Genomic DNA, 257,058 nt, shown 5'->3' on the forward strand with positions numbered 1-257,058 from the left:
TCAGAGGTCAATATGTGTGTACAAGTGTGACCTAGTATTTTCTTTATTCTCTGTTAATCTGGAATTTGTGAGTGTACGATTCCCAAGTTCCTTTATCTAATAGTTTTCTCACTAGAAAGATATCAGGAGAACCAACAAAATCATGACGCTCAATAACAACAAGTCACACAAGAAATGGCCAGTCATGAAACGACAAGAATTAACCAATGTGCATAAACACTCCATGCAACATAAGTATAAAGATATTTTTATTCATTTAATGTGGTTGTTTGATTGCTTACAAATGAGAACACACATATGCGTGTTTGCAAAAAAAAAACAATCATGTGCAATACTTTTCAATGTTTAGAATGTTACATATGTACGGATCCACTATGGAATTTCTACAATTCATTTATTTTCTTCATCGTGAATTTTCAGGCATTCACAAAGAAAAAACTCTGGGAACCTAGTTACCAAATCCATCGGGGAAATCTCCACAGAAGCACACTACGCCTCGAGGAAGATGATTATCCAGATGTTGCACTTCCAACATTGTATCAGACAAATTTTAAAGTCACGTTGAATTCCTCTGTGAGTTGTTTATTTGTTATTTTAGTGCAGACGATGAATTGAAAAATATCTCTTTTATTAAATTAGTGTTCAGGATTTCATGAGTGGCAGGAAGAGAACTTCACTTGTAGAAGGGTTAGCTCCTCCACTTACCTTTATATATATATGTGTGTGTGTGTGTGTGTCAAAGGTGTATCTTGTGTTGAGTGGATTTTCTATTATTTAATATATACGATGCAGCACCTTCTACTGCATCGGACATGTAAAGGAAGACATGCTAAGCACTACCACTATCGTCACGACACATTAAAAAAAAAATAGAGAAAAAAACTTGGATTTTCCTGATGAAGATTTCGTTATGAATCGAAATATCGAATTTAATTTAAAATAAATAAATATGTTTATTTATTGAAAGAGATTCTACACTTGTTTGGTCTTTAAACCGTTAAATTTTAAATTTTGTATTCCAATTTTTATAAGTCATAAAGTACTATACTCTTGCAATCACAATTGCACCAGCTCCATCCTGTGCTCCAGTGCATGTTAAAAATGATCCGTTTTGTCTCCCCCAGAAACGACCCAACCCAGCACCTGGCCGAACTGTTGATACCAAACAGCGCAAAAATAAAAGCCATGCTTTGCAGGATTTAATGACCCTGGATGATCCGGATCGTGTTTCTTACCCAACATACTGGACCCAGTATAAGATGGCCCATGGCAAGCTGGCTCTCACTTTAGGCACGGGTCAAGATCAGCCCAAAAAACAAGCCCCAAGATTTGACATCTTCACTGGTCAGTATAGTGCTCTTGCCATGCTTTCAATAGCCAAAACTGCTTTGTACAAACGTGGGTCTTTTATTGTCTTTTTTTTTTTTTTTTTTTTTTTTCCACACAGAGATCACCACTTATCAAGGCCCGGAAGCCACTCAGGGATAAGGGTTATTGCAAGTACATTACGTTAGTGAGGAGATTTGATGAAGTGTTTACTTAAGGGGGCGGTTCATTAGGAATTTGTTAACATTAGACTTGAAGACATCCAAGTTGTAGTCCGGAGGGAAGCAGGCAGATGGAACAGAGTTCCACAGGCGTGCAGTTCTAAGAAAGAAGCTTTGTTCATGAAATCCGCGTTTTGATTTAGGCACAGATATAGAGTGGGGGAAATTTTTCACAGTGGATTCAGCTAGACGGGTGTTTTTCGTGAAAGATTGTCGAGGGGGGACCAGGGATTGGAGTTCAGACGAGCACCTGCCATGAAAATAACGATAAAACAAGGATAGGCTTGCAACGTCTCTTCTGTGGGAGAGGGGTTGCAGGGTAGAGAAAAGGGCATCTCTCACTAAACCACGAAGTCTATTTTGTACTCTGTCAAGGCATGATAGGCTGTTTTACTTCAAAAATACGCACAGTGTAAAGCGTTTAGGACGAAAAACAAAATGATGGTTTCATTTGAGTCATAGTTGAGCCTCGATAATCGCTCAAAAATCGAAAATTAAACTAAATATTGTAAAACATTAGTTTCACATGATCAGTGACCTTAATTGAATGTGTTTCTATAAGTATTTTGCTTTATTTTAGATATTTGCGCGATTATCGAGATTAATTGATTAGCAAATGAGATCATCATTTTGTTTTTGGTTCTAACTCGAGAAGCTTTTTAATACCTTTATTTTTTAATTAAAAAAACAGTTGTAAATAAGTTAAAACACCAAAAATTTATCCAGGTAGGTAGAAGAGTAACTTATCTTGCCTTTGATAATATTTATTTGTTATATATATATTTTTTTTCTTTTTCTAGATTTTTTATTTTTGTTAGTTTTTCTCAGAAAATCACCCCCAAATTGTTATAAAAAATTTAACTACACTAATGTTTATTTATAAAATTATTGGATTTAAGTATCAGGTTTAAAATAAGTTAACACACACACACACACACACACACACACACACACACACACACACACACACACACAAACATCAGGTTGGTAAGAAAGTTCTTGTGGTTTTAACTTTTAAATTCATATGAACATATCTCGGCTCAAACAAAGATTTATTGATCAAAATAAGAACCACCAGAATTAACACACTTTTGACAATGCAAAACAAGTGTTAGCAACGTAAAAATCTTACGTTCTGGTGGCGATGAAGTCGCTGATGACGTTTTTGATATCACTTAGGATTTTGAAGCATTTCTAATGCAGATAATTCTTAAATGATAGATAGGTGTAGCAGCCACTACAAACAGGCAGACTACATCTCACAACTTCGAGATTTGAAATTCATTTCTCTCTGGCTTATCCAATCACAAGCCAGCTCTCAGTCACGTGACCGAGTATATAAAAGGCAAAATCACAAACCCTTCTCTCTCTTTCTAGCTGGTCAAACATCGCCGGGGGGGGGGGGGTATGTGAGTACAAAAGAAGCTTCTCTTCAAACTCCTACTTGCTTCCACGTGCCGCCCCCTGAAACGAACCTTCTTTGTCATTCTAAAAAACTGTCCTCGTTGATACGACTCACACACACTCATTACAATACAGCAACATGCTGAAGTCTTTACCCTTTCTTTATTTTAACTGGCTTCCTTTGTACTGACGGCTACTAGCTATAAACACGTGCACACACGGACACTGAACTATCATCTCCCTCAACACGCCGGCGATATATTAATTCTATCTTTAAATACATGGAACACTTTTCTCACTACCAACAAACTCTTCACGACTTCTATAAATACACGTGCACGTATGAACACTGAACTTATCATACTAATACGTTTCTCTCTTGTACTCTTCCAATAAAGCTACCAGCGAAGGTAACAAATAAAGTTTATTCATATAGAATGAAGCTTCCATTTCGTCGTTCCCACATTTCTATAGAGGGAAAGAAAGAAAGGAAGAAAGAGAAAATGAGAGAGAGGAAAAGTGATAGATAGAAAAATAGATAGAGAAAGAAAGTGGAAAAAAAGAGAGATAGAAAGATAGAAGAGTAACTTATCTTGCCTTTGATAACATTTATTTGTTATGTTTTTGTTTTCTACGGTTTTTTTTTGGGGGGGAGAGTTTTTTTTAATACCTTTATTTTTTAATTAAACAAACAGTTGTAAATAAGTTAAAACACCAAAAACTTATCCAGGTAGGTAGAAGAGTAACTTATCTTGCCTTTGATAATATTTTTTTGTTTATATATATATATTTTTTCTTTTTCTAGATTTTTTATTTTTGTTAGTTTTTCGAGAAAATCACCCCAAATTGTTATAAAAAATTTAACTATACTATTGTTTTATTTATAAAATTATTGGATTTAAGTTTTTTTTTATGTTTATTAGTTCCTTTTTATTTTACCTCCCCACAGAACAGACTTAGAAAAGGAACAAAAATAAAAATTGTTTCAGTTGTGAAGGATTTCTCCTCCACTGACAGAGAACAAAAAATTGAAGTGTAGCATCTGAAGGACAGATACTATACTTTCATCTAGGCTCGAAGGCCAAGAAGTCTGTATATCTGTATATCTGAACAAATTCTGTTCAAGGGGGGGATAACTCTTATTGTTTTAGTAAGAGTTACGTTTCCTTAATTACTTTTCTTTTTCGTGCAATTTTATGAAAAGGCAATAGTTGATTAATACTATTAGTGTTCATTTGCTTTCCCACCAAAGCAAAATGTTACACGAAATCGTTTTTAATGTGGGCTTAAACCAGCTCCCCCCCCCCAAAAAAAAGGCAAAAGGGACATTCTGGTTGGGACCAAAAATAATAACTGTCCCAGTATAGAAGATTTCCCCTCCATTGACCGGGACGAATTACATTAAGTGCAGCAGGTGTATCAGTAAGTGGCCATTAAAAATGATGATCAGAACGTTAATAATTCAACTTACTATTTTTCGAAGTTTATAACTACTTGAAAAATCTAATTCAAACCCTAATTTTTTTTTTTCAATTAAAGGAGCAAAGACCAAACTTTTACAAAATAACAGGTTTAATAGCAAATTATGCAATATTTGTTTTTTTAAAGCGGTTTTCTTTAAAAAACAAAATATAAAGAAAATCAACATATTTTGACTTGTTTATAAATATATGTATATATATATAAATGCCAAAAAAAAATCACTTACCTTAAAAAATACTATTAAATGGGTACTTCCATTCTTCATTGTTAAGAATTTATCCATATTTATATTTTAAATTCCATGTATTTTTTAAATAAAATTATTTTTTAAAGCAAGGATCGTAGAAAATCGCATTTTCATAACGTGTTTTGCGCCAAGCTTAAAAGAGCTCTTCCAGATAATATGAAATTTATCAAATATGGATTCATCCAAGTGACTTAAATAATGTCTCTTTTTTTATTGCATGTGTTAACCAAAATTAGTATTTTTCATCCTCCGTAGTTAAAAAGAAACGCCCATTCACTTATAAGTTTTTCTCCTAAAACAAAAAATCGAGATTTTGATTGATATATTTTAATACTTCTTTACCGACTGAATTTTTTTTTTTTAGTATCTAAAAACGGAAAACATTCAATGAAATAGAAAAAATTGCTGTCAGCGTCCGGTATTTACTTGATGACATAAACATAACATGAGCTTTCATTTAAAAAAAAAAAATCAATGTGTTTTGCGGCAAGCTTAAAGAGCTGCTGCTGCCAATATGAAATTTATCAAATATGGATTCGTCCAAGTGACTTAAATAATGTCTCTTTTTTTATTGCATGTGTTAACCAAAATTAGTAGTTTTCGTCCTCTGTAGTTAAAAAGAAACGTCCATTCACTTATAAGTTTTTCCCCTAAAACAAAACATCGAGATTTTGATTGATATATTTTAATACTTCTTTATCGACTGATTTTTTTTTTAAATATCTAAAATAAGAAAACATTGAATGAAATAGAAAAAATTGCCGTTAGTGTCCGGTATTTACTTGAGGACATAAATAAAACATGAGCTTTCATTTAAAAAAAAAATCAATGTGGTTTATAAAAAAAAAGGACTTTACAGGTAAATTTCCAAAAAAACTATTTTTTTTTTTTGTTTTAAATTAGAATATTTTCTTTATTGATCTTTTATCTTCAATTTGTGATATATAAAACTTTGGTACATAAATTAATTATTAAAATTTTAATAGACATTTCAAAATGGCGGGGGGGGTGAATTTTAAAAAAAATGTTTGTCTAAAATGAATATATTTGGTTTATTGGAAAGAGTATAAAATTTCACATTGACCCTGAAAATATCGTAAAAATTGAACCAATAGAAAAATGTTGATAGATTTTTAAAGTTTAAAAATTGAAAAATATTTAACTTGTAAAATTCAATTGATTTCATTACGTAAAAAGAAATGGCTGCACGAAGGCACGCCGGCATTTTGTAAACATTTTGTAAACACTGTTTTTTAAAAAATAAAAAATAATATTTCTATTATTTTTTGAACGACTTTAATAGTTTAATTTGGAAGTATATTCCATAAAGAAAATAAACAACCCACTTTAAGAGAAATTACAAGTTTATATTTTATTCGCAGTTTTGTGTTTGGGGTGTCAAAAACTCCTCCAAATTTCTGAGACACCTAGTGCAGCATGCAGCATCTGCAGAACAGATACGACACTTTGATCCTGACCCGAAGGCCAAGGAGTCTTTATGCCTATTAGTTGTTCTGAACAAATTCTGTTCAAGGGGGATAACTCTTATTATTTTAGTAAGAGTTACGCTTCCTTAATTACTTTTTTTTCCGTGAAATTTTATGAAAAAGTAATAGTTGATTAATACTATTATTTTTATGAGAAGTCTTGGGATCGTAAATGTAGAATATTTGCAGTATCAGGGTCAGTTAGCAGGAGTAGGCTGAGGAAATCATGGGAGGAAGTGATACCTATGGACTTGAAAGAAGGATAAATAAAGACCTGTTCAGAGATAATTTAGTTAGAAAGTTAATTTGTGAAAGTGATCCAAATCTATCTATCTATCTATCTATCTATCTATCTATCTATCTATCTATCTATCTATCTGTTATTAAATAAAAAGAACTGTGTACGTGTGTATATTTGTTCCCTATCGACTCTGTAACGGCTGGGCTAATTTTTATGAAATTTCACCCAAATGCACTTTATGTATGTGGCAATGCTCTTAGATAGGTTTTGTATCGGAACGTCTTCAATAAGTATCAATAATCGAAAAACTCTGATGAAAGAAGAAACAAGTGATTTTCACCAAAGTTAACACCTTATACGGCCTAACATCGCAGGTGCATTTGAAAAGTTTTATTACCACACAAGCCACACATATGGATTTAGACAAGCCCGTTCCACAGCAGACATCCTAACTGTAATCTCTGAACGTATATACCATTCACTGGAAAAAGCGGGGCAGGGCAGAGCGGTAGCTCTAGATATATCTAAGGCTTTTGACAGGGTATGGCATGAGGGTCTCCTCAGGAAAATTAGATCATACGGTATCACTGGTAGAATACTTAACATAACCAAATCCTTCTTAGATAAGAGAAAAATCCAGGTTGTCCTCGACGGTCGTACATCTAAACAATATGATATAAATGCAAGAGTGCCCCAGGAGTCTATCCTTGGACCTCTACTGTTCCTGATATTCATAAATGACCTCCCCGACAAAATTGCCTCTGAGATGGGTATATATGCTGATGACACCACACTCTATAGCAGGCACGACAGGAAAACAAATGAACACATATCTAAAGAAATGGCAGAAACATTAGAGGATGACCTCCAATCTGTACTGGAATGGGGACAAAAATGTATGGTCACGTTCAATGCCGCCAAGACTAAACTAGTTTCATTCAGTAATTACAAGAAACCTTCTCTACCATCTATAGCAATGGCCAACGACTCTTTATCTGAAAGTACATCTTTCAAACTCCTTGGCCTAACGTTCACAGGAAACATGAGTTGGAACAATTACATTGAAGGCGTCGCACGGGCCGCTGCAAGGAAGGTGGGCTCTCTCTACCATGCTAGAAAACTACTAACACCCAAAAGTATCTTGTACCTCTATAAGGCCACCATTCGCCCATGTATGGAGTATTGCTGTCATATTTGGGCTGGTGCATCTGCTACTAGTCTCTCGTTCCTTGACAAGATTCAAAAGAGAGTCGCAAATCTGATAGGCCCTGAACTGGCATCTAAGCTTCAGCCTCTGTCTCATCGACGAAACGTTGCATCCCTCTGCCTGTTCTACAAGTATTTTAATGGTGAATGCTCTGACGAACTGCAAGCACTTGTGCCCCCACAACATGAGCACTCTCGACAAACCTGACAGGCTGCTAAATCCCACCCCCACACTGTAGAGATCCCGAGATGTAAAAGATCTTTCTACTCCAATAGTTTCTTCCCCAGAACCGCTAGACTTTGGAATTCCATTCCAGGTCCCTGCTTCCCCAACTGTACTGACGTGCAGGAGTTCAAGTGCAACGTGAACCGACATCTTGCTGCCCAAATCCCTACATAGTACCCCAGTAGTTGTTGCCCCTGATAGTAGCCCCCTACACCTTGTTTGGGGTGAAAATGTAATAAAAAAATTAAAAAAAGCTGAAAGGTCTAACATATAAAATCAGCAGTAATGTCTTTGATATGATAAAGGCGCATTTGAAATGAATATTTCTGTTTAAAGCCCAAGTGAACCATAATACTTGACTTTTTCATTTTAAGCTTAAATTCAAGCCATTATCACTGCACAAACAGAAAGGCAATCGATCGCTTTGAATGACATGGGAGATTTCACTGATATCGATAACAAGCCATCTGTATATATAAAAGCAAAAATGCGCGCGTGTGTGTGTGTGTGTGTGTGTGTGGGTGTGTGTGTGTGGGTGTGTACTTTTTGTGTATGTCCGCAAAAGGCTTTTTCCGAGAGGGCGCTCGGTCAGGTAACTCCTTCTTAAAATTTTTTATATAATATTCTAAATGATAATATCTATGAGTTAAGAATGGGGGTCGCGTCTATCTTTAATTTGCCCGACTTTTACGCGCTATTTTCAAGATTTTTTTCGATCGCCACGTGTTTGTTTCGCTTTTCAGTATAAAAAAGAGAAACTGAATCGTATCAGCATTTTCTCGTGAAAACAATGGACGTTTGGTCAATGTCAGTTTTCACCGTCATATCAGACAATTGCTTTCATTTGGACACTCCTCTAATAAACGGGGGAGCTGGTTTTCCCCAACACATTGGAGAAACAAAACCAGACAAAGTTGGCTAAACAAACTCAAACAAACTATCCCGCAGTAAAGGGATTTGACCTCATTAAACACGCACTAAAAACTGCGGAATAGCGTGATGTTTGACCTCAATTTGAACTCATTCACTTTTTGATCGCTATATTTAATGCCTTACATTGCTTCCGTTGCCGTAGCGCATGCGTTTGGCGTTAGCCTATTGGCTTCAAGGCTCTGGGTTCGAGCCTACCTGCCACCAAACCCCCCCTTTTTTTTTCTTTTACACCCACAAAAGATTTTTATTTCTATTTTTAAAATCGCTGTTTTTTTGTTTGTTTTTTTTTAAGAACTTTAACATCGTTTCTTTTTATATTTAAATAGGATTAAGTTTCCATTTTGTTCTGCTTTACCCCCCACCCACCCCAACACACCCCTACAAACCCCCGGGGCGATGCTGGGTACCCTCGCTAGTTATATATAAAAAATAATATTATAAAATCAACAGTAGATTCTGGACAATGCAACGTAGACTACAGTGAATAGTGGACTAAGTTACTGCGGAGAGGTATGTGAAGCTTCTTTCTGCTCCACTGTACAAATTAAAATATCATATTTAAGCTTATTTTACGCCCAGGCAAAGCTGGGTGCCCCTCCCCTGCTAATAAAATATATATGCGGGGGAGGTTAAAAATTATGCAAATTATAATTTACAAACAATAAACAATAAGGAAATAATGTTGCATAGTTGTTTAATGTGTTTTCAATGTCTACAGTGCTGGCAAAAAGAAAGTCCACACTTGTAATTTTTTAAAAAAACTGCAAATTTAAGCTAAATTTAATGTAACTGTTTAAACAACCTATACCTCATTTGATTCGCCTTTTATTCCTCTATAATTTTACCTATTAATATTTGACTTTTAATTGAAATATCCTAGAGTTCACGTCAATTTAAAAAAATAACTTCAAATTGAGGAGGCAAAAAGAAAGTCCGCAACAACAAATTATAAGGTAAAATTATAGAAGAATAAAACACCAATCAAATGAGACATAGTTTGTTTAAACAGTTACATTAAATTTAGCTTAAATTTGCAGTCTTTGAAAAAATTACAAGTGCGGACGTTCTTTTTGCCGCCTGTGTATATAATTTCCGGGTGCAACTTTGTCAAACATGTGTGAAATCATATACATGCTGTTAGTTTCAATATGACAGTAGTCATGCAAACAACATAAGCAAACATAGCTTTAATTACAATTATTGACAGTGAAGTAGCAAAGTGATCAGAATCAATGGACCAGTTTTGGCAAATAGCAAACAGAAATAAATATTTGCTATGCATATATATATATATATATATATATATATATATATATATATATATATATATATATATATATATATACACAGGATGACCCCCCCCCCAAAAAACGGGCCCCAAATATAATTAGGCCTCGTTTCTTACTGTTTTGTCCAAATGCTCCATCCCAACGGACCTGAGGTAATCTCGTCAGCATCAGACAAAGCCAAACTCTTTGCCAAGAATTTGCAGCTAATTTTACCCTTTGCGACCAAGGCCGCCAACCCCCAATATTTCCTCCTCTATCAGAAAACACGCTATGTGATATACATATATCTGTACGCGATGTTGCCAAGCTAATCAAAAACCTTGATTCCAGTAAAGCAACAGGCCCTGACGGTATTCCAATTATAGTACTCAAAAAACTTCAACCAGAACAAGCGCCCAAAAAAACTTCAACCAGAACTAGCGCCCATACTTACAAAACTGTTTAAACATTGTCTTAAGGAGAATAGTTTCCCATCACCCTGGAAAATCTCATCAGTATGCCCTGTATTTAAGAATTCAGGTGATCGCTCATTCATCCCCCTCTCAGTACAGGCCAATAAGTCTCCTGTGCGTCATGAGTAAGTTGCTGGAATCTGTGTTAAATACAGAAGTAATCAACCATCTAAACAAAAATAACCTTCTTAGTGACACTCAATATGGTTTCCGTTCTGCTAGATCTACAGCAGATGTGCTTAGAGTTATATCTCATAGGATTAGCAAATCTCTCGATGGAGGCAACCTTTCTAGGGCAATTGCTCTTGACATATCTAAGGCCTTTGATAGGGTATGGCATAAAGGTTTACTTCACAAGATCTCTAGCTATGGTATAGCTGGAAATGTCTTCTCAATTATTAAATCATTTCTTTCTGATAGGTTCATAAGAATAGTAGTTGAGGGGCAAAAATCAGAAGCTCACAGTATTAATGCTGGAGTCCCTCAGGGGTCCATCCTTGGCCCAACTCTCTTCCTGATCTACATTAATGATCTTCCAAACCACACCCTTACATCATTTGTAGACATTTATGCTGATGACACTACCATTTATGGTAGCACATCTAAGACAGTAAATGACCAAGTTCTCTCCGATTCTCTCTCCTCTGATCTTGAGCACGTGGTACAATGGGGAAAGGAGTGGCTGGTTACTTTTAATGCATCTAAAACCAAGCTTCTCTCTTTACATCATCAACACTCTGATCCACATCTAGCATCAATTGAAATGAATGGCTCTCGTCTTGAGGAGGCCTCATGTTTTGACAAGCTTCTGGGCTTGACCTTTACTTCTGATCTTAAATAGAACACATACATCAAATCTGTTGCCAAGGCCACTGGAAAAATAGTGGGATCTTTCTATCGATCCAGTAGATATCTCAAAGCTGATGCAATTCTCTATCTATATAAGAGCCAGGTACGTCCAAGGATGGAATACTGTTGCCACATCTGGGCAGGAGCTGCTAGAAAGGACTTGTCCTGCCTTAATAGAATTCAAAATAGACTTCGTAGCCTCGTAGGAGATATCCTTTTCTCTTCCCTGTAACCTCTATCTCACAGAAGAGATGTTGCGAGTTTGTTTCCGACGTATCGTTATTTTCATGGAAAGTGTTTGACTGAGCTTCAGTCTATGGTCCCCCGTCACCAAACTTTCACAAGAAACACTCGTCTAGCTGAAAACACTATCAAAAATTCCCCCCACTCTTTATCTGTGCCTAAACCTAAACGTAGATTCCATGAAAAAAGCTTCTTTCTTAGAACTGCACGTCTGTGGAATTGTCTTCCGTTTTCCTGCTTTCCGGCTTACTACAATATGGTTGTGTTCAAGTCTAATGTAAACAAGTTCTTGATGAGCCGTTCCATATAAGTTTACAAATTTATTGAATTGATTACTATATTTTCCAATTTCTACTGTACACTCTTTAACCCTTATCCTCGAGTGGCCTCTTGGCCTTGATAATGTGGTGATTTCTGTGTAAAAAAAAGAAGAAAATTAAAGTGTGCAGAAAGTCTTCACTGTCTTCTTTCTCTCGCTGTTGATCTGTGTCATTTTTATATCGACATTCTTTTAATTGTTGTCTTTTGTTTTGTGTTTTACTTAATTCAGGTTAGAATGTAGAACGTCCCATTGTTTCCATGTTTAGGTTATTTTCCAAGACGTCAACTCTCAATCGGAATGTAGCTTGATATCATCGCTCAGCAATTAACCAATCTCAATAACGATTTCACCAATAAATTTTTTATCAATAATTTTTTTACCTATAATTTTTTTTACCTATAATCTTTTACTAATAACTTTTTTACAGATAATCTTTTTACAAATAATTTTTCTACCAATAACTTATTTACTGATAATTTTTTTACCAATTTCTTTTTTACCAATAATGTTTTAACCAATAATTTATTTACTGATAATTTTTTACTAATAATTTTTTTTACTGATAGATTTTTACCAATAATGATTTCATCAAAAAATTTCTCATCAGTAATCTTTTTACAAATAATTTTTTACCAATAACTTATTAACTGATAATTTTTTACCGATAACTTTTTTACTGACAAATTTGTTAATGATAATTTTTTACTAATAATTTTTTATTGATAATTTTTTACTAATAATTTTTTATTGATAATTTTTACTAATAATTTTTTAATGATAATTTTTTACTAATAATTTTTTATTGATAGTTTTTTACCAATAATTTTTTTCACCAATATTTTTACAGATAATTTTTTACTGATAAATTTTTAGTGATAATTTTTTAACAAGAAATTTTTAACAATAATTTTTTACCAATGATTTTTTACAGATAATATTTTACAAATAATTTTTTTACTAATAATTTTTTACTGATAATTTTTTTTACTGATAATTTTTATTGATAGTTTTTTACTAATAATTTTTTTTCACTAATAATATTTTTACCAATAATTTTTTACTGATAAGGTTTTAGTGATAATTTTTTAACAAGAAATTTTTAACAATAATTTTTTTGCTGATAATGTTTTTACTGATACGTTTATGCCAATAATTTTTACAAAAGTTTTTTATTGATAATATTTTACCAATAATTTTTTACCAATAACTTTTTTTAGTTAATTTTTTACAGATAATTTTTTCTGATATATTTTTAGATATAATTTTTTACCAATAATTTTTTAATAGATAGTTTTGTCAATAATTTTTCTACTGACAATTTCTTACCAATACTTTTTTTACCAATAACTTTTTTACCTTTATTAATTTTTTTACTAATAATTTTTACCGATATTTTTTCCTGATATTTTTTACCGATAATTTGTTATTTGGATAATTTTTTGCAGATAATTTTTTACCAATAATTTTTTTATCAATAATTCTTTTTACCTATTATTTTTTACCAATAAATTTTAAGTATAATTTTTTACCAATAATTATTTTACCGATTTTTTTACCAAAAATTATTTTACCAATAAATTATTTGCAATAAGCTTTTACTGATTTTTGTATTTTACCAATAATTATTTTACTGATAATTTTTTTACCAAAATTATTTTTTACTGATAATTTATTCACCAATAATTTTCTATCTATTTTTTTTTCCAGGTGAACAATTACCGAAAAATGAAAAAAGTAAGCATCACCTAATTTCTCGCAGTCAGATTTTACTCCAAGAAAGACAAGCAGAACAAGAGAAATGTATTTCTTTACTTGGTTAAAGATTTTTCGGTGCTTGTTTATTGGTAATCTTTGAAACTAACGCATCTCAGGTGAAAACATTATTACGTACTAAGGTGTCATGTTGAAATTAGTATAAATTCCAGAATTTACAAAAATGAAACAGTAAAAATATTTTACATAAAAACAATCAGATATAATTATGCTTCCAGATATTTTGTTTAAAGATGGCGGACCCTTAATTTAAATCAATTTATATCAAGGGTTATATCCCTTGTTTGTCATACAGAATTGGTTGTACAACTCTTCCACATTAAAAACATCAGATAAAACTTGATAATTCGATATATTCTATTTTTACTTGTAATTATTTTTCTACTAGATCAAGGGTCCTGGATATGACCTAAGATATATCCAGTGGTGAGGCCCCAGCGTGCGGGCTTTGGGGAGTGTGGAGCCACCCTCTAATTGCCATTGCTCCCAGGTCCACTCTGACTCGGAGTGGTAGTACCTGTTAGAGTCCCAACTATGGGTTAAATAGAAACCGACTTGAAAAAAAAACAAATATACTCCATTAAAAAATCGTTCCTCAAAATCACTAGATTTGGCATTAAATAACCTGAAAAGGTTGATATGCCATAAAACAAAAACAACCAACCAATCTTCTTGATCAGTTTTCGTAATTTTGGGAATTTATACTTATTTCATTACGACATTTTAGTGCATAATAATGTTTTCACCTGAAATGCGTTAATTTAAAAGATCACTAATGTAAACAAACAGAATCAAGTGTTAGCTCCAGGAGGGAGCCCCTTGATATCTTAAAACTTACTGAAGTTGAATACAAAAAAAAAGCAGATTTTCTGTAAAATAAAATGTGTCATTCCGAATTTATTGAGTTGTTTTTTAGTCTCTGTAAAATTGTTGGTGAGGTCGAGATGTTTGTTGGAGATCACCATTTTGTAGTAGCGTCTGTATGTTACACAGTCTGGAGACCCAGCATGTTGTAGCCTCAGTAGCAAAGCAGACAAAAAATATAAAAGAGCTTCAACTCTCTTTTTTGTTCTATAACAACATTTATTTCCTCATTCTGTCGTTACAGCAGTTATTTTTTTTTTATTTTATTTTTTTTTTACATAGACGTCACCACTTATCAAGGCCGATAGGCCACTCAAGGATAAGGGTTAAAGAGTGTAGAGTAGTCAAAAGGACAATATAGCAATCGATAGCAATGGAAGTTCGGCAAATTTGCCAACCCAAGTTATGCCCATCATGTGATCGTCTTCTCGAACGTGTTCTCGAACGTCATCCACGTCTCTAATGTGATCTCCTTTTTAAAGTCTTTATTTTTCTCTACTGGTGACGTCATTTTGAATGCATTTGCACACGCGCACCCATGCTGACTAACATGGTTTTATTCCTGTTTCTTGTCAGCCATGATGAGATGTGAGCAATGAAATACCACATCTGTCTACATTGGCATCTCTACACTCTCCAGAGAAATAAAGAAAGAGAGAGAGAAAGAAAATGAGAGAGAGGGAAAGTGATAGAAAGAGAGAGAAAGAAAGAATAATAAAGTGGGGAGAAATGAGACACGACTAATAGATTTTATGGTAATAGTCAACTAATGTACTTCCTTTTTTTTATTTATTTTTTTTTTATTACATTTTCACCCCAAACAAGGCACATTGCCACTTTGACGTAGGGGGCTACTATCAGGGACATAAGCTACAGGGGTACTATGTGGGGAGTTGGGCAGCAAGATGTCGGTTCACGTTAACTTCTTCATTTCAGTACAGTATGGGAAGCAGGAACCCGGAGGGGAATTCCAAAGTCTAGCTGTTTTGGGGAAGAAATTACTGGAGTAGAAGGCTCTCTTACATCTAGGGATCTCAACTGTGAAGGGGCGGGATTTTGCTGCTTGTCAGGTTTGTCAGGGGTATTTACGTCGAGGGGGTACAAGTGCTTGCAGTTCGTCGGAGCATTCACCATTGAAATACTTGTAGAACAGGCAGAGGGATGCAACATTTCGTCGGTGGGACAGAGGCTGAAGCTTAGATGACAGTTCAGGACCTATCAGATTGGCGATTCTCTTTTGAACCTTGTCTAGGAGCGAGAGATTAGTAGCAGATGCACCAGCCCAAATATGACAACAATACTCCATATATTGGCCAATGGTGGCCTTATAGAGGTACAGGATACTTTCGGGCATTAGTAGCTTTCTAGCACGGTAGAGAGAACCTACCTTTTTCGCAGCAGTCCTGGCAATGTTTTCAATGTAATTGTTCCAACTCATGTTTCCTGTGAACGTTAGGCCGAGGAGTTTAAAATATGTACTTTTAGATAAAGAGTCTTTGGCCATTGCTATTGGTGGTAGTGAAGGTTTTATTTGGATTTTATTATTTATTGTGTGAAATTTTAAGTTTTCTTATCTTGTTTTTTTTTTTTTTCATTACCTCAAGCAGGTTTAATTAAAATTCTTGTAAAAGAAATTTTTTTTGAAGGGAAGGTATGTAACAGAATGCGTATGGGCGCGTGTGAGAAAATCAGCAGCAGTTGAAATATTAGCACCAGCAGCTGGTAAGGCATGTATGCAAATTAGCAAGTGTGCACAAGCTTGCATCCCAAGAAAAAGGAGAGAAAAATATACCATGTGGTTGAGAGAGAAGCAAGTTACTCCAGGGAAGATGGACATGTAAATATGAGGGCAAGAAAGCGTTGGTTAGCACCAACATCAAGTGGTGGAGAGACAGAAACTTTTAAAAAAGCACATGTGCGAAAATTCTTTGCAAAAATAATGGAATGCGTCATTTTGGAAGAACCACAAATAAACGCCTTTCATTTGCACTTTAAAAAATGCAGAGTCGGGTTTTTATTTTTTCCTTTTTTTTTTTTGTTTATTCCTTTGTGACGGAGTTTCAAACAGCGTGTGGGTCCAAGAATGGTTGAAATATGACTCCACGTTACGTTACAAATGGAGACAATTTAATGTTGGCATCAGTTGATCTTAATGTTACGTGAGTTAATGACGTAATGAGATAGATTTTGAGAGACGTGCAGCTTAGTTTAGAGTTTGGAGAAAGACTGGAAACGTTAGATAAGTTAATATGAAAGCTATCGGCTGAAGGTTTTGGAAGCTGGGAGAAACGGAACTTTAGCATAATGTAGAGAATTATGTCTTTCATCTCCGATGAGAAGCCAAGAATAAAGTCAATGAAATGAGAAGTCAAGCTCGTGTTAGAATTAACAGCACATTCAATGATGGCTTTAATGTTAAGGCAGGAGTACATTAGGATTCTATATTGAGTTTATTGTTTTTCATTTGTGTCTTAGAAATATTGTTCAGGAATTTTTGTATGAGTTTGTCCGAAAGAGATGCTGTATGTTGATTATTTAATACTTGCTTGTGAAAAAATGTGCCTCGTGTAGTTTTTGACTTTTAGCTAAACACACACACACTAACGAAAGGGACAACTATCCTTTGTATAATAGATAACTTAAAAATGGAGATAGATGCATATGATGATATGCAATGTGAAACCATATTAATCGGGGTACTTGGAGAAGTGTATTTCATGTTGATCAAAATGGATACAAGTGTAACACTTTATGGTTGTTTTCGCATGTGCGGGGTGCCTTAAATAAGTTTCCAGACTTTTTCATATGAACACTTTTATTGATAGTACACATGGAACTCTAGTCTCTCCGAAGTAATCTCCTCCGGCTGCAATGCACTTGTTGTACCGTTCCAACAACTTCTGGAAGGCCCCATAGAAGTCCTCTTGTGTGAGTGTGTTAATGACCTTTGTCACAGCCTCAATTGTCTCATAATGACAGTCTCTAAGGTTTTGCTTGAGCTTAGAGAGTAACAAAAAATCACAGGGAGCAAGGTCTAGACTTTAAGAGGGGTAAGGTATTGTCTTGATACCCATCTTGGTTAAATAGTCTGTGACAAAGATGGAGTTGTCAACTGTCGCATTGTCCTGATAGAAATGCCACTGACCTGATTTGAAGAGTGTTGGCCTTTTTCGACTGAATCTCTTCCTGAATTCCCTTAAAACCTCAACATAGTATTCCGTGTTGACTGTTTGTCCAGTGCGAACCCACTGCATGTAGATCATGTCAAAAAAAGGGATCATTCTTTTTTTTTTTTTTTACATAGGCTTATCAAGACCAGAGACCACTCGAGTATAAGGGTTAAAGAGTGTACAGTAGTCAATTAGACAATATAGTAATCGTTTGTAATGGAAATTCGGTAAATTTGTTAACTGAAGTAGAACGGCTCATTAAGAACTTGTTTACGTTGGACTTGAAGAAAAATGTATTGTAGTTAGCTGGAGAGCAGGAATACGGAAGACAATTCCACAGACGTGCAGTTCTAAGAAAGAAGCTTTGTTCATGGAATCTACGTTTAGGTTTAGGCACAGATAAAGTGCAAGATGATCCTGAAGCATTCCAAGTTTAAAAGATAAATTTTATTACATATTATTCTTCTAAAGTGTTCTCACGTCTAGATTGCATTTTTGAAATTCACCAGCTGTGACAATCAGGCTTTAGTAGGGTGTATTCTAATTCCTGCTGTAGCTGTTCATTTGAACCTGAAATCAGAAAAATTGGTCAGTCATCTCATAAGATATATAGTTATAACATTTTCAGCTAGACGAGTGTTTCTTGTCAAAGTTTGGCGAGAGGGGACTATAGATTAAAGCTCAGTCGAGCACTTGCTATGAAAATAATGATAAAGTCTATAAATTCTATGTTTCTGGGTGGATTTACTCGGTCTGGCCTTCTTGGGTTTGGGAGAGCCAGAATGATTCCACTGGGAACTCTGTCCCTTGGTCTCTGGGTCATAGCAGTAAATCCAGTTTTTATCACAGATCACCAGAGCATCAAGAACTACAGGATCTGAATTAATTAGCTAGACTATTTCCCTGTTGTCATAACAACGTCTTTCTTTCTTATCTTCTCTGAGTACCCTTAGGATAAACTTTGCACAAATCTTCCGTATCTTCAGTTTCTCACGAATAATTGTGTGTACAGTTCTCACACTGACATCAAACTGTGCACTTATTGCCTCTATAGACACACGACGGTCCTTATCCATGAAATTCTTTATTTGGCCAATCAACTCTGGTGTTCTGACTTTCTTATTCCTCCCACACCTTTCATCATCTCTCACAGACTCCCTACCTTTCTTGAATCTCCTATGCCACTCAAAAACTGATGCTCAATTCATGCAAGATGGTCCAAAAACAGTCTGAAGCATTCCATATGTTGCAGTGGTATTTTTTTCCAGGCTTAAAAGATAAATTTTATTACATATTATTCTTCTAAAGTGTCATTCACCAGCTGTGACAATCAGGCTTTAGTAGGGTGTATTCTAATTCCTGCTGTAGCTGTTCATTTGAACCTGAAATCAGAAAAATTGGTCAGTCATCTCATAAGATATATATAGTTATAACATACTGAATTTTCAAGAGTCTGTCGCAATTTTAACAAAAATGTCTGGAAACTTATTGAATACACTTTGTATGTTCTCTCAGGAGAATGTAATCAGAAGACAACGAAATAAATGTCTTTATACATACATGCACAGGTGTTCGTCTTTTTATCTCTGCATCGTCTCTTCTTCTCTTTATCTTTCCATTTGATCCTCTCATGATTGTTGATTGCCAGATCTGTTTAACTAGCGAAACAAAACTTCATGCAGAAAGCACAATGGAGACATTGCTGATTTTTCAATGGTTTTATTTACAAAAGACCAATATGACTAATTAGCTACTTACTTTTTAACTTATTTTCCTCACTTGCTAATTGAGAGACACAGACGGACAACTTTTCAGGGTAACATTTGCTTAGATTATCTCTACATAGTTGGATGCATCTCATCATCGAATGAGACTAACCAGAAACTCTCTTTTTTTTCCGCTCAAACATGTGATGTCATCTCATATTATTTGACACCTATTTTATTTAAGGACCCCCCCCCGCCCACTTAAATCATGCCACTTGCCTCTGGGTACATTTCCATTTGTTGTCAGGTTATAATGATATGTGCTAATGTAAACCATGTTAAAATTCATACTAGCTAAGTTGATTGCTACTTACTGGTGTAGGGTCCCAATATATAATGCAATTTTTTTTTTTACTCACGTCCACCCTAAAATCACCATTTGGATGTAAGGGCCGACTATTCGAGACCATGCCTGGGAAAGATTAACAAGATGTTGGTTTGCGTTACATTTAAACTTCTGCATATCAGTAGAGTTAGGGAAGCAAAATCAAAGCTGTTCGAAAGAAGAAACTATTAGAGTAAGAAGCTTTCTGCCATTTAGGGACCTCAACAGTGAAGGGGTGTGATTTTGTTGCTAACAAGGTTTGTCAGGGATATGTACATCGAAGGGGCACAAGTACAATGAGTTCATCAGAGCACATTCCATTAAAATATAAGAGGCACGGAGATACAACATTGCGGTGATGGAACAGGGGTTGAAACTTAGTTGACAAGGTGGAACGTGTTAAATTGAAGACTCTTTTATTGGGGGGACCATATCCAAGAGGAAGAGACTAGTGGTAGATGCACCGGCCCAGATGTGGCAACAATACTCCATACATGGGCAGATGGTGAGCTTGTAGAGGTACAGGATACTCTCAGGTGTGAGTAGTCTTTTAGTATAGTAGAGGGAGCGCACCTTCTTTGCAGCAACCTTTGCAATGTCCTTAATGTATTTGTTCCAGTTTATGTTACCCGTGAATGTGGGGTGTAAATACGATTTCATAATGGGAATGGTAATTGTCTCTGTAAAAACAAGGTCCTTATCCATGAAATTCTTTATTTGGCCAATCAACTCTGGTGTCCTGACTTCCTTATTCCTCCCACACCTTTCATCATATCTCACAGACTCCCTACCTTTCTTGAATCTCCTATGCCACTCAAAAACCGATGCTCAAATCATGCAAGATGGTCCAAAAACAGTCTGAAGCATTTCATATGTTGCAGTGGTATTTTTTTGCTCCTCCATGGGATTAATGGACTATCTCATGACGTCACTTCCTCTAGTGACATCACTTCCGGTATTGAGTACCAGTGCCTGGCAGTCTGAGATTGGCACGCGACCAAGCTAGACGTGTGCAAACGTCCTACTGTTTAGGAATGGATATACTCAACTCACTTTGCCTGTAATATATGTCAGTACATGTTTCGTTCCTAAAAATCCTGTGTTCCTTCGTTTTTTACCGGTTAACCCCATAACAGTAACATTCAATGCGACTAAGACAAACTTCTTTCCTTTAACAATTGCAAAAAACCTTTTCAACCACTGATTGCCATGACCAATAACACAAGAGATCATCATTCAAACTTTTCAGCTGACCAGTCACAGGCAACATGAACTGGAACAAAAATATTTAGACATTGCCAAGCCTGCTGCAAATAAGGTGGCCTCCCTCTACCATGCTAGAAAATTACTCACACACAAGTGTATCCTATATTTTTACAAAATCACAATTCTCCCGTGCATGGAGTATTGTTGTCACATCTGCATTTGTGCATCCACCACTAGTCTCTCGCTCTTGGATAGAGTCCAAAAAAGACTCAAATCTAATAAGTCCACACTATCAACCAATCTTCAACTCCTGTCCCATCATCACAATGTTACATCACTGTGCCTGATTTACAACTATGATAATGGAATGTGCTTTAACGAAAATAGCACTTGTGCCTCCTTGACGTAAGTGCTCCCGACTAACCTGACGAACGCCAAAATCACACCCCTTCACTGTAGATGTTCCTAGATGTCAGAAAGTTTTCTACTCTGATAGTTTTTCCGCATCAAACTACTAGACTTTGAAATTCTCGCTCTGTTTCCTGCTTTCTCGACTGTATTAACATGCAGAAATTTAAATGTAATACAGACATCTTGCTGCTAAACTCCTCAACATAGGTCCCTGGGATTTGCTCCTAAATAGTAACCTCCCTACAATTCTGAATTTTTGAGATGAAATGTGAATGCTTGTGTTATGTTGATTAATCAGACTATTATTCTCATCTTGGGTGTTTTTAGCACAACGTTTCGGTCGCTGCAACCTGCGACCTTCTTTGGGTGTTGAGAACATGCTTCTTTACAAAAGAAGCATCTTTACACCCGGAGAAGGTCGCAGGTTGCAACGACCAAAACGTTGTGCTAATAATCGCATCTTGGGTGTTATTAGCACAATGTTTCGCTCGCTGCAACCTGCGACCTTCTTTAGGTGTTGAGAACATGCTTCTTTTGTAAAAAAGCAAAGAAGCATGTTCTCAACACCTGAAGAAGGTCGCAGGTTGCAGCGACCGAAACGTTGTGCTAATAAGACCCAAGATGAGAATAATAGTCCGATTAATCAACATAACAGAAGCAGTAACCTCTTACGTTCGAGTGGCAATATAAGTATGCCTTCTTCGAACTGAATAAGAGGAATTGAAATGAAAATCTTAAAAAAGGAGTTTGAAGCACAAGTGCACGGTGAGGGTGAGGTCCTCGTTGATTTCTAGATAACACGAGCATTTCCTGCGCCAATGTTAAGTCATCAAAATTAAAAAAAAAACAAAAAAAAAAACAATCGTCATGTGTTTATCACATAAGTACATAAATTAACCTGTTTTTGTTTTGTTTGTTTCTTTATCTTGATTTCCCCCATCCCATTTTTTAGTCCTTTGTAAAAAAAATTGTTGTTGCTGAAAAAATGTCCATGTGTGAAAAATAAGATACTCAGTGTCGAGTCCTTTCATGCATATATATATATATATATATATATATATATATATATATATATATATATATATATATATATATATGGATATATATATATATATATATATATGTATATATATATATATATATATATATATATATATATATGGAGAGAGAGAGAGAGAGAGAGAGAGAGAGAGGAAGATATATATATACATAAATATATATATATATATATATATATATATATATATATATATATATATATATATATATATATATATATATATATGCTAGCAGTTCAGCCCGGCTTTACTTGGGCCCTATGTACTGTTCATAACTTTATGTGCATGTGTATATATATACTAAAAAGTTAGACTTATGTCCAGGTAACCTACATCTAAAATTTCAAGTGTTTAGACCCAAAATTGGTGGAGGAGTTTGGTAGAGTCTGTAAAGGTCAACTCTTTCAACTTTGACCTTTTGGCAATCAAATTTTCGGCCAAAAACTGAGTAAAAAGCTTGCCCTATGTCTGAATACACTTTATGTAAAATTTCAAATGTTTAGACCAAAAATTGGCTGAGTAATTTGGTAGAGATCGCAAAGGACAAATCTTTTAAAACTTTGACCCTAATTTTGACCCCTTAACATTTATTGTTTTGGGCTCAAATCAAATTAAAAAGTTTGATCCATGTCCAAGTAGCCTACATCTAAAATTTCAAGTGTTTAGACCCAAAGTTGGCGGAGGAGTTTGGTAGAGTTTTCAAAAGTCAAATCGTTAGACTTTTACACCTTGACAGCCAAAATCGATTAAAAAGATTTTCCCAAATCTCAATATACGTTATGTTAAATCTTGAGTCTGTAGACTGAAAATTGACAGAGTAGTTTGGTAGGGAAATGTACACACACAAACAAACAATTTCACTTTTATAGATGCGTAGATTTCATGATAAACAATTGATGATCCCTAAGAGAACATTGGTACGATTATTTGTTCATGTAAGTAAAAATATTCAGCGATATGGGAAATTTAATTGACAAAATAATGTTCAAACGAAGGACATTTTTTTTATAGTTTTAAAGAAATTTCCAAACTTTGATAGCAGTAAATTTTACCACAACGCTATCAAAGTTTGGAATTTTCTTTAAAACATTACATATCATATGCATCTATCTCCATTTTCAAGTTATCTATTATATAAAGGATAGTTGTCCGTTCGTGAGTGTGTGTGTGGTTAGCTAAAAGTCAAAAACTACACGAAGCACATTTTTTCACAAGCAAGTATTAAACCATCAACATACAGCATCTCTTTCGGACAAACTCATACAAAAATTCCTGAACAATATTTCTAAGACACAAATGAAAAACAATAAACTCAATACAGAATCCTAATGTACTCCTGCCTTAACATTAAAACCATCATTGAATGTGCTGTTAATTCTAACTCGAGCTTGACTTCTTATTTCATTGACTTTATTCTTGGCTTCTCATCGGAGATGAAAGACATAATTCTCTACATTATGCTAAAGTTCCGTTTCTCCCAGCTTCCAAAACCTTCAGCCGATAGCTTTCATATTAACTTATCTAACGTTTCCAGTCTTTCTCCAAACTCTAAACTAAGCTGCACGTCTCTCAAAATCTATCTCATTACGTCATTAACTCACGTAACATTAAGACCAACTGATGCTAGCACTAAATCGTCTCCATTTGTAACGTAACGTGGAGTCATATTTTCGGATTTTACCATGCAATTTGGATGTGAATTTTTATATCCTTTTCATAAACTTCCCTTACTCTATGATATTTAAATACTTAAACAACTTTTAATTGTGATTTTCCATGTCTTACTGACTTTAGCAAATAAGGTGTAAACCACTATAACTATTTGCTAATATTTTCTCCTTCGAAGAGATGGTAGACATCAAAATCCTATAGGATAAGGAGTTATGATATTTTAAATGTATTCGTTGTCTTATATAGAATAATAAAAATCTTTTGATTTGAAATTCAAACATTTCACGTCATAAATTTTTTAATTTATTGAATGACAAAAATTTGATTTATTTGCTCTATCTTGTATATTGAGCAATTTTTATTTAGGTGGAATAATTCTTATAGAATATTACTGCCAGTAATATCTTTTAGAACTTATAATCACAGGTTTCCATACCAGTTGATTGTTAGATAATTTTATTCTGAAGAGTATATATATATATATATATATATATATATATATATATATATATATATATATATATAGCTACTTCATTTACTCACATAAAATTAATATACAAAAGTATAGATTTATGCGTAAACTTTAAACTAAATAAAACTTACTCTAGGATAGCGATACAAAATAGCTTTAAAACTAATAAAAACAATAGAAAATAAACAAATAAATAAATTAAATAAACATGAATATGCATAAACGATCACACATATATGTATGTATATATGTATGTGTATATATGTGTGCATATATGTATGTACACATATGTATATTTATATATATATATATAAAAAAAAGGGAGGAAAAGGTCTGCCTTAAACCACTAACCTAGTTCTAAAACAGATCTTTTGTTCAATAAAATGTATGCCCATTGGCTGATAGGAAGAGGTGCGGTGGATACTAGAAAGCTGATTGGCTAACTAAAATCCTCAACAGAAGAGGACCATATAAAAACGAGAAATAACCACAGAATTCGCGCATAAGCCTGACGAATCCTAGAGTGGATGAAACACCGAATATTCAGTGTGGCTTAATCGCCATATATATTTTATAAATTACTATATATATTTATATATATATATAATATATATATACATATATATATATATTATATATGTGTGTGTGTGTGTGTGTGTGTGTGTTTGTGTGTGTGTGTGTGTGTGTGTGTGTGTGTGTGTGTGTGTGTGTGTGTGTGTGTGTATGAGATAAGTCACAGATTAGAGATCAAGTGAATTATCTTGTCAGATATTACATTGAGGTAATACTTTCAGAACAATCCTAGCCGAAGAAGACAACGATCACATATACCCTTCAAAATCACGTTATAGGACAACCAAAAATTCTAAATATATCAGATTATTCAATCACATCTGATTTTCCCGTTGGATAACTACTCGTCCCACCTGGCAGGAATATCCCGGAAACTATTGAACTCATTCTGATATTGGACTGCCCAGGTTGTATGATATCCATTTTCTATGACTTTTAAGCACCATTTAAATAACTTTCAAATAACATTTTCAATAATTTGTGCTGAAAAGCAAAATACTTGTTTATTCATAGCTGAACATTTTGCTAATTGCATTTCATTTCCTCTGATGATATAAGCCAATATTGAAAACCCATGGATTAACGAAATAATTTTCCTCCGTATGTTCCTTGTTCCAAACAGTAAATTCTTAACTTAAAAATATATGTATATTTTTTTTTTTGATATTTTTATCTACAGAATTTAACTTTAACCATTAAACTTTTATATATATATATATATATATATATATATATATATATATATATATATATATATATATATATATATATATATATTACATTTTATCCCAAACAAGACACATTGCCACTTTGATGTAGGGGGGCTACTATCAGGGACATAAGCTACAGGGGTACCATGTGGGGAGTTGGGCAGCAAGATGTCGATTCACGTTACACTTGAACATCTGCATGTCAGTACAGTTGGGGAAATAGATAGATAGATAGATAGATAAATAGATAAGATCTATCTATCTATCTATCTATCTATCTATATATATATATATATATATATATATAGAGAGAGAGAGAGAGAGAGAGAGAGAGAGTACTTATCTATCTATCTCTCTCTATATATATATAGTAGTAAGTTATAAAAATATATAACTTACTATCTAGCCTTACTTACCTATTGAGCACTGTTGAAGTAAATACTGAAAATTTACGCATAAAATTATATTTATATATATATATATATATATATATATATATATATATATATATATATATATATATATATTCCACTAGACTATCCATTCATGTGTAATCACCTTTTTCTTCACCATATTCCCTATGCTTCACTTTTTTTGTTTTCAAGTAAGATCTTTGACTTGTTGTTTCATCAAATACTTCTGCATGCAAAATCCGATCCTGCATTTTGCTAATTCCTACCCTCTGATGAGAAGGAAAGTATTTCTTCGAAACTCCGCAGATTAAGGACTATCCATTTATCTAGTGTTTCCTTTTCAGATTAAATATGTTTTTAACTCATTTCAAAGTGTTTTTTAACATATTTTATTAACTGTTTGCTCATATATATATATATATATATATATATATATATATATATATATATATATATTGATTGAGATTGTCGTACTGACTTCCTCATCTTGGTTGTTATTGTCACAAGTTTCGGCCGTTTTGCCCTCCGGCCTTCGTCAGGTGTTTTGTATCGAACTGGGGAACCGGTCCTAGTGACATATGACCGAGTGGTCCTAGACGTTGTATCAAAGTTTACAGTTACCCAAAGGTGCTGAGTTCAATCCTGAACGAAGGCAGTGAAAAAGTAACATTCAAAACAGAGAATCAGCAACTATGTCCCAAAGCCCAGCTGGAGTCCGAACAGGGTACCCCCGTAATAATAATAAAGGGTTGGGTTCGAGACTCCTAACAAACGGTTCCCTAGTTCGATACAAAACACCTGACGAAGGCCGGAGGGCAAAACGGCCGAAACGTTGTGACAATAACAACCAAGATGAGGAAGTCAGTCCGACAATCTCAATCAATGAAAACACCTCATCTCAAAAATACAGACAATTTATATACATATATATATATATATATATAGATAGATAGATAGATAGATAGATAGATAGTGCAAGCTACTTAAATGGAAGGAGAACAGCTTGAATTGTTTTTATTCATACAGGACTCCCACACATAATCTCTCCCTCTCTCCCTCTCTCTCTCTCTCTCTCTCTCTCTCTGTCTCTCTCAGCAACATATGCATAATACATACTTAAGATAGTGCAAGCCACTTAAAAGGAACCAGAACGACATAGATTTCATCATTATTGTTCTACACAGATCTGTCCGCACGCCAACAAGTGGATAACATGACTTTCCTAGACCAAGTCTCTCTATCTTGATCTCATTTTTAAGCATTTTCTCAGAAAAACTTAATTCTTATTAATCTAAAAAAAAAAAAAAAAAAAAAGACCTTGCTAATTACCGGAAGTAAAATTATAAGCCCATTCTATTCTGACCATCATTTTCAATCATCTCATAATATTCTTCATCTTTCAACTGACAATCGATCCATCTCATTATCCCTTATCCTCGACTGGCTTTTAGTGACTTTTTATCAGTTACACGGACACAGCAGCAACAAAGAACGGATTCATACCAGTAAAAAAAAATGTAAGTAGAAAATACCCTCCCCCCCACACACACACACACGCGCCACACACACAAAAAAAAAAACATGAACTTTTGGCACTTTTGCATTTTAGGTTTTTTTGTTTTCACTTTTGAAGAGTTCGATTCGGGACAAGGGAAGACAATCATCTTCTTTTTATACGAACACTTACAATCTTGAAATAAATGAAATTAAATTCAGAAATAAATAAAAACGGTCAATTTGGGAATTATTGTCACAGGAGAACTTTTTTGGTCTCGGTTTCAAGAGTGCACATCAGGAGTAGACAATGCAATCGAATCGAAAATCTCGGCAAGAGTCAATAACAGTACAATAACCCGAAATAAAATATTTATTGAATTAAAATGAAGTTTTACACAAAATAAATGAAATTTGCCAAAGATGGACAGTTATTAATGTAATTTTTTTTTGTATTTTTCTTTTTACACATTCATTGAATTAAAATAAAATTTTAAACATTCTAATTACGCAAAATAGAAGTTTTTTTTAAGACATTCATTGAATTAAAATAAAATTTTAAAAATTCTAATTACACGAAATAGAATTTTTTTTTTAACACATTCATTGAATTAAAATAAAATTTTTAAAATTCTAATTACACAAAATAGAAGTTTTTTTAACACATTCATTGAATTAAAATAAAATTTAAAAAATTCTAATTACACAAAATAGAAGTTTTTTTTAACACATTCATTGAATTAAAATAAAATTTTAAACATTCTAATTACGCAAAATAGAAGTTTTTTTTTAACACATTCATTGAATTAAAATAAAATTTTAAAAATTCTAATTACAGAAAATAGAAGTTTTTTTTAACACATTCATTGAATTAAAATAAAATTTTAAAAATTCTAATTACACAAAATAGAAGTTTTTTTTGTACATTTTTTTTTTTTTACATGGGGGTAACCACTTATCAAGGCCCGAAGGCCACTCAGGGATAAGGGTTATTGCGTATACAGTAATCAATGAGATAGTATTGTAGTAATCATTAGTATTGGGGTTTTGATAAAGTGTCTTACTTAAGGGGGCGTTTTATCAGGAATTTGTTTATGTTGGATTTGAAGATTTCCAAGTTGTAGTCAGGTGGGAAACAGGCAAGTGGCAGAGAGTTCCACTGGCGTGCAGTTCTAAGAATCTACGTTTGGATTTAGGCACAGATAAAGAGTGGGGAAAATTAATGACAGTGGTTTCAGCTAGACGAGTGTTTATCGTGAAAGATTGGCAAGGGGGGGACGAGAAATTGGAGCTCAGACGACCACTTGCCATGGAAATAACGATAAAACAAAGACAGGCTTGCAATGTCTCTTCTGTGGGAGAGAGGTTGCAGGGAAGAGAAAAGGGCATCCACCACTAAGCCACAAAGTCTATTTTGTACTTTGTCAAGGCAGGATAGGCTGCTTTTAGCAGCTCCTGCCCAGATGTGACAGCAGTACTCCATCCTTGGATGTACTTGGCTTTTATATAGAGAATTGCATCAGTAGTGAGATATCTTCTGAAGCGGTAGAAGGATCCCACTATTTTCCCAACAGGCAACAGACTTGATGTATGTGTTCCATTTCAGATCAGGAGTAAAGGTGAAACCCAGAAGCTTGTCAAAACATGGAGCCTCCCCTAGACGAGAGCCATCCATTCCAATTGATTTTTTTTTCTGTGTACATGGAGGTCACCACTTATCAAGGCTCAGAAGCCACTCGGGGATAAGGGTTATTGCATGTACAGTAATCAATGGGATAGTATTGTAGTAATCGTTAGTATTGGAGATTTGATAAAGTGTCTCACTTAAGGGGGCGGTTTATCAGGACTTGAAGGCATCCAAGTCAAGGTCAAACCCAGAAGCTTGTCAAAACATGGAGCCTCCCCTAGACGAGAGCCATCTATTTCAGTTGATGCCAGATGGGGATCAGAGTGTTGAATGATGTAAAGATAGGAGTTTGGTTTTAGATTTATTTATTTGCGAACTGTTATCCTCATCTTCATAGTTGCTGTTTTATGATGTTTCATCCAACTATTCGTCTGGCCTTCGTCAGGGGGTTAACTATGATGGGATAGGAATGCTGAATCTCTTAGCTGTATCCTTGTAGACGTGGAGCTAAAAGTCCACGTCCAGCATGAGAAAAAGCTATGGGAGCCCGCAATCATTCAGCATTCTGCTACGTCACCAAGATCATACATAGTTGAGTCTGAAAGTGATAACATCTGCCGAAGGAATAGGCAGTTCATCAAACCAGCGAGAAGAAGCTCGATACTTGAAAGTATATCTGACCAATGACACACATCTGAAGAAATTGCATCACAAAGGGAACTGACCATCAGCAACGTTCCAAGACCACACACACTTCAGAACATGTCATCAACAGATCTTTGCCAGAGGAGGAAGTCTGAGGACCAGGCATTATCTACACAGATAAAGCAGCCAACCATGAAATCATACACCAGTGGATCCTGTAGATCTATTTCCAAGCTAAGAAGATCCTGAAGATTTATAAAGGTCTCACAGAGACTAGATCTATAAAGCTCATCACACCCCAAGACATATAGACTCTATATTTTCCCATTATAAAAAATAAATGAATAAAATATAAAAAAATAAAAAATAAAAATATAAACAATGAAATGTTGCTTTGATTTGGAGAAATTTTTCATTGAAATTATTTATTTGTTCGAAAAACAAAAAAAATAAAAAATTTATTTTATAAAAATCCAATGATGATTTCATTAATTATTTTACTAAAATTATATTTACTTACACAGACTTTTCAATAAATGTTTTAACAATTATATCTTGATAAATTTTTATACAATAAATATTTTGGTTTTCAAATATTTTTCTGTTCGGAGAAAAATTCTCGCTTGTTACTTATTTGCCGTGCTATTTGACCAACAAGAAATTGGAGTTATCGCTCCCTAACAATGGCCGCCGTCTGATTACTGCAGAAGTGCCAAAAAACCAATGTTATCTACTAGTGATGGGACAATTCCAATATTTTTCCTGCTTCCAAGACAATTTTTTTTTTTTTTTTTTTACATCTCAACAAAAATCAATTACTGATTCCGTATTAAATTCCTGATTCTAATACAATAACCGATTCCGATTCTGATTCTGATTCTTTATATATAGAGTTGTTATTTTTTTTTTCACAATTACCGTAAAAACACATATGCAGATATCAAAGATAAAAGTACACTTGTGATGGTGGTGGTGGGTGGATAATCTATAGATTTTAGTTTTACTTGTAGCTTAAAATCAATAAATATTTATTATTTCATCATTATTACCAGCGATGGAAGATTTTGTTTTAAACCAAATCAAATAAAAAAAAAAAAGGCAATTAAATGAATCATTTTTGACATCGGAAAATAGGCACAAATTTTTCCGATTCTGATACTCCCAAAAGTACAATTATTTTTGATCCCCGATTCTGATTAATCGTCCCAACACTAGGATCTACTGACTTTTTGTGCCAATTTTAATTAAAAGCAATGATATCTACTTACATATTACCACATTATTTTTTAAAAAAAAAAGCATGAGTTTTTGATCTTTATCATTAAAACCTGGGAAATATCTATCTATCTGGTCGGGCTCCTGACCCAGACCAATGTGACTCTCTCGCTCCAGATTTCCCCATCTTCCATCAGCTGCCTTAGATCGTCAAGATCACAGTTGGCGTCATGTTCGATTTGCTGGATGTACATGGATCTAGATTGTCCTATGCTTGTTCACCCGTACCATGAAGTCTGCAGCTCCCTTGCCAGTGACTGGCAAATTGTAGATGTCACTCCCTGATGGTAGTAGATATGGCAGGTAGGTTGCCATAAAGTTGCTGCTCTGTGGAAAGGTCTTGCCAAGATATATTTAACACTGTTCATAGCATACAGGTGCATGTGTCATCCAGCTTTCTTTCCAATCTTTTGGTTAGTGTCCAGGTTGTAGCACCATCGAAGAACTGTCTTTTTAGTTTGTCACAGTTTATCCAATGCAGCCCAGCTTTTGAGATACAAATTTCGATATCTCTCTCCATGGGAACACGTAACATAATAACGACGGAAGTAACTCAATTATGCTAAAAACAAGACAGTTATGATTAATAACACACAATTTATTAAAAATAAATTGTCAATAGGTACATGCTATTTACCTCCCCTTAGAACTCTCCAGTGTTTTTAGCCAAACATTTTATTTTCACGAATTTCCGTCAAAAAATGTTTATTTTAATAATTTTTTCTACCTTATAGTTTTTCATAATTTTTGGATATATTCATTACTGTAACCTGGCAATTAAATACAGACCATCGGTTTGCCTTGAAATTCAATATTAAAAATTATTAATTTTGCTACGATAGTGCAGTTGCATAAACGAATTAATGACGAAAAACTGATTACTTTTCTCACCATGATTAATTGATAAAATATTCTCTGAAATTTTAATTGAAGTTTTTTATTTTTTAGATTTTATAAAATAACTACGTTTGGTAGTCCGGCGTTGCCCGGGTGTTTGGAGGCATATGTTGAGCAAAAAAAAAAAAGTGGTAGTAGGCGGGCAGGCAGGCTCAAACCCATACCGTGAAGGAGGAAAAGAAAATGAAAAAAAAAAAACGTGACGTGTTTGCTGTTGCGCCCAAACCAGAAGTGACAAATGTTTAAATTAGGGCTATTCAATCAAAAAGAAGACGATGACTTTCGAAAATATCGGTGAAAAAAGCGAATCCTCCCTGTAGAAAAGTGCCTAGTTGAGGGTGAAGGAATTAATGTTTTTGGTCAATTTTTCGATATTTGTTGTCGAAGGGTTGAGTTTCAAATCGATACCAATCTCATGAAAATCTGTCGCCTCTGTCGAAAGTTTTAGGCAGACATACAAACATACATGCATACATACAAACATACATGCATACATACAGACATACGTACATACATATATTTAAACAAACAGGTGAGATTTATATTATAGATTACAATTATTTAATAAATTACAACAGCCATGTGACAGTTCAAACGTTATATATTATATACTAGAGGGCCGCCCGGCCTTGCCCGGTCATAAAATATGCATAAATAGAATATTTTAATTCACACAAAAACTGAGACATGTGCATGCGAGGAGTATGTTTTTTCTAAACAGTTCATTTCTTGTAAGCAAAATATATATATATATTCGAGCTCAGATCGAACCCAAAACCTAAAAACAGTGAGTCAAGTACGATAACCATTAGGCCAGTTTGACACGTTCTATGAAAAGTGTTTCCAAACTTACTTATTCTTAACATAAGGAATCTGTAATGTGAATGATTCACGCATGTGCAATTGTGAAACAGTTAACAAACAGATAAAAATCGGATGACTCCCACATATCAATTTTTCAATTGTGACATCTTAGCAACCCTTTTTTCCAGATGAAAACCAATTAAAGATTTGTCCACATGTCTGAATACTCTCTATACCAAATTTCAAGTCTGTAGATAAAAAATCCCTTGAGTATATAGGTTGAGAATTGTAAAACAGTTGACAAACAGAAAAGTAAATCTGACGACTCCCACATACTAATTTTTTAATTTTGACTCCTTAGCGCCCCTTTTCTCCCCGAGGAAAACTGATTAAAAAGTTTTCCACATTTCTGAATACTCTATATACCAAATTTCAAGTCTGTAGATCGAAAATCCATTGAGTATATAGGTTGAGAAGTGTTCTCACACACACACGCATTCTCACTTTTATAGATACTAGCATGGGTGCCCGGCGTTGCCCAGGTGTTTGGAGGTGTGTGTTGAGCAAAAAAAAAAAAAATAGTGGTAGTAGGAAGGCAGGCTCGAACCCATACTGTGAAGGAGGAAAAGAATAGAGAAAAAATATGACGTCTTTGCTGTTATGAACACTGCCAAACCGGAAGTGACGTAGGTTTAAATTACGGTTAGAAAATTGAAAAGAGGGGATGACTTTCAAAAATATCGGTGAAAAAAGCGACCCCTCCCTGTAGAAAAGTGCCCAGTTGATGGTAAAGAAATTAATGTTTTTAGCCAATTTTTCGATATTTGTCATCTAGAGGGTCGAGCTTCAAAACGATACTGATCTTATGAAAATCCGTCGCGGTCTGTCGAAAGTTTTAGGCAGACATGCAAACATGCATACATACATACATAAATTTATATATTGGTAGCTCAAATTTTCGATCCAAACCGATTAAAAAGCTGGCCCTATCTCTGAATACCCTTTATGTAAAATTTCAAATGTTTACACCAGAAATTGTCTGAGTAATTTGGTAGAGACCGCAGAGATCCAATTTTTTAAAAAACTTTTACTCCTATTATGACCCCTTAACCTTCATAGTTATGAACTCAAATCAAGTTATTAAGCTAGATCCATGTCTAAGGAACCTATATCTAAAATTTCAAGTGTTTATACCCAAAATTGGCGGAGGAGTTTGGTAGAGTTCTCAAAGGTCAAATCGTTGAACTTTGACCCCTTAACAGCCAAATTTCTGACCGAACGCGGATTACAAAGATTTTCACAAATCTCCATACCCTGTATATCAAATTTAGATTGAAAATTGACATAATTATTGTGTAGGGAAATGTACACAGACAAACAGACAGACAGACACTTTCACTTTTATAGATATATAGATATAGATAGATTAAAATAATTAAACAAATTAGAACAGGTATCCTTTGTATTTTTTTTTTGGCTAAATCACTAAATCATGGCAGAAGTTTATTGCGAGAAAAAAAGTGCTGTATAGGCATTTTAAAACCTCTAATTTGTGTTTAAAAAATTAAAATTGTGTTATTATAATTTTGAAATTTATTTAAAAAAAAAAAAAAAAAGTATGTATTTATTTTTATGAGATTTTCAATTTGGTCCTGAAATTGCGTTTGTTTGCCCCTGCCATGCACACTCCAGATGTCCCAACTAAAAACCCCAAAAGTTGTGCCTTCAGTTCACAAGTGACAAAAAATTGCTCTAAAAAAAAAAAAAAACTGAAATGCACAACTTGTTTTAGAATTAAAAATATTTTTGTTTCAGGTCTTTTTTAACAAAAAAAAAAAAAAAAAAAAAAACTTGGATATTTTTCTCATGAGGTTCCATATTGTTTGCGACTATTAACAGAATTCCCAGCGTTATTGATAATGTTTTCCCATTCATTCATTTCTTAATTATTATTATCATTCCCGTTTGAATTGATGTTTTCAAACATGACGTACATCATGACGTCAGGCCAAAGCTTATATTTATCCCTCTCCCACGGCGGGATGATGTAACGCAAGGGTTGGAAAGTGGGATTGAAGATATGGGTTTGTTATATGTTTGGTATATCTGGGTGTCCGGCGTTGCCCAGGTGTTCGTAGGTGTGTGTTGAGCAAAAAAAATTTTTTTTTAAGTTGTAGTAGTAGGCAGGCTCGAACCCGTACCGCGAAGGAGGAAAAGAAAGTAAAAAAAAATAAAACGTGATGCGTTAGCTGTTGTGTCCATCGCCAAACCGGAAGTGACGTAGGTTTAAATTAAGGCATGACTTTCGAAAATATCGACGAAAAAAGCGACTCCTCCCTGTAGAAAAGTGCCTAGTTGAGGGTGAAGGAATTAATGTTTTTTGGTCAATTTTTCGATATTTGACGTCAGGTCAAAGCTTATATTTATCTCTGTCCCTTGTCGGGATGATGTGACACAAGGGTCGGAAAGTGGGATTGAAGATATAGGTCCGTTATATGTTAAAACATGCAATAACAACTTCATACAAAAACAACAACTTCATACAAAAATAACAACTTTATACAAAAATAACAACTTCATACAAAAATAGCAACTTCGTACAAAAATAGCAACTTCATACAAAAATAACAACTTCATACAAAAATAACAACTTCATACAAAAATAACAACTTCATACAAAAATAGCAACTTCATACAAAAATAACAACTTCATACAAAAATAACAACTTCATACAAAAATAACAACTTCATACAGAAATAACAACTTCATACAAAAATAGCAACTTCATACAAAAATAGCAACTTCATACAAAAATAACAACTTCATACAGAAATAACAACTTCATACAAAAATAACAACTTCATACAAAAATAGCAACTTCATACAAAAATAGCAACTTCATACAAAAATAACAACTTCATACAAAAATAACAACTTCATACAAAAATAACAACTTCATACAAAAATAGCAACTTCATACAAAAATAACAACTTCATACAGAAATAACAACTTCATACAGAAATAACAACTTCATACAAAAATAACAACTTCATACAAAAATAACAACTTCATACAAAAATAACAACACCGACAAGGAACGTTTAACGTTTGTGATAGCTTTTATGCACAATAAAAGTTTGGTTTAAATTTGACCGTTAAAAGATTCGGTTTAATGCGTCGGGAATAATGTGTTCTTTTTATTGCATTTTCACCCCAAACAAGGCACAGTGCCTCTTTGATGTAGGGGGCTATTATCTGGGACATAATTTACAGGGATACAACGTAGGGAGTTGAGCAGCAAGATGACTGTTTACATTGCACTTGAACCTGTGCATGTCAGTACAGTTAGGGAAGTAGGTACCAGGAAGGGAATTCCAAAGTCTAGCAGTCCTAGGGAAGAAACTATTGAAGTAGAAGGCTCTCTGGCATCTAGGGATCTCTACTATGTAAGGGTGGGATTTTGCTGCTTGTTGGGTTTGTCAGGTGTATTTACGTCTAACCTGTTCTCAAGAGAAAAAGTAAAGCCTGGGATGGTGAACCCCCTAGAACTGCACAGAAACAGCAACATACTGCAAAATGGACAGGGGAAAAAGTCCATTTCAGAAATGGCATAGACTCTCTCACCATCATTCTAAATAACACAATAACTCTAAATAATCGTATTCCTGTCTGTTTGTGTTTCATTTATTTCTATATATAGTTTCATTCTTGCAAACTAGATTTTTTTTTTTTTTTTTTTTACAAAGGAATCACCACTTATCAAGGCCCGGAGGCCACTCGAGGATAAGATACAATTAAGAGGTCATGTCATTTGCATATGGCATTAAGAAAAATCGATTTTATTAAATAGCGCTATATGGGTACCCATGCTAGCATATATATATATATATATATATATATATATATATATATATATATATATATATATATATATATATAGGTCATGATCTGCGCTGCAATATATATATATATATATATATATATATATATATATATATATATATATATATATATTGCAGCGCAGATCATGATGTTATAATCATTAGATCACTATGGCCGGATGTTATGACATTTAAAAAATAAATGTTAAAATTTCAATTATATTTCTCATGGTTGAAATGGGTCATGAGGTTAATTCCTTGCTAATGGAATCACAGATGGCTTCGTGGCTGGCAGAAAACTATATATATACAAATGTAGGAAAATTTGGGCATATTTTATTGGTTTGAAAATGTAGGTTCTATTTTACCAATTGTCATAAGATTTTAACCATAGAATACTATTATAATCTTCAAAAAGCCTGTACAGAATAGTTAGGCCCCTCTCTTATATTAAGAATGGCTTTCTAAATGTTAATATAACTAACCCAGCACGGTCCGTAAACTGCATAAGTACTTCTTAACCCTAACCCGATATTCCCGCCGTTGCTTTTGCATCACGTTTCATTCACCTGCAAGATAAGAAACGTTTGGATATCGGTCACTTGGGTCGTTTGACCTTTCATCCCGGATAAAGAGTCAAATATGTGCTCAATCAAAATAAACATTGCCTACGTCATTCGATGACTTCAATGCTATCAGTGACGTCACGAGATTGCATTTTTTTTTTTTAACTTTGCTGATAAAAAAATAATGTTTATCTTTGTTTTGTTTGTCTACAAACAAAAAAACTTGTGTAACTGGAATCTCTTCTCGGTTGTGGCCATTGCGTACAATTATAAATTTCTCCCTCTCTCTCTCTCTCTCTCCTCCCATCTCCCTCTGTCTGTCTGTCTGTCTGTCTGTCTGTCCGTCTCTCTCTCTCTCTCTCTCTCTCTCTCTCTCTCTCTCTATATATATATATATATATATATATATATATATATATGAAATTTTACCCTTCACCCGACTATCCATTCACGTGAAATCACTTTTTTTTCACCCTATTCCCTCTGCTTCACTTTTTGTTACCAAGTAAGATCTATGACTTACTTGTAGTTTCATTTAATACTTTTGCAAGCAAAATCCGATCCCGCATTTTGCTAAATCCTACCCGTTCATGAGAAGGAAAGTATTTCTTCGAAACTCTGCGGATTAAGGACTATCCATTTATTTAGTGTTTCCTTTGTAAAATTAAATATGTTTTTAACTCTTTTTTAAGGTGTTTTTTAACATGTTTTATTAACTACTTGTTCTTATATATATATATATATATATATATATGACGGACTCTCCCGTCGATTTCAATGTATGAGGTTCCGCCACAACAACTAAGTTGCTCAGAAATCCATACAGATTATTTGTTTTTAGTGGTGAAGGCTTTGTGTAGAACCAACCACACTTTTTTGTATTACTGCTAACCTTTGTCGGTGCAGATGACTGCCACAGTACAGAGTATACAGTAGACCGCAGGTTTTTACATCAGAGTTTCCTTCTCCTAGATGCATCTCTTAACGAAGACTTGAGGGGGGGGTGCATACCTCTCCCAGTGAATTAATGCACCTCCAGATACCAACCTGGAAATTTCTATGACTCAGCGTGGTACATACAGCGCCCAACCTTCCCAAATGGTCACCCATCCGGTACTGGCCAGGTCCAATGTTGCTTAACTTTGGTGATCTGGCGAGAACCGGTGTGTCAACGTGATTGTGCCAGATATATATATATATATATATATATATATATATATATATATATATATATATATATATATATATATTATTATTATTATTATTATTTGGGGTAAACAGTTACATATGGTCGCTACAAATAGCCATCTGTTTCAGTCAAAGAGACTTCATCAGGTGACTTGGAACCTCTCGACGCCTGATAAAGTCTCTTTGACTGAAACAGATGGCTATTTGTAGCGACCATATGTAACTGTTTACCCCAAATAATAAAAAAATATTTTGCTCTTTTTATTGAGCACTATTTAACAATTTGTCTTCATTAGTTCTGACTTTTGAACACCTCAAACCTATATATATATATATATATATATATATATATATATATATATATATATATATATATATATATATATATGTATAAGGAATTAAAAAATACCAGCGGTGGTTGACGTTATGTTTTAAGAAAAATAGAAAAACCGAATGAAATTATTAAAAAATCAACGTTTCGTCCTTATTTCAAAGGACATCTTCAGGATAATTGAAATAAAAATGTAAGAAAAGAAAAAGTCATAGATCGTGCGAAAAAGACAGTTTTTGAATCCTACCCATGTCGGAAAGGACAAATATGTGTGCGTATGGGAAGGTTGGGTTGTTCGATGTCTATATATACACTTTTAAAAATGCATTAAAAAAAATGTACATATTTATTTTAATGCATTTTTAAAAGTGTATATATAGACATCGAACAACCCAACCTTCCCATACGCACACTCACACATATTTGTCCTTCCCGACATGGGTAGGATTCAAAAACTGTCTTTTTCGCACGATCTATGACTTTTTCTTTTCTTACATTTTTATTTCAATTATCCTGAAGATGTCCTTTGAAATAAGGACGAAACGTTGATTTTTTAATAATTTCATTCGGTTTTTCTATTTTTCTTAAAACATATATATATATATACATATACACATATATATATATATATATATATATATATATTTCTAGTTTTCAATTATATTTCAGCTTTTATTAATACGAATCCTTTAATTTATGAAGCTCGATGTAACTACAGAGCATATAACAAATAAATGACAAAATTCTATATTCCAAGTTTCAAAATGTTGACCATCTTACCATTTATTGCTTTAAGAACGTTGACATGCACAATTCTTTACAGCACCTGTTTCGTAGCATAAAATCATTCATTTAATTTTTATATCAATCAATGAATTTATTCTGCCCTTAACTCATCAGAAGAAAGAGCACCTACTAATTCATTCAAAGAAAAGAAAATGCACTTGGGCATGATTACAAAATCTGAAAAGTTGTAATTCCATTTTATTTTTTCTTTTATTACGTCATGTTTGAATTTCATTTTGCTGCCAAGAATTGTGCATGCCAACACACTTAAAGGAGTAAATTGTAAGATGGACAACATCTTGAAATTTGATATTTAGGACTTTGTCAGTTATTTGTTTCATATATATATATATATATATATATATATATATATATATATATATATATATATATATATATATATATAGTGGAGATCGTAATTAATAAAAACTGAAGAAAGTGCTCAATACTGTTGTAGAGCAAATATGTGTTTTATTTTTTATTATCATATCTTTCTGTAAGTTACATTATAGTTTCGGCTACTCGGCCGTTTTTTTTTTGTTTTTTTTTGGCCGTCTGTAGCGTCCTCAGACTTTTACAGAAATGTTCGCAATTTTGGGATGAAAGAGTGTAAGAGTGAATGGGGTCAAGGGGGGGTTGCGTGTAGCCGAAACAATAATGTAATTTAACAGAAAGATACGGTAATAAAAAATAAAACGTATATATATATATATATATATATATATATATATATATATATATATATATATATATATACCCTTCTCTCTCCATTTTTTTATTGATTTTCCTCTACTTCTCTTTCTCTTTATCTATCTATCTATCTCTAACCGCCTTCTCTCTCTTTCTCTCTCTCTCTCTATCTATCTACTCGCCTCTCTCTCTCTCTCTCTCTCTCTCTCTCTCTCTCTCTCTATATATATATATATATATATATATATATATATATATATATATATATATATATATCCCTGTGCATCTTTCCTTTTTTTTTTCTCTGAACCAATAAATCTAGTTTTTCACCAGTTTCAGACACAAAACTGTCACCCAAAGCAAAATCCACTGCCTTTATTCCTCCTCAGACTGAGGTGGACACAAAGGAATTTTATCTGAACGACGAATGAGCTGTGTTATTTAATCCTCGCAACTTGATCATGTTCACTCAAAAATTCCCAAACAACTTTCTTCTTCTTGCTTTGCTGAGGTACGTCTCCACCATAATTTCAAAATGTTTGGTGTACGTTAAGCCGGAAATGTCAGAGTTTGGTTGAAATAATCTCAACTAACCTGGAAAGCTTTCTACTCTAATAATTTCTTCTCTCGAACTGCTAGACTTTGAAATTCCATCCCTGTTTCCTGCTTCCCTGACTGTACTCACCTGCAGAAGTTTAAATGTAATGTGAACAGACATCTTCCTGCTCAACTCCCCACAGTTCATTGTTAGACACGATCCCAAATAGTATCCTCTTACATTCCAAGCCCCAATTGGGGGGAAAAAACAAAAAGGATTAAAAAAAAAGTATTGAGATCAATTTTACTAAGGTATAATGAGAAATTGATATTTGGTAACCCCTTTATAAAAAGAACAAAAAGAACCAAAAAAAAAAACAAAAACAAAAAAAAAAAAAAAAAACAGGTAATACGATGCAGCATTTTTTTTTTCAAAATAAATGAATTATTTATTTATTTATTTATTTATTTATTTATAATTTTTCTAAATCCAAATTCTCAGCTTCATGAGCCTTCCGGGTGATTATAAAAAAAATGTGAAAGCAACAAAAAAATAATACCCCATCCTCCTTTACATAAACAATCATCCCCCCTCTCTCTCGCATGCAATCTCTACAAACAAACAAAAACTCCTCTCAACTTTCTATAAAATGTTCATGTCTTATAAAAGTCTAGGACAAAATAATAGTAAAAAACCCCACATCTTTACATCATCAACATTCTGATCCACATCTGGCATCAATTGAAATGAATGGCTCTCGTCTTCAGGAGGCCTCAAGTTTTGACAAGCTTCTGGGCTTGACCATTACTCCTGATCTTAAATGGAACACGTACATCAAATCTGTTGCCAAGGCCGCTGGAAAAATGGTGGGATCTTTCTATCGATCCAGTAGATATCTCACTGCTGATGCAATTCTCTATCTATATAAGAGCCAGGTACGTCCAAGGATGGAATACTGTTGCCACATCTGGGCAAGAGCTGCTAGAAAGGACTTGGCCTGCCTTGATAGAGTTCAAAATAGACTTCGTAGCCTCGTAGGAGATGTCCTTTTCTCTTCCTTGCAACCTCTATCTCACAGAAGAGATGTTGCGAGTTTGTCTCTGATGTATCGTGATTTTCATGGAAAGTGTTCGACTGAGCTTCAATCTATGGTCTCCCCTCGCAAAACTTTCACAAGAAACACTCGTCTAGCTGTAAACACTATCAATAATTCCCCCCACTCTTTGTCTGTGCCTAAACCTAAACGTAGATTCTATGAACAAAGCTTTTTTATTAGAACTGCACGCCTGTGGAATTGTCTTCCGTTTTCCTGCTTTCCGGCTGACTACAATATGGTTGTGTTCAAGTCTAACGTAAATAAGTTTTTGATGAGCCGTTCCATATAAGTTATCAAATTTAACAAATTTTCATTACTAATGATTATTATATTGTCCAATTTCGACTGTACACTCTTTAACCCTTATCCTTGAGTGGCCTCTTGGCCTTGATAATGAGTTGATACCTATGAAAAAAAAAAAAAAAAGAAAAAGTCCAATGTGAACAAGTTCTAATTGAATCGTCCCCCTAAGTAATCCAAGTTACAAAATTCCCACTGTTTACTATGCTAAAATCACAATGACTAATGTATACCTATTAACCCTTATCCTCGAGTGGCCTCTGGGCCTTGATAAGTGGTGACACCCTTGTTAAAAAAAAACAAAAAAAAAAAAACATTTCACCAGTGTTCTTAACAGAAGTTCTCACACTAGCTCTGCTATTTCGGATGGCGATGTATTGTGGGGATTTATGAATAAAATAATAAAACTCCCAACCGGATATTGACACGTCGGTTGCTTCATACAAAGTATGGAGTACTGTTGCCACATTTGTTCAGGAGCTGCTAGAAAGGAATTATCCTGCCTTGATAGAGTTAAAAATAGATTTCGTAGCCTCGTAGGGGATGTCCTTTTCTCTTCTCTGCAACCTCTTTCTCACAGAAGAGATGTTGTGAGTTTGTCTCTGCTTTATCGTTATTTTAATGGCAGGTGCTCAGCTGAGCTCCAACCTATGATGCCCCCCTCACCAAACTTTCACAAGTTTATCAGAAAACACTATCACTAATTCCCCCCACTCTTTATCTGTGCCTAAACCTAAACGTAGATTCCATGAACAAAGCTTTTTTCTTAGAACTGCACACCTGTGGAATTGTCTTCCGTTTTCCTGCTTTCCGGCTGACTACAATATGGTTGTGTTCAAGTCTAAAGTAAATAAGTTCTTGATGAGCCGTTCCATATAAGTTATCAACTTTACCAAATTTTCATTACTAATGATTACTATAATGTCCAATTTCTACTGTACACTCTTTAACCCTTATCCTTGAGTGGCCTCTTGGCCTTGATAATGTGGTGATGCCTATGTAAAAAAAAAAAAAAAAGTATTTTTTGTTTAAGCAAAATAATACATTTTCACAAATAAAAATAATGGGTTCATTATAATCCCTGATCATTATTTGATAAATACTGAAAATTTCATTAGAATAAAGGATCATTTCATAATTTTTGGTGAATTTTTAAGTAAAGGGAGGGTTCAAAATGTTTATGCATATTGAGCATCGGCATTCATTTTGCACGTACCTGTAATCTTCTATAATATAAATCTCACCTGTCTGTTTAAATGTATGTATGTATGTATGTATGTTTGTATGTCTCGCGAAGACTTTGGACAGAGGTGACGGATTTTTATTAGATCGGTATCATTTTGAAGCTCGACCCTTCAGACGATAAATATCGAAAAATTGGCCAAAAACATTAATTCCTTCACCCTCAACTAGACACTTTTCTACAGGGAGGGGTCGCTTTTTTTGCCGATATTTTCGAAAGTCATGCCTTAATTTAAACCTACGTCACTTCCGGTTTGGCAATGGGTGCAACAGCTAACGCGTCATTTTTTATTTTTTTTTACTTTCTTTTCCTCCTTCGTGGTATGGGTTCGAGCCTGCCCGCCTCCTACCACTGTTTTTTTTTTTTTTGCACTCGCAATTTTCCTTCTTTTTTTTTTTTTTTCCTCAACCAACACCCTTACACACCTCCACGGGTTCGAGTCTGCCTACTACTACAACTTTTTGAATTTTCATTTGCTCAACACACACCTACGAACACCTGGGCAACGCCGGACACCCAGATATACCAAACATATAACAAACCCATATCTTCAATCCCATTTTCCAACCCTTGCGTTACATCATCCCGCCGTGGGAGAGGGATAAATATAAGCTTTGGCCTGACGTCATGATTTACGTCATGTTTCAAAAGATCAATTCAAACAGGAATGATAATAATAATTAAGAAATGAAGGAATGGGAAAACATTATCAATAACGCTGGGAATTCTGTTAATAGTCGCAAACAATATGAAACCTCATGAGAAAAATATCCAAGTTTTTTTTGTTTTTTTTACAAAACAGAAATATTTTTAATTCTAAAAAAAAGTTGTGCCTTTCAGTTTTTTTTAGGGCAATTAGGTACATTTTTGGTTTTTAGTTGGGACATTTGGAGAGAGCATAACAGGGGCAGACAAACGCAGTTTCAGGACCGAATTGAAAATCTCACAAAATAAATGCATATTTTTTTTTTTTTGTTTTTGAAATAGATTTGAGAAAATTATAATAACACAAAATGCAGTGTTTTTAAACACAAATTAGAAATGAAAAAACTTCTGTTAATAATCGCAAACAATGTAGAACCTATGCAGTTACTCACACACACACACACACACACACACACACACACACACACAAGCTTGTGCGCAAATAAACGAACCTTTGTTCATTTCAATTTCCCCGCGCTGTTTGCACAAAAAAGTTCTTCCAACAACGGCACAATTTCAAATACGCCTACACACTTTTCGCACAACAACAAAAGTAAAATAAACATATTTCTGGCAGACGTAGTTGGCGACAGTATCACGTGACACAAGCAACCAATGAGAAAATTCAGAAGATCGTCTTTTTAACGCTTTTCCAAAAACTAAACTATCAGCAGTAGCAATCTTATTTTTGGAGCCGGCCCCAAAATGTATAAAAACGCATTAAACAGTCTTCCAGGGTTAAATTTAACTCAGTGAATTCAATTAATTCAATTCATTTCGTTCATTCAGTCGTTTTGACAACACACGAGAACATGCCTCGCGTCTTCACAACATCGTCGCTGCCGACGCCGTCACTCAAAAATCACTTATGCACATATGCATCCACTCTGCACATTTTCTAATTAATAACAACGAATTACTTTCCTCACGAATTACTTTTCTCATGGGACTTTTAAGTAAGGCGAACTTCACCAGATAAAATACAAACTTTAAAATAATCTCATTATTTTCACACAGAACTTTAACCGTCTAAACTCCTTGATTCCACGAAGGACTTTCATCTAACATTTTAATCATAATGACTTTGAAAAACTTTCACCGATCGGACCTTTGTTTATTCACCTTGTTTTTGTTAAAAAATAAATGCGGTACATTTTAAATCAGAAGGAGGTGTCGTTTTGTTTCATTCTTTTTTTTTTGTTTATTATTTTGTTTGGGGTAAAAAGCTTTAATTTTACTTAAACTTCTGCACCCCTACAAACCTAATTACTTAAACTTCTGCACCCCTACAAACCTAATGAGAAAAATATAAACATTTGTTATTCAGTTTCTTCCTTTCACTTTTCTTCCAAGAACATTACCCCTGATGCATTAAACCGAACCTTTTAGCATTCACATTTTAACCAAACTGTTACAAATAATGCAGAATTTATAATGTCAGAGTCCAATATTTTTTTTAAAATGTCCGAGTACAATAGTTTTTAAAAATGTCCAAATCATATAATTTTTATAAATTTCGAAATCAAATAATTTTTTAAAATGTCCAAGTACAATAATTTTTCAAAATGTCCAAATCAAATAATCTTTTAAAATGTCTGAATCAAATAATCTTTTAAAATGTTTGAATCAAATAATCTTTTAAAATGTTTGAATCAAATAATCTTTTAAAATGTCCGAATCAAATAATTTTTTAAAAATGTCCAAATCAAAAATTTTTTTAAAATGTCTGAATCAAATAATCTTTTAAAATGTTTGAATCAAATAATCTTTTAAAATGTCTGAATCAAATAATCTTTTAAAATGTCTGAATCAAATAATCTTTTAAAATGTCTGAATCAAATAATTTTTTAAAAATGTCCAAATCAAATAATCTTTTAAAATGTCTGAATCAAATAATCTTTTAAAATGTCTGAATCAAATAATCTTTTAAAATGTCTGAATCAAATAATCTTTTAAAATGTTTGAATCAAATAATCTTTTAAAATGTTTGAATCAAATAATCTTTTAAAATGTCCGAATCAAATAATTTTTTAAAAATGTCCAAATCAAAAATTTTTTTAAAATGTCTGAATCAAATAATCTTTTAAAATGTTTGAATCAAATAATCTTTTAAAATGTCCAAATCAAATAATCTTTTAAAATGTCTGAATCAAATAATCTTTTAAAATGTCTGAATCAAATAATTTTTTAAAATGTCCAAGTACAATAATTTTTCAAAATGTCCAAATCAAATAATCTTTTAAAATGTCTGAATCAAATAATCTTTTAAAATGTTTGAATCAAATAATCTTTTAAAATGTCTGAATCAAATAATCTTTTAAAATGTCTGAATCAAATAATCTTTTAAAATGTCTGAATCAAATAATTTTTTAAAAATGTCCAAATCAAATAATCTTTTAAAATGTCTGAATCAAATAATCTTTTAAAATGTCTGAATCAAATAATCTTTTAAAATGTCTGAATCAAATAATCTTTTAAAATGTCTGAATCAAATAATCTTTTAAAATGTCTGAATCAAATAATTTTTTAAAATGTCCGAATCAAACAATTTTTAAAAACGTCCAAATCAAAAATTTTTTTAAAATATCCGAGTAAAATAATTTTAGATGATTTGTTATATTATATTTTGTATAACTTTTATCTTTTTTTTTTATTTTCAGATTTCTTTGCTCGAAGTTCCAATTTAAAACCAAACCAATCAGAATGGCCGATGATGTAATTAATCAGACGACAATCAATGAGACACTCACGTTCTTCGGTTTAACCAAGAAACAGGAATGGCTATCACTATTTCTCGTTTTCATTATGTGTATCATGCTCTTTGGCAACGGAATAATAATCTATGCAATCATCCGTTTCCGTCGGCTACGAACACCAACAAATCAGTTTGTTGTTGCACTCGCTTTGGCTGACATCATAATGGCACTATCACTTCCATACCAGATCGTCTTTTACCTCTGTCCTTCCCTCTACACCATGAAACAAGCTTGCCTCATGCGATACATAACGTTCCTGCTGCCCTGCGGCACGTCTCTCACCCATGTCCTAGCGATCACAGTAGACCGGTACCTTTCTGTCATGCAGCCGCTTCGCTACATCACCCTCATGACGAATCAGCGCGTTTTTCTTATCTCCGGGGTGCTGTGGATGTATAGTCTCATTTTAGGTTCTGTCCCCCTTTATTGGAATGACTGGAATCAAACCCAGACATGTATTTTTACGGAAGTCCTCACACCGGGTTACATTGTACTCCTCCTCGTTCATTTCCTTCTTATTGGCCTCCTGATACTCATTTTGTATGTGCGGATCTTTTCGGTGACCAGAAAGCTGCTAAAGGGGCCGTTAATCCAAAGCACTTGCCTGTTCAATTACGATCCAAACTCCCAATACCGGAAAAAAACCAGGTCACTCCTCCTCTACGGCATCATTGTTGGCTTCTTCTGTTTTTTATGGTTGCCGTTTTTCGTTGTTGTGTTAATCCAGATGTTGTGGTTCAACAACTGGGCTATCTTTCAGGCAGGTCGGATCACAACCCTCCTTGGCTTGATATCATCCGTGATCAACCCGGTCATCTATGTCGTCCTCAATAAGCCCTTCCGAAAAACAATAAAACAGATGTTCCAGTCTCTTGCAAGCAGAATCAGTCAAACCTGTTTTCCAGAAACAAGACGGAAATCATTTTATAGCATTGGAAAAACTGAGAACTCCCCAACTTGAAGGGGTCAGTGAGCAATTAGCTCAATAAACTATCAAATTGAAATTGGCAACAGAACCGCAAAAAATGCGTAAACTGCTTTGTCAAAAAAAGAGGAAGTGTAGGAAAACAAAAAAGTTTTGTAATACAAGTCGATGACACAATCGTTTGCCAGGGAAGAATATCTCTGTCGTGGCATGACACCCAACTCCCCAGGGAATAAATGATAATCCATAGACAATAAAATATCTCTTCCCTTATATCAGGGGATTACTTAAAGGTGTCGATATGACGTTGGCTACGTCTGCTGATGAGTCTCTGTTTCAAGTTCTCTCTCGTCATTTCTGGCAGGACCACTGTGCTGGAACTAAATGCTTGTATAAAATAAGTGACAAACACATTCTCAAGATCATTAGTTTCATCATCATTAATTCTCTCCTGAGAATTAATTAGCAAGGCAGGAAACTTTGTGCTGGAATTGAACGCTGTATAAAATAAGTGACAGAGGCATTTTTTTTTAAATAAAAATAAAAATTTATTTAAACATTTAAGGAGTGTGTTCTAGAGAACCGTTTTTGTACAGAACCAAGATTCCAACTTTTTGCGTCCATCACGGATGGAGTTTACTTCACGCAGCCTGTTACTTTCGGTTTTCCAATGTCAACAGATTTACAATTCCTCCCTTCGTGAAAGAGAAAGAGTGATAGAAAAAGAGAGAAAGAGAGAAAAAGAGAGATACATGAATATGTTTTTTGTTGTTAAATTACAACAGATTGTTCCAAGTTTCAACCTTTTCAGAAGCCCGTGTAAGTTGAAATTGATCCAACATTTTTCATCCTGACTGCCTTCACTTTTTGTCAACAAAGTCAAGATTACAACTTTTTGCATTCACCACAGATGGAGTCCACTTCCAACTCAGTGAGTTGAGACACACAGCCTGTTGCTTTCGGGGTTTTGATTTCAACTGATTTAACCTTTTCAGAAACCCGTGTCATTCAACAGTGATCTGACCTTTTTCATCCCGGCTGCCTTCATTTTTTTGTCAACAAACTGTCACTTTGAGTTAAGCCAACATTTTTTTCAACTTAACTTGTCTCTATAAAAAAGACAAAAACAAAAAAAGGTTTCTAAATGTGGGAAGTTCTTTATCACTGTGCCACAGTGTATGGATCTGCAAGACAGTTGGTCAAAGTGTTCTTGAATGCAATTGTGATGGTCTATTGAGAAAGTTTATTCCATAGAGCAGCTGTTGTATATCTGTTGTACTGAAAGGAACAACGACACACTGATATATAAAAATATAACACTATATCTTTATTATCAGCAACAGTGACGGACAGTTGCTTATTAGGAGGGGGATGCATGCACAAGAATTCAATGGGTTGATTATTCTCAGGCCTAACAACATTTCGGGTTGTTATTTTTATTTATTCTTTTTTTTTTACATAGGCATCACCACATTATCAAGGCCAAGAGGCCACTCAAGGATAAGGGTTAAAGAGTGTACAGTAGAAATTGGACAATATAGTAATCATTAGTAATGAAAATTTGGTAAATTTGATAACTTATATGGAACGGCTCATCAAGAACTTATTTACTTTAGACTTGAACACAACCATATTGTACTCAGCCGGAAAGCAGGAAAACGGAAGACAATTCCACAGGCGTGCAGTTCTAAGAAAGAAGCTTTGTTCATGGAATCTACGTTTAGGTTTAGGCACAGATAAAGAGTGGGGGGAATTATTGATAGTGTTTACAGCTAGACTAGTGTTTCTTGTGAAAGTTTGGCGAGGGGGGACCATAGATTGAAGCTCAGTCGAACACTTTCCATGAAAATAACGATACATCAGAGACAAACTCGCAACATCTCTTCTGTGAGATAGAGGTTGCAAGGAGGAGAAAAGGACATCTCCTACGAGGCTACGAAGTCTATTTTGAACTCTATCAAGGCAGGACAAGTCCTTTCTAGCAGCTCCTGCCCAGATGTGGCAACAGTATTCCATCCTTGGACGTACCTGGCTCTTATATAGATAGAGAATAGCATCAGCAGTGAGATATCTACCGGATCGATAGAAAGATCCCACCATTTTTCCAGCGGCCTTGGCAACAGATTTTATTATACGATCATCTGTGATGACCTAAAATGTACCTGTGGAACAGAATTTTCACTGTAGCCACACTCCATAACCATGGCATAATTGCATCAACACACTGGTTCCCGTAAAATCACTGTTAAGTTAAGCAACGTTGAACCTGGTCAGTACTAAATTGGTTGACCATTTTGGAATTCCAGGTGCTGCATATGCTCTCCGCTCATCTAGGCATTGTTTTCAGTTGTCTAGCACTTCTTGCTACTGGACCCAAGCATTGCCGATTCAGAAGAGGTGTGGTTGGAGATTGCGCAACCTTTGCCTCACAAGTACTCGCATAGCTACCCTTACAGGGGATATCCATTGTTTCTTAAAACTGAACAGAGGACTCAACACCCCAAGAGCATTCTATTCAGCCATCGTCGTTTCACTGAATTAACCTGACTTTGATTCGACTTGATTACACCTGTGTAACCCATTTTGCTGAAAATGACTTTTCAAACATCCAACATTAAACTTATCTCTTTTTTGACAATTGATCAAATTTGTTGTTTCTACCCATAGGTGCCTGGTGTCAGGCTCATAATTTTTATTCAAATAAACTGTTGGTACATTTGATAATTATTTAATTTTGCTTTTGGCATATTGTTGTCAGGTACATCTCTTGTAAAAATGATTTATTACACACGGGCAGGATATTTAGCACAGTTATGCGGACAAAGTAAACACGCTTTTGGAGCCGAAAATGATCAGCAGCACAATTTGTTTGTATGATCGTGGACATCTTGGTATGGAAAATCATCACAAGTTGCATTAACTTTCCCGTTGATGGCATTGTATGTCAGAATTAAATTGCTCTGCAGAAGAAGCAGTTCCTCAAGATGTTCTTCATAGCTGCAATGAGGACGGAGTAAACAGGCTTTTAGAGCTAAAATGGACAAGAGTACAGTTTGTTTGTATGACTGCGGACATCTTGGCATAAAAAAAAAAAAAAACATTGAGAGTGTTGTGGTTGTTGCTTCACGAGTGATGAGAGAATAAAAAATAATTGTTATCACGGGGCCGAACAATTTCATCCATGTGACTCAACATGATCCCAAACAACTCCATCAATTCGAACTCAAACATTAATGTTGATTTGACACTGCACGATCCTGAGCAACTCCATCAATTCAAACCCAAACACCTCCGATGATTTGACATGGCACGATCCTGAACAACTTCACTGATTCGAACCAAACACCTACGATGATTCGACACGATCCCAAGCAATTCCGTCAATTCAAACCCAAATGATGATTCGACATGATCCTGAAAAAAATAACTCAACACGACACGTTACCAGAGCAACCTTGGCAGTTACTCCCCAAATGATTCTAGTATAGGCATTTTGGGCGAACTCATTTTCACCATAGGTAGACCAGATGTAGACATTAGCATACAATTCTTGAACACTTCTGCGCTTGCTCGTCACAGTGGTGCCCACCTTACAGATAACAATGAACTCTTCCTCTTACCAAGAGAATATACCTCTCGGCATCATGCCCAGATTGTGCACATTTAGCAGTCGGACTGACATACACCCACACTCTTTGTTTTCTTTGCTTTTTCAGTTCAATATATTTTGTTTCCACTAAATCCATGGAGTAAACAATGCTTAGTCCCCTACAAGTTAAAGTTTTGGAGGGGTTGTTGTGGTGTGTTCATCCTACGGATAACAATGAATTCTTTTACTTACTATAAAGACTGGGAGAATATGTTTCTTGCACACGTCTCATGCACAAGCCATGCGCATTTGGCAGTCGGACTGACGTATAATCACACTCTTCATTTGTTATATTTGTGTTTCTGTTTGATATATTTTGTTTCAACTAATTACCGAGGTCCACAAGACATGAAGCCACTTGATATAAAAATACCAATTGAAGGTAAAAAATATAAGTTATATGGAGGGACTTCTATCTAGAATGTCAGAATCATTGTTCATTGAATGTGAGAACTAAAGGAGTAAATTACAAAAGATTTCCATCATCAACGTTCTGATCCCCCGTCATTGTGTCACTTTTAGACGTGACAGAAGGCTCCTATTACTTTTGGGATTTGTACACAACTGGTCAACTAGTAGGTGGTCCACAACAAGAAAAAAGAAAACCGGTTTTCATTAAACGGAAATGGAATCATATCGTCTTTTCTAGGGCGACAATTTCATTGTTCCACCAAGTACTTATTATCAAGACCAGGAGAATATGTCTCTCGGTGTTAGCACACAAGTCATGCACATTTAGCAGTCGGACTGATGTATAATCACACTCTTTATTTGTTGTATTTGCTTTTCCTGTTCAATATATTTTGTTTTTACTATTTATCGAGTTATGTCTTTCTTCTGGACTCTTATGAGACCACAATAAATATGTGAATATATTAATGCACTCTGATGAATCCATAGAACTTGCGTCCCCTCGATATACATATGTGAATATATTAATGCACTCTGATGAATCCATAGAACTTGCGTCCCCTCGATATACATATGTGAATATATTAATGCACTCTGATGAATCCATAGAACTTGCGTCCCCTCGATATACATATGTGAATATATTAATACACTCTGATGAATTCATAGAACTTGCGTCCCCTCGATATACATATTCCCGAAAAGCAGCAAAATCCTACCCCTTCACGAAAAAAAAAACCAAACCTTCTACTTAAATAGTTTTTTCCCCTTGAACTTCGAAATTTTGGAATTTCTTCCCGTTTCTTACTTCCCTGATTGTACTGATATCTCGCTACTCAACCCCCCACAATCCATTTTGGACATGATCCCAAATAGTAACACCATGTAGCAATACACCTTGTTTTGGGTTTAAAAAAAGTTTACAAAAAGAAAAACGACAGAAAATAGTTTTTGCTTTAAAAAAAATCAAATACAATTTTAAATAAATAAACAAGAAATTCATTCTTACAGGCTACTGAAATTGTCCCAAATCACTTGTATATCAAGTTTCAAGTCTGTAGACCAAAAATTCAGAGAAGAGTTTGGTAGAGATGTTCTGCACACACACAGACAATACCATATATATATATTATATATATATATATATATATTTGTAGAAATATATTTTCTTTTAATATATATCAATCCTTATTTAAGCTCAATGTAATTACAGAGCAATATAGAGAATAAATGACAAAAGTTATATTCCAAAATTCATGATGTGACCATCTTACAATTTATTCCTTTAATTCAGTTGAATCTATTATGCCCTTAACTCATCAGAAGAAATAGCAACAATCAATCCGTCAAAAGGAATTGAAGTGTGATTTGACATGATTAAAATCCGAAAATTGGAAGAGAAGCTGCAAATACCTTTTTATTTTTCCATCACGCCATATTGAATTTTAATCAAAGTCATTAACCCAACTATTTGTACCAACAATTTTAATTAATTTATGAATCTTCTACCAAAATGTTCTATTTAATAATTAGTAAATTTATTAATTCTAAGTTATGTATACATACGTATGAAAATAATATCAACAAATTATAAACTATTATACATGCTTGTATATACGAAACTAAACTAAGCTATAAAAAAAACAAAAAAAAAAACGATTGATCATTATGGTCGGTTATCATAACTAATCAATTGATTTGAATTGAAAACCATACATAATTCAATTTTGTTAGCTATTATAATCAAGCTTATTAATCCTTACAATTATAATTTTTAAAATCATACAATTCAAAAACTATACTAAAACTATACTTACGTTTTGTTATATATATAATATTAAGTAATGTGATTGATAATTTAAAATTTAAAAATCAAATTATAATTAAATTAAAAACCCGTTTCATGAAACGGATCTTTAATTTTTAATTTAATTATAATTTGATTTTTAAATTTTAAATTATCAATCACATTACTTAATATTGTATTAGCTCTAGGACATTTAACTATCGAGCTTATTATATATCTAAATTACAACGAGCACTTTCTATTTCCTGTATTTTAATTAAACTAGTAATTTCACTGTTACATTAAAATACACTCAACTCTTTAGACTATTGTTCTAATCTCCTTTAAATTATATATATATATATATATATATATATATTTATATACACACACACACACACACACACACACACACATAAATATATGTGTATTTGCCAAAACATTTTTATCCTAAATGCTATACAATTATTTACAATGTAGAAAATATGCATAAATAAAATTAAGAGTTAAAGGAAACCATAAAAAGTGAATTAATGAATGTTCGTTTTTCAAAGGAATATGCAAATTAGTTTACCCTCATGAAGTTGCTTGCATATCCATGACTGAGTATATTAAGTTTGTTTAAATAATTTCTAAATAGAAAAGGCAAACTTTCAGTATCAATGGGTGACAAAAAAACTCAACTTCATAAATTTCTACATGGTCGACAATGGTGAATTAAATAAAAGGTTCCACTCAAAATTTTGTGCAGATTCCGAGTTCGACAAGCTACTCCTGAAGAAGGTTGAAGGTTACATTGGCTGAAACATTGTGAGAATAATCCTCATCTCAAAAATTCAGAAGTATCTAATTACTAGCAGGCTGCTCAGCATTGCCCGAAACTGACATGTGTATGCGAGTATTGTTTTTCTAAACAGTTCACTTCTTGTAAGTAAAAAACAAAAAAACAAAAAAGAAATACTCGAACCGAGATCGAAAGCAAAACTCAAAAACTGAGTCAAATGCAATAACCATTAGACCAACTTGGCACACTCTTTATAAAGTGTTTTCAAAAGTACTTATTCTGGACGAAAACCGATTAAAAAGTTTTCCACATGTCTGAATACTCTATATACCAAATTTCAAGTCTGTAGATCAAAATTTTGTTGAGTAGATAGGTTGGGAAATATCCTCACACATTCTCACTTTATATATATATATATATATATAAATAACCATGCGTGTGCCACGAATTTCAGTGTCGACATGTTCACTATTTTGAGCAGGTCGCATTCTCCATATCATTTTAAAATTCTAGAGACTATTTATATTAAATCGATGAGACCTTCTCTTTGCAAGCAAAAAGAAAATCTTCTCGGACTTAATTTGGTCTATATGTAATTTTGTTTCCTCTGTTTATTTTTGATATTTTTTTTTTCTCCTTTCCTTTGCCATATTCATGACTTTATTTATTTTTTTTTTTTAATCATATTGTCCTCGATTTGGCTCTGTTGAGCGAGGATCGAAACCGGGTTAGCTGGCCTTTATCTTCATTTTTTATTTTTTAAATAATCATTATATATATTGGTCTATATGTAACCATCATTAAATTCTGTATCCCTCGAAAGATTTTCAAATATATATATATATATATATATAATATAATGAATTTTTTTGATTCATTCAGCCTTGACAGACATATTTTAAATATTATCCCCAGTGCTTTTCTTTTAATGATTTGGTATTCATTCCATTTGCGCTCTTTTCCAAGAAACTCTGCCTTTTGGATTATTTTGGACCATTTGGAATTTACCTATTGGATTGAAATTTTAAATTCGACCGTTTTCGATTTTACCATTTTTGGATTTTTACCCTTCATCGGACTATCCATTCATGTGAAATCTTTTTATCATTTTTCTTTTGCCTCCGGTTCCCCTTACCTCACCCTTTTTTTTAACCAAGTAAGATCTGTGACTTACTTGTAGTTTCATTAAATACTTTTATATGCAAAATCCGATCCTGCATTTTGCTAATTCCTGCCCTCTGATGAGAAGGAGAGTATTTCTTCGAAACTCCGCGGATTAAGGACTATCCACTTATCTTGTGCTTCCTTTTTTAAAATTAAATATGTTTTTAACTCTTTTTCAAGATGTCTTTTAACATGTTTTATTAATCATTTTTTTCATACATATATATATATATATATATATATATATATATATATATATATATATACACACACACACACTAGTAAGGGTACCCAGTGTTGCCCGGATGTGGAGAGGTGGGGGCGGGATCAAAACAACAGTAGCCAGCTTGGCTGGAGAGAAGTATTAAAAAAAAAAAAAAAAAAAAAAAAAAATCAAAATAACAGTAGGCAGCCCGTGGTGAGAACTTTTTCTTTTTAATATAAAAACATGTTAAGTTGTGTTTGTACTGTAATTGCTTGAGGCATTACCGTCTGTGAATTTTTGATTAAAGAAAGCAATTATTTTATACCAAACACTTAGTTTAAAGCAAACTTAGTTTAAAAGAAAGTTTTATTTGAAGTTTTATTATTTTAAGTGACTTGAGTGAAATTCAAATGTTTTTTGTTTTTTTTCGATGAAGAAATCATCTTTGCTTAGTTTACGATTTTGTTTTTTTTCTATAATTAATTATAAAGTTTAAAGTACAGTAATATTCCAGTTTTATCTTGCAAAAATAATAGATATTTTAAAAATATACACACACATATAAATTTTCCAATCTTATAAAGAAACTTCTTTTCAGTTAACGAAAAAAAAAACATTAAGAAATTTATGTGTAGGGTTTGAACCTACAGACCACGTCATAAAAAAAAACAACAAAAAAACAAAAAAAAAACACGCTATCAACTTACCCACAGTAGTAGAATTTTCACGGTCCATTGTTCTATCATTGTTGATAAGCAATGATATGGAAAAAATGGCCTTTCCGATGATGGGTAAATTAAAATAACGGTTTCGATCATGGACACACACACACAATTGTATTATATTATGCTCTATCATCTAGCTGAAAACACTATCAATAATTTCTCCCATTCTTTATCTGTACTTAAACCTAAACGTAGATTCCATGAACAAATCTTCTTTGTTAGAACTGCATGCCTGTGGAACACTGTTCTGTTTGTTTGCTTTCCAACTGACTACAATATGGTCATCTTCAAGTCCAACGTAAACAAGTTCTTGATGAGCCATCCTACTAAGTAATCCAATTTACCAAATTTCTACTAACGATTATTACATTTTCCCATTGACTATTGTACACTCATTAACACTTATCCTCGAGTGGCCTCTGGACCTTGATGAATGGTAACTCCTTTGTTAAATATATATATATATATCTGAAATAAAGTTGGTCAATTTAGCTTGCATGCACAGATCATCATATGATTAGATCACCGTGACAGACGTTCAAAACATGTAAAAATAAATATTTAAATTTCAACAATATTTCTCACGGTTAATGGTGGCTGATTGGATTTGGTCCTTACTAATGGAGTCAGAGATGGCTTCGTTGCCGGGTTTGAATCTATCAACCGGTGTTAATCGTGACACCCTGCACTGATGATTCCCGAAAGGATGAAACACTAGTGTCTGTAGATCTATATATTAATATGCTTGTCTGTACGGTGTCACGTCATCATCATCGCAAACATTAATTAATGAAACACGTCATCATCATCTCAAACATTAATTAATGTGAATTATCTCCCTTTATTCTTCAATCTTTATTAGTTAAAAATCATTAAACCCTTTTATTTCCCAAAACTTTCCGAAAAAAAAATAAATAAATAAAAAAATAATTTTATATATATATATATATATGAACTGCCTATTTATGGTTCCGGATTATTTTAAAGACAATTATGCATAGAAGGTATCGTTCCACAGTTTAAATAGTATAGTATTTTACTTACATTTTTAACGATGTCTTCTGTAGTACTGAACGCTTATTCTATTTTATTCAGTAATAAATATATTTTTTACATTTAACGCTACGAGTTCGTTTTATTTTGCTTTTTTTTTTTACTGTGCCACTTTATCTTTTTTTTTTATTTACTTTTGAGTGAGCCTTACATAACAAAAAGTATGTTTAGAAATAAATGTTACAAAAATCAATAACTTTATTAAATAAATCACCAAAGTCACTATACGCAAATACACTGAGTAACACAGAGTCAAAACATATTTTACGTCTTGTTCTGTTGTTTTGCTTTTGTTTTACGGCATATCAATCCTTTTTCATGTTATTTAATGCCGAATCGAGTAATTTTGTAACATTTATACATCTTCACGTTGTTTACATAGTTACTACTTATGGTTTGTTCGTTTAATTTTGCTTCTTTTACAGGCAGTCATCATCTTCTAATGCCCACCGACATAATACTATAAAAAATGGACACAACAATTTTTTTTTTAATATGAAATAAAACACTTTGTTTCATTACTTACAATTTAATTTATTTAAAGAAATATTTATTTCCTATTTAAAGATTTTCAGTATATTTTATTTAACTAAAGAATTTTTCCATTATTTTTATTACATTGTTAGGTGAAGTTTCAGAATAAACCCCCCTCCCCATATTAAGAATGGCTTTCAGCATGATTCTTACAATAGCGGTATCAAAGATTTTTTTTCCTTATTTTAAAACAAATTATTAAAAAAAAGATACAAGACCATTAATTTTTTTTTCATTAAATCGCTATTTAGGTGAAGGTTCAAAATAGTTAACCCTTCTCCCCATAACCGTTTTTTTTTTATGCAGTAAAATACTTTGTTTCAATAATTATGGTTTAAATAAATATTTATTCCTTATTAAAAAATTTACAGTATATTTTATTTAACTGAAGAAATATTTATTGTTCATACATCTATTTTCCCTTATTTTTTTACATTGTTACGTGTAGTTTCAGAATAGTTACCCTCCCCCTCCCCATATTAAAAATGGCTTTCAGCATGATTCTTACAATAGTGCTATCAAAGTTTATTGATTTTTCTTATTTAACAAAAATTATAAAACAGATACAAGAACATTTTAAACATTTTTTTCATTAAATCGTTATTTAGGTGAAGGTTCAAAATAGTTAACCCTTCTCCCCATAACCGTTTTTTATGCAGTAAAATACTTTGTTTCAATAATTATGGTTTAAATAAATATTTATTCCTTATTAAAAGATTTACAGTATATTTTATTTAATTGAAATCTATATCAATAATTCGACTTAAAAAATATTTGTGAATTTCCAAATCTTCATTGAATAAAATTCAAAATAAATAGAAAAGTCTATTGCATATGTAAAAGTTGACGGTTGCTTATTTAACTTCATTAAAAGCTATCAAAGTCAACCAAGAGCTGCTCAATATTCTGGCTTAATGGATCATTTAGCAAGGAATGAAGATGGTTATTCTGGTGTACCAGTTATTCTACCATCTTCATTTACAGGAAGTCCTAGGAATCTACAACAGCTTTATCAAGATGCAATGGCAGTTTTCTTTGACCTATTCATTACTCACACGTGTAATCCAAAATGTCCTGAAATATTAAACAACTTGGGGTCATCAGAACTTTCACAAAATCGATGTCAACAATGTCACACAGTTTTTTAAAATTCACAGTCTGACTCCCAATAACCTGCTGACTGACCATTATTCTCACTCCAAGCAGCTGATCGACGTCCCTGTAACCGCTTCAATCATCACCAGCACTTCCTGACAATATCAACAGCATCAGTTACGATCGCATTGACCTTCAATAAAAGTTTAAACTAAAGTTCTTTGTTTGTTCTACTTGCTTCCATACATTAATTTTTGTAATATAACAATAAGGAATTTCTTACTGATGTGTTTTAAAAAATTTTAACTACCGTGGAATTTCCACGGGTCCTGCTAGTATTTAATAATTATTATAGTAAATAATTATATATTCAAGGATATCGATTAGATGGGACTAGTATTAAGGAGAGATAGAGGAAAAGATAAACAAAAATATGTAAATTGCAAACAAATTTTATTTTCTACAGTTGCTTAGTATAAAAAAAAAATTTAAAACAAACTAAAATCCTCAGTGTAGGACCTTTCCCGTTCCTTGTTCGATCTGTCTTCGCTCCCAAATCATCCTATGTTTCTGTTTCATAAACGCATGCACAACGTTGGCCGGCGCGCCGAGGTCACCATCTGCAAGTCAGAACAGTAACAGAAATCAGAGAATGCAACAATAAACATAACATAGCACGGACACACAGATGCAAAATGAAATGGTATGGAAAACTAAAAACTTTTAAAAGAAGATCACGTAAGAGACAGGAAGAACGTTCCAGATCATGTGAGAGACGTGGATGACGTTCGAGAGCACTATCACGTGAGGGACGTCACAAAGTTAATGAGAGAATGGGGAAATAAATGTTATACAACACAAAAAAAAATGGGTTGAAGTTCTTTTCTATTCTTGGTTTGAATTGCGACTGAGGCATACAATGTGTTGGTTCCTGGACAATGTTACATAAATAAAACAATCAACATTCACCTTTTATCAAAAATGTCAAAAAATCTTTCGCATTGCAACTTATAATTAGGTATGTCTATACATTTATATATCTGAATATGCAGGATTAGCTACTAAACTAATTAACAGATCATTATGAATTGTGGAACACAGTTGCGAAGCATTATAAAATATACAAAGTTAATTTTAGACTATATACTAGTCTGGGTGCCTGGCGTTGCCCAGGCATTTGAAGGTGTGTGTTGAACAAAAAAAAAGAAAAAAAGTTCTAGTAGGCAGGCAGGTTTGAACCCGTACTGTGAAAGAGGGAAAGAAAGTGAGAAAAAAAAAAAAAAGAAAAACATACAAACATACATACAAACAAACATACATTTAAACAGATTTTTGCCCTTTACATTATAGATAATAGTAGAGATGATGGTCTGAATTCAGAGAATGACAAAAGGAAAATAAACTTAGGGCTACGACTTATGAAGAAGGATGCATTGGACATTAGATCGTGCTAAAAATAGTTGATATTAAGAATTATTGTTTAGAGAAATAAAATTGGTCACTGGAATGTAAAAATAAGTTTTAGTTAAAACGTTTAGAAAATTAGCTTCGCTAAATATACCCAAAATATATGATGGATTGACCTTGAGCAGTTTGCATACATGACCATTTATGAGATGTTATTGGATCACTTATATCATCGGAACTCACGAAGCAAACATGTCCTTTTGCGGATGACATAGTGGAACTGACAGGTCAAAGATTAGAGTTGAGAGTATAGGAGTTGTCGGCAAACTGTGCAGACAAGCATTGGTATGAGCCCCGAAAGCCTGGAAGCGAGGCTAGACAAAGACAAGTATGTAGACACGTAAGGCAGGCTCAGAGGACAAATCTAAAATAAATTTATAAAATATAAATTATTGTCGTGTGGTTCCTCAGAATCGTGCACGTAAAGAAAGATTACCTGTATGTTAAGATATCTCACTACTGATGCAATTCTCTATCTATATAAAAGCCAAGTACGTCCAAGGATGGAATACTGTTGCCATATCTGGGCAGGAGCTGCTAAAAACAGCCTATCCTGCCTTGACAGAGTACAAAATAGACTTCGTGGCTTAGTGGGGGATGCCCTTTTCTCTACCCTGCAACCTCTCTCCCACAGAAGAGACGTTGCAAGCCTGTCCTTGTTTTATCGTTATTTCCATAGCAGATGCTCGTCTGAACTCCAATCTCTGGTCCCCCCTCGCCAATCTTTCACGAAAAACATCCGTCTAGCTGAATCCACTGTGAAAAATTTCCCCCACTCTATATCTGTGCCTAAATCAAAACGTGGATTCATGAACAAAGCTTCTTTCTTAGAACTGCACGCCTGTGGAACTCTGTTCCGTCTGCCTGCTTCCCTCCGGACTACAACTTGGATGTCTTCAAGTCCAATGTTAACAAATTCCTTATGAACCGCCCCCTTAAGTAAACACTTCATCAAATCTCCTCACTAACCTAATGTACTTGCAATAACCCTTATCCCTGAGTGGCTTCTGGGCCTTGATAAGTGGTGATCTCTGTGTAAAAAAAAAAAAAAAATGTGTCATTGATTTATTGCGTTCATACATATTACATCATCAAAACACCCAGCAGTTGAAGACAGATGACCTCCAGATAAATGAAGGTATGAAACTTGTTCCATATTTACCCCCCCCCCCCCCAGCTATGTAATATAAACACTTTTGATACCGTGCTATCCAACACATACACTTTTGTTTAACGGCATATCAACCCTTTCTGGGTTATTTATGCCAAATCCAGTGGTTTAGAAAAAGGTCTTTCTGTTTTTGAATATTTATTCATAGGGTTTAATTGGGTTGTTTTGTAGAGAAAGAATATACATATTTTTTTAATTTTTGAAAAATGGCTTGTTACTCTCAAAAAGGAAAGCATTTGATCCAGACAGTATTTTTCGAAGATGTTCTTCATATTGTTAAATTTAAGATATTGTTTTCTGGCATTATCAATGGCGCTACATTCCACGAAAATGTGTTTGAGTGTGCAAGTTTTTTTTGACAAAATGGGCATTGGGGTTGTTGTGCACTTGTTTTAGTATGTAAGAGTTCTTGTTGAACTGCCCCCTTAAGTAAGACACTTTATAAAATCTCCATTACTAGTGATTACTACGATATTATCCCATTGATTACTGTACACGCAATAACCCTTATCGCCGAGTGGCCTCCAGGCCTTGATAAATGATGACTTCCTTATCAAAAAAAAAAAAAAAGTGTGTTAGAGTTAGGTATGAACAATATGAGTTCTGGTTTGGTTTGGTTGTTTTTTGTTTTACAGCATATCAACCCTTTTCGGGTTATTTAATGCCGAATCCGAAGATTTTGGAGAAAATTTTTTTTAATAGAATATATTTGTTGTTTTCACGTCGGTTTCTATTTAATCCATAGTTGGGACCCTAACAGGTACTACCACTCCGGGTCAGAGTGGACCTGGGAGCAATGGTAATTAAAGGGTGGCTCCACACTCCCCAAAGCCCACAAGCTGGGGCCTCACCACTGGATATAGTTTAAGGTCATATCCAGGACCCCCATTGAGGGACTTTTACCCTCTGCAGGGGGGGGGGGCAGTCGGCGTATTCTAATGCCCCACCGACAGGGCCATATGAGTTCTGAATACGAAAACAACTTGTTCTTTTCTTGATATGTTGGTTTCCACTCTGTAAGAATGGCTTTCATTTGGTAGAATTTGTCATTTTGCATAAAATAGTTGATTGATTTTAGGTATGAAACTTCTTCCATATTTCCCCCCAGCTACGTAATATAAACACTTTGAGACCCCGCTATCCAACGTATACACTTTTGATAATCTGCTATCCACTTTTTGGTAATGTGACTATTATAAAAGATGGAGGATATGCATTTCAAACTAGTATATAATTATAATTAGGTATGTGTATACGTTTATATATTTGAATGTGCAGGATTAACTCCTAAACTAATTAAGAGATCATTATGAATTTCATACCAGTCATCCTGAATACTGTGGATCAGCTTAATAGAGGGGGGGATTTAATCCTCGAGATCTATAATATGCTACATTTAATGGTTAAAGAATCAAAACAATTGAAGTTATCATGGTAGGGGCTGTTCAGCTTTGACAAAGTTCAAAACCGACTTCGTAATCCAGTAAGTGATGCCCCTTTTATCTTTTCCACAGAAGAGACATTACGATCCTGTCTCTGCTTTATCGTTATTTTCATGACAAGTGCTCGCCTGAACTTCAATGTATGGTTCCCCCTTTGCAAAAAACCCTGTTATTTTGATTTCAATAGTTTTATTTTTCTAAAAATGTATTTATTATATAAATTCAAATAAAAAATTTATCTTTAAAAATCAAAAAGATGTACTTTTACAATTTCATAAACATATTTTTTATACAATTTCAAATAAAATAAAAACTTATTTTTCAAGTTCGTTATTAAAAATTCAAATAAAAACTAATTGTGTTATTTTTATCTATATAATTTTGTTATTTTTTTACTGTATATTTTTTAATAATATCCTTTTCTTATATTTTATTTAAATAAATCACTTCACAATAAAAATTACTGAATAACAATAGAAGATTTGCCTTGTCATCGCTTTTGGTAGCAGCCATGCCAGAAGTTAGGAAGTATGTTAACTGATTATAACCATTCTGTTACTTTGGAACACAGGGTAGAGCAGGTGTTTGTTTAACAGACAGGATCTTCAATAATTACCAAAAAATGACTCATAACAATTTATCCATTTCACCAAAGCATTATCTTGTGTATGGTTAACATGATATTAACTTGAACCAACTTGCTTGTGCTCAAGTGCACAGAGGTCAAAAGGTTAAAACTTGTTGACTTCAGTTTACGAATGTGTTGCACCTGCATGCTAGTAGGGGTTACGAGGCAGGTCAGTGCATGTTGAATGCAAGTTCTGTTGACCATTCCACACCACACCTCAATATACAAGGAAGAGGCACACATAATTATTCGGTAATTAGTCAAGATGAGGAAACGGAAAAGAAGAAATAGATCTGAATCGATTCAGAGGCCATCCCAGAAATGAAGATCCTGATTAAAGTCTGTCTACAAATAATAATAAACAAGTCATGTTTAAGAAGCTTGCATTATTTGATTTTCAGATTGAAGGCACCCGTCGGAAGAAAGGAGAAAAGGTACGTGTCTTGAGATCTCCTTATAGACTGTATGTGACACACCCACGACTGTATACACACATGTGCACACACAAAAACAGTTGATCAACGGCAATGTCATAAACCTACATACACAAAATATACACCAAGGTACGCAACGCTTATCCACAAGTATGAAAATATAAATAAGCCGAGCATGCAGGTCCCCCCCCCTCCACAAGTGAAAAACCATTACTTATGTTTGTGCAAAATTTTTAAAAATCCAAGGTATTGTTATTGAAAAAAGTGCAAACAAACAAAAGAACGATTTGGGGGCAATTTTATCCCTATACAGTAGAACCCCAGAATACAGCATTAAAAATTAGTAACAAAATACAGTACAGTATATTATATACATGTATATAATCAAATATTATAAATAATACCGTAAGGCGGGGAAAATACCATAACCAGGTGTCGGAAAAACATTGTATTCCAGATTGTAACCTGAAAAAAAAAAAAAACATATCCTAGGGCCACCATATCCCAGGATTCTACTGTAATACCCAGAGTTATCCCAGAAAATCCGTTCTGGCAAAAATTTACTTTCACCATGACTAATGTTTGTGCAAAATTTCAAAAAAGTCCAAGGCATGATTATTGAGAACAGTGCGAACAAATGAATGGACGAATGTGAGTGAATTACTAGGTCCTATCTCTCCTTTGTCGTTTGAACCAAAAAAATTCCAAAGAAGATGCTTACACTTAATAAACCAATTGGTGGAAGCTTTCTCATAATCCTCGGTGACTTTTTCGCATTTCTGAGGTGCATTCGGTCCATTGTACATCATGCATTCCATTTTACGGTTACGAAGGATCTTCAAAATGTTTGCATCAACGCTCCTGTTAAATAAAAAGAAAAAAAATTCTCTTATATAAATATATGTATATGTAGTACCAACGCATGTGAAATATATGCATATGTAGTAGCAATACATGTGAAATATATGCATATAGCAATACATGTGAAATATATGTATATGTAGTAGCAATACATGTGAAATATATGTATACGTAGTACCAATACATGTGAAATATATGTATACATAGTAGCAATACATGTGAAATATATGCATATAGCAATACATGTGAAATATATGTATTCGTAGTAGCAATACATGTGAAATATATGTATACGTAGTAGCAATACATGTGAAATATATGTATACGTAGTAGCAATACATGTGAAATATATGTATATGTAGTAGCAATACATGTGAAATATATGTATACGTAGTAGCAATACATGTGAAATATATGTATACGTAGTAGCAATACATGTGAAATATATGTATATGTAGTAGCAATACATGTGAAATATATGTATATCTAGTACCAATACATGTGAAATATATGTATATAGCAATACATGTGAAATATATGTATTCGTAGTAGCAATACATGTGAAATATATGTATATGTAGTAGCAATACATGTGAAATATATGTATATGTAGTAGCAATACATGTGAAATATATGTATATGTAGTAGCAATACATGTGAAATATATGTATATCTAGTACCAATACATGTGAAATATATGTATATAGCAATACATGTGAAATATATGTATTCGTAGTAGCAATACATGTGAAATATATGTATTCGTAGTAGCAATACATGTGAAATATATGTATACGTAGTAGCAATACATGTGAAATATATGTATTCGTAGTAGCAATACATGTGAAATATATGTATACGTAGTAGCAATACATGTGAAATATATGTATTCGTAGTAGCAATACATGTGAAATATATGTATTCGTAGTAGCAATACATGTGAAATATATGTATTCGTAGTAGCAATACATGTGAAATATATGTATACGTAGTAGCAATACATGTGAAATATATGTATACGTAGTAGCAATACATGTGAAATATATGTATACGTAGTAGCAATACATGTGAAATATATGTATATCTAGTACCAATACATGTGAAATATATGTATTCGTAGTAGCAATACATGTGAAATATATGTATTCGTAGTAGCAATACATGTGAAATATATGTATACGTAGTAGCAATACATGTGAAATATATGTATTCGTAGTAGCAATACATGTGAAATATATGTATTCGTAGTAGCAATACATGTGAAATATATGTATTCGTAGTAGCAATACATGTGAAATATATGTATATCTAGTACCAATACATGTGAAATATATGTATACGTAGTAGCAATACATGTGAAATATATGTATTCGTAGTAGCAATACATGTGAAATATATGTATACGTAGTAGCAATACATGTGAAATATATGTATATCTAGTACCAATACATGTGAAATATATGTATTCGTAGTAGCAATACATGTGAAATATATGTATTCGTAGTAGCAATACATGTGAAATATATGTATATCTAGTACCAATACATGTGAAATATATGTATACGTAGTAGCAATACATGTGAAATATATGTATTCGTAGTAGCAATACATGTGAAATATATGTATTCGTAGTAGCAATACATGTGAAATATATGTATTCGTAGTAGCAATACATGTGAAATATATGTATATCTAGTACCAATACATGTGAAATATATGTATACGTAGTAGCAATACATGTGAAATATATGTATTCGTAGTAGCAATACATGTGAAATATATGTATACGTAGTAGCAATACATGTGAAATATATGTATATCTAGTACCAATACATGTGAAATATATGTATTCGTAGTAGCAATACATGTGAAATATATGTATTCGTAGTAGCAATACATGTGAAATATATGTATACGTAGTAGCAATACATGTGAAATATATGTATTCGTAGTAGCAATACATGTGAAATATATGTATTCGTAGTAGCAATACATGTGAAATATATGTATTCGTAGTAGCAATACATGTGAAATATATGTATATCTAGTACCAATACATGTGAAATATATGTATACGTAGTAGCAATACATGTGAAATATATGTATTCGTAGTAGCAATACATGTGAAATATATGTATACGTAGTAGCAATACATGTGAAATATATGTATTCGTAGTAGCAATACATGTGAAATATATGTATACGTAGTAGCAATACATGTGAAATATATGTATTCGTAGTAGCAATACATGTGAAATATATGTATACGTAGTAGCAATACATGTGAAATATATGTATACGTAGTAGCAATACATGTGAAATATATGTATATCTAGTACCAATACATGTGAAATATATGTATACGTAGTAGCAATACATGTGAAATATATGCATATAGCAATACATGTGAAATATATGTATACGTAGTAGCAATACATGTGAAATATATGTATACGTAGTAGCAATACATGTGAAATATATGTATTCGTAGTAGCAATACATGTGAAATATATGTATACGTAGTAGCAATACATGTGAAATATATGTATTCGTAGTAGCAATACATGTGAAATATATGTATACGTAGTAGCAATACATGTGAAATATATGTATATCTAGTACCAATACATGTGAAATATATGTATTCGTAGTAGCAATACATGTGAAATATATGTATTCGTAGTAGCAATACATGTGAAATATATGTATATCTAGTACCAATACATGTGAAATATATGTATACGTAGTAGCAATACATGTGAAATATATGTATTCGTAGTAGCAATACATGTGAAATATATGTATTCGTAGTAGCAATACATGTGAAATATATGTATTCGTAGTAGCAATACATGTGAAATATATGTATATCTAGTACCAATACATGTGAAATATATGTATACGTAGTAGCAATACATGTGAAATATATGTATTCGTAGTAGCAATACATGTGAAATATATGTATACGTAGTAGCAATACATGTGAAATATATGTATATCTAGTACCAATACATGTGAAATATATGTATTCGTAGTAGCAATACATGTGAAATATATGTATTCGTAGTAGCAATACATGTGAAATATATGTATACGTAGTAGCAATACATGTGAAATATATGTATACGTAGTAGCAATACATGTGAAATATATGTATACGTAGTAGCAATACATGTGAAATATATGTATACGTAGTAGCAATACATGTGAAATATATGTATATCTAGTACCAATACATGTGAAATATATGTATTCGTAGTAGCAATACATGTGAAATATATGTATACGTAGTAGCAATACATGTGAAATATATGTATATGTAGTAGCAATACATGTGAAATATATGTATACGTAGTAGCAATACATGTGAAATATATGTATACGTAGTAGCAATACATGTGAAATATATGTATATCTAGTACCAATACATGTGAAATATATGTATATGTAGTAGCAATTTAGCAATACACACAAAATATATGTATATGTATTTGTAATATGCACGATTTGCAATACACACGAAATATATGAGGGGCGTGCAATTAGTAATGCCCCTGACCCACTTCCCGTAGAAGTAGAGCAACGAAACTTGGCACAGTTATTAGTCTTTCTCTACATATGGACCACCCAGAGTTATGCATTTCTCCCATCGTTTGATTCAGCTCTGGAGACTGTTTTTGTAGAACACCTCAGGTTGGTTCTCCAACCACGACATGACTTCAGAAATCAAGGCTGCATCATCTGGGAAACACTTTCCTTTCAAAAACAACTTCATGGCTGGGAAGAGGTGAAAGTAAGAGGATGGTGGAGGATTTCATAACCACACCCCCGTGCTTCTGATTTGGCGACATGTGAGTTGTGGACCGGAGTGTTGTCCTGCAGGAGGAGGGTACATTTGCTGGTCTTGCCCCGCCTCTTGATTTTGATAGCTTCCCTTAATTTCCTCAAAAGTGAAGCATAATAGGCTCCTGTAATTGTGGTACCCTTTGCCAGGAAATTTGTCATCACTACTCCATCCTGGTCCCAGAAGTTTGAGCATGACCTTGCCAACGGAGGGCTGCACCCTTGCCGTCTTTGGAGGTGGTGAGTCCAAGTGCTTCCACTGTATTGACTGGGTTTTGGTCTCTGAATCATAGTGATGGACCCAGGTTTCATCCTGTGTAATCAGTTTTTTGAAAAACTTTAACTCATCTTCTTGGCACATCTCCAAATTCATCCTCAAGCACTCGACGCGTTCTCGCTTCTGGAATAGTGTGAGCAACCTGGGAATCCATCTGGCAGACACCTTATGCATATGCAAATGGTCGTGAATGATAGTTTCCACAGACCCTGTACTAATCTTGACATCTTGGGCTATTTGGCGAATAGTAATGCACCGATCTTTCAAAATGGCAGCCTCAACTTGACGGACAGATGCCTCATCAATGGCAGAAGGGGGGGGGTGACCAGGTCTGGGATCTATTTCAACAGACTTGTGGGAAGGTTTGAATTCACGATGCCAGCGTTTTACAAGGTCATATGATGGGGCATTATCACCATAAGTTTCTTTCATTTCATCAAAAGTCTCCTGTGGTGTGCATCCTTTCAAATACAAAAACCGGATCACTGCTCGACATTCAACAGGCTCCATTTCACACCTGATTCAATTCAAACACCAGTAAAACAGAAACCACACTTAGTTCAAAGCTGTAATTTGCCACATAACCCGTAGAGATATAAATCATTGCACATGAAAAATTTCAGCTAGATCAAACAACTGGAAGTAGGTCAGGGGCATTACTTATTGCACGCCCCTCGTATGTATATGTATTCGCAATACACGCAAAATAGATGCATTCGCAATACACGCAAAATAGATGCATTCGCAATACACGCAAAATATATGCATATGTATTTACAATACACACAAAATATATGTATATGTATTTGCAATACACATGAAATATATGTATTTACAATACACGTGAAATATATATATATATCTTTTTTTTACATAGGCATCACCACTTATCAAGGCCAAGAGGCCACTCGAGAATAAGGGTTAAAGAATGTACAGTAGAAATTGGACAATATAGTAATCGTTAATAATGGAAATTCGGTAAATTTGTTAACTTATATGGAACGACTCATCAAAAACTTGTTTATGTTAGACTTGAAGACATTGTAGTCAGCTGGAAAGCAGGAAAATGGAAGACAATTACATAGGCGTGCAGTTCTAAGAAAGAAGCTTTGTTTATGGAATCTACGTTTGGGTTTAAAGTTTTTTAGAGTGGGGGAAATTAGTGATAATATTTTCTGATAGACGGGTGTTTCTTGTGAAAGTTTGGCAAGGGGGGGGACCATAGATTGGAGCTCAGCCGAGCACTTACCTTGAAAATAACAATAAAGCAGAGATAAACTCGCAAAATCTCTTCTGTAAGAAAGAGAATGCAGGGAAAACAAAAGGACATCCCCTACGAGGCTACGAAGTCTATTTTGAACTCTATCAAGGCAGGATAAGTCCTTTCTAGCAGCTTCTGCCCAAATGTGGCAACAGTACTCCGTCCTTGGATATACCTAGCTCATATAGATAGAGAATTGCATCAGCAGTGAGATATCTACTGGATCGATAGAAGGATCCCACAATTTTTCCTGCAGCCTTGGCAACGGATTTAATGTATGTGTTCCATTTAAGATCAGGAGTAAGGGTCAAGCCCCAAAGCTTGTCAAAACATGAGGCCTCCCCAAGAGGAGAGCCATTCATTTCATACCAGATGGGGATCAGAGCATTGATGATGTAAAGATAAAAGCTTGGTTTTAGATGCATTAAAAGTAACAAGCCACCTCTTTCCCCATTGTACCACTTGCTCAAGATCAGGGAAGAGAGAATGAGAGAGAACTTGGTCGTTTACGGTCTTAGATGTGCTACCATAGATAGTAGTATCATCAGCATAAATGTCTGCGAATGATGTAAGGATGTAATTTGGAAGATCATTAATGTAGATTAGGAAGAGAGTTGGGCCCAGGATCGACCCCTGAGGGACTCCATCATTAATACTGAAAGCTTCTGATTTCTGCCCATCAACCATTACTCTTATGAACCTATCAGAGAGAAATGATTTAATGATCGAGAAAACATTTTCAGTTATACCATAGCTGGAGATCTCGTGAAGTAAATCTTTATGCCATACTCTATCAAAGGTCTTTAAAGAGCAATTGCCCTAGAAAGGTAGCCTCTGTCGAGAGATTCGCTAATCCTATGAGATATAACTCTAAATGGAAACCATATTGTGTGTCACTAAGAAGATTATTTTTGCTGAGATGGTTGATTATTTAACAGATTCCAGCAACTTACTCATGATGCACAGTAGACTTATTGGCCTGTACTGAGAGGGAGATGAGCAATCACCTGAATTCTTAAATACAGGGCACACTGATGAGATTTTCCTGGGTGATGGGAAGCAATTCTCCTTAAAACGTTTAAACAGTTTTGTAAGGATGAGCACTAGTTCTGGTTGAAGTCTTGAGTACTATAATTGGAATACCATCAGGGCTGGTTGCTTTACTGGAATCAAGGTTTTTGATTAGCTTGGCAACATTATATACAGATATTTGTATATCACATAGCATGTTTTCTGATACAGGAGGAAATATTGGGGTATGGCGGCCTTGGTTGCAAAAGGTAGAATTAGCTGCAAAGTTCTTGGCAAAGAGTTTGGCTTTGTCTGATGCTGACGAGATTACCTCAGGTCCATTGATGATAGTTGGGATAGAGCACACACGCTTCTGTTCAGGATTCTGTTTGCTATTTGCCAAAACTGGTGGGAACCAAGATGCTGCTCAGCTACTTTGGACTTGATGGACTGAGCATACAACTCTCTTGCGTTCTTTATTGCTTTTTTACAGTGGTTGCTGGCAGTCCTGAAAGCGGCTTTAGTCTCAGTACATCTATTATGTTGGAAGCAATGGAAAAGGTGATTTCTGTGCGCAATGGTAGCAGTACATTCTGGAGAGAACCACAGCTGGCTGTTAGGTTTTTGCTGGAATTTTTTCAAGGGTATGAAACGGTCTATACCTACAATTAACCATTCTGTCAGGTCTGATACTATAGAGGACACATCCTTTTTAAACATGGAATACAGAGGTAGATCTGATATAAATGTACGGAAGCTATCCCAATCAGCCATAGTGTATCGATATACTGTACGATGGAGAGGTACATCTGAGGACTTATTACATTTCATTTTTATCTTAACTGATACAACAGAGTGGTCAGAAGATCCAAGTGGAGACAGAACGGAAGCTGAACACAGTTGGGGCAAGTTGTGAGAAAAAGCTCTAGGAGACTTGCATACTAGCCATCAGTATCGGGCCACACGTGTGGGTCTGTGAATAATCTGAGTGAGGTCATAAGCAATGGAGAAATCATGACAGAACCTCCCCTCATCATCGGTCTTGTTTGAGTGAGTTAACCATTCCACATTGTGAACATTAAAGTCTCCACAGACATGAATATTAGCTGAAGGATAGGCAGATAGGACATGATCAATTTCATCAGATATGCTTTTAAAGATAGTAACTCCGCTGTTGTGGGGGCGATAGAGAGCAAATATAAATGCAGTAGTTTGAGTAAGTGCAACCCGGAAGCACATATAGGGTAGTTAGGATATGTCCCTACCACATGGAAAGCCATCTTTTATATAGGTACATATTCCATGCCCATGGCGATCTTGGGGGTCATATTTAGAAGTTAAATTAGAATATCCTTTAATTATGAACTCCTCTAGGGAAATAGTCTGTCCAATGCCAGTTTCGCTTAGAAATAATATGTCTGGTTTAGTCTCCTGTAATCGGGGTTCAACCTCTGGAAGGTTAGAATGTAGACCCCTGATGTTAGAGAAGGAGACATGGTAGTGGGGGTCCACGTTGGAAGTTGGAGATCCGGGTTTAATTGTGTATTTTTTATTGAAACTTTTCATGATGAAGTTTTGGGATTTATGGATTAGGTCGACAGACTTGCTTGAAGCAGGGCAGAGCGGGAAAGTAAGAGAGAAATAGAAATGAAGAAATATTTTTTTTGTAGCACATGAAAAGGTAAAGCCGTAACAATTACCCACTAATATGGCATCAAGAGGCCCCACCAGAAGCTATGTATATGTATATGCATTTACAATACACACAAAATATATGTAGTCGCAATACACATGAAATATATGTATATGTAGTAGCAATTTAGCAATACACATTAAATACATGCATATGTAAGACAAATCAAGAAAAAGGGGAAATAATTCCAAATTCTAACAGTTTCAAGGAATAAATGATGATGAGACAGAAGTTGGGGATTGGTTGACAGTGCGGACTTTAAAAAGGTTGAAGATTCTTTTTTGGACCTTGTTTAAGAGGGAGACGAGTGGTTGATGCACTAGTTCAGATGTGACAACGATACTCCATGCATAGGCGAATAGTGACTTCGTAGAGATATAGGATAGTCTCGAGTGCGAGTAATTTTCTAGTACAGTAGAGTTGTAACATTACACACGTAGACCCAACACGTATGCAGTTTATGTTGATACGAATTATAAATGTATGTTACATGATAATTTTTTTGAAGGACATATACAATTGAGCAATATCGAGTTTTAAAAAGTGTTTTCAAACCTACTTATTCTCAACATAAGGAATCTGTTACGTGAACGATTCACACAGGTGCATCTGTGAAACAGTTGACAAATAGATAAAAATCAATTTAAACCCTTTAGCAGCCCTTTATTCTGGATGAAAATAAATTTTAAAGTTTTCCACATGTCTGAATACCCTATATACCAAATTTCAAGTCTGTAGATGAAAAAGTTATGGAGTATAAAAGTAGCAATACACATGAAAAAATTGAAATGGCTTAAAATATTTCAATATTGGTATATATAGAAACAGTTTGATGAGCTACGAAAGAATTTTTTAAAAATTTTTTAAATCCAATTAAAATTAAGGAAGTTATGACTATTTTTGTGCCTCACACGTTTGGATATTTTTCCCTCTTTAAGACCACATGCATTTTGTCACATTTTTTACATTACTTTTTCAATAAAAATGTTACATCTTTGTTAAAACAGAAGATTAAGCAATGAAATTTACCATGTAAGTGTACTTTTGTGCTAGGAATTAGAATATGCGACTGAAATTCTCCAAAAATTAATAGTTTCCAAATAATCTGCAGTAAATGCACATAAATATGCTGCAATTCCTTAAAAATGCCATGTATCCATTAAAAGAAAAAAAGTTACAGAACTCAAAGTTGAATTGTAATGCATTTTATGCACAAATAACTGAAATCGAAATCTAGGACTGTTTAAAAATGAATATATTGCAATATTTCTTTGGTATTATTACAGATTAATACCTTTTGTTAATCCCCCATCCTATCTGACCACTCATCCAAAATATGCGATTTTATCTTTGTAGACAATTACGTGTGAATACCTTGAAAAACTTTAATGAAAGATAAACAAGTATTTTAGAATTTAATGTAAAATGATTCCCTATTTTGAGGTATTCTAGCATTTTAGGGCAGTCAGCCATTATTTTTTTCTTTAGGAGATTAATCCTGTGCGCCTTTCTTTCTTTTTTTTTTTTTTTTTCTAAAGACGATTATGTGTGGTTTTAAGAGGGTCTTTGTGCAATTATGAGAGGGTGGGGAGGTTGCCACTCTGACTTTGGGTTAATGATAGAGCTAAGGAAAATTATGTGTGAACATCCTGAAGACTTGATAAAAACAATTTTAGAATTTAGAGTGGGGGTTAGTTTCACATAAAAGCTGAATTGTAATGCATTTTATGTACAAATAACTAAAATCGAAATCTAGGACTGTTTAAAAATGAATATATTGCAATATTTCTTTGGTATTATTGTAAATTAATACCTTCTGTTAACCCCCATCCCATCTGACTACCTTTTTTTTTTTTTACAAAGGCATCACCACATTATCAAGGCCCAGAGGCCACTCAAGGATAAGGGTTAGAGAGTGTACAGTAGAAATTGGTCAATATAGTAATCATTAGTAATGAAAATTTGGTAAATTTGATAACTTATATGGAACGGCTCATCAAGAACTTATTAACTTTAGACTTGAACACAACCATATTGTAGTCAGCAGGAAAACGGAAGACAATTCCACAGGCGTGCAGTTCTAAGAAAGAAGCTTTGTTCATGGAATCTACGTTTAGGTTTAGGCACAGATAAAGAGTGGGGGAAATTATTGATAGTGCTTACAGCTAGACTAGTGTTTCTTGTGAAAGTTTGGCGAGGGGGGACCATAGATTGAAGCTCAGTTGAACACTTTCCATGAAAATAACGATACATCAGAGACAAACTCGCAACATCTCTTCTGTGAGATAGAGGTTGCAAGGAGGAGAAAAGGACATCTCCTACGAGGCTACGAAGTCTATTTTGAACTCTATCAAGGCAGGACAAGTCCTTTCTAGCAGCTCCTGCCCAGATGTGGCAACAGTATTCCATCCTTGGACGTACCTGGCTCTTATATAGATAGAGAATAGCATCAGCAGTGAGATATCTTCTGGATCGATAGAAAGATCCCACCATTTTTCCAGCGGCCTTGGCAACAGATTTGATATACGTGTTCCATTTAAGATCAGGAGTAATGGTCAAGCCCAGAAGCTTGTCAAAACTTGAGGCCTCCTGAAGACGAGAGCCATTCATTTCAATTGATGACAAATGTGGATTAGAATGTTGATGATGTAAAGAGAGAAGCTTGGTTTTAGATGCATTAAAAGTAACCAGCCACTCCTTTCCCCATTGTACTACGTGCTCAAGATCAGAGGAGAGAGAATTGGAGAGAACTTGGTCGTTTACTGTCTTAGATGTGCTACCATAAATGGTAGTGTCGTCAAACTACGTGATTTTACTTTTGTAGGCATTCTAGACATGGGGAGGGGAGGGTGTTTTGTACTTTAACCTAAAAAAAAAAAAAAAAACCATATCATAAAACTTTAATTAAACTTGGAAATACGATTTTAAAAAAATAGCGCGGATCAGTAAGTGCACTAGCACCGTTATTTCTTACCAAAACAACCAAGTGAGGTTATGTCAGGACGCTTGCGCTTGGTGTCCTTGCAGTTCTAACGTGCAGACTATCGCAGTGAAAAGCTATGAAGATGATCATTTCTTACCTATCTCGGCGGAACTGTTCATTCGCTTCAAATATACAAAGTGGTTCGTCCACCTCACATTCATCAATTGTCGGCACTCTTCGAAAGCGGCGGTGGTAATAGTAGTGTTTGTTACGGGCATGTAGTGGCTCGACGATTTGCTCTGGAATTTAAAAACATCAGAAATAGATTTAAAAAAATATAATAATGAAAAGAAAAAGAAAATAAACATACACCATCCTCAGCTAGAACAAAATAAACAAAAATTATAAAGAAAATGTAGGTAGAAGAGTAATTTATTTTACGTTTGGCGATATTTATTAGTTCTATTGTTATTTTTTATATTTACATTTTCATTTATTATTTTTTTAACCACTTTTTCGGTTTGTTGCGTACACTGCAAAATACCCTCCCAAAATGATTTCAATGAAATATCAACATTGACTTATCTTTGTTCGTAGTTTTCAAGGGCACAAAAAAATGGTCATCCTCTCGTTACAATAATCGTAATCGCTCATATTTATATAAAAAAAAAAACAGACGCTGAAATTATTTTAAAACATAACATCTTAAATTACCTTTAAAATATGTCACAGGTCGATCGAATATTTTAAAGACACTAAAAACAAACTTATTGTAAGGAAGGTCAGGATCCACTTTATCGTCTGCCATGTTGTCTAAAAGCTTCCGGCGAACAGGATCATCACGGAGCGAATGTCTTGTATATACAAGAAAACATTCTAAAAATGTTAATAATATATAATTATTAAATAATTATTTCTTAAATTATAATGAATTATAATCTAAATATAAATATTTTTTTTTTACATTATTTTATTTTCACTATTGTTCGACCTACTTCCGCTTAAACGGTAGACAGGTTCATCACGTAGAGAATATCTTTTTTTTTTTTTTTTTCTTTCTTTCTTTCTTTCTTTGGAGATTGTAATGCCGGGTATGGGGCAGCCAAACCAGCTGCTAACATTGCCCCGCTTTTTTATTGAAACCAACCGAGAGCTCTTTATTTAAATCTATGAATAAGAAAACGTTCTAAACAATAGTGTTGGTCATATATAATTATTAAATTATATTTGCAATCATAATTAACTATGATTTAAGTATAAATATTTTTGCATTCGTTTTTTTTATTCATTTTTTTCTTGTCCTTGCTACTTCCGCTTAAACTTGGTACATGTTCATCACGTAAAAAGATTTTTTTTTTCTATGTAAATCAGATATTCTAAGTAAAAATATATTATTTAAATAGTTAATTTTTTAAAATTATTTTTTAAAATAATAATTTTTTTTAAAGTACTTCGGCGTTTATCGACCCGCGATTTCCACGAAGTAACTCGGGTGTGACCGGAAGATGACGTAATTAACCGGAAACGGCCAAGCCTTCTAATCTCTACTTTATTGTTAAAAAGTAGGTGTGTGAAAACACACACCTACTTTGATAAATGGCCGAACACAAAACTATGAAAAATACATGAAATACAAAAAAAGGGAACATGAAACTACCGTAAGTTTAATGGATAAATATTTATGTGTTTGTTTGTTAGAAATCTTTGTTTGTAGGCTAAATGTTTTATTTCAATGTTTTAGCAAAAAGTTTTTGAAGAAAACTTTTACGAAAGTTTTTTTTTTTTTTTGTGTAGTTTTTTTTTTTTATGAAAACCAAAAAAATTGGAAGAAAAATAAATTTAAACTTAGAATTTTTTTTCCATCAAAAATTATTTCCATTTTTCACATTTTGGGGATAATAATATATGGGGGGAAAAAAAAAAAAAAAAAAAAAAAACTTCGACAGTGGACGTGAACAATGCATGCACCCCCTCATAATTTCTTGTAAATTTTTAACTGGTTTCCACCTTAACTTTTTCTTTTCAAAAGACGACGAGTTTAATAAAAAAACATTAAAAATATAAAAATACTACAAAATATATTGTTCATACCGGTTATATAAAGTTCTCATAAAAAAAAAATGGTACTCATCATACACTTATTGATCCGTGCTGAAATAATGTTATTTTGAAAGCCATTCTTAACATGGGGACGGGAGGATGTTAGGGTTTGTATTACTGTACACATAGATTTGAAAAAGTTGTCAAAAAACAAATAGATAAAATACTGTTAAAAACTCGCTCAATATATGTTACCGTGACATAGGTTGACATATATTCGGCGGGTTGTAATAGTATTTTGTGTAGTCTTTTATTTATAACACCTTTTCCCAAACTTACCGTGTTAAAGAGAGAATCAGACGCCATCTTGAATTTTCCAATACATCGGTAAACACTATGTTTTTCGAGCTGAATAAATATGTTACATTGAATAAAAACACGAAAAATATATCCAGTTTGGTAGAAAAGTAACTTATCTTGCCTTTGATAACATTTGTTATATGTGTGTTTTTTGACAACTTTTTTGAATCTATGTGTACAGTAATACAAACCCGGATGTTATGTACCTATTCTGTACTTTCACCTGACAATTGAATAAAAACAGGTATCGTAAAACTTTAAACTTTACTACTATTAAAAAATAGTGCGGATCATCTCATCACTGATCCGCCGGATCAGTAAGTACATTAGCACCAACAAAATTCACTTAATTTGATCATAAATCTTTTTATTTTATTTATTTTTACAGCATGAAAATCAAATTTTAATGAGATCGATCGTATCTCGGCCATCTTGCTTATTTCGCGCACGAGGAGGGGCTCCTGTTAATGCTGGTCATTGCTCTGGTGGCCATATTGGGACGTGCGTAGTTGCTTTGGATTGCGGTTATACAAAAGAGCTCGCGCATATCAAGATGGCCACCAGCATTAACATAACATTGCTTAATATCCGGCTCCTTTAAACGAAAACTGGATTAAAAAGGGACAGAAACTCTGTAAAATAAGCAAAAAAAAATCAAACAAACAAAAAAAACTTGATCAAATTAAGTAAAATCTTTTCAGAATTTCTTTCCACTACTTGTATCTTGGAATTTTAAACGTTAGTGGTAATTTTAAAGTCCCCCCCTCCTCCGCCCTCGAAAAAAAAAAAATCGTGGTCACAAAGTGGGTGCTCATTTTACGTTAAATTATTATTGAAAAGTGATCACCCACTTTTTAAAACTAATTTCTGCATACCTTGGAAACAACTCGTTTGCCGTCATTTTAAACGTTATTTTTGTTTTCAGCGACCCCAAAAACCTAGAAGAGTGGTAATTTTTAAAGATAGAGTATTGAGTAATTTTTTTAATTTTTTTTTTCTTAATGTCATAATTAAACAAGTATCGAATCACGGGTATGCTGAAAACGAATATCGCATTTAAATTTTCCTCAAATAAGTAGTTTTCCGGATATTAGGCAATGCCATTTCTTATGTTAATGCTGGTCATTGCTGGTGGCCATATTGGGACGTTTATAGTTGTTTTGGATTGCGGTTATACAAAAGAGCTCGCGCATATCAAGATGGCCACCAGCATTAACATAACATTGCTTAATATCCGGAAAACTACTTATTTGTGGAAAATTTAAATGTGATATTCGTTTTCAGCATACCAGGAAACTTTTAAAAGTCTGTCGTCATAAGTGAAGGTCATTAGTTACCTGACTAGGGTATTAAGACCATATGCTAAGTTGATCCTCTTTTGCCAAAGAGTTTCAAGTAGCACTAGTAATTCACATGAAAAAAAAATGAGGGTGGGGTCCTAAAGGAAAATGGATATTAGTGCTAGGTGTATCAGAAATTTGGAATTTTTGACACCCCTAACAAAAACTGCGAATAAAATATAAACTCGTAATTTCTCTGTTAAAAGTGGGTTGTTTATTTTTTTTATGGAATATACTTCCAAAATAAACTATTCAAGTTGTTTAAAAAAAAAAAAAAAATAGAAATATTTTTTAAAAAGTTTACAAAATGCTGGCGTGCCATTTTTCTATTTTTTTTTTTTTTTTTTTTAATAATATTGAAGCAGGGTTTAAATAACCCATTTTCACGTGTTTTTTATGAGGGGGGTAACGTTCGTTTTTCTGTTTCGCGTTTTCTTTATTGTTCGTTTGCCTTACATTAGTTTTTTTTTTTTTTTTTTTTTTTACTTCGCTTATTCGTGTCTTCATTAACACCCCCCTCCACCCCCGCCCGAGCACACCCCCAAAAACACCCGGGCAAAGCCAGGTACCCCCCCCCGCTTGCCTTACGTGGTGTGAGATGGCTCCCCCCCCCCCGATGTTTAAAGGTTTAATATTGAAACAGTTATTTAAGCCAATTTTTCACGTTCTATGTTTTTGTTTTTTTTTTCAGATTTTTTAAAGAAGTTTTAACGTTCGTTTTTCCGTTGTTTTTTTTGTTTTTTTTTCCCAGATTTTTACATTTAACATCGTTCGTTTGCCTTACGTTGTTTTAACATTTTTTTTTTTTATAAAATATTTAATATTTAAAAATATTTACTTTGCTTATTATGTTTTGATAAACACCTCCCACCCACGCCCGTGCACACACCTCGAAACACCCGGGCAACGCCGGGTACCCTTCCCTTCGCTAGTTAAGAAAATGACAGATTCATAATTTTTTAAACTGGGTGAGCGCAATTTGAAAACAAAAATATTTATTGTATAAAAATTTATCAAAATATAATTGTAAAAACATTTATTGAAAAGTTGGTTATGGTTAACTTTCGCCACCCGTTGTTTACAAAGCCATTTGCCGGAAGTGACGTTTTATCTACGGATGATCAAAACCGTATAGAATGAATCTTTTTTTTTTTTTATGTTTTATTCAAACAGGCTTTATGGACTTTTTTTTGTATTTATTAACTGTTTTATTCTTTTTATCAAAAAAAAAAATAGAATTTTTATATTGACATATTATCGACTGTTTTTCAAACATCGAAATTTTAAAATTAGTTTTATTTAAAAAAAAAAAGACTGTTTTTTTTTTTTTTTAAATTAAATTCTAAACTTTATTTGAATTTTTCAACAAATTTTTACAGACATAAAAAATAGACTTTATAGATATTTTATAATTTATTTTAAATATATTTAATGAAAAGTCTTTGTTTATTTTAAATCTTTAACAAATTTTTTCATTCATATAAAAAAATAGACTTTATAGATTCGATAACTCTAGAAGGGTCATAAAACTTTAATTTTAAAATTTCGATGTTTGAAAAACAGTCCATTATGTCTGTAAAAGTTTGAAAAATTCAAATAAAGTTTAGAATTCAATTAAAAAAAAAACACCGTCTTTCTTTTTTTTTTTTTTTTTAAATAAAACTAATTTTAAAATTTCGATGTTCGAAAAACAGTCCATAATATGTCAATATAAAAATTCTATTTTTGTTTGATAAAAAGAATAAAACAGTTAATAAATACAAAAAAAAAGTCCATTAAGTTCAAATAAAGCCTGTTTGAATAAAACTAATATAAAAAAAAAAAGGTTAATTCTATACGGTTTTGATTATCCGTAGATAAAACGTCACTTCCGGCAAATGGCTTTGTAAACAACGGGTGGCGAAAGTTAACCATAACCGAAAAGTTTGCGTAAGAAAATATAATTTTAATATTACAATTTTGTAATAAAGAGTTCTACTTCTTCATATCTTGGAGACTACTAATTTGTCGTAATTTTAAAGGAATTTTCGAGGGTGGAGTAATTCTTCATATTTACCGTATTTTTTACCCCCTTATAAATTCCACAAATAATTTTTAATTAAACAGTTCAAATAATTAGAATTTAAAAAAAAAAAAAAATTCTGTCATGCGTCCTCGGTTGTATTTGGTTAACCCGCTACTTTATAATTTACTAAAATCGATAGAACACTAATTAAAATATCGTATTTAAGCGTACTTTATGATGGAGTTACACCGGTCGTCGTCCCCGCTAACAGATAAATACTTTTGCACTTTGAACAAAAAAAGTTGCAATTTCAGAGCATCTTCATTTACGCTGACTATCTACAGGATGCCAACATCAATAAATCCCTTGTGGAATTTCCACAGGTACCGCTAGTGTAGAATGTATAACTATACAGAGAGGTACAAAAAAAAAAAAAGATCTCCAATAAATGTTATCAACGGCAAGAGAAGTTACTTTTCTACCTAACTGCAGTGTTTTTATTTAATGTAAACTAGGCACCGCCAAAAATGGCCGCAAAATCAAGTTGTTGTTTTTTAAAACGAAATTACATTTATTAAAATCCATTATTTCTGAGTAACTTTTTTTTTTTTCCAGAAAGATAAAACCCTGAATTTTATCATATAGAAAACAGAATAATATAAAACTTTTTCTATTTTTAATTAAATTTTAAATGTTAAATTTTCCCAAAAAGTTAACAATTGACATTTTTTGTCTTGCACAAAAAACGTACATAAATATTTAAAAAAAAAGGTTTTTGAAATTTATTTATTTATTGTCTAACTAAGATTTAGGATGATTTTCTAAGAGAATATGCAAAAATATTATAATATAAGTACCTGGATTTCAAATAATTCCACTTATTCATATAGGTAACCAGTTATTTCGCGTCGATCTAGAGTCTAGATCGACACTGTTTACGTTTGCTAAGAAGCAAACTATGGAAGACCAAACAGGCCAAAAAAACTTATTTTTCAATGACGAAAATTTTAATGTATTATTAAGCTGAGGCTGGCCAGTACCAGATGGGTGACCATTTGTATGAGTTTGGTTTTTAATATGTATGTGTGTGGGGGCCAGGCTCCCCAAAATGGGGGGGGGGTAATTTAAAGCGGAATAAAAAAAATTATTTCAGCGCGTTTGGTCCACCGTAGTCGAAAGGCGGCAAACGTTTTCCAACGGGATCGAAAAAAATGATGCTATTTTTAACACAAAGGGCATAATATTTATCGATTTTTTTTTTTTTTTTTTGTATCGATTCTTCAAAGCATGCCCTGTTTAATAATGGTCATGCATTATTCGGCTCGCTAAAAAAAAATTAATTTATTTATCAAAGATTTTAAAATGGCTTCTTTCGTATAAATATTAAAAATTTTCTTTGTTTTTCTTAACTTAAATTAATTATTTTACTTAACATATTCACCGAATTTCACACTTCAAAACTCAAAAGCGGGATAATTAAACACAATCGAAGTTCTGATATTCAGACGTTAAAATAAGGTATGCAAACAATTTTTTTTTTTTTTTAATCTATAATTCTGTCCCTTACAACAACACAATATGTTGTGTTCAGTTTCAGATGATTATTTTAAGCATATTTGTTCCCACTTCAAAACGGGGGGGGGGTTGTAAGCAAAAAAAAAAAATATATATATATATATATATATATATATATATATATATATATATCGTTTATGAAAAATAAGTACACTGTTATAAAGTTCATTCTTCTCTTAATTGCTGAAAATTTCGTATTGATCGGATAATTACCTGATTTTTGGTAGATTTTTAAAAAGACGGTCCGTCAAAAAGTACTGACCTGGCCCCCCCAGTTTTAGCGGTGCCTAATGTAAACTGTTACTGTAACATTTAAGTGGGTTTCTACCATTTTGTTTTATTTCTTATTTTAAAGTGATTATCGAGTCTTCAAAGACATCGTGGCCATCTTTACTTGTTCTCCGGCAGCGTCTTTCTAATCTAACAAACAGTTTACATTAAATAAAAACAATAAAAACTTGTCCAGTTAGGTAGAAAAGTAACTTATCTTGCCTTTGGTAACATTTATTTTATTTATTTTTTTGGACAATTTTTTTCGTACCTCTGTGTATAGTAATACAAACCCATGAATCAATGAAAAGAAAAAAACAAAAAATAAAGTTAAACAACTTTTAAAGTTTTTCGAATTAAGACAACAAAACATCGAACCGGAAATGAAAATATGGAACAAAATATTCATATTTTTTCCATTTTTCTTATCGAAATGGGTTAACATGTACGGATAGGATCCCGACGTCCCGCCTCGTTCTGAGTTCGGGGAAAAGCCGTCTGACGTAAGCGGTGTTGAGGCAGAAAATTACCCTAACCCCTTCAGCATGGATTTGACAAGCATGAGCAAATTTTGGAGTTGTTACAATGAGGCGAAAATTTTCTTACGAGAAAATAACATTTTACGATGTAAGACAAATGACAGAAGTAAAAAGGAACAAAAATTATTGTTGGACAAATAAAGAAATTATTAGCAACCCCCATCAAAAGTAAGGGGGCCCCGGAATAATTGTGAAGATAGATTAGTCCGTGTTGTAACGAAAAGAAAATACAACCGAGGGCGCATCATGACGGCAGTTTTTATTTTTTAAATTCTAATTATTTGAACTGTTGAATTAAAAAAAAAATAATCTGTATATCAAAAATTCTAAATATTTGTGGAATTTATAAGGGGGTAAAAAATACTAATTATTTGAACTGTTTTTTTTTTTTTTTTTTAAACTTGAGTTAACAAATCGGCACTTTATCTTCAATATCTGAAGAGGTAATTTTTTGCGTCGACACTGCTCACGTCAGACGATTTTTCCCCGAACTCAGAACGAGGCGGGACTTTGGGACCCTATCCGTACAGGTTAACATAAAAATAATTTTATTTATTTACTTTTTTTTTTTTTCGTTTATTTTTATTTTTTAATTTTCGTTTTGTTTTTGTTTCTTTTTATTTGTTTTTGTTTCTTTTTATTTCTTTTTGTTTCTTATTTCTTTTTGTTTCTTATTTCTTTTTGTTTCTTATTTCTTTTTGTTTCTTTTTATTTCTTTTTGTTTCTTTTTGTTTCTTTTTATTTGTTTTTATTTGTTTTTGTTTTTTTTTAGGTAAAGATGCACTTAGATGCAGTATCTTTTAATTTTCGTTTTGTTTTTGTTTTTATTTGTTTTTGTTTCTTTTTATTTGTTTTTGTTTCTTTTTATTTGTTTTTGTTTCTTTTTATTTGTTTTTGTTTCTTTTTATTTGTTTTTGTTTCTTTTTATTTGTTTTTGTTTGTTTTTGTTTCTTTTTGTTTGTTTTTGTTTCTTTTTATTTGTTTTTGTTTGTTTTTAGGTAAAGATGCAGTATCTTTCTACCCTCAAAATCCTTAAAAATTACTACTCTTAGAGGTTGTCGGGGGCGCTGAAAACGAAAATAACTTCTAAAATTCCAGAAAAATAGTTTAGTTTCAAAAAGTGCATTAAAAAAAGTGGTTATTTTAAAGTTACCATTTATTTAATTCGATGTGTGAAGTTTGAAATTTATATATTGTAACGCAATTATTCAAAGATCGATGATTTAAAAATATGAACAAATCACTTTAACTTTTTTTTTTTTTTTTTTTCAAATATTTTGTAGCACTTATTTTTAATTATTTTATTCTAAGACGTGTGAGGTTTAAGATTTACATATTGCAACGCAATTATTATCAAAAGTTTTTTGTTGTTAGTGGTGAAAAATAAAGATACTGACAGAAATACATAAAAATTTTTTAAAGAAAAAAAAGAATCCAGCAAACCAAAAAATTCAAATATTTAACAATTATCCAAAAAATAAGCAGTGATTTTAAAATGAAAAATTGTTTCATTTTCTTAGAAAAAAGATCCCATGTTTTCATTCACGAAAACAACTAAGACTAACTATTTTACATCTGGAAGCCAACATTACCAACTTCTATTTTTGTATTTGCTTTAAAAGAAAAATACATATCGTGTTGGTCATCCGTACCTTAAAATTTGTCTGACATCACTTCCGGCAAATGGCTTTGCAAACAAGGAAGTGCCAATCTTAAGAAAAACAAGATTAAAAAAAAAAAAACAAAACGGAAAAAAATTCAATATTTAAATATTTATAGAGGGTGCTCAGTTTCTAATGCAACATTCTAGTAAATCGATCACTCATTTTAGAACCATTCAACGCTTTTTAAGTCAAATTTTGCGAATTTGGCTTTTATTTTCTTTTTTTTTTTTTTCTTTAAGCAGTTCAGCCTTTTTCTTTTTTTTCTTTTTTTTCTTTAAGCAGTTCAGCCTTTTTCTTTTTTTTCTTTTTTTTTTTTTCTTTTTTTTTTTTTATCTTGCTGGAAATTTGCCTTTTTCCGATTTTATACATATTTATATATTTTATATATTTGTTTATCTTCAAAGTTTTGTCACCCAACATTGTTAATTTTTAAATTAACAGAAAAACTCTTTCGTAAACTTATGTGTGTGCACAATTTCAAATACAAAATTGATCTCCCATATGGGAACCACTCGACAAGAACACGCACATCCTTTTTATATAAAGACCTGAATACCCTTATAAATCAATTTTTAAAAGGTAAGTCTTTAGTTGGTACTTTAACGCATCCATCCATCAATAGCCCTTGAGCCCCTGGAGGGGCATAGGCCATCTACAACTTTTTGTACATGTTTTTGTAGCAAAGAGTTCTTTTTACAGTGTGAGGGTGCTGGCCCCATGCCCAACCTTCCCAAAAGATACATACAGCGCCTAGCCTTCACAAATGGTTACCCATCTGGTACTGGCCAGACTCAACATTGCTTAACTTTGGTGATCTGGCAAGAACCTGTGTCAACGTGATTGTGCCGTACACTACTTTAGCGCATATTCACCTTTAATTATTGCCTTCATATTGTTAAATGAAAAAATCCTTTATCTTAAAATGCAAACACAGATTTACGTTGCAATATTGAAATGCACAAATGCCAAAATTAAATACCCCCCCCCCCCCAATATTTCAAAACTAACACTGAATGTAACAAATGTTTACAAAACTTTTTTGAAAAGTGTTTAAAAAAAAAAAAATAAATAAATAACTTAAAGGAACATGAAAACCGCAATTTTCAAAATGAGGCTTGGTTCTTATAAAGAAGAAGGTCGGTTGCCATTTTGTTGGCTAACAACTCATAAAAAGGTAATGTTTGCAATAGAATAAAGAGAATTTAAAGCTATGACGTTTCTAAATGTTTTTTTTTTTTTTTTTTCATGAGGATTTATTCGTATTATTTGGATTCATCGGACTACTGTTCTCATTTTGAGCGTCATTTTCACGTTTTGGTTGATGCAACCTCGGACCTTAAGGTGTATTTTGTCGAACTTGGGAATGTTTCTGTCAAACTCAATCTGTTGCACAGTGGTTAAACTAATGGAAAAAGTCATTTGTAAAAGCGATCTTCTGAAGATTGAAAGTTCACTTCTCGGTGTGGGCGAGCGAAAAATACAAAAAAAAGATATGGCTGACATTAGATGGTCACTTAGGCACCTTTTGATAATCGCTCAAAACTTGAAAATGGAATAGAAACCCATCCAATAAATGTTACTGTGACATTTAGTTGAGTTTCTATCAGTACCGTTTCATTTTCGGTTTTTGAGCTATTGTCGAGGGTCCACATGCCTCTAATGAGACTGCCATTTTTTTTACCATTTTAACTCTTCAAACTTCCCCCCCCCCCAGGTATCTAAAAAAAAAAAAAAAAAAAAAAAAAAAAACACCACTTGAAAATAAGTTAAAACGCAAAACTTGTTCCAGTAAGTAGAAGAGTAACTTATCTTGCTTTTGGTAACATTTACTAAAAAAAAAAAAGTAAATATTTTCCATTTTAATAGTTATATTATTCTTTAGTAGACATTTTAATTTTTAAATAAGAAGAAAAAGAAATGAGAGTTGTTTCTGTTACCAGATCGATTATTATTAATATATGAAAAGTTTTAAGAAAAAAGCCTATCACCAATGAACACCTCTATTGGAGACACTTTGTCAATCTGCTAGACCACGACCAACAGTTCTTCCGAATAATGGCAAACACACCCACACAGGAACAAGGTTGTAGCTGTCATCAAAAGTTTAAAGAAAAATAAGCTGCAGGTAAAGTTTGGCGGGGGGGGGGGCATAGATTGGAGCTCAGATGAGCACTTGCCATGGAAATAAAATAACGATAAAGCAGTCATTAAAAACAAGTATTAAATCTCATCCAACCTTTTTCTTTATTGTTAAGCACTGTGAAAGAACACTTCAAAGAAGAAAACAGTTTCAGTATGTTTAAAGTATACAGGTTAATAAATAATTAAATTCTTTGGTATAATCGGACATGTTGAGGCTAGAAAACTTGACACGTACATGTTTAAAAATTATTATTTTTAATGTTTTCCAATTTTATGTGAAAGCATTTTATTTGTCGAAAGAAAATTTGAGATTTGTTTGTAATTTTTTTTTTTTCTTTCATTCTCCTCTTTTCAGAGATCAATAAGGAGGAAGTTATAAAATGGCCGCCCCATCATGTGTGTTGGTATTGTGGGTTACATCGACATCCAGCGTGAAATCCAGGCTTTCAAGACAATCTGGCCTGAACATCTTGGAGAGGAGTTTGAGCATCGATTTTACAAGAACTGGTGAGTATTTCTTACCTCTTCTTGTTTTTAAGGTTCCTTCTTGGTGTGAACGTTTGTTGTGGTTGTATATTCTCCTTACCAACAACTGACATATTCTTTAAATTTGTCCCCCCACCCCCCAAAATTTAAATGTTTGTTTTACAATAGTCTAATCGAACTTAATAGCTGTCAGTTTGATATTCTTTTTGGTACTCTAAGAAAATCGTAAACCGAAATTGCTGGCTTCCAAATTGGTAACTAACATGTTTTTTGGTGTTTCTCCAGAATTATACCTAATTTAATTTTTTAAAAAAATCTTTAATACAGAAAATCTTTGATATACATACTCGTGACCAAACAAAAATATCATGTTCCAAAAGTCACAAATTAATCAAGTAGTTATGTCTGTCTGTCTCCATATTTTCAAACTAGCTCTTCCAAAACTAAGTCGCAGAGCGATGCTTGGGGCCTCAAATGATTGGATTTTTTATGGACCATTCTTCTAATAGTTTTTAAGGGGTCAAAATTGAAAAATTGTTTTACAGATAGAGGATAGGGATAGCATTCCATTGTAAATTTTTTGATTCAAACTATGGCTGTTTTTGAACAGTTTCCATGAAAACTTGTCTAATTGAATAGTTTTTCGGAAAGGTGCATTCTTATATTGGTGTTCCTGTCAAGATGTCAGTGTGAAAACGTATAAAAAGCCTGTGGCTACCCTTAACTCTAAATCTTGGTCGTAATATAAATTTATAAAAAATCTCTTTTGGTCATCTATTTGGTTCTACGATTTTGCTAGAGTATCTAGGGACCTATGTCCCCAGTGTTGCCCAGGGAAATTGATGAATTTAAGAAACTCTTATTCCCACGACACACACCAAGTTTCTTTAAAGGATGTCTGTGTTTGGCTTTCACTTTGTGTCTTAAGTAAATAATGCGAAAGTTTGTGTAATTTGTGTATCAGGTTTGCAAAAGTTAATTTCGTTAATAAATTTTATTTAACTAATTATTTTCTAATTGATTGTTTTGATTTTAATATAACAGATTTTGTTTTGCAAAATTGTTTTACGTCCTCGCTGAATGTTCAGTTCTTCTGCTCTATCATCCTGTCATCTGCGTCGTCTTTCAGGGCGCTTCACCACTGAATCTACATGGCTTCTCCAGTTCTCTCGATCTTGCATGACAGTTTGTAGGTCCCGAACACTTTCTAATCCTGTGTCCTGTAGCATTTTTGGTGTCCATCTGTTAGTTTCCAGAGAACTAGCTTGCTGGCTTCCTCTTCACTGTGTCTCATGCAGTGACCGGCTACTCTCATCCTTCTCTGCTGTACTTTCAGAGATACTGGCGGTAGGTCACGATAAAGCTGTTGGTTTGTTGCATGGCTCCTCCATGATGTATTGATGGCCATCCTGAGCATCCGTGTGTAACGGCCATCCAGTCTCTTCTGTTTGAATTTTCCTTAAAAAGGATCAACTTAATTTTCAATATGTTGCGATCCATTTCTAAATTGCTTAGTGTAAAAGATACATCTTTATTTTTATTTTTCCCATTTCTTTATGGTTACAGATAGGCTAGGGATTTTTATTCTGGGCCCCCAAAATCAAGAGGTTAGACTATTCTTGTAATGATCCGGTCCCTCTGTGTTCTGTGGTGGGAGTTTCATTCTGTCCAGTTCTAGGAAATCCACTCTCTTGGGCTTTGCCTTCTCTTTCAGGAGGTTAGTTTATTGTTAATCGCCTGAGACACCCTCACCGGGGAATGCCGACAGAATTGCCTACCCACTTTTTGCAGGCCAGAGTGCCCCTCCTCGGAGGTGCTGACTTCTCAATCCCACTTTCCAACCCTGCTGTCTAAGTTATTGTAGTACGAGAGAACAAAATAACGTTCATGGTTAAAAGAAATTGGTATCAGAATTAGCAAAGAATTAATGTTTATCTTTTTACGAATAGACAAGTCTTTTTGTGTGTGTGTCACAACAAAGTTATGAGCGAGATATATCAAATATTTAAAGTAGCGAACGCCTTATAAATTTGAAGATTTAAGGCAATAAACTCCTTGGCAACGCTGGGTAGATATGGTCCGTTTACAAACTTTGATTTATTCAAGTAATCCGTTTGAATTTTTTAGATAAGGATTGATTATTTGGATTCTTTAAACTAATGTTCATCTTGAGTGTTATTTTCACAACATTTCCACCGATGTAATCTCCAATCTTCTTGTCAAACTCTAGAATCTTATCTGTTGCACCATCGGTCTGTGTGGATTAAATAAAATGTTTAGTTTATAATTCTGCATAGGTTCCCATGCTCAACATAATTATATGCCTGAAAAGGGCGAAAGGTTACATCAGACGAAACATTGTGAAATAATATCCAAGATGAGAATATTGAACTTGAGAATTTGCCTGTTCTCGTACTGTCCGTCATGACTGGGTAGAAGTTCTAAGTAATTTACAATTGTATTTTGAATGTCGCCTGCAGGGAGGATTGAACCTTCAACCTCCAAAAGAATGTAACTTACAACTGAATGACCAAGCACTTTATTCATTATGCCATGCAAGGACAATTTCTTTCAGAATTTAATAATCACTGTATTTATCTTTCAGTGTAGGAAACACTGAATTAACACTGAATTACGTACGGCTACGTCTTGCTCATGGCTGATGTCCTCGTGGATTAAATAAAGTGTTCGATTTGAAATTTTTGCAGATTTCAAAGTTTGACCAGATACACCTAATAAAAATCAGGTTATATTGACTGAAACGTTGTGAAAATAACATTTTTAAGATGAGAACAGTGGCCCAGGGAATCAAAATAATACATATAATTAATGCTCATCTCAAAAATTCAGAAACTGTCAAAAAAATTATTTGTTAGATAATCTGTATTACATTAAAAAAATTGTTTTAAAACTATCTGAAGAATCCAAATAATACAAAGTATCAGTAACTTTGAAATAGTTTTGAATAATTTAATAGTTTCATCTTGATTGAATACATTTTTTTTCCAGGTATGAAAAACTTTTTTTTTTTTCTTTGGTATATTTTTCTATAAACAAAAAAATTGTCATCTTTTTAAAAAAAAAAAAAAAAAAATCTTTTTTTACATCAGATTTGAGACTAAATTTTTTTTTCTGTTTACTTCTCGTTTTTACCCAGGATTAAATATTTGCAATCTTAAAAAAAAATATTTTTTCTCGCTTTTTTTTTTTTTTCCGTAGGACTATACTAGTTGCAGGATGATTCTGCAGAAGCAATGGTATAGTTCCGCTCAACTGGTCTTTGAATGAATATGGAACTGTTTTAAATATCCTCTAATTATCCGTACAATGAATGTCATTAAAATCTTTTCGCTTTTTTTAACTGGTAAATTTCGAATTTGAGAACACGTGTTTATTGCAAACTTGTTCCCTTAAGTTTTTTTTTTTTTATTTATATTATTGTGAAATTGTGTGCAAAATGATGTGTTGCATTTTGGAACGACGTAGATTCCAACTCTTATAAAGGTGGAGGATTGCATCAAGAGTTGCAATGATTATGCGGAAAAATTGGAACCTGGGGGGGGGGGGGGTCAGTAATATAAAAATGAAATATTTTATTGATATCAGATCTCATCTTCACAGGAAAGCAACACCAAGTTAAAGGTTACACAAGAGGATCATCACCAATGTTAGGACAACAGGAGTTAAATATCAACTCAAGGGTTAGAGATAAAGATACAATTTCCGATTCTTTTAAAATCTCCAAATGTAGCTGTTATGGTACGCATGCAATGTTTGCATATATTTTTTTGGAAATGTAAAAATACACTATAGACTTTAATTTTATTAATGGCTTAAAATCAATAAATATTTGTCATTTTGCTAAAGTTTCCTTTAAGGCCTTTCTTACACTAGTAGATAAAAATTTGTTTTTCTTGTAGATTTCGTTGTATTTTAAAAATATCTGCTAACCATTTCTATCACAAAAAGTAAGCTGTTTCTTTGCTGAGAGTTGGTATTGGATTGTCACCTTCTCTAATGAGTTAGTAGCTAGCTATTGGATTGAGTGGGTCTTTCATGGCATCCTTTCTCAGGATTGGAAATTCCTCTTTCTGTTTGACAACTTTATTACGAACCCTTCAAAGGGCCACATTCATGTGCATGTCAAGAGTCAAGTCATTACACCCAAATCTTTAAATACGTCTTTATGTTTTATAAATCTGTCTTTGGATGCAATGGTTGCACAAAAAAAAACTTTCTGCATTCCCCGCACCAATATTTCGCCATGAAATATGAATCATATACTCTATGGAAATATGAGAAGTACCAATATTTTGCTACAGATGAGATACCATGATCCAAAAACAAATCACCTTGGAATTGAGATGACAATGCAAATTCTTGCAGCATCAATTTCTTCGTCAGAATCGGTATGACAACAAAGTTTTTCCAATTCACAAATTCTTGACATTTCAGACATTGGCAATTTTCTTTGGCTCTGTCCAAATTTTTGATAAAAAATCTTTCAAAAAAAAAAAAAAAACAAATAGAATTTTTTTTTTTTTTCACATTTTATTTCTTTTTATAAAATGTTTAAAATAAAAAAAAAAAAAAATAAAAATTTCAATATTTTTTTTTACGGAAACCAAAATTTTGTTTTCAAAATAAAATTAATATTTTTTTATTCTTCAAATAAAATCAATTTTTTACTAAAAACAAAAAAATTCAATCCGAATCGCAAAAAAAAAAATTGTTTTAAATTTTCTCTTTTTCATCGAATTAATTTGTTTGAATCATGATGTTCGTAAACTGATCACCAAATCTTCCAACTTTAAGGATCAACACGAATCCACAAATGCCATCCAAATAATCCCAATAATTTATTCCCTCAAGTTGAAAATTTTCTAATTTGTCTCCTTTTATTGTAAACGAATGAATTTTTGAATTTTCATCCAAAACAGAAATTTTTTCGTGTTATTTAAAATTTGCACCAATTCAAAGCATCATGTTCTACCTTTTCTGAAATCTAATAATATTCTAACCTCATTTTATGGGTAGTTGGATTGGAATTCTTCAACAAATTTCAAAAGATTTTTAATTTATTTTAAAACGAACACTGAATAGGTTCACATTCATGCACACGTCAGTTGGTTGCACTAGAGCTTTCCACATTCCCCGCACCAATATTTTGTCATGAATAAAACACTAATGCTATACTCTATGAAAGAAGTACCAATATTTCGCAACAGATAAGATGCCATCCTCCAAACATTGGAATTCGGATGAGCATGTGTTGTATTGTGGTGTGGGCCCCCAGGTTGGGAATCGTAGTAGTTCGTAGGACCCCCTGGTTGTGGCACACAGCAGTTTTAATTACATCGATCGTCCGTGGTTTCACCTGTTTACTAAGCGGTTGTCATGACAACGAGTTAAGACTAGTGAGTTATCTCACCTTAGACTGGCACTTTTTTTTCGATCTTGCCTCTCGTCAAATGTCAAAAAATGTCATAACAGTGTTGAACCTGAAAACAAATCGGTTGACAACTTAGAACGATCAGCCGTAACTTAAAACATGTATTAAAGACGTAAGTCACAATTGCTTTGTTTTTGTATAAGATTATATTTTATATCATACATATTTACAATTTAACAGTTCGTCTTTTTCTTTTGGTGGGTTTGAAATTCACAGCGATAGCAACAGCGTTCTCACAGTGATCTGAGGAGGGAATGACGTTTCGACGATGCAGTCTTCAGCAACGTTCTGTTGCCTTTCTCTCTCCTCTCTGTCGCGCGTCTGTTCCTTATATGGCATTCAGCTCAACTTTCTGACGTCACGCGTCCTAGAGCTAATTTACATATAACCAACAGACAATTCCAAGGATCTAGGAATTTAGGTCTCGGTTTCCACGTGAGTCCTTAACACGTTTTTGTTTTATTTATTTAGTCGGGCGATTATTTCTGCACACGCTGATAATCCACCTGTTTACTAATTGTTATATTTCTCAGGAAATTCCATTCATTGTTTTTGTTCGCCGTAGAATGCCGTGCAAAATATGCGAATTCCAGTAACCTGATTTCTCGTTTTGTCAACAATTACGATCGTCCGACTTTTTCTATTTACACTGCGAATTCTTTATTTTCTTTAATTCATACTAGTGGACTATCAACATTCGATGTCCACCTCAAGTTAATAAAAAGGGATTTTATTTTAACCCTTATGTATTGGTTGGCCCTAGCGAACCGCTACATAACACATGCAAATTCTTTTTACATTAATTGCTTCAATATAAATAAAATAAATAACAAAAAAAATCTTTTTTAATAAAAATAAAAAAGATAAAAATATTTTTCACTTTTTTTTTTTTTTTTTTTTTTTTTTTTTTTATAAAATAATTTTTAAAAATTAATTTTTTTCGACGGAAACCAAAATTTTATTTTCAAAACAAAAGTAAAATTAATATAATTTTGTTATTCAAATAAAATCAATTTTTTGTTTTGAAATCAATTCAATCCGAATCACAAAAAAAAGTGTTTAAATTTATTAAAATTTAAATGTTCTTTTTTCATCGAATTAATTTGTTTGAAATTTGAACCAAAACAAATTAATTCATGAAGTTCGTAAATTTGACCACCAAATCTCTCCAATTTAATGATCAAGCATAACTCCATCCACCCACCTCTCAGTCCACATTCTCTCTCTCTAGCTGGGAGCACACACGAGGCAATAAAGAGAAGAAGCAGAATAAAAGTTTTATATTTTTTCCAACAAAAATGTCTGTGAAAATGAAACAAAAATGAGGGTTGCAAGGAGTTGTCATTGTAAACAAAAAATTGAAATTCAGTTCGAAATTAACATTTTATTTGTCAGTTCAATAAACGAACAATTCATCACAAACAAAAGGAGTTCATTCATGGCTAGGTCTCCATATTAGACTTGCGCAAGCATAAATAAATTAAACTTCTATAAAATGAACAAAAAAATTTATTTAAAAAAAAAATTTTTTTTTCGTTTATAAAATATATTTAACATTTCCATTCCAATTTTTTCAACAAAAACCAAAATGTTATTTTCAATACAAAAACGGAATGAATATAAATTTTTTTTTTTTTTTTTTTTTTGGTTTAAAGTCAAACAATTTTGGATTTGGAAAAAAAAATTAAAAACTTTTCTTTTTCTACTGAATTTGTTTGAAATTTGAATTGGATTACAAAAAAATTGTCCAAATTTATTAAAATTTAAAATTTTATTTTAAAACGAACACTGAATAAGTTCACATTCATGCACACGTCAGTTGGTTGCACTAGAGCTTTCCACATTCCCCCGCACCAATATTATGTCATGAATAAAACGCTAATGCTATACTCTATGAAAGAAGTACCAATATTTCGCAACAGATAAGATGCCATCCTCCAAACATTGGAATTCGGATGAGCATGCAAATTCTTTTTACATTAATTGCTTCAATATGAATAAAATAAATAAAAAATTAAAAAAACAAAAACAAAAAAAACAATTTTTTTTTTTTCACATTTTATTTCTTTTTATAAAATGTTTAAAATAAAAAAAAATTTCAATTTTTTTTGACGGAAACCAAAATTTTGTTTTCAAAATAAAATTAATATTTTTTCATTCTTCAAATAAAATCAATTTTTTACTAAAAACAAAATTCAATCCGAATCGCAAAAAAAAAAATTGTTTTAAATTTTCTCTTTTTCATCGAATTAATTTGTTTGAATCATGATGTTCATAAACTGATCACCAAATCTTCCAACTTTAAGGATCAACACGAATCCGCAAATGCCATCCAAATAATCCCAATAATTTATTCCCTCAAGTTGAAAATTTTCTAATTTGTCTCCTTTTATTGTAAACGAATGAATTTTTGAATTTTCATCCAAAACAGAAATTTTTTCGTGTTATTTAAAATTTGCACAAATTCAAAGCATTGTGTTCTACCTTTTCTGAAATCTAATAATATTCTAACCTCATTTTATGGGTAGTTGGATTGGAATTCTTCAACAAATTTCAAAAGATTTTTAATTTATTTTAAAACGAACACTAAATAGGTTCACAAATGCAAATTCTTTTACATTAATTGCTTCAATATAAATAAAATAAATAAAAAATTTAAAAAAAAAATTTTTTTTTCACATTTTATTTCTTTTTATAAAATGTTTAAAATAAAAAAAAGATTTCAATTTTTTTTGACGGAAACCAAAATTTTGTTTTCAAAATAAAATTAATATTAAAGTGGCATCAGTCAACCAGTCTGTGTTTGCTCTCAATGTTGGTCTTGTGCTCTGTCACAGCCTGCAACATATTTTTGCCCTGAATAAAACCTGAATCGCATACTCCATGGAAACATGAGAAATACCAATATTTTGCTACAGATAAGATGCCATCATCCAAACACGAATCGCATTGGAATTCGGATGACGAAGCAAATTCTTGTTACATTAATTCCTTCGACAGAATCTGTGAAACGACAAAGCTTTTCCAGTTCACAAATTCTTCATGACATTTCAGACATTTGCAATTTGTTTTGGCTCTGTCCAAAGTTTTGATGAAACATGATTCGCATACTCCATGGAAACATGAAGCATTTGAAGAGTCTAGTTGTCTGTAATACCTTTTTTCTTTCCTTTGTGAGTTTATTTTATTGTTTCTAAATGTACCGTGACATTTTTAAAATATAATTTTCTTTTTTCGTCCTGTTTTCTTTCGTGTGTGTTTGTATTAGTTATTTCTTAATTGTTTTGTGTATTTTCTTCTTAATCATCAGTCTTTCCTATATTATTGTGTAATTGGTGCTCCCATCCTCATGTGTGAATGGTAGGTGTATGATGCAAAGGTCGCATAAGGAAGAAACCAAGCATACCGATATATAAGAAATAAATGTAGATTTATTTAGATAAAAAATGCAAAAGAGAGAATAAGTGACAATAAGAGTTTGGTAAAAAGAGATTGTTAGTAATGTTGCTTGTGTCATTGGAAGCGTTATTGTCAATCTTTACTTGTTGATAGTCCAGCGAATAGAGAAAGAAATCTATAAAACAGGAAGTGACGTAGTTGCATTGCCCTCTGGTGGCAAGGCATGTGTTACTAGAGTTAAAGGGCGATAAGCGTGTTTTGCTTAAGAGTAAAGTCTTGTCTATGAGTCTGTTGGCTGGGAAATTTCGATTTCCACAAATTCTCATCTTCTCCAGCAAGAGTTGATAAGTTGTGGACAGTGACAGGAGAGGGAGAGAAATCTGTGTTGCTTGCCGGTTGAGTCCTCTCTGATGGTTTTTGTGTTTCTACAGCGGGCTAAAAATAGTTCCTAAGAGACAAATGAAATTCATCTGCTCTGCTAACAGATGGGCATTAGTTTGCAGAAGCAAATATTCTTTATTCTGTTTACTGCTATAAATTTTTTATTTTTGTAATTTAAACATTTTCCTAAACAAATTAGACCTCTTGGGTTTAAAGGGAGGCAATCACTTTTTTCCAATAATGATGTGAAATTCACGTTTCACTTCTGTTGGTCTTAAGGAATATTGGAAAACTGGAGATTGCCTATTTTCTATTGACATTTTCTATTTGAAACAAAACACTGACATATCACAGATCTTTGTTCATCAAATGATCAGAATTTAGTTAACGTTGTCTTTCTTCCATTCCATCGATTTGTTCGTACAGTCTCAAAGCCTTGTTTGGCTTTTTCTAGAATCAATTGATATTCCAAATATTTTATTTTTCTTTTAAATTCAAACAATTTTTGATTTGGAAAACAAAAACATTCCATCTGCATTACAAGAAAATTGTCCAAATTTATTAAAATTTTATTTTTTCACGAATGAATTTGTTTGAAATTTGAATCAAAACAAAGGATGTTTGTAATTTGATCACCAAATCTCCCCACTTGAGGGAATAAATGAATTATTGGGAATTAGTTGAATGGCATTCCTGGATTCATGTTGAATCTTTCAAATCGAAAATTTTCCAATTTGTCTTATTTTATTGTAAATGAATGAATTTTTTAATTCCCATCAAAAAAAAAAAAAAAAAAAAAAAAAAATTCTATCATATTTTTCAAACATAAAAAGAAACTTTTTGTTTCAACAATTTTTTTTGTTTAATTTAAAGAAAAAATTTTAATTTTCATTAAAACCACAAACTCCAAAAATGTCCATGGAAATGAAATTAATATCCTAGAGCAGGGGTCGGCAACCTTTTGTTTAGCGTGTGCCGACTTAGGGTTTCAAATTATTCAGCGTGCCAACATTTATTATTTATAACGATCAAGGTCAATATACCTGTTCTCTATATTTATTTCATAAAATATATAATAATGTCAAAGTTTATAAATAATGTGAAAAAACTGTTTCTGAAAAGTTTTTATTATTAATGGGACCCTTGTCCTTGCATGGTCTTTGCCAATTCCTCAATGTCGGGAACATACTTTGTAACTTTGAGCTTAACACAGTTTTCTGAATGTTCAGGTGTTAGACGACTTCGACGTGGAGACAACACTGCTTTCATGTGAGAGAAAATTTGCTCACAAGAATAAGTTGAACCAAAAGCTGAGAGAAGAGCAAAAGCAATTTTCTTCAAACAGATGAATGAGCTTGGGAGGGAGATCCAACAGTTCAGAATAGCACCAGACTTTTCAAAATTTTCATCTTCCAGAGACTTTCTTAGTTCAGCAAATTTTAATGTCCATATTTCTGAAGACCTAAATTCAATCTGTTGCATTTCAAAATCATCAATGTCCATCCAGCTAAAAAGTTCCAGTTGGGCATTTGTCAAATCAAGCATGTCGGGCTTAATCAGATATGAAAATAAGGATCCATGAATGTAGAAGTCCTGGCTTCGTTTTTCGAATTCTGCTTTGAGTGCTTTCACGTACTCCTGAAGCTCATCTGTGTTCACTTCGAATTGATTTGCATGATTTTTCACATTTGGAAAGTACTTAAATGCTTTGATGTTGATGTCACGGGTAAAAATGTCAAGTTTCATTGTAAACGCTTTCCAATAGCTGAAAAGATCAAGGACTGTTTGTCCCTGTCCTTGTAATTTCAAATTAAGCTCATTCAAATGTGTGTTTATGTCGGTCATAAACATCAACTTCAACAACCAGCTTTCATCATTCAGCTGAGGGAATCGTTTCTGTTTTTCATCAAGAAACATCTTAATAGCCTCAAGACAACAAACAAATCTAGCTAAAACTTTGCCTCGACTAAGCCAGCGAACATTGTTGTATAACAGAAGATCTCCATATTCACACTCAACTTCTTGTAGAAGCGATTTGAATTGCCTGTGAACCAATGAAGAGCGAGAAATAAGAAAGTTGATTATCTCAACAACAGTTTTCATCACAGAGACCAAATCCAAAGACGAGGTCTTTGCACATAAGCCCTCCTGATGTATAATACAATGAAAACTTAACAGTTTGCGTCCAACATGATTTTCCAGAAGTTTTACAAATCCTTTCTTCTTGCCAACCATTGCAGCAGCACCATCGGTTGTTACGCAGAATAATTTGTTCAAGTTAATGTCTTGTTTAGAAAAATAACCAGTAAATGCACACAAAATATCTTCTGCTTTGGTTGTATCATGAAGGGGTAATAAACAACACAACTCCTCATAAATGTGATTATTCTCGAGATATCTTGCAACCACTGCTAGGCGAGACGCATCGTTTACATCGGTGCTTTCATCAAGAGCGACACTAAATACAAGGGATTGCTTTAATCCAGTTGTTTGCTTAGTTGTCACATTTTCAGCCAAGTCAGATATGCGCCTCTCAACTGATCTTGCAGAGACTGGTATTTCTCTAATTCGAGAGAGTATAATGTCCTTATTTTTTAAATCACGAAACAAAACTTCAGCACCACTCAAAAAAGCTTCTTTGATGTATTCACCATCTGTAAAAGGTTTACCATTTAAAGCCACACACTGGGCTATTTTGTAACTACATTCAGTAGCTTTACTCTTCATTCCAACAGCTTGGCTCAAAATAACAGTTTGTTTTTTGAAACCAGAAATAGCTTTTTTGATGGCTTCACCTTTTTCTTCTGAAGCTTTAAACTTAGATTGATGTTTGGTTTGAAAGTGCCTTTGTACACTAGATGTGCGACACACAACACTTTCGCAACAGAAAGCACAAACAGCACGATCCTTTTGTTCCACAAATCCATATTCTATTGTCCAATTGTCTTGAAATGGGCGATGATCAAGTTTTCTTTTCTTTTCAGTCGTATCTAACAGCAGGGGTATTCTGAAAATATAAATAGGCCTAATTACGTAAACATCAATTATGATATATATAAAATACCAAACAAATTATTCTTGCCTTTGCTGTGGGAGAACCAGGATACATTTTAATAAAAATTGTGGAGAAAAATTATGTACAGGGTGTCCCAGAAAAAGTCTAAAGGTTTTGATTAGCTCGAGCTAGGATCCTATTCGTGCGTGGCATTCACAATTTAAAAAAAATATTTCATCCACGTATTCCTCCAATCATACCATTTTGTTTAGTATGAAGATGATCGAAATTGCTCATCTCTTCTAATCCCAGTTACGAGCTTGAAAATTAAAAGTACAATTTCAAGAATTTGAAAGGCAATTATACCTTATCTTGTATTCATATTCTGACCACTGAACAATTCTGTAACTCTAGCACCCTTCCTAAATTTAACACCCCTCAATTTCAAACAGCAAATAAAATGTTTAAAACTAATAATTTTCAAAATTTTTTTAGCTCATTGTGTTTAGGAAAGATTTTTCTTAAAGAAAAGTAAAACTTTTTAAAATAAAATCTCATATAATTAATTTTATCGTAAAAAATATCACAAAAAAGTCAAAGCTTCCTTACTGCGCGTGAGCGTTTTCACGTAATAGTTTCAATTTCAATTTGTAAATTTGTAAATTCTTGAAAATTTTCTATGATTTTAAAAATCGATAATTTTTTTTCTATTCATCAAATCCTTTTCATTTTTTCAGATTTTATGTAAAATTCTACGCTCTTTCGAATGGAAATAAAATTATTTTCTGAAAAATTCATTTTCATACTTCTTTTATTTATTTTTACCCCCCCTCTGTCTAAAAGTATGAAAGTATGAATTTCTATTAAAAATTCGTCTCGGAACACTCTAATTTATATCTTTATTTAAAGATCATAAAAAAATGAATAAAATAATGTGTTGTTTTTTTTTAAACCTTTATCCCTTCATTTTGAAAATAAACGCTAAAGTTTAAAATATGTACATTCTTTTATTTTTTAAAAAAGATTTATGAGCTGTGTAATTTTTTTATTTTTATCATGCTAAAAAAATTAAAGTTTCTTTAGTCTTTCCCTTAAAATTAAATTTGCTCTTTCGAAGATCTGCTAAAATAGCTATTTTATCTGTATCGGAACACTTAGTAAATGTTACGAAAAAAAAAAAACCATGTAAAAATATTTAAAAACAAAAAAAAAAATATAAACTGAAAGTTATCCCTTCTATTTATAATCATTATTTAAAGCTTAAAGTACTCACAACAAACATTCTCCTTTTTTCAAATAGAGTCCACGTGTTTTTAATCTCTCTTAGAGCTGATGACAGATTTATGACAAGCTTAGTGAAAGAAAGGGTAAGTGGTAAGTTAGAGAGTTACAGTATAGGGAGATAACAAAAATGGAAGTTTGTTTTGTTTTGGTAAGCTTTAACCCCAAAATGACCCAAAGGGATGGTAAATAGTGTCATTTAGTGTGAAAAAAGGAGGGGTTTTACATATTGTTCCAGAACATTATAATCATTTCTCACTCTTTCTCTCTCTTTCTGCTAAACGAACGACAGACAGACAGCCAGACAGATATTGAAAAAAAAATGACTACCAAAAAATAATTTGTTTCCTAATAAGGTTTATCATATTTTGAATATGGTAGCATATACTTAGTTTCATTACAAAACTTAAATAATAATAAAAAGCTAAAAACAAAAGTTTTATAATTACAAATAAAAATTTATATACTTTTCTTAACTTTTTTTCCGGCATTGTTTTTTTATTTGTATAAATATTAAAATAAATTTAAACAAAAACAAATAAACTCCATGTTACACGTGTTGTTATTATCACTGGTAAGTGTTTTATTTTAATTAAGATAATCATAGTCAAAAGATTTTTTGGTTTACATATACACTTTTTATAATTTCAAGTTAAATTTTATATACACTTCAAGGCATCCGTAGATTTCAAATGTCAGCGCTGCTGCTGATGTAAACAAAACTTCCGGCGATTCGTTGAAATTTTGGGCGGATTTTATCAACCTATCTCTGAAAATATTGCTTTAATTTCCAAATTTATGAATTCTTGATTATTTTTATTGTTGATTTTTGTAGAGGAATCATTCATTTACTTAATGGTCATTTATTTTCGTCTGATAAGTTACTTTTTATATATTTATTAGATTTTTTTATTATGATTTTTGACTAAATTTTACATTTGCAACTCTCTCACGCTACGTTGTATTTCATCTGGGTCGGTGAGACTGAGTCACCAGACTCAATTCAAAACGCATTTCAAAATTATAGTATCTGACAGAACATACTTTGAACGAGCATGGAGCATCTAACGCCTACGGTTCGCACGGACAAAAATAAAACGCGTTTTCTTGTTGTGGGCATGCACTTAGGTGGCAAGAGTACGCAAGAGATCGCAGATATCCTCATAATTCCAAGGAGAACTGTTTCCTTTTGGCTGTATGAAGTTTAAAAGATTTGGAGGCTCGGCGTGCCATTAGAATTGCTTGGCGTGCCACCTGTGGCACGCGTGCCGTAGGTTGCCGACCCCTGTCCTAGAGTTTGGAGTCGTCATTCAAAACAGAATAAAATTGAAATTCGGTTTTAATTTCGCCATTTTTTTTTTTTTTTGTGAGTTCAAAAAGCAAAGTTAAAAGGGCAACATTTGTGCTCATGTCATTTCTCACGGATTCATTCGTGTGTGTGTAGCGTAACATTTTCCCAATATATTTCTGTTTTTCATGAAGTGCACAATTGTTCCGCATCCTCATCACCATTGTAATTGCATCAGACATGCCATTGCATCCATATCTTTAAAGGTGTGTTCCGTTTTTATAAATCTGTTGTCTTTAGATGCAAATTGTTACACAAGAACTTTCCACACTCCCCGCACCAATATTTTACCATGAATAAAACCTGAATCGCATATTCCACGGAAACATGAGAAATACCAATATTTTGCTATAGATAAGATGTCATCATCCAAACACAAATCACATTGGAACTCTGATGATGAAGCGAATTCTTGTTACATTAATTCCCTCAAAAGAATCTATGAAACGGCAAAGTTTCACAAATTCTTCATGACGTTTCAGACATTTGCAATTTGTTTTTGCTCTGTCCAAATTTTTGATAAAACACAACTCGCATATTCCATGGAAACATGAGAAGCATTTGAAGAGTCTAGTTAGGTGTCGCAGCCAACACATCAATAAAGTGATTGATATCGATTAGAAGCCATTGTTTTCTCAAATCATGAGGAAAGAAAGTCAAACTGAAACAAATAGAAAATGTATTAGATTTTAGAATGTGTGTGTGTGTGTGTATATATATATATAATTCCCCTGAATGCCATCCTCCGAACACGTGTGTGTGTGTGTGTATATATACACACACACATATATATATAATTCCCATGAATGCCATCCTCCGAACACGTATCACATTGGAATTTGGATGACGATACAAATTTTTGCTGCATTAATTCCTTGAACAGAATTTGTGTGACAAGAGTCAACACGAATCCAGGAATGCCAGCCGAGTAATCCCAATAATTCATTTATTTCTTCAAGTTAAAAATTTCCTAATTTGTCTCCATTTCTTGTAAATTTTTTTTATTTTCATCCAAAACAAAAAATCATTTTGTGTTTTTCGAACATACACAAAATTTGTTGCCTCATTCAACAATTTTTTTTTTTTTTAAACTATAAGAAAGGAAAATTCTTATTTCCATTAAAACGACAAAAATGTCTGTAAAATAAAACAAAAATATGAGGATTGGAAGGAGTTGTCATTCAAAACAGAAGAAAATTCATTATTTTGTCAGTTCAATAAATGAACGATTCATCACTAACAAAAATGTTTTAATCATTTTTATTTACGTGAATCAAAGCTTCTCCAGCTGATAAGCTGTTGCGGTCAGTTGCAGGAAAGAGGGATCGGACATTTGCAATTTTCTTTGGCCCTTTCCAAATTTTTGATGAAATACGACTCGCATACTCCATGGAAACATGAGAAGCATTTTGAAAGTCTAGTTAGTTGTCGCAGCCAACACATCTATAAAACGATTTGAAGCCATTGTCTTCCAAAAAACACAAAAAAGTCAAACCGAAACAAATAAAAAAAAATATAAAATATTGGATTTCATAATCCTTGATTTTGTAATGTAAGATATGACTTAGATACTCCATGGAAACCTAGGAGTATTTTGCTCAGACAAACTTGTTTGGAAACTCGATCTGTGATGGCCACTGTTACTTTACGTTAAATCGCAATATTTATAATGAGTGGAGGAGTTCATTCATGGCTAGGGTAAGGAGAGTTGGCCACCAAATTCTAACTTTTTTTATATTTCTTTCGCTAGTGTTGAGGTGATTGGTTGTATCAAGCTGAATATTTGTACATGTAAACCTAAATGAAGTCAGCCTTTTCTATAACTCGATAACAAAATACAACAAAATGAGCATATTTACTAGTCTTTACATTATTTCTGCATCATAATAACATCTGATAATGTCCTGAAATATGCTCTCGGCTCAGCCATATACATGTCTTCATATGATCAATACTACACGTGAATGATGAAATATAAGCACGCACACACGCACTTGTTAGAAATCTGCGTCCCAGATGTATTTTAATTAGCAAATGTTCAGGTTTTCCAGCACCTCTTTAAAGAAGAAAGTGTTGTTGGTGCATTCTGTTGTTCCAAAGAGTTTGGTTCGAGTCAGCTTGACTTTGATGATGCTAAATGGCACTCTATCAATGTCTTCAACCTGAGGCTTGATGACCTTTTTCACTGCTTAGAAAATCTCTATTCTCGCCTCTGTGTCACCAACGTACAAAGTCGCTGACTTTTTGCCTTCATACTGACACAGCACAAAATCTTCAGAGCTAACACTTTTATTTTATCACAAATTAATCTGTTTTAAATTTGAATCAAAACAAATTAATTCAGGATGTTTGTAATTTGACCACCAAATCTACCCATTTATGGCATAAATTAATTATTGGGATTACTTGGACAGATTGGAAGAAGTAAGCTGTTTCTTTGCCGAGGGTTGGTATTGAATTGTCACCTTCTCTAATGAGTTAGTAAGTTATTGGATTGAGTGGGTCTTTCATGGCATCCTTTCTCAGGATTGGAAATTCCTCTTTCTGTTTGACAACTTTATTACGAACCCTTCAAAGGGCCACATTCATGTGCATGTCAAGAGTCAAGTCATTACACCCAAATCTTTAAATACGTCTTAATTAATAAAATCTGTTGCCTTTGGATGCAATGGTTGCACAAAAAAAAACTTTCTGCATTCCCCGCACCAATATTTCGCCATGAAATATGAATCGTATACTCTATGGAAATATGAGAAGTACCAATATTTTGCCATGAAATATGAATCATATACTCTATGGAAATATGAGAAGCACCAATATTTTGCCATGAAATATGAATCGTATACTCTATGGAAATATGAGAAGCACCAATATTTTGCCATGAAATATGAATCGTATACTCTATGGAAATATGAGAAGCACCAATATTTTGCCATGAAATATGAATCATATACTCTATGGAAATATGAGAAGCACCAATATTTTGCCATGAAATATGAATCGTATACTCTATGGAAATATGAGAAGTACCAATATTTTGCCATGAAATATGAATCGTATACTCTATGGAAATATGAGAAGCACCAATATTTTGCCATGAAATATGAATCATATACTCTATGGAAATATGAGAAGCACCAATATTTTGCCATGAAATATGAATCATATACTCTATGGAAATATGAGAAGCACCAATATTTTGCCATGAAATATGAATCGTATACTCTATGGAAATATGAGAAGTACCAATATTTTGCCATGAAATATGAATCGTATACTCTATGGAAATATGAGAAGTACCAATATTTTGCCATGAAATATGAATCGTATACTCTATGGAAATATGAGAAGCACCAATATTTTGCCATGAAATATGAATCGTATACTCTATGGAAATATGAGAAGCACCAATATTTTGCCATGAAATATGAATCGTATACTCTATGGAAATATGAGAAGCACCAATATTTTGCTATGAAATATGAATCGTATACTCTATGGAAATATGAGAAGTACCAATATTTTGCTATGAAATATGAACCATATACTCTATGGAAATATGAGAAGCACCAATATTTAGCCATGAAATATGAATCGTATACTCTATGGAAATATGAGAAGTACCAATATTTTGCTATGAAATATGAACCATATACTCTATGGAAATATGAGAAGTACCAATATTTTGCCATGAAATATGAATCGTATACTCTATGGAAATATGAGAAGTACCAATATTTTGCCATGAAATATGAATCGTATACTCTATGGAAATATGAGAAGCACCAATATTTTGCCATGAAATATGAATCATATACTCTATGGAAATATGAGAAGCACCAATATTTTGCCATGAAATATGAATCGTATACTCTATGGAAATATGAGAAGCACCAATATTTTGCTATGAAATATGAATCGTATACTCTATGGAAATATGAGAAGCACCAATATTTTGCCATGAAATATGAATCGTATACTCTATGGAAATATGAGAAGCACCAATATTTTGCCATGAAATATGAATCGTATACTCTATGGAAATATGAGAAGCACCAATATTTTGCCATGAAATATGAATCGTATACTCTATGGAAATATGAGAAGCACCAATATTTTGCCATGAAATATGAATCATATACTCTATGGAAATATGAGAAGTACCAATATTTTGCCATGAAATATGAATCGTATACTCTATGGAAATATGAGAAGCACCAATATTTTGCCATGAAATATGAATCGTATACTCTATGGAAATATGAGAAGCACCAATATTTTGCCATGAAATATGAATCGTATACTCTATGGAAATATGAGAAGCACCAATATTTTGCCATGAAATATGAATCGTATACTCTATGGAAATATGAGAAGTACCAATATTTTGCTATGAAATATGAACCATATACTCTATGGAAATATGAGAAGCACCAATATTTTGCCATGAAATATGAATCGTATACTCTATGGAAATATGAGAAGTACCAATATTTTGCCATGAAATATGAATCATATACTCTATGGAAATATGAGAAGCACCAATATTTTGCCATGAAATATGAATCGTATACTCTATGGAAATATGAGAAGCACCAATATTTTGCCATGAAATATGAATCGTATACTCTATGGAAATATGAGAAGCACCAATATTTTGCCATGAAATATGAATCGTATACTCTATGGAAATATGAGAAGCACCAATATTTTGCCATGAAATATGAATCGTATACTCTATGGAAATATGAGAAGTACCAATATTTTGCTATGAAATATGAATCGTATACTCTATGGAAATATGAGAAGCACCAATATTTTGCCATGAAATATGAATCGTATACTCTATGGAAATATGAGAAGCACCAATATTTTGCCATGAAATATGAATCGTATACTCTATGGAAATATGAGAAGTACCAATATTTTGCCATGAAATATGAATCGTATACTCTATGGAAATATGAGAAGTACCAATATTTTGCCATGAAATATGAATCGTATACTCTATGGAAATATGAGAAGTACCAATATTTTGCCATGAAATATGAATCGTATACTCTATGGAAATATGAGAAGCACCAATATTTTGCCATGAAATATGAATCGTATACTCTATGGAAATATGAGAAGCACCAATATTTTGCCATGAAATATGAATAGTATACTCTATGGAAATATGAGAAGCACCAATATTTTGCTATGAAATATGAATCGTATACTCTATGGAAATATGAGAAGTACCAATATTTTGCTATGAAATATGAACCATATACTCTATGGAAATATGAGAAGCACCAATATTTTGCCATGAAATATGAATCGTATACTCTATGGAAATATGAGAAGTACCAATATTTTGCTATGAAATATGAACCATATACTCTATGGAAATATGAGAAGTACCAATATTTTGCCATGAAATATGAATCGTATACTCTATGGAAATATGAGAAGTACCAATATTTTGCCATGAAATATGAATCGTATACTCTATGGAAATATGAGAAGCACCAATATTTTGCCATGAAATATGAATCATATACTCTATGGAAATATGAGAAGCACCAATATTTTGCCATGAAATATGAATCGTATACTCTATGGAAATATGAGAAGCACCAATATTTTGCCATGAAATATGAATCGTATACTCTATGGAAATATGAGAAGCACCAATATTTTGCCATGAAATATGAATCGTATACTCTATGGAAATATGAGAAGCACCAATATTTTGCCATGAAATATGAATCGTATACTCTATGGAAATATGAGAAGCACCAATATTTTGCCATGAAATATGAATCGTATACTCTATGGAAATATGAGAAGCACCAATATTTTGCCATGAAATATGAATCGTATACTCTATGGAAATATGAGAAGCACCAATATTTTGCCATGAAATATGAATCGTATACTCTATGGAAATATGAGAAGCACCAATATTTTGCCATGAAATATGAATCGTATACTCTATGGAAATATGAGAAGCACCAATATTTTGCCATGAAATATGAATCGTATACTCTATGGAAATATGAGAAGCACCAATATTTTGCCATGAAATATGAATCGTATACTCTATGGAAATATGAGAAGCACCAATATTTTGCCATGAAATATGAATCGTATACTCTATGGAAATATGAGAAGTACCAATATTTTGCTATGAAATATGAACCATATACTCTATGGAAATATGAGAAGCACCAATATTTTGCCATGAAATATGAATCGTATACTCTATGGAAATATGAGAAGTACCAATATTTTGCCATGAAATATGAATCATATACTCTATGGAAATATGAGAAGCACCAATATTTTGCCATGAAATATGAATCGTATACTCTATGGAAATATGAGAAGCACCAATATTTTGCCATGAAATATGAATCGTATACTCTATGGAAATATAAGAAGCACCAATATTTTGCCATGAAATATGAATCGTATACTCTATGGAAATATGAGAAGTACCAATATTTTGCTATGAAATATGAATTGTATACTCTATGGAAATATGAGAAGCACCAATATTTTGCCATGAAATATGAATCGTATACTCTATGGAAATATGAGAAGCACCAATATTTTGCCATGAAATATGAATCGTATACTCTATGGAAATATGAGAAGTACCAATATTTTGCCATGAAATATGAATCGTATACTCTATGGAAATATGAGAAGTACCAATATTTTGCCATGAAATATGAATCGTATACTCTATGGAAATATGAGAAGCACCAATATTTTGCCATGAAATATGAATCGTATACTCTATGGAAATATGAGAAGTACCAATATTTTGCTATGAAATATGAATCGTATACTCTATGGAAATATGAGAAGCACCAATATTTTGCCATGAAATATGAATCGTATACTCTATGGAAATATGAGAAGCACCAATATTTTGCCATGAAATATGAATCGTATACTCTATGGAAATATGAGAAGTACCAATATTTTGCTATGAAATATGAATCGTATACTCTATGGAAATATGAGAAGCACCAATATTTTGCCATGAAATATGAATCGTATACTCTATGGAAATATGAGAAGCACCAATATTTTGCCATGAAATATGAATCGTATACTCTATGGAAATATGAGAAGAACCAATATTTTGCTATGAAATATGAATCGTATACTCTATGGAAATATGAGAAGCACCAATATTTTGCCATGAAATATGAATCGTATACTCTATGGAAATATGAGAAGCACCAATATTTTGCCATGAAATATGAATCGTATACTCTATGGAAATATGAGAAGCACCAATATTTTGCCATGAAATATGAATCGTATACTCTATTGAAATATGAGAAGTACCAATATTTTGCTATGAAATATGAATCGTATACTCTATGGAAATATGAGAAGCACCAATATTTTGCCATGAAATATGAATCGTATACTCTATGGAAATATGAGAAGCACCAATATTTTACCATGAAATATGAATCGTATACTCTATGGAAATATGAGAAGCACCAATATTTTGCCATGAAATATGAATCGTATACTCTATGGAAATATGAGAAGCACCAATATTTTGCCATGAAATATGAATCGTATACTCTATGGAAACCTGAGAAATACCAATATTTTGCTACAGATGACGTGACCCCCATCATTAACGTTAATGATGGGGGTCACGTCATCTGTTTTTTTTTACCTGATAATTTTAAAATAAAATAGAATTGCATTGCATGGGTCCGAGCCCTGATGCGGGTAGTGCCACGGCCTAATATCATAGTCATTGCTTAATATAGTTTTTAGCTGTGACCTAATTCCTTGACCTAGTTTTGTAATTTTCAATCGTCGCTGACGCTGATTCGATGACGGTTCCTTTGAATTTCTTTAACGATCCCATGTCTGATGGTCGATCTGAAAGGGAATATCGAACATGCGAAATAATATTGAATCATGCGAAATAATATTGAACCATGCCACTGTCATATCAGTTCAAGATGCAGTATTATAAGAACGATTTGAGTTTAGTGTATATATATAGTTTATTTACAATATGTACATCATCGTCAGTGTGTTTTAGAAAATATTTACAAAAGTCCAAGGAATCATTGATCAGTGTCATTGAGCGTATAGTTTATCCATCGGAGTCACTGAGCACTTCCTCACATTCTAAAAATAGCTGTGACGTCGGCCCTCGTCCGGTGATTTGTCGTAGGTACAGTGCCAATGTGTAGTTAATGTTTTTTTTTTTTTTTTGGGGGGGGGGGGGTCACGAAGATGTCGTCGTCCGGCTCCTCTGACTCACTGAGCACTATGACCCCGGAGACCGGCGTGTCCTCGGCCAGTGTGTCCTGTGAGAAGCTCGCTGCCGCGGGGCTGGGTTAGCTTGGTCCTCTAGGACACCTGTGTGCTTTGCAACCGTGCGTTTTACAGTACTGTGTTGGCTGGTTTTCGTCTATTTCGCAGGCCTGTATCATCCAGTCCTCGACGTCGGAGTCGTCGGAGATTCGCACGTTTTCTACTTCTTCTCCAGCCATGAGGTCCTGGAACAGCTGTCTGCGTGCTTTCATGTATCCTGCCTGTTTGTCTGGTGACAATCCTTCCACTGCTTGGACAGTGAAATTTGTAGATGCGGCTGGTTCTTCTATATCCTCCTCCTCCTGGAATTGGTAGGTCTGGTTCGTATAGTCCATGACGTATTGTCTCCAAACGGTTAGCCACATTGTAGGATTCAATTCTCGGACTCCCCAACCCTTTAGGGCCGGCATAGGCCTTTTGGTTTCGTATAGGAACATGCGGTTGTGCATTGCCATGCGTTCCTGGGGTACGTGTCGCCATGGGTCGTCGTTGGATGTAGAGAGACACGGTGTCCTTTCTAGGTATCGTTCGGCCTGGTGCTTTACGTTGACTGCTGTCGTTGTGCCCTCAAGTATACATTTGCCCTCCTCTACATTTTGTGGTGTAAACCACATTTCGTCTGTGTAGATAAGGGTCTTATCGACGCACGAACCGAACGTGAAGTTGTCGGAGGCCTGACATCGCATTCGGCCGCAATTCATGAGGCCGTTCCTGATCGATCTGAGCACGTATGATTTGCCAGAGTTACTGGGTCCCGTTATGTGGAACCCGTTCTTTTTTGCTCGTATCATGTGGCATACTTCGAACAGGTTTCTACCGAACTCAACCGGATCGAAATTGTGGTATTGGGCCCATGCGTCGTAAATGTCCAACGACTTCTGCACTGACCAATACCTGTTACCGTCCATGCTGAAGAGGTCCTTCTTTTGACGGATCTGTTCAAATATGGGGGTGACCTTTGTTTGGATCTGTAGGTCGCTTGCTGCCGCCTGCATGATCGGTTGAATATTTTGGGTATTGGTAAAGATGTGTTCCCACGTGTCCCGGACCTTTGTATTGGCAGATTGTTTACAGTAGAGCATGACTTTTGCCATGTCAGTACTGTTACATTTTTTCATTATGTCTAAAATGAATTTATATTTTTGACCTCTCAGGGTCGATTTTCCAGTTAGACCTGTGTCTACGGTCGGCTCGTCCTGTTTCTTTAAGGGCTTTTCGCATATTTTTCTGTACGCGGCTAGTTGACCGGGCGTTTCCAGGTGCCCTGCAGCTACTACTGAGCGTTTCGACGGGTCCATTGTCAGGTAACTGCAGAGTCCGTACGGGTTGTAAATCTTCTGGCATGAAATTTGGTACGGGTTGATTTGCCGTTCCGCCTGTAGTTTTTTCATTTGCACGTAACTGTGCTCACACGTAGGGTGGTTGTGGTGCCACGTGATCATGTGGAAATGGTCTACGTCTGCGCAATGTTTCAGACTGCTTGGCCCCGCTACGAGGTATACTATTATGTAGGGTCGCTGGTCGAGAATTCTGGCGAAGTACCCGTGGGTAGCGTTTGATGGCTGTAACGTTATCGCATCCTGGTATGGTTTGGTCTCCGTAGTTCCTGGACTTAGTCTGAATTCTCCCTCGGTTTCCCAGCGGTAGATCCAGGTGTAGGGACGGATTTGTTTGCCGTTGACAGTTTCTCCGTTTACTAGGTCGTTGAATTGTTGTTGTTCCTCTCTTTGGGTGTTGCTGCTGGTCGTGGCTTCCATCCTGACGGTCTGGAGCGAGTGCCTGATCTGTGGTGGATGTGCGTCTTTTATAGCACGTTATTGCGTCGTAAGAAATTAGAATCTGCTGCCGGTTTAGTAATTATCTGTAGAAGTAATTGAATTATGCTGACGTTGATGAATTTGAAAAATAGGTAATTGATTTCTGCCCTATTTGTTTACGAAACGCCCATAAGGCATGCCGAATATTTGACCGTTGTGGTCCCATATGTGTGTGCCGTGATTATGAAGCATTCCTTTCGCTGATTGGCCGTGGAAATGTCTATTGGGCGGTACAATGGTGTGGTATTCGTAACTGAAGTCCGCCGATGTTGCTGATAGTGCTTGTTTGTGGGTGGTGACTGGGACCTTCTGCGGGTGGATAAGTGCGTCACAGACTATTTCAATTTCTAGCATATAAGTTATTTCGAAGTTGAAATATAAAATAGAATTGCATTGCATGGGTCCGAGCCCTGATGCGTTAAGTGCCACGGCCTAATATCATAGTCATTGCTTAATATAGTTTTTAGTTGTGGCCTAATTCCTTGACCTAGTTTTGTATTTTTCAATCGTCGCTGACGCTGATTCGATGATGGTTCCTTTGAATTTCTTAAACGATCCCATGTCTGATGGTCGATCTGAAAGAGAGTATCGAACATGCGAAATAATATTGAATCATGCGAAATAATATTGAACCATGCCAATGTCATATCAGTTCAAGATGCAGTATTATAAGAACGATTTGAGTTTAGTGTATATATATAGTTTATTTACAATATGTACATCATCGTCAGTGTGTTTTAGAAAATATTTACAAAAGTCCAAGGAATCATTGATCAGTGTCATTGATCGTATAGTTTTTCAATCGGAGTCACTGAGGACTTCCTCACATTCTAAAAATAGCTGTGACGTCGGCCCTCGTCCGGTGATTTGTCGTAGGTATACTGCCAATGTGTAGTTTATTATGTTTTTTTTTTTTTTTTTGGTGTTACGAAGTCGTCCTCGTCCGGCTCCTCCGTTTCTGAGTCGCTGAGCACTATCACTCCGGAGACGGGCGAGTCCTCTCCGACTGTGTCCTGTGAGATGCTCGGTGCTGCGGGGCTGGGTTAGTTTGTTACTGTAGGACATCTGTGTGCCTTGCAACCGTGTGTCTTACAGTACTGCGTCGGCTGGTTTTCGTCTATTTCGCATGTTTCAGTCATCCAGTCCTCGACGTCGGAGTCGTCTGATATGCGCAGGTTTTGTACCTCCTCTCCTGCCATGAGGTCCTTGAAGAGCTGTCTCCGAGCTTTCATGTATCCTGCCTGTTTGTCCGGTGACAGGCCTTCTACTGCTTGGACAGTGAAGTTTGTAGATGCGGCTGGTTCGTCTATATCCTCCTCCTCCTGGAATTAGTACGTCTGGTTCGTATAGTCCATGACGTATTGTCTCCAGACGGTTAGCCACATGGTTGGATTTAGTTCTCGGACTCCCCAACCTTTTAGGGCAGGCATGGGCCTTTTGGTCTCGTACAGGAACATTCGGTTGTGCATTGCCGTTCGTTCAAGGGGTCGTCGTTACTTGTAGACAGGCATGGTGTTCTCTCTAAGTATTGTTCCGCCTGATGCTTTACGTTTACTGCTGTTGTAGTACCCTCCAGGATGCACTTTCCCTCCTCTACATTCTGTGGTGTGAACCACATTTCGTCCGTGTAGATGAGGGTCTTGTCCACGCAGGATCCGAACGTGAAGTTGTCGGAGGCCTGACATCGCATCCGGCCGCAGTTCATGAGGCCGTTCCTGATCGACCTCAGCACGTACGATTTGCCGGAGTTACTTGGTCCTGTTATGTGGAACCCGTTCTTTTTTGCGCGTATCATATGGCAGACCTCGAATAGGTTTCTTCCGAACTCCACTGGATCGAAGTTATGATGTTGGGCCCACGCGTCGTAAATGTCCAACGACTTTTGCACTGACCAATACCTGTTACCGTCCATGCTGAAGAGGTCCTTCTTTTGACGGATCTGTTCGAATATGGGTGTGACCTTTGTTTGGATCTGTAGGTCGCTTGCTGCCGCCTGCATGATCGGTTGAATATTTTGGGTATTGGTAAAGATGTGTTCCCACGTGTCCCGGACCTTTGTATTGGCAGATTGTTTACAGTAGAGCATGACTTTTGCCATGTCAGTACTGTTACATTTTTTCATTATGTCTAAAATGAATTTATATTTTTGACCTCTCGGGGTCGATTTTCCAGTTAGACCTGTGTCTACGGTCGGCTCGTCCTGTTTCTTTAAGGGCTTGTCGCATATTTTTCTGTACGCGGCTAGTTGACCGGGCGTTTCCAGGTGCCCTGAAGCTACTACTGAGCGTTTCGACGGGTCCATTGTCAGGTAACTGCAGAGTCCGTACGGGTTGTAAATCTTCTGGCATGAAATTTGGTACGGGTTTATCTGTCGTTCCGCCTGTAGTTTTTTCATTTGCACGTAACTGTGCTCGCATGTAGGGTGGTTGTGGTGCCACGTGATCATGTGGAAGTGGTCCACGTCTGCGCAATGTTTCAGACTGCTTGGCCCCGCTACGTGGTATACTATTATGTAGGGTTGCTGGTCGAGAATTCTGGCCAAGTACCCGTGGGTAGCGTTTGCTGGCTGTAACGTTAGCGCATCCTGGTATGGTTTGGTCTCCGTCGTCCCCGGCTTTAGGCTGAATTCTCTCTCGGTTTCCCAGCGATAGATCCAGGTGTACGGCCGGATTTGTTTGCCGTTGACTGTTTCTCCGTTAACTAAGTTGTTGAATTGTTGTTGTTCCTCTCGTTGGGTGCTGCTGCTGCTGGTCGTGGCTTCCATCCTGACGGTCTGGAGCGAGTGCTTGATCTGTGGTTTATGTGCGTCTTTTATAGCACGTATATGCGTCGTAAGAAATAAGAATCTGATGCCGGTTTTGTAATTATCTCTGTAAGTAATTGAATTATGCTGACGTTGATGAATTTTGAAAGTAGCTGGGTTATTCCAGCCCAATTCATCCAGCCCCGACACACCCCCTCTTGGATTTTTTTCATATTTACACCATACAAACTTTGGGTTAAAACTAAGAAATCTGCAATTTCAGCCCAGTTGGATTTCAGGAACATATTTTTTTTCACAGTTGGTTTCGGCCTGGAAATCAAAAATTGCTATCTCATGACGTAGAATTTTCGACTCCCGGCGTTTTACAAAATTTGCATTTTTGTTGCAAAAAATAAAGCTCTGGAGCTAAATATTCACACATATAAGGTTTTGAGGGCAAGGAATCCAAAAATCATGGTTAGAAAGATGGCAAATGAGAGGAAGTACCTTATTTTTACCATTTTAGGTGGTGCCGCAGCACTTTTTTAGAGCTTGTTTGGGGCGATATTTTATTGAGAAAAAAACATAACTGTGGTGCTTTGCCAGACTTCTCCTTTGGATTTTTAAAGTGACAATGGGTTGGAAATTACAAAAATCAAATAAAACCTTTCGGCATATTTGACATTTCCAGACACTAAAGCCTCAAAATTGGCATTTTTATAAAAATTTAAGGATTTTTTGGTGAATTTGGCAACAATCTAATCTTAAGTTATGATCAATATCTAGAGCTGAAAAAAGACTTGGATCGGCTCATTATAGCCCATTTTCATAATATAATGTCAAATTACATCATATAAAAGGATATGGACCCCTACTTCACAGTCAAAATGGACAAAAAAATAGTCGAAAATAAAAGACTGATGCATAATCTAGTTTATCATAAGAAAAACTGTCAAACAAATATAAAACAGACATTTGTTATAACTCCAACTATCGACTTAATCTGTCAAAATAGTTCTGAGTCTTATTTTTCTCCTCCTTGGTGATGAAATATGTTCTACCATTCACTGAAATACTTGGGGTCTGCACTCTCATAACGACCTTGCTTAGTGGAATATAGCCTCTATCCCTATTAGTTGGCCAGTGGAATTGATGTGATGGTCCATGTGGATGCAGGAATTTGCAAGTAAGATCTTTCTCTTCCCTGTTGACACTCTCAATCAATGCTAACCACCAATATCCATCAAAAATGCAAGTAATGTAGTCATTGCATTTGAGCAACTCCAGAGTTTCATCTAGCGGCGTAGGCATGTCCAGGAAAGAATGGTCGATAAAGATCGTTGTGTCAGCACTCAGTTGCTTGCCCTGAATAGTAAACTGAGAAGTTGGTTTGAAATAGTGACAGCTCCTTGTACCAGGCACAGTATCTCCCAGTTTATATCTCATTTGAAGTTTCTCTCGAACTGAAACCATGTCTTCTTTGTCGATCTTTAGAAACATGATACCAGTGATCGATGATCTGCAAAAGTCTGCAACAGCATGAAAAGTGAGTATTTGGTCTTTTATTGGCCTTTGCAAGCTGGCACGGAGAACTTTGCGTTTGACAGCCCCACCAATTCCATCACAGGGTGATTTGCCATGGCTAGTTGCAAAAAATGCCCAAGTTGCATCAATTCCAAAATCTGATGAGTGATGGCAAAGGTTAATAAATGCTTTGAAGTTTTTATATTGGGCAGCACAGCCATCGCTGAAGTACTCTACACTCTTGATCCAGGGAAATTTCTCTTTGATGTACAACATCACCATTCTTTGCAGTTCATGCACAAAACAGGTGTCATGCTCAAGGTCATCTGAAATGATGCATAATGAGATCTGTTGAAGTTTACCATTGTTATCTTTGTAATAAATTACCACTGGATGTATGGTACACTGGTCTTTGTTCCAGTGATATCCCTGGATCTCATCTTGCACCACGTAGTGATAATTTTCCGCAAAGTCCAAGAGAAGTATACATTCGGTCTCAGTTATTTCTTCTCTTCTCTTTTTTAGATACTGCGCTTGGCTCTTTGCTGTGAAGGAATGGGTCGTTAGATTATCAACATTGTATACCAATATCTCTATGAAGTAATCTACATCAGCCATCTGTGTCCGTAGCATTGTCCTATCCACACTCTCCCACTGACTATATGACATCTCACTGTCAATTTCCAATTCAGTAAATTTATCTCTGATATACTTCTCTAGAGCAGGGAAACCTGGGCATTTAGGACAACGGTGGACCATACATTCAAGACTATTGGTGTCGCAAACTACCAAGGCCATCAAATCTTTGTAAGTGATATTAAAATTGGGATTTTCAGTTGGTACATTAGCAGCACTCTCATCTCTGGATTCTTCAGCTTTCCTTCTGAGCTGAGTCTTGACAGTTGAAACAAAGCAGTCAACAAGCAATTTGGTATTTTGATGGTGGGTGCAAACACAAACTGAATGAGAACCTGATGTCAAGACGGTGACGCACCATTTTGGACGGAGCTCACAGAACTTTGAAAGACCTATTTTGTGTTCAGGATAGCTTTCTTTGTAAGCTACATAAAGCTCCTTAAGATTGCATAATAGGAGCCGTTTCTGGACATGAACTTTATTACCAATGCTCACAAAATCTTTCCCTCCAGGCATTAACCGTGAAAATTCATTGTCCTCATAGAAAGCCAAGACAGAATTGATAACCTCTTTTGAGAGACCTCTCCCCTTCTTTTTCTGTGGCAATGAAAGAATACCTCGATCCTTTTTCAGTTGCCGTGCTTCACGTACTATATATTCAGAGACATTGAAATATTCAGACACCTCTTTTCGAGACCAACTTTCCGGAGCTAAAGTCATCAACTGGATCCTCTCACTGGTTTTCATTTCTTTATTCTCAAGTTTGTCCTTCATTGCATCCAACAAACAATCATAATCTTTTGCCTTTGCCACTAAATCCGTTTGACTCGTTTGGCTGCTAATAGGGCTTCCTAATTCAGGGCTAGAGATGTTAAGGACTTTGACAGCTGCCTCTACTTGCATTTCATAGTTTCTTTCTAATTTCTCTCTGACAATATTGATTTTTGTGTGCTTCTGCATTCTACCGGTTTTTATAGGGGATATATCAAACATCATTAGACTGTCATTCAGTTTCTCTCTCTTTTGTTCAATTTGCGACTCATTTTCAAGGTCTTGGTTGTCACTTCCTTCTGTTTCACTTGTATCTTCTAACTTCTTGGCAGCTACTTCACAGTGACGGCAAAGCTTCCAGCCAGGAACAACATGGTAGCCCTTCTGCTTTAGCATCTCAGCCATGTCTAACTTGATAGCACGATCACCCTTTACCTTTCTTTTGTGCTTCAAAAAGATGTTGCAGCACTTTGTATATTTTTTCTCAAAGTAATGCCCCAAATGAAATTCGTGATACCTGCAAATGTTAGCAACGGTTTCATCAGTGAGTGTGACACCAGCTCTTAATTTGAGCACAGTTCTTACATCATGCTCTAATGCAGTTATTGGTGTTGAAGATGGCTTCAGATTGCGGTGACATGCACTCTTCATTAGTAATCCAAAAGAACATTGAGGAGCACTTGTCATCAATGATGTATCTCCTCCCTCTCGTTTCCTTGGTTCAGAAGACATTCTTAATTTATTGCTCTGGAAGAAAGATGTGAAATAATAATTCACAATGAGCAGAATATGCAATACTCAACTGAATCAGAACTTTTTGAGATATTGGAATCAGAAAAATTTTAACCTAATTTCTGATTCCAAAAACAATTCTTTTAATATCATTTTAAACTTAATTTTCCACTGCTGGTACTGATAAATATTTATTGTTTTTAAACTATTAGTAAAAATAAACTTTAGATCATAATAACATCAAAATAAGGTGTAAATTTAATTTACTTGCATAAAATAAACAAAACAGAAATTGAAACTTCATGAAAATTCGTTCTTAACCTTTAGAAAATGCAGTTTATTTACAAGTTTATAAAAAAAATGGTTTTCAAGAAAAATAATATCAACTTTATTGTCAATTAAATCAAACGTAGAATATAAAACGTGCCTTTTTTATAATTTATTTATTTTATGCTTTTGTCCTCTATGACAAGGCAAAAGATGTGAAAAAGAACATCTTACCAAGTTTGTTTAATCTTGGCCATGTTAATGTTACTGATAAAACTTCATAAAATCAGTAAAACCACGTCCCTTTCCTCCTAACCTTAAGTCCTGATGGTAATACGAATAATGAAATTTAATAAAATTAACAAAAGATAAAAAGTATATGCGATGTGGATGTAACAGGGTTTTTAATAGTTCACGCTCCGCTGCCGTTGTCGTTCGCGACTGTGCTCGCCTCCGAATCGACTTCCATACCTGCTTCGCAGCTAGCAGTGTAAGTAGGATCAAGTTTAATTCGTTTAGGTGGGGGATCGAAGTAGTCGTCCAGTCCCAGGTAATGCTTTGCTCTGAGTGCCCCTCGCGATAAAGCTCCCAACACACCTGTTCCAGCAGAGTCCTTGTAGAATTGGTCATCTGCTTCTTTGGTCTTGCCTTTTCCGTAGTTGAAATCGTGTCTTTTTGCGGCCCAGTCCAAGCGATTTAGGGGAGGCAGGTATTTTTTGTAGTCGAGGTTTTTGCCCTGAATAAAACCTGAATCGCATACTCCATGGAAACATGAGAAATACCAATATTTTGCTACAGATAAGATGCCATCATCCAAACACGAATCGCATTGGAATTCGGATGACGAAGCAAATTCTTGTTACATTAATTCCTTCGACAGAATCTGTGAAACAACAAAGTTTTTCCAGTTCACAAATTCTTCATGACATTTCAGACATTTGCAATTTGTTTTGGCTCTGTCCAAAGTTTTGATGAAACATGACTCACATACTCCATGAAAACATGAGAAGCATTTGAAGAGTCTAGTTGTCTGTAATACCTTTTTTCTTTTCTTTGTGAGTTTATTTTATTGTTTCTAAATGTATAGTGACATTTTTTAAATATAATTTTCTTTTTTCATCCTGTTTTCTGTCGTGTGTGTTTGTATTAGTTTTTTCTTAATTGTTTTGTGTATTTTCTTCTTAATCATCAGTCTTTCATATATTGTGTAATTGGTGCTCCCATCCTCATGTGTGAATGGTAGGTGTATGATGCAAAGGTCGCATAAGAAACCAAACATACCGATATATAAGAAATAAATGTAGATTTATTTAGATAAAAATGCAAGAGAGAATAAGTGACAATAAGAGTTTGGTAAAAAGAGATGATTGGAAATGTTGCTTGTGGTATTGGAATGCGTTATTGTCAATCTTTACTTGTTAATAGTCCAGCGAAAAGAGAAAGAAATCTATACAAAAGGAAGTGACGTAGTTGCATTGCCCTCTGGTGGCAAGGCATGTGTTGTGTTTGTGAGTTTGTTGGCTGGGAAATTTCAATTCCCACAAATTCTCATCTTCTCCAGCAAGAGTTAATAAGTTATTGTGGACAGTGACAGAAGGAGACAGATCTGTCTTCCTTGCCAGTTGAGTCCCCTGATGATTTTTGTGTTTCTACAACTGGCTAAAAATAGTTCCTAAGAGACAAATGTGGAACCCGTTCTTTTTGGCCCGTATCATGTGGCATACCTCGAAGAGGTTCCGCCCGAATTCGACTGGATCGAAACCGTGATACTCGGCCCATGCGTCGTAAATGTCCAGGCTTTTTTGTACAGTCCAGTAGCGGTTTCCGTCCATTGAGAACAGGTCCTTTTTCTGTCATATCTGCTCGAATATTGGTGTCACTTTTGTTTGGATTTGCAGGTCACTGGCCGCGGCCTGCATTATGGGCTGAATGTTTTGAGTGTTCGTGAAAATGTGTTCCCATGTATCACGAAGTTTAGAGTTTGTAGACTGCTTGCAGTACAACATGACCTTGGCCATGTCGGTGCTGTTGCAGCGCCGCATGATGTCCAATATGAACTTGTATTTTTGTCCACGTAGTGTGGACTTACCAGTGAAGCCTGTCTCAACATTCGGTTCCTCAGTTTTCTGCAGCGGTTTGTCACAGATTCTTCTGTAGATCGCAAGTTGCCCGGGCGTCTCCATGGTGTTTGTCCTCTCCCTCATGAATTGGCACTTCGGCAATTTAAGCCTCAGGCCGTGCTCCCTCAGGCTGCTCATCACCTGCCGCAGGTGGACATAGTGCTCCTCCGGGTTCCTTGAAAATATCAGGATGTCGTCTAGGTAGGCCATGGCAAAGTGGGCCCAGATGGCCAATGTTTGGAAATAGAGGTGAAGCATCATCACAAATGACTTTTATAAGATTATTTTCAAAACTTTTGAGGCATATGATCAACTTGGGTTCATTTTAATTAGATTTTAACTGATATTTGTCTCTGAAAACAGTTCTGGGACCAAATTGACCTATTTTGGCTGTGTCACAAAATGTCGCGAATCTACCGAAATTTACTAAATTCAGAGAAATATTGAAATAGGCATTATTTCAGTTTGGATTGAGATAGGAAAGTGGTTGAGGGCTTGTTAGAAGCGTATGGCCAAGGAGAACATAATGGAAGCAATTCATGTTGAGCTAATATACCAGTTTATGTATTGGCTTTTATAAAGTAATGAATCTGTCTGAAATTGTGTATTTCTGTTGAAAATTGCACAGGTAACAATACAAACATTATGTGTATTATTGAATTTTCTCAAAACCTCACATAAAGATAATATAAATTAATCAAGAAAAATGTCTTCAATAAGGCTTGCATACCAGTTCTTGGACAAGCCAAACAACCGATTATGTGAACATATGGCACACTGGCCCCAGATCGCCAAACTTTGGAAATAGAGATTAGGCGAAGTCTTACTTTGATTTTTCTGGCATTTTCTCGTTTTTTTTTTCAGTTTTATACCCAAGTACAGAGTAACTAAAGCATATTTTGACTTAGAGAAAGTGTATAAAAGGATACAGGAACCAAAAATGCTTTGATTTTGTCTAAATTCACGAAATTAGGAGAAATTATAAAATTGGAGTAGTTTCGTTGACTCAACCGAGATAATTCAGTTTGTGTTATGTTTCTCATTCCATACTGGCAGATAAGAATATAAAATAAAACAACAAATAAATCACCATCTAGTCAAGAAAAATGTCTTCAACGAGGCTTGCATACCACCGCTTCGGTAGACCTACCAACCGACCATGCGACCGAATGGTGTGATCGTCAGCTCCACATTCCGTGCAAAATTTTCTTGCCTGAAAATGAGTGGTTATGTTCTGGATGATTGGATCTGATCGTTCCAGTAACCTGGCCATTACATCAGTTAATTGGAGCAGTGGGTCAGTTTTCCTCGACAAGAACTGCAAGTAGTTGCGAATGTCTTTGTTGTTCGACTCTAAGCATTCCTCTGACAGACTTCCCAGTCCATGAGCATCATTTAGACTCATCAATTCTGTTGAATGATGAAGAGTCCCATGCAAGGTGTGATTCATCATGACCCATGGGAAGTTGTCACACAAATTGTATGAAGTCTGCTCACAAAGTTCTTTGAACTTCATCAGATCGATCTTACGTGACGACGACACAACCGATAGAACAGTGGAGAGCTGACGATGAAGGAGAAGCAGGTTTTCTCGGTGTTTTTCATCAACTAATTTTTCGATTGAAGCTAGAACTTCCTCTGAAAAGAAGCGACGGCCTTGTGGACCATTGGTTGATGTCCCACCTTTTCCACCAGCAGAGTTGACTCTATCAAGATACAGGCCTGTCTCTGTGTAGATCGCTTTGAGAACTCGATCCTTCGTTCGACTGACAGGTTCACCACGAACGTCGGACCTCTCAATCCACTGTTGGTAGTCAGCATGGCACCGATACAAAACCTTCAGGAACCACGTTGTTCCATTGATGTACGAATGAGTCACAGTGATGCTTGATTGGTCAGATGTTGTGAGTGGCTTCTTGGTTAATCCTTGACGAGTCTCAAAATCTCCTTGTTTTGCTTTGACTTTACCATTCTCATCAACTAGTTCATTGTACAGCTCGAGAGAATTCTTTGCCGATCTGTTAATGGGAAAGCCCTCTGCAACCTTGGTTCTGTCAGTCCAATCAGCCCCTCCCAACCCTGAAATGTCCCTTTTGAATTTCAGATCCTTCATTGAATCGTGTACTATGACATTCACATCATATCCTTGACCATCAGCAGTAACAAAAATTCCATCTGAAGCCAACTCTTGGCGTGCTTTGTCTGTAGTGGGAACGACCATATTAAGATCTTCATCGGTCTCTTTCTCCCTGATCAAGAATAGTGGTCTTAATGTTCTACAGTTGTTTGGCGAGTGATTCTGCCACAGACAAAAAGAAGAACCGTCCTGGTAACGAGCAAGTAGTTTCAGTGGTGTAATGCCATACTGGAACATATTTTCAGTTGCGTCCAGCATACTTGTAGACTTCCACACTACTTGTTGACCAGCACCGTCACATCCATCTTTAAACACCATTTCAAGGACACCATCTCTGCATTTATCTTTTATGATTTTCTTAGGGATCAAGGATATGATGGACTCGATCGTCATTTTCACTAGGTCCTTGTACTGCACCTGAACTCCACTGTCATCAAGAACTGGGGAGATACTGGGGCGGAGCTTTTTACGTCCCTCCAACAACTCATTGCTGGTTGGAAAATAGATTCCCTTCGCAGCAAGTATGTGCCTCATCTTTCTCATTTGCTCCCTACTCAACGTTAATGAATGCATCAATGCAATCGCTTCATTGATCTCAAAGGAATGAATATCGTTCACATTGGACGAAAATATCTCATACCCAACTCGAGCTGTCTTCTTTTCCGATTGAATATTCACACGATGAATCATATATCCTAGCAACTGAGTGACTGAAAGCTCAGGACATTCCTTTGCAGCGTATTCTTCAATGTAGTCGAGCAGACCCTGTGTTCTTTCCTTCTGCATTCTCTCCCCTAAGTTGACAAAACTCTTCCTTTGCTTCTTTCCAACTTGTGGACAGTTCCCTTCCATTTCGATTTCTTCTTTCGATGCTTGAGCAAGGATTTCGGTGTTTGCTAGGCGTTTCTTTTTCAATCGTTTGAAATGGTTCCATGCATTCAAGAAGAAGCCACTGATTTCTTTGTTTTCGTGAAAACCATGAGTTTCTCTGAATTGGCGAAAGCATTTGGCATATTCAGGTGGTTTGGTACGGCATAATGCAGCCTGACTAATGATGGCTTCGAAGACCTGATATTCTGTGGTGAGAACATTGTTGCCTGCCATCTGAATATGATAATTTCTTTTTTTTAAACTTCAGTTAACCCGATAATAGCCTGTAATGAAGAAAAAAGCATAGACATTAACTGAATGGTCATATAGAATAATAGAATACTCAAAATATTTGATAGAACATGTAAAAGCAAATTAAAACTTTGGCAAAATGCCCGAATTTGGTAATTTGGTCCCAGATCCCGGAAAAATGAAAATTCTATTTGTCAGAAAAAAAATTTACTGCTAAGATTTACAAAACAAATTTGACATAGTTAGAAAGGTCTTAGGCTATATTTTTTGAAACATATATACTTTGATATGTAAATCTTAGCGGTTTTTGAGCTATTTGAGGAATTGAACAAAAAATAAATGACAATTTTGCTGAAACATTAAGCTAAAATTTCACTAAATAAGCTTTTATCTTATCAAAATTTCATCTATTATACCACAAACAAGACCTCTGTTAGAAAAAAAAGATGAATTTAGTTATACAAATTGAAAAAATAACATCAAAAAATCCATTATGGCATTTTATTTACAAATTCTGGCTTAGTTTATATGATAAGGTTCATATGTAGTCAAGAATATGATCTCGACACGATTTTGAATTTCCGCTAGGTTTGAGATAGCATAAAATCACTTCACGTGATGCTACAGACCTAATTTTTTTTTTGTTTGTTCAGAAATTTTATTTACTTACAGAATTTCTATAGTTCAAGGTACATAGAGAAAGTTTTTTTTTAGGCTATTTCCACGTCTGGGCCCACTGTGAGGTAGTTTGTCCTCTCCCTCATGAATTGGCACTTCGGCAATTTAAGCCTCAGGCCGTGCTCCCTCAGGCTGCTCATCACCTGCCGCAGGTGGACATAGTGCTCCTCCGGGTTCCTTGAAAATATCAGGATGTCGTCTAGGTAGGCCATGGCAAAGTCCTACATGCCCCCCAGCACAATGGACATCAACTGAGTAAACACCCCCGGAGCGTTAGCCCACCCAAAAGGCATCATTCTAAAATGAAATAGCCCGGCATGACAAGTTAAAGGCGGCCTTCTCCCGATCCCTCTTCTTTAGGCTCACCTGCCAATAACCCGACCTCAAGTCCAGGATGGAGAAGCACGTGGATCTCCCTAGCAAAGCCAAGATATCATCAATCAGGGGAAGGGGCACCGCCAACAGCTTGGTGACGGCATTCAGCCGCCGGAAATCTACAGGGTGGCCGAAAAGTCCCAGGACGCTATACATGTATTTTTAATAAAACACAGTATTTTTTAATGAAACACAAAACATATACATTCAACAAAAAAAGAGAACTTTATTAGAAACAAAGCAGAAAACAACTAGAGTAATTTAGTGGTCTAGGGGATCAGTATGTTGGCCCTCGTTGTTCTTGCACAATTCCATTCGCCTCCAGGTTCTTTGTGCCATTTTTTTTAGAGAATTCCTTGATACGCTAGCAAAAGCTGCAATAATCGCATGCTTTAGCTGATCAATGGTTTCGTATCTAATACCAGAAACTTGACCTTTAATTAAACCCCATAATGAGTTGTCTGGAGTGGTCAAGTCGGGGCTTCGTGGTTGCCAAGCAAAAGAATTTGATCCGCGCCCAATCCATCGATCACGAAAATCTGCATTTAGCAGCGCTCTCACAGGAAGTGCATAATGTGCGGGTGCACCATCTTGCTGTAGCCATACACGATCCTTAATACCAAGTTCTATTAACTTGGGAATGAACCAGTTTCTAATCATGTTGGCATATGATTCCTGATTGACATTGCCATCAAAGAAATAAGGACCAATCAAATGTTCAGATGTCAATGCAGCCCAAATCATGACATGTGGAGGATTATTTTCAACTTCTTCTTTGTAAAAGGGGTTTTCTTTAGCCCAGAAATATATGTTTCGACTTTTAGAACTTTTATAAATGGCGCATTCATCGCTGAATATTATCTTTCTGTGATTTCTTGGACCATCAGGAAAGCGTTTTAAAAATTTCTCACAGAATTTTTTTCTTCGATCCATATCTTCATCTGACAACTGATTTACCGAGATGGGCTTATAAGCTTTGACATCCAAGTCCTTTTTCATATGATCCATCATGGTAGCCCTTGGTATTCCAAGTTCAGCAGAACGTTTTCTGGTGGATTTCTTGGGAGACTGTTGCAGTGATTCTTGAACACCAGCACACGTTTCCTTTCGTGTTTTAGGCCTGCCACTTCTTGCCTGATCCAGAACGCTACCTGTTTCAAAAACTTTCTTCTCCCACAGATACAGATTACTTCTTGATAGCACGGGCTTTCCAAATCTTTCTGTGAAAGCACTTCGAACATCTTCCATAGTCATGTCATTCCTGATGCGGTCGTGAACCCAAACAGCAGCAATTAAGCGCTCCTCAACAGTAAATACACTGATGTCAGTCATAACCTGAAAAAATAAATGAAATAAATTGTTTTAACAACATTAGAATATTAAAATCAATCATATTTAACAGCATTAAAATATTAAAAATAGTGTCCTGGGACTTTTCGGCCACCCTGTACACAGAATCGGTGCCCCCCATCCTTTTTCTCGACCACTACTATCGGGAAGCTCCAGGGAGAGCCTGACCTCTCTATAACTCCTGTTTCCAGCGTTACATTTACCGCTTCTCTCACTAGTTTTCTCTTATGAAGCGGTGTTCTATAAGGCCTTAGTTTAATGGGCAGGTGTCCACCCGTGTCTATCCCCACCTCTATGGTCCGGGTCTGTCCCAGCTCCTTATCTGTCATGGCTATCACATCCCTGTTGTCTCTCAGTAACTGCCTGATTTCGTACCTATATCTATCCGGTACTACCCGTACCTTCTCCATCTGCCTCAGAGGGCGGGTGTAGGCTAACTTTTCTCCCTTCCCGATGGTCACGTTTGTATTCGTGGTGTTTGCCACCAGTACTGGGACTGTCTCGCATCCCTGAACCACGCCCTCGCTCAGTCACTCCCTCCTCGTTGTCTGTATACTTCTCGGTCGGGTCTATCTGAAACACCCTTCCTTCCAGTCCATCCGTGCCGTCCACCTTGCCCCCACAGGACATGACTGTCCGTGGGGGAAGACTCTCGTCTCCCTCGGCCTTCACCGGAAGAGGAGCGTATTCTGTGAACCCCCCCCCCCAGTGGGATCTCCACCCCTCCCACCGTCAAGGTGGCCGGGCTGAAACTCAGTGTAGCTCCCCTCACCCTGATCCAGTCTCCACCCAGAATCATCTCGCTACACAGTCTGGATACCACATAGAAGGGAAATCTCACCCTTTGTTTCGCTACTTGCACCGGCAGCCATACCTTCCCCATCACTGACAGCCGACTACCGTCGGCCTGACTGACCTCTAGGTCCGACAGGTATAATTTTCTCCCTCCCGCGACCGCATCATAGATCCCGCGTCTATCAACAAGATCGATGCCCCAGTGTCGACTAGTGCCTCTACCCGGGTGGTCCCTACCACCACACTACAAGTAAATTCCTTGTCTTCCGTAAGCAGGGACAGCACCTGCGCCTTCTTCCCTTCTCGCTCTGGGGCTTCCTCCCAGTGTTCTCCCACCGTGGACATTGGGGCTGGCAGCAGCAGTCCCCTCCTGGTCTCGTCCTCCCACTCTCCCCTGCACTGCAGCGCCTCTCTCGAGGCATTGGACAGTCTGGACTCCCTCTATACATCCCAGAGTTCTCCTCCCAGGCGTGACCGCCCCTCTGGTGGGAGCAGTCCTCCCTGTGACTGGTCCTCCCACCCAGGCGGCTCTCTCAGAACTGGCAGTTGGTGGCAAGGTGGTCATCCTTGTTGCATATCCAACCTGCGAGGGGTTTAGATTTTATGGGGGCCACCCTGCTCCTTACTACCCCTGGGGAGGTCTTAGGTGGGGTACCCCGGTCATGTGTTCTCAATCCCCATCCCTGGTTTCCCGCCACACCACACCATTGAGCTTCGTGCCCAGACTGTCCACAACGGGTGCAGCCGGGACCGGCCAGGCGGGATGATCTCCCAAGACCGGTGGCCTTCGCCCCCACAGGTCCAGCACACAAATCCAGGCCGGCCCCGGGCGAATCCTCCGGACCCATCTCATTCTGTTCCCCAGTTCCCCGCTCCTATTTCGCGACTTCTCCCCCATTATTCTTTTCTGCAACCACGCATAGTTCTTAGCTATTTTGCGTGCTTCCTCTTGCGTGTGCGGGCCACCCTTTAGCACCTCTATCTTGGTCGCTTCGTCCTGCAATGGATCCACCATCGTGTCAACTAGCATTGCTTGGGTTGTGGGCATATCGCAGTGTTTGGTCACTGGATCCGCCAGCACCGCCAGTTCCTGCATGCGGTTGACCAGTCCATCCACATCCTCCCCGTCGGCCATCTCTATTCGAGACAGCTCGGGCACCGCCTGCACCGTGGTCTTTTCGCTGGCGAATTTCCTCTTCACTTGATCGCGAAAATCAGACCAGGCTATGTGTGGGTTACTTTCCAAGCATTTGCATATATATTCCGAGGCCGCCCCGGTCGCCCCGTCGCAGGCCAGCAGCACCATTTCCCTCTCTGTCAAACCATAAACTAATCTTTTCTTTTCTTTGATCGCCAACCACTCCTTAACTCTCCTCGGGTCTCCCCCATATGCGGGTATGCTAACCCCCCATAATGGCCGCTCCATGGTCATCTGCAGCTCAACAGTCTGCTCTGACCCCTCCCCCATCGATTGACCCGCCCCGAATCCCTCCTGAGAATGCATTGTCATTATTTTTTTTTTTTTTTTCCACCCAATAACAGGGCTACTCCTCACCCCCTACAAGGTTGAACAGCACCCCACACAAAACACAAACAGCCGCTGAAACCGAGCAAGGTATACAAAAGAGGGAACCAGCAAAAAAAAGAAAGGACACCCGGTCTGCTGCACCTGTTTTCTTCTGCAACTGGCGGATGGTTAACGAGCTGTCCAGACTGTATACAGTGCGTTACTTGCTTTATTGCAGATCACATTTTCCTTGATAACTTTATTACTAAACGTAATTAACTGAAATTTTGTACAGCTATAGAAAACACATTGATAAGTTAGTCCATAAAATTTTATCCAAATATTCTTACTATTTCAAAAGTTATAACAATTTTTGAAACATATGAAATTTTTACTGTTTCTCACTTTATTGCAACGTATTGAAAATACAGTTTAAAGGTAATAAAAGTATGAATTTATTTGTTAATTTAATTCAAATTAGTAACAGTAACAGATATATAACCATATAGAAATCAAATACAACCCACAAAGCGTGACATTTTAACGAAAAACGAATTATTTATCAACATAATTTCCCTTCCTTGCAATCACCTTAAACAGTCTATTATCAACAGATGAGGTTAGTTTTTTTATTTGAGAAGGTGTTATGGTCCTAGACACTTCAAGAATTTTATTCCAAAGGGCATCTTTTGATGTGAATTGCCGTCCTCCTTCATAAACCCCTCTTTTCAGAATTGACCAAAAGTTCTCTATTGTGTTCAGAGAACAAGGCGGCCAGGTCATGAGTTTCGTCTTTGATCCACAGAGACTCAAGGTAGGATTTGATAGCTTTTGCAGCGTGAGATGGAGCGTTATCGTGCATAAAAGTAAGGCGTCTACGACGAAGAAGTGGAAGATCATCCAGCCAAGGTGACAAATGCTCCTCCAAAAACTGGATGTATGTTTGGCTGGTAAGTTTAACGCCGTCAGGCACTCTGAAGGGTCCTAAGAGTTCATCTCCAACGATTCCAGCCCAAAACATAACTCCTCCCCCTCCTTGTTGACGCCTGATACGATATGGCATAGGATCTCCCTTAGGACTCCAAACTTTAGCCCATCCATCTGGACCATCCAGCGTGGCTCTCGATTAAAACTTGTTGAAAGTCTGTTTTCATGTATTTTTGTGCCCAAGCTATGTGTTTTTTCATGTTGGTTTGGTTCAAAGGAGGTTTTGAAATGGGTTTTACGTTTCTTGCAATTTCGTTTAAAATACTACATCTTGTTTTTCTTGACATTGCAGCAACGCCAGCTTTTATAAAAATAGACTTGCTGGTGTCATTTGGGTCCTTATTGACTTCTTTGCTTATTTTTCGCATGTCACGAGGAGAAATGACCTTTCTTTTGCCCTTATCCTTACGTGGTGAAATCTTTGGCTTCTCCACAAAGGATGCCACAGTTCTTTTATCTCTACCAAGTTCTTCTGATAACTGGAGAATTGTAAGACCCTCTGCAAGACCTGCGGTTATCCTGTTCTTCTCTGGTGCAGTCAATCGTCCATTTTTAGGCATTTTTAGAACTCCTGCAATAAAGCGAGAAACAGTAAAAATTTCATCTTTTTCAAAAATTGGTATAACTTTTGAACTAGTAAGAATATTTGGATAAAATTTTATAGACTAACCTTTCAAAGTGTGTTCAATGGCTGTACAAAATTTGAATTATGTTTAGTATTAAGAAAGTTATTAAATAAAATATGATCTGCAATAAAGCAAGTAACGCACTTTATACTAGGTGATAGATGTCCCAAGGATAGTGAATCTAACTGGGCTCTAACATGCTCTAATAGGGTTATCAATGATTGACGTGACCCCCATCATTAACATTAATGATGGGGGTCACGTCATCTGTTTTTTTTTTACCTGATAATTTTTAAATAAAATAGAATTGCATTGCATGGGTCCGAGCCCTGATGCGGGTAGTGCCACGGCCTAATATCATAGTCATTGCTTAATATAGTTTTTAGCTGTGACCTAATTACTTGACCTACTTTTGTAATTTTCAATCGTCGCTGACGCTGATTCGATGATGGTTCGTTTGAATTTCTTTAACGATCCCATGTCTGATGGTTGATCTGAAAGAGAATATCGAACATGCGAAATAATATTGAATCATGCGAAATAATATTGAACCATGCCAATGTCATATCAGTTCAAGATGCAGTATTATAAGAACGATTTGAGTTTAGTGTATATATATAGTTTATTTACAATATGTACATCATCGTCAGTGTGTTTTAGGAAATATTTACAAAAGTCCATAGAATCATTGATCAGTGTCATTGATCGTATAGTTTATCAATCGGAGTCACTGAGCACTTCCTCACATTCTAAAAATAGCTGTGACGTCAGCCCTCGTCCGGTGATCTGTCGTAGGTACAGTGCTAATGTGTAGTTTATGATTTTTTTTTTTTTTTTTTTTTTTTTGGGGGGTCACGAAGATGTCGTCGTCAGGCTCCTCAGTCTCTGACTCACTGAGCACTATCACACCGGAGACCGGTGTGTCCTCGACGAGTGTGTCCTGTGAGAAGCTCGGCGCCGCGGGGCTGGGTTGGTTTATTCTTGTTGGGCACCTGTGTGCTTTGCAGCCGTGCGTTTTGCAGTATTGTGTTGGTTGGTTTTCGTCTATTTCGCAGGGCTGTACCATCCAGTCTTCTACGTCGGAGTCGTCGGAGATGCGCACGTTTTCTACTTCTTCTCCGGCCATAAGGTCCTGGAATAATTGTCTGCGTGCCTTGCAGTACCCTGCTTGTTTGTCTGGCGACAACCCTTCCACTGCCTGCACAGTGAAGTGTGTCGATGCCGCGGGTTCCTCTATGTCCTCCTCCTCTTGGAACTGGTATGTTTGGTTTGTGTAGTCCATGACGTATTGTCTCCATACGGTCAACCACATCGTCGGATTCAATTCACGGACTCCCCAACCTTTTAGTGCCGGCATCGGTCGTTTTGTTTCGTATAGGAACATTCGGTTGTGCATTGCCGTTCGTTCCTGGGGTACGTGCCGCCATGGATCGTCGTTGGAAGTCGAGAGACACAGTGTTCTTTCGAGGTAGCGTTCTGCCTGGTGTTTGACGTTCACCGCAGTTGTCGTCCCTTCCAGGATGCATTTTCCTTCCTCTACATTTTGTTGGGTAAACCACATTTCGTCAGTGTATATTAATGTTTTGTCTACGCATGATCCGAACGTGAAGTTGTCGGATGCTTGGCAGCGCATCCTGCCGCAGTTCATGAGGCCGTTCCTGACCGATCTAAGCACGTACGATTTGCCCGAGTTACTGGGTCCCGTTATGTGGAACCCGTTCTTTTTCGCCCGTATCATGTGGCAAACCTCGAACAAGTTTCTGCCGAACTCTACTGGGTCGAAATTGTGATACTGCGACCATGCGTCGTAAATGTCTAACGACTTTTGGACGGTCCAATACCTGTTTCCGTCCATGCTGAAGAGGTCCTTTTTCTGTCTTATTTGTTCGAAGATTGGTGTCACCTTCGTTTGTATTTGTAAGTCGCTAGCTGCCGCCTGCATAATGGGTTGTATGTTTTGCGTGTTAGTGAAGATGTGGTCCCACGTTTCACGCACTTTCGCACTGGCAGATTGTTTGCAGTAGAGCATGACTTTAGCCATGTCCGTACTGTTACATTTTCGCATGATCTCGAGGATAAACTTGTATTTCTGTCCTCTGAGGGTCGATTTTCCAGTCAGGCCTGTGTCTACTGTTGGTTCCTCTGGTGTCTTTAATGGCTTGTCGCAGATTCTTCTGTAAGTGGCGAGTTGCCCGGGCGTCTCCAGGTGTCCTGCAGCTACCACTGAGCGTTTTGCCGGGTCCATCGTCAGGTAACTGCAGAGACCGTACGGGTTGTAGATCTTTTGGCAGGAGATTTGGTAAGGGTTGATTTGCCGTTCGCTTTGTAGTTTCTTCATTTGCACGTAAGTGTGCTCACATGTCGGGTGGTTGTGGTGCCACGTGATCATGTGGAAATGGTCTACGTCTGCGCAGTGTTTTAAGCTGCTTGGTCCTGCTACGTGATATACGACTATGTAGGGACGCTGGTCGAGAATTCTGGCGAAGTAACCGTGGGTGGCGTTAGATGGCTGTAAGGTTATGGAATCCTGGTATGGTTTGGTTTCTGTAGATCCTGGACTTAGTTTGAATTCTCCCTCGGTTTCCCAACGGTAGATCCAGGTGTAGGGACGGATCTGTTTGCCGTTGACAGTTTCTCCGTTCACCAGGTCGTTGAATTTTTGTTGTTCCTCTCTTTGGGTGCCGCTGCTGGTCGAGCCTTCCATCCTGACGGTCTGGAGCGAGTGCCTGAACTCTGGTAGATGTGCGTCTTTTATAGCGCGTTAATGTGTCGTAAGAAATTAGTTTGTCGCACCCTAGCTGTAATTGGCAACAAATGGAAATACTGCTGCATAAAACTGCTTACCTCTTGCAATTCAGATTTCATTGACTCAGTAATATTAGATAATTCTACTTGTAACTCTCGTAGATTTCTCGTTAGCCAATTTATATTTACTCGGTTTTTGGCTAATTCCATTCTCGTGACATTTAATATCGATACGCTCTCTCTAGCCACCTGAGCTAAAGTTTTCTGATTCCTTTCCACATCAAGCAACTTTCGCCTGATAATTTTCACATCATCCTCGGATACTGTGCCGAACAACACACTTAACGCTTTTCCCACTATACGAATTACTGCCCTCTTTGGTCTAGCTTGTAACAGCCCAATGTCTTTTAGATACAAATTCATCTCCTTCCATTGATATTCCATAACCCTAGTTTCTTGCCCTAAGGAAAATAATAGCTTCATGTACCCTTCCTCCTGTACATAGTTACTGGCTACATCTCATCTTTTAACCCGTCCAACAGCATTCTGTAAGGTTTAAGGTCCACCACTAAGGTAATTAGCCACTTCGACCTGGCAATTATGACTTCACTAACTTTCTTAAAGATAGTATTTCGTTCATTCCTCTACGCATTTGCCGAGCAAATCGCAATCACAATCATCAGCAAAATTCTTCGGTCCATTCCTGCAACGAGATGCAAGAACAATTCATTCTTCATTTGTGTACACCTTTTTATTAAGTATTTATCTTTCCCTAGCCGGCTAAAATTCTCTATAACACAGGTAATTTATTTTGAGACATAGTTAAGGACCAGATGAGATCCACCACACCCGAAGCAAAATGAATGGAGGGGCCCTTCTCCACCCACCAGCCTATCCGAGCATCGCCAACCCCAACCGATCCAAGACGCGTCTACTTTGCAATACCTCACTCACTCAATCTAATCTTGGGGCTCAGCATTCTTGGCTCCCCTCAACCGATATTTAATGGGTATCTCCCCTGTTTCAGGGATCCCTTTTTCTTTCTGCCACCTCTCACAAAGTTGGGCAAGAGGTATCTCATCCTCTGACTCCCAATCACTTCCACTGGTTCTATTTCCAGTATTTGACATCAGCGGCTGTTCATCGACTTCTCGATCTCCAGGCTTTATCATTTTATCTCCTAGTTCCGTTACTTCGAAGACTCGTGGGTCTTCTATCAGGTTATAATCACTTTCCTCGCCTGATTCTTCCTCCTCAGAATCTGCTAAAGTGACCCTTCTCCTTTTTCATCGTGTTGGCTTTAACTCTGGTCCTTCCCAAGTATCTATTCTAGCCAACTTTAACTCATTTGCATGGGCTTGTTTCACCTTCCCTGAAACTTGGTCCCATATCACAAACGTGACCGGTCCGGTCTGATCTACGATTCTATAATAAGGCTCCCATCTAGCACTCAATTTGCCCTGTCGCAGATTAACCTTATAATACACTGGGTTTCCAATTCCCAGCTTTACTTCCTCTCTTCCTTTATTAATTCTGGCATTATGCCTTTTCTGAGCACGGGCGATTCTTCGCCTCGCTTGCGCGAATATTCTATGCTGCTTCTCAATTATTAACACTAGTCAACACAATATTTTTGGCGGGCAAAGTAAGACTGGTTTCTGGGGTTTTCAAGGGCGCTGAATCCGAATCTGACATTAGTTTTTTTCAAATTGGCTCTAGTTTGTGAGATATCACAGGGGGGTCGTTTGTCTGAAATCACCCATTCGCGACCATAGCTAAACGTACAAAAAACGGCTAAATAGTGCATAAATGTCAGATATTGATTTTTATGATAATCTTAAACCACAAAGACAGTGTAAAATCTCAATCTAACAAGTTAAGTTAGATATAACATCATTTTATTTATCCTATAACTGAACACTTTTCATAGATTTCGAGGATATACAAAAAATTTGCTAAAAATTTGCTGAATTTTAATTCTCCAAGTGAAAAAAAACATTTACATAATCAGTTATATATCATAAATTAATGCAAAGCATTATACACTAGATTCTTAGTTACAATGAACACACAAAACAATATTTTATTCACAAAACTAAAATTGACGTTTATACGATTTTCGCTTGTGGGCAACTTTTGGGCAGTCTCTCAAAAGGTTCCAGCAGTAGTCTGCCATCATGTGCTCATCCCATTTGCCTTGATACCTCCTTCCATTGTTTTGATGTCTTGATGGAATCTCTCTCCCTGCTCCTCACTGTAATCACCAAGATTACCAGGAAATCTGCCGAGGTGGCTAAACAAGAAATGAACTTTAATGCTCATATTTGCCCCTAGTTTTCCGTATGCAGTAAGCATCTTACGGACCAATTGCTTGTAATTGTCAGCTTTGTGATTTCCCAAAAAGTTTGTCACTACATCTGTGAAGGACACCCAAGCATTTAACTCAACCGTGTTCATATGATTAGTGAAGTCAGAATCCCTCATGAGCATTCGAATCTGAGGTCCATCGAAGATGCCACCTTTAGCTTTTTCGATGGAAAGACCTGGAAATTGCCTGCATATGTACTTGAAGCAATCCCCATCCTTGTTCAACGCCTTAACAAACTGCTTCATGAGCCCTAGTTTTATGTGCAATGGAGGGAAGATGATTCTATCCCTGGGTACCAAAGGCTCATTGATGACGTTGGCTGTGCCGACTTCGAGACTTTCTCGTTCTGGCCAGTTCTCCCTTCTCCAGTGCTGGATTCTTGCTCTGCTATCCCACAAACAAAGAAAGCAGGGATACTTTGTGTACCCACTTTGCTGACCAAGCAGAAAATTCACCATTTTCAAGTCCACACAAATCAGCCATTTATGAGTGTTGTAATTCAGCTTTTCAAGAACAAATTTGATAGCATCATACTCTTCTTTCATCTTGGTAGAATGGCCAATTGGTACAGGAGCAAACTTATTGCCATTGTGCAAAAGTACAATTTTTAGAGTTGCTTTCGAGCTATCTATGAAGAGACGCCAATCTGCTGGGTTATATGATGAGATCCCCATGCAGTTAAGAAGTGCAGAAACGTCATTACAAAAGATCAGGTCGTTTTTAGAAAAGAAACGGAGCAAGCTGCCTTCCCTTGTCCTATAGTATGTTACTTTTGTGCCAGAATCAAGAATGTTTTTCTCTTGGAGTCGTGATGCAAGAACTTCAGACTGCTCCTTCGACAAACAAAGGTCTCGCACTAGGTCATTAAGTTCAGATTGATTGAAAAGCTGAGGGCCATTTGAGGGTTCTTCATAGTCACTACATCTATCATCACTTGATATTGAAAGATCAGCTGGAATCTCTTCGGTTTCATCGATTTCAGGCAAACTGGTGAAAACAGGCACAGGTAGATCCTCAGAGTGCGCAACAGGACGGATAGCAGAATCCAGGCTTGGATACTGCCAATTTGCTTTCTTGTGCTTGTTAAACCCCGTCATGTCATTGAGACAGAAGTAGCAGTCATCAAAATGATTGTTGGGCTCTCTCCACACCATTGGTACAGCAAACTTCAACTTCAGCTTACCGTTGGTCCAACCGCGGAGACTTTCTACACAGGTTTTGCACACCATATGTGGGGCCCAAGACTTGTCTTGGTCACCAAGTATCATATCGAAGTATGCTTTGTATGCCCTCTTGACAAAGTCTGTAATATTCCTCTTTTGTTGTGCCATCATATACTGTCCACAAATGTAACAAAAGACATCCGGTTCATATCTGCAACATCTTCTAGAAGAACTCATTTTCTCTCTGGAACTCATTTTCAACTGTGGAATTAAAAAGAAAATTCTTAATTACTGTTTAATTTATACTGCAACTATATTTATGGAACATGTTATTAAGTAATTACAGTATATAATTATATAAAAATTCTCCCTATATAAATAATTATATAAAAATTCTCCCTGAAATACTTCAATATATACATAATCATTATAATGATTCAATAATATCAGAAAATTATTATTTACTGCTTCTATATTGAAGTATTTCAGGGAGAATTTTAGCAGTTTAGGCTTATTTGGGGCTATCAGTATCTTCTAAACTAGAGCCAATCTGGCAAAACCAATGTTATATTCGTAATCAGCGACCTTTAAAACCCCAGAAAACACTCCTAGATGGTCTGCCAAAGAAAAAAAATAAAAATTTGTTGACCAGTGTAATTTATGGTGATCCTCACCCATGTACTTTCGTCGTGGCTTTAGCAAATTGTCCACTAGCAGCACTACATCTCGCCCAAATATCATATAGTATGGCGAGAATTTTGAAGTTTCATTCTCACAAAATCTCACTGCAGCTAGTGCCCGAGTTAAATATAAATCCCAATTCTCCTCATTGTCCTTCACCAATTTGGACAATACATCGGCTAAGGTTTTATGGAATCTCTCCACCTTAGCGTTGCTCTGCGGGTGATATGGAGATGTCGTCACATGCTCCACCCTCAAACTCTCCAATGCCTCACGCATTATTCTATTTACATTCTCGGGTCCATTGTCTGTGACTAATTGCACAGGTGACCCATAACGAGGGAAGATTTCAATTAAAATCACATCTGACACGGTCTGTGCCTTTCTATCAGGGAGGGCATATGCTTCTGGCCAATTAGTTAGCCAATCTACAAAACTCGCTATATATTGATTTGCCCTGGGGGTCTCTCCATATGGACCTGATATGTCCATACTGACTTTTTCAAACGGAAAATTCGGTATGTCAGTCTCCCTCAAGGGGGCCAATCGCTGCCTCCTACCCTGGACTTGACATACCTGACAGCCATTTATATACTCTGTGACTTCTACATACAATTTTGGCCAGTAGTGCTTTCGGCCGATTAATTCATGGGTCTTATCAATTCCCATGTGTCCCATCCTCTCATGACACTGTACGAGGATTTCCCTTCTAAGCGCTCTCGGGACAACCACTCTCAGTCTGGGCTCTTCCTCAGCCCCAGATAGGTAATATAACACATCGTCATGCACTATTAACTTCCTTGCTTTTCCAGCCTCCGCTTCTTTCCTCAAGGCTAGTATCTCTTCATCCCTCTGACTATTCTCGATTACTTCCTTCCAGTGTGGGTCACTGACGATCACTAAACTACCCGTTTCATCTTCCTCAAACTCAGGTCTACCCTTCAAGGTATGCGCATTTAAGACATTCACCTGGTAAGCCCTATCATCTACTCCAGGCTCTAAATGTATCGATTCTGCTTCTAACTGTTTAGGTATTCGGGATAATAAGTCAGCACAAGTATCATCCTTTCCCGCCAAGTACTCAATTTTACAGTTATAGCCACTCAACTTCAGTGCCCATTGCTGAATCTTCTTGTTCGTCCATTCTGCCTCCAGCAGATATTTCAAGGGTTTATGATCAGTTTTGATCGTGAACACGGCTCCACTAAGGTAGTAGTCTAATTTTTGTACTGCGTACATAATTGCATACGCTTCTTTTTCTATCACCGGCCATCTCTGCTGTGTCTCCGAGAGCCGATGTGACAAGAAATACACAGGGACCTCCTCCGGTATATTTGGCACCGGCCCGTCCCTGTCTGGACAAGATTGTGTTAATACCGCACCTATGCATCTATCACTGGCATCAGTGTATAAGACCATAGGTCTGCTCAAATCTGGGTAAGTCAAAAGTGGAATCGCTGTTAACTGTTCCCTGAGACAATCAAAGGCTCGCTGACAATCCTCCGTCCACCTGAATCTAGCGTATTTCTTGGTGAGAGCTATCAGTGGTCCGGCCAATCGCGAGAAGGCAGGGATAAACCTTCTATAGTACCCAATGGCACCTATAAATCCCCTCACTTCTCTAACACTCTTGGGCGCAGGCATTGCCCTGATTATTTCTACTTTATCCAAATCAGGTTTTATCCCTTCCTTATCGATTATAAATCCCAAATACTTAGTCTCGTCTTTCATAAATTGACACTTTGGCAATTTTACTTTCAGGTTGTGTTCTCTCAACCTCTCCATCACCTTCTCTAAATGCTTAATGTGCTCGTCAGGTGTTTTGGAGAACACCAACACATCATCCAGATAGGCCATAGCAAAGCCCTCTAATCCTTCTAAAACAATAGACATCAATTGAGTGAATATCCCTGGAGCATTAGATAAGCCAAAGGGCATCACCCTAAAATTGAACAGCCCTAAGTGACGGGTAAAGGCTGCCTTCTCCCTGTCTACTTCGTCTAAGGCCACTTGCCAGTAACCGGATCTCAAATCCAATGTTGAGAAACAGACTGACTTGCCCAACAATGCCAATATATCGTCAATTAAAGGCAGGGGGGAACGGCCACAGGTTTAGTGATAGCGTTTAATTTCCTAAAATCTACGCAGAACCTATGTCCCCCGTCCTTCTTTTCCACTACCACTATCGGGAAACTCCAAGGCGATTTGGACCTCTCAATTATACCTGCCTCTAACATATTCTTTACGGCTTCTTCCACCACTTCTGAATGAATGGGAGTCCTATAAGGCTTTAACCTTATGGGCTGATTATTACAAGTATCGATTTTCATTGAGACAGTCTGAGTCTGTCCCAATTCTCTATCATCATTAGCCACCACATCCCGATTTCTTTTTAACAGATCTCTCACTCTATTTCGATATCTCTCAGGTACTATTATCTCCTCTTCCCTAAGTTCTGTCAATTCTTTTCTTCCTTTCCTGTCCCACCGTATTTGACTAACGTTACGTAGTGGTAAGGCGTACCCCATCTCCTCACCCTTCAGTATCTTTACGGTTTTACCGGACGTATTAGCTAACAGCACAGGGATTATCTCCTCCCCCTGTACCACCGATTCACACAGCATTATTCCTTCTTCATTATCACTGTATTTATCTACGGGTATTATTTGATGGGTCTCACCATCCAACCCCATACCCCTTATCTGACCTTCACAGGATACCACCACCCTCGGGGGTATCTTTGTATCTCTGTTCGCTACTACCACCAGAGTACCATTTTTCTGTCTTCCCAAAGGAAATTCTATCTTATCCAAGATTAGCTTTGCTGGTTCAAACTCCAGCCGAGCCCGTCGGGCTTTCAACCAATACTCTCCTAAGATTAGTTCTTCACAAACATCTGGAGCCACATACAGGGTGTGATCAACTTTCACACCCCCTACCTTTATGGGACATACTATCCTCCCATCTAGCCTCATCTGGTTGCCATCGGCCTGGCTAACATCCAGATCAGGTTGTAACAGAGTTCGTTTAACTCTCAACCTCTTTATCACCTCACTATTCACTAGCGAGACTGAAGCACCCGTATCGATCAAGGCCTTTACCCTAAGACCTTGAACATGGGCTTCACAACTTAATTCGCTCAGCTCTGTCAGTGTCGAATAGACCGTTGCTCTATTCTTCCTTTTCCTATATTTCCATACACGTGACATAGGAGCTGGCAATAAGAATTTCTCCCAATTTTCTTTTGCACGGCAAGTCTTTTCAGGTGACCCACTCCTCGACATTGCCAACATCTCTTTTCTCTGCAAACTCTGGCTACAGTTAGCCTCAAAATTATTCATACCCTCGTTGATTTTTGACATAATTCATTATTGTGATGAAATGAAAGCATTTTGTTAAGTTTGTTTATGATTTATGTACAACCAACAGCCCCTTCCCGTTTCCCTGGTTTCTCTGTTTAGAGAGAGGCTTGATTGAGGAAGGCTCTCTCCTTCTCTCAGGGGGTCTATTTACTAATCTTCCTCCTCCATTGTCCCTCGATGGACACTCCATGGAGCGATGACCCTCTCCCCGACACTGCCAACATATCAGTCCGGAGTGTCTCTGGGGTGGATCATGGAACCCACGCCATTTTGACCAATTCTGGCGCCTTGGGTCAGCCTCTTCCTCCCAATTTTCCTGCCGCCTATATCCTACCCCCTTCCTTACTGGAGGTTTGTAAACTCTCTGCCTATCTTTTGGGGTTTTCCTTGCCCCCGAACCCCCATCACGTGCGCTCTCTATCACACTCACACTCTGTCTGGCCATCTGCACACATCTGGGCACATCGTCAGGTCTATCTTTTAAGACCTCTCTCCTGATGTCCTCATCTAAGAGGGCATCTATGAAACAGTTAGCCATCCGGGTTTGAAGCACAGGCTTCGCCCAGATTTCATCTTCAGGGAAGGCCAACAATGTCAATCCCTTTATTCTTTCGGCCAGTTCGGCAAACGATTCTCCCTCTCTTTGCCTAACCTGCCCCAGGCTCCTCATGGCCTGAATTGCGGACGGCTCCCCCGCATACTACATCTTCAGTTTGTCTTGAAGCTGAGTCCAGGTTATCCCTGGATCTTCACTCAGCTCCTTGTCTATGAAATCGGACACTAACCCCTCTGCTGTCTCAAAGGCCAGCAGAACCAACTCTCTTTCTGACAGATTATATACTAACTTTTTTTTTCTAATGGCCTTTAGCCAATCGTTTAACTTCAACGGGTCCCCCCCAAACGAGGACCTTCTCACATTCATTAGTATCGTCTTAAACTCCCTGGTTATTTCCTCCACCCCAGGCACATCTGTCTCTATCGACCCTTCCCTACTCATTGTTCCTATAAGATTCCCTTATCAACAATATCCAAAACAACAAGCAATAAGACCTTCAATTTGCAATAATAATAAAAAAAAAATAACAAAATTTTCCTAACAATAATCAAAAAGAAACAACACGATTTTCTCAATAGCTAAAAAAACAAACAAGTGACAAGACACGGCGAGCTCTGTCCCAGATGAAACGAAAATAAAAAAAAGAATCAAAGGGGAAACCAAAAGGTGTCCTACCTGTTGCTGTCCTCTAGTGGATTGTGCTCCTCGCGTGCTGGATCTTTTCATGGGCCGAATGTCTCAACTGTTGAACGTCTCAAGTGTTGATTATCTCAAGGGTCGAATTCTCTGTCTCGCGTCGGATTCCCCAAGGGTCAAATCCTGGGTTACCACGGCACCAAAATGTACCACCCCATCTCCGCGTGGAAGTTGTTGTTCTCCTCTGGTCGAGTGGTCAGCGTTGACTGTCTTTGGCGTTGACTCATCGACAATCGTCCACCGGTCTGCCTTCGCCGTCCGCGACGCAGGCGCCAGACAGCTCGAGTTCCTCCAGTGAAGTGGCCGTACACTGCCCCACCCCACGTTGTGTTTCTTTAAGTGATAAGGCAGCGACGTCTCACCCCTGCAAGGAAAAGGTTAAACACACGGATGACCGGAGACGCTGGCACACTTGTAAAATTAAAAAAGAACACTTTTCTATATATAGATAATAAAAATCTTTATCCTGTTTCCAATGTTCAAAATAACTGCACAGTCAAACGAAGGGTAATATGGCGACTTAATGTCTATTTACGTCATAACCCTAGGGGCGGTCCCCTCACCTCCAACTACCGTGGAGTCGATCCTCTTACTATCACCGGTGACGTATGCTATGGGCTGGTCCTGGTTCTCCAACCACCTTGGAATTAATCCTCTCACTATTCCCAGTGACGTCACTCTGGCGATTCTCTACTTCCACCCTAGATCCTCGGATCGTGTGGGTGAACAGGCGGGGTCTATATTAATACTAATTAATATTTCCTTATCTGATTTCTACAGGGAAATACAGTTCCTCCAAACAACATTATTTGGTGGCCGACATATGGCGATTACCTGTCAAAACGCGTCTGCTTATTGCAGCTTCTGACCGACGAATCTTTTTCCAAAATATCTTTCCAAAACAACATTATCGCAATGGCTTCCCTCCGGCCATTAATTATATCAACACGGGAACGTATGTTCAAGGAAGAACAAAAAAGACCTTTTTCAAAAAAGTCATTATCTATAACTTTGGCTACCTCAGCATCTGTCTCGTCAAATTCCATTTCCTCGGCCATTCATCTCAATTTTCTTATCTTATTTACCCAGGATTGGCAATGACTACCGCCATCCAAATTCTGTTCTGAACCTAGTCACCCAGCCAAGTAATTACTGTCTGTTAACTCTTCCAGACCAGGGTCCTACCCTAATATTGTCACAATATCACAGATCTTTGTTCATCAAATAATCAGAATTTAGTTAACGTTGTATTTCTTCCATTCCATCGATTTGTTCGTACAGTCCAAAGCCTTGTTTGGCTTTTTCTAGAATCAATTGATATTCCAAATATGATTTTATTTTTCTTATAAATTCAAACAAGTTTTGATTTGGAAAACAAAAATTCCATCTGGATTACAAGAAAATTGTCCAAATTTATTAAAATTTTATTTTTTTTTACAAATGAATTTGTTTTAAATTTGAATCAAAACAAAGGATGTTTGTAATTTGATCACCAAATCTCCCCACTCTAGGGAATAAATGAATTATTGGGAATTAGTTGAATGGCATTCCTGGTCATGTTGAATCTTTCAAATTGAAAATTTTCCAATTTGTCTTATTTTATTGTAACTGAATGAATTTTTTAATTTCCAACAACAAAAAAAAATTGTATCATGTTTTTCAAACATAAAAAGAAATTTGTTGTTTAAACAATTTTTTTAAAGGAAAATATTAATTTTCATTAAAACCACAAACTCCAAAAATGTCCATGGAAATGAAATTAATATCCTAGAGTTTGTCGTCATTCAAAACAGAATAAAATTGAAATTCGGTTTTAATTTCGCCATTTTTTTTTTTTTTTTTTTTTTTTTTTTTGTCAGTTCAAAAAGCAAAGTTAAAAGGGCAACATTTGTGCTCATGTCATTTCTCACGGATTCATTCGTGTGTGTGTAGCGTAACATTTTCCCAATATATTTTTGTTTTTCATGAAGTGCACATAAGAAGCATTTGAAGAGTCTAGTTGTCGCAGCCAACAAATTTATAAAGTGATTGATATCGATTAGAAGCCGTTGTTTAAAAAAAAAAAAACACACAATAAAAAGTCAAACTGACACAAATAAAAATATAAAATGCATTAAATTCTGGAATATTTGATTATGTAATTTAATAATATATATGAAACTGATATACTCCATGGAAACCTGAGAGTATTTTGGTCAGCCTAACTCGTCACTCGGTCTCTGAACACCATTTTTACTCCTGGTTGAATGGAAGTATTTATAAGTGGAGGAGTGTTCATTCATGGATACGTCCACTCAGCATTATATTTACACATGCCAAAATAAAACATACTTCAAATAAAAAAAAAAAAAAATGGGTCTATTTTACAAAATCGGATCATAATATTTAAAAAAATTTTTTTTTTTTTTTTTTTTACAATAAAATGTTTTAAAAAAAATTTTTTTTTTTTTTTATTCAACAAATGCCAAAAACTTTTTAAAAAAAAAAAAAAAAAAAAGCAAAAATGAAATTAATATTATTTTGTTTTTCAAATTCAAATAATTTTTGATTTGGAAAACAAAATTCCATCCGAATCACAAAGATTTTCCAAATTTATTGAACTTAAATAAATTTTCTTTTTTCATCAAATTTATTTGAAATTTGAATCGAAATAAATTAATTCATGATGTTTGTAATTTGATCACCAAATTTTCCCAATTTAATGATCAACATGAATCACCGAACGCTATCCAAATAATCCCAATAATTTATTCCCCCAAATTAAAAATTTCATAATTTGTCTCCTTTTATTGTAAACGGATGAATTTTTGAATTTTCATCCAAAACAAAAATCGTTTTACATTTTTCAAAAAAAATAAAAAAACTTTCAATTAAAAAAAAAAAAAAAAAAAATTATTTCATGTTTTAAAAACAATAAATTTTTATTTCCATAAAAATCACAAATGACAAAAATATCTAGAAATGAAACAAATATCCAATGGTTGGAAGAAGTCATCATTCAAAGCAAGAAAATTCAAATTCAGTTTAAATTTCACCAATTTTTGTCTGTGCAATATGATTTATCAAAAACAAATGTTTTCATCATTTTCATTTACGTAAATCAAAATTATCTATCGATTATAGTTTCTGATTTTGGCAAATCGAATCGCATTTTTAGTAGGTATTGATGTTTTACTTCTAATTATTAATTCATGAAAACAAACAAACAAAAAAAACAACAACACCTATTTAACATAAAACAATGAAAACGTTTTAATAAATATACAAAGAAGTTAGCTGTTTCTACACTGAGGGTTGGTATGTTGAATTGCCCATTGAGTCGTCAGCTTCTCCGAGAAGAGTTAATAAGATGTGTCTAGTGGCGGGATATGGAGATAGATCTGTCTCGCTTGTCAATTGAGTTTCCTATGATGATTGTCAGCGTTTCTCCAAGAAACTAAAAATAGTCTCTGGGAAATTCATCCGCTCTACACATGTAGCAGCATTCGCCTGGGATGGGTTGAATCGACACCAATGGTATTAACCGAAACACATATCCCATTGGAATTCGGATGACAATGGAAATTCATGTCACATTAATTCCTTCGACAGAATCTGTAAAATGACAGTTTTCCAATTTACAAATTCCTGTTGGCATTATAGAAATTTACAATTTCCTGTGAGTCTGTCCAAAGTTTTGATTAAACACGACTTACATACTCCATGGAAACATGTAGCATTTGAAGAGTCTAGTTAGTTGTCGGAAACCACATGTTTATAAAGAGATTGATATCGATTAGAAGCCATTTTCTTCCAAAAACATGAGAGGGGGGGGGTGAAACTGACTCAAATAACAATATAAAATGTATTAGATTTTGGAATCTTTGCTTATATATATATATATATATATATATATATATATACTCCAAAGAAACTTGAGTGTTTTGCTCAGACTAACTTGTCACTTAATCTGTGACTGCCATCTTTAACCAAGTTAAATTGCAGTATTTATGAGTGGATGAGTTCGTTCATGAGTAGATCTCCCCAACAGTATATTTGCACACACATGAATTGAGCCAACTCCAAATAAAATAAACAATAAAAATCTATTTTAAAAAATAAAACAAATTAAAAATATTTAATTTTTTTTATTTTTCAATAAAATGTTTTTAACATTTCCATTTGCAGATTTTCCAATTTTTTTCAACAGAAACCAAAATTTTATTTTTAAAAAGAAACTGAAATGAATGTAATTTAATTATTCTTCAAATTCAAACCATTGTTTATTTGGAAAACAAAACTCCATCTGAATCACAAAAATAAAAACAATAAAATTGTCCAAATTTATTGAAATTAAAATTAAAAACTTTCTTTTTGCCAAACTAATTTCTTCATAATTTAATTCAAAACAAATTAATTCAGGATTTTTGTAAATTGACCACCAAATAGACCCACTTGTAGGATCAACACGAATCTGGAGAAAGCCATTCTGTTATTTATTTATTTTAAACTTATGATCGAAATTCTCCTGAATCTTAATTCCAAACCTAGCTTCCCAGGTTCGAATTCTCGGACTATCCTATCTCCTTTTTACTTACTTACAAGAACAGCCGACTGTTCTCATAACAATTCAAGCAACAGCAATAATTGATTTATTCCTTAATTTGTTCTTTGTTTTTTTTATTGCAAACGAATGAATTTTTGAATTTTCATCCAAAACAAAAAATTTTTAAGATTTTTCAAACTTAGAAACAAAATTTTTTGTTGCAACAATATTTTTTTTTTAATTTAAAGAAAAAAATTTTTTTTTATTTCTATTAAATTCACAAATGACAAAAATGTCCATCGAAATGAAACAAATATCGGAGTGTTGGAAGTAGTCGTCATGGTTTATTTTATTAAGAAAGTAATGTTAATAATTGAATAAGTCATTTTTTGCCGTAATGCAATACCCTTCCAAAGAACCCTCAACCACTATCGGGGTATTATTTCAACCCACAGCATAAAAACGCGTTTCCAATCCATTATGCCCAAATAGAGTAATTTGGACCCAGACCACTCAAAAATTATGATTTTAAAAAAGAAAATTTTTAGGGCTGTAATAAGCTTAGTAATATGCTTTAATCTAATAAAACTGAAACCAAGATAAGTATAGAAGTAGTGGAAATCAAATCAATTCAAAATCCGCAGTTTAACACCCGTTGCATCATCTGCGACTGATATCACTTTCACCATAAGAGATACTCCCCGTAGTTCTGAAAAGCACTTTTTCGTAACAAACACCTAATTAGTCAAGTTACAAAATCTGTCAGCCACAACAATCTTATGCTTTCCTCCTCTTCAGGTCTATTCTTTGTCGGCTTGACAGTCTACCGACTAGTCACAGTGGAAGAAGGTAGGATTTGTGAGCATACATATTCCGTTAAAGGCCAGTTCACTATCATGTGAGTTAGGAAAATAAATCTGTATTCTCAACCTGTGGTCCTTCGGAGTCACCTATAGGAGCTCATTCAGACTCCAACCCTAAACTCCAATTCAACACAACTGCCATAATTCACTCTTACATGCTTTCTTATAAACGGAAAGCAAGGTAGGGCTGGCGAGGTCTGAAGTCCCAATCAGCCTCTGCATCATCAGAATAAAACTCACCTGGCCAATTTAGTAAAATCACTTAAGTAACTTTTCATTGAAGGCTTCTCCCGCTGAGCAAACTTTCAAACCTTGACCCTGCGTTCACATCCACCCTGACAAAAACCCAAAATAGTAACTTGCTACCATTCTCTAAAAACAATTATGATCTTATTGTATTAATATTAGTATTCAAGTGTTATCAGTTAAGATTCCCTTTCGATTTAAGTTATCGCAACCAGCAAGGTGATTGAATTACCCGACGTCTTTTAATTGAACGTAAGAGGAATATGTGTCTCTAGTGTTTTAATGTAGAGAAAGTCTTTTCTCACTCTGTCAATGGGTATTGTCTTCTTTTTTTTTTTCTTTTTTCACTGTTTAGAAAAATTTGTGCATGAAAGCACACATTAACGACCCATGTAAGGTGAATTGAAAAGGGCTTTCATGGCGTCCTTTCTCAAAATGGGGAAGTGCTCTTTCTGTTTGAGAACTTCATTACAAACCCATAATGGGGCCCACATGCATGTCAGGTGTCATCAAGTTGTTGCATTCAAATCTTCAAACATGGGTTTCATTTTCGTAAATCTGTTCTCTTTGGATGCAAATCATTGCACAAGAATTTTCTGCATTCCCTGCACCAATATTTTGCCATGAGTGAAACCTTAATTGCATACTCCATAGAAACATGAGAAATACCAATATTTTGCTACAAATAAGATGCCATCATCCAAACACGAATCGCATTGGAATTCGGATGACGAAGCAAATTCTTGTCACATTTAATTCCTTCGACAGAATCTGTGAAACAAAGTTTTTCCGGTTCACAAATTCTTGACATTTCAGACATTTGCAGTTTTCTTTGGTTCTTTCCAAATTTTTGATAAAACACGACTCGCATAGTCCATGGAAACATAAGAGTCTAGTTAGTTGTCGCAGCCCACACATCTATAGAGCAGTTGGTATTTATTAGAAACCATTGTCTTCCAAAAAACACAAAAAAAAAAAAAAAAAAATTGGAGAATCAAGTTGAAAATTTCGTAAGTTGTCTCCTTTTATTATAAAGGAATGAATTTTTTGAATTTTTTATCCAAAACAAAAATTGTTTCAGGTTTTACTAAGAATTTTTTCATTTGTTTTAAAAATAATTTATATTTCTGTTGCATAGGGGTTATATTAGAAGGGATGATGTATATTATATTGGTTATATAGTGTTTGTATTAGAGAGAGACAGAGTACATTTCAAAGTGACAATGACATGTAATACACATTGAGAGGGAGATAGATACATTTATACAGTTTGACGGGAGTGTTTCTATAACATATATTTCTTGACTCATATTTTTGAGATGAGGATTTTCAGTTCTTTTATCATAAAGAAGGCACCAGCCATTATTTCTTGATACTGAGAGGGAGACACATTCTTAAGATGATGGAGACACATTCTTAAGATGATGGAGACACATTCTTAAGATGATGGAGACACATTCTTAAGATGATGGAGACACATTACTTAAGATGATGGAGACACATTCTTAAGATGATGGAGACACATTACTTATATGCTTTCATACACAAAGTTCTTATGAATACAAATTCACAATACCTTGTTTGTATAATGACATAGCACAAGACAGCTGCTAAAAAATGATGACCTGCTTTATTTCTTGATCAGTTAATGATTTCGCATCAAGGAGTTCAGTCTTAAATGATTTCCTTCTTCTAAACCTTCGCTTCCAAGGTGGATGTCAGCTCTGTCAGTCCGACCCTGTCCGACCTCTGACTTTTTGTCTCACTAAAGCTCGACCTAATGTACGATAAGCTCCAGCATAAGTACGAAATCAAGGCTGAAATCTGTGAGATCATAGCTTCCAAGCTGGGGCGTTCAGTGAAAGCGGTCAAACGTAGGGTCAACCGAAAGGGCGACCCAGAGACGCAGCCCAAGGTGGTCAAGTGATTGCAGAGGAGAAGGAAACCGAGACCGGTGCGGTGGGATAGCAACGAGGACGAGCTGGACGAGGCGACAGATCCAGATCGTGAGGCCTGAGTCTGGCGCCAAGATATGCTCAGAGAGATCGGTTTGATCGTGAGGGAAGCGGATCTTACATGGGAGACGCCTCTGGCCGAATTGCGGCGGATACTAAACCTTATCTGCAATGAGTCGAATGCTAGGGTAGTTGGTGATGTCTTGAACGGCTTTTTCCTAACATACCTCTCGCCGCATAAAGGGAATGAAGGCAAAACGGCGCGACGGGGTACTGGTAGGAGAGCTGGCAAAACCGGTACGTCAAGACGAACACCTAGACCCAGAACCGAGAAAAAGGCGCATAGAAGGGAAGCATATTCGCTGAACAAAACCTCCCTGAGGGCAGTGTCGAATTTGGGTTCGACAGACTGTCTGCGAAGGGGGGGAGGGACAAGAGGCCGACAGTTCCCTGTGTTGCATATTGGTTTTTCATTAAGAGAGTCTAAGAGAGAGATGCTTAGAAAGAGTCTTATTACAAGTGATGCTTTTTCTTAGAGAGAGAGATTTATTAAGAGGGATGTTGATGTACTCAGAGAGAGAGAGAGATTTTTGTTGTAAGAGACTTTGAGAGATTGTTCGTTTATAACGATTCCTTTATATTAAATGTTCATTCCTTAATCGTGTTTATGGAAGAAGAAAGTTCTTTGAGTGAAGGGGATAGTGTTCACTGTTCAGACATTGTGTAGACATGATGTTGTTGAGACGTGTATGAAAAGACATTTTATAACACAAATATGTAATACAATTTCACTTTACCTTTTTGTATGAATCATAAGACAAGACGAGCTTTACAAAACACATGATGGTTTATTTCGTCACACGGCCGTGTTTCCATCATCAAGAATTCAAGGCTTCACATTTTAGTTTCAAAGTGACGTCTCGCTTCCTAGACGACTGACTCCCTCTGAGTTTCTTCACTGACTGTCTTTTAACTAAAGTTTTTCTCTATCCCTAGAACTTTCTATTTTCCGTGACGTCATACACATGTTAAAACATGTGCCTTCTTTCACGTGCTCTGAACATACGTGTCCAAAACTTTTCCTATTTCTCAGTAACCTATTTTTCCAATATGTTAAAAACATTATCTTATAAGCTGCATTCTTTCAATTTAAAATTTCATAACAAACTTGATAGTTCACATTCTTTCCTTGAAATATTTATCTATATTCTAAACAAATGTTGTTTTACATTTTTAAATTCTCACACGTAATCTATTTCTAAAACTAAATTACGAGGTTCGAATTCCGTCTGTTGCTATTTCGTTTTCATTTTAACTAAACTGTCCATTTTTATACTTACATGAAAAGGGGACAGCCCTTATCATGTAACACCTGTAAGAAGGAGGAATGGAGGGTGCTCGCACCCCTCCAGATCGCTGAGGTGGAGGCGTCCTCAAGGCTATGGGTGCTACGGCACCTGGCCCGGTTGGCCTCACCAATGACCAAGATAATCACCGGGTTCCTGAACCTGGTGCTATTGGCGAGAAAGCCTCCTCCGGCCCTGTGTTGAAGCAGGGTCACGTTGGTCCCGAAGTCCGATGTGGTCACCGAGCCCTCCCAGTTGAGCCCCATTTCGGTTACCTCTGTTGTGCTGCGTTGCCTACACAAGATACTGGCATGCAGGTGGGGCGGACGATGTGAGTTTGAGAGTCAATTCGTCTTCCAGGCTTGTGATGGCTGTCTGGAGGCGACGTCCGCTCTGCACTTGATCATACGAAGTGCCCACACCGAGGTCAAGGACTTATGTGCGGTGATGCTTGATGCTTCTAAGGCGTTCGACACTGTCAAGCACGACTCTATTTATAGGGCAGCTCGGAAGTTTGGGGCTCCGCCGCCACTGCTAGATTACATCCGCGCTAGCTATGAGAACGCGTCAGGCCTAATAGGTGATTTGGAGTTTCGCTCTTCCCAGGGCGACCCTCTATCACCGATCCTGTTTAATATGGCAGTGTCGGTCCCCCTGATGAGACAGCGTAGATACGAGAAGCTGTTTGCCGCGGTGACGTCGGTGGTCGTCAGTGAATCAGTCCGTAGTCCGTCTTTTCAAACAGTGCTCAGGATGGTGAATCGCCCTGTGAAGGTATGCGGGAAGGTAGTGAGAGTCAAGAGAGAGGCTGAAATGGAGTGGGCATCGGTCCTCCATCAATCGCTTGATGGGGCCGGGCTCATTCACGCCAGCACCTCGAAGGCCTCTCACCGCTGGCTCCGCCATCCTGAAAGGGTATCCCCCAGACTTTATATTCGCTGTACCAGCTTGCGAAGAAGATTATTAAGCACAAAATCAAGACGGTCAAGGGGCGGAAGAAGTGACAGCGACCTTAACTGTCGCGGACGATGTGGTCAAGTGGAAAGCCTGGGGCACATAGACGCGTTGCGCCATCACCCACGATGCACGCGACACAACCGAGTGTCCGATCTTCTGGCCAAGTTCTTCCGTAGAAAGGACCTGAAGGTTTATGAAGAACCCAGGGTCCCGATGCAGAGGAGCTTTTTGAAGCCAGATCTCGTAGGTTTAGACCCCCCCCCCTTATGGCTGTAGTACTTGACGTGACCATTGTCAGTGATGATGGTCTTGCCGCGGGGCATCGTGGGAAGATAGAAAAGTACGACTGCCCCCATGTTTAACGATGCCCTTCGTTCCCCCCGGATACTGGGCCGCGCGAAGTCCTACCCGGTGAAGCATGCCCCGGTGGTACTAACCTATCGAGGCCTGCTCCACCCGTCGAGCAGTATCTACCTCTCTTCCCTCGGACTTTCTCCGAGGGACATTGCGGATGTCGCGTTTCTGGTGATGGTAGGGTCGCTGAAGTGTTACGACATGTACATGCGTGGAACGTAAGAAGGAACCTACCATCGCTACTATAATGAGTCTACCTTAAGGGAAGTCGTTCCTCCATCTGTGCCGCTGAGTCTTTGTCCCCGATAGGGCAGCTTATTTGCTGCCCCCATTCTTAGGCCGGTCCGAAATCGTTTCGGGCACGCACAACGATCTGTGTGCAAACAGCCTCTAGTCAAGGGTAACACATCGTAGGTCTGAGTCTTTTCCGATTTTGGAAGTGTCAGTAAGGGGCTGTATTGGCCTGCTGCCTAATGCCAGTCGACCTGTGCTGGCGAGCGGGGCAGTGATGGATCTCACCTAAAACCAAAAATATAATAAACTAAGACAGACCATCGTCGCGATCGGCCTAGGGAAAACAAATTAGCCAAATGCCTCGTCATCTAATTAGTGACGCGCATGAACGGATCAACGAGATTCCCACTGTCCCTATCTACTATCTAGCGAAACTACAGCCAAGGGAGCGAGCTTGGAATGATCGGCGAGGAAAGAAGACCCTGTTGAGCTTGACTCTAGTCCGACTCTGCGAGGATACATGGGAGGTGTAGCATAGGCGGGAGGCGTGCCTTCGTCGGCTGCGCCACAGTCAGGGTCTTCCGCAGGGCATTGCGTGTCGAACAGTGGTGTCGCGGTCAGGTTGGCGGGCGGGTCAAACCGTCCTGTCGCCGCCGCCGGTTGTCTCCGTCTTTGTGCACCTGACCCCGTCGGTCCTCCTTTCGGCCGTGGTTGTCACCGGCGTCGTTCGGCAACGTCGAGCCTGAAATACCGCCACTTCCATCGTTTCCTCGCTCACCTGGTGAAAAGGGGGATGGGTCTCTCTGCGGCCCTCTTGCTAGCGCCAAGGGCGCGGGTTTCCAAGGTTCTGGATTCTTTTTACGAATAAACAGGTTTTTTTTTTTTTTGGTTTTTTTTGTTTGTTTTTTTTCTTCTTCCGTGCTAACGTAAGCTCTTCCTGGTCTACGGCGACCAAACTGTAACCCCTCCTGTGAGAAGGTGGTTAGGACTCCTTTTTATCTGGAAATCTCAGCTCGTGTCGTCTAATCTTCTCTAAGGTTGTTACATGAAATCTGATATGCTGAAAACGAATAACAAACTCACGCAGGCAGAAAGACAAGAAACGTTTGTATCTAGTCTACTGAAGCTTAATTTCGCAAAGTTATGTACAAATGTTTTTACAAATATGATTCATTTCTTAGTAAGTACTTTCAGAGTCTCAAATCCCTTTACAGACAGCGACAGACGGTTGGATGAGGAAGGTGGAGGGGTCACCTCTCCAAGGAACAACGGTTTCTATACGATCTGTACTCCCCAAAATCAACAAGCAATCTCTAACTCATCTGACTAATTTTCGCACGACAGTCGTATATATAGTGAGGTATGTGGATGGGGTAGAAATTTCCCCAGCCAATAAGATTTCGCCACGACCTCTAAAAGCCCCAGGTTTTACATGGGTACAATTCCCAAACATGGGATTTGAATTCTGATTCTCACGATCGCCAAGGTCAGATGTGAATTCTGACATCCGACTTTGAGTTCACCAAGGCCAGACACTTATGTTTCAAGTTCCTGTCATCAACTTTTAGCTGCAAAAATATATTTCTCTGGTTTCATACAATATCTATTTTGACATGAAATAAAATATATATATTTATCTTCTATCTTAAATCCTGGGGTTATCTGGCGTCATCTGAGAATAAGCTATCTCAGCATAGTTATAAAGCTCCTCAAGGGGGGATTACATCAGAGACCTTGCACAAATATTAAGCATTTGAAGTCATCAGCTGATAATTCTGCCAAACAAAAATCATCATGATGCTTCCCAGCCAGCACGAAAATGACGGGCCAATGATGGGCCGACAATGTTCCTATCATCGGGCTGATGTCGGCCTTGCTCATCGGCACATCATCGACCCAACAGCGGGTCATTATCGGCCCAATAGCGGCTATTATTGGCCCAAAAGTGGCCATTAATAGGTTAGTCTTCAAAGCCTGGATAGAAAGCACTTTATTAACCAATCATGACATCCCTATCATCTTTCTGTGCTGAATGAATCATGGTGATCTTCATTACAACAAAAACTCACAGGAACACTCATCTTGTAGCTCACTAACCTGATCTTTACCAACAACTGATCATACATTGTATAATGGGATTTGTAAAAGAAAGCATGCAATGAAAACATTTACACATAAATGTTATAAATGACTTACAATTTATGATTTGAATATGATCAATCAGAGGCAATATATTATTGTGTGTATAGGTGACTGTGCTACAAAGTTGAGTGTTCCCTATAATAACAAAACATTGAGCTCATCACAAACTATTGTTTGTTTTTCATCAATCAAACTTTAACATTCCTCATTTGACTTTTATCGGTACAATTACATGAGAATATGACATTTATTATCCAACTAGCTTTGTCCAAAAATAATTTGTAATTGTATCAACAGCACTTGTGGTAAAATCGTGCGAAAATAGCTGAAATATGTTGAATAAAATTTCTACAAGAAGATTACTAAATATTACACAATTGAATGCAATATCATTCTTTTACTCAGAACTTCATAAACTAATGAAGAATAAATATTTCAGATAATTTTAACAATTTCTTCAAAGGCAAACACATTAACTATACCTACACCTTCAATATCATCTCTAAGGCTCCGTAGCACACAAAAGCTAAGTGGAGTGGGATATATCCAGTTGTAACACAGGAAAAATGGATAAACAGTTATTAACCATGACTATCAACTATTGTAGGTATTCCAATAGAAACTTTATAATTTGTCAAAGATCAAGGACATAAATTGTTAGGAAAAAATTATAAGGGCCTACAAAAGCTCATTAAATTATATAGTAGTTTTAGAGTAGTTAGAAAACCTGAAAAATAACTAAACAAAATTGGCATAAAGATCACCTAGCTTTAATCAGAAATGTACATAAGGTTGCTCACAAGGAAGCAAAATATTATTTGTTTGGTGCAGTTGGATGCTTCTGTCTCTTCAGCCTGCCCCCATTCCGATCAGCTGCACCCCTGAACCACTCCTTCATTCCACATTCAACTTCCTCATGTGTTGATTCCGCACATTTATGGTTCATCCTGACAGCTTCTGTAACAGGAAAAAGAATGGTCAATTTTAATTATCATTTGGCTACCATACTTTTTACAAGTAAAGGCAGGTGTTACATAAGTATAGAAAACGTTCATTAAGATATATTGAGTAGTTTCTGTGGAGAAGCGGAAAGCAATGAACTGGCGGACAGAATGAACACTATACACACAGTTAATTCTTAAGTCAGGGTATAATTACAGTTATTGTTTAGGAAAGCATTACTTTATATCCATCTCATTTGAATTAAGGTTAATGTTAGGTCAAATACAGAAACAAAAATAATTTCTTACTTATGATTGCATTGCTTAATTTTAGGATGCCAAACTGTGTTTTGCCCCCCTTTCCGGTCCAATTGGTGGTGACAGCTACACTCTGATGAAGCACCCGCTTCATTATTCGTCTGATCGTATCCTGTAGGGATGAACCTCCAATAGCCCCAAGACTACAAACCTGGACAATGAGTAATGGTGAAAAGGTTGATTAATATCATATTTGAACCTTTCGAGAATAACAACAGATTGAGAATTCAAATTGTACATGCATGTAAAATGCAACATAAAAACCTTTGAATTAATGCTACACAAAATGAATACTTAGTGTAGTCTTAAAGTCCAATATGAAAGCCATGTTGTATTTCAAATTGAGAACACTTATAACAATGAAATTTAAGAGCTATTAGAGGAACATAAATTTTATGTATGTAAATGTAGACATATCTAAACAAAACTGAAAATCAAAGTAAATGGATAAAATAAATTAATAATATGACTTAAGACAAAGGTACAAACCAGGTATTTTTCATATGCCACTTTAGAGAGGTGACCCTCTAATTCCTGTAGTTTGTCGATAGAAGAGATGGGGAGTGCCACCTCTTCTGTGATGGTCAGATCCTCCTGATTTTGGCCTCCTTGGTTCACAAGAATCCGGTTGACCTTCGTATGGAGAGTATGAAGTTCCGATTTTATCTCCTCCAGCATTTTAATTATTGTTATGCCCTTTCCTGCAAAAACGATTTACACAATTAACCAAATCTTATCACATATATGGCTAGATCAGTGAATCGTGACTAAAGTGCAGGGGCCCGTTTCACGAAGCTCTTAAGATATTGTAAGTCCTTAAGTTATCATAAGTCCATTACCTTTGAATGGGAATTGAGATATCTTGGATGAGAGAGTCTGTGTAAAAGTACTCAATGTGTTTAATTAATGATAGTACACAAAATACTGCTTACTCCTCAAAAACATGGTATTACTCAATTATGAAGAAACATGGGAGTAAATACCAATAGCATGAAAAAATTACCTGAAGCTCTGAAAATGCTTAATATAGAGTCAAGCAAGTAATATCAGGATGTATTGTCTCTTTGCTGATACACCAATGTATCGTGGAAACTCATAACTGATACATTGGCTGAATAAGTATTGTAACAATGCACTCATATCATGTACTTGATGAAGTGTGTATCAATACTATTGTTAAACCAATATGTCTGAAACAAATGGATACATTTAGCCTTTTCTGATGGCTGATATTATTTGGTTACACATGGCTCAGCTTTCCATCTCATTGAACTCAAATGTCTTTTAACAATAATTTCAAAAAGAAATTTGACCTACCTTTTAGTGCTGAAGGAGACCTGCCCACTTGTCCTGAATAAGAACTTCCTGTATAGTTCTTATCAGGAACTGATTGTAGTGGTGTCACTGGAGGTGGGACTGGCAGCAATAGGGAACTTCGAACTGGTGTCACTGAAGGGGGGACTGGCAGTGGCCTCTGTGGATAATGAACTGGTGGTGATGGAGGTGGGTCCATGGAACCTGATGTACTGGGAACTGGTGGTGGTGACGGAGATCCGGGCATATCATCTTCAATTAATCGCAGCGTTGACCTGCAAATATCAAAATTACACTAATTATATTCCTGAATGTTAACTACTTATGTTGAGTGTCTTTACAATCAAAGATCTAAACACATCGGCCCAAGCAGAGCAGGTGTTTCTATATTTTATATATCAAACACAATATATTCATCTTGATTATATATCTAGGAGTACAAAATGCACAGGAATCACTTAAAACACAATTTATATATATATATATATATATATATATATATATATATTAGGGTAGGTCGATTTTTCAATTTTTTTTAAATTTTAAAAAGAGGTATAAACCAAAAGTTGTATATTACTATATTAAGTACTCATACAAAAAATTAGATCAAATGCTTCAACGGTTTTTTGAGCATTTGGCATCAAAGATCCTAAACAACGAAATACAGAAAATTCTTGTTTTCTGCATAATTTCGCTTGAATTATTGTGTGAAAAAAACAAATAATTTTACTATTTACATCACAAATAATTTTACTATTTACATCACAAAATGTCCTTTTATTATATAAAAATGATATGAATAAAAACAAAATGATAATCTTGAAATTGAAAATCTACCCCCCCCCATTTTTAGTATTTGTTTTAACTGCCATTTAACATAATGAATTAACCTGTAATATTTGAATAGGTTAAAAATTAATTTACTTTTACAAGTGAAAATATAACATACAAACAAATAAGGATAAACAAACACTATTTTAATAAAGCTTAGTAAATAGTCAAACTGCTCTATATATGAGCCTTTCGACAAAAATGACGGTCTCAACTTTTGACTCAATAATTTTCCTATTATCTGTTTATGCCTTGCCTCAGAACCATAAACACTCAGTGAAGCTTCTGTTGTTAATTTGACTGCCCGTTCCACACCCTGAGAATGTGAAGGCAAATCTGGCAAATCCACTTTAGTTCCATTTATTAAAGAATCAGAAAATTCCTCCGTCATTGCTGGTTCATAAATTCCACATGAAGTTAAATTTATTAACCCTGTCCAATGAGTGGCATCAATCGTTTCCCGGTTGGTTCTGCATTCCTGAAAGAATATAAAAATTAAATAATTGAATTATTAAAAAATTCTAATCTTCACTGCTTTAATAATTATGATGAAAATAGATAAAATGATTCTATAGATTAAAATAATTAAATCAGTGATATAACTAAATATTTACTTACCTAATGGCCAGAATTCTTTGTAAAGCTTCTTCTCTTACTTCAACTTCCTCAGATTTGAGCATGGAATATAAAAAGTTTTCGGGCAGTAAACAAAATGCATTCCATTGAATGTTTCTTAATGTGATCTTTTGGATTTCACCAGGCTGATTTTTAATCCTCTGGATCATATTAAAAATGTTCACTTGCTGGTTGTGTAATTTATTATATCTTTTAATTTCAAACCAGCAAGTGGCATACACATTTACAACAAAATTTACAAGACTCTGCAGTTTTGTTGTGAGTCTTTGTGGGTATGCGCCACGAGTCCTGATGGCCAAAGTTAACCACCTTGCTTGGTTTAAAGGGCCAATTTTCCAGGAAGTATATCTAGGGTCAACTTGACCTAGAAATGCCTACTGTGTATTCAAACAAAAGTCTTTGATCACAGCTGAGATCATTTATTTGATCAATTTTTACAATTGAATCCAGAGGACTGCTAATGGGGGAAAATGCTATTTGGGGTAAATCATGATAATCATTTGAGCATAATTTCCCCAGGGGGCCACTGAAGGTTGTAGGGCCTTTTGCACAGCCATCTAGGTTTTTAAAAAGGGCTCTGAAGGGCAGTTCATTTTGATGCAAAGAGCAACCAATTGTATGTAGATTTTTTTTTAATTTCTTTTCTAAAATTGATCCCAGTCCACCTTCACAACCTGTGTTGGCATTAGTATTATCAACAAGGATGGCCTTTATTGAGCTCTCACTATTGAATTCCTTTAGAACATCCAGCACTTGATTTGCATGAACAGCACCTGTTGCACCAGTTTTAGGTAAAATTCTATGAGTCAGGTAATGACTTTCAGATGGTGTCTCCTTTGTAAAAGTCAAATGCCGTTCGGGGCTCTTAGTTTTTTTCACAGACTTTAGTCCATTTTTATCGACAACTTCTTTATATTTTAACGTGTCCTTATCAAGTCTCCCTTCAACTCCAATACAGATGAAGTTCCCCACACTTTCTTCATGCTTTTGTTGAGCTGTTTCTTTCACTTTGGCTTTTGCTCTGTCAATTTTGCATTTATCAATAATAATATTTTTTATATTAATATTATGTATCAGAAGACCCATAGCCTTCAAATCCAAAAGCAAAGCATTAGCCAGGCTGGCTCCAACATTAGACTAATTCAAGGGCATATCGGGGAAATTTAGTAAGGCTATAAGGCCCTTTTTCATCCGTTTGTGGCTGGAAATATTTTTCTAGTTCTTCACTTGGGAAAGATGGGGAGGAAGGAACAGAAACAGTATCCTGGGGATTTGATGTTGAAGCTGTTGGTGCTGGTAATTTTTTTCTTAATCTTTTTTGTTCCTTTTTACTTTTCTTAATAGCACATTTATCGATGGGACCAAGTTGAAAAGTACCCTTAGGCCCTATTTTGCACCTCTGATCCTTTACATATTCCCGATCCTCAACTGGAACCTGAAAAATTAGATTATATTTATATTATATTTTAATATAACTAAACAGATTAACATGAAAATATGCATGAAAATTAAAGAGGAAAATTTTTTAAAAACATTTAAATAATATTTGGAAATAAATTTCGATATAAGGTTGACTCAGAAAGACATTTCAAAACAAAAATAGAAAATAACTTGCCCTTTTTTTGAAAAGGGCAAGTGCAAATAATGTGCTTACTGCGGCAATTTTCTTTGTTGCATTTTACTCGATAATCCTCACAAGGTAGAACAGGTAATTCGCAACAACAGGATGAAATGTCAAATAATAAATCCAGTTTTTCCGTCAAATTTTTCACTTTCGAAGCAGGGAGAGATCTTCGATTTATTTGTTTGGCTTTCTTGAAACATAATATATTCACCTTCTTTAAAACAGTTCTGTTAACAGAGGTAAACGTGGATTAACTGCCTTCCATATATCCATTACATCCTTTGTTATTAATTTATTAATAGCAAAAGTTGAAAGGTGAGGATAAGTATTCATTAAATAGTAACAATATCGAATAACTTGTTGGTAAATTGGAGGCTCCGTTTTATTTAATGGTGCAGGTGGACCTCCAAATTTCATAACATTTTTACTGCGAGTTGCAGAAATTGCAGATTTTCTGGGCATTTTAAATAAGGCACCTAAAAAAAAATGTATTCGAAAAAATTAAAATGCAAAAATATATTAAATAAATTAATAAATTTGAAAGAAATACATTAATCTTAAAAAGTAATGTTTTGTTTACACTTACCTTAAAAGTAGAATTCTTTTGGAGTTCAGCACGTAAAAAAGCTTTTTAATGATTAAACTCTGACTTTAAAAATATAAACAAATCAGAATATTTAAAAATGTTATATTCTTTAATAGTTAAAGAATGTTATATTCTTTAATAGGTAAAGAATGTTTTTTTGTTTAATTGGAAAAAACAGCGATAACACTGGGCTGCATTTGGAAAAAAATAATTTGCAACAGAAATGTTATTAACATTTTTCATTGCAGTTTCGCATAGTAAACGCATAAAGCATACCCATTTTTTTAAGGAGGTTCTCATTTTTTTGTAACAGTTGGCACAATATTTATCAGATTCATTGTAAAGAATGCATCCAATTTGAAGTTAGAAAGCAGCTATTCCCCTTGAAATGCACGCTTTCGCGACATTCTCTTGTGTGCTGGCCTTGCAGGAGATGTTGTCCAGCTTCTTTGAAGAGACCAGCAGAAATCAGCCATCATGGTCACACTCCAATTGCCTTGATAGCGGCGCTCCATATCGGATATATCCTGATGGAACCTCTCTCCCTGTTCCTCACTGTATTCACCCAAATTAGCAGGAAAGTAGTCAAGGTGACTGTGCAGGAAATGTATTTTGATGCTCATGTGGGTGCCAGCAGTCTCGTATGCTTGAAGCATATTCTCAACCCGTTCCTTGTAGTCATCAGATTTTCTGTTTCCTAAAAACCCTGTCACAACTAACTTAAAACATTCCCAAGCTCTTCTTTCATGAGGTGTCAGTGCTTCATTAAATCCGGTATCAGACATAAGTTCACGAATCTGTGGTCCAACAAATATGCCAGCTTGTACTTTAGCATCACTGACAAGAGGGAATTTATTGGAAAGGTATTTAAACCCTTCTCCATCTTTCGCAAGTGATTTCACAAAATTTTTCATCAACCCCAGCTTTATGTGAAGGGGAGGCAGAAGCACCTTCTCTGGTGGTACAAGTGGTAGTGTTTTGACGTTGTGGCGGCCAAGAACAAATTCCGTCCGTTGTGGCCATTCCCTTTGTCGGTAATGTACGGAATCTGCACGGCTGTCCCACAAGCACAAAAAGCATGGGTATTTTGTGTAGCCCCCCTGCATTCCTAACAAAATGGTCAGAACTTTTAGGTCACCACAGAGAAGCCAGTTGTGATCTTGATATTGTATGTTGTTAAGAAGAAGTGACATGGTATCATAGGTTTCTTTCAGGGTAACAGAATGAGCAATGGGCAATGATGCTACGTTTTTACCATTAAAAAGTAGCACAACTTTTAGACTTCTGGTGGAGGAATCTATAAAGAGCCTCCATTCTTCACGATGGTATTCTTTACCCATGTGTTCTACAAGACCTGAAACATCGTGGCAATATACCATGTCATCGGACTTGGTAAAGTACTGCACGAATTCCTGCTCTCGATGCCGATACTGTGCAAAGTGTGTATTACGTGGCAAAAGATTTTTCTCTTTTAACCTTGAACCTAACAACTGTGCAGATTCTTTTGACAGACCAAGATCTCGTACAAGATCATCTAGCTCACTCTGTTCAAATAACTGAGGGCTTTTCTCAGAGGTCCCACTGATATCTTCATAAACATCCTGATTTTCACTGTCATCACATGTAGAGTCACTTGCACTGGTACGTTCTAGAATCTCAGGAGGTCTTGGCACAGGAACAACATCACTATGTGGTACTGGTTGCGTAACTGACGGAATGTTTGGGTATTTAATGTATTTCAAACTTATACCATTCCTTCCCAGTGGTTTCACCATACAAAAATAGCAGTCATCATGGTGATTCGTAGGTTCCCGCCAAACCACTGGTATTCCAGATGGCATTGATTTTCGGTTTCCTTTATTCCAGTGGCATAAACCAGCGAAACACTTCACACAAGCAATGTGTGGCGCCCATGGTTTATCCTGATGTCCAAGTTCGATGCCAAAGTAGGCACGATAGAGTTGTTTCACTGTAGAAGTGATTTTGCGCTTCTGTCTTGAAAGTGTGTAATGTTCGCAGATGTAGCAAAATGAGTTGGGGTGGATTTTGCAAGTCCGTGCCATTTAATTGATCTGCAACAAAAAAGGTATATTAATATACGACGCAGTATATGACGCTGTAACACATAAACTAGAACCTTACGAGCAAAATGACTACTACTATCATGATCAGCACGAAAAATTGGTCTAGAAGAGGATATTGTCATGGATGTTGCATTTTTGATGCAGCCCAGTGTAATCGTTATAATAAAACACGTAAATAAAAAAAAAACACGAGACGAAGAACAATTGCCGGAAGTAAACAAGCTTTTTAATGATTAAACTTTAAACATATAAACAAATCAAAAAATTGAAAAAATGTTTTTTGTTTAATTGGAAAAAAAACAAGAGATATTCGTTATAATTAAATGCGTAAACAAAACCACGAGGTGAATAACAATTGCCAAGGGGAAGTAACTTCGACCAGTAAATAGTGTAATATTAACCTATTAATGAAACGTTATATGTAAATAGATATTTGTATATTAAATTATTATAGTATTTTTATTTCTTTGTAATTTTAATATTTTCATTTAATTTATGAAAAAATTGATATAGTAAACGTAAAAATATTTATTATTAAGTGTCTTGTATGATTTCATTTTTTGTTAAAACACGGATTTTATTTAAGCCGCACATATTTCCCTTAACACTGATATTGTGGTAAGTATCGCGATTTATTCAGTATTTAAAGTGGAATGCTCAAATAAATACAAAATTTTGAAGAAAAATATTTCTTGTGGTGATTATTGACATTATTTTACAACTTTCTATATGTAGCATTATTGAAACTTCCAAAATCGACCTACCCTAATATATATATATATATATAACTTGTGTGCTTTATTCAATTAATGAAAATAGCTTGTGCATCAGAGTTGTTGTGTCACCCCCTTCAGCCGGTCGGTTGAGACGATCGTCGACCTCAGAACTCTTCCACTCCAATTACGGCAGCCTGAAAACGACCTGACTCTGGCGGTTTGCAGCTCACTATTTTCGTCCTTCCAGTGACCACTGCCAGTGATAATTCTTAGCCGTTTTAATGTTGCTGGTATGGGGTAGTGATAGAATTATCAGTTGATCATCTAAATTTATACTCCGGACCTGTCGTTGTGTACCCGCTTACCGGCGAACATCGCCGATAAGAGAGCCGTGGATTTTAGTGTGGTGAAAAAGGAAATTAAAACGATTCCACACACGAATAAACAATTAATCTGGGTTTATTCACAATAATAATGGTCTAATAATATTTCAGAGTTTGAAGGAAGTTGGCTGTAGCTATTTTAAAACGGTAGCTTGTGACTCGAGTTCAAATAAGTTTTTCGGCCATTGGAGATACGTGTTTTAAGTCAAAAGCCCTCTCTGCCCGACTTTAACACCATCTGAATTCGCCAAAATCGAATTCTCTCTTTTTCTCTCTTCTCCTTCTCTTCTTTTCTCTGTGTTCGAGGAATATATACATATCCATCAATGCCCTTTAAACATCACGAGTTTGTATTTGTTTACAACAAGAAAACTTGCCTGTCATCAGCTTTCAAACCTTGTTTTCTAAAATAAACAGCCGCCTGTCATTTCATCTCGAATTCTGTGTTTCAAAATAAACAGCCAGCTCACTCCAAACTCTGACCGTTACAACAATAAGTATCTCTTGACATACTTTTTCCTTTGTTTGTTCTAACCACAGAGTCATTTGATCGTCCTATTTTTCGTTCTTTTTGCCCTTTCTCTACAACGGCATATCAACCCCATAACTTGGTTACATACCTCCCCCACTTAAAAGAAACAATATTGGACTCAATATTTTTTTCTAACCCACTTCTTCTTTCTGGGCCTTAATACCATGGCTCTTTGTGGTTTTACAATTTATAATAGTTCATCAATTGGATTCGTTCTTAAAGAAAAAAAAAACTTTATCATTCATGCACATGCCAAAAGTTCTCTTTTAGAGTTTAGCGTTTTTCAAATCTGCTTTCAGTTCATACGATTGTCCATAAACTTCATTAATTTTTTTTTCTTTTTATATATATATATATATATATATATATATATATATGTGGATTTTTTTAACAATCAATTTTAATACCTTTTAAATGGTATTATATTGATTATTGTACCAATATTAACCTCGGTTTAGCTCGATGAGAATTCAGAGCAATATAATTTATACAATCAGAAAAAACAACACCTTTTTTTTAGTAGTACACAATTTTTGTTTTTATTATATTTTTATGACATGTTATTATATATTTTTTCTTAGTCTGACAACTGTTTCGAAGGGTAAAAGGACAAACGGTTGTTTTAATTATAACATACTGAATTTTCATTATTTACCGTTCTCTTCGGAGACAATTAAAATCAATTAATTACAGTCAAAAAATTGTTTTTAAAACTCACATGGGGATGGAATTTTTTTATCGAGGTTGCCCAATATATATATATATATATATATATATATATACATGGAATGAAATCCGAGGAAAAATGGACTATTGACTAAATAGTTGCATGCATTGAAATGTGTATATGGAAAAAAAAAAAGATGACGTGACCCCCATCATTAACGTTAATGATGGGGGTCACGTCATCTGTTTCTTTTTTCCCTGATAATTTTTAAATAGAATAGAATTGCAGTGCATGGGTTCGAGCCCTGATGCGGGTAGTGCCACGGCCTAATATCATAGTCATTGCTTATATAGTTTTGAGGCTGTGACCTACTTAGTTGACCTTGACCTCTTTTGCTGACCTACTTTTGAAGTTTTCTATCGTCGCTGGCGCTGATTCGATGATGACCCTTTGAAAATCTTTTCCGATCCCAGGTCTGATGGTCGATCTGAAATCGAATATCGAACATGCTAAACAATATTGAATCATGCCAATACCATATCAGTTCAAGATGCAGTAATTTAATAACAATTTGAGTTTAGTGTATATATAGAGTTTATTTACAATATGTACATCATTGTCAGTGGTAGTGTGGAAAATATTTACAAAAGTAAACAAAGTCATTGAATCAGTGTCATTGATTCATAAGTTTATCAATCGGAATCACTGAGCGTTTCCTCAAATTCTAAGAAGAGTTGTGAAGTCGGCCCTCCTCCGTTTATCTGTCTTTTGTATAGTGCTATTAAGTAATTGTAGTTTTTTTTTTTTGTTTTTTTTTTTGTTTTTTTTTCTGTTACGAAGTCCTCGTCGTCGTCCGGAGCCTCTGTTTCGGAGTCGCTCAGAATTATGACTCTCGAGATGGGGGTGTCCTGTGAGAACGTGGGTGCGCTTGGGCTTTGTCGGTTACCTGCGTTCGGACATCTGTGCGCCTTGCATCCGTGTGTCCTGCAATATTGCGTAGGCTGTGTCTCATCCAGTTCGCACGGCTGTGCCATCCAGTCCTCAATGTTCGAGTCATCGGAGATGTGGATATTGTTCACCTCCTCCCCAGCCATTAGGTCCTTGAAAAGCTGCCTCCGTGCCTTGCAGTACCCCGCTTGTTTTTCCGGCGATAGTCCCTCTACTGCTTGAACCGTGAATCGCTTGGAAGCTGCCGGTTCGTCCACGTCCTCCTCCTCCTCCTGGAATTGGTATGTCTGGTTTGTGTAGTCCATGACATACTGTCTCCAAACAGTAAGCCACATAGTTGGGTTCAGTTCGCGAACGCCCCAACCCTTCAGGGCAGGCATCGGCCTCCTCGTCTCATACAGGAACATTCTGTTATGCATGGCCGTACGTTCCTGTGGCACGTGGCGCCAGGGGTCGTCGTTCGAGGTTGACAGGCAGGGAGTTCTCTCCAGGTAACGTTCCGCTTGCTGTTTGACGTTGACCGCGGTCGTAGTTCCCTCCAGTATGCACTTGCCCTCCTCTACGTTCTGTGGGGTGAACCACATCTCGTCTGTGTAGATTAGGGTCTTGTCCACACATGATCCGAAGGTGAAGTTATCGGATGCCTGGCAACGCATCCGTCCACAGTTCATTAGCCCGTTGCGCACCAATCGCAGCACTTAGGACTTGCCGGAGTTACTGGGTCCCGTTATGTGGAACCCGTTCTTTTTGGCCCGTATCATATGGCAGACCTCAAAGAGGTTCCGCCCGAATTCGACTGGGTCGAATCCGTGATACTCGGCCCATGCGTCGTATATGTCTAGGCTCTTTTGAACAGTCCAGTATCGATTCCCGTCCATTGAGAACAGGTCCTTTTTTTGTCGTATCTGTTCGAATATTGGGGTCACTTTAGTCTGTATTTGTAGGTCGCTGGCCGCAGCCTGCATTATGGGTTGAATGTTTTGCGTGTTTGTGAAAATGTGTTCCCACGTCTTACGAAGCTTAGAGTTTGTAGACTGCGTGCAGTACAACATGACCATGTTGGTGCTGTTGCAGTGCCGCATGATGTCCAATATGAACTTGTACTTTTTTCCCGTGAAGCCTGTCTCAACATTCGGTTCCTCAGTTTTCTGTAGTGGTTTGTCACAAATTCTTCTGTATACCGAAAGTTGCCCGGGTGTCTCCAGGTGTCCAGCTGCCGTAACAGAACGCTTCGCAGGGTCCATTGTCAGGTAGCTGCATAACCCGTACGGGTTGTAGATTTTCTGACAAGATATTTGGTACGGGTTAATTTGACGTTCACCCTGTAGCTTTTTCATCTGCACGTAGCTATGTTCACAGGTAGGGTGGTTGTGATGCCACGTGATCATGTGGAAGTGATCCACATCGGCGCAGTGTTTAAGCTGCTTGGTCTGGCTACGTGATACACAATTATGTAGGGTCTCTGGTCCAAAACTCGTGATAGGTACCTGTGTGTTGGGTTCGAAGCCTGCAGGCCCAGTACCTCCTGGTATCGTTTTGTCTCTGTAGTGCCCGGTGTTAAGTTGAATTCCGCTGGCGACTCCCAACGGTAGATCCAGGTGTAGGGCCGGATCTGTTTGCCGTTGATTGTTTCGCCGTTGACTACTTCGTTAAATCTGGCCTGTTCCTCTCGTTGGGTCGCACCGCTCGTCGAAGGTCCCTCCATCGTGACGGCCTGGAACGAATGGCTGATCGGTGGTTTTCGCAGCCCTTATATTTGGTTGTATTACGTCGTAATAATTTGGAAAATGCTGACGTTTTATTTTTTCAAAAAGTAAAAGTTTTTGTTTTATGCTGACGGTATATAATTTAAAGAAGTATATAAGTAGCTGACGCTGCGCTTTTTAACACTGACTCCGCCCTCCTACTTGTTAACGAACCGCCCATAGTGCATTCCGAATACTTGCCCGTTGTGGTCCCATATGTGTGTGCCATGGTTATGTAGCATGCCCTTTGTTGATTGGCCGTGTAGATGCCTGTTGGGCGGTACTATTGTGTGGTATTCGTAACTGAAATCCTCTGACGTCGCTGATAAGGCCTGTTTGTGGGTGGTGACTGGCACCTGCTGTGGGTGGGTAAGTGCGTCACAAACAATTTCAATTTCTAGCATATACGTTATTTCGAAATTAAAGTATAAAATCCCGGCGGTGCTGTTCGGGCGCAGTATTGGTGGCACATGTATTAATACCATTTCTGGACTGTCCTCGTTAGTGTATAGGACTTTGTTAATAACTGTTCTGTCCGACATGGTCGTGCATCCGCTAGTTTGGACATATGTGGTTGCACCTATGTTTATTTTTGTGGGGTCCTTTTTACCTGCATCGCTTGTATTTGTTTTGCGGCCCCGTTGGTGGTCGAAGTTTAAGTCTGACACCTCTGTTTGGACGAGGTCCTCCTGTGTTTCCTTGCGCTGCCGCTTTCGTGCACCTTGCCGGACGTTGTCTTCAGCCTTTCTTAGTAATGTGCCGTAGACCGGAGCAGTTGCTACCAATAGACCGCAGTTCCAGGCCGTTTTGACCCCCGAGTTGAGAAGGTTAGTGATAGGTACCGGGTTCGATATCATACCAGCCTGTATTGTGTAGTTACCTTGCATTGTCGTGTTCGTTAGTGGTCGTCGCAGCAGGCTGTGGTTCCGCCAGATGTGGGTGTAGGAGTCTCCCTGCCGGAGGTTCTTTACTGAGGGCATTTCTCGCCAGTCGTGTAGCTCGATCATTTTTACCTGTGTCTATGTCACTGAGTCTGAGAAGTTACCCGTGTTCGGTATCCATTTTATCAACTCTATAGGAGCCATGTAATTGTATGTGTAGTTCGGTAATTCTGCGTCTGACCCTACCATTGGTTGGATTTCCGCGAACCCTTTATTTGGTATTTTCGATAGTCCCTCTAAGTTCCCGTATCCTATGTACGATCCGTTGTCCACGTATATGTCGAAGTATGGTTCTGCGTTCGGTACGAATACCTCCTCGTTTTTTGTTAACCATTCCCCGCACGTTATCTTCGATATTTTGAACCCTTGACTGACCACTCTGTAGGCCGTAGCGTTACTCATGATGGACTCCCATTTAGTCGGCGTGACCCATGTTGTTAGGAAGTACGGCACTATGTAGTCTTTAGCGACCGGTTGTGCCCATGCGAACCGTGCTGCTCCGTGTATTCCCTCCTTAGGGTCAGTGTCGTATACCTGGAAAATTGCGCTGCACGAGTTCATGTCGGTAGTTTTTACCTGGTTTTTGAAGCTTCTTTGCAGTACTACCCTTATACTATTGTTAGTAATGCCTGGGAGTTCTCCCCCTTGCTCGTTACCTCCCCATGCTCCGCTGCCGCTGTCCGCCGGCTGTGTACTCGCCTCACTATCGACTTCCATACCTGCCTCGCTGCTAGCAACGTAAGTAGGATCAAGCTTAATTCGTTTAGGTGGGGGATCGAAGTACTCGTCGAGTCCCAGGTAATGCTTTGCCCTGAGCGCCCCTCGTGATAAAGTTCCCAGCAGACCTGTTCCAGCAGAGTCCTTGTAGAATTGTTCATCCGCTTCCTGTGTTTTGCTTTTCCCATAGTTGAAGTCGTGTCGTTTAGCTGCTCAATCTAATTGATTTAGGGGAGGCAGGAACTTGTCTTGTAGTAGAGGCTGATATAACAAAGTCATCAAGATCTACGCATCCTGCCTTCAACACTGCAGACACTATGGCTGTAGTCTGGTTGTCAGAGAGTGACAACCGATCTGCAGTGCTACAAATCTCTTCACTGGTCATAACTGAGTGTGGAAAGTGTAAGGTTATCGTACTTGGTTTTGATGAACAGCTTGCTGTTGTCTCAGTGTATTCTGAACCCTCACTAGAACCAGAGCCTTGACTGTTCTCTGGGTCTTCATCACTTGAAATTTTCCCAACTTGTGCTGCTGCAGCAGTCACTGATGATAACATTCTCTCTTTTTCTTCTCGGAAGCTTTTCTCTCTAGACTTCTTCTCAAACACCTTATTATGACCTGACATGTGTGCAACATTGCAGATACTTTCACTATCGCAGGGTACTGCTTTATAGCTTCATGAACATTTAACTTAGACTTTCTATCTGTCTGCCTTGTGTGCTAGTCGTGATTCCTCTATGTCTGGACTGGGTTCTCTTACTTTTTTATCTGTCAGTCGTTGTAGTACTGCTAATTGTCTGTCAGTTGTCAAGTTGCCTGCAGATAGTACAGTCCGTACCGTGCTGTCTGTTGTCAGGTATGTGCACAGTCCGTAAGGGCTGTACACCTTTGGGTATGTTATTGTGTATGCCTGTTCACCTGTCCTGTAACGTGCGTTTTAGTTTGCTGAACCCGTATTCACTTGTTAGGTGGTCGTAATGCCAACTGATTATGTGAAAGTGGTCCACATCCGAACAGTTTTTCTAGTCTGCTCGGATCCGCACGGTGGTAAACTACAATGTTCGGACTAGTATGTTGGCCAGCAAGGCACTTTCTCTGTCGTTTTGGTCGTAGTCACAGGATTTCTTGAAGTTGTCTACAGTAGGTATTGCTACTCTGGTCTTAGCTTGAAGGAGTTCGTGTGTCTCCATCGGTATACCCAGGTGTACGGTGTGATTCGTCTGCCTGCGCTGGTGTCTGATAGGACGTAATGGTTGAAGTCGGACTTGACGTCGTGTTGCGTTGGTGCGTCCATGGTGAGTGTCTGGCCTGCTGTCTGAAAGCGCGTCTATTTATAACAATTTTTTGCTTATGTCTGCACCTTTTTTGTTGGTATTAGATTTCGTTGACGCTGCACGCAATGTATGTGTGGCGTAAATGACGGAATGCATTTTTCAATTTTAATTTTAAGCTGAGTTTGCATAAGTTGACTCTGCCTAATGGGCGTGGTTATCTATTTATTTACAAACTTTCCGTAATTGTATCCCATGTTCTGTCCCGTGGTCGTATAATGTGCCGTATCCATGTAACATTCCTTTGGAACTTTGTCCGTGTAGATGCCTGTTTGGCGGCACTATGTTGTGCAATTCGTAGTGCCAGTCGTCATCAACTCCTATGAGCGCACAGTTGTGATCGTTTAGTGGTAGTCGGGTCGGGTGGTTGTAAGTAAACATTTGAAGAGCCTAGTTAGTTGTCACAGTCCTGCACATCTATAAAGAGATTGATATCGATTAGAAGCCATTGTCTGGCAAAAAACATGAGGAAAACATAAAACTGACATAAATATAAAATGTATTAGATTCTGTAATAATAATAATATAAACATTTTTTATACAATAACTGTTGCTTTTAGAGCAGCATTGCTTCCAACAAAGCCTTCATCAGATGATGACTCTGGGTTCAGGCATGGTTTCGGTGCCAAAGCATCATTACCACTAGCCCAGAATGCCCTAGCAGTATCTCATGATAACATCAGACTTTGTTGTCAATCTGTGGGATTGTCATATCCATGATGATGCAGATAGAGCCTTGTCTTGTATTTAATGTTTTTTTTTGTCTGAGAAAGACCAAGATTATTAGAGAACATGGAAGTTCGCAATAAAGCCTCATCATCTGACTTCGATAGGAATAGTTTTCCAGCCATTTCTGATACATTCTTCTCACAGATCTTCATATCTTTGCAACTTTACGCTGATGTGCAGTCAGTTTTCCTCAAATGAAACTGTTAATTCAACAAGAAAAACTTTTTTTCAAATTAACGGACCAAATAGCGATATCTGGACGCTGATCTGTTAAGGTCATTTCAGTTGGAAATACATTTTCTGCATTTCCATCTCAACAGATAATAGGTTTAAATGCCACATTCTTGATACATGTTCTTAAAATAAGTCTACTAAGAGTACTTTCTCCCAGTCTTGCTCATACTAACTTCTCACTCGATCTGTTACCGCCACTTCTACTCAGTTAAATAGCATTTATTATGAGTGCAGGAGTTCATTCAAGGATAGATCCCCCTGCAGCAATATACTTGCACATGCATAAATGAATTAAACATACTTCAAATTAAGTAAACATTAAAAATTTATGTAAAATAATGAATATAAAAATTGTTAATTTTTTAATAAAATAAACAAAAAAATTTTAAATTAGAATTCTAAATTGTTTCAAATTTTTCAACAGAAAATAAAATTTTATTTTCCAAAATAAAAATTTAAGGAATATAATTTTATCTGTCTTCAAACTCAAACAATTTGTGATTTGAAAAACAAAAAATTTCATCTCGTTCACCAAAGAAAATTGTAAATTTATTGAAATTAGAATTAAAAAATTTGAAATTTAAATCAAAACAAATTAATTCGTGATGTTTGTAAATCTATCACCAAATCTTCAACTTTAAGAACAAACAAGAATCCGCAAACGCCATCCAAATAATTCCAATAATTTATTCCCTCAAGTTGAAAATTTTCTAATTTGTCTCCTTTTATTGTAAACGAATGAATTTTTGAATTTTCATCCAAAACAGAAATTTTTTCATGTTTTTCAAAAAAGAACTTTTTCACTTGTTTTAAAAACAACTAATTTTTTTCTTCTCTCTCTCTCTCTCTCTCTCTCTCTCCCTGATTAAAATCAAAAATCACAAATGTCTGTGAAAAAGAAACAAATATCCAAAGTTAGAAGTCCTCATTCGAAACGGGAAAAATTCAATTCGAAATTCGCTATTTTTTTGTTAACTCAATAAGCGAACAATTCATCACAAACAAAAATGTTTGCCTTTTTTTTTTTTTTTTTTTTTTTTTTTTTTTTTTATTAATGTGAATCAGTTTATTGACCGATTTATATTTTTTGATTTTATCAAATCAGATTCAGGAGGATTACTGTTTTACTTGTAATCGTTAATTCAAAAATGGTATAGGTACATATGACAGTAATAAGTCTGAAATCAACTCGTAGATCACTCAGTTCCAATGTTAAAGTTGACGGTGAACAACAGGTAATTCTCACAATTTATGCTTGTTCATTCATGGTCGTGATAAAAAGCGTACAGGGATCTAAATTTGCAATGGGCCAGGACTTATATTTGCCTAAAAAAATAGAGCCTAGGGGTGGGATAAAAATTATCCGCTCTGCCAACTGATTGGTCAATTGTAGCCAAATAGTTTAGCAAAGAAGAATCAATTTGCGGGAAAAAAAATAGTTCTTTTGTTGTCTGCTACAAATTTCTTTGATTATTCGTTTACAGTTTTTGCCGGATAAACGAGATGGATCCGACATCGTGGCTTTGGCATAAATCAATAGCTTTCTGCGAATAGTTAAATAAATACGATGATAATTGGCATTTTGTCTTCGTCAGTGGCAATGAACGTCGAAAAACTGGAGATTGTCTTTTCAACATTTTCTATCCAAAACAAAATTTCTACATGTCGCCGATCTTCATTCATCAAATGATCAGAATTTAGTTGACGTGTTGCAATCTGTTGCAGAATTTTGTCATTTTTCTTGTGTAATTCAATGACATTGTCCAAGTATGTCTTTCATTCTAACATTCGATTTATTTGTACAAACTCAAAGCATAATGTTTTACCTTTTTCTAAAGTAAATTCGTATTCCAACGATGTTTTATGGATTTTGATATAGTTATATACTATTAATAATTATAATAATATAATATAATTTATAATATAAATATATATATATATATATATATATATATATATATTATTTCTCAGGCTTAGATCTTTATTCTAAGGTTTCCAAATAATCACATGCTTAGAAAGAAAATTACATGTTGCAATCATGCTGTTAGTTTTACATGCGTATAAATGACGTGTACACTGTATATATTTAAAAAATAGTTTTATTTACAAATTTTTAGTTAAACAGATTACAAGTTGTTGTGAGGTATCCTTTACCGTGTACTACACAGACCTGTGCGCTTTCGTTAGGATCAAATTCACATTTTTCTTCTGTGAACGGATCGTTCATTAAAGAGTCCATGAACGCTGGTGTTAAGTTGTTATTGATCGGTGGGTTTTCTACATCCCATGAATCTGGTAGGATGGAGAAATTAGCTGGTGATTCTGGTGAACTGTCTGGTTCTATTGTTAGTATTTCTTCGCCGTCATTGTCGTCTTCTGCCGCGTACTTTGCTCTCTTATTAGGACTTAACGTATCTAGTGCACTCTGCATGAATAGTGCAGATCTCTTAGGTTTTCTAGCTATTATTAAACTTTTTTTGTATATATTTTTTAAGAGCGAGTCTATATGTGGTCTCCATATTGTTAGCCACATGAGTGGGTTTATTTTACATATTCCCCATTCTTTTAATATGTCCATTTTTCTTGTTGTTTTATAAATGATCATTCTGTGTCTTAACGGTTGTTCCTCACCTGGTACTACATTCCACACGTTCGTGTTGCTCGTCGATAAGGATGGTGTTCTCTCTATTAGTCGTTCGTTTTGATGTTTGACGTTTACTAATACGTTTGTCCCTTCGAGAACGCATTTCGCTTGTTCTACGTTCTCTTTAGTGAACCATAATTCGTCCATGTAGATAATGGATTTATCTGCGCAGCTGCCGAAGCAGAAACTGTCAGACTTTTCTGTTCTTATTGTACCGCTGTTTAGTAGTCCGTCTACAACAGATTTTAATATGTAGGATTTTCCGCTGGTTGTTGGCCCTTGGAGGTGAAATGCATTAATTTTTGGCATTATTTTGTGGCTCACGTTAAAGAGGTCTTTCCCGAATTGCATCGGGTCTATTTTATGGAATGTACACCATTCATCGTATATATCGCAGGAGGTGTTAACATCCCAAAAAGTGGTTCCTGTTTCTGCGTTTAAGTGCTGTTTTTTTTTTTTTTTGTTTTTTTTTTTTGGCGATTTGTTGCCAGATAGGTGTAATCCTCGTCTCTGCGTTGATTTCTGCTGCTGCGTCGTTCATTAAGGCCTTTATATTTGGTGTACTGCGGTATGTTACAGACCATTCTTTTTTGATTTTCGCGTCTTTTTGTTGAAATACATACTTCATTATCTGACCCTGGTCCGTAGCGCCGGCTACCTTCATTAGCGATTTTATGAAAGCAAACTTGTTTTGCCTCACCGTGTCACTTGCTACGTTTATTTTGTAATGTTCGTCCTGTTGTTGTTACTGCAAATTCACCGTTTGTTAGTCGTTCCATGAACATTTTCTGTGACGGTGTGGTTAAGTCGTTGGTACAAAGTAGTTGTCTGTTTACTTCTCCCTTTTTGAAGTAGTCAATAAGTCCGTCAGGTTTGAAGATTGTTGGACATGTCATGTCGTATTGTCGTTGTGCGCGCTCCGATTTTAAATATTCTTTTAGTTTACCGAAGGCGTAGTTCGACGTTGGGTGTTGTCTTGCCCAAATGACGATGTGGAAGTGTGGTGCATCTTGGCAATTCTTGCTATTCGTGAAACTTCTTTCGTGGTAGATGCATAGGGAAGGCAGCTGACATAGTATCTTCAGGACGTATTTCAGGTGTTCGTCGGCACCATGTTGTAATATTACAGATGGATGGCTGTATTTTCCATGGTCAGTCCAAGTGAAATCTTGTTCCTTTTGGAATCTGTATATGAACGTGTATGCTGTTAGACCGTTAGTGTTGCTCGTGTCGAAAAATTGTTTGTTAAAATCGGAATTCATATCTTGCTTTCTTGTCGTTATAGGTTCCATGTTGACGTGTTGGCATTTCTGCGTGGAATGTGAAAATCCCATCATTTTTGACGCCTTCACATGTTCTTTAAATGGCGCCAGGTTGAAGAATTGATCTTTTTGCAATTATTTTGGACTCTGTCCAAAGTTTTCATGAAACCCGACTCACGCACATACTCCATGGAAATCGCAGAATGTATTCCACATCAGCGACCAAGCCATTTCTCTTTCTAACTAGCAGGGGCACTTGGAAATCCCCTAGGATTGTCACCTAAATAAAAGGCTCTAATTCAACTCTCATTACTCTCCTTCTGCGCCAAATTTTCAACTATAGCTCTAATTAAACTCTCGTATTTGTAGCTTAACATTTTCCCAATATATTTCTGTTTTTCATGAAGAGCACAATTGTTCCGCATCTACATCACCATCGTAATTTCATTAGACCATGCCATTGCATCCAAATCTTTAAACGTGTGTTCCATTTTTATAAATCTGTTGTGGCTTTGGATGCAAATTGTTGCACAAGAACTTTCCACACTCCCCGCACCAATATTTTGCCATGAATAAAACCTGAATCGCATACTCCATGGAAACATGAGAAATACCAATATTTTGCTACAGATAAGATGCCATCATCCAAACACGAATCACATTTGAATTCGGATGACGAAGAAAATTCTTGTCACATTTAATTCCTTCGACAGAATCTGTGAAACAACAAAGTTTTTCCAGTTCACAAATTCTTCATGACATTTCAGACATTTGCAATTTGTTTTGGCTTTGTCCAAAGTTCTGATGAAACATGACTCGCATACTCTATGGAAACATGAGAAGCATTTGAAGAGTCTAGTTAGGTGTCGCAGCCAACACATCAATAAAGAAATTTTTTCGTGTTATTTAAAATTTGCACAAATTCAAAGCATTGTGTTCTACCTTTTCTGAAATCTAATAATATTCTAACCTCATTTTATGGGTAGTTGGATTGGAATTCTTCAACAAATTTCAAAAGATTTTTAATTTATTTTAAAACGAACACTGAATAGGTTCACATTCATGCACACGTCAGTTGGTTGCACTAGAGCTTTTCACATTCCCCGCACCAATATTTTTTCATGAATAAAACACTAATGCTATACTCTATGAAAGAAGTACCAATATTTCGCAACAGATAAGATGCCATCCTCCAAACATTGGAATTCGGATGAGCATGCAAATTCTTTTTACATTAATCGCTTCAATATAAATAAAATAAATAACAAAAAAAAATCTTTTTTAACAAAATAAAAATAAAAAAGATAAAAATATTTTTCACTTTTTTTTTTTTTTTATAAAATAATTTTAAAAAATTAATTTTTTTCGACGGAAACCAAAATTTTATTTTCAAAACAAAAGTAAAATTAATATAATTTTGTTATTCTTCAAATAAAATCAATTTTTTGTTTTGAAATCAATTCAATCCGAATCACAAAAAAAAGTGTTTAAATTTATTAAAATTTAAAAATGTTCTTTTTTCATCGAATTAATTTGTTTGAAATTTGAACCAAAACAAATTAATTCATGAAGTTCGTAAATTTGACCACCAAATCTCTCCAATTTAATGATCAAGCATAACTCCATCCACCCACCTCTCAGTCCACATTCTCTCTCTCTAGCTGGGAGCACACACAAGAGGCAATAAAGAGAAGAAGCAGAATAAAAGTTTTATATTTTTATACAAAAACAAAAAGAAACAATGTTAAGTGATCTCTCTGGCTGACGAAAAATCGACTGCGCATCACTGTCTCCATTGACATCTACACCAGCAATTTCATCAGGATGGTCTGCTAACCAGGTTTCACATTCTTCCCGAAGAAAGTGGCATCAGTCAACCAGTCTGTGCTCTCAATGTTGGTCTTGTGCTCTGTCACAGCCTGCAACATATTTTTGCCCTGAATAAAACCTGAATCGCATACTCCATGGAAACATGAGAAATACCAATATAGATAAGATGCCATCATCCAAACACGAATCGCATTGGAATTCGGATGACGAAGCAAATTCTTGTCACATTAATTCCTTCGACAGAATCTGTGAAACAACAAAGTTTTTCCAGTTCACAAATTCTTCATGACATTTAGGCATTTGCAATTTGTTTTGGCTCTGTCCAAATTTTTGATGAAACATGACTCGCATACTCTATGGAAACATGAGAAGCATTTGAAGAGTCTAGTTAGGTGTCCTAGCCAACACATCAATAAAGTGATTGATATCGATTAGAAGCCATTGTTTTCCAAAACTCTGTGCTATCTATCTTGCCTCTACATAACATTGCCGTCCTTGGAGCGAGCCTCACATTCTCTTCAGCCCTCACAGACAGAGAACAACACTAACGCTCTGTGCCTCGTCAGTGTAGCTGTGTCAAAGCTCAACTCGGCTCCCTCGAATCTGAGCTAATCTTCCCCCAATATCATTTTTTTACATAGCCCTTCGACTACAGGGTCGTGCAGCTAAATTGGGACTAACATAACTTTTTGTAAATTCGCTATTTTCAAAGGCAAATACTGATAAAACGTAATTTTAACTTATATTTATTTCTTCTTTATTGTCTACAGAACAAAATCATTCGATGTGAGCACCCTTTGCGTCAATAATTTGGGAGATTCTCGAGCGAAGCCGTGAACAACTCCTTTTTACATCCTCGGGGTCAAGATTACGAAATGCCCGACGAATGGCGGCCTTCAGAGAGTTGACACTTGGATGTGAAGTTACGTTAGACTCTCCCTCAATGACGCCAAACAGCCAATAGTCACAAACATTCAGATCTGGGGAGCTGCTGGGCCAAATATCCTTCGGGACCATCAAAGGAAGATTCTTCTTCAGGAAATCCTGAACTTTCTTTGCTCCATGAGCGGGCGCAGAGTCTTGAACAAGCATCACTTTGAAGGGGTCATAGTTCCTACGTATCTAAGGCATCAAAACATCTTTCAGAATTTTCAAGTACTCCGCTGTGTTGATTTTAAGGCCCGCTTCGATGAAATGAGGAGGCATCACCTTACCATCACTTGCGACGGCTGCAAAAACCATCACAGAGGCGGGATTTTTGCTCTGCATCACAGGAGGACCTTCTGAAGGATCGTAGGCAATTACCCGAGTGTTCTGGCGATTTGCAACCTCATCAACAACAAACTTTTTCTCGTCAACAGAAACGCGGACATGTCCTCCTTTGTGTTTCAGATAGTTCAGAAGCTTTGGGCATCTTTCAGCTCTTAGGGCTTTTGCGCGGGTAGTTAAAAGGTTACGGACTCTCCTTACGTATGACTTCATACTAAGGTCTTCCTTGACTGCCCTGCTGATGGTGCTATGACTCACTCTGCGCTTTTGTGCCAGTTTTGACATCGACTGACTTGGGTCTGCCTTCAACGTCCTTTTCAGCCCAGCAAGGAATGTTTTGGTTCTCTTTCGATCACTGCGGGGACTGTGTCGACTTCTCTGAACCTTACCCTCGGCATCAAAAGCAACAACAACTCGATAAACAGTCGATTTTGCATAGCCTGTGCTCTTAATAATGTCCGAAACAGAGTTTCCGGCGCGTCTCATTTCACATATCGTCATTCTTCGTGCTGATTCCGCCATATTTGAGCGAAGTATGCCAGATCTTGATCTGAAATATTAAAGCAAAGGGTTTTATAGATTGTCTGCAAAAAAAATTTAGTCATAGGTTAGAAATTACGGAAGATATGTGCTGTTAAATTTAGTCCCAATTTATCTGCACGACCCTGTATATATATATATATATATATATATATATATATATATATATATATATATGTTTAGTGGTTAAAGTTAACTTCTGAAAATTAAAATATAAGCATATTCTAGTTAAGAATTTGTTTGACACAAGGAATATATAGAGGGGAGTTAAGGTTATATATAGTAATAACAAAGCTGTAAAATAGATGCAGTTAGTTTTTATTATTCAGCAGAATATTCTAAAACTGGTGTGTTAGGTAATCCTTAATCCACAGTTTCAAAGAATGCTAATTCTTCTTATCAGAGGAAAAACTCTTTGCAAAATAATCAGATAGGAATGCTAAACATTAGCATTTCTATGCATTTCTGCATGAAATGAAACTAAAAAATTTATGAGTTTTAGTCATAAAATATAAGAATCTAAATATAGAAGCAATTCATACAAAGAGTTCTTTCAGAAATATTTTGAGGAAAAAGTCAATTAGATGCATATAGGTATATAGCCAATTGGTACATATATATATATATATATATGTATAAGGAATGAAAAAATATACCAGCGGTGGTTGACGTTATGTTTAAAGAAAAAATAGAAAAAACCGAATGAAATTATTAAAAAATCAACGTTTCGTCCTTGTTTCAGAGGACATCTTCAGGATAATTGAAATAAAAATGTGATAAAAGAAAAAGTCATAGATCGTGCGAAAAAAGACAGTTTTTTAAAATCCAACCCATGTCGGGAAAGGACGAATATGTGTGTTCACGCACGATCTATGACTTTTTCTTTTATCACATTTTTACTTCAATTATCCTGAAGATGTCCTCTGAAACAAGGACGAAACGTTGATTTTTTAATAATTTCATTCGTTTTTTTTCTATTTTTTCTTTAAACATAAACATATATATAAGAGCACGCATGTACATATATAGATCCATTCTCAGCTACCCCCTTCTCCCATTAAACGTTTAATGGGACAAGGGGGTAGCTGCACCTTTTCCAACTCCATTCTTATTTTGAGTTCTTTATCGATGAAGGCTAAATGTGCTTTGGTCGCCTCGGCCTTCGCTTGAGTGATAGCTACGGTGGCAGCTGCTGATGATCTGCTGGCGGACCATGAGGAGCGAGAAGCATGAGATCTTGTGCGATTCGACGTGTTGTCTGCCATCGTTGGAGGGGAGAAGAAAAACTGATAGAATAAAACAAACAAGATGGATAAGTTTTTGTCTCCGTGTTGGGAAACTGTAATCTGCTAAGAACTGTAAACACAGCCACGGTTGGTAGGGTTCGTAGTTCTGACGGTTGAAGTACATTCCACATGTTATCCGTCTGTCTGGGAAGCCTCCATTTTTTTTTTTACTGTACTGTCTCCAGGATGCGTTTGATTATAAACATGCGATCCTTGAATAGTTAGCATTAAATGCATACCAACAATCAAAAATCTTAAGACAGGTTTAAAAGTGTAAGCCATGTTTAGTTTCAGAACAGTTTCCGGTGTTTCGTTCTACGCAAGTCCTGGGAGGTGACTGGTTCGCAGTAGACAGTTCTCGAGTTGGAATCCGCAGAGCAAAAGATTCTTCCTGTATTGACACGAAGAAAACTGATAAGTCGCCCAATCCGTCTTCTCTTGAAAATACTTCCTAGTGATTCCAGTAGGTCCGCTAATCAAGCTAAAGACCTTGAGGGGCGCATGTCATGATCTGTCACAGGTGTTGTGTGAAGGTACTTAGCGTTTAGCCCACGACTATCAATATCTACAGGGTGGTCAAAAAGTCAGGTGACATTTTAAAGAAAAACGATATTAGCAATACACGTATATTTAAGTACCATACATTGAAATATAAAATGAAACAAACATGAAATATGTTTATTTTGTTAATTGTCGTCCATTTCTCTCTATTTGTTAACTTAAATCTTTCTTCAAAATGTTTAGAATTGTTCCCCTTTTTATTCCTGATTGGCGTGCCATATTTCGTGATGATGTTTTGGGGGTTTCATCCACAATTGCCTGGACAGTAGCAATATTCTCATCAGACCGACCGGTTCTTGGTCTTCCTGACCGAGGTAAGTCAACAACAGAACCGGTTTCATCAAATTTCCTATTTAATTTAATTACATGCTTTCGTGTTACAGTAAAGCCAGGAAACAATGTAGAGAACTGGCGAGCAGTTTCAGCAGCATTTTTATTGTACTGAGTGTACAATCTTACAATAGCAACCTTTTGCGGCGTTGTTAACTTTTGGGTGGCCATTATACCTGAAAGAAAGAAGAATATAAATGACACAACACATAGATTTAAAATTAAAGTTTATATATTACACTCAAATATTTAAACAAATAATATTAAAACGAATAGAGATTATAATGGATCATATTGTTTTTTCTACCTTTAACATGTTACCTGACTTTTTGACCACCCTGTAGACTAAACATTGTCATATAGTAAATATGGATAGTAGGGTTTTCTGTCACTGAATAAGGGCTTTTGTCTACTATCCCTAAGGACCTATAATAAGGAAATAAAGAACCAGAAGTATTAAATTCCTCATCCCCTCCATACATGACAGCAAACTCGTCCTGGTTTCTTTTTACATATATCGACGACACTCAGTTCAACCAATCAGAATGAATTAAAATGTATCAGCAGAAATCGGAAAGACAGTACGAAAATTGTACGTCTCTTCACTCACTAGTGCAGAAAAGGATTATCCAAAAATGCACTTGATAGATCCGTACTTTAATGTCTATTGTGATCTTGGGTCGGAAGAGGCACGAAAGTCGTGTATGTATTTAGGACCGATTTAATTGTTAGATTTACTAATGGCACAGATTTTTCAACACAATTGCACAATCGTCGTATTTGATAAAAAGACATTAAAAATGAACAGTTCTGCAATATCTTGAAGCTTTTTTTTTTTTTTCCCCTTCATCTAACACGTGTTTTCATCCATTTATTTTATTTTTTTTTTTTTTATATATTTTAATCAAATTTTCTGACTGAACACATAAAAACTAAAGATATTTTAGAAGGCTTACAATGCGGAAAAGTACAGTCGTTATGATAAATAAATAAATGATAAATAATTCATTTTTTTATTTATATTTATTTATTTATTTATCTAAATCCAAGAAACCACGTCATATTTCTTAAACTACTCATTTCTATCCAACACATTTTCAGCTTTTTTTTTTTTGTTCATTTTATTTATTCTAATTTATATTATTTCTATTTTTCTAAACATTAATGAAAACTTCAATTGCCTTCCTCTTTAAACTGTTGAAGGAGAATTGCTTAAATATTAAATGGATTCACGACACATGATTTAATGTGTTTTGTTTAAGGGATGTTAGGGTTATATGAATCATTCCATATTCATTCTTCGAGGTACCAGGTTGACGAACTGAATTGCTTCAATCGTGTTCTTAGTCTCTGCTCACGTCTGCGTGGTGATGAGGTTCGTGGATTTTTCTTTCCTCATCCATTTCAAAGATCTTCTTCGAAGAGGAAGGTTTTCTCAAAACACAAAGAAAAATGTCAGGATAAAGATGGCAGGAAATCGATTGAGAACGACTACAAGATTATTTGTTGCTGTACTATCGTCGAAATTATAACTCCTGCTCAGGTAAGTAGAGTTTTATTTCTTCTCTTTCTCTCCTACCCCCTCCCTCTCCTGCCTCCTCTCTCTCTCTCTCTCCGACCTTCCCTCTCACCCTCCCTCTCTCCTCCCTCCCTCCTTCCCTACACATATAAACACGCAATAGAGAATCACATCTAAGAACGTTTAACACTCATAAAGACAACGCATATATACATATTTACACCTGTTATTTATTTATATATATATATATATGACTAGGACTAGAACAACAATATATTCTTTTCATTGTTATGCCTCTCAAGTGTGTATCCGTTGATATCTTATATGCTTTTATATAGTGATGTGGTTCTCGGTTGATTAACTGTGTCGGATATATACTCGAGTCATGAAAATGAAAAGAATATGCTGTTGTCATAACCCTAATAATGACACACCTGTATATACTTGTTATACACCCCCGGCTATCCAACTAATCAATTTCTATATAGTTTAATAGTATTTTTGTTTCCCCAACAAAGGAAGGATTCAACCTAGTAATTCATTCCCATTCGTTAGTTCATACTTTTCTCGATAATCATGCCTTGGATTTTTTTGAAATTATGCACAAACATTAGTCATGGTGAAAGTAAATTTTTGCCAGGATGGATTTTCCAGGATAACTCGGTTGCCCACCTAGGGGGCATTATAGGAGTAAAATTGCCCCCCAAATTCATGGAGGGGGGGGGGCACATGCTCAGCTTGTTCATTTGGTAAATAGGTTGCAAGATTCTCAACATCGAGACAAATATGTTGAAATATTGTCGATGACTTTTTAACTTGCCTTAAACTTTGTTCTGTTCACGTTGATAAAGTTTTTTTTTTTTTTTTCTTTCTTTCTCTGATGATAATTTCAGGTGTGACCTCATTGGCATACAAAGAAATTGCCGAGAAAACTCACAAGTGTCTACATGAATGCAGTACTCGGTTGCCAGGGCTTGACAGAAGGGCTACCATCACCACACCAAAATCAACAAGAAAATCTACCGTATTGGACATGGTCTGCACACTCAGATCTATCACTTCAGTTGGTGGCTTCCCTCACAAGGAGCTGAGCAAGGACTTCCCTATATTGAAAGGATGCGTGATGGGGACAAAGAGGAGACTCGTCATTCTATGAAGGTCTCTTCTCACTCATTTCAGACGCAAGGACTTGGAGAAGATCATTTTCAAGTTTATTGATACGGCCAGCATATATGAAAACGGTCGCTTCCAGACTGTTGAAAAGAACTTTCTGGTAAGCGTTGACTTTTTTACACCCTCACAATCCCCACCTATTACAAATAACAGCAGATACTTCATTTTTTTATTTTTATTTTTTTATTTAATATATTAAACATACTAGCTAAATAACTAAAAGAAAATATATATGTGTGTGTGTGTGTGTACTTAGGAACTCACACATCTTACAATACATAAGTAAACCATCATTTACGATCTGAGCCCATGAAAATCCTTATTCAACCAAATTGGATATCAAGTCCAACATAAACTAATTCCTGATAAACCGCCCTTAAGTAATCCAATTTATCAAATCTCCATTACTGACGATTACTACGATATTATCCCATTGATTACTGTACACGCAATAACCCTTATCCCCGAGTGGCTTCTGAGCCTTGATAAGTGATGACTCCCATGTAAAAAAAAAAAAAAAAAAAAAAATCTCATTTCCAAACGTTCAACATTTCTGGTATGACAATTTCTTGCTTCTAAAATAGAAAAAATTAAATTGTATTTACAAATTTATAAAAAAATTTTTTTTTTTTTTTTTTTTTTTTTTTTTTTAATGCTAACTGCTTTGTGGTGATTGCTTTTTCATTTTTAATTCTATTTTTCTTTCCAGGCTTTTCTGAAAAAGGATAAACTGAAGGAAGAAACTGCCTAAACTGTTCCGTTGTACTGAAAGAGAAATTTAAATAAAATAAATCGAAACTTAATTGGCTTTTATTATATTTAAAAAAATAAAAAAAATAAAATCTGAACTCCTTGCACTTGTGCCCCCTCAACGTACATATCGCTGATAAACCTGCTTAGCAACAAAATCACACCCCTTCACTGTTGCGGTCCCTAAATGCCAGAAAGCTTTCTACTCTGATAGCTTCTTCCCTTGAACAACAAGACATTGGAATTCCTTTCCTGCTATCTGCTTCCCCGCTTGTACGGATTTGCAGACATTCAAATGTAATGTAAACCATCATCTTGTTAATCTTTCTTAAGCATGATCCCAATTAGTAGTCCCTGACGTCTAAGTGACGATATGCATTGTTTGGGGTGAAGGTGAGTTTTTAAAAAAAAAAAAAATATTTTTCGTCAAAACTTTGTAGTTATTCAAGGAAATGGAATTAGAAATTAAAATAATTGTAAATTCTGTCAGTAAATTGGTTTTCCCCATTATTATAAGTTTGTAAAATTTCAACCAGGTCTTGAAACAAAGTATAGTCGATATATGTCATAATATATATTATAAATTGCAATATTCCGACTTTGTTCAATAAATCGAACATTAATAAAAAACAAACAACTTTTTTTTTACAAAAGACAAAAGAATCGCCTCTTATCAAGGCCAATGAGTTTAATAATTTAACATTAATGACTGAGCTATGAAGACATGCTTGTTGCAAGGCTAAAAATTTAAACATAAACCATTAGCCACTACATTATGCATGCATATTTCACCTGGCAAATTTCAGTTTTTTCTAATTTTCACACTTCTGTACAAATTATCCTGGGCTAAAACCCTAATATAAAGTTTCACATGTGTTCGAATACCCTATATATGAAGTTTCATATCTGTAGACCAAAAACTGAGAGAGGAGTTTGATAGGCAAAATTTTTTAAACAAATATATATATATGCATACATAAGTATATAACAAAGTTTGTGTTTACTATAACCTTTTTACGCAAATATTACGCAAGTATAAATCATGTAGAATATCTGCATGAATATAATTATATGTAATAGTTTACTAAAGATGATCATCCCATAAGAAAACTGAAAAAACTAATAGGGACTTGATTAAAATGAATGTTTAAAAAGAATATGCAAATTAGTTAGATCTTTTGCAGATGAATGCAATTCCATGACTCGTATATAACAAAGTTTTATTTGTTTTTAAGTAAATAGAAAAAAAGGTTTTAATAATACACAAAAAAAAAAAAAATTATAAGAGTATAAATTTTTTCACAAAAGTCTTACACAATAAAAACGTAGGGGTGGGACTTTGTTTGTCAGGGGTATTTACGTCGAAGGGGGGGGGGGTACAAGGGCTTGTAGTTCATCGAAGCATCCACCATTAAAATACTTGTAAAACAGGTAGAGAGATACAACATTTTATCGATGGGACAGAGGTTGAAGCTTAGATAACAGTTCAGAACCTATCAGGTTGGCAACTCTCTCTTGAGCCCTGTCCAGGAATGAGACTAGTAACAGATGCACCAACCCAAATGTAACAACAATACGCCATACTTGAGCGAATGGTGGCCTTGTAGAAGTACAGGATACTTTCAGGCGTAAATAACTTTCTAGCATGATAGAGAGAGCCCACCTTCCTCGCAGCAGTCGTGGCAAGACCCTCAATGTATCTGTTCCAGTTCATGTTTCCTGTAAACGTTAAGTCAAGGAGTTTGAACAAAGTACTTCCAGGTAATGTATCTTTAGCCATAGTTATTGGTGGTTGGGAATCTTTCTTGTAATTATTAAAGGAAACGAGTTCAGTCTTGCCAGCATTGAGCTTTACCATCCATTTTTTTTTTTTTTTTTTTTAATATAGACTACACAACATTTACAGCTTGGAATGTTTGGTCAGGAATAACTCAGAAATAAAATAAAAAAAAAAGTCGATTTAAAGTAGGTTGGAATTTGGTTGGTTAAGTAAACAAAGTTTTAGCTTACGTGAACAACAGGATTTGGTCGGTTTTGCTGGCATAATAGTTTGCAGAGAAGAAAACTAACGATTTGGTGAGAAGTGCTTTAGTGAACAGACATGTGGACGACTCTGTTGGAAGCAGACAGGATAATGCATGAACATGTAGAAAGAGACTCAGCGTGCGAAACTCCGATAAAGGAATTGATAAGACAAATAAAACCATGTAAAATATAACTCATTCTTCTGGCGTTCTTTTACGGTTTGGACAAATAAGGTATGTGGTTCCTTTGGTCTGAAACAAGCAAACATATTATTGCTAGATTGTAAGACGTTTATTTATTTTATTTTTATTTTTTACTTATTTCTCTTCTTGGTGAGAAGATTCAGAGTAAGTAAAAAGGGTGAAAAAAACAAAAAGGAAAAACAAATAAAAAGTGAAAAAAGATCGACTTCTACACAAGTAATTATCAAAGATCCAGCTGCAGAATTGATAAGAAACATGTTAGAGAACAGACGTGTGGACGACCCTCGTTGGAAGCAGAAGGGGGAACCAGTGAGCATGTAGAAAGAGACTTGGCGTGCTGCCAAACTCAGACAAGGGAATCATAAGACAAAGAAAACCTATGTAAAATATAAGTCATTGTTATGGCGTTCTTTTAAGGTTAGCAGACATATTGTTATCGTTTGTGTCATGCTTGTTAACGATGTGTATTTGTGAAAAAGAGGCCACATACACAATGAACATTTTATATACATTCGTGAGCAAAAAAAAGGGATAAACAAATTTTATACATTTTATTTCGTTAAAAGCTATATTGAACAAGGAAACTTAAACGAGACTAATAACACAGGACAAGACATTTACTTTAATAAATGCTTAGGATGGAATCGCATTCCCTTTTGATTTATTTATAAGATCAATCCTTTTAGACATGCTCTCAACCAAAGTGGAACACTGCAAAGAGGAGATGCTATTCCATTCGCTTTGCACAGCTTCCTACAGTTTGTCATTATTCAGAAGGGTTCTTCTGGCCAATGCACGAGATATTATGGACCAAATATTCTCGATTGGGTTTAAATCGAGGCTTTGACCTGGCCCAAATATCGCATTAATTGAATTATCAGAAAACCATTTTCTTGTGACTTTAGCAGTGTGTGCAGGAGCATTATCATGTTGGAAAATAATGTTCTGGGATATTCCAAGCTTCTGGATACTTAGTAACACTCCTGTTTCTAATATTCGAATGTATTCCTTTGCATTGATTGACTTTTCGCATCTAATAAGTTCCCCAACTCCTGCTGCAGTAAAAGTTCCCCATACCATTATCCCTCCATTCCCGTATTTAACTGTCGATTTTATGCAACTTGGCGAAAATCTTTCTCCAGTTCTTCGAATGCACCGTTCGGGAGCATCACTAACAAGACAAAATCTTGATCCATCTAACCAGAAAACATTCCTGAACCAGTCTGTATCTTTCTTGCCATAACACGAGAAAAATCTCTTTCTATCATTGATGTTCTTCTTAGATAAGAATGGCTTCTTTGCACACCTTTTAGAAGAAAATCCCATTTCTTCCATTCGTCTAAATATTGTATATCTAGAAAGAGAATTTCCAGCCCATGTTTTGAATTCTTTGCTATGGTCAACATAAGTTTTCTTTCAATCCTTCAAAACAGTTAATTTAAGCCTGTGGTCGTCCTTCAAAGTGGATGTTCTAGGACGACCAGATCCAGATTTCCCTTTTACCAAATGTTCGACATCAAACCTTTAACCAATTCACTTCACTGCAGAAAAAGATGTTTTCACTTTTTCTTTTCTCAAAATATCAAAAATCTGCTTGTAAATCATTTTCGACTGTCTTAATCCTGCAATTCGGTTTTTTATATCCTCGCCAAGATGCGGTCTTACCATTTTTAGGATTAATTTTTCCACTTGTTACTATATGCTATAATAATAATTATCTGCAAAATAGACATTTTCAGTTAAAATTAACAAAAATTCATAGAAAAATATGGAAAAATCGATTTCTTCCTTCTTTCACGCTTGACCCATTTTTTATTTTGCTCATGAGTGTACGTGCAAGACACAATGAATATTTCTACACTCTGTATACGTACATCTGTTATATCAAAGATGATTAACACAAGAAATACAAGACACATATATCTATAAAAGTGAGAATGTGTGTGAGTGAGGACACTTCTCAACCTATATACTCAATGAATTTTTTTATCTAAAACTTGAAATTTAGTATATAGAGTATTCAGTGGGAAACTTTTTTATCCGGAAAAAAGGGGGCTGCTAAGGAGTTAAGTGTTGGTTTGTGGAGGTCATCAGATTTTTATCTGTCAAATGTTTCACGAATGTGCATGCATGAATTGTTCCCGGGACAGATTACTTATGTTAAGAATAAGTAGGCTTGAAAACACTTTTTAAAGACATGTCAAGATGGTCTAATGGTTCTTGTGCTTGACTCGCTGTCTTTAGGTTTTGGTTTCGATCTCAGCTCCAGTATTGTTTTTACTTACAAGAAGTGAACTATTTAAAAAAAAAAAAAAAAAAAAAAAAAAATACTCGCATGCACATGTCTGAGTTTCTGTATGAATTAAAATATATTTATGCGTATTTTTCGACTGGGCATATGTTTTTATAATGTTTATTTTTTATTAAAAAAATGTGAGAATTTTATTCCCACATAGATTAGAACTTTGGCAGAGCGCAAAATGTAAAACACAACAAATTGAAAAGTGCACTTACCTGATGGCTTTAGTTCCAGGTCGTTTCCTTTTCTTGCAAAATATGTTGAGAATCTTGCGTCTGCATAAGCCTAGTAGTTGACTTCTAGATGAAGAGGTAGTTGAAAAATCTTGGCATGAAGAACTGGGGTTTTTTTTTTTTAATACAACAATCAATAAGTAATTCGGATGCATCCCATGAGGTTGTAATTAACCAAAAATCAACAATCTTTGCCGACTGAAAAGATAATATTATGTCAAGAAAGAAATATGCAACTTATTAGAATAAATTGTCTCAAAGATACCATGACAATTTAGGCGTTAAAGTTCCTTAAATTTAGCAAAATAACATGAGTCCAGCATCTTCAACATTTTTTCCAGAACTGATTTTCAGTTCTAAAAAGGCCCGCAACTCGCACAGGTTAATATTTGAATTCAACTAATAAAAGTGTGTGTTTTAAAACAATGTATTGAGCTAATCAACCAATGAGGAGACACGATTCAGTTTGTGTAACTTCTTACAATAAACTTTGGTATTTGCTTGCCTCCCCACAAGGGCAAATTTAAATACAAGGTAAGTTTTTAATGTAAGGAGGAAAGCAGATATCACACAACTGAGCCTTGATTTGATAAACCATTTATGGCGATTCCAATCAGCATCTTAGGTCGGTTTTTAATGGAGAGAGAATCCTGTTCCCCACAAAATATTTTGTTAAAAAAGTTATATAAATGCATTTTACAAAAAAAGTCAATCTTGTCGCAAGTAAATAATATAATTTGTTTTCATTTATGTATGTTTTTTTAAAAAAAGAAGCTTAGTTTAAAAAGTCTTTTGTTGCGAGTAAATAATATCACTCGTTTTTGTTTTTTAAAGCAATCTAAAGTTTGGGTTAAAACGTTTTCAGCGGACCAGGAGACCCCCCCCCCCCCCCGGTCTCTATTTTTTTTATTTACATCATTTTTTTTTTTTTTTTTTTCAGCGGATTATTATCGAATGGACACTATTCTACCAGATTATAATAAAAAAAATAAAGTCAATATTTAAATATTTGTAGGGGTACTCAGTTTTTAATGCAATGTTTTAATAAATCGATCACCCATTTTAGAACCACTCGATGTTTTTAAGCTAAATTTTTGGAATTCAGCCTTTTTAAAAAAAACATTTTAGCCTTTTTTGAGGGAGATTATTTTAAAAAGCGAAATTCAAAAAAAAAAAAAAAAAAAAAAAAAAAAGGCTAAACTGCATTAGAAACTGAGCACCCTCTACAGATATTTAAATATTGATTTTTAAAAAATATTTTTTTTTTTTTTTTTTTTAGAGAAAGGGTGGGGCAAGCTCCTTCAGGCCCGCAAACCTTTTTGTCACAATATTTGTTAACAGCCAATGTGTGTGTGCAAAAGTTAATGTGAAATCGATGACGACCGATATTTTTTTTTTTTTTTTTTTTTTTTTTTTTTAACAAAGGAGTCGCCACTTCTCCTGTGGCCACTCGAGGATAAGGGGCAATAAATATACAGTGGTCAATGGGACAATGTCATAATAATTGTTAGTGGAACTTTGGTAAATTGGATTACTTAAGGCTCATAGTCAGCTGAAAAGCAGGCAAAAGGAATAGTTCCACAAGTGCCAAACAAAAGTTTTGTGGAAATTTTTTAAGGGGGTGATGGCAATTTTTTCCCCTAAAAAATATAGGGATTTAGTAGAGAAGCCAACAAATGACTAAGCAAAAAAAAAAAAAAAAAAATACAATAAACAAGTGTTACCATAGTCAATAAAACTTACTTTTATACCTAGCCGGCTTGTTTTTGTGTTTTTAAGTTGTTTTTAATGTTTTTTATTTGATCTCAAAAATGCAGTTTTTATGAGTAGATTCGGGGGGGGGGGGGGAAATGGCGCCATCTTCTTGTTCTAAAAGAAGCCTCGTTTTGAATTTTTTTTTTTTTTTTTTTTGTGCAGATCTGAGAAAAAAACAAAAATACAGCTAATAATAGTTACTAATTGGTTGGAAATTTAATTTGCGACAAACCTATATATTTTTATTTTTGTTCAATTTTTGATTTTTATTGAGGCTCTGCATTGCATTCATTGAATTTGCAAGACTTGGAAGGGCAATGATACAAAAATGTAAATAAAAGTGCTTTTAAATAAACACACAAAAAAATGGGCATTTTTAACAATGTATAATAGATATAAAAAACAAATATTACCAAAGGCCAAACAAGTTACTCTTCTACCTACATGAATAAGTTTTTTTGTGTGTGTTTTAACTGATTCTGAAGCTTTTATCAACTTCGAAACAAAAGTAGTATTAAGTATGTTCAAATTAGAACAAGAAAAAAATGGTGGTCTCCTTACAGCCAACTTCCACTGTGTGCTCTGAGCTTCCGATCTGCTAGGCATTCCAAAGGAAAATATCCCTCAAGAAGTTTTTCCAGTCAGTGAGAGTGTGATCCGACCCGATATCAAACTCTCGTTGTAGGTTTTTGTGTGTAGCCTTTTTGTACGCCCATAAATATATTAATGTTATAATTATAGGATAGCCAGGGATGCGATCTCTGGAAAAAGGTGCCATGGCGCAAGGAGGCTGAGTGTTTGCACTGGTCATTACTGAACCTCCAGCTGAAACCATCGGTTACGTTTCGTTGTTCTAAGATACACTTTCGACAACATTTTGTGCACCTCCTCTTATCAGTAGGTGTCCCTTTTTTTCTTTTCCTGCAGTGAAGCTGGTTGGAGTCCTTATTTCCTACTTTGTCCAATTCCTATAAATAGAGATCATCTGGTCAAACTCTGGGTGGTTGAATTGTGACCGCTAATAAATGCCCAGAATCAATCAGGGATGAAAAAATTCCAAGGGGTGGGAAGGCTGTTGGTGGTCAACCGTACTCCTCCTCTCCCTCACTCCGGAGGAGGAGGAGGAGGAGGAGAAGAAATAAGAGTGGGAGTTGGAGCTGAACATTTGACACGGCTACTAGGTGTAAGTGTGTGTAATCTGGGCTATATTTAGTTTAATTTAATTTTAAAGTGGGCAAAGATTCAGGGTAGATATTTATTTGCTGCCCACATCAGCAAAATGTGGCACAAGGCCGGAAAGTGGGAACCCCGCAGGCTCCCCTAAAGGAGGGGCACTCCTGCAATTTTAAAAATTGCCTGAGTAACCCCGTCGGCATTCCCCGGTCGGGGCGCCTCAGGCAGCAAGCAATAAACTTGCCCCACCGGAAAGCCCGGTGGCAAGGCCTGGGAGGGTGGACCTCCTAGGTATTACCCAGGCGGTGTACCTCAGTCCAACAGGTGCTGGGCTGGTTCCCGGCCCCTCACCTGTTGGGCTGAGTGTCAAGTGACGAATCCTTGACGTGTACTACCCTGTCTCCATGCAGCCGAGGCCGCTAGGAGACATCCCATCATCTCAAGAGAGTAATGGGTAATGTCACTAAATAGGATTTGTCGGTGATATAAGAAAATAAGTCTGTGTAAGCATAAAACGTTTTTATCTTAATCATTTTTATCGTAAACAATATTACATGAGTCATTTTGTGTAAAAAAAAAAAAAAAACATTTACCCATCAAAACTCGAGAAATTCATGATTAAAATGTGTAAAGATTTAATGAGTAAAAAAAATCAAAATGGCTGTCACTTCTTTAGAAATAAATTATAGGAACCTTGTTTTAAGACCAATCAAGAAATCACATTCTTAGATCATTTGTAGACATTTATGCAGACGACACAAGTTTATGGCATCATTTCAAAGGTCAGCAATGGCCAAGATCTTTTTGATCTTGAGTACATGATGCAATGGGGAAAAAGGTGGCTGGTTAATTTAAATGTGTCGAAAACCAAGCTTCTTTCCTTTCATCATAATCGCTCTGACACTCATCATGCCCCAATTGAAATGAACGGCTCTCATGTGAGATTTCTCTCACAAGGTTTTTGCCCCTAGCAGAATGGAAGAAAACCATACAGAAATTACAACAAGCTCACCTTGAAATTTCAAAGTAAACTTTATTAAAGTAAAAAAAAAAGGCCCATGGTTGTAAAAGATGCGTCATTTTCAGTTATCTGTCATTTTGGGCGGGTAACATTCCCGAAGGGAATAATAGTTTGTCTTCGATAAAGGCTGAGTAGGATTCCTACTGACAAAGAAATGCGCAGGTTGGAGATGTTAATTTGACTTCCAAATCAGGCTCCTAGCAGGGCACACGAGGAGTCCATGTGGAAAACTGTCCAATGGCAGGTCAAACAGTTGACCTTAAATTCGTCTTGACATCAAATTGAAGCACAAACGTGCAAATAAAAATTCACCCTACTTAAGGGCGTTGATAATTGCAATAATAAAGTTCAGCTCCACATTTGGCCATTTAAAACGTCTCGATGCAACAAGTAATTTTGTTGCCTCGATTCGAGTGAGAAATCCAGTCTGTTCCGCCCTGCATCTTCTAGGATTCGCGTGAGAAATCCACGTGTTTTCAACTCGCGGTCTTCCTGAAATCTGATCTGAAAAGGAAATTTGGCGCCAAAGAACAGTCTCGGCAGTTAGTTTTAACATGCAATTTGATTGGTTAAAACAAATCCGTGGGCGGAGAAACCGTCCAATAAAAGGCTTGCTTATTTCTGCAGAATTTCTTACACTCGTCTTGGGGAAGCTTTATGTCTTGACAAGCTTCTTGGACTGACCTTCGCTTTTGATCTGAAACAGAACATATACATCAAATCTGTTGCCAAGATAGCTGAAAAAAATGGTTGGATCACTCTACCACTCCGGTAGGTATCTCACTGCCGATGCTATCTTCTATCTGCATAAGAGTCAAATACGCCCTAAAGTAGAGTATTGTTGCGCCCCATCCTACCTTAAAAAAAGTTCAAAATCGGCTTTGAAATCTAGTAAGTGATGCCCCTTTTCTCTTCCCTGTAACTTTTTTCCTACAGAAGAGACATTGCGAGCTTGTCTCTGCTCTGTCATTACTTTCGTTACAAGTGCTCAACTGAACTCCAAGCTATGATTCCCCCTTGCCAAACAAAAAATACTTGACAAGCTACAATTTTTTTTTTTTTTTTTTTTTTTTTTTTTTTACACAAGGAAGTCGCCACTTATCAAGGCCCAGAGGCCACTTGGGGATAAGGGTTATTGCGTGTACAGTAATCAATAGGATAGTATCGTAGTAATCGTTAGTAATGGAGATTTGATAAAGTGTCTTACTTAAGGGGACGGTTCATCAGGAATTTGTTTATGTTGAACTTGAAGACATCCAAGTTGTAGTCTGTTTCCCACCTGACTACACTAAAGACCTCTACTGGACAACCTAGAGACTCTCCAAGTTTCTGCCTCCTAACGCGAAAACATTCTAGAATATTCTATTCTTTTTCTTTCTTTCATTTTGGACACAGGCCTTCTTCTTTCAAAATAAATCCAACATAAACAAATTCCTGATAAAACGCCCCCTTAAATAAGACATTTGATAGGGTATGGCATAAAGGTTTACTTCATAAGATCGCTAGCTATGGTATAGCTGGAAAAGTCTTCTCAATTATTAAATCATTTCTTTCTGATAGGTTCATAAGAGTAGTAGTTGAGGGGCAAAAATCAGAAGCTCACAGTATTAATGCCGGTGTCCCTCAGGGATCCATCCTGGGCCCAACTCTTTTCCTGATCTACATTAATGATCTTCCAAATCATATCCTTACATCATTTGTAGACATTTATGCTGACGACACTACCATTTATGGTAGCACATCTAAGACAGTAAACGACCAAGTTCTCTCCAATTCTCTCTCCTCTGATCTTGAGCATGTAGTACAATGGGGAAAGGAGTGGCTGGTTACTTTTAATGCATCTAAAACCAAGCTTCTCTCTTTACATCATCAACATTCTAATTCACATTTGTCATCAATTGAAATGAATGGCTCTCGTCTTCAGGAGGCCTCAAGTTTTGACAAGCTTCTGGGCTTGACCATTACTCCTAATCTTAAATGGAACACGTATATCAAATCTGTTGCCAAGGCCGCTGGAAAAATGGTGGGATCTTTCTATCGATCCAGTAGATATCTCACTACTGATGCTATTCTCTACCTATATAAGAGCCAGGTACGTCCAAGGATGGAATACTGTTGCCACATCTGGGCAGGAGCTGCTAGAAAGGACTTGTCCTGCCTTGATAGAGTTCAAAATAGACTTCGTAGCCTCGTAGGAGATGTCCTTTTCTCCTCCTTGCAACCTCTATCTCACAGAAGAGATGTTGCGAGTTTGTCTCTGATGTATCGTTATTTTCATGGAAAGTGTTCGACTGAGCTTCAATCTATGGTCCCCCCTCGCCAAACTTTCACAAGAAACACTCGTCTAGCTGTAAACACTATCAATAATTTCCCCCACTCTTTATCTGTGCCTAAACCTAAACGTAGATTCCATGAACAAAGCTTCTTTCTTAGAACTGCACGCCTGTGGAATTGTCTTCCGTTTTCCTGCTTTCCGGCTGACTACAATATGGTTGTGTTCAAGTCTAAAGTAAATAAGTTCTTGATGAGCTGTTCCATATAAGTTATTAAATTTACCAAATTTTCATTACTAATGATTACTATATTGACCAATTTCTACTGTACACTCTTTAACCCTTATCCTTGAGTGGCCTCTGGGCCTTGATAATGTGGTGATGCCTTTGTAAAAAAAAAAAAAAAAAAAAAAAAAAAAAAGAGACACTTTATAAGATCTCCATTACTAGTGATTACTACGATATTATCCCATTGATTACTGTACACGCAATAACCCTTATCCCCGAGTGGCCTCCGGGCCTTGATATTACAAGAAAGGTCTCCCTTTTCTTGTAAGTAAGAAAAGCATTAGATAAGTAAACATGAGATTAGATAGATCGAGATTCGAACCTCGTAAGCAAGGTTTAGGAATAGGGCCAGAAATGGAATTTTCGCATTGTTCAGTTTTCACATAGAATAGTTTAGATGTGTTGTTTGAAAAGGAATTTAATTATTCAATTCTTGTTTTAAGGTCAGTTAAAAGAATGAACAATAGACAATTAAAAACATATTGAAAAATAAGTTAGGTCAGAAAAAAGGTAAGAATTCTTTGTCTGCAAAAACGGTTTGGACATGTGCGAACCATGCATGTTTAAGCCACGTGTGTTCAGGCCACGTGGGTCGAGCACGTTCTTTGACATGTGAATGACGTCATAGCAGAAATGTAATTCTCAATAAAGACAAGTTAGACAAAGTTGGAGAGGCGAGAGACAGAGCTTTCACATAAAATAGTTTAGATGTGTTGTTTGAAAAGGAATTTGATAGTTCAATTCTTTTTTTATGAAAACTGAATTAAAATAAGGTCAGTTAGAAGAACGAACAATAGAAAATTAAAAACATATTGAAAAAATAAGTTAAGTCGAAAAATAGGTTAGGAGAATTCTTCATTGGCAGAAGTGTGTTGTGGAAATGTATGTTTACGCCACATGAGTTTCCCACATGTGTGTGGCACGTGTTTGAAGCCATACATGTCTCTCTTTCTCTCTCTCTCTCTCTAATATGGTCCCCTACACAAGTGGTGACTTCCTTGTAAAAAAAAATTTCCCCCACTTTTTGTCTGGGCCTAAATCTAAATGCAGATTTCATGAATAAAGCTTCTTTCCCCAAACTGCTTGCCAGTGGAACACTCCCACTGGTCTGCTTCCCAGTTGAATACAACATGGTAGTCTTCAAATCCAATGTAAACAAGTTCTTGTTGAGCCGTCCCCATAAATAATCAAATTATATTCTCAAGTTAAAAAAAAAAAAAATTTTTCAAATTCTAGTAGTTCGGGGGAAGAAACTATTGGGGTAGAAGGCTTTCCGGCATCAAATGACCTTTAGGTATGATTTCTGCGTAAGTGCACAAAACCTTTAATAAAAAATTAATTTGCAACACAAAAGCATAGAATAATTAACCAACATTTCTTTTTTAAAGAAAACAACGAAAAGGTTTTTTTTGTTTTTTTTTGAAAGAAGAAAGACTGTCCGAACTGAAAGAAAGAAAAAGAATAAAATATTCTAGAATGTTTTCGTGTCAGGGGGCAGAAACTTGAAGTGAAGTAGTCAAAACCTGAGGGGGAATCAGTGGACAGAGAGTGAGAGGAGAGAGGTCTGTCTTCTTTGCTGGTCTGAGTTCCTCTGCTGGCTGCTGGCTAGTTTCTGACAGGGATAATTAGTTCCTTAAGGGACAATTAGGATTAATGCGCCTTAGTAGCTGACTGGTAAATGCGTGACCGAATCAGTCAGCAAGGGGTATTAATCCACAAGAGAAAATAGTATGTAATGGTGACTGCTACAGATCTCTATGATGAAAGGTTGATTGGATTAGAAAACAATTTTGGATCAGCACAACGAGTGAGATGATCACAGCTTGTGCAGTGAATTCAGCCATGTTTTTATTTACTTTTTTTTTTTTTTTTCTTTTTTTCATTTTCTTTCTTTGGAGATTGTAATGCTGGGGATGGGGGCAGCCAAACCAGCTGCTAACATTCCCCTGCTTTTTATTGAAATCAACCAAGGGCTCTTTTTTTTTTTTTTTTTTTTTTTACCGGAATAAAATACAATATGATTGAATCGATAACTAAAACTAAAAATAAAAAATATCATTTTCGTTTAGATCGCCAATGACGTCACATATTTTAAAAAGTTTTCTATGACGTTATCATGCTTTATTTCTTGTTGTTGTTGTATTTATGACGTCATCATTGTTATTTTTTTTTTTTTAAGTTTTACATCTTTCTCGTCAATATTTTTAGAACTAAAAGAAAGCAACAAACAAGTGAGAGAAAATCAACTTAATTATCAAAAAAAAAAAAAAAATAGTTAACGAAAAAAATCGGAAAACTTAAAAAAAAAAAATTTCTAGCGTTATAAGGACATGTTACCGTATTACCAAAAAAGTATTCTGCCTCAAGTCTTGGCACAACGGGTGAAAGAAGGTAGGATTAAAAATGTGTCGCTTTGAGCAAAAATAATATTACGTACTTACGAAAACAACTTTTTGATGATCCGTCCCCTTAAGTGATCTAATTTACATTTCCTCTACTAAATATGACTACATGTTCCCCTTAACCACTGTCACTGTACACTCATTAAACTGTACCCTCGAGTGGCCTCCGGGCCTTGATAAGTGGTGACTCCTTTGTTTATATATATATATATATGTAAATATATATACATGTAAATATAGTAAGTTATAAAATATATATGGCGATTAAGCTACACTGAATATTCCGCGTTTCATCCACTCTAGGACTCTTCCATAAGGCGCATAAGCCTGAAGAGTCCTAGAATGGATGAAACGTAAAATATTCAGTGCAGCTTAATCGCCATATACATTTTATAGCTTACTAAGTAGCTCTACCTACATATTGAGCACTTTTGAAGTAAATACTTAAAGTTTACGCATAAATCTATACTTTCGTATATTAATTTTATGTGAGTAAATTAAGTAGTTATATATATATATATATATATTTACAAGGTAGTCACCACTTATCAAGGCCCGGAAGCCACTCGGGGATAAGGGTTATTGCATATACAGTACGTTAGTATTGGAGATTTGATAAAGTGTCTTACTTAAGGGGGCGGTTCATCAGGAATTTGTTTATGTTGGACTTGAAGATATTCAGGTCGTAGTCAAGTTGATGTCAAGAGCAATTGCCCTAGAAAGGAAGCCTTTGTCAAGAGATTCACTAATCCTATGAGATGTAACCGTTAGCACATCTGCTGTAGATCTGGCAGAACAGAAACTATATTGCATGTCACTAAGAAGGTTATTTCTGCTGAGGTGGTTGACTACTTCTCTATTTAATATGGATTCCAGCAACTTACTCATGACACACAGGAGACTTATTTGTCTGTACTGAGAAGGAGATGACTTATCACCTGAATTCTTAATATATATATATATATATATTAGAAAGGCAATTATGTAACATAGTTAACTATGGAGAGTTTTTTTTATTTTTTTACCTTGCAGTATTTTTTTCTTTTTCTTTTTATTTAAGCTTCTTATATCAAGTTGCTTCATCTCTTGTCTGAAGCGATTTTCATTTAAAAAGAAACAAAAAAAAACGAACATAAGCAAAATATACAACAAATAATTTTTACAAAATCAATGGAAAATCTAATTTTCTATCGATCTGCATAGTTTAAACTTCTGAAATTGTTTGTAATTTTTAATTACTTTCATTTTGAGGAGTTCATCAGTTGAAGCTGGCGATAGGTAGCTTTTTTTTTTTTTTTAGTGCTTGTTGGAATAGAGTTGACCGATCGATTTTTTCAAAATATGTCATTTTTAGCAAAAAGCAATATTACGCACTTAATTGTCATGTCGAAAATAGTAATATATTCAAAAATTACGAAAATCAGTGAGTAGAAAGGTATTTACAGTTAAAAGTAATTTTTATGGAAAATTGGGTAAAATTGCATTTTTCTTAGATGTCATAAAGTAGATGCTACAGAGTTCACACACAGGGGACATAACTCGGAACGCATATTTTGGATTACATGTTAATGATGTGTAATATTTGTTGTCTAAAGTGATAGACTTTGTTTTTACTAAAAACACAATAACAGTTATTCTACTTGATGAATTTTCTTAACTTTTGGATATATTATTATTTTCGACAAAGCAATTGGGTACGTAACATTGTTTTTTTTTTTTTTTTTTTTTTTTTTTTTTTTGCTAAAAACGACATTTTTTTTTTTTTTTAAAATCTATGTAAACTCTACCTAGACTTGCCTTTTTTCTGTTGTTTTTGGCCTTCGGGCCAAGATCAAAGTGTAGTATCTGTCCTGCAGATGCTGCACTTAAGATAATTTGTACCAGTCAATGGAGGAGGAAACCCTCTATACTACTCAAGACAAGGAAACAATGTAAAGTCTCTAAAGAAAGCATCAAAGAACAAATCATAATAACAAAATTCCAAGTTGGGATAAACTAGGGATGTCATAAAAAAGATTCCTGGATAACATCAGCATTAAGCTATAGACAAAGATTGTTGACGTCGGGCCAAGATCAAAGTATAGCATCTGTTCTGCAGATACTGCACTTAAGATAATTTGTACCAGTCAATGGAGGGGAACCCCTCTATACTGGGACAATTATTATTTTTGGTAACCAGAGTGCCCCCTTTTTGTCTACTTTTAGGGGAGCTGGTTTTTACCCCACATTAAAAACGGCCTTGTGCCTAATTTGCTTTGGTGGGGAAGCAAATAAATACAGTAAACTTTACCTCAGTAAGCACCTTATTTTTATTTATTTTTATTTTTTTTTTCAGATTCAAGTGTTCGCTTATTTCAAACTTAATAGATAGCAAAAAATAAAGACTTATCGTACCACTAATCCTAAGTTCGGGAGCGGTTTCCAGAGAAGCTTCTTTTTTTTTTTTTTTAAATCTTTTAAATATGAAATTAGCAACCACCTTAAAAAAAGCTACTGGCGTCTTTGATGGATAAAATCAGCTAAGTGAAACTAGCAAAACAAATTTTAAAATAATAAACTTAAAACAGTTTCAGAAGTTTAAAACTATATAGATTGGTAAAAACTTTGGGCGCTTATGGCAGCAAAAACTCCGATCTAAGGGAGATAACCAGCATAAATATAGCAAAAATAAGCATATTTTCCAAGGTATAATTTGAGACGCTGAAATAATCAATGGAACAATCAAAGAATGTTAAATAAAAAAAAAGGGGGAGTTTGTTTTAATATATACAGATTCGGAAAAGTTGTCAAAAAACAAATATATAACAAATAAATGTCATCAAAGGCAAGATATCTCACTACTGATGCAATTCTCTATCTATATAAAAGCCAAGTACGTCTAAGGATGTAATACTGCTGCCATATCTGGGCAGGAGCTGCTAAAAACAGCCTATCCTGCCTTGACAGAGTACAAAATAGACTTTGTGGCTTAGTGGGGAATGCCCTTTTCTCTACCCTGCAACCTCTCTCCCACAGAAGAGACGTTGCGAGCCTATCCTTGTTTTATCGTTATTCCCATGGCAGGTGCTCGTCTGAACTCCAATCTCTGGTCCCCCCTCGCCAATCTTTCACAAAAAACACCTGTCTAGCTGAATCAACTGTGAAAAATTTCCCCCACTCTTTATCTGTGCCTAAATCAAAACATGGATTCCATGAACAAAGCTTCTTTCTTAGAACTGCACACCTGTGGAACTCTGTTCCATCTGCCTGCTTCCCACCTGACTACAACTTGGATGTCTTCAAGTCCAACGTTAACAAATTCCTAATGAACCGCTCCCTTAACTAAACACTTCATCAAATCTCCACACTAACGTACTGTACTTGCAATAACCCTTATCCCTGAGTGGCTTCCGGGCCTTGATAATTGGTGACCACCATGTAAAAAAAAAAAAGTTACTCTTCTACCTATCTGGAAAACTTTTTAGTGTTTTTATTTAATGTAAAATGTTTAACCGCTTCAAAAAACATGCAGTGTTTATCGGTATATTTGAAAAAGACAAATGCCGGTGAGCTCGCTGTTGGATAAGTTTTGGAAAATGAGTTCAAATTAAAAAACTATACAAAATACTGTTAGAAACTCACTTAATATATGTTACCGTGACATAGGCTGACATATATTGAGTGAGTTTCTAACAGTATTTTGTATAATTTTTTAGTTTGGACTCATTTTCCCAAACTTAACCTATTCAACAACGAGCTAGTCATATTTTCAAATATATCAATAAACACTGTATAATTTCCGAACCGAACAAACATTTTACATTAAATAAAAACACTGATAAACGGTCATGATTGTAGATTGCAATGAGCTGATATCTATTCGACTGAGCTTCAATCTATGGTCCCCCCTCGCCAAACTTTCACAAGAAACACTGGACTAGCTGAAAACATTATCAATAATTTTCCCCACTCTTTATCTGTACCTAAACCTAAACATAGATTCCATGATCAAAGCTTCTTTCTTAGAACTGCACGCCTGTGGAATTGTCTTTCGTTTTCCTGCTTTCCAGCTTTCTATAATATGGTTGTCTTCAAGTCCAACGTGAACAAGTTTCTGATGAGCCGTTCCATTTAAGTTAACAAATTTACCGAACTTCCATTACTATCGATTACTATATTGTCCTTTTGACTACTCTACACTCTTTAACCCTTATCCTTGAGTGGCCTATCGGCCTTGATAAGTGGTGACGTCTATGTAAAAAAAAAAAAAAAAAATATCAATCGATGACAAAGATGCCTCGACAAAATATTTAACATGGATCTTAACTGGATTGATTAATGATTCAAAGATTTAAGTGAAGGGGGGGGGGCTTATGAGGTGATAATTTTGCAGATCAGTTCCTTTGCCAGAGTTCTATAAAAATTGGTACCATAATGGCAATATTCCAACTATCAGAGAAGCAAAATTCTGGAAAGCACTTATAGAGTTTGGAGAGATCAGGGGGCCAGCTCAGCAGAGCATTTCTTTATTACTTTAGCAGAAGTAAAAGCTGATCCATATGTTTTGGGGGATCTCAAGGTTTTTATAATAGCCAGGAAATGATCAAGTCATCTAGTATGGTGTCAGTCTGAAACTTGTAAAATTAGAGAAGGAACAGCTTTTGTAGTGCAAACTGGAGTTTATGGATCTTAACATTCAGACGATCAATGATATCACACCCACACTCAGAACCTATGGTTTTTGTGTTTTACTTTATTTTTTTTTTTTTATACTTCTGAACACATGTGAGAGGCAACAACATAGCTAGGTGTATCAGAATTTGGGGGGAATTTTTAACACCCCTAACACGAAACTGCAAATAAAATATAAAAAACTCGTAATTTCTCTTTACAAAGTGGATTGTTTATTTTCTTTATGGATTATACTTCAAAAATAAACTATTAAAGTTGTATAAAAAATAATAGAAATATTATTTTTCATTTTTTAAAAAAACAGTAATGAAATCAATTGAATTGAGTTAATTATTTTTCAATTTTTAAACTTTAAAAATCTATCAAAATTTTTCTATTGATTCAATTTTTACGATATTTTCAGGGTCAATGTGAAATTTTATGTTCTTTCCAATAAACCGAATATAATATTTTAGACAATCGTTTTTTTTTAATTCATGCCCCCTATTTTGAAATGTCTATTAAAAAGTAAATAATTAATTCACTCACCAAAGTTTTATATATCACAAATTGAAGATAAAAGATCAATAAATAATATATTCAAATTTAAAACAAAAAAAAAGAAGTGTTTTTTTAGAAATTTACCTGTAAAGTCCGAAGTTTAAAACCCTTTTTTTTTTTAAACCATGCTTTTTTTTTTTGTTTTATTGTTTTTAAATTAAACCTTGGTCCTTGCTCCTTTAATTGAAAAAAATTAGGGTTTGAACTACATTTTTCGAGTAGTTATAAGCTTGGAAAGACAGGGGGTCGAATTATTCAATATATTTCACACATTCGTAAGGTCAGTTTCTGACACACCTACAACACAGCAGAAGAGAAGACAAAGAACAAGATCAAAGAACATGATTAGTGTTAATCTTGACAAGTACAAATCAAAGTGACACAAAGTTTGAGAAATGAACCAATCCTCATGAAAGAAAATAGGAAGAGAGACATGAGAATGAAGTGAGAGGTTAAAAAGATTAAAGTGGAAAAAAGCAAAGAAGGTCAGTCGACACGCATGACATTACGGATATCGATGTTGACAGAGAAACCGAGGTTTGAGATCAGTTTGTCTATTGGCGTGACACAAAACAGATTAGCCTATGAAAGTTTTGTTTTTAAAACTATAATAGCAAATGAGACAGGAGAAAAATCGACTTTATTATATAGATTTTGATTAAAGTTTTGGTTCATAAATATATATATATATTTTTTTTTTTTTTTTTTTTGCAGCTGTCTCTGTAATTGACAACAAACCACCGAAAATGTTCCGAAATATTTACTGGACGCGAAATAAACTGGCGGTAACTTTTACTTTAACATTTCTAATGTGTGAGTTGTTTACTTCTTGGTGCAATACTCCATGGTATCTGTTCTTTGCAGGGTTTTATTATTGATGTATGACCTATTTAGGCATGACAAATGTACGGCTAGGTACGGCAACAGCTCCTGCCACTTCTCCAGGCATGTCATTTGATCAAACTGCAATAACGGACAACTATTTTGTACAGTAGAGAAAATATAACTAATGCAAGGTTATCTGATTCTCGTTTGAGTTCTCGAGTCAAAGAGTGAGTCTTACGAATTTCCCCTAGTGCCCTCATTTCTGTTTGGTTGGGTAGTTCCATGCCTTCTGTCGTTTCCAGTTTTTCCAAACGCAGATTCCATGAGCAGAGCTTCTTTCTTAGAACTGCACGCCAGTGGAACTCTCTGCCGCTTGTCTGTTTCCCACCTGACTACAACTTGGACGTCTTCAAGACCAACAAAAACAAACTCCTGACAAACCGCCCCCTTAAGTAAGACACTCTATCAACACCCCTAATACTAATGATTCCTACAATACTATCTCATTGATTACTGTACACACAATAACCCTTATCCCTGAGTGGCCTTCGGGCCTTGATAAGTGGTGACCCCCATGTAAAAAAAAAAAAAAAAAATATATAGATTCGAAGTTGATACATGTGTCTGAATGATACAAAATATGATTCTCGGAAATTGATACTTTTTTTTATTTACAACAATAACAATAACAAACGAAAAAAGGTTTGTAAACAAAAGATACAGTTGTTTAGGACTACGACTATCAAAGCTAAAAATAATGACGGCTTGGTGGAACTCAGGTCAAAAATGTACGGAGTATTGTTGTCATATTTGGGCTGGTGCATCTGCTACTAGTCTCTCGCTTCTAGACAAGGTTCTAAAGAGAGTCGCCAACCTGATAGGTCCTGGATTGTCATCTAAGCTTCAGCCTCTGTCCCATCGACGAAACGTTACATCCCTCTGCCTGTTCTACAAGTACTTTAACGGTGAATGCTCTGACGAACTGCAAGCACTTGTACCTCCTCGACGTAAATACCCCCGACAAACCCGACAAGCAGCTAAATCCCACTCCTTCACAGTAGAGATCCCTAGATGTAAGAGAGCCTTCTACTTCAGTAGTTTCTTCCCCGGAACCGCTAGATTTTGGAATTCCCTTCTGGGTCGCTGCTTCCCCAACTGTACTGACATACAGAAGTTCAAGTGTAACGTGAACCGACATTTTGCTGCCCAACTCCCTACATAGTACCCCTGTAGCTTATGTCCCTGATAGTAGCCCCCTACATCAAAGTGGCAACGTGCCTTGCTTGGGGTGAAAATGTAAAAAAAAAAAAAACAGGACGAGAAAGTGAGGGAGAAGGAAGGTTAGTTAAAATAAAGAACAGCCAGTAGGCCCAACTTCGAGTGACTATTCACTCCATTAATAACAAGATTCCATTAATAATGAAATTCTATTAATAATGAAATTCTATTGATAACAAAATTCCATTAATAAAAAGATTCTATTAATAATAAAATTCCATTGATAACAAAATTCCATTAATAATGAAATTCCATTAATAACAAAATTCCATTAATAACGAAATTCTATTAATAATGAAATTCAATGACAATAAGATTCCTTTTTTCTTTAAAATGTTTGGTTAATGAGAAAATTTCAAAAATTCTATTTACCACTGGTTCAATAGGCATTTTCTGCAGACTTTCCATGGATTGAGGGGATGTATTTTCCTTTTTTCTGTTTTTGGTTCTTTCGGTTGGACTTATCCACACATTAGGAACTGGAGTTACCTTATCAGATTCAAGCTGATAACTGATCTGTTTCCCTTTCCACACGACACCACAACCCATTCTAGATTATTACAGAACCCTCTGGAACCTTCTAGATCATTCTAAAACTTCTAGATCCTTCTAAGATTTCTATGACTATACTCTGGTTTTTAAGCTATTTTGTGAATGAAAACTTTTGAAATTTGATTATCAGGACTGCCTAGAATACTTTAGCACATTTTTTTAAACTTTTATCTTTTTTTTTTATTATTATTTTATAGAAATGCTCCTCGTAACTGTTCACTGTAAGTGGTTAAACTATGCATGTGCTCGATGGCAAAAATGTCTGGCTTACATAATGCCAGACGAATCCATACTGTCATAGATATAGGGGTGTTAACTACCCCAGAACAATATTTAAAGATATAAAAAAAACTTGAAGCATAAAAACTTTTTCCCAAATAACTAGATTTGGCCTTAAATAACCCGAAAAGGGGTTATTTGCTGTAAAACAAACCAAACTTATTCTACAATATAAAATCAAACCAAACCAAACTTATTCTACAATATAAAATCAAACCAAACCAAACTTATTCTACAATATAAAATCAAACCAAACCAAACTTATTCTACAATATAAAATCAAACCAAACCAAACTTATTCTACAATATAAAATCAAACCAAACCAAACTTATTCTACAATATAAAATCAAACCAAACCAAACTTATTCTACAGGGGTCTATCCTTGGACCTCTGTTGTTCCTAATATTTATTAATGACCTCCCTGACAAAACTGCCTCTGAGATGGGTATATATGCTGATGACACTACACTCTATAACAGGCATGACAGGAAAACAGACGAACATATATCTAAAGAAATGGCAAAAACACTAGAGGATGACCTCCAATCTGTAGTGGAATGGGGACATAAATGGATGGTCACATTCAATGCTGCCAAGACCAAACTGGTTTCCTTCAATAATTACAAGAAACCTTCTCTGCCGCCAATAGCAATGGCCAGTGACGGCCTGTCTGAGAGTACATCTTTCAAACTGCTTGGCCTAACGCTCACAGGAAACATGAGTTGGAACAATTATATTGAAAACATTGCCAGGGCCGCTGCAAAAAAGGTAGGCTCTCTCTACTGTGCTAGAAAACTACTGACACCTGAAAGTATCCTGTACCTCTATAAGGCCACCATTCGCCCATGTATGGAGTATTGTTGTCACATTTGGGCTGGTGCATCTGCTACTAGTCTCTCGCTCCTAGACAAGGTTAAAAAAAGAGTTGCCAATCTGATAGGTCCTGAACTGGCATCTAAAGCTTCAGCCTCTGTCCCATCGACGAAACGTTGCATCCCTCTGCCTGTTCTACAAGTATTTTAATGGTGAATGCTTTGACGAACTGCAGACACTTGTGCCCCCACGACGTAGACACCCTCGACAAACCCGACAGGCAGCTAAATCCCACCCCCACACAGTAGAGACCCCTAGATGTTAGAGAGCCTTCTACTTCAGTAGTTTCTTCCCCAGAACCGCTAGACTCTGGAATTCCATTCCAGGTTCCTGCTTCCCTGCTTGGGTGATAATCTTACTTTGACCTACGTAATCAACAAGATCTTGTTTTTGATCCAACTTGACAGTTTCTTTTTTATTTTGCCTTCTCAACACAAGAGTGTAAGAGGCCGCGAATATTCAACAATTATTTTACAGATGACGTGTATGATACCAAACATACACACAAGTAAACCCTCAGCCGATTCTTCATCTTCAAGATTGTGGCCTCAGGAAACTCATCGAAGATGGGTATAGGGTCCCTTTCCATGCATGACATGGCACTACAGATATCCCAATAATATATAAGCGCTACTTAAGAGTTAGGGCTACTGAACTGTCAGTCAAAAAACAGCGGGCAGACAAACTGGATCTTTTGCTTGTATAGAAAGGATCTGATTATGTTAAGTATTCGATTTTCATGAAAAGTCCTTGCACATATCTAGTTTGAAAGATGAGCTCCCGGATTAGATGAATTGCAGATGATAAATTCGAATTAAAACAATTTCAAAATCTATGAGATTTTTGTATCGTTTCTGAATTTTTGAAATGAAGATTATTCATATTTTTAGTGTTATTTTTACAACGTTTCGATCGATATAACCTTCAACCATCTTGTGTATCTTGTCGAACTCGACAATCTTTCTGTTGAACCCAGGTATCTGCGCAAAATTTCAAATGGAACCCTTTTATTTAATCCTCAAGGTAGCATTCTTTCATTCCATCAGCCATGACCAAGTAGAATTTCTATGCAATTCGCATTTGTAATTGGAGTGTCTTCTGTACTGAGGATTGAACCTTGAACCTCCAATAGAGTGTAACATTACAACTGAATTTTACCAAGTACTTTATCCACTGTGCCGTGGGTCTTTATGGAATATTAAATAAATAAAAGGTTCTGTTTGAAATTCTATGCAGATTCCCAAGTTCAACGGAAAGATTTCTGAGTTCAACACCTGAAAAAGGTTGAAGGTGATATCGACTGAAACGTTGTGAAAATAATAATCAAAATAATACGCAATTTTTTTTTTTTTTACAAAGGCATCACCACATTATCAAGGCCAAGAGGCCACTCAAGGATAAGGGTTAAAGAGTGTACAGTAATCATTAGTAATGAAAATTTGGTAAATTTGATAACTTATATGGAACACCTCATCAAGAACTTATTTACGTTAGACTTGAACACAACCATATTGTAGTCAGCCGGAAAGCAGGAAAACGGAAGACAATTCCACAGGCGTGCAGTTCTAAGAAAGAAGCTTTGTTCATGGAATCTATGTTTAGGTTTAGGCACAGATAAAGAGTGGGGGGAATTATTGATAGTGTTTACAGCTAGACGAGTGTTTCTTGTGAAAGTTTGGCGAGGGGGGACCATAGATTGAAGCTCAGTTGAACACTTTCCATGAAAATAACGATACATCAGAGACAAACTCGCAACATCTCTTCTGTGAGATAGAGGTTGCAAGGAGGAGAAAAGGACATCTCCTACGAGGCTACGAAGTCTATTTTGAACTCTATCAAGGCAGGCCAAGTCCTTTCTAGCAGCTCCTGCCCAGATGTGGCAACAGTATTCCATCCTTGGATGTACCTGGCTCTTATATAGATAGAGAATAGCATCAGCAGTGAGATATTTACCGGATCGATAGAAAGACCCCACTATTTTTCCAGCGGCCTTGGCAACAGATTTGATGTACGTGTTCCATTTAAGATCAGGAGTAATGGTCAAGCCCAGAAGCTTGTCAAAACTTGAGGCCTCCTGAAGACGAGAGCCATTCATTTCAGTTGATGCCAGATGTGGATCAGAATGTTGATGATGTAAAGAGAGAAGCTTAGTTTTAGATGCATTAAAAGTAACCAGCCACTCCTTTCCCCATTGTACTACGTGCTCAAGATCAGAGGAGAGAGAATTGGAGAGAACTTAGTCGTTTACTATCTTAGATGTGCTACCATAAATGGTTTTGTCTAAGATTTAACGGTTAAAAAGATCAGACGAGTGTGAAATTGTTTTTGATTAATATTGTTGTTTAAAATAAAATTGAAATTTTTTTTAACTCTCTCTCTCTCTCTCTCTCTCTCTCTCTCTCTCTCTCTCTCTCTCTCTCTCTCTATGAGCAAACAGTTAATAAAATATGTTAAAAACACTTTGAAATGAGTTAAAAATATATTTAATCTGAAAAGGAAACACTTGATTAATGGATAGTCCTTATATATATATATATATATATATATATATAGTAAGTTATAAAATATATATGGCAATTAAGCTACACAGAATATTTCGCGTTTCATCCACTCTAGGATTCATCAGGCTTATAAGGATAGACCTGATGAATCCTGGCGTGAATGAAATGTGGAATATTCTGTGTGGCTTAATTGCCATATATATTTTATAACTTACTACCTAGCTCTACCTACGTATTGAGCACTGTTGAAGTAAATATTTAAAGTTTATGCATAAATTTATACTTTCGTATATTCATTTATGTGATTAAATTAAGTAATCATATATATATATATATATATATATATATATATATATATATATATATATAAGATCTAACGGTTAGAAAGATCAGACGAGTGTGAAATTATTTTTGATTAATATTGTTATTTAAAATAAAATTGAAATTTTTTTTTAAATTTTTGAATTATAAAATATTCATCTTCAGGAAATTGGACAGTTTTTTCTTTCGTTTTTTTGTTTGTTTTTTTTTTAATTATTCTTTTTCTTCCTCATATATTTTTTTTTTTTTTACATAGGCATCACCACATTATCAAGGCCAAGAGGCCACTCAAGGATAAGGGTTAAAGAGTGTACAGTAGAAATTGGACAATATAGTAATCATTAGTAATGAAAATTTGGTAAATTTGATAACTTATATGGAACGCCTCATCAAGAACTTATTTACGTTAGACTTGAACACAACCATATTGTAGTCAGCCGGAAGGCAGGAAAACGGAAGACAATTCCACAGGCGTGCAGTTCTAATAAAGAAGCTTTGTTCATGGAATCTACGTTTAGGTTTAGGCACAGATAAAGAGTGGGGGGAATTATTGATAGTGTTTACAGCTAGACGAGTGTTTCTTGTGAAAGTTTGGCGAGGGGGAACAATAGATTGGAGCTCAGTCGAACACTTTCATGTCATGATGGTGGTGCTAATCCCTAGCACGACTTGAGATGTTCGGGAGTTAAGTCAAAAGTGAGTCACGGGAAATAAAAGAGAAAAAAAAAAAGGTGCAACTACCCTATGATAGTGAAATTCTAAATTTTTAATATTGAATTTCAAAACAAACCAATGGTTTCTACTTAATTGTCATATCACAGTAATGAATATATCCAAAAATTATGAAAACCGATAAGAAAAAAAAAAGAATATGATAGAAAAAAAAATTATTAAAGAAAACATTTTTTTGACGAAAATTAGCAAAAATAAAATGTTTTGCTAAAAAAGCACCAGAGAGTTCTTTTGTTTTTGTTTTTTTGTTGTTTTTTTCTATTTATTTTTCTTTCTTTCATTTTTCTTCCTCTCATATGCCATAGTGGTGGTAATCCCGGGCGTAACTTGAGATGTTTGGAGTTAAGTCAAAATGATATTTGTTTGTCCGATTACGGCTTTTTGGCATTTGTTGAACTCGATAATAATTTAACATTTTCAGTGCTTAAATGGGCCGAAAAAAATTTTCTTACAAGAAAAATCTGAAAAAAGTTTTTATAATGTAGGTACTTGTCACTGCATGAACATGCCATATTTCAAAAATCACGTAAATCGATCAAGTAGTTTTTTTTATTTAAGAAAATCAAATATTATCACACGGTTTATCGAAGATTAGTTTGAAAGCTAACGATACTAACGACACCTGGCGGAAATATGGGATCAACAAGGGCAGACAACCATTTTCTTAAAATATATATATATATATATATATATATATATATATATATATATATATATACTTGATTGATTTATCTTGTATATTTTCATCTAAGGTTTTCATGTTCGCTTATTAAAGTCTGTTTTCAAACGAAAAAAAAAAACTAGTGTTTTCAACATTCTCTTTATTAAAAGTCAATTTATTTATATATTAAATAAGTTAATTTATTATTTTGTATTTGTATTATAAAAAAAAAATGTTTTCGACATTTAAGGAAAAAAAAAGTCGATTGTCTGCCCTTGTTGATCCCATATTTCCGCCAGGTGTCGTTAGTGTCATTAGCTTTCAAACAAGATGGCGTGGAGCAAATCTTCGATAAACCTTAAATAAAATAAAACTACTTGATCGATTTGCTTAATTTTTGGAATATGACATCTTCATGCAGATTTTTTTCAGATTTTTCTTGTAAACAAGCACCAAATTTTCAATTTCAATTTTACTAAATAGCAATATTTATTAAAAACACTTTCACTCTCATCTGGTCTTTCTAACTGTTAAATCGTAATTTATTATCGATTGTTTCAAACTAAATTCATTTTTATTTGTTTTTTTTTTGTTTTTTTTTGTGTTCCTAGAGAGAAGGTGAACGGCTGTTGCAGCGTCAGCAAAGAAATGGCGCGCTTGCTGAAAAAATCATTGCAATCAAACCAAATGTGGATTGTTGGAAAGAAGATTTTGATCGATGGAAAAATTGGTACGTCTATCTAATCCTAACCCTACCTTGTCATTCTATTTGTATTTGTACATCTCGCATCTCTAAATATATGTCGATCTCAACCAGTCCACATCTATCTATCAATTCATCTATCAGTCTATCTATCTATTTATCAGTGACTGGTAATATATGGGAAATTGAACAGTTGTTCTTTTCTTTTTTTTTTTTATTATTCTTTTTCTTCCTCATACATGTTATGGTGGTGATGGTGGTGGTGATCCCTAGCACGACTTGAGATGTGTATACACAGTGAGTCACGGGAAACAGATGTTTTAGAACACTCCTTGCTCTCCTTAAGGGACAGGGAGTGAACGTAATCTTTAAAGATGCTGTTCAGTTTGTTGTGATTTGTTTATCTTTTACGTTAAATTTTGTTTTAGTTATTTAAATTGATTTTCTTTTTCTGTTCATTGGAAAAATTGGTACGTCTATCTAATCCTAGCCCTACCTTGTCACTCTATCTGTATTTGTGCATCTCACATCTCTAAATATATGTCGATCTCAACCAGTCCACATCTATCTATCAATTCATCTATCAGTCTATCTATCTATTTATCAGTGACTGGTAATATGTTGGTTAATTAATTAGTTGATTATTTATATGTAGGCATTTCGAAGCCTAATGCTTCTCATCAAAAGAGGAGAAGGTTTAGGGTTAGGATAAGGAAGCTAGGTTACAGACGTAGTGTTACAAGAAAAAGAGCCCATTTTCTTGTAAGAAAAACATTATATAGACCGAGATTCGAACCTTGTAAGCAAGGTTCAGAAATAGATTCAGAAAGGAATTTTGCATTGTTCAGTTTCACATAAAATAGTTTAGAGATATTGTTGTAAAAGAAATTCAATTCTTTTTATGAAAACTGTATTAAAATAAGGTCAGAGAAAATAATGAACAATAGCAAATTAAAAACATATTGAAAAATAAGTTAGGTCGAAGAATAGGTTAGTAAAAATTCTTTGTCTGCAGAAATGGTTTGGACATGTGCGAACAATGCATGTTTAGGCCACGTGAGTTTCCACGTGTATGTGGCACGTTTTTAAGCCATACATGACGTCATAGCAGAAAATAAATTCTCAATATAGTTTGCTAGTTTTAGTGAGATTGGACAGCTGGACGGGAGACGAACAGACAGAAAGAGACGGAGCCAGAGTTGAGTCTGGATCGAATCAGAGGAGGGTTTTCCTTAGAAGCGATGAGGAAAGTTTTAAACATGTAGAAACAACTTTGAATTCCTGGATGTGATCATCATTTTGACCGGTCACATGGAATAAAAGAACATCTCATGTCGTCGTTGAAGGTGAAATCATCTTTTGACAGGTACAAGGTTCATTTATGGATCCATATGCAGACATACATCCACATACACACAACTCTGTTGTTGTGTGTATGTGTATGTGTGTCTGCATATGGATCCATGTATGTCTGCATATACATTGTTTATATATATGTGTGTGTGTGTGTGTATGTGTGTGTATATGGATGTGTAGAAGTGTACATATATATGTATATGTATGTATGCGTATTTGCGCATGCGTTAACATATGTATTGTAAAAAAAACAACCCACTAAACTGAAATGGACAAGTCGATGTATAGCGACTACGAAAATTTTAAATGAACCCTGTACCTGTCAAAAGACATGACATCTACACTAACCCTTTCCCTCTCTCTCCCTCTCTCTTTCCCTCTCGCTCTCTCTCTTTCCCTCTCGCTCTCCCCCTCTCTCTCTCTCTCTCTCATCTACTTAATATACCTTACTGAACAAGCAAAAGGCAGTTAAAATTTAAAACCTAAAAGTTGAAACTTCTCCTCCTCTCATTACCCCCTTCCTTTTTCTTTTCTTTACCATCCTCTCTCCACTCCCCTCCCTATATCCATATATCTCCACCCACGCCTACTTGAATCTGCTACCCCCACACACACAATATGGTCTAATGTATTTTAACCCTCGAAACTGAAATATTGTCAATACCCGTCTCCCTCCCACCCTTATCGCCTACCTCACCCCGCCCCCTTTTTTTTCATATTTCTTCTAAAACACTTCTTCCTAATACTAACAACCACTTCTGTAAGGTCTGACGAGGCTGTTAGATCGTAAACATGGTCCAACATCTGAAACATATGTAACCAAACAGATAAAACGGTAATAAAAAATAAAACATATATATATATATATATATATATATATATATATATATATATATATATATATATATATATATATATATATATAGGACAACAAGAGTATGAAATGAAGACACAAAACTATATGTTGGTAGATATAGAATGGATCATTTATTAAATAATAGAATACAGGCAAAATTTGGGGGATAGAAGGGACTCTTTATGCCAGGGCATTTCGAAGCCCATTGCTTCTCATCAGAAGAGTAGAGAAGGTGCTAGGTAGCATGGGGAGATGTGGCATCTAGCATAAAGAGTCCCTTCTATCCCCCAAATTTTGCCTGTATTCCATTATTCAATAAATGATCCATTCTATATCTACCAATATATGGTTTTGTGTCTTCATTTCATACTCTTGTTGTCCTATTGTATAAGCTCCAATAATTATTGTTGGGCTTGGCATTATCCGGATAAGTCTCCTTTTGTGGAATTGATCTTTCTCTTTTCCTTTTACATTAAGCTATATATATATATATATATATATATATATATATATATATATATATATATATATATATATATATATAGTTTCAAGTGAGTGTTATCTGCGTTTTTATATTAAGTACATGCAATAATTATTCGAATGTTGGTAACTAGTTCGTTTGCGGCAATTGCATGACGTCCTATTCATGAAACGTTTCTGCATGCTGACCAAAGCCCAAGATGTGGAAATTATAATTTAATGAACGGTTATATTCATATATGCCAACACAGGAGGCTAAAAGGAGTTTCCAATAAACTTTCTGAAAATGAATAAATGCTTGTGTGTTTATTCCTATTAACATGATATCTTTAAAGAAAAATATTTATAGCTCTAGTATTGCACTATTGAGCTATCTAAATGAAAACTGTGTTATTTATCCATAGTCCTAAGTAGTTGAATTATATTAACTAAAATAGATGTTTTTTTTCTATTAATTCTATTTTTGATCCTTTCTAATTTTGGAATAATAGGCTTCACTTCTGATAGGAATTAGCTGACGTAATCACCATATTTAATGTAAGTTCGAATAACGGTCTTCACTTCTGGCAGAAACTGGCTGATGTAATCGCCATATTTGTCCTAATTCTGAGTACTTTCCAATCCTTCTAATCTAACTGGTTTGGAAAAATTTATATAATATATATATATATATATATATATATATATATATATATATATATATATATATATATATATATATATATATAAACAAATGATTAATAAAACATGTTAAAAGACATCTTGAAAAAGAGTTAAAAACATATTTAATTTTAAAAAAGGAAGCAAAAAATAAGTGGATAGTCCTTAATCCGCGGAGTTTCGAAGAAATACTCTCCTTCTCATCAGAGGGCAGGAATTAGCAAAATGCAGAATCGGATTTTGCATATAAAAGTATTTAATGAAACTACAAGTAAGTCACAGATCTTACTTGGTTAAAAAAAAAAGGGGGAGGTAAGGGGAACAGGAGGCAAAAGAAAAATGATAAAAAGATTTCACATGAATGGATAGTCCGGTGAAGGGTAAAAATCCAAGAATGGTAAAATCCAAAACGGTCGAATTTAAAATTTCCAATCCAATGGGTAAATTTCAAATGGTCCAAAATAATCCAAAAGGCAGAGTTCCTTGGAAAAAAGCGCAAATGGAATGAATTCCAAATCATTAAAAGTAAAAGCACTGGAGAGAATTTTTTAAAACACGTCTGTCAAGGCTGGAGGAATCAAAAGAATTTATTTTATTTATATTTAAATTTATTTTATATATATATATATATATATATATATATATATATATATATATATATATATATATAACTGGTTTGGAACAATTTAACTGGTTTGGAACAATTTATATAATATTTATATATATATATATATATATATATATATATATATATATATATATATATATTATATAAATTGTTCCAAACCAGTTAAATTAGTCTATCCCTGGCAATAAGATTGACATTTAAGATTATATTCTTATATACCAATCATATATATATATATATATATATATATATATATATATATATATATATATATATATATATATATATATATAACTTCTCATCTAATGCCTTCTTATCCAACTTTGGAATAGTAGTCTTCACTTCTGGCAAGAACTGGCTGATGTAATCGCCATATTTGTTGTAAGTCTGAGTACTTTCCAATACTTCTGGGTTCACCATCAGGGATAGATTAATATAACTGGTTTTGAACAATTTATATAATATATATATATAACTTCTCATCTGATGTTTTCTTATCCAGCACTGGACCACGCATCCGGAGGGAGAGCAAATATCGCGAAATAATGTGTCAAAATTTTGTTCTCTCTCATCGAATTCAAAACCAGAAATCTTATTATGGAAACTTAACGGATAAAACCTCTCACAAGGTAAAGGAATTAAAAATTCTTTAATTCACTGATTTTCTAAAATTATAACTTGATGCATCTGTAAAAATGTTTATTGCTGCGTATGAATATTGGTTGCATGTTTATTGATTGCATCGTTATGGTGCATATGAATGGCAGATTTGATAGTTGACCAATAGAAGGATGAGCATAGAAGAATTATATTGGAACAAATACATTGAGGACATTGCCAAGGCTGCTGCAAAGAAAGTGGGCTCCCTCTACTATGCTAGAAAATGACTCACACCAGAGAGTATCTTATATCTTTACAAAGCCATAATTCACCCACGTATTACTCACTCTTAAACAGAGTTCAAAAGAGTCTCAAATCTAATAAGTCTTGCACTATCTGTCAAGCTCCAGCCTCTGTCCCATCTTCGCAATTTTGTATCCCTGTGCCTATTTTACAAGTACTTTAATGGAATGTGCTCTGATGAGTCCATAACATTTGTGTCCCTTAACATACATACACCTGATTAACCTGACAAGCAAAATCCCACCTCTTCACTGTATGGCTTCCTTCAGTCTTGACAGACTATGGATATCCACTATAAGGTGCCTGCACATGGAAAATTTTGCAACCTCCAACCACACCTCTCCCGAGTCGACGTTGTTAAATACCAGTGGCAGGTGGAGGATCAGGACGACTGGAAACACTGCCGAGATAAGCCGAAAACACATACAGTGCCTAGTCTTCCGAAATGGTCACCAATGTGGTATTAACCAGGCTCACTGTTGCTTAACTTCGGTGATCTGATGAGAACCAGTATGTCAACGTGATTGTGCCGTACACCCTTTCACTGTAGATATCCTTTGATGTTGGAAAGCTTTCTACTTTAATAGTTTCTTCTCTCAGACTGCTAGATTTTGGAATTCCCTTCCTGTTTCCCATTTCCTTGAGTGTCCTAATCTGCAAATGTAATGCGAACAGGCATTTCATTGCTTTCATTAGGGTTTGGGTTTAAGGTTGGGTTTTTAATCTTCCTAGATAAGACTAGCCATGATCTCTGGGCGTGTGTGCATGTGAGAGAATCAATAATACTATATATACAATGATGGTATTACCCATTCAGACAGCACCAGGCATTGTTTTTAAGAAGCTTAGAACAATGGTCAACACCTGTTTGCTTTTTTGAAGTATTCCTTCATGGTTGCGCTAGGATAAAAACAACACAAGTTGTTAGTGTGCAGGTGTTGCGTGTGTGTTGTATGTTGTATGTGTGTATTTAGTTGTGTGTTATGTGTGTGTTTGTGTTTGTGTGTGTATTGTGAGTGTGTGTTGTATGTGTGTGTGTTGTGCATGTTTGTGTTTGTGTGTTGTGTGTGTGTATGTTGTGCGTTGTATATGTGTGTGTGTGTTTGTGTGCATGTGCATGTGTTGTGTGTATGTATTTGTGTGTATGTGTGTGTTTTTGTTGTGCGTGTGTAGTGTGTGTGTTGTATGTGTCTGTTTGTGTGTGTGTGCATTGTGTGGTTTGTGTGTGTTGTGTATGTGTGTGTTGTATGTTGTGTGTGTGTGTGTGTTTGTGTGTGTTTAGTGTGTTTGTGTGTTGTGTGTTGTGTGTCTGTGTGTGTGTGTGTTTTGTGTGTATGTTGTGTGTGTTTGCAGTTGTTTGTGTGTTGTGTGTATGTTGTGTGTGTGCATGCATTGTGTGTGTGTTGTGTGTATGTTGTGTGTGTTTGCATCTGTTTGTGTGTTGTGTGTGTGCATGCATTGTGTGTGTGTTTTGTGTGTATGTTGTGTGTTTGCATCTGTTTGTGTGTTGTGTGTGTGCATGCATTGTGTGTGTGTTTTGTGTGTATGTTGTGTGTGTTTGCATCTGTTTGTGTGTTGTGTGTGTGTGTATTGTAGTGCAGAAAAAATAACCCCAACTATCGACAGATCCTCATTGTCTGGTTATGTTGGTCCCTAGTGATTATCTTCTCAGTCCAACCTACTTTCACCTGATTTGACTCCAATCTTTCTGATCTTTCTCATCAACTCCTGCAAACTGAAAAACATCAGAAATTCTATATCCAAACCTTTTGCCTTACTTGGCCACTCTCAGCTGACTAACAATTGTACTTCCGGGTGGTCATCCTACTGCCATTGTGCAATTAACGATTGTCATGATATTTTTCCACTTACAACTTTTTCCTTTCTTTTATGAATCTCTTCCTAACACTCTGGAGCAAACGTTCATAGTATTCACACTGGAGTCTGATGTTCGGTTTGGTTGAACTTTCATCATTTTGTGTTTTAATTTTAGAATGCCCCCATTTGCCCATGTACAGAGCAGACGAACTTGACACAAACACAGTAGCAGGAGTTAATTTTCTCCCTGGCTTGTCCAATCAGAAACCAGCCCTTAATCACGTGATCAAGTCCATAAAAGGTGAAATCGGCAACTCTTCCTTCTTTTTCTTACTTGGCCCCAGCCTAACGTGAGCATCACATGCTAATATGGCTATCGTCAAAACTTGCTTCCACGTGCGCTTCACACAAGTACTCTTTCCTACCATAAGACACTAACACTTTGCCTCGTCTCTACCATTGGACGCACGCTTTTACAATATGTAAGCACATTAAACACTTTTCTCTCTATTTCAACAGGCCTGACCCATATTTAATCTTCGTCCTCACATCAGAAACTTTTTTTACGGCTACTTTAAATACAAGCTCGCACGAACACTGAATTCTCCTACTAACCCATTTCTCTCTATTGTACACGCTACTAACGAAGATGACTTCCTTTAATTGTCTTCGTTATTAACTAAAGTTGTCACATCTGGGATGCTGCACCAACTACTAGTCTCTTCATCTAAGACTTTACCAATGTGGTCGGATGGAGGGCTAACAAATTTCCTAGGCACAGAGTTCTCAATGATATCATCCAACAGACCCTAAACAATCGTGTCGATCCTCAAACCAGTTGACCTCGACAGCAGAAATAGCAAATGACTGATGCCCTCACAGTATTTGATACTTATGTGCAATTTGTGTCACCACTTTTGCGTCCTTGTGATTAACAGAATTGACAATAAACCCTGAAAGCGAGAGGACCCAACATGTGTTTTTAAGATGTAGCACATCAAATTATATGACTTAAGATGTAAGGGCTAGCGAGAAGAACTTGGTTGTTGGTTGTTTTTGTTTTACGGCATATCAACCTTTTTCAGGTTATTTAATGCCGAATCTAGTTATTTTGAGGAACGATTTTTTAATGGAGTATATTTTTTTTTTATGTCAGATTCTATTTAACCCATAGTTGGGACCCTAACAGGTACTACCACTCTGGGAGAAATGGCAATTAAAGGGTGGCTCCACACTCCCCAAGGCTCGCAAGGTGGAGGCTCACCATTGGATAGAGTTTTAGGTCATATCCAGGACCAGAAGAACTTGGTGTTGCATTTAATTCACTGAAATTGCTGAAATAAAACTAAACTCTATCAAAAACACAAGACGACTTATGGATTTCCATTTTTGACTCTTTTGACGCTATGCAAAGATGTTTTATTATTAGTTAATTATAAATCAAAGGAAACATACCGTGTTTGTTTTAAATAGGATTCACACCGGAAGTCATATCGACGCCAACAAAAGAAATAAATCAACATGTAACAATGTTTTTCATTTTACACACAGACCAGAGGAGAGATGCGTCTGCTTTTAAAGAAATTACTGGTGATAGAGCGAGTAAGATATATGCGTGAATGATTATTTATGGAATAACTTTAAATCCAAAAGAGTTGATATGATGTTAGATGTCAACATCTCTAAGTATGAATAAAATAAAGACAATCACGGGTCAAAAGTTAAATGAATTGTCTGTTAATTAATATATTATCATCATCATCATCAGCAGCAGCCCTGTAGTTTAACAGCATTGGTGACCATGGCTCTCCAATGTGGGTGGCTAATAACATTAGTTCTCCAATGTGGTCGACTATCTATAGTCCGAAACAGCTCAACTTTTGACGATAATCCCATGACAATCGTTCAAGTATATAACTTTGTTAAAATATAATAGTGCCTAGCCTTCCCAAATGGTCACCCATCTGGTACTGGCCAGGCTTATCGTTGCTTAACTTCTATACAACCTTGTTTTTGTTTCTCTATCTTTTTATCAGTTGTTTGTTCTTGGTCCTCTTTTTTTCTTTTTCTTTTTGTCAAACGTTCTTTCCGTCTCTATTTTCTCTCTTGAATGTGATGACTGAAACGCAAGAAAGCAGTTTGCGAAATTTCTTTGCACATTGCAGATTTTTATGGTTTCCACAATGTAGCCGAAATAAATTCTGTATTTTAAAGAGAGCTGCTTGCCAGACAAAATGACGGACAGTTCCCTTAAAATAATTTTTAGAAAAATTAATAAAAATAACAAGTCAGACTTGGCATTAAGACAAAGGCGAATTTTAAAAGTTCAACATATTTTATTTAACAATATAAGAAAGGCGAATGATGAGAGTCATAAAAGTGATAAAGCTAAAATGTTCAGGAAAGGAATATTTTGGTAAAAAAGTTAATGTTTGTAACTTCTTGTATGGTCGCTAGGACTCTATACATATTTTTGTATTCTGATAGGTTTTCTGAAGAGTTCGTTGATAGAGAGAAAAGTGTATTTAAAGATAGAGTTAACACATTGCCGGCTGGCTGCAAGAGACGATAGTTCTTTATTCGTGTGTGCACGTGTTCGTAGGTAGTAGTTTGCTGGAACTAAGGGAAATCGGTTAGAAGAGAAAGAAAAGGCAAAGACTTCAGTGCGTTGCGATGCCGTCATGAGCGTGATAAAGAATGTTCGTTTCAGGGTATCGCACGTGGAAACAAATAGTAGTTAGAAGTATTCTAGCTGGTCTGTCAAACAGCAATGTTTGCTGTTTGACAGACCAGCTAGAAAAAGACTGATGATTTCTGGTTTTGCCTTTTATAAACTCTGTCACATGATGGAGAGCTAGCTTGTGATTGGACAAGCCAGACGGAAATGAATTTTAAATCTTGAAGCCGCAAGATGTAGCTCTGCTTGTTAGTAAAGGCTGTCGGCTGCTACCAGTTCTTACGATCGTGAAATTGTGTGTGCGCAAACCACGGATGTACGCGGAAACAAAATGTTGCTTGTACACTCATTTAATATTTGTAGCGAGTCGCTACAATTTTTATATGCTACTTGTTCGTGTGCGTGCATGCGTGTGTGTGTTGTACTACAACACTGTTGTAGTGCAGTAAAATAGCAAACAAAACAAACGAACAAGTAATTCATATTAAAATATAGAATTTATTTTGGCTACATTCTGAAAAACAAAAATCCGCCATGTCCAAAAAAATTTCCCCAACTGCTTTGTTACCTTTTTCTAGTAAATATTCAGCAATGAGAGAAATAATGAGGACAGCTATGCAAAGATGTTTTATTATTAGTTAATTATAAATCAAAGGAAACATACCGTGTTTGTTTTAAATAGGATTCACACCGGAAGTCATATCGACGCCAACAAAAGAAATAAATCAACATGTAACAATGTTTTTCATTTTACACACAGACCAGAGGAGAGATGCGTCTGCTTTTATTTAAATCTTGATACAAACAGAAGAAAAACACGTAAACATCCACGTATATACAGATCAAAGGGAAGCAACTCTGAGTTACTCAAAAAGCTTATATCATTGAAAAGTAACATATCATCAAAGCATAAAGCAAGGGAACTAACTCTTCACACAGTCTAAGGGAGACAACCTTTACAATTTTTACAGTATTAACATCTGATTTACATTGATGATTTTCAATAGATATTACTCATTCAAACAATACCAGGCTGTTGCGTTTAAAGATTTTAAAAAATATGGGCTTAAACAGTAGAAATAATGGTCAAATATTGTTTGAACCAGAAGCTGTGATAAAATATCTTTCCAGATAGTTTCCATGGAGCAGATACGTAGACTATGATAGTGTCACACAGAGATGGCCAGCCAATCAGAGCCACACCTGACAGCTTGGGTACAAAAGCCAGGAAGAGGATAATATACAATTCTATATTTCTCACATGGAAGAAATTAGTTATTTTGATTTCCGGAAAAGTAGATCACATTCTCCCATTGGTCAGTATAATTCAGGGGAGATAATGCCGGAACAAACAAACAGCTCATATTATTTTCTTGCTTGTAGTAAAAAATTTAAATGATTTATTACATTTGTAGAATTCTTTTATGTCATTTTCATTAAAATTTTACTTTTTCTTCTATTTTTTTAGGGGATTTTCCTGCCTTATTTAAACCCGAATAATGAAAATAATAAATGCACACTTAAATAAAATGCCAGATCAAATCTTTCGACTCTGTTATTAATCAATCACAGGCCATAATGCATCAGTAAGCATTTAAATAAGAACAAGAAACGTCCACCTTGGACTTTATTATAAATCAATTTCAATTGATCTTGAGGTCTTACAAATACACACACATATATATAATTTTCCCCATTCTTTATCTGTACCTAAACCTAAACGTAGATTCCATGAACAAACCTTCTTTCTTAGAAGTGCACGCCTGTCGAACTTTCTTCCATTTGTCTGTTTCCCACATGACTACAACCTGGATGTCTTCAAGTCTAACATAAACAAATCCTGATGAACCGCCCCCTTAAGTAAGACACTTTATCAAATCTCCAATACTAACGATTACTACAATACTACCCCATTGATTACTGTACACGCAATAACCTGTATCCTCGAGCAGCTTCCAGGCCTTGATAAGTGGTGACCTCCATGTTAAAAAAAATATATATAATTAAGGGTGCAATGTTATGACAATTTAGGCTGTGATCATAGCGTAGTATCTGTTAACTGTGGCAAGCGGGGTCAATGGTCAAAACATTATTATTATTGTTATTGTATTCTTATTAATTGATTTGAGCGACGGATGGTTGCTGGATCAGTTATTATGATTAGAAGAATAAACAATTAAATTGCGGAAGAAATGATTGATGCGTGAATCGCAAAAGGAATGTGAAAACAGAAAATAGATGTAAACATTATTTTGAGGTTTTGAATAAACAAATAACTAGTTGTGCATTAGGTTGGGCTGAGACATGTAATTAGGTGACGTAAGAGAACACGTGATGTAGTTAGTTTTGGAGAGAATCAGAGAGTTGAGGATTGACCACCAGAGCAGACAGACGTCTAGACAGGATTGGACAGACAGCTAGGGAGCGAGCTGTAAGAATAGAAATGTAGACAAACTGCAGATCCTGTGAAAACCATTTGAGACAACTGTAATAAATTTATATCGTAAAAATATAAAGAGTGTTTTAATGGTTTCACAAATAAGAACAGCTGTCTCAATTGAATGGTGCTGATCACTTCATGGTTCGTTACGGAGCAGCGGGAAGATACAGAAAAACTCTTCAAGAAAACAAAAGGTATGGCATATATTATTCTTCTGTACATGAATTGTAAAAATATCCCGTGTGATAAGTCTGATACAACATGACTCAGTTTACACGTCAATATCATGTCCTCCTTGCTAAACAACATACATACGATTTATACGTTTATTATCTGTCTGTTAAAAGAACAATATCTTACATCCACTAGATAACACATGACACGTTTTAATATATCATCTCCTCCAATATAAACAAATATACAAAAAGGGTTCCACCGGGCAAAGCCAGTAAACAGATCCTGCTAGTATGAATAATTTTACAAAAAATTAGAATCTCTTAAGATAATAGATAAAGCAATTAAAACAAGAACAATTGATATTACAGTTCTGAATTTTGGAGATGAGAGTTGATTGTTTGTATTACTTGTTTTGATCGGACTATTCTTCTCATCTACTTTACTCGTATTTGTGCGAAAGAAAAAGAAACACACTTCCCTTTATGGAACCCGGTCAAAATAATTGACAAGGATGCAAGATGGAGAGTTAGACGACTTAAAGAATCGCCACATATTCTAAAAAAAAAAAAAAAAAAAAAAAAATATAGCAGACCGAGCATAGAGATCAGCAGTATATTGAAACCTAATCTATAAATATAAATATAAAATGTATGTATGTATGTGTGTTCGCTTTTTCTGTGTGTCTACAAAAGGCTTCTTTCAGAGAAGCGGTCGGTCGGTTCACAACTTTTTAAAACTTTTTATATCACATATAAATCGTAATATCTCACAGTTAACAACGAAGCTCGCCTGTCTATTTAATTTGCTTGATTTCGGGAAGATAAATATTCAATATTTGTCGCTCGCCGCATGTGGGTTAGTCTTTTTCCTATAACATCTTGGGGGGGGGAAAGCGTTCAGCAGTAAATGAAATCCCGCAGTCAAACTTGACCTCATTAACTCATTAAAACGAGCACCTGCTAAATCCAAGTAATTAAATAAATTCAAACGTGTTCTAATAAGCATGTCGCGGTTGGACAATGGTTAACGTCGCGCGTTTTTTTTTTTTTTCACAACTTTGCCTTAAGAGTTCGGGTTCGATCCTCATACTTACTTTTTTTAACCCCCCCCTCACACACACACACACCCACACCTTCAAACACCCGGGCAACGCCGGGTACCCCTCGCTAGTTATAAAGAAAAACAAAATTTGTACAATTCTTCCTTAAAATTTCAATGGTAAAAGGGAGATAATTCCTGGTCAAACTTTATAAGAGTTGCCTCCCTTTACTAACCAAATATTTTCACACATACAAACCACAGCGAAAAAAATAATAATCACTTAAAGAATACAAAACCATCTACACAGTCAGTAACTTTTCTCCGTTCTTTCTCAAGATAGCGATCAACATGCCTGAAGAAGGTTGAAGGTTACATCGATCGAAACATGGCACAAATAACACTCTAGATCGGAACAATAGACCGATCAAAACAAGTAACGCAAGAAAAATTGATGATGAAAATAAATGAAAATAAATCAAATATTACAAGGATTGTTATTTTTTGTTTCAGTTCTCAAAGAATTTGGCAATGGATTCATTAAAAAAATATAGCAGACCGAGTATAGAGATCAGCAGTATATGGAAACCTCTAATTATAAAGAAAAACAAAATTTGTACAACTCTTCCTTAAAATTTCAATGGTAAAAGGGAGAAATTGGCAATGGATTCATAAAACTGATCCAAATTTTACTGTGTTTTATTTTCGAATAAAAAGAAGAATTATTTTAGATTTGGACACATGCAATTAGAAGAGAGTAGTTTTTTTCGGGAAAATACTGTAATAATTTTTTTTTTTAATTTAAACGTGTACTTAATTATTAATTTAAAAATACTGTAATGATTTTTTTTTTTTAATTTAAACGTGTACTTAATTATTAATTTAAAAATAATGTAATAATTTTTTTTTAATTTAAACGTGTACTTAATTATTAATTTTAAAATAATGTAATAATTTTTTAAATTTAAACGTGTACTTAATTATTAATTTTAAAATAATGTATTAATTTTTTAAATTTAAACGTGTACTTAATTATTAATTTTAAAATAATGTAATATTTTTTTTTAATTTAAACGTGTACTTAATTATTAATTTTAAAATACTGTAATATTTTTTTAAATTTAAACGTGTACTTAATTATTAATTTTAAAATACTGTAATATTTTTTAATTTAAGCGTGCACTTTAGTATTAATTTTAAAATACTGTAATAATTTTGTTCTAATTTAAACGTGTACTTAATTATTAATTTTAAAATAATCCTTTCAATAGTCATCTTTTGCCTAACCGTGGCCATTGTACTTTTTTGGTGACGTCAGCAGTAGGTGTGTCAGAAAAATATTGAATAATTCCACCCCGTCTTTCCAAGCTTATAACTCCTCGAAAAATGTAATTCAAGCCCTAATTTTTTTTTTTTCAACTCAAGGAGCAAGGACCAAGGTTTCATAAAAAAAAAAAACAATGTGGGTTTTTTTTTTTAAAAAGGTTTTAAACTTCGGACTTTACAGGTAAATTTCTAAAAAACACTTCTTTTTTTGGTTTTAAATTTGAATATATTATTTATTGACCTTTTATCTTCAATTTGTGATATATAACACTTTGGTGAGTAAATTAATTATTTACTTTTTAATAGACATTTTAAAATAGGAGATGTGAATTAATTCGACCCCCTGTCTTTCCAAGCTTAGAACTACTCGAAAAATGTAATTCAAGCCCTAATTATTTTTTCAATTAAAGGAGCAAGGACCAAGGTTTCATTTAAAAAAACAACAACAAAAGATAAAACAAACAACGTAGTTTTAAAATAAAGGTTTTAAACTTCGGACTTTACAGGTAAATTTCTAAAAAACACTACTTTTTTTTGTTTTAAATTTGAATATATTATTTATTGATCTTTTATCTTCAATTTATGATATATAAAACTTTGGTGAGTAAATTAATTATTTACTTTTTAATAGACACTTGAAAATGGGGGGGGGGCGTGAATTTAAAAAAAAAACGTTTGTCTAAAATATTATATTCGGTTTATTGGAAAGAGCATAAAATTTCACATTGACCCTAAAAATGTGGAATAATCGGAAGTACCTCCCTTGGACTGTTAACCCTCTTTCCTCTTATTGAACTCTTTTGGAACGAGAGACAAAAAAATGTAATGTAATCGAGCCCTACGCGGGCTGTAAGAGTAAGTTAATAAATCCTGTTGTATTTCATATTTCTCTTTTTGTTCTGTTCTTATACTAAACCCTTCAAAACCTTACATGGAGTCAGAGAAAAAAGAAAAGAATTTTATATATAAAAGGAAAAAAGAAAGACATCAAAACAGCAAACAAACATGGACAACCGAAGTAAGTTACTAAAAAAAAAGAAGAGTTTCGTCAGAAAAATAGTAAGTTCGTTTTATTTTTACAAAAAAAAAGAATAAATAAATAAAAAAAATAAATAAAATAAAATTATGGATAAAAGAAATTTCAACGCCAATATACCGTCCCCGGCAAAAATGTCTCTGTCAGGAAATGTTGCGAACAATTGGAGGAAATTTAAACGAAATTTTTTTAATTATTCTGTGGCCAGTCGATTGTCAAACGAGGTTGATTCAGTATATCAGACTTCTGTTTTCCTTTCTATAATCGGTGAGGAATGTTTCGATATTTTTGAAGGGTTACATTTTAATTCAGAGGAGGATCGAAATAATCTTCAAAAAGTCTTGCAAAAATTTGAGGACTTCTTTGTTGGAGAAACGCATGAAGCGTACGAGTCCTACAAATTTCACCTTCGAAAGCAGGAACCAGAAGAAAATATAGAAATCTATATAGCATTTCTACGCCAGCTTGCAAAAAGTTGCAAATTTGGACAATTAATGAACAAATTAATTAGGGATCAAGTTGTTGTTGGGGTGAAGGATGATATTTTAAGGGAAAAATTCTTAGCCGATAAAACCTTAACTCTAGATAAATGCCTGCAAATGGGTAGAGCACATGAAACCTCAAAGCAACAGTCACAAGCTATATCCTCAGCAGAACCAGATACACAAATAAACCGTGTATTTAGAAAAAAGAATTTTCAGTGCAATAATAAAATGACTAAAAGAAAGTGCATACGATGTGGATATTTTACCTCACACGGCAGAGATGACTGCCCAGCGATGCATGCAACATGCAATAAATGTAAAAAACTAGGACATTATGCATCGGAATGACGAACAAAATCGGTAAGGGGAGTTGCAAAAGAAGAAAATGACTTCCTAGGGTCGATCTCATTGGGAAACATTAAAAATGGTGAAGAGGAAGGAAAAATTGACTGGCAAGCCAATATAAAGGTCACCACCGCGAAGAACAGCAGAATAGTCAACTTCAGGTTGGACACAGGCGCTGATGTTACTGTAGTTCCAGACCGGTTCTTTAGAAAAAATTCTCCTATAATAAAGCAGATGGATAAAAGACTATATGGACCAGGTCAGAACAAGATAAAGGTGATTGGAAAAGTAGATGCTACACTTTGTTATAGAGAAAAAAATTCACTGCAAGAGTTGTACATCGTTAAAGACTTGATGGAACCATTGTTGGGTGGACCAGCAATTAAAGATTTGAACTTGTTGAGCAAGATCAACTCTATAGAAGGCAGAGATCACCAATACAAAAAAAATATTAGAAAGTGAAGATATCCGCCCAATCGAAATGCCTACTGATTGGTGTACTCCTATTGTAGCAGTTCCAAAGAAGGATGGTAAAATCAGACTTTGTGTTGACTTCACTAAACTTAATGAAAGTGTGAAGCATGAACATTTCCCACTACCTTCTTCAGACCAGTTATTAGCTCAACTTGATGGAGCCAAGATATTTAGTAAACTGGATTGCAACAGCGGATTCCATCAAATTATGTTGCATGAAGATTCTCAGAAGCTTACCACTTTTATTACGCCATTTGGAAGATATTGCTATAAGCGCCTACCATTTGGAATAAGTTCAGGCCCTGAAATTTTTCACCGCGAAATGGCACACATTTTGTCAGGAATACCAGGAGTCATCTGTGACATAGAAGATGTTCTTGTCAGTGGGAGAAGCCAACAGGAACATGACCAGCATTTAAAAATAGTGCTAGAGAGAATGGAGGTAGCAGGAATAACATTAAATGATAAATGTGTATTCTCTGTTAGCAAAATTAAATTTATTGGGCAACTCATTGCAGAAGAAGGTATCCAAATAGACCCAGAGAAGATTAACGCAATCATGAACCTGACCAGACCACAAAACGTATCTGAACTTCGACGACTGCTAGGGATGGCAAATCATGTTGGTAAATTTGCTGAAAATTTAGCAGAGACCACAAAACCACTCAGAGATCTCCTGAGGAAAGACAATGCATGGATTTGGGATGAGCCCCAGGAAACTGCATTTAAAACACTAAAGAAAAATCTGAGTTCTGCACCGGTACTGCTCCATTATAGTGCTGATAAGCCAACAAAAATTTCAGCTGATGCATCTTCCTATGGCTTGGGAGGAATACTGCTCCAGAAACAAGGGAATGACTGGAGACCTGTATTTTATGCATCGAGAGCACTTACTGAAATGGAACAGAGATATGCTCAGGTTGAGAAAGAAGCCCTTGCAGTCACTTGGTGTTGCAAAAATTTGCCGACTTTTTGATTGGGCTGCATAAGTTCATAATTGAAACGGATCACAAGCCATTATTGGCATTATTAAAAACAAAACGGCTTGATGAACTAACCCCAAGAATACAACGTTTCCGTATGCGCTTAATGAGATTCACCTATGAAATCATGCATACCGCTGGGAAAAATCTCATTACAGCAGACACTCTATCTAGAGCTCCAAACAGCCTACCAACCAAACATGAATTTGAGCAAGAGACAGAGACAGACATGTTCAGCCATTCAATTATACAAAACATCTCTGTTACCGGCAGGAGATTGGAAGAAATAAGGGTGAAACAACACTGTGACAAAATTTGCAGTCAAGTCATGAACTATTATAAAATGGACCATTGGCCTGAAACCGCTACACAAGACCCTCAGCTAAGAGCCTACTGGTTAATAAAGCAGGACTTTATAGTCTGCCAAGGACTTTTACTGTATCAGAACCGACTAATCATCCCTGCGGATCTTCAAAAAGACATCTTGGATCGTCTTCATGAGGGACACCAAGGTATAGTGAAATGTAGAGCATTGGCATGGAGTAATGTTTGGTGGCCAGGACTTTCAAAGCAAATAGGGAAGAAAATAGAAAAATGTAGTATTTGTGAAAGAGAAAGAAGATATCTGCCAGAACCCCTACAACCAACCAAGTTTCCAGATTACCCTTGGCAAAAAGTTGCGATGGATTTATTTGAATTGAATGGGCACAAATACCTCATAGTTATAGACTATTATTCAAGATGGATAGAAATATCACATCTTGAAAATACCAATGCAAGTTGTATCGTAAACCACTGCAAATCAATATTTGCTAAGTACGGTATACCTGAAATGATAATAAGTGGCAATGGCCCTCAATTTATATCTAAATATTTCCTGGAGTTTGCAAAAATCTATGGTTTTATTCACCTTACCAGCAGCCCACACCATCCTCAAGGCAATGGCGAAGCAGAACGTGCTGTTCAGACAGTCAAAAATCTTTTTAAAAAGTCAAAGGATCTTTACATTGCTTTACTTAATTACCGTACTACTCCACTACAGCATGGCCGAAGCCCTGCAGAATTGTTGATGAATAGGAAACTCAGGACTCGCATTCCAGCACTTCCTCACCGAAATGAAAATTATCAACAAAGTGTCGAAAAATTCAAAGAAGCAGACGCTCGGGTCAAAATGAAACAAAAGTTGTATTTTGATAAATGTCATAGAACTAGAGAACAAACCCCTGTTACCGAAGGACAACGAGCCCAGCCAAAGTGGTAGATACTGTTACTCCAAGATCAGTCCTGGTTGAAACAGACTTAGGATTGTTTCGTAGAAACAGAAACCATCTTCGAAAAAGAAATGAGCACATCGATTTTCCTCAAATAGCTGCACCGACAGAATTATCTGCCTTACCAAATGCATCCAGAGACATTCCTGAGTGCAGCTACAATAATTTAATGGGACAAACTAACCAGACAGATGTGCAGTCAACTGTACATGAGGATATCCAATCCTTTAACTCAGAAAGTCCCAAAGTAAAATATACAAAGAGTGGTAGAAAAATTCAACCACCAGAGAAACTTTCACTATGAATTTGGGACTTGAAAGGGTTATGTGGAATAATCGGAATTACCTCCCTTGGACTGTTAACCCTCTTTCCTCTTAATTGAACTCTTTTGGAATGGGAGACAAAGAAATGTAATGTAATCGAGCCCCACGCGGGCTGTAAGAGTGAGTCAATAAATCCTGTCGTATTTCATATTTCTCTTTTTGTTCTGTTCTTATACTAAACCCTTCAAAACCTTACAGAAAATATCGTAAAAATTGAATCAATAGAAAAATTTTGATAGATTTTTAAAGTTTAAAAATTGAAAAATACTGAGTTCGTAAAATTCAATTAATTTCATTACTGTTTAAAAAACAAAAACAAAATTCTATTACTTTTAAAACAACTTTAATAGTTTATTTTTGAAGTATAATCCATAAACAAAATAAACAACCCACTTTTAAAAGAGAAATTACGAGTTTTTTATATTTTATTTGCAGTTTCGTGTTAGGGGTGTCAAAAATTCCTACACAAATTCTGATACACCTACGTAAGCAGGTCATATAACTTTAATGGAAGGGCTTTTTATTTATGTCGGTCATGCTTAAATAAGTAAATATGTGTGTTTGTCATCTTATCTGCAAGTGGCTTTTGGCCTTGGTAAGCATCGAAATAGTAGTGTTATTAGTAGTGGTTAGGATCGCAGTTGTTATAGTAGCTGATCCCCACCCTCATATATCCCCCCCCCCGACCCATTTGCATCGAAATTGGAAAGTTATTATTTTAAAAATAGGTTTCCTGGTTGTTGTACCGGTTAACCTCATCTAATTATATTAAATAATTAATTTCTAATTCGTCACGTGACATTACATTAAATAGCAATTTTATTTTCGCTCACTTACATCCTCGTTCGAATTGCCAAATGGGACGAAGTGATTTTTCCAGAGGCGTCCCCACTTCCTGATGCGATGCTCCGGCTGTTGGTCGGCTACATTTCACGTTTGAAATGGCATTTTAAGTGTTTCACGTGGCGCTATCATTTCTACAAGAGATGGCGTGCTTAATCAGGCATAATTTATGTTCAACTAGCCGTGGGGGGTGGGGGTGGGGCGTCTGTCTTTGCCCGGTCTTAATATACGCTTACATATGATATTTTAATTTGTCCAGATTTCGTAAATATTATCAGAGACTTGTGATTTCAATAATTAAAAAAAAAAAAAGTGTTTGGGTGTCATCAGTTAGAATCAAAACCGAAAGCAAAACTGTAGCATTCAAAAGCTGGTGACGTTACCACTGTAACACCGTGACACGCACATGAACTGATTAAAAATAAGCTAAGATGAATGCACAAAATGTATAACGATTTTTTCAATTTTAACTGATTTTTGATCCTTAAAAACTATTTGAACCGCCTAAAGACCCATAAAGGAATGGTCCGTAAAAAATCCAATCATTTGCAGCCCCTAGCGCTGCTCTGCAACTTTTAGTTTCTAGTTTCGGAGGAGATAGAGTTTGAAAATATGGAGACAGACAGACAGGCAGACAGAAAGACATAGTGAGTTTTATAAATTAGAAATAGTATTTACAATTTTTTTCTGTCATGCTTAAGTTTAAAGTAGAACATTCGTTGTCTGTATACCCCCCCCCCCCCACTCGACAACAAACGCAAACCAAACATTTTTTATGCCTACACAGACTTATTTTCTCATATTTTTTTTTTTTTTTTATTACATTTTCACCCCAAACAAGGCAAATTGCCACTTTGGTGTAGAGGGCTACTATCAGGGGCAACAACTACTGGGGTACTATGTAGGGATTTGGGCAGCAAGATGTCGGTTCATCCATAAACCCTATTTAGTGACATTATCGTGTTATGATATATATATATATATATATATATATATATATATATATATATATATATATATATAATTTCTTTTTAACTTTCTTGCAGTTTTACATTTGGATTTTACCGTCACTGGATTTTTTATCTTCCACCAGACTATCCATTCATGTGTAATCACCTTTTTCTTCACCATATTCCCTTTACTTCACTTTTTTTTTTGTTTTCAAATAAGATCTTTGACTTACTTGTTGTTTCATCTAATACTTCTGCATGCAAAATCCGATCCCGCATTTTGCTAATTCCTACCCTCTGATGAGAAGGAAAGTATTTCTTCGAAACTCCGCGGATTAAGGACTATCCATTTATCTAGTGTTTCCTTTTCAGATTAAATATGTTTAACTCATTTCAAAGTGTTTTTTAACATATTTTATTAACTGTTTGTTCATATATATATATATATATATATATATATATATATATATATATATATATATATATATATAGTAGTTTTACTGAATTTCAAGAATTGTGTTATGCTTTAACCATTCTGAGCATAAAAAAAGTGCTGTTTTCTGGCTAGGTAGACATGCGCATGCGTTTTAAAGAAGAAATGTTGTCTTGTTACCGTTTTAACACCTGTAAAGTAAGCTCCCCTTTTTTCACCACCAATGCTCAGATCCTCGTTTTGCTCCTGTTGAAGTAAAATAATTTGCTACTTGAGAAAGAATTTCAAATGGAACCCTTTGTTTAACCCACAGGTGTAGCATGCTGTCGTGCCATCAGCCATGACCATGTGCAAGTCTTAAGCAATTTGTGATTGTCTTCTTAGTATCACTTGCACTGAGGATTGAATCTTCAACCATCAGGTGAATGTCACTTTAGAACTTAATTTACTTAGTACTTTATCCATTACGCCATGAGTCCTTGCCAAATATTTAGAGTTGCTTCCCTTTAAACATAATTTTGTTACCGATTCATTACCATTTTACGATGTTCTCTTAATAATAAATGAATTTATTGGAAACGTGCTGCGTGCCAATACAACTTATGAAAAGTACACATATAATACATCGTATAATGTACAATTTTTTCTTTTTTTTGTTTACTTGCCTCCCCACGAGAGTAGATTTAGACACAAGGTTGGTTTTTAATATGGGAGGAAACTAGCTCCCCCAAAAGGGGCACTCTGGTTATTTACAAAAATAAAAAATGTATCTGTCATGAAGAATTTCTCCTCCACTAACTGAGACCAAAAAAGTGAATTGAAAAAAGTAAAGTGCAGCATCAGAACAGATACTACACTTTAATCCTGACTTTATCTACACAGACTTATTTCCTTATATAATCTATAAACTTTATTTAGTGACGTTACCTTTGTAAGATTATAGGATATTCTCACGTGTGGAACATGTCATCTCAGTGGGACTCAAGAGAGCCAACATTAAACAGGTTCTGGATATGACCTTAAACTATATCCAGTGGTGAGGCACCAGCTTGCGGGCTTTGGGGAGTGTGGAGCCACCCTTTAATTGCCATTGCTCCCAGGTCCACTCTGACCCGGAGTGGTAGTACCTATTAGGGCCCCAATTATGAGTTAAATAGAAACCGACTTGAAAAAAGCAATTATATTCTATTAAAAATATTTTCTTCAATATCACTGGATTCGGCATTAAATAACCTGAAAAGGGTTGATATGCCGTAAACCAAAACCAACCAACATCTTTCAAACTGCTTGGCCTAACGTTCACAGAAAACATGAGCTGGAGCAATTATATTGAAAACATTACCAGGGCCGCTGCAAAAAAGGTAGGCTCTCTCTACCGTGCTAGAAAACTACTAACACCCGAAAGTATCCTGTACCTCTATAAGGCCACCATTCGCCCATGTATGGAGTATTGTTGTCACATCTGGGCTGGTGCGTCTACTACTAGTCTCTCGCTCCTAGACAAGGTTCAAAAAAGAGTCGCCAATCTGATAGGTCCTGAACTGGCATCTAAGCTTCAGTCTCTGTCCCATCGACGAAACGTTGCATCCCTCTGCTTGTTCTACAAGTATTTTAATGGTGAGTGCTCTGACGAACTGCAGACACTTGTGCCCCCACGATGCAGACACCCTCGACAAACCCGAAAGGCAGCTAAATCCCACCCCCACACAGTAGAGATCCCTAGATGCAAAAGATCCTTCTACTCCAGTAGTTTCTTCCCCAGAACCGCTAGACTCTGGAATTCCATTCCAGGATCATGCTTCCCTAACTGTACTGACATGCAGAAGTTCAAGTGCAACGTGAACCGACATCTTGCTGCCCAAATCCCTACATAGTGCCCCCGTAGTTACTGACCCTGATAGTAGCCCCCTACACCTGAGTGGCAATGTGCCTTGTTTGGGGTGAAAATGTAATAAAAAAAAAAAAAAAAAAATTAAACACAATTGTTCCTTTGGTGACTTTTGGCAGCTTTGTAGCACAACAACTGAGACTGAGTGGGACTGTGGATGTAGTCTTGGCTAAATTTACGAGGCTTGTCCTGCTTGTAAAAGAAACAAAAAGTAAGGGTTAGAGTTGGGGTTAGGGAGTTTTACTCATGGCATACCAAGTTGTATTTTGCATTTTCGAAATTTTATATTTTGTCCTTGTTAACAATTTTCTGATTGGAACCTCACACTTTCTAGCCCGCCCCCAAACACCCGACCCTGATTGCTAAGTATTTTTGATGGGATGTCTATTTAAATAGTGGAGGCTGATAAAATTATAGGCCGTATGAAGTTGGTGTTGGTGGCATAGTTCGGTGAGGGGGTGAAATGTTTTCTGGTTTTGTTTTGAGATGTTTTAATGTGTCTATTATTTGCAAGAGGGGAAGGGGACAGAGGGAAGGAAAGTGGGATGAGGGGGTGGGGGCAGCGGAAAAGTGGGTCAAAATTTGATTATGCTGATATGAATAAAGTTAAACAACAGGTCTAATATACACAGTGTGTGTGTGTGTTTGTGTGTGTGTGTGTGTGAGAAAGAGAGAAAGAGGGGGAGTAAGGGAGAGAGAAAAGATGATGAACAATAAGAGATATCAAGTTTAGAATATATATATATATATATATATATATATATATATATATATATATATATATATATATATATAAGAGCAAACAGCTAAGAGCAAACATGCTAAAAAACACTTTGAAAAAGAATTACAAACATATTTAATCAGAAAAGGAAACACTAGATAAATGGATAGTCCTTAATCCGTAGAGTTTCGAAGAAATACTTTCCTTCTCATCAGAAGGTAGGCATTAGCAAAATGCGGGATCGGATTTTGCATGCAAAAGTATTTGATGAAACTGCAAGTAAGTCAAAGATCTTACTTGATAACAAAAAATGAAGCAGAGGGAATATGGTGAAGAAAAAGGTGATTTCACGTGAATGGATAGTCTGGTGAAAGGTAAAGTATCCAATGACGGTAAAATCCAAAAATGTAAATCCAAGAAAGTTAGTTAAATTTCTATTCGCAAAAGTAAAATCCAAGGAAATCACTTAATTGGAAGATGGTCCAAAATAATTCAAAAGGCCGAAATCCATGGAATAATTCACAAATATGTACAAGGAAAAGGGGGGGAAATTCCAATAATATTAATAAAAGAAAAATAAGATATGCTTTTCACATGGCTGCCGAGATAAAGTGTAAACATTTTATATATATATATATACATATATATATATATATATATATATATATATATATATATATATATATATATATATATATATATACATTGGTGGTAGAGAAGGTTTCTTATAATTATAAATATATATTATAAATATAGAGAGACAGAGAGAGAGAGAGAGAGGGGGAGAGAAAGAGAGAGAAAGTCTTGAAATGATAGAGAGTGTTCATTACAGTTTTAGCATATATATATATATATATATATATATATATATATATATATATATATATATATATATATATATATATATATATATGTATATGTTAATATATATAATGAGTAAAAAAATTAATAATTGTGAATTATCAATCAATTTCAGAAGGAATAACAAACAAAATCCACTTGAATGTACGATCGTTTCGGAAATTAATTAAAATTAACAATATTTATTGACATTTAATTGACATTTAATGAAAATTGACAATAATTATTGACATTTAATTGATATTTAATTAAAATTGACAATAATTATTGACAATAATTGACAAAGGTTTTATCTTGGAACAAAATCTCCTCATCAGCAAAAATGGGGGGGGGGGTTAAGACACCAAAAGAAAACTAGCATTTTCTGTCGTAAGTAAGACAGATGTTTCTTATTAAGTTCCATACGAAAACATGTTTTAAGTTCAGTCAGTATATCTTTGGGCGTGCTGCTGTATCTTGTCTCTAAAATAAATTAAATGCTGGTTTTACTTTGGTGTCTTAAATTTCCCCCCAGGACCTATCAAGTTGGTGACTCTTTTTTGAACCCCGTCTAGTAGTGAGAGTCTAGTAGCAGATGCACCAGCCCAAACGTGACAACAATACTCCATACATGGACCAATGGTGGACTTGTAGAGGTACAGAATACTTTCAGGCTTAAGTAGCTTTCTAGCACGGTAGAGAGAGCCCACCTTCTTCGCAGCGGCCTTGGCAATGCTCTCAATGTATCTGTCCAAACTCATGTTCCCTGTGAACGTTAGGCCGAGGAGTTTAAAAGAAGTGCTTTCAGGTAATGTGTCTTTGGACATTGCTATTGGTGGTAGAGAAGGTTTCTTGTTGTTATTGAAGGAAACAAGTTTAGTCTTGGCAGCATTGGATGTTATCATCCATTTTTGTCCCCATTCCACTACAGATTGGAGGTCATCCTCTAGTATTTCTGCCATTTCCTTAGATATATGTTCATTTGTTTTCCTTTTTGCTTGTTATATGGATTTTTCTCTTATTTAAAAAGGATTTAACTATGCCAAGCATTCTTCCAGTGATGCCATATGATCTGATTTTCCTGAGAAGACCATTATGTCATACCCTATCAAAAGCCTTCGATATATCTAAGGCTACCGCTCTACCCTCCCTCTGCTTTGTCCAGTGAATGGTTTATACATTCAGAGATTACAGTTAGGATATCTGCTGTGGAACGGGCTTGCCTAAATCCATATTTTTACTCGGTCAGAAGTTTAGCAGCTGTAAGGTGATGGACTAGAGCTTGATTAATTTTGGCGAAAAGCAGGAGGAGGCTAATAGGGTGATATTTTAATGGGTCAGTTCTTTCACTAGAATTCTTGAAAACTGGTAACAATAAAACTAGTTTTCCGGCAGTCAGGAAAGCAAGATTCGTTAAGGCATTTGTTGTAAAGTTTGGAGAGAAATAGAGCAATCTCAGCAGAGCATTTTTTTAATAGCACAGCCAGGATGAGATTGGGTCCACATGCTTTCGGGATGTCTAGGTTTTTTATGATACCATGCACCTGAGATCATCTAGTGATATATATATATATATATATATATATATATATATATATATATATATATTTTTTTTTCTTCTTAATTTAGCCTTGCCTCGACAGTCGAGTTTTAAATTTCTTCCATTTCTTTCTTTTTTCACGCACATTTTATCTTTTAATAATATATTGGAATCCATTCCCTTTTCCTTGTACTTATTTGTGAATTATTCCACGGATTTCTGCCTTGTGGATTACTTTGGATCATCTTTCAATCACGCGATTTCCTTGAATTTTACTTGTGCAAATGGAAATTTAATTAACTTTCTTGGATTCTGTATTTTTGGATTTTACCGTCATTGGATATTTTACCCTTCACCAGACTATCCATTCACGTGAAATCACTTTTTTATTCACCATATTCCCTCTGTTTCACTTTTTGTTATCAAGTAAGATTTATGACTTACTTGTAGTTTTATTAAATACTTTTGCAAGAAAAATCCGATCTCGCATTTTGCTAAATCCTACCCTCTGATGAGAAGGAAAGTATTTCTTTGAAACTCCGCGGATTAAGGACTATTCACTTATTTAGTGTTTCCTTTTTAAAATTAAATATGTTTTTAACTCTTTTTCAAAGTGTTTTAAACATGTTTTATTAACTACTTGTTCATATATATATATATATATATATATATATATATATATATTTGTTTTTACATGAGCAGTAATATGTTGCTACCAGTAACTAGAGACCTCTTCATATAAGCTGTATCGTCTGAAGAAGTCTCTCATGCATACGTCCGGCACACTTACGTCTTACTATAAACAAACACAGACATGCATTCGAACCCAAAACGTTTAGATAATGAGGCCACGCTCTAAGCAACTGAGCTAAGACAACGTCAACGAAATTGTGTCCGTTTTTCAAATATTTAAAGTAAATCATGTTTCGACGTCGTATGACGCATGTGTAGAAGCGAACTTGTCATAAGAGGACCGTTTTTGCTGACCCCTCCCTGTAGAAAACTGATGATTTTAGGGCGAAGAAATTAATGTTTTCGGACAATTTTTCGATATTTGTCAGGCGAAGGTTGGAACTTTAAAATGATACCAATCTGGCAAAAATCCGTGACCCGTGTCGAAAGTTTTTGCGAGACATACAAACACACATACATACATACATACACACATTTTTGAAGACTGTTATGGGACCGTTACTGATTGACTTTTCCAAAGATTATGTACACAAACATTAGTCATGGTGCAAGTAAATTTTTCACTCGCATGCTCGGCTTGTTACTATCTGTATTAATGATTTTAGTAGTGTTAGATTATTGAATAGCGTCTCAATTTCAGCAAAAGATGCATCGAGTACTCTTGGCGATATGGGACTTTACTGATATCAGGCTTACATCACGACTTTTCTCTGAATGTTGCTTCTTTCTCAATAAATCTATACCACGTTCCGAGTTGTCTTTTGTGGCCCCAATCTGGGTCTACATCAACGACTTTCTTAGGAAAATTAATTTGGATAAGGTGAGGAAAGCCCGAGTGGGTTACGGTTAAGGTTAGGGTCAGGTTTAGGGTTAGATTAATATATCCAAAGCATTTGACAAAGTCTGGCATGAAGATTTTCTCAGGAAAATTAAATCATACATTATGACTGGTCAAATATTTAAACTAGCCTGGGTGCCCGGCATTGCTCGAGTGTTTGGAGGTGTGTGTTGAGCAAAAAACAAAAAAAGTGGTTGTAGGCAGGCAGGCAACTCAAACTCGTACTGCGAAGGAGGAAAAAAATGTTAAAAAAAATGTGACGTCTCTGCCATTGTGCCCATCGCCTAATCGGAAGTGTCGAAGGTTTAAATTAAGTCTAGTCAATCAAAAAGAGGGGACGACTTTCGAAAATACCCATAAAGAAAGCAACCCCTTGTAGAAAAGTGCCCAGTTGAGGGTGAAGGAATTAATGTTTTTAGCTAATTTTTGGATATTTGCCGTCCGAAAATTTGAGGTTCAAAACGATACCAATCTTGTGAAAATCCATCACCTCTATCGAAAGTTTTAGGCAGACATACAAATACACATGCATACAAACAAACATATATAAATTTAAACAGACATTATTATAGACTAGCGGGGGTACCCGGTGTTGCCCGGGTGTTTGTAGGTGTGTGTGGTGTTAAATAAAAAAGAACCGGGGGGGGGGGATAAGATCGAACCCGAAGCCCTGAGGCAAAGTTTGAAAATAAAATCGGCCAGCCAGAATGAGTTAGTGAAAGATGTTTGAATTTATTTAAGTAAGAACCAAATTGACAGGTGCGCGCCCGGAAGTCGTCGAGCGTTACGACGACGATGTAGGTTTGTTTGTTATAAGCAAAGTAAAAAAAGAAAACAACGTTAACACTTAAGCGGGAAAAAAACACAAAAAAAACTAACGTAAGGCAAACGAACGATGAAAACAGATAAACGAACATGTGAAAAATGGCTTAAATAAGCCTGTTTCGATATTAAAATTTAAAAAATCGGTGGGTACCCGGGTGTTTTTGGGTGTCGCTAAGAATAAGCTAAGTAAAAAAAAAAAAAAGCAGAAAAACGAACGTTATGTGAAAAATGGCTTAAATAACACTGGTTCAATATTTAAATTTAAAAAATCGAGAAAAAAACAAAAAAACATCTCACACCACGATTCGAACCCAAAACGTTTAGATAATGAACCAAGGCCTTAACCAACTGAGCTAGCGCGATGTACATGAAATTTGTTCAGTTTTTTTTTTTTTTTTTTTTACACAGTGATCACCATTTATCAAGGCTCAGAAGCCACTCAGGGATAAGGGTTATTGCAAGTACATTACGTTAGTGTGGAGATTTGATGAAGTCTTTACTTAAGGGGGCGGTTCATAAGGAATTTGTTAACGTTGGACTTGAAGACATCCAAGTTGTAGTCAGGTGGGAAGCAGGCAGACAGAACAGAGTTCCACAGGCGTGCAGTTCTAAGAAAGAAACTTTGTTCATGGAATCCACGTTTTGATTTAGGCACAGATAAAGAGTGGGGGAAATTTTTCACAGTGGATTCAGTGGATTTTCAACTATTTAAAGTAAATCAGGTCACGACGTCATCTGACGCATGCGTAGAATCGGTCATTGTCGCGAGAGGACCGTTTTTGTTGACCCCTCCCCACCCCTGTCGAAAATTGTCGATTTCGGGGTGAAAAAGTTAACGTTTTTGGCCAATTTTTAAAAATATTTTTCGAGCAAAGGATGGAGCTTCGATGTGATACCGAGTTTGTGAATTTTCGTTGCGTCTATCAAAAGGTTTTAGCAGATATCCAAACATACACACATACATACCTACATTTTCGCTTTTATATATATAGATTGAAGATAATCAAAGTTTTTTTAGATAAGAGAAATATCCAGGTTGTTATCGATGGACGTGCATCTAAATATCTCAACATACGCCCTCTGGGGCCCGGGCGACAAGATCAAAGTGTAGTATCTGTTCCGGCAGATGCTGCACTTAAGATAATTTGTACCAGTCAATGAAGGGGAAACCCTCTATACTGGGACAATTATTATTTTTGGTAACCAGAGTGCCCCCTTTTTGCCTACTTTTAGGGGAGCTGGTTTTTACCTCACATTAAAAACGGCCTTGTGCCTAATTTGCTCAGTGGGGGAGCAAATAAATACCATCTGTTCCGGCAGATGCTGCACTTAAGATAATTTGTACCAGTCAATGGAGGGGAAACCCTCTATACTGGGACAATTATTATTTTTGGTAACCAGAGTGCCCCCTTTTTGCCTACTTTTAGGGGAGCTGGTTTTTACCTTACATTAAAAACGGCCTTGTGCCTAATTTGCTCAGTGGGGGAGCAAATAAACACCATCTAAATATCTCAACATTAATATGTAACATTGTAACCTCAGTCACAAAGCAAATAATAGGAAAGAACTCCAACTTGCTTTTTTAATGTATAACAACATTTAATTCCTCATTCTCTTGTTATCGATGTGACGTCCCTCACATGATCGTCTTCTTGAATGTCCTCTCAAACGTCATCCACACCTCTAATGTGATCTCAAACGTTATCTTCATCTCAAACATGATCTCCCTTTTAAATGCTTTATTTTTCCCTACCAGTGACGTCATTTTGCATGCATTTGCATACACGAGTCTGCGTTATGTTACAAATGCAGGTGTTACCCAGAGGTCAATCCTTGAACCTTTATTATTTCTGATAATCATAACCCTAATAACCTCCCTAATGAAATTGTGTCCAGTTGAAGACACCACACTCTATTCTCGACGTGTGAGAAAAAAAATGAACACATGTAAATCCTTTTTTTTTTTACAAGAGAGTAACCACTTATAAAGGCCTGAAGGCTGCTTGAGGATAAGGGTTAATAAGTGTACAGAGGTCACTTGTGGTTGAAATTGGGTAAAATTCAATTATTTCAGGGGGCGGCTCAACAAGAATTTGTTTACATTGGATTTGAAAACGATCATATTGTAGTCAGTTGAAAAGCAGTCCACTGGAACAGAATTCCACAAGTGGACAGTTCTAAAAAAGAAGCTTTGTTCATGGAATTTGCGTTTTGATTTAGGCATTGATAGGGAGTAACGGAGATTGTTTTATAGTGGTTATATCTAGACTATGGCTTTTGGGGAAAGTTTGGTAGGGTAAGACCATAGATTCAAGTGCAGATGGACTGAATCTTTAGAAAATAACCTTTAGTCTCCAGTAGTAATTGGCATAGTTTATAGTCCAATGTTAAAACTCCGTCTACCACTCATAGATAAAATTAATTTGAATAAATACATAGAAAATACTGCCAAGTCTGCTGCAAAGACAAGGCATAAAGCCATTTGATGTTATTTGTCCAATCAACTCTGATGTTCTGACTTCCTTACTCCTTCCACATCTCTCATCATCCTTCACGCTCCCTGTCTTCCTTGTATCACTTATGACACGCAAAAACTGATGCTAGATTCATGCCAGATGGCCCAAAAGCAGTCTGAAAAGCAGGGTGAAAGATTGGTTGATCCTCCTTCAATCCCGGGCAACGTCGGGTCACCCTGCTAGTTTTCTCATAAAATTTTTTTTTTCTTTCTTTCTTTTTCAATAATTTTATCGTATTTTTAGAAATTTGTGATAATGTACTTGAATTACCGCGGCACAGATTTGAGTAAGCCATGTCAACTATGGCGGCGAGCTTCTCTCTACTCTTGGCCATCAGCAGCAGCTTTATGCATGAGCGTCTTGGGTTTAGGAATGAGGGGGGGGGTTAATTGCAATACTTATAACATTGTGTATGCACAGCGTCTTTAACTTCGCAAGGGTGAGTTTAAAAAAAAAAGATTTTATTTAATGAATTTGTAACAATATCGCAAATGTGAAAGTCTTTTTTAGTGCTTGTTAAGATAGAGTCGAGAGATCGATTTTTTTAAGCATACTTAACTTACTTGCCATGTCGAAAATAGTAATATATCCCAAAATTATGAAAATCCATCGGGTAGAACAACTACTATTGTGTTTTTAGAAAAAAAAAAAGAAAGTCTATCGCTATGGGCATAAACATACGTCAGCCATTAAAGTGGCGATAAAGCAAATCATTATGTCCCCTGTATTTGCAATCTTCAAGATGTTTACATCTAGGGAAAATGCAATTTCTTCCTATTTAACGTAAAAATTACTTTTTTACTCAATGAATTTTCGTAAGTTTTTGATATATAACTATTTTCGACATGCCAAGTAAGTACTATCGTTTTAAGAAAAAAAATGGTCGTGTAACAAATACATTGCGGACATTTTTTCTTGTGGTTGTGTCGTGTACCGATCGACATTGCTTGTTTTTCAAGCCCTATTTTACATTAAGTAAAACACTAAAAACCTACCCAGCGAGGTAGAAAGAGTAACTTATCTTGCCTTTGGTAACATTTATTGTTATGTGTTTGATTTTTTTGACAACTTTTTCGAATTTCTGCGGATTGTAAAGTAAACCCTACATACATGGTTGATTGTCATGTCGAAAATAGTAATATATCCAAAAATTCAGCATTGTGATATTGTGTTTTTAGTAAAAAAAAAAAAAAATGTCTGCCGCTATAGACAACAAATATTGTATACCATGAACAAGTAATCTAATATCCGTTCCGAGTTATGTCCCCTGTTCAGTCTACTTTATAAAGTCTAAGAAAAATGCAATTTTAACCAATTTTCTGTAAAAAATACTTTTAACTATAAATAATTTTCCACCCGATGAAGTTTTGTAATTTTTGGATGTATTACTATTTTCGAAATGACAGTTAAGCACATAATATTGTTTTAAGCAAAAACAATATATTTGAAAAAAAAAAAAAAATCGATCTGTCGACTATCTTTATAATTTTTTTTTTTAAATGTAAAAAGAAAAAGTGATTTAGGAATATATTTCTTCCTCATTTATTTTCTTTGCCTTTTGGTTTGGAGCAAAGTGTAGTATATGTTCTGATGTGATACTTTTTGTCTTTTCTGTTCTCAGTCAGTAAAAGAGAAATCTGGTGCTTGTCCAGAATTCAACCTAATTAAAAAAAAAAAAAACTACGGGAAAAAATCTTCATGATGTATGTACCTGTTACAGAACGAAAAATGTCATATTCCAAAAATCATTTAAATTAATCAATTTTTTTTTTTTTAAACTTGGAAAATAAAATTTTCTGAGTAAACTAGTAGTTCCACCAATCCACCATCTTTAAAATTCATCACTGGCTACCTCTCCCTTAATAACCTTTCCAGGAATACGAGATTAAAATCAACTACGATATACTATTAACTGCTAAAACTTGTAAAATTTGATTTTCTTAGTTTAAAAAAAATGAATAAATTCTGAAATCACCCATTAATGGAAACATAAATATTGTCACTATTTTTTCTGCTAAACTTTAATTTTTACAATAAAAAAAACAAAAAAAGAACAAAATATATACAGAAAAATCTTTATGGTGTATGTAGCTGCCACAGAACAATAATGTTGTATTCCAAAAATCACATACATTGATCAACTAGTCTTTTTTTTAACTAAGAAAATCAAATTTCATTACTAAGCAGTGTCTCAGTTCGCCATCTCAAATCAAATTTCATTACTAGTGTGTCTCAGTTCGCCATCTTTAAAATTCATCACTGGTTACCACCTCTTAGCAAACTCTTCAGAAATAAGAGATCAAAACCAGCTACCATATACTATTAATCGCTAGAATATGACATTTTTGTTCTGTGACTGGTACGTACATCATAAAGGTTTTTTCTGTATTTTTTTAAAGAATTAGGTTGAAGCCTCGGCTTGCAGCTATATTTTTTTATTTAAATATAATACATGGGCAACAAGTTACAAAAAACAGTTTTAACAAAATAACATTGAGTGTATTTACTGTGTAATTTGACGTCATTCGTTAAAACGTATTTCATTAAATATCAGAAATAATTTTTATTTATTGAACAGAAATAAAAAAAATCAAAATCAACATTTAGTATTAAAATGATTTTCTATTTTAAAAAAATAACCAGTTGATCACTTTATGTGATTTTGGGAATATGACATCTTAGTTCCATGCCGGGTACATAATGATTTTTTTGTATTACATTTCTGAATTCTTCAGATGACGATTGGTTATTCATATTATTTGGAATCTTCAGACTACTGTTCTCATCTTGAGTGTCATTTCCCCAATGTTTTGGTCGATGTAATCTTTGACCTTCAGGTGTATCTTGTTAAACTCAAGAATTTGGACGAAATTTCGAACAGAACCTTTTATTTACTTCACGGGGGATCTGATCATGTTCTTTAAGCACCAGCTGAAGGTCAAGATCAGATGTGATAGAAAAAAAATTACATTCTTCAGAATTTGAAAGACAGTGTATAAGAATGGCAAGCTATGTGTGAGAAGAGGTGTCAAGTACAAGAACATGCTCCCTGCTTAAACATGGTGCATGCAGTTCAAGGTCCTATCAGACGCCAGTCCTTTGGATAAGTTTTTAAGTTTCTAAACTCTTAGCTAGTTGAGTGAATAAGTTCCCTACCCTCTCCCTGATAATAAAAGGCTTGCAAGATTCCTACTCCCCACTTTTATTTCTTTTCATCCTTGGCCTTTATCCTCATCATCTTGTAAGGATTATATCCACTCCCCCTACCTCTTTTTCACCCACACTTAGATCCCACTCCCACTTAGAGATTAACCTGCTTGTTTTCAGCAAACTGAGAGGGAGATGAACGATCACCTGAATTCTTAAATACAGGGCATACTGATGACATTTCCCAGGGTGTTGGAAAGGAATTCTCCTTAAGACAATGCTTAAACAGCTTTGTAAGTATGGGAGCTAGTTTTGGTTAAAGCTTTTTCAACACTATAACTGGAATGTGTCATTCATTAAATTTTGAATCTGGGGTCCATAAAAAATTCCAGCTTTTAATTTCGCTATGGTTAGGCCTGGAAATTTCATGCAAATATATTTGAAACAGCTGCCATCTTTCTCACGAGCCTTCACGAACGGTTTAATGATGCCTAGTTTTATGTGGAGAGGATGAAACAATTTTGGAACGCTCCAACAAAGGAGAAGCCAGAACATTGAGGAAGCCAAGAATCAGTTCACAGTGCACAGGCCAATCTTTTTTTTTTTTTTTCATCCAGTGCTCTGTTCTTTCCCTGCTATCCCACAAACACAAGAAGCAAGAAAATTTTGTGTTACCACCTTGTAGCCTGAGGAGAAACCCAACCATTTCCAAATCGACACATATTATCCATTCGTGCTGTGTGAAAAACCAGTAAAATAATCCAACTCCGGCGGTATATATATAAACAATATATATATAATTTATTACGGCAGCTAATACATTAATGTAATAAATATGCAACACACTCACGATTAGAGTTTAACGGTTAACAAACACATAAACATTACGACGCCATATTGAAAAGAAAAGTTCGTTAACTCTGCCTTTTTATAAGGGAGATAACTTAACAAATTATATGCATATTAATGCCAATATAAAGGGAGACAACTTAACAAATTCATCTTTAAAAGTTTTTTTTTTCTTTTTTGATTTTTAATTTCAATCATTCAAACTGCCTTGTTGTAAGACGCTTCTCAATAACCAAGGGGATGCACCCCATTTAGTGAGGCAGTCTGCCAATCGTCTTCCTGTCTCTTGCCATTGGAACTCTTCAATCTGTCCATTTTCCACAAGTTCCTTAATACCACTGATTTCGATCCGTAATCGTTTTTCTTTGACAGATTTTGTTGATTTGATCGCTTCATAGAGAGATTTACAATCAGTGACACAAATTATAGGTAGACTCTTGGGATTTGTTCTTCCTGTTGTCAATTCACCAAACAGGGTGGAGATGAAGACAGCCATATCAATAGCTTCAGACATTGAAATTGTTTCTGCAGCTAAGGTACTGTGGACAATCCGTCTGATTTTCTTTGAGTTCCACCAGATCGGTGAGACTTTCCCAGATGTCGCAGTGAGGAATATGACATAACCCCCCTGACTTCCACCATCAGGAAGACTTCTTCCCAAAGTGGCATCACTAAATATCATCAAACGTAACATAAAGGGAGACAACTTAACACTGTGTGTATGAAATCTTTTCCAGAACAAATTTGATTTCATCATATTTTTCTTTGAGGATCTTTGAATGGCCAAGAGGAACTGATCCATATAATTTGCCATTGTGAAGAAGAACACATTTTAAACTTCTTTTGGAATTGTCTACAAAAAGGAGCCAATCTTGAGAATAGTACTGTTTGACACCAAGGAGGCCTCGAGTTTTGACAAGCTTCTTGGCTTGACCATTACTCCTGATCTTAAATGGAACACGTACATCAAATCTGTTGCCAAGGCCGCTGGAAAAACGGTGGGATCTTTCTATCGATCCGGTAGATATCTCACTGCTGATGCTATTCTCTATCTATATAAGAGCCAGGTACGTCCAAGGATGGAATACTGTTGCCACATCTGGGCAAGAGCTGCTAGAAAGGACTTGGCCTGCCTTGATAGAGTTCAAAATAGACTTCGTAGCCTTGTAGGAGATGTCCTTTTCTCTTCCTTGCAACCTCTATCTCACAGAAGAGATGTTGCGAGTTTGTCTCTGCTTTATCGTTATTTTCATGGAAAGTGTTTGACTGAGCTTCAATCTATGGTCCCCCCTCGCCAAACTTTCACAAGAAACACTCGTCTAGCTGTAAACACTATCAATAATTCCCCCCACTCTTTATCTGTGCCTAAACCTAAACGTAGATTCCATGAACAAAGCTTCTTTATTAGAACTGCACGCCTGTGGAATTGTCTTCCGTTTTCCTGCTTTCCGGCTGACTACAATATGGTTGTGTTCAAGTCTAACGTAAATAAGTTCTTGATGAGGCGTTCCATATAAGTTATCAAATTTACCAAATTTTCATTACTAATGATTACTATATTGTCCAATTTCTACTGTACACTCTTTAACCCTTATCCTTGAGTGGCCTCTTGGCCTTGATAATGTGGTGATGCCTTTGTAAAAAAAAAAAAAAGCTTCTGCAACAAGCTGGCAATGCCGTTGCAATGTACTATGTTTTTTTTCTGAGTGAAATATGGCAAGAATTCAATATGACATTTTCTGTAGAAGGTTATGAGAGTTCCAGGCTGAAGTAGATTTTTCACGAGTCCTGAAGCTAAAATTTCAGAAGATTCTTTGGAAAGGTTGATATTTTTAGTCAGATCATTAAGTTCTCCTTGAGAAAAAAGCTGTGGTGGTGAAGAAAGATGAAAACCGACATTTGAAACAGTGGCTTCAATATCGTCAGTCGATAAAACAGAGTCTTGGTCTTCTTCAGAACCAGGTAATTCAAATTCGGACAAGCCTTTAAACACTGGAACAGGAATTTCATTGCAGTGTGGAACTGGCCAAATTGCAGATTTGACGTTTGAATAAACTAATTATTTTCTGTTATTCCTGTTGATTCCCTTTGTTTCGACTGCACAGAAATATCAGTCATCAAAATAGTTTTCCGGTTCACGCCAAACCATTGGAATACCAAAGCAGGGTGACTTTCTCTTCTTTTTTGTCCACTGTTAAAGATGCTCAACGCACTGCTTGTATACAATATGGGATGCCCAAGCCTTATCATGATCACCCAGCATCAGTTTGAAGTAAGCAAGATAAGCACACTGATCCCTTTCCTGTTGGATTGCAATGTATATTCCCTACAAATATAGCAAAAACACATTTGGATTGTTTAAACAATGTCGCCTAGGAGATAATGTAGGCATGCTTAATTTTTGCTCCAAAAATCTGCAACAAAAGTAAAATAATGCAGCTTAATTATTTCCTGCCTGGCTTATAAATGAATTCTTAACATTAGGAGAATAAACCTTACTTTGACCCAGAAATCAATAAAAACATGCCACAATCTTTAGACCTATTTACTACTCAGTGTCCACTTGTTACCAACTACATACCTCATTGTATAGCAAATTTGACTTTTACTTTAAGGTTTGTACTGTCATAATCAATTAACGTACATCACAATAACAACCTACAATTGTAATTATGTAGCTAGAATGTGTATAGAAAGATGCCTAATGTACTGTCATCGCACACACATATGCTTCACAGTCAGATAAACTATTCTAAAAAATAACGATTCTGAAGACTAGTACATAATCCACAGGTATATTTATTTAAAGAGAAAAAGAAAAACTGAAAGAGAAAAAATGACGTGTATGAGAAAGTAAAAGCAATAACAACAAATGAGGGTAGGAAAATGAAGAACTTAAAGAAATCAAAAGACTGAATAAGTTTGTAAAGAAATGGAACATGAAATGTCATATATATATTATTCCTTAATTGGAATTCATTTTGAGATGAGCATTATATGTTAATTTATTTTTATTTCGGACTATTAGTCTCATCTTTATTAGTTGTTGTTTTTTGATCTTTTTATTGGTTCACAACGTTTCGGCCAACTTCCTCTGGCCTTCGTCAGGTGGTAACCGTTACGGATAGGAACTTCGAATCTCCTAACTGCATTCTCAGCCATCACTGCCATCCGTAGTTGTTGTCGTCTCACCACATTTTGACAAATTAACTCCTGGCACGCTTTGGGTGGGATTGAAAAAAAAAAAATCCAACCTTGATCGCCCTTCGGGGCCCGTGGCGCAGTTGATAGAGACGTTGAATCTCTACGGTTCCAGATGAACATTGTCTGAAGATAGCGGTTTCAATCCCACCCAAAGCGTGCCAGAGGTAATTGGTCAAAAATGTGGTGAGACGACAACAACTACGGATGGTAGTGATGGCTGAGAATGCAGTTAGGAGATTCGAAGTTCCTATCCGTCGCGGTTACCACCTGACGAAGGCCAGAGGAATAGTTGGCCGAAACGTTGTGAATAAACAAACCAATAAAAAGATAAAAAAAACAACTAATAAAGATGAGGCTAATAGTCCGAAATAAAAATAAATTAACATGAAATGTCATGTTGGATGAGAGAGTAAAGAAACACTTTGTCCAGAAGAAGAAATGAGTAAAACATAACGTTGATACTGGAGATGGAAGCAGATAAAAGAGAAAGAGGTATGCTGTGTCGCCAGTGATTGCAAAAAGGAAGTAAAAACCAACTGGAAGAGGAAATTAGAAAGAAAGTAATTTTTTTAGTTAAGAATAACTTAAAGAGAGATAATGGGTTCAAAACGGGGGGACAGAACAGTTAATTTTAAGGTAAAAAGGTGTAAAATAGCAAATATATCAACAATTTGACCTGATGAAAAAAATTATATGATTTTCGGAATTAGCTGCTCCAAATTAGTCTAAATCAGCTTAGAAATCTTGGGCACCAAAAAATGTGTTGACCAGTGTTATTTTTTTCATTTAATAAATCATTTCTTAGTCTGACAAGCCCACAGCAACCATCCAAGAGCTTGAAGAAAGACTATTATTTTTTATTTTTAGTGTGGAATTATTTATCTTGGTGAGAAACAGTCCACCGATGACATCCTTTGAATCCAAATGATGCAGAACAAATGATGCATCAGTAATCATCAAAAGAGGATAGGAGGGCCTATTTGACAACCTCATTAGCACCCAGGCACTACTATCTTCTCTGGAATCAGCAGCAAACTGTACAGAGCTTCACCTGAATGCTACCAAGACTGGTGTATGCCAATTAACATTCGCAACAACCACGAAATGAAAACCCTCACAAATAACAAACTCAAATGTGTTGAATACTACAAGTATCTAGGATTACACATCAGGAACTCTGAGAAAGACTTTTACATTAGAAAGGGCATGGGATGGACTGCTTATAACAAAATGGATAAGATCTGGAAATCTAATCTTACTTGTAAATTCAAAATCCAAGTTTTCCGCATACTTATTGAGCCGATCTTATTCTATGGATCTAAAACTTAGACTCTTTCAGCAAAGCAACAGCGTCGTTTGGATGGATGCTACACATGTCTTTTGAGAAGAGTACTCAATCTCTCATGGCGAAACCACCCAACTCTAGAAATGGTATATGAAGACTTACCGAGAGTATCAACCTGTGTATCAATATGTGTTCAGTTTGCTGGGCGTTGTGCATATGCCACAGATGAATTTGTTTCATTATTTGTACTGTGGAGACACCCATCATCTCACAATCAATCAAGTAAGTTAACTTTTCCAGATAGGATACAACGAGATACATTTATCTCCAAAGAAGATCTTTTGAGTGCTATGACAGATAGGAAATACTGGAAGAGTGTAGTGAGTTCAATCTTGGCTGAGGCTGCAAGATGATGATGATGTAATCATCAGAAGATTTGAAGAATGCCAACGTCCGGGTTTGTTTTACAATCCACAGAGATTCGAAAAAGTGGTAAAAAACATCAAATATATAACAAAGAAATGTTACCAAAGACAAGATAAGTTACTCTTATACCTAGCTGAGTAGATTTTTAGTGTTTTTACTTAATATAAATCGATGCATAACAAATACATTGCGGCCATTTTTTTTTTGTGGTTGCGTACCGGTTGACATTGCTATTTTCTCAAGCCAAATAAACATTCATTAAGTTAAGACACTAAAAACCTAACCAGCTAGGTAGAAGAGTAATTTATCTTGCCTTTAGTAACATTTATTTCTGTAATTTCTGGAAAATCTACAACAGTGTAGTAAATAATGGGCAATCAGCAATTCCCCCACTATCCAACAATCATGAGGTTGTTTGCACAGAAACCGAGAAGGCTAACATGCTTGCGAGTTGGTTTGCCTCCAACTCCACACTGGACCCTGCTAATCACCCCCTCCTTGACTTTCCTTTGCAGACAGACGTCACACTAGACTATCTGAAAATTACCCCTTCTCAGGTGCATGCTATCATAAAAAATCTTCACTTCAAAAGCATGTGAACCTGATCTCATCCTGGCTGTGCTATTAAAAAAATTCTCTGCCGAAGTAGCTCCGGTTCTCTCCAAACTTTACAAGAAATGCCTCAATGAATCTTGCTTTCCTGACTGCTGGAAAATTGCTTCTGTGGTACCAGTTTTCAAGAATTCTGATGAAAGAACTGACCCATTAAATTATCGCCCCATTAGCCTCCTCCCACTTTTCGCCAAAATATTTGAGTCCATCCATCACCTTATAGATGCTAAACTTCTGACTGACCAACAATATGGATTTAGGCAAGCCCGTTCCACAGCAGACATCCTAACTGTAATCTCTGAATGTACATACCACTCACTGGACAAAGCAGGGGAGGGTAGAGCAGTAGCTCTAGATATATCTAAGGCTTTTGACAGTGTATGGCATGAAGGTCTTCTCAAGAAAATCAGATCATATGGTATCACTGGACGAATACTCAACATAATTAAATCCTTCCTAAATAAAAGAAAAATCCAGGTTGTCCTCGATGGTCGTGCATCCAAACAATATGATATAAATACGGGAGTGTCTCAAGGGTCTATCCTTGGACCTTTATTATTCCTAATATTTATAAATGACCTCCCTGACAAAATTGTCTGTGAGATAGGTATATGTATGCTGATGACACCATGCTCTATAACAGGCACAGCAGGAAAATAAATGAACACAGGAAATGGCAGAAACATTAGAGGATGACCTCTGATCTGTAGTAGAATGGGGACAAAAATGGATGGTCACATTCAATGCTGCCAAGACTAAACTTGTTTCCTTCAATAATTACAAGAAACCTTCTCTACCACCAATAGCAATGGCCAAAGACTCATTATCTGAAAGTACTTCTTTTAAACTCCTTGGCCTAACGTTCACAGGAGACATGAGTTGGAACAATTACATTGATAGCATTGCAAAGACCGCTGTGAAAAAGGTAGGCTCTCTCTACTGTGCTAGAAAGCTACTAACGCCTGAAAGTACACTGTACCTCTATAAGGCCATCATTCGCCCATATATGGAGTATTGTTGTCATATTTGGGCTGGTGCATCTGCTACTAGTCTCTCGCTCCTAGACAAGGTTCTAAAGAGAGTCGCCAACCTGATAGGTCCTGAACTGTCATCTAGGTTTCAGCCTCTGTCCCATCGACAAAATGTTGCATCGCTCTGCCTGTTCTACAAGTATTTTAATGGTGAATGCTCCGACAAACTGCAAGCACTTGTACCTCCTTGACATAAATGCCCCTGACAAACCCGACAATCAGCTAAATCCCACCCCTTCACAGTAGAGATCCCTAGATGTAAGAGAGCCTTCTACTCTAGTAGTTTTTTCCCCAGAACCGCTAGACTTTGGAATTCCCTTCCGGGTCCCTGCTTCCCCAACTGTGCTGACATGCAGAAGTTCAAGTGTAACGTGCACCGACACCTTGCAGCCCAACTCTCTACATAGTATAGTTTAGGTCCCTGATAGTACATCAAAGTGACAATGTGCCTGGTTTGGGGGTAAAATGTAATAATAATAATAAAAAAAAAGTTTGATTCTTTTACCACTTTTTCGAATCTCTGTAGATCGTAAAACAAACCCTAATGTTCTACTCGTATTATGTTTAATTTTTTA

At 35.6% G+C, this 257,058-nt stretch overlaps 7 protein-coding genes across 10 annotated transcripts in view; 4 read left to right on the forward strand and 3 right to left on the reverse strand.

Annotated features, from left to right (window-relative positions):
- LOC145266302 (uncharacterized) overlaps positions 1-14,601 on the forward strand; it is an 18,865-nt gene extending 4,264 nt beyond the window's left edge. Inside the window, exons 2-4 of the mRNA XM_080121853.1 lie at positions 421-573; positions 1,125-1,344; positions 13,636-14,601. Of these exons, the coding sequence (XP_079977979.1) occupies positions 421-573; positions 1,125-1,344; positions 13,636-13,748 (486 nt within the window). The 3' untranslated portion in view covers positions 13,749-14,601. The remainder of the gene's footprint in view (positions 1-420; positions 574-1,124; positions 1,345-13,635) is intronic.
- Positions 14,602-27,507: 12,906 nt separating this feature from the next.
- Positions 27,508-48,162, forward strand: LOC145266291 (alpha-1A adrenergic receptor-like). The gene is made up of 2 exons (XM_080121837.1): positions 27,508-27,857; positions 47,069-48,162. The coding sequence occupies exon 2, from the start codon at positions 47,112-47,114 to the stop codon at positions 48,123-48,125; it is 1,014 nt and encodes a 337-aa protein (XP_079977963.1). The 5' UTR covers positions 27,508-27,857; positions 47,069-47,111; the 3' UTR covers positions 48,126-48,162.
- An 11,769-nt stretch (positions 48,163-59,931) lies between these two features.
- Positions 59,932-77,378, reverse strand: LOC145266293 (NADH dehydrogenase [ubiquinone] 1 beta subcomplex subunit 10-like). The gene is made up of 4 exons (XM_080121840.1): positions 77,221-77,378; positions 76,664-76,805; positions 65,359-65,498; positions 59,932-60,115 (listed from the first exon to the last, which is right to left on the reverse strand). The coding sequence occupies exons 1-4, from the start codon at positions 77,312-77,314 to the stop codon at positions 60,003-60,005; spliced, it is 489 nt and encodes a 162-aa protein (XP_079977966.1). The 5' UTR covers positions 77,315-77,378; the 3' UTR covers positions 59,932-60,002.
- A 500-nt stretch (positions 77,379-77,878) lies between these two features.
- Positions 77,879-187,009, forward strand: LOC145266294 (uncharacterized). 3 transcript variants are annotated; one of them, XM_080121841.1, is made up of 4 exons: positions 77,879-78,164; positions 88,797-88,948; positions 185,927-186,306; positions 186,916-187,009. In XM_080121841.1, exons 2-3 carry the CDS (start codon positions 88,822-88,824, stop codon positions 186,187-186,189), a joined length of 390 nt encoding a protein of 129 aa, XP_079977967.1. In that variant the 5' UTR covers positions 77,879-78,164; positions 88,797-88,821; the 3' UTR covers positions 186,190-186,306; positions 186,916-187,009. The 3 variants fall into 3 exon arrangements, with proteins under 3 accessions (XP_079977967.1, XP_079977968.1, XP_079977969.1); XM_080121842.1 differs by lacking the exon at positions 77,879-78,164 and adding an exon at positions 79,628-79,644; XM_080121843.1 differs by lacking the exons at positions 77,879-78,164; positions 88,797-88,948 and adding an exon at positions 182,275-185,057.
- LOC145266370 (uncharacterized) lies at positions 116,950-119,758 on the reverse strand. The gene has a single exon (XM_080121993.1). The coding sequence runs from the start codon at positions 119,756-119,758 to the stop codon at positions 117,686-117,688; it is 2,073 nt and encodes a 690-aa protein (XP_079978119.1). The 3' UTR covers positions 116,950-117,685.
- LOC145266292 (uncharacterized) lies at positions 152,319-159,560 on the reverse strand. Of its 2 annotated transcripts, XM_080121838.1 has the most exons (4): positions 159,092-159,444; positions 158,264-158,475; positions 157,766-157,925; positions 152,319-157,472 (listed from the first exon to the last, which is right to left on the reverse strand). In XM_080121838.1, exons 1-4 carry the CDS (start codon positions 159,333-159,335, stop codon positions 157,330-157,332), a joined length of 759 nt encoding a protein of 252 aa, XP_079977964.1. In that variant the 5' UTR covers positions 159,336-159,444; the 3' UTR covers positions 152,319-157,329. The 2 variants fall into 2 exon arrangements, with proteins under 2 accessions (XP_079977964.1, XP_079977965.1); XM_080121839.1 differs by lacking the exon at positions 157,766-157,925 and having other exon boundaries at positions 157,333-157,472; positions 159,092-159,560.
- A 13,378-nt stretch (positions 187,010-200,387) lies between the features above and the next one.
- Positions 200,388-225,486, forward strand: LOC145266295 (uncharacterized). Its single transcript, XM_080121844.1, has 5 exons — positions 200,388-200,617; positions 206,554-206,624; positions 214,475-214,593; positions 219,049-219,175; positions 225,413-225,486. The coding sequence occupies exons 1-5, from the start codon at positions 200,557-200,559 to the stop codon at positions 225,470-225,472; spliced, it is 438 nt and encodes a 145-aa protein (XP_079977970.1). The 5' UTR covers positions 200,388-200,556; the 3' UTR covers positions 225,473-225,486.
- Positions 225,487-257,058: the final 31,572 nt, after the last annotated feature.

The sequence above is a fragment of the Euprymna scolopes genome, chromosome 41 (assembly GCF_053919585.1).
Source record: "Euprymna scolopes isolate OS-2025 chromosome 41, ASM5391958v1, whole genome shotgun sequence".
Lineage (NCBI taxonomy): Eukaryota > Metazoa > Mollusca > Cephalopoda > Sepiida > Sepiolidae > Euprymna > Euprymna scolopes.

Bases quoted from the DNA above. Each gene is read 5' to 3' on its own strand.
- LOC145266293 (XM_080121840.1), bottom strand. From the start codon at position 77,314: ATGGCAGACGATAAAGTGGATCCTGACCTTCCTTACAATAAGTTTGTT. The intron at 65,499-76,663 runs GTAAGAAATGAT...TTTATTTAACAG, and splicing joins GAACAGTTCCGCCGAGATAG to GAGCGTTGATGCAAACATTT. The intron at 60,116-65,358 runs GTAAGCATCTTC...TCTGACTTGCAG, and splicing joins CACCAATTGGTTTATTAAGT to ATGGTGACCTCGGCGCGCCG.
- LOC145266370 (XM_080121993.1), bottom strand. From the start codon at position 119,758: ATGCAAGTAGAGGCAGCTGTCAAAGTCCTTAACATCTCTAGCCCTGAA.
- LOC145266292 (XM_080121838.1), bottom strand. From the start codon at position 159,335: ATGCCCGGATCTCCGTCACCACCACCAGTTCCCAGTACATCAGGTTCC. The intron at 158,476-159,091 runs GTAGGTCAAATT...TCGTTTTTGCAG, and splicing joins GTCTCCTTCAGCACTAAAAG to GAAAGGGCATAACAATAATT. The intron at 157,926-158,263 runs GTTTGTACCTTT...CTCATTGTCCAG, and splicing joins TGGCATATGAAAAATACCTG to GTTTGTAGTCTTGGGGCTAT.
- LOC145266291 (XM_080121837.1), top strand. From the start codon at position 47,112: ATGGCCGATGATGTAATTAATCAGACGACAATCAATGAGACACTCACG.
- LOC145266295 (XM_080121844.1), top strand. From the start codon at position 200,557: ATGTTACCGTATTACCAAAAAAGTATTCTGCCTCAAGTCTTGGCACAA. The intron at 214,594-219,048 runs GTACGTCTATCT...TTTCTTATCCAG, and splicing joins TTTGATCGATGGAAAAATTG to CACTGGACCACGCATCCGGA. The intron at 219,176-225,412 runs GTAAAGGAATTA...CTATTTTTTTAG, and splicing joins CGGATAAAACCTCTCACAAG to GGGATTTTCCTGCCTTATTT.
- LOC145266294 (XM_080121841.1), top strand. From the start codon at position 88,822: ATGGCCGCCCCATCATGTGTGTTGGTATTGTGGGTTACATCGACATCC. The intron at 88,949-185,926 runs GTGAGTATTTCT...TGATAATTTCAG, and splicing joins CATCGATTTTACAAGAACTG to GTGTGACCTCATTGGCATAC.